A 238,352-nucleotide genomic window follows, 5' to 3' on the forward strand; every position below is an offset into this window, starting at 1 on the left:
CCTTCTTGGCAACAAGGGCACACTGCTGACTCATATCCAGCTTCTCGTCCACTGTCACCCCTAGGTCCTTTTCCGCAGAACTGCTGCCGAGCCATTCGGTCCCTAGTCTGTAGCGGTGCATTGGATTCTTCCATCCTAAGTGCAGGACCCTGCACTTATCCTTATTGAACCTCATTAGATTTCTTTTGGCCCAATCTTCCAATTTGTCTAGGTCCTTCTGTATCCTATCCCTCCCCTCCAGCGTATCTACCACTCCTCCCAGTTTAGTATCATCCGCAAATTTGCTGAGAGTGCAATCCACACCATCCTCCAGATCATTTATGAAGATATTGAACAAAACGGGCCCCAGGACCGACCCCTGGGGCACTCCACTTGACACCGGCTGCCAACTAGACATGGAGCCATTGATCACTACCCGTTGAGCCCGACAATCTAGCCAGCTTTCTACCCACCTTATAGTGCATTCATCCAGCCCATACTTCCTTAACTTGCTGACAAGAATGCTGTGGGAGACCGTGTCAAAAGCTTTGCTAAAGTCAAGAAACAATACATCCACTGCTTTCCCTTCATCCACAGAACCAGTAATCTCATCATAAAAGGCGATTAGATTAGTCAGGCATGACCTTCCCTTGGTGAATCCATGCTGACTGTTCCTGATCACTTTCCTCTCCTCTAAGTGCTTCAGGATTGATTCTTTGAGGACCTGCTCCATGATTTTTCCAGGGACTGAGGTGAGGCTGACCGGCCTGTAGTTCCCAGGATCCTCCTTCTTCCCTTTTTTAAAGATGGGCACTACATTAGCCTTTTTCCAGTCATCCGGGACTTCCCCCGTTCGCCACGAGTTTTCAAAGATAATGGCCAAGGGCTCTGCAATCACAGCCGCCAATTCCTTCAGCACTCTCGGATGCAATTCGTCCGGCCCCATGGACTTGTGCACGTCCAGCTTTTCTAAATAGTCCCTAACCACCTCTATCTCTACAGAGGGCTGGCCATCTCTTCCCCATTTTGTGTTGCCCAGCACAGCAGTCTGGGAGCTGACCTTGTTAGTGAAAACAGAAGCAAAAAAAGCATTGAGTACATTAGCTTTTTCCACATCCTCTGTCACTAGCTTGCCTCCCTCATTCAGTAAGGGGCCCACACTTTCCTTGGCTTTCTTCTTGTTGCCAACATACCTGAAGAAACCCTTCTTGTTACTCTTGACATCTCTTGCTAGCTGCAGCTCCAGGTGCGATTTGGCCCTCCTGATATCTTTCCTACATGCCCGAGCAATATTTTTATACTCTTCCCTGGTCATATGTCCAACCTTCCACTTCTTGTAAGCTTCTTTTTTATGTTTAAGATCCGCTAGGATTTCACCATTAAGCCAAGCTGGTCGCCTGCCATATTTACTATTCTTTCGACTCAACCTCAGAGGAGGTTCATTGCTGCCTGATATGCCACCAGAACAAAAGCAGCTGGTGCTAGTATTGCCCATATCAGTACTAGACTCAATGGATGCCCCAGGTCCAGAACCGGAGTCAATGGTATGGAGTCTCTGACTTCCCTGCATGGTAGTGTTTGAGAGGACCTACTCCCATGCACTGGCATTCACACCATGCTAGTCTGTGATCTTTCTGGAGGAACCAGACAAGTCCCCATGTGACCTGAAGTGGCCACGATCGGTCCTATGTGACCTTTTCCTTGCCACACTCAACGGGCAGCAACTTCACTCTCTTCAGAGAGGTACCAGTTGGAGGATGCGAAGTGGCAGCACTCTGAGGCTGACCTCCACTCCAGTAGAGCCTGGGTGCTGAAGCAGGTGCTGCTTTAGACAAAGATCTCTTGCAACTTGAGACCATTTCATGAGTGATTTGCAAATTGAACACTGCTCCTTGAAGTGGGCTTTGCCTAAGCACAGCAAGCATTGGGTGTGGGGAATGCTCCCCCACACAACAGTGAGGGCATCACCAGGGAAATACTTAAACAAAAGCTAATTAACACTATATTAAGGGTACTAATTAACTATACATATAGAAAAAGTCACTAAGAAATAGAGAGGTTGCAAGGTTACAAATCATACAGAGCTGACTCCAGCCACTGAAGGGGGTCGGGGCAGCACCACCTCATATAGCCAGGGGCTATGGCCATAAGATGTGAGAGCTGCCCCTCTATGGGTATTATGAGGCAAAATTCTCTGGCTCCAGTGCACTGGGTGTGCACACACCTAAGTGGAATATATAGTTGCATTTACTTGAGCTCTGAATTCAGTCCAAAATTGCATTGGCTTTTTTTGTATATGGATGTGGCTGACATGCAGTATAAATTAGACAGCATGAGACACAATTTTGCAATATCATCTAGTTCTCTTTTAGTGTTGTTTCACAGGTTTCTCCCTCATGGAACATATTCATTCTGATTATTGCCCCCCCCCATACGTACCATGGGTTACATTTTCAAAAGTACCTAAGTTACTTAGAAGCTTAAGTATAATTATAAAAGACTAAGTGATTTAGGCACTTTTGAAAATCTTACCCTTCAGATCCTAAGTAATGCCAGAAAAAGGGTGATGTTATTAAAAAAGCAACAGCTAAGAACATTTACCATTTATTAAACCAAACTGTTATTTTTAACAGTTACATAAGTTACACAGCATGTTTAAGTCAGAAGATTTCACACAGAAAAAATTTAAACTTTTGTATGCAGGCAAAATAGTACCACACGATATGTACCTGGGAGGGAGGGGGAAACCTCTAAACATTCAAATAAGGCCATAATTATTTAAAAAACAACAATAAAACAATAAAAGCCCCCAAAGATCCTTTTTTCCTTTCATTGTGTTCAGTGCTGCTAACTTTATGTACCTTCTTAGTGTACAGATGTATATCTTGATAGCTAGGTTTTTAAAAACATTTATCAAAAATGGAATAAGGCTCATTAGTACATACAGCTGCCCTCGGAATTTCAATCAGTACCTTCATTAACATAAAATTCACAAAGTGCACAGTTAAGATATGCCAAAAAATTGAAACTGCTACTCTACCAACAGCTGCCCATGCTCAATACTTAGTGGTCTATTGGAACAAAATATGTTCTTTCAAAAAAAGAAAAGCCACTGTAAAACATTTAGTTTCAAACATGTGCTAGTAGTTTTCTTGTAAACTGAAAAGTAGAAAAACATGGATTAATGATGTGTAGTGTAAAGAAAAAAAATACAAAAAACACTAGAAATGACCATCAAATGTTTTCAAAGAACAATCACCACAATGGACATTAGCATTCAGTGTATATCAATGTATCTATTTTACTCCAACCAATCCACTTCATCAAACTCTGAATCATCTTCTGAATCACTGTATTCCACAGCAATGCGGCGAGACAATATAGTGGCAACATCATTCTCAATGCGCTCATGTTTAGCTTCTTGTTCACGCTGCTCTTCGACTTTGCGTAGCTGAATACCTAAATCACAAACATAATAATAATAAATTCTTTATTCTTATGCATAATACTTTTACCCACAGCTCTCAACTTGCTTAGCAAACAAAAACAAACTGACTGAGAACACTGCCTGTCAGAGAGGTAACTAATATTATATTCATTTTAAGAATAGGAATTGCTGTACTAGATCAGAAGTCCGTCTAGTACACTATCCTACCTCTGAAAGTAGCTCGTAGCAGCTGTTTCTGAGAAATAAACCCTAAAAACAGTAACTCTGTAGTGACACCATACAATAACTATATAATTATGATCAAAACATTTCAGTATCTATGTTCCCAGATTAAATTAAACTGATTTTTAAATACAGTTTTTTCATATTTTTTTCTCTTCATGGTTTCACTTAAGGTTGCTTGAGTACCTTAACATACTTGGATTGCCTTTATGTGTAATCTTAAATCTGAATTTCCTGGTTTGGAATGCTAGGTTTGGGAATAATTAAAACATCTCTGTTGTATTTTTTACCTTAAGTTTCACACTCTGAATCGCAACTCCCACTTAATATAGTGTTTTGTTTGGGAATGTCCTTGTTTAAAAAATAAAATACTAAAAATGTCCATTTCCAAAGAAAATAGTGCGAGATATTTTTCATAATTTGAAGGTGTATAGTATGAATCTTAAAAAAAAAATTATACTTTTAAGGCCAGATTCAGCAGTGCAAAAGCACAGGGCAAAACAGCTGAAGTCTATTGGTGAATCTGGCAATTGCAATTGAATTTTTGTATAGAAGGGTGTGTTACAGAGACCCCTCTCTCTGTGAAAGGAGAGATGAGGAAATCCGAGTTCCAACGTTTCTGCACTTTAAAGAACCTCAGTTCCCTCAGCAGGGCTGCCTTGGTGAATTATACATGACTGGTACCTCCCCATACCAGAGGGGGGACCAGCTAAAGGGGAGGATATGTGACCTGCCAACTTGCCTCATCTCCAGCCTGGAGCCGCTGTACCCCCCCCCCGCCCCATGTTACCTGTGTGTGTGTGGGGGGGAGCTTTGTCCTCCCACTGCACTGGCTCCCGCCTCTGGCACCTTTGGCTGCCCTCCCTGGCAGCCAGGCCTGGGTGGGGAGCAGGCCAAAGCCACTGCAGGTCACTGCTCCTTCCCTGGGAGAGAACTGGCTGGGGAGGGGCGGCAGCCGACTCCTTGCCCAGGCTCAGCTTCCGTGAACAGGGGCTGACTCCAAGCATGCCAGGGAGCAGCGGGGGCTTTGGGTTGCTCAGCCGCAATCCTGGGAAGCCCACCTGGGCAGGGGGCAGCCCGCCATCTCTACAGCCAGGTGCTCTCCCAGGCAGTTGCTATGTTTCACTGGGCAACGTCCCAGCACAGCCAGAAGTAGCTCTGTCCCCGCCCCTTCTGCTTCCCACCCAGATGGCTGCTGGGAGGTGTGGGTGGGGAGCACTTGACCCTGCGTGCCCCCCTTGACTCATTGCCACTGTCTGGTGTGCAGTGCAGTGGAGCAGCAGTGCATGGGAAGCCTTTCAAACTCTGATGTCCAAGGTAGCATGTGGCCATGGACCCTTTAAAAGTAACTTCCTATCAATAAGAATTCTTGGCACACATGTCCAGTTTTCCTCATGCCACTGAGTCTTTACAAGCAACAAATTTTTGAATGCAAAATAGCTACAGAGAAAGGGTGGTGATTGATAGAGTTACTTCTAATGTCACAAAGGCCTCATTTAAGTTACCTGAGCTGGTGAGCTGACCGTAACTTTTATAATCATAACAATCATTAATAACTTTACTTAATTACAACCTAATTGTTTCCAAGTATATAGTATAGGCACAATATATTTCAATGAATTTTAGCTAAAGAAATTTGAAGAGTTTGCAAGTCTATTGTTAAAAGCATTTGGGACACGAAAAGACTGACAAATGTTATACGTCTTACACAACTCGTTTTAAATTTGATTTTAATGCAAACTCATTAACTGATTCATTTCAGAAAGTTCATTCTATACCCAAAGAGTAAATGTTGGGGAGGCTGAATCCCTGCTTCAATCACAAAATAGAACTCATCCTTAACTATGGGGTGCTGACTGGTGCCTCCACAATGTTAAACAATAAAGATTCTAGTAAGGAGCCTTTGAGCACTTGGCCAGTCTTCAACAGGGCAAAAATTTAAAAATCTATTTTTACTCCATTTCCTGGCTCTTAGGCAGGTTTTAATCTGTGACACTACTCTACTTTTCACCCCAGGGTTACTCAGTTTTCTTAATTGTGTCTTCTGTAGGATTCTGTCAAAAGGTTTTAGAAACTCAAATGAATTATGCCAGTGGGTTCTCCTTATATGCTTTTTTGCTGACATCTTCAAATAATTCTAACAGATTAGAGAGGAATGATTTCCTTTTAGAGAATTCATGCTAGTTATTAGATGTAGGTGTTCTATACCTATGTTTTTAGTTGTCATTTCAATCCATTTACTGGTACTAGAGCAAAGCTAACTAGTCTGATTCCCAGGATCATCCTGACCAGTTTTTGTAAAGATCTATTTATCATTTGTTACCATCCAGTTCTCTGGTATAGTGACTTACTTCACAGAAAGATTGCATTTTTTTTTAAAGCACCTCAATTACTTCATTCTGAAGTTCCTTCAGAACCCTTTGATTTATACTGTTCCGTGTCCTGTTGATTGAGTAAAGTGAGGTATAACGAGGTTAAAACAAGTGACTTTCCTTAGGTAACATGATTTGCAGCAGGGGATATAACCCAGGAGTCTATCCTCTCTCACTTCTCTGCTCTAATCTAGAAAACACTTGCTTATTGTAAACCATGTTACATCTCCAAGTACAAATTCTGCTCTGTATGTTGAAGAGTATGCAGGGAAGCCTCTCCCAGTGTACCGAAAAACACTGGAGAAGGATTCCAACTAGTATTCAGGGCAGTACTAGAAGAGACCCTATAACCATGCACCAGCAGCCCCGGTCCTAACGGTTCATGGTTGGACCACCAGTGCACATGTTGTGATGTGAAGAATGTGCAAGATAGGAGATCATCAGTAAGGTGCTGAACCCCAGAAGGTTCCCCCATCCCTTTTGTTCTTCTGCCTTTTGTTGGCAAGATGGTTCTGGGACCTACTGGTCCACTAGGCAGCTCAGAGTTACAAAACAAAATGAAACAAAACCCTTACTGATTTAATCTTTTAAAAAAACTGCTGAATATTGTCCTTACATTGTTATTGCACTACAGTAATGTGCGTGAGGGATGCTTATATAAAAACAGGATTAAAACCCATATGCCAATCTGTCTGCTCTGCTGTTAGCTAATAGCTGTTGTGAAAAATATTCTTCCAACATTTTTGCTTTCCACACAATTTGGAACAAATGTATCAAGAGATAGTCTTCAGATAATTAGAAATGAAAAGATAATCTCCATAGATCATCTAGAAACGTATACATTTCCTTAGCTAACTTTTATGGAGAACTGGTTTTTGCATTCTAAACTACACTCCTGATAGGTGCAATTATGAGTTGAACAAAATCTGTCTACTTGGCAAGCTGCAGAATACAAATATTGTACAGAATACAAAGCACACCAGATTTAAGATACTCTTGTCAAATCTTTTTTCCAGAGGTATAAATTATTCCATCTGTTAAAAGTACATTCGTTTTATTAAACTGCTGAGACCAACTTCTGCTGTTCTTTTAGTGGCCAAACGTTACCTTTTCGTATTGCTTCCAGTAGAACGCTTCTGGCATCGCTGATTACAGGTAGAGTTGATGGATGGCGTTTGGGTTCAGGAGCAGGAATCACTTGGGATGGTGGAGATGGAGGCATTACTGGAGCATGAGGGCCAGGAACAATGGTTGTGGGAGGGTGAGAGAGGGTGGCAACTGAGACAGGAGATGAGGGTCGAATGCCAGGGGGAGGCAATGGAGGAGGTGGTGGGGGTGGAGGAAGTCCTTGCACTTCAGCTTGTGGAACTGGCTGAACTGGTACATTTTCACATACTTGGGCAGCTCTAGTGACTGGAGGAGAGGGCTGTGCTAGAGGTGGTGCAATTGGAGGAGGAGCTGGATGAAGAACTCCAGGAGCAATCTGGAGAGGAGCTGGTGGAGGTGGCACTGCTGGCGCTTGCAAAACAGCTGCTGGAGGTGGTGGTGGTGGAGGCATGGGTGGGGGAGGAGTGGAAGTCATTGCAGCTCTCAATGAAGAAGTTGACAAAGCAGATGGAAGAGGAGGAGGAGGAGGAGGGGGAGGTGTGGGGCTCACAAACACTGGTGTCCTGCCTGTTGCTGGTGACTGAGGACGATTTTCTATCAAACCTGTGGTAGAGCTGAAATACACAATAGTAGGACAAGTTATTAAAACCACAAAGTGGAAAAACTGGCTAATATAATTATATTTACATTTTTTTTGCTTGTTAATATTTAAGATCAGTAATTAGGGTTATAAAAAAGCTAAATGTATGTGACAACTGCATGGCTACTGCAGATCCCCATGAAGTCAAATTTACCCACTCTAAAGGCTAATTTTTAATTATTTGGGTAGAACATACATCAGCCTTTTCCTTGCTAGCCTATATATATACACTCAGGCAAATACCTGAATTTATTTCTCTTATCAAAGGTTTCCTACAGTAAGCAAGATTTTCCCTACACATAGTAGTAAATCCAGAGATTTATTCAAAGTATGAGGACAAGCTCGTAGAATATGGCAGTCTTGATTAATTCCCTTTATTCTAAAGTGGGGCTGTCAATTGCTGTTAACTCAAAACAAATTAACCCGATTAAAAAATTAATTAATGATTAACTGCAATTTTAATTGCACTATTAAATAATAAAATATCAATTTAAATTTATTACAAATATTTTTGGAAGTTTTTCTACATTTTCAAATATATTGATTTGAATTACAACACAGAATACAAAGCGTACAGTGCTCACTTTATATTATTATTTTTTATTACAAATATTTGCACTGTAAAAAAGAAAAACAAAAGAAATAGAAAAAGAAATTCACCTCATACAAGTACTGTAGTGCAACCACTTTATCATGAAAGTGCAACTTACAAATGTAGATTTTTTTTGGTTACCTAACTGCACTCAAAACCAAAACAATGTAAAACTTTAGTGCCTACAAGTCCACTCAGTCCTACTTCCTGTTTAGTCAATCGCTAAGACAAAAGTTTGTTTACATTTCCAGGAGGTAATGCTGCCTGCTTCTTACTTACAGTGTCACCTGAAAGTGAGAACAAGTGTTCGAATGGCACTTTTGTAGCTGGACTTGCAAGGTATTTATGTGCCAGATATGCTAAACATTCATATGCCCTTTCATGCTTTGACCACCATTCCAGAGGACATGCTTCCATTCTGATGACGCTCGTTAAAAAAAAATGTGTTAATTAAATTTGTAACTGAACTCCTTGGGAGAGAACTGTATGTCTTCTGCTCTCTGGTTTTACCTACGTTCTGCCTTATATTTTGTGTTATGGCAGTCTCAGATGAAGACCTAGCACATGTTGTTCAATTTTAAAACACTTTCACTGCAGATTTGACAAAACACAAAGAAGGTATCAATGTGAGATTTCTAAAGATAGCTACAGCACTCAACCCAAGGTTTAAGAACCTGAAGTGCCTTCCAAAATTTGAGTGGACAAGATGTGGAACATGCAGAAACTACAGAACTGGAACCACCTTGTGTTGGTGGCATCTGACTCAGATGATGAAAATGAACATGTGTCATCAGCAAGTTTATCGTTTTTACAGTGCAATTATTTGTAATAAAAATAATATAAAATCAGCACTGTACACTTTGTATTCTATGTTATAATTGAAATCAATATATTGGAAAATGTGGAAAACACCAAAAATATTTAAATAAATGTATTTTATTATTAAGAGTTTAATTAAAACTGTGATTTATTGCAGTTATTTTTTAAATCTCACAATTAATTACCATTATTTTTTTTCATCGTTTGAAAGCCCTATACTAAAGGGACTATTTTTACAGAATGATTACCTAGATAAAATTACTTTGAAACTGAGATATGGGTTTAAGTTCATTGATGGTCCAGTGGTACCGTACAAGATTAGTCATGCATAGCTATATACACATAAGACACTCCTGTCTAGTTCAGTGTGGGACCCTTTTCAGTCCTCAAAGAGACAAGAGATGACTGTAAATGTTATTTTTTAAAGTACAAACTGTTAGAGGAATTTCTCAATCAGAATACCCAGGTAGGAAAATTTAACACTCATAACAAGAAAATGTTAACCCAATAAAAGAGGTATATTTCTGTGTATAGCCCTTGGATAGTGGAAATACTTTCATTTGGACAGAGATTAAACTATTTTGCTGAAATAACAACATACTCTAGATCGACTTTTGTATATTCCAGATAAAGATAAGGGGAACCCTATAAAAATATAATTCATAAAGTATGACTTTGCTTGGAAAAATACTGTCAGGATGATTGGTTTAGATGGTATCCCAATATTCCACCCAGTGTTAGAAAGGCATAAAGAGAAATGATGTCTAATTTAATCTATTTTGTAGACTATTGTCTATGTCAGTGGTTTTCAAACTTATTTGATCACACTCCCCCTTCTTTGTGTCTCTAATTTACACCCCCCACCACACATGAACATATACCTATTTAAAAAAAAAGTCAACGTGCAATTCTGACTAAAAACTAAAACCAGTAAACCATTGATTCAAACAGAGCCAATGATCCATTATAATAAGAGCAAAACTGTGACTGTGGTTGAAGCTTACAATTCAATGTGCAGACTGCGTTGTACCAAATGGAATAACATACAGATAGTAATGAATGACTTTGTACAATGCTATGCAAGCTTAACAGAAATCTGTCAAAATGTACAGTGCCATCCGAGAACCTGATATGTCTGGAGGAATCAGATTTGCTAGTTACTCGTTGCTGTGGGTAAAATATGTGCAGTACATTTTTTCCCCCCTAAAGCGTCTCATGCCCCCCAGAATACATTGCACGCCCCCTGCCCAGGGCAGCCCTCCACCCAGTCTGAGAACCTCTGGTCTATGTTGCTCTCTGGGCTGAAATCAAGTACAGTAATGATGCTGCTTGCTTCTTCAAAGCAAAGTCTTGCGTATTTAGACCTTTTTCAGAGTTGTACGTCAGTTTATTGTTGGAAAGTTGTTCCAAACTTGACTCCTTACCTAATACAAGGAGGTATGGGTTTCACATCTCCTGCTCCATGCATTGGTGGAGGGGGTGGTGGCTCATGTGGTCTGACCAACACTCGCTCCTCAGCTCTGCTCAGAAGTTCAGTCATCTGACTATAGGGTAATGCAGAAAGGGAGTAGGATCCATCCATATGATCCACATATGGCTGAGGTCTAAGAAAAAACAAAGGCAATTTTCCACTTCAAAATTGTCTTGCTGATGATCACAGACAAAATCATTCATTACTCAGCTCAGCTACTATTTTATACTTCAGTTTGATCTCTGAATTAAATTCCCTTTCTGCACAAGAGATGCCAATCGAACCGTGGTTTTTAATTTTTTTTCTTTTCCCTTTCTGCCCTACTGCTTCTAGCAATTCAAATGTTAAAACAATTTTTCATTGGTAAACCCATACAATTCCTATAGTATGTGTGTGTGTGATGTTAGTGTTTATTATTCAGACTTTACTGAATTAAACAAATATAACAGTGTTATTAGAAACAGGTTTACAATATGAAACAATCATGTACCTGTAGTGGTTTGTGATTCACAATCTTTTCATATGCAAACATTCTTTTACTACTTTCCTAAATTCATTTGTCAAGGCATTACTGTATTTGACTGTCTTGTGGACACACAACTTACAGGTAGAGTTCAACTGATCTCCTCCCAAACACAATGTTGCAAGCTAATATACTTCAACAAGATAAAGTGTACTATAATGTAGTAGCAGTAAAATGAAGATAACTCATCAACAGCTTAAAATACTTCAGTCTCCTGTTAAAATCAATCTCTGTTTATGACTTAAATATCTGACCCAACACCAATTAAGAAATGTTTACAGATGTAACTGTTTAATTAAAATGTTGATAAAGATCACAATTTCTCTGAAGTCAGAGGAAAAATGTTTGCAGAACACTTTCTAACTACTGATGGTTCTGCTGTAGGTTTCTGGATAGTGCTCATGACTGTAATGTCTAAGCACAGTATTCATAGAATCAGAGATTATCAGGGTTGGAAGGGAACTCGGGAGGTCATCTAGTTCAACCCCCTGTTCAAAGCAGGACCAATCTCCAACTAAATCATCCCAGCCAGGGTTTTGTCAAGCCTGATCTTAAAAACCTAGATAGTCACTGTTGATCCTTGGGGCTCTGAGTTTTCAAGTGGTTCTGCAATCACTTTGCTGTGGAATCTGGCATATACCTGCATGAGGGGTGTGGCAGGGAGGGTGATGTACTCATTATGGGGAGCTAACACAGTGGAATACACCTATAGGGGTTTTTTTCACAGAAGAGCTGCACTTTAATGAGGGTTTCATCATAACCTGACAGGTTTCAGAGTAGCAACCGTGTTAGTCTGTATTCGCAAAAAGAAAAGGAGTACTTGTGGCACCTTAGAGACTAACAAATTTATTTGAGCATAAGCTTTCGTCCGATGAAGTGAGCTGTAGCTCACGAAAGCTTATGCTCAAATAAATTTGTTAGTCTCTAAGGTGCCACAAGTACTCCTTTTCTTATCATAACCTGAGTTGTAAATTACAAATTGAAATGCACTTGAAACCATTTTTGACTTTTCACTGTACATCACTGTAAGTCGAGTTTTTACTCGGTCAGAGTTTTCAAGAGGCAGGTTTTTTATTTCAGACACAACATCCTGGATCCTACAGTCTGCAGCAGGTAACAACTAGATTCATAGATACTAAGGTCAGAAGGGACCATTCTGATCATCTAGTCCGACCTCCTGCACAGCGCAGGCCACAGAATCTCACCCACCCACTCCTACGAAAAACCTCACCTATGTCTGAGCTATTGAAGTCCTCAAATCCTGGTTTAAAGACTTCAAGGAGCAGAGAAGCCTCCCTCAAGTCACCCATGCCCCGTGCTACAGAGGAAGGTGAAAAACCTCCAGGGCCTCTCCAATCTGCCCTGGAGGAAAATTCCTTCCCGACCCCAAATATGGCAATCAGCTAAACCCTGAGCATATGGGCAAGATTCACCAGCCAGATACTACAGAAAATTCTTTCCTGGGTAACTCAGATCCCATCCATCTAATATCCCATCTCAGGGGATTAGGCCTATTTACCCTGAATATTTAAAGATCAATTACTTACCAGAATCACATTATCCCATCATACCATCTCCTCCATAAACTTATCGAGTAGAATCTTAAAACCAGATAGATCTTTTGCCCCCACTGCATCCCTTGGAAGGCTATTCCAAAACCTCACTCCTCTGATGGTTAGAAACCTTCGTCTAATTTCAAGTCTAAACTTCCTGGTGGCCAGTTTATATCCATTTGTTCTTGGGTCCACATTGGTGCTGAGCTTAAATAATTCCTCTCCCTCTCCTGTATTTATCCCTCTGATATATTTATAGAGAGCAATCATATCTCCCCTCAACCTTCTTTTAGTTAGGCTAAACAAGCCAAGCTCCTTAAGTCTCCTTTCATAAGACAAGTTTTCCATTCCTCGGATCATCCTAGTAGCTCTTCTCTGTACCTGTTCCAGTTTGAATTCATTCTTTTTAAACATGGGAGACCAGAACTGCACACAGTATTCTAGGTGAGGTCTCACCAGTGCCTTGTATAATGGTACTAAAACCTCCTTATCCCTACTGGAAATGCCTCTCCTGATGCATCCCAAAACCGTATTAGCTTTTTTCACAGCCATATCACATTGGCAGCTCATAGTCATCCTATGATCAACCGATACTCCAAGGTCCTTCTCCTCTTCTGTTACTTCTAATTGATGCGTCCCAAACTTATAACTAAATTTCTTGTTATTAATCCCTAAATGCATAACCTTACACTTCTCACTATTAAATTTCATCCTATTACTATTACTCCAGTTTACAAGGTCATCCAGATCCTCCTGTATAATATCCCGATCCTTCTCTGAATTGGCAATACCTCTCAGCTTTGTATCATCTGCAAACATTATTAGCACACTCCCACTTTTTGTGTCAAGGTCAGTAATAAAAAGATTAAATAAGATTGGTCCCAAAACCGATCCCTGAGGAACTCCACTGGTAACCTCTCTCCAACCTGACAGTTCGCCTTTCAGTAGGACCCGTTGCCGTCTCCCCTTTAACCAATTCCTTATCCACCTTTTGATGTTCATATTGATCCCCATCTTCTCCAATTTAACTAATAATTCCCCATGTGGCACGGTATCAAATGCCTTACTGAAATCTAGGTAAATTAGATCCACTGCATTTCCTTTATCTAAAAAATGTGTTACTTTTTCAAAAAAGGAGATTAGGTTGGTTTGGCACGATCTACCTTTTGTAAAACCATGTTGTATTTTGTCCCATTTACCATTGACTTCAATGTCCTTAACTAATTTCTCCTTCAAAATTTTTTTCCAGGACCTTGCATACTACAGATGTCAAACTAACTGGCCTGTAGTTACCCGGATCACTTTTTTTTCCTTTCTTAAAAATAGGAACTATATTAGCAATTCTCCAATCATTCGGTACTACTCCTGAGTTTACAGATTCATTAAAAATTCCTGCTAATGGGCTTGCAATTTCAGGTGCCAATTCCTTTAATATTCTTGGATGAAGATTATCTGGGCCCCCCGATTTAGTCCCATTAAGCTGTTTCAGTTTCGCTTCTACCTCAGATATGGTAATATCTACCTCTATCCTCCTTCCCATTTGTCATGCTACCATTATCCCCAAGATCCTCTTTAGCCTTATTAAAGACTGAGGCAAAGTATTTGTTTAGATATTGGGCCATGCCTAGATTATCTTTAACCTCCACTCCATCCTCAGTGTTTAGCGACCCCACTTCTTCTTTCTTAGTTTTCTTCTTATTTATATGGCTTTAGAACCTTTTACTATTGGTTTTAATTCCCTTTGCAAGGTCCAACTCTACTCAACTTTTAGCCTGTCTCACTTTATCCCTACATGTTCTGACCTCAATAAGGTAGCTTTCCTTGCTGATCCCTCCCATCTTCCACTCCCTGTATGCTTTCTGCTTCTTCTTAAATCACCTCTCTAAGATGCTTGCTCATCCAGCTTGGTCTACAACTCCTTCCTATGAATTTTTTCCCCTTTCTTGGGATACAGGCTTCCGATAGCTTCTGCAGCTTTGATTTAAAGTAATCCCAGGCCTCCTCTACCTTTAGATCCATAAGTTCTTCAGTCCAATCCACTTCCCTAACTAATTTCCTTAATTTTTGAAAGTCAGCCCTTTTGAAATCAAAAACTCTAGTTGCAGATTTATTTTTGTTAATCCTTCCATTTAGTTTGAACTGAATTAGCTCATGATCACTTGAGCCAAGATTGTCCCCTACAGCCATTTCTTCTATGAGGTCCTCGCTACTCACCAAAATTAAATGTAAAATGGCATCCCCTCTAGTCGGTTCAGCAACTACTTGATGAAGGAATCCATCAGCTATCGCATCTAGGAAAATCTGAGCCCTATTATTATTACTAGCACTGGTCCTCCAGTCTATATCTGGGAAGTTAAAGTCTCCCATGATCACGCAGTCTCCATTAGTATTTACTTTATTAAAAACATTAAAAAGGGCTCTATCCATATCCAAATTAGATCCCAGAGGTCTATAGCACACCCCAAGCACTATTGTAGGAGAGGCTTTACTAGTTATCTTCCCCAATGTAATTTTTGCCTAGACGGACTTTGTCTTATCCATTGCATCGCTTCTTATTTCTTTACATTCTACCTCATCACTGATATACAATACTACTCCACCACCTTTACCTTTGTTTCTGTCTTTCCTAAACAGCACATACCCTTCAATACCTGTAGTCCAGTCATGACTACTATTCCACCATGTTTCTGTTATCCCTATAATATCTGGTTTCATTTCCTGCACCAGTAGCTCTGGTTCCTCCATTTTGTTACCTAGGCTCCTCGCATTGGTGTACAAACATCTTAATTTTTGCTGTTTGGCCTCGCTCACATTTTGTACCCTATTAGGCACAGTCATTCTACAGCCAGTATAACCTATTAGACTAGTATCCACACCGCCCTCGCTCCTTATATACATTCTCCTACCCACGGCTGTATCCTTTCTTACTTCGTCTTCTTCCCTCTCAATGCTAAAATCTGGCGTGGAGATTACCTGAACATCTCCCAACCATCTCCCCCTAATTCCTAGTTTAAAGCTCTCTTTATCAGTTGTGCCAGCCTTGATCCTAGAAGTCTATTTCCTTCCCTACTCAGATGAAGTCCATCCCGAGAGAACTGTCCTCTGTCTGTGAATGCCTCCCAGTGGCCATACATCCCAAAGCCCTCCTTATAGCACCACTGCCTAAGCCATCTGTTGACAGTCATAATCTTGTCACACCTTTGTTGCCCTTCTCTAGGAACAGGAAGGATCCCACTAAAGATCACCTGAGCCTCAATTTCCTTAAGCGTCTTCCCCAGCCTAGCATAGTCTCCCGTAATACTTTGCAGCGAGAATCTAGCCGTATCATTTGTTCCCACATGAAGGATAATTAGGGGATTCTTTCCTGCTCTCTTTAGGATCCTTTTCAACCTCAGGTCTACATCCCGTATCTTAGCACCCGGAAGACAGCACACCCTTCTATTCTCTGGATCAGCTCTGTTACAGGCCTGTCTGTTCTTCTCAATAAGGAGTCCCCTATCACATAGACCTGCCTTTTCCTGGTGACAGTGTTATTCTCCAGTCTCTCCCCTGTTCCCTCTGGCTGCAAGTTCTTTCCATTCCTATTTTCCCTTATAATCCTCTTCAACCCATCCTGTATCCTCCTGGGGCTCATATTTGGTGTAGTCTCCCTTGACTCTTCCGTTTTTCCTATAGGACTAGCCTCTCTTCTCTTCTTCCTTACCCTTCCACCTTCAACAAGTACCTGCTGAGCCCCTTCTTCATTTTCCAACTCTGCAAACCTGTTCCTAAGCTCTATTTCTCCTTCACTAGCCCGTCTTTTCCTCTGCCTGGTTCTTTTAGTCACATGCTTCCACTGACCACTTTCCTCACCCAGTCTCCCCTCAAAATTCTCCAGCCCTACTTCCATCTGTAAGCTTTTCCCTTCTGATACCTCATATCTTTGCTCCATCATCTGCTCAAACCCCTTCCTAAACTCAACGAGACTTTCCACCTGCATCTCCAAACCTCGGATCTTTTCCTCCATCAGCTCTATCAGACGCCATTTCATGCAGAAATACTATTAATAGGGCTACCAGAAAGTATATTATGAAAAGAGAATTTAGCATGTTAAGGTTTGCAGAAACTTCAATCCAATTCTAGATTCAATCAAGAGTAAATAAGTTCAGTGGTCTCATCCAAGTGGATAATTTGTTCACATCACAAAACCACCGCATAATACTGGCAGTTTCTGCTCAAGTAAATCAGAAGACTAGAACAACAGGGGTGGTCGTAGTTCAGGACTGAAATACAGTGACAGATCTGTGTGCAAGCCTGTACCAGTATATTAGACTGATAAATGAGTAACAATGACACACACCTCCACATACCCCATAGCAATGAATTCCAGAGATATAAATTATTCTTTAAAATGACAAGGTAATAATAAACCATTTAAAGCACCTGGGTGAAAGAACTTCAAAATTCGCTTTTGATAGTGGTAATTCTGTTATCACCACTGCGTTCTGAGTACTGCACCCCATATACAGTCATTTACATCATAAATATAGGTTTCAGAGTAGCAGCCGTGTTAGTCTGTATTCGCAAAAAGAAAAGGAGTACCCGTGGCACCTTAGAGACTAACAAATTTATTAGAGCATAAGCTTTCGTGAGCTACAGCTCACTTCATCGGATGCATCTGATGAAGTGAGCTGTAGCTCACGAAAGCTTATGCTCTAATAAATTTGTTAGTCTCTAAGGTATCATAAATATATTTAGCCACAGATAAGATGAATGTCTCGAAATAAAGGAAGGAAAGAAACAAAAGAAACCTTGAGTCAAAATGTGAGGCTGGGCCATTAGCAACTTCAATGTGCTTATGTAAGAGATTAGCATCATCCTCAGCAAGCTCTGGACCTTGAGCTAACTTCTGCCACTCTCGCCGTCTGTCATGAGGCGCCCTGGGCACTTTTTCCGGTTCATGAGGGCGATCTAGATTCTTCTGCTGTAAGAGTTATGCAAACAAAACTGACAGTCTTTTAAGAGAGGAATGCTTTTAAAATCGGTTACAAAACAGAGAGAGAGATCTTGATTCTAGCGCAAGAAAAAAAATTATTCAAACCAGAACAGGAAATGAAGGCCTAACAGAGGGAGACACTTCAGTTTATATGATACTTAGCTAAAGAATAACCGACTGATGGTATTAAGTTCATTCAAAATCTAAAAAACTGGCTTGAAATATGTCTTAAATGAGATTCTGAATGTGTCTCTCACATTTGCATTCTACAAGATACCATACTTATGCTATGAAATATGTAAGATATAAATGGCAAAAAACAAGCATGTAGCAGTGCTTCCCTTCAGTTTTTTCTTCTTTTTTTACAATTAAAATGTTCCCTTTCTACCATATTAACGCTAATTTATAGTAAACATTTCTCAAAAAGGTTCCAAACAACTTTCTCTATAAAACTGTTGGGAATTCAAATTTTAAAAGAAGACTCCAGAGACATCCTTTGATTCTTGTTATATGTCTTGTAAGAGCTTTTTTACTGTTGTGAAGAAATCATAACATTTGGTAAACCTGCTGTTAACTATGGTGAAACAGCATTAAAACCCTGGGCTCTTTTAATGGTGTCTTATTGCATGGAAAAATTGATTGAATTGAATGACATTGAGCCAGTTTCAATATGCTTGAAAAGATTCTATTTGTCTATATAAAGAACTGAACTTTTTAAATTGCAGAACCACTGAAGTATCATATGTGCAAGCAAACATAACCCACAGCTATTTAGCTTGGAACATAATACCTTCTGCTTTCTCTTTTCCTTTCTCTTGTCCTCGGTGTCCTGCAACATCTTTTCTTTCCATAGATCAAAGAAATATGAAGGATTGGTGTAAAACTTCAAACCTTCTTTTCCGTCATCTCTGAGGTAAAATTATCAAGATAGAACATCCTGTTTATTTGGTAGTGCATGGGACTAAATGCTGAGGCAATGTAAAGACAGCTTATTCAGTAGCTGCAGCCATCATTTTAAAACACAATATTCAGGATTTTTGCCTTGAGTACATTATCAAAAAAGTTATTACAACACATAAATTTACCTGAAGCATAATAATTAGATTTAAAATTATACCAAAGATCAATACACATGTTAAAGATAAATAAATAAGCCTCTCTACCATGGATAGCCAGGTTCATTTGGAGACTCACAAAAAACAGAGCTGAAAGAAGGAAAGATTATGTGTATTTTACAGGGTAAAGTCTACCTCAATGAAGTCACTTTTTCCTCCTGTTGTAGTTTGCTAGAGCATTTTAGGGGTCCCTTTTGGCTTATAAGATCTGCAAACAGCTCTATTGCGGCTAGGAATCTATGATAGACTAATTCTCCTACTTTTTGTATTAAACGTTTATGCTGGAAAATCCAGACACCTTGCCTCTGAGGATAACACTGTGGGAGCAATATTTTCTGATCTCTCTCTTCCTCTGTATGCTCAGCTTTTATTATTTCAGTTAGTTATTTCCAGTACTAATACTCTCATGTTAGTGCCTCTAAAACCTTCCTCCCCCATTATTCCTTGTAGTCAAATCCTTATTTGAGAAATAAGTTTTAATGCTAGTTGTGGGATAACAAGTGTCCCGAATAAATAAATCCACTCACCCTAAATTGTTTTAAAATGTTACTCTAATCTATCTCCCAACACAGTAAGTACAAGTTGTGGGACCAGTTTTTCATGTAAATAGGCATTCAACATAATTTTAGGAAAGCAACAAACCCTCAGCTCATTTTTTGTACTAACCACAACAGTGTAATCACCTGTTTTTTAAAGTTAGATTCTTACCAATTGTCATGTTATATTATTATTATTATCCAATAAATAGAAACTTGTAATGGACTAAAAATCAATGCCTTTTCCATTTTATTATGTGCTCTTCGGCATCAAATTTGCCTTGAATGTCAATGTCACAGGAAGAGAATAATTTCTTTTCAATTAATTTTGCTGTATCAAGTCTTAGAATGAAATGGGGTTTTGACTGTGCTCTGCCAGAAACCACTGAACATGGCAACAATGCGCAATTCTTTTGGAATTATTTTTTCCCCTTTTCTCATAGATGCTATTGTGAAATTGGTCACACCATACAAGATTCAAGTCACAGGATTGTATACACTATATAGTACTCCTTAGCAGAAACAGAATGCATCTTAAAAGGAATTTAGCTTTAACTTTCCTTCTCTTTTTCAGTAGAAACACAGTGCTTAACAAATATGGAGCTTTAGAATTGCTTTTCTTACCAATGTTAGCTGGGCATAAAATTCACAGTAGTTTTAATGTTGATGGCCAGATTATGCCATCCTTACTCCTCACGTAGTTTCATTGTTGTGATTGGACTATTCCAAGACTATGGTACTACTCAACATGAGTAAGGATGTCAGAATACGGCTATAAGTTACTGGGGGGGGAAAAAAGATTTTTTTCTGATTTTTCACACTTACCTATAAGGGGTGAGTATGTTGAGTGGGGGAGGTTGTTCACAAGTGTCATAAGTCTCCTGCAAAGGAATAGGCAAAGTCTTGCGGTCAAACAGCTGCTGATCTTGAATTGTGGAACTCCGGAAAGCTTTTCTCATTGTAATATCCTGCAATGACACTGAAAGGGACATCAAAATAAAAAAAGAGTGGCCAACAACACTTGATTTGGTTGCATTAATCTGATTCATTATATTAATGCTGGAAAATCACTGTGAACTTGTAAAGCATTTTATAAGTGGTAAGCATTACTATTAATAATGGTTTATTTGTCATAGTAGCACCCCAGTTTTACCAGTGGTATATAAGGTCATATAGCTTTTAGTGATATAGTCAGACAACATGAAAACATGTATTGTATGTTCTGTTGCATTATCAGTGACTTATCACAGGAAACTTTTGCTCATTGGACTCCGGTTGGTAATAGAATTCTGTTTTCCCAGACAAGTTGACTTTATCCCAGCTGGACCTCCACAGCCACAAAAACGTGGTTCTAGATTTCAGAGCTACCTGCTAAAGTTAACCCATTCCATTTCATGATCCTACAGTACTAAAAGCTGGCTCATCTTGATGTGGGGGCTCTTGCCTTTAGCTCTCCTTAACATGAATAGGGACAAATTTGCACTCCTAGCATATGCGGCGCTGCTACTGAAGTACCACTGAGGCCCCAATTTAGCAAAGCACTTAAGCATGTTCCACTGAAGTCAATGGGACTTACTGGTAAGTAGTTCGCTCTTTTCTATTCCATTCCATGAAACCAGTAAAATGTCTTTCTAAACAGATTTCTGAATCAGGGTGTGGCTTTTCAATTTAACTTAATTGCATGTAACTACTAACAAACTTTTAAAAATCCTGTAATGATCAGTATGCAAGATTCAAATAAAGAGAATGGGCAAGAGCCCAGTGTAACAGTGATAAGCTTAAACACTGATTCATAACTAGCAAATATATTTAATAAATCCTTAGACAATAATCAAAATTAAGGTCAATGTGACACTTTAGATTATTATACAACCTTTATGGTTTAAAGAACATCAGGCAGGTTGTGCTACAAGAATTCTTATTAGGCGCCTCAGAAGGTTAATTGAAAAAAATGATGGCAACAGATGACATTTGCACTGCAGATTCATGAAATAGTTCAACATCACATCTTTCTCCTTCCCTTATTCCCAAACACTCCTCCCATGGAGTCCAGTTGCCTACTTGACTTTTTTTCCCTCCTAACTAATGTCAGTTTTTCAGATTTGACAAATAAAAGGAGTACAACCTATACCAGCAAGCTGTGGTGTTTTTTCTCTTCAAAATCATTCTATATTGCAGAAAGCCAAATTTAATCTAAGTAATAAAGAGTTGATTTTGAACAGAACTTTCAATCCTGTCAATATTTAAACAAACAGATTTGTGTTTCTCCCCTCATCACCCCTAGAAATTAGCTTTTTTCTGGAGGTTCCTCAGTCTCACGCACCCAGGTGCTGGAACAGTTTGGTTCAATGGCTCTCAGTATCCTTTCTACAAAAATTGTTCCAGCAGCCTACTCAAACATTCAGAAATGTCACTACAGTCTTTTAAAATAATGATTTAAAAGAGTGCATATGATTACATTTTAACGGTTTTCTTCAGTCTGATTTTTGTAGTGTATTAGCTAGGGCTGTCAAGCGATTAAAAAAATGAATCGTGATTAATCGTGAAATTAATCACACTGTTAAACAATAATAGAATATCATTTATTTAAATATTTTTGGATGTTTTCTACATTTTCAAATATATTGATTTCAATTACAACACAGAATACAACATGTACAGTGCTCACTTTATATTTATTTTTGATTACAAATATTTGCACTGTAAAAAACAATAGAAATAGTATTTTTCAATTCACTTAATACAAGTACTGTAATGCAATCTCTTTATCATGAAAGTTGAATTTACCAATGTAGAATTACCTACAAAAAACCTGCATTCAAAAATAGAACAATGTAAAATTTTAGAGCCTGCAAATCCACACAGTCCTACTTCTTTTTCAGTCAATCACTCAGACAAACAAGTTTGTTTACACTTACAGGAGCTAATGCTGCCCGCTTCTTGTTTACAATGTCACCCGAAAGTGAGAACAGGCATACTCGTGGCACTGTTGTAGCTGGCATTGCAAGATATTTATGTGCCAGATGTACTAAAGCTCCATATGTCCCTTCATGCTTCAAACACCATTCCAGAAGACATGCGTCCATGCTGATGATGGGTTTTGCTCCACAACAATCCAAAGCAGTGTGGACCAACACATGTTCATTTTCATTGTCTGAATCAGATGCCGCCAGCAGAAAATTGATTTTTTTTTTTTGGTGGTGGTTCGGGTTCTGTAGTTTCCAGATCGAAGTGTTGCTCTTTTAAGACTTCTAAAAGCAAGCTCTACACCTCGTCCCTCTCAGATTTTGGAAAGCACTTCAGATTCTTAAACTTTTGGGTCGAGTGCTGTAGCTATCTTTAGAAATCTCAAATTGGTACCTTCTTTGCGTTTTGTCAAATCTGCAGTGAAAGTGTTCTTAAAATGAACAACGTGCTGGGTCATCACCCGAGACTGCTATAAGAGGAAATATATGGCAGAATGTGGGTGAAACAGAGCAGGCGACATACAATTCTGCCCCAAGGAGTTCAGTCAGAAATTTAATTAACGCTCATTTTTTTTTAACGAGTATCATCAGCATGGAAGCATGTCCTCTGGAATGGTGGCTGAAGCATGAAGGGGCATATGAATGTTTACCATATCTGGCATGTAAATACCTTGCAATGCCAGCTACAAAAGTGCCATGCAAATGCCTATTCTCACTTTCAGGTGACAGTGTAAATAAGAAGCGGGCAACAGTATCTCCCTTAAATGTAAACAAACTTGTTTGTCTTAGCGATTGGCTGAACAAGAAGAAGGACTGAGTGGACTTGTAGGCTCTGAAGTTTTACATGTTTTTTTTTTTTTGGCGTGGAGTCATGTAACAAAAAAAATTACATTTGTAAGTTGCACTTTCATGACAAAGATCGCATTACAGTACTTGTATGAGGTGAATTGAGAAATACTATTTCTTTTATTTATCATTTTTACAGTGCAAATATTTGTAAGCAAAAATAATATACACTTTGATTTCACTTATAGCACAGAATAAAATATATATGAAAATGTAGAAAAACATCTAAAATATTTAATAAATTTCAATTGGAATTCTATTGTTTAATACTGCAATTAAAACTGTGATTAATCGTGATTTTTTAAAAATTTAATTGCTTGAGTTAACTGCAATTAATCAACAGCCCTAGTATTAGCATATAAAAGCCAATCGACTTGAGGCACTGTCTGCTGCCTTACTTTCTTCCCATCACAGCAGTTGAAAACAGTGTTACTGGAACAGCTGGTAGTTCCACTGTATAATCACAAGAGGGCAGAAGGCAGGACTTTCTCCACAAAGGGCCTGCAACTTTGGAATGCTCTCCTCACTTACCAGATCACATCAATTACATTCTTTGTGAGGCTAAAGATGGTTTTTGTTCACTTTTCGGTTTGCCTTTTGAGGTTTTATTTATGGTGTTATTGGCAGGCTTCTCCCCCTCTCCTCCCACTCCTGTCTTAGGATCTATTTAGTTAGGGGATATTTTATCCCTGTGAAAACCTTGTCTAGTTAGGTGCTCAGAAGCCTCTTCAAGACTTCATGAATAATACTATTACTAACAGAAAATCCCAGCTAGATAGGAGTAAAACAATTGACAATGGCATTAACAGTAATCTTGAATTCCATGAACAATGGAGACTTGAGTTTTAGAGAGGACTCCCATTTTTGCAAGCACAATTTTGCATTCAACCATGTGCATATATATATTTATTTTTACCTGCCATGAATTGCAAGTAATCTGCATGCTAAAAACTGCACTTAAACAGAGGCTGGGGCTAACTTGATCTAAAACCAGGCCTTGAATTATTTCATAAAATTAAGTGTTCTGCTTTCAAAGTTCTGTGCAAGATATGTACAACTGTCCATGTTCAGTACTGCACAGCACTTCCTTAAAGTCTTAAATGCCATACAGGATTTTAGTTTGAAACACATTGGAAAAAAAATCAGTACAAATCTGTTTGAAAAGATGTATCCTCAGATAGTAGTGAAGGGGTTAATTTGGAACATTTTTGGTCAAATAAAACACATACAAAACATTTCTTTGCTTTTGATATCTGACCTTCATAAAAATATGTAACATCTCCTAAAACATTGCCAAATTATTGAGACATGCACTGTTCTATATCCTCTCTTTTTTATCATCAAGTGTCTGGTTAAGTCTTTAGAATGAATGACCTTGTCTTCCACCTTTCCAGGACTAAAATGTCCAAATCATCAGTCTCCCTCTTCTAGATATTGACCTCCCCTCCCCACTTAGTACAGCACTATACAAGCCTCACAAAAGGGGAAGATCACTCCCCAGGGCATTTAGTTCACAAATCTCAACAGATTATCTTTCCTCTAAACTTAAGAAGTTATTTGATCTCTGAGGGCTATTTACAGATTGTGGAATTCAAAACTGCTACTAGCATTTCCTTCTTTAATATTCTTTGATCCTGTCACGAAAAAGCAGCCATTTGGTTCAAAACATTTGACCACATTATGATGACATCATTAAAGGAAATGGAAGGTCACAAAGCAAAGAATATTTAGAAATATCATACTGTGAAATAATTAGCCTCTGAAAGTCATAACAAGCTTTGCTATGCTGCAGGTACAAATAATCCAATATCCAAAATGTTTCGTGGATAAATTTCTCAGGAATCACAAACTCACTGTATATGTGGAAATCCCAGTGCAGATCTTAGTTGTAGTACACAAACAATGAGACCCTATATATGCTGTTTATTCAACATTTAAATCTCTCTCATTTTACATTAAATGTACATGCTCATTTGAGGATCTGTATTAACACAGTAAATGCAAGCTTGTCCTTTCCAACTCTATTCCTAGGATTCTGTGAAAAGACCCACTACATCAGCTAATCTTACTCCCTGCCAATACAGAGTTTCCAAGTAATTTAAAATAACTCATCTTTTTGACAGGCATTACCAACATATTGTATGTGAGGTTCTGAAAGAGAGATCCTTGTCCATTTATCTTTTCAACTCAAGGAAAAAAATAGAAAAAGCAAGCATTTAAATAGCGGTACTGCAACATATAGTAATTGGGTTTTGTTTGAAGCCTTACAAATGAAATAAAAACCCATCAGTACTATAAATTGGTAATAATGGTTTACCACCTGGTAAGCTGCTTCTTAGATTTCACTCCCCTTAGTATCATTAAAGTATGACCTGCAATTTACAGCAAAGGATGAGCTATGTAGCATATCAGCGTGCTGACAGACACTAGCTATGCTGATAGAAATAATTTACATTTCAAAGAAATATTAAATCTTGTATTTTATAGCTCACTTTAAAAGAAATCTGTTAGGCAGTAGAGTTTTTAGAGTCTTTCCAATGTACAGCTAATGAAAAGATTCTACACCAAAAACATTCCAGAAAAGAGGCTATTCACTTGGAACTGGCAAATATGTCTGTGCAGATCTACAGTTCTGTGAACGCTTATCTCAGCATTACACTCCCAGCACCATTTAAAACCATGAGTTCTTGAGCATCAAAAGCATGATCTCTTGTGGAGCTGAATGTTTTGTGAGAATTTTATATAAACAGTCCATGGACTCAAATGCCCTCAATTCCCTTCCTCTATTTAAAATCCTGTCCACAGACTTGGGAGAAGCAGGGAATGAAGATGGATATTTAGAAAAAACTACTTATGAGTAAGTAACCACCTTTTCTTTATTAAAAATTCTCTCTCTAGAAATGAGCATCTGACTCAGCTCACATGAGAGAGTAATTGTTGCAATCTGAGCTCAATTTAGGTGTTTTACAGATTTCAGAAAAGGTGATATTCTTTAAGCATGCTTAGAAGCCACCTTACATTTAGTAGAGTGATCTCTTTGCCACCAGATTTCCTGTCTGATCATAGTAGTCCTGATAGTTGTTAAACAGAAATTACTTTTCTCTTGGACCAGAAATTACTTTCCCCTAGACTTGTCCCCAAAGACAATGAGCAACCTCAAATTTTCTAAAAGGCTTTGTTTTAATGAAAATAATAGCTCAAATGCTCTTTGGACATTAACTTACATGTGGAAATTAAGCTAAATAAATTGAAGAGGCTTTGAGAAGACCTGGGAGGTTAATGTACTGATTGAGACAGAGTTAAGAAATCACCTTAAATTCGGGATGTAGGTGTAGAACTATGTCCTGTGAAACATTGAATAGAACTTTAGGGAATACCTTTATCACCCAGGCATTTCAGGCAGCAAATGTGTTGGTTGGGTCATCACAAATATTTTGACAAGAAAATGCACTACTCAAAACCTGACATTTTGTCCAGATCCCACTTTTTACAGATAGAAAACCAACTGTAAAGAAGCACAGATCTCTCGCTAAATTAACTATCTTTATCAAACGGTGGTGGGGATTTCCTAATTTAAAACTGATTAGCTACTAAACCATTAATAAATTGCATGAAATGGGCAGGACAACTGGATGAAATGCACTCAGGACGGTTGGGGACCTGGCCCTCACCCCCAGTGTCTGGCTCTGTGTGAGGGACATGTTTTACTGCTTTAAGTAGTTCTAGGATTTGCAGCACATAGGAATGTGTACTCAGAATAAGTGGGGATCCACAGATGCAATCTTTGATGGAGAAATGATTGCATTCTGCATTTCTAGCTCTAATGTATTGTTCTTTACTTAGGTTTGGTGCCCAAAATTCTGTCTGCATTAATTATGCTCTGATCATATTGTAATCAGTGCTTAATTTGTGCCAGGACTTGCCAGGGCTGAGCCCAGGCACCTCTAGGCTTGACAGTTCATGGCCCTGGCACCTCTGGGCTTGCTGTGTCAATTATGAAAGTAAAAAAATTGCTTGAGCTCCAGCATCTAACTGCTTGACCCTGGCACATATTTCATTACAAATTAAGCACTGATTGTAATTATGCAGTTTAGCATACTGTATATGGAGGTCAGGCCCCAACTACCTTGTATTCTTTGCTTTGAAACTCACTAAATCATCATTCACAATTCATCTACTCCCATTTTGTGACCCCGAGACAATAAATGGGACCAGTTCTATAGCTCCCAGAAAGAGACAGTGGACCTCTTGTTTTAAGTGTTTCTCATGAGATGGATCCCAGAAGAGGGACAGAGAGCAGGGGTCAGATGGAGGAATAGAATGGAAATGGATAGAATGGTCCTCTTTCATGACTTCCTGTATCCATTTTTCTGAAGTAAGGTACTCCCAGGCAAGTAGGTAGTAAGAGAGTGGGTCTCCAAAGGAGGGAAAAGGAGTACTTGTGGCACCTTAGAGACTAACAAATTTATTAGAGCATAAGCTTTCGTGAGCTACAGCTCACTTCATCGGATACATTTGGTGGAAAAAACAGAGGGGAGATTGATATACACACACAGAGAACATGAAACAATGGGTTTATCATACACACTGTAAGGAGAGTGATCACTTAAGATAAGCCATCACCAGCAGCGGGGGGGGGGAAAGGAGGAAAACCTTTCATGGTGACAAGCAAGGTAGGCTATTTCCAGCAGTTAACAAGAATATCTGAGGAACAGTGGGGGGTGGGGTGGGGGGAGAAATAACATGGGGAAATAGTTTTACTTTGTGTAATGACTCATCCATTCCCAGTCTCTATTCAAGCCTAAGTTAATTGTATCCAGTTTGAAAATTAATTCCAATTCAGCAGTCTCTCGTTGGAGTCTGTTTTTGAAGCTTTTTTGTTGAAGGATAGCCACTCTTAGGTCTGTAATCGAGTGACCAGAGAGATTGAAGTGTTCTCCAACTGGTTTTTGAATGTTATAATTCTTGACGTCTGATTTGTGTCCATTCATTCTTTTATGTAGAGACTGTCCAGTTTGACCAATGTACATGGTAGAGGGGCATTGCTGGCACATGATATAACCGCATTTGCTCCAACCCCTCAGACAGAGACAAACACCTACAAGATCTCTATCATGCATTCCTACAACTACAATACCCACCTGCTGAAGTGAAGAAACAGATTGACAGAGCCAGAAGAGTACCCAGAAGTCACCTACTACAGGACAGGCCCAACAAAGAAAATAACAGAACACCACTAGCCATCACCTTCAGCCCCCAACTAAAACCTCTCCAACGCATCATCAAGGATCTACAACCTATCCTGAAGGACGACCCATCACTCTCACAGATCTTCGGAGACAGGCCAGTCCTTGCTTACAGACAGCACCCCAATCTGAAGCAAATACTCACCAGCAACCACACACCACACAACAGAACCACCAACCCAGCAACCTATCCTTGCAACAAAGCCCGTTGCCAACTCTGTCCACATACCTATTCAGGGGACACCATCATAGGGCCTAATCACATCAGCCACACTATCAGAGGCTCGTTCACCTGCGCATCTACCAATGTGATATATGCCATCATGTGCCAGCAATGCCCCTCTACCATGTACATTGGTCAAACTGGACAGTCTCTACATAAAAGAATAAATGGATACAAATCAGACGTCAAGAATTATAACATTAATTTTGTTGGAGAAAACCAGTTGGAGAACACTTCAATCTCTCTGGTCACTCGATTACAACCTAAGAGTGGCTATCCTTCAACAAAAAAGCTTCAAAAACAGACTCCAACGAGAGACTGCTGAATTGGAATTAATTTGCAAACTGGATACAATTAACTTAGGCTTGAATAGAGACTGGGAATGGATGAGTCATTATACAAAGTAAAACTATTTCCCCATGTTATTTCTCCCCCCCACTGTTCCTCAGATATTCTTGTTAACTGCTGGAAATAGCCTACCTTGCTTGTCACCATGAAAGGTTTTTCTCCTTTCCCCCCGCTGCTGCTGGTGATGGCTTATCTTAAGTGATCACTCTCCTTACAGTGTGTATGATAAACCAATTGTTTCATGTTCTCAGTGTGTGTATATCAATCTCCCCTCTCTTTTTTCCACCAAATGCATCCGATGAAGTGAGCTGTAGCTCACGAAAGCTTATGCTCTAATAAATTTGTTAGTCTCTAAGGTGCCACAAGTACTCCTTTTCTTTTTGCGAATACAGACCAACACGGCTGCTACTCTGAAAGGAGGGGTAGTCACACAACTGGTGATCCAGTGGAGTGGAATACTTGATGATGCCAATGAAGGGATCAGAAGTGTCTCTTAAGAGAGAGGGGTTGATTGTGTAGAAGTAAGGGTGGGAGTACCTCGTTTCTGAGGTCTAGCCTTTCTCCTGAAGGCTCCTGAGGCTTAGGGAAAGTGTGCTCATGGTAGTGCTCCATTTCTGAGCAGTTTGAGATCAACTAAACTGGCTTCTCATTGCAGTCACATAAATCCCAAGTGATCGCAATACTGTCTTGGAGTCCTTGAGTATGTGGAGTATGTCTGTATGCTTGGGAAAGAGCTTAGGTCCTTCAAACAGATGGTCTACCGCCATGTTTTAAACTTCTCTTAGAAGTCCTAAGGATTGGATCAAGGATGCTCTTCTCATGACCATCACCCTGGCCACAGACCTCGAAGGTGTATGAGTGGTATCTAAGGCAGAGGTAGAGAGGTTTTCCTATCAACTGTCCTTCAGTGATGATAGACTGGAATTGATCTTTCTGGTCTTGTGGCAAATGCTCAATAAAATGTGTAAACTTGAAGTATGTATTGAAATCATATTTTGCCATCAAGACCTAGCATTTGGCAATGTGAAATTGGAGAGTGGCTGATGAAAATTTCTTCCTTCCCATCAAGTCCAGCCATTTAGATTCCTTATCCGATGGAGAGGCCCTAGGTCATGTTTGACTGTTTCTCTCATTGGTAGCCTCCATCATAAAGGAATTGGGTTTAAGGTGGAAGATGTACTCCATTCCTTTGTGTGGGATGCAATTTTTTTTTATCTGCCCACTTACAGATCAGTGGAATTGTGGCAGATTTTTGCCATAGGGCATATACGGGAGATATAGATAGGACAGTGTTTACCTAGGGATGTCAGGATGTCCACCAGGGAATGTTTGGGCTCTTGCACCTCCTCTAGTGGGATTTGAAGGGAGTCCACTAGCATTTTCAGGAGTTCCTGGAATGTTTTGAAATCCTCTTTGTAAGAGGCTGATGGTGGCATTACCACCTCATCTAGAGATGAAGACTTTCCAGATGGAGGTGAGATCTTCTCTGCCTGAGTCTCCTCTTCCTTTTGAACATCTTCCAGTCCTGGAGAAGTGCAGAGACGTGAGGACATTCTGTACACACACATGGGTGGTATGGTACTGGTGCTTTTTCCTAGGCATCCAATGAAGATGGTCACTGTAGTGGCCCAGTGGTCTCAGTGACCCCACTAGGGAGGGACCCAATGATAATCCTAGTCTCCAAGCCTATGTTATGTGGATGGTTCCCCAGGCTTATCTTCATGCAAGGGGCTCATAGGGATGGGGTAGGATAGTACAGTACTGGGATGGATCCATGTACTGAGATCTCTGAGTCGGAGGTGTCTTCCTCCAAACTAAGGCAGGAGGAGCTCTCTGATGTTCTAATCTGTACTAAAAGCTGGAGGTATAAACCAGTCCCAACATGCTTTTGTAGTGGTACCATGGAGGCGATGGTGGTAGATCCTCTTTTCATTTGCGATTCAGGTTCAGAGATGATAAGATCCTCTGAAGAAAGGACGTGGAAGGAGATGGAGGGCTTGGATATCCATCACCTGACGCTCAAGTCGATACTGGGTGAGGAGATGGAGGTTGTTGCAGTACCAAGATGGTTGAGGTGTTCTGTCCTCTTTCAGAGATATTGCAAGATACCAGGGCGTGAATGATAGCTTTGTGGGTCTCGCTATGTCTAAAGGAAGTAGATGGTGGTGCTATGGTATTTGCTCTTGAGGTAGGCACATCTGAGTGGGTCTTCTTCCTCAAAACCGATACCTCAATACCAGATCCAGTCCAAGACTCCGCTGTACCCTTGGAAAAATGAGAGGTCTCCCAAGAGTGGGTCATATGCGGTGATTTTTCCCTCTTCTTCATTTCCCTCCTGGGAGAAGAATGCTTCCTCTTTTTTGAGATCTTATTGTCCAGAGCTGCAGATGAAGCAGCAACAGTAACCAAGGCTATCTGTAACATAGATGCCGATATATGGGTGTGTGTGTGTGTGTGTGTGTGGGGAGGAGCTAGGGCATGCTTCATTAGTATGAGCTTCAGTCTAGTGGGAGTAAAATCCCTTCCCCTTATCTTGAGCAGGAACAGTCTCCACTGCCCCTAATTGGAGGAGATGATCTACCTCTTGGGCAGTAAATATTTGTGAGAGGAGTCCATGAAGAGAGACGGGGTGGGTGGGTGGTATAGACAGGAAAGGAATGGTATAGCCCATTCGGGTGACTTGTAGGGATGATTTGTCCTTGGTGATAGCTGCCCACTTGAGGTAGAATGGGAGCAAACGGTCTCCAAATAGCTGGGTGGATGGTATATGTGCTGGAATGTGGGAGAGGTCTTCCAGACCCTCCACCAAGCCTTCAAATTTGCTTATTAGAGGAAGTAGTGGTGGTAGAGGACGTCGTCATTGTGGCCTCTGTCGCTGTCATTGCTGATGTTGTTCATAAGGCCTCTGGTGTTGCTGTGTATATGTCGGGTATCTAGGCCACTGATATGTTTGATATCTGTATTGTCTCCTTCTTATGGCAGGTGTATGAATGCCAAGAGACTGGAGGCTAGCCTGTGAATCCTTCAGGGTGCGCAGTACTTCATTGGTTTTGAGTGCAAACAATTTTTCTCTGTCAAAAGGGAGATCTTGGACTGTATTTTGTATCTCCCGTGGGAATGCCAAAGAATTAAACCATGAGGCTCGTCACATAACAACGACCATAGTGGTGGACCTCGCAGCCATGTCAGTCGCGTTCAGCGAGGCAGAGCCATGAGTGAAATCGTCTGTCCTTCAGAGACCAGCGATTTGAATTGTTGCCTCTTTCTCAGGAATGTCATTAATAAAGTCCATACATTTGCCATAGTTCCCGTGGTCATATTTGGCAAGTAATGCCGCGGGTAATTCACCACTCTAAATTGAAGTGTGGATGATGAGTATACTTTGTGGCCGAATAGGTCCAACTCTTACTCTCCTTATTGAAAAGGGTGGATCGAAATTGCTGTTGTTTGTCCTTTAGTTGGCTGCTTCCACTACCAGCAAGTTGGGTGCTGGTAGTGGATCCCTTGCAGGAAACATAATATTTTCGGTCCGCCCTTTTGCATGTTGGGGGTATTGTGGCTGGAGTTTGCCACACTGTCTTGGTGGGTTCCATGATAGCCACATTGATTGGCAATTCTATTTTGTAGGAGGAAGATGTCTGTAGGATATCAGTTAACTCATGTTGAATGTCTGGCACTTCCTCCAGAGCAATCTTAAGCTTATTAGCCACTCTTTTGAACAAGTCTTGGAAGTGAGTACAGTCATCTGCCATGGTTGGTGATGGAGACATAATAGCCTCGTCTGGTGAGGAGGAAGAATTATTGTTGGCTGGCAAGGTGTTGGGAGCAGTGTCTTCTTCCTGCTCTGCCATGGGTTCCTCCTGTGTGTTCACAGCTACAGTCTCCAAAGGTGGAGGCGGGAATCTGGTGTCTTTCCTATGTGTGCTGGGGTGCCGTTAGGGTGTCTTCTGTAAGACCCCCAGGGATTCCAATATGGCCAGTGACCAGAGAAGGTCCCATCCATGGGTAGTCATACCAAGGTGGCATGTCATGAGCCTATGTGGACCATGATCATAGTGATCCAGCAGCAATAGGTGTCCTGATTGGGGAAGAATGGTGAGGGGAGACTACCCCTTCAACCTCTTCATCTTCATCACTTGAAAACTGTGATGGTATGGGAGATAGCTGTTGGTGTGGTACCACTGGCCCCGGTGAGACATTGGTGCCTAAGAGAGGAGACTCCAGGCTCAGGGAGACCAACAAATCCTTATGGTGCCGAAAATGGCATGGTGCCAAAAGCATTGGTGCTGCAGGGCTGGGTGCCGATTGCACTGGTGGTGCGGTGTGCTGAGTCGGTGCTGATGTTGCTTGTGTTGGCACTGTGGCGATAGCAGCATTAGTCTGTGGCATGGAAATAGGAGCAGTTGCCAGTGCCATCTCCTTTGGAAGTACCAACGGTGCCATGATGGAGACAGGCAGCTTAAAGCCATCAACCTCGGCACCGGAGTGGTGGATGCCAGCGGCCGCCACCACATGAACAGTGCCAGAGGTGCCTGGAATGTCATAGATGCTGAGCTGTGGTGAGGCCAGCATCAATGAGAGCGATTTGGTCAGCGAGCGTTTTGTGCTGGTGTGCTCTTTATGAGGTGAGGAAGATGGCCGTTTTTTTAATATTTTTTTGGCCTTCAAGGACCTTGGCAGTGAAGAGACCGGTGACCTCTGCTGAGAACAGAGTTCCTGCCCAGGGTTGGAGACTGGCCTTAGGGACTTCTCCATTAAACTGAGTTTAAGCCTCTTGACTTGTCTACATTACCCGAAGGATCGAAGGGCAGCGCCGAGCCCTCTCCCGTCGACTCCGGTACTCCACCGGAGCGAGAGGAGTAGACAGAGTCGACGGGGGAGTGTCAGCAGTCGACTCATCACAGTGAAGACACCGCAGTGAGTAGATCTAAGTACGTCAACTTCAGCTACGTTATTCACATAACTGAAGTTGTGTAACTTAGATCTTTTCCCCCCTCCCCCCACCCTCTCAGCATAGATCAGCCCTCAGGTATCTATCCCTTCATGCCCTAGCCTTCAGCTTGTTACGTGGGCACTTTCTGGAGAATGTGAGATTCCCCCAGGCAACATTGAGTGTGTCCATCTGATACAGGAATTGCCTCTCTGCATGTCATGATTCACCTAGTGAATCAGGCTTTTCCTAAACTACTACTAACTGTACTATGGGATGGAAAATAATATTTTTTTTAAACAGGGGACATAATTCTAACAACTGAAACTTAACTTGTCTATCTTAATTTACTAATTTATCTAACTTATCGATTTGAAAATGAAGGTTTTCAACAGGACTGCTGAGCTCCGTCTCAGGCCGGGGATGGTTGAGAAGGAACCAAGGAGTCCGGGTCGCATGCACACTAGTTGAAGAGCCAGCAGTGTGCGAGGCAGACACCGTGCACTGCTGCAAAAGTCTCCAAGCAAAGGTGCAGGGATGCATCTTCACCTGGAGTGGAGTGGAGTACCCACAGGGACATCTATCTCGAAGAACCTGTTCTTTCAAATGTCCCAACCCCCTTTCCAGGTGCTGCTCCTTGTCTTACAATAAACAAAACTCTAGCTTCCAGTTTCTGTTTCCTTTCCCAAGACCAGTTTTTCATCCCAGCAGCTGCTCCCTCAAGTTAACATCACAATTGCCTCGCCTCAAAGCTGCCAACCATTCTAGGTTTCCCCTGCCAATGCCACCTTTGTCATCTATAGCAAAAGCCTCTACCCCTACCTCTATAAAATACCTCTTATGGTATTAAGGCTATATAAAACAGTGGTGGGCAACCTGCTGCACACGGCCCATCTGGGTAATCTGTAGGCAGGCTGCAAGATAGTTTGTATATATTGACCGTTTGCAGGCCTGGCCGCCGCTGCTCCCAGTGGCTGTGGCTCACCGTTTCCGGCCAACGAGAGCGGCGGGAAGCAGCGGCCAGCATGTCCCTGCCCACCACCACATATAACATTTCTCAGCTACTAATCTTTCCCATGTGTTAACTAAATTTTGTGACAAAGCGATGTTTCTAGAACACTAAAAACCTACAGGTACACTTAAACATTCAAAAGAGACATTTGTATTGAATTAAAAATTAAACTAATGACTTTTATTCATTTAAATATTTAATTCAATAACATTAGTTTTTGAATTTTTACACTTATTTCTCTGCTATGGAATTTTCCATTTATCGCAGCATTTAGCACACGTGTGCTGCAAAAGTCAAAGGCTTTATGTACTATGTTTGGCTTCCAATTTGTTAAAATTAAAAACACCATTATAAGGCATTCTTTTCTATTAAAATAGCTAAATAGACAGATCAGCTCTTAGTTTATAAATTTTCCTTCTTCCAGGACACCACTTTTTTTCTTTTTTGTTTTAGGGAGTAATACACAACTGTTATTTGTTAATGACTTGTTACACTTGGTATCAGTACTGCACTGTATATCAGTATCTCAAGAGAGGCATGAAAGCTAGGATGATGATTCTTAACAAAAGCACTGTAAAATTTACACCTACACAGATTTTAAATTATTTATCTGTACTAGCACTTCAAGATTAATGGCACTAAGAAATTCATAGAACTACGGGTAAAACTGACAAGTTTTCTTTACAAGAGCAACAATATGAATGGATCACATATTCTTTATTTCACAGTTTGGACACAACTACTTTCACAAATAACCACTAACAGCTAACTCACTAGTCTCTCAATTATTATAGGATGTGTGTGTGTAACACACATCTTCAACTCCCTCAGAAATCACTGTATGTTAAATAAGGACATTAAATAAAACATGGCTGCAGAGAAACCACATCTCCAGTGCAATGAATTTAAATTATTTTTACTACAAGAAGGAATTTTATACCTTACCACGCTACATTTATGTTCTAAAAATAAATTATTAAAAGAAAAGATTTCAGAGAATTCATTAGGTATTTCTTCAGTTAACTTATGATAACACTTACAGCACTGATTTCTCATGCTAGCCACAGCCAAAACAGGCTGAATGCTTCTATTATTTTTCACTGAAGAATTAATTTTATTAACACATGCCTATTATCATGTATAAAGAAACATATTCATTCCACTTAATTGAAAACAAACAATTATTCTTCCTCTATGTACAAGTATAGCATCACTGGTATGGGGAGAACAAAGTAATACAGAAGACTTTGTGATGAGAAGAAAATGAGGGGAAGACACCTTATATTCAAAACATATGGACACTCCCTCTCTAAGCTACAATTTTTCAGATGTTATGGATTCATTAATTTAAACTGAGTATTTCAGTGTTGGAAACCATTCTGATTTCCTTTTTACAGAATATTAAGCAAATACATAAGGCAGAAATAATTCAAATGCTACCTCTGATAACATTAAATCCCATTTCTGGTTGTTGGATTTCAATATGTGATCACTGATTTTGTGAAATTAATAACTTCTAACAAATTTAGTAAATTTTATTCAACCAAAATCACATTTTTAAAGTAATTGATGCAATATTCTGATTCGTTTTATAAAATCTAAGTATGAATCCATGTAATTTCTGTTCTTTCCGCTCCTCTTGTAGAAAGTCAGTAATTCTATACAATCCTTGTTTCACCCCTTAGGTACAATGCTTCCTAGAGCTCCTGGTGGAACCATATATTTCTATACTTCAGGGTAGTGCATAGCGAATACAATCCAGTCACTCTCCTGATTTGATTTTTCTTCTTTTGCATTAAAAGATTTTATTCATATAAAATTATGAGGGAAATTCCAAGTCCTTTCAAAACTTCAGTTTCTTCTGTCAAATCTAAATCAAAGTTCATGTCAAGTATCTGTATCTTGCCCAAATGTACTTCATTCTCACTGTTCATTTATGCTGTGAGCCCCTAAAAGTGCATTTTTCTTCTTTTCTTTGTTGCTGTGTGGACAAGAGTGCATCTTAAAAGATATCTCTGCTATTGTCTACTGAAAGAGAATACCCCAGTGACATATCAAAAGAGAATCTGATGTGTATCCTGGTATAGATGACCCATTGCCATACAAGTTAAGTTTAACAGAAGGAAGTGAAGCTTTTACAGGGCTTCTGTAAATCACTCCGTTTTGTATGGTAAAAATTTCTAACGGAAGAAAAAATATTTTTAATATAAAGCCTCTCCTAGCTCCATGGTGCATAGGGGCTGTCACTCCAACACACTTTCAGAGGGTGCAGCATGTGCTCTACTACATGGCTGATCAGAGGGTAGGACCACAGCAATGCTTCCTTCCTGTTCTTTGGAGTGGCTAGCACCTCTAAATAAATGCATGCTTTGCAATCAGTTGAGCATAAGGACTGAGATTTGCTTGAATCTCGTATGGCGGTTTAAGACAGGAGGCTCTGTGAGCCCTCCTCTACCCTTAAACTTCTGTAACTTACCAAACTAATTTGCAAAACTTTTTTACATTTTATTACTTAAATCATAAACCATTTGCCTCCATTAAAAACCTTGATACTATTTTAGCCCAGATGAGAGCAAGAATTGTTTGTAAGTGAACCCTTAAAATTCAAAGCAAGAGAAGCCTGGTAAAGAACAAATGGTTCCCCCATCTCTTCACTCCCCTATCAAAGGATTCACATTGGGCAAGCCTGTTCTTCTAAGCAAGGAGTGCTGGATATAGCTTCTTCAAGGAACTTGTTAAATGACAATCCTGGTTCAGCAAGACAGGCAGTACCCCAACCTTTCCTGTAAAGTACTGCCAGGCACTGCTAGCCCAGAGAATGAGGAACCAATACCGAGTTGCCACTTGGGTCATGCTGCATGACCATGAAATTGGTGGACTGGCACCCCCTCTTACTCCTGTTTTGTTTAACTGCAACATTCTTCTTCTTCCTTATCAGTGTGATTTAGTAAACATATGCAAGAATAAATGCAGTATTGTCAAAAGCATTTGTAGTGCATTTTGGGCTAAATATTATTTTAACAATCTCTCTCCTGATTCTCTGACAGTAAACACCCATTAGTGCCTAGTATGTAAGCCTCTAACTGAACTTATCAAAGGCCATTTGTGCAAGGAAGTATGAATACCCATCTCACTACTCTGTAATATCCTCAGAATTGTAACTCCATCAAGCAAAATGGACCTTGTGTATTTTTCTGAAATTTGAACGTTTACCACATTTGCATAATTTCCCCAAATACTTAAATTTTAAACCAATAACTAGATTGCCAAGGGTAAACATGAAAATGACATACCCCCACCATCACATCTGTTATAAGATTACAGTTGCTTACTAAGACATCTTTCAATATCCAATCATTGTAAGCATAGTCCTTTACTTGAAAAAGGGAAAGTGTGTGTGGTTTTACTCTCAGTTTTCAAGAGACTTGGAGAATGAGAGAGCTCCTTGGGCAAATCATGAGTTTGTGGAAAATCAGCAGTAAGTCTGTGAGCAGTTGCTTTTAAAAATCTGTTCTAAAACGAATACCAAACATGTCAGAGTCAACAACTCACCCTTCCTGGGTTTAGTTTTTATTTACACTGAAATTAATAACATAAAATTCAGTTCAGACCTTCACACTGGGTTTGGCTGCTCCTACCTTAGGACTGCTCAGCCTTCCCTCTAGATCAGTGGTTTGCAAATTTTTGTACTGGTGACCCCTTTCATATAGCAAGCCTCTGTGTGCGACCCCCCCCTTATAAATTAAAAAAAACTTGTTTACATATTTAACACCATTATAAATGCTGGAGGCAAAGCGAGGTTTGGGGTGGAGGCTGACAGCTCACAACCCCCCATGTAATAACCTCGTGACCCCCTGAGGGGTCCTGACCTCCAGTTTGAGAACCCCTACCCTAGATCCTCCCTCTAAGGTTACTCCCACCTTCCCTATATCTAGGTCAGTTACAAGTCACCTGTTTAGAATCAGGAGAGCACACTTAACATTCCACAGAAGAATAAACACCTGCTACTAGGGTGTGCTATTTCAGGCAAACAATCTTATAAAATTGAAGAACTTGATAGTTTCCACAAGACTAGGGTCCACAGTATGAGCCTGGTATGCCAATTAGGTTTTGGAAATCTGGTGCAGTTTTACCTAATTTTATAAAACAGACCAACCAAACGTTCAAACTCTTTTGTTTTATAATGAGCCAAAAGACTGAGCAGACTGTCCAGTCTATCAATTTTAGCAATGGTTTGTCCCACAAAGAGAATCTTGATCACAAACTGTCTCAGTTTAATAGTATGATCCATCAGTGGTGCAGCTATCTCAAAAGAAGTGTGTTTTTCATTTCTAAACAGAATAGCTATAATATTATCCACCAGAACTGAAAAAAGCACCACAATAAGAATGCAAAACTTCCTTCTACTCATTCTAGTCTTGGAAAGTGAAGTTATATAAACTCCACAGTTCATATAGGATGCAACATGAATCCTCACTTTAGTGTAGTTAACATTTTCTATCCCCATGAATGGAGCTTTAACTGTAACTAATCATCCAGGACTGGAACATCTTTTTATTGAAAACTGGAATCTTAATCTCTGTCTGAGATTACATTCCAAAAAGTGGAGTGGTCTGATTTGGGCTTCTTAGATATTTTATATCTGTTTCTGTCTACAAACAATAGCTTCCCTACTTAGGTTTTCAGGAAATGTGGAAATTATGCTAACTCTGTATGGTGAAAGGTTTCTGTGATCTTGCTCAGCTGGGGTGCAATTGACCCCATGCTGAGGGCCGGCACAATGCATATATACCACTTAAGTTGTACATAAATGCTACCTGCTAGTCCTCTGCCTAAGTCACCCCAGTGATGTTTTTTGAGCGACTTGTTTTCTCAGGGCTCAACATTATTTGAAGGATTAACAAAATGGAAGGATTAACAAAAATAAATCTGCAACTAGGGTTTTTGATTTCAAAAGGGCTGACTTTCAAAAATTAAGGAAATTAGTTAGGGAAGTGGATTGGACTGAAGAACTTGTGGATCTAAAGGTAGAGGAGGCCTGGGATTACTTTAAATCAAAACTGCAGAAGCTATCAGAAGCCTGTATCCCAAGAAAGGGGAAAAAATTCATAGGAAGGAGTTGTAGACCAAGCTGGATGAGCAAGCATCTTAGAGAGGTGATTAAGAAGAAGCAGAAAGCACACAGGGAGTGGAAGATGGGAGGGATCAGCAAGGAAAGCTACCTAATTGAGATCAGAACATGTAGGGATAAAGTGAGACAGGCTAAAAGTCGAGTAGAGTTGGACCTTGCAAAGGGAATTAAAACCAATAGTAAAAGGTTCTATAGCCATATAAATAAGAAGAAAACTAAGAAAGAAGAAGTGGAGCCGCTTAACACTGAGGATGGAGTGGAGGTTAAAGATAATCCAGGCATGGCCCAATATCTAAACAAATACTTTGCCTCAGTCTTTAATAAGGCTAAAGAGGATCTTGGGGATAATGGTAGCATGACAAATGGGAATGAGGATACAGAGGTAGATATTACCATATCTGAGGTAGAAGCAAAACTGAAACAGCTTAATGGGACTAAATCGGGGGGCCCAGATAATCTTCATCCAAGAATATTAAAGGAATTGGCACCTGAAATTGCAAGCCCATTAGCAAAAATTTTTAATGAATCTGTAAACTCAGGAGTAGTACCGAATGATTGGAGAATTGCTAATATAGTTCCTATTTTTAAGAAAGGAAAAAAAAGTGATCCAGGTAACTACAGGCCAGTTAGTTTGACATCTGTAATATGCAAGGTCCTGGAAAAAATTTTGAAGGAGAAATTAGTTAAGGACATTGAAGTCAATGGTAAATGGGACAAAATACAACATGGTTTTACAAAAGGTAGATCGTGCCAAACCAACCTAATCTCCTTTTCTGAAAAAGTAACAGATTTTTTAGATGAAGGAAATGCAGTGGATCTAATTTACCTAGATTTCAGTAAGGCATTTGATACCGTGCCACATGGGGAATTATTAGTTAAATTGGAGAAGATGGGGATCAATATGATCAAAAGGTGGATAAGGAATTGGTTAAAGGGGAGACTGCAACGGGTCCTACTGAAAGGCGAACTGTCAGTTGGAGGGAGGTTACCAGTGGAGTTCCTCAGGGATCGGTTTTGGGACCAATCTTATTTAATCTTTTTATTACTGACCTTGGCACAAAAAGTGGGACTGTGCTAATAAAGTTTGCAGATGATACAAAGCTGGGAGGTATTGCCAATTCGGAGAAGGATCGGGATATTATACAGGAGGTTCTGGATGACCTTGTAAACTGGAGTAATAGTAATAGGATGAAATTTAATAGTGAGAAGTGTAAGGTTATGCATTTAGGGATTAATAACAAGAATTTTAGTTATAAGTTGGGGACGCATCAATTAGAAGTAACGGAAGAGGAGAAGGACCTTGGAGTATTGGTTGATCATAGGATGACTATGAGCTGCCAATGTAATATGGCTGTGAAAAAAGCTAATGCGGTTTTGGGATGCATCAGGAGAGGCATTTCCATGAGGGATAAGGAGGTTTTAGTACCGTTATACAAGGCACTGGTGAGACCTCACCTAGAATACTGTGTGCAGTTCTGGTCTCTCATGTTTAAAAAGGATGAATTCAAGCTGGAGCAGGTACAGAGAAGGGCTACTAGGATGATCCGAGGAATGGAAAACTTGTCTTATGAAAGGAGACTTAAGGAGCTTGGCTTGTTTAGCCTAACTAAAAGAAGGTTGAGGGGAGATATGATTGCTCTCTATAAATATATCAGAGGGATAAATACAGGAGAGGGAGAGGAATTATTTCAGCTCAGCACCAATGTGGACACAAGAACAAATGGGTATAAACTGGCCACCAGGAAGTTTAGACTTGAAATCAGACGAAGGTTTTTAACCATCAGAGGAGTGAAGTTTTGGAATAGCCTTCCAAGGGAAGCAGTGGGGGCAAAAGATCTATCTGGTTTTAAGATTCTACTCGATAAGTTTATGGAGGAGATGGTATGATGGGATAATGGGATTTAGGTAAGTAATTGATCTTTAAATATTCAGGGTAAATAGGCCAAATCCCCTGAGATGGGATATTAGATGGATGGGATCTGAGTTACCCAGGAAAGAATTTTCTGTAGTATCTGGCTGGTGAATCTTGCCCATATGCTCAGGGTTTAGCTGATTGCCATATTTGGGGTCGGGAAGGAATTTTCCTCCAGGGCAGATTGGAGAGGCCCTGGAGGTTTTTTGCCTTCCTCTGTAGCATGGGGCATGGTTGACTTGAGGGAGGCTTCTCTGCTCCTTGAAGTCTTTGAACCATGATTTAAGGACTTCAATAGCTCAGACATGGGTGAGGTTTTTTATAGGAGTGGGTGGGTGAGATTCTGTGGCCTGCGCTGTGCAGGAGGTCGGACTAGATGATCAGAATGGTCCCTTCTGACCTTAGTATCTATGAATCTATTTCTAAAGGAAAGAATCTCAGCTGGTGTAAATCAGTATACTTCACTAAAGTTAACTGAGATGCAATGATTTACACTGTCTGAGGATCTGGTCTATGAGCCCCTATAGTAAGTCATTGTCATTCTAACTGATCCAATATTCACTAGTTTTCATATTAATGAAAAGAAAAGGAGTTGCTGTTTCGACCTTCAGGAGGAGTCCACCCAGAATCCTTCTTTTTGTAGTGTTGGCAGGAAGGTCTCTAAACTACTATATGCCACAAGGGGCCACAACAATGGTTCCCGTAACCCACCCAGCAATATTGTTAATCTATCCAACTATACTCTTAGCCCAGCAGAAGAATCTGTCCTATCTCGGGGCCTCTCCTTTTGCCCCTCCACCCCCACGAACATGATACAGTTCTGTGGTGACCTAGAATCCTATTTTCGACGTCTCAGACTCAAGGAATATTTCCAACACACCTCTGACCAACATATTAACCCACAGAGACCTTCCTGCCAACACTACAAAAAGAAGGAATCTGGATGGACTCCTCCTGAAGGTCGAAACAGCAGCCTGGATTTCTACATAGACTGCTTCCGCCGACGTGCACGAGCTGAAATTGTGGAAAAGCAGCATCGCTTACCCCCTAACCTCAGCCATGCAGAACACAGTGCCATCCACAGCCTCAGAAACAACTCTGACATCATAATCAAAAAGGTTGACAAAGGAGGTGCTGTCGTCATCATGAATAGGTCGGAGTATGAACAAGAGGCTACTAGGCAGCTCTCCAACACCACTTTCTACAAGCCATTACCCTCTGATCCCACTGAGAGTTACCAAAAGAAACTACAGCATTTGCTCAAGAAACTCCCTGAAAAAGCACAAGAACAAATCCGCACAGACACCCCTGGAGCCCCGACCTGGGGTATTCTATCTGCTACCCAAGATCCATAAACCTGGAAATCCTGGACGCCCCATCATCTCAGGCATTGGCATCCTGACAGCAGGATTGTCTGGCTATGTAGACTCCCTCCTCAGGCCCTTCATTACCAGCACTCCCAGGTATCTTCGAGACACCACTGACTTCCTGAGGAAACTACAGTCCATTGGTGATCTTCCTAAAAACACCATCCTAGCCACTATGGATGTAGAAGCCCTCTACACCAACATTCCACACAAAGATGGACTACAAGCCGTCAGGAACAGTATCCCCGATACTGTCACGGCTAACCTGGTGGCTGAACTTTGTGACTTTGTCCTGACCCATAACTATTTCACATTTGGTGACAATGTATACCTTCAAATCAGCGGCACTGCGATGGGTACCCGCATGGCCCCACAGTATGCCAACATTTTTATGGCTGACTTAGAACAACGCTTCCTCAGCTCTCGTCCCCTAATGCCCCTACTCTACTTGCGCTACATTGATGACATCTTCATCATCTGGACCCATGGAAAAGAAGCTCTTGAGGAATTCCACCATGATTTCAACAATTTCCATCTCACCATCAACCTCAGCCTGGACCAGTCCACACAAGAGATCCACTTCCTGGACACTACGGTGCTAATAAGCGATGGTCACATAAACACCACCCTATATCGGAAACCAACTGACCGCTATTCCTACCTACATGCCTCTAGCTTTCATCCAGATCATACCACTCGATCCATTGTCTACAGCCAAGCGCTACGATATAACCGCATTTGCTCCAACCCCTCAGACAGAGACAAACACCTACAAGATCTCTATCATGCATTCCTACAACTACAATACCCACCTGCTGAAGTGAAGAAACAGATTGACAGAGCCAGAAGAGTACCCAGAAGTCACCTACTACAGGACAGGCCCAACAAAGAAAATAACAGAACGCCACTAGCCATCACCTTCAGCCCCCAACTAAAACCTCTCCAACGCGTCATCAAGGATCTACAACCTATCCTTAAGGACGACCCATCACTCTCACAGATCTTGGGAGACAGACCAGTCCTTGCTTACAGACAGCCCCCCAATCTGAAGCAAATACTCACCAGCAACCACACACCATACAACAGAACCACTAACCCAGGAACCTATCCTTGCAACAAAGTCCGTTGCCAACTCTGTCCACATATCTATTCAGGGGATACCATCATAGGGCCTAATCACATCAGCCACACTATCAGAGGCTCGTTCACCTGCGCATCTACCAATGTGATATATGCCATCATGTGCCAGCAATGCCCCTCTGCCATGTACATTGGCCAAACTGGACAATCTCTACGTAAAAGAATGAATGGACACAAATCAGACGTCAAGAATTATAACATTCAAAAACCAGTTGGAGAACACTTCAATCTCTCTGGTCACTCGATCAGAGACCTAAGAGTGGCTATACTTCAACAAAAAAGCTTCAAAAACAGACTCCAACGAGAGACTGCTGAATTGGAATTAATTTGCAAACTGGATACAATTAACTTAGGCTTGAATAGAGACTGGGAATGGATGAGTCATTACACAAAGTAAAACTATTTCCCCATGGTATTCCTCCCTCCCACCCCACCCCCCACTGTTCCTCTGATATTCTTGTAACTGCTGGAATTAGCCTACCTTGCTTGTCACCATGAAAGGTTTTCCTCCTTTCCCCCCCCTGCTGCTGGTGATGGCTTATCTTAAGTGATCACTCTCCTTACAGTGTGTATGATAAACCCATTGTTTCATGTTCTCTGTGTGTGTGTGTATATAAATCTCTCCTCTGTTTTTTCCACCAAATGCATCCGATGAAGTGAGCTGTAGCTCATGAAAGCTTATGCTCTAATAAATTTGTTAGTCTCTAAGGTGCCACAAGTACTCCTTTTCTTTTTGCGAATACAGACTAACACGGCTGCTACTCTGAAACCATATTAATGAAGTAATGCTGTGGGTTCTTCCTAAACTCCTTCCATAGTTAGCTCTGAAACTGTACGTTGAATCAATCACCCAAATAATATTTTACATGTTCTTATACTCATTCTCATAACAATTCTTTAAGCAAGTCATATATGCCTTATTTTTGACAGTTGTGCCTTAGGTTAAACTGTGTTCCAGAGAAACATGTCTAAAACATTGCTTCTCCATTTTTTTCATGTCTTCAGCTCTCTTATAACTCATTTACTTCTGCATTGCATCTATACTACTAAACTTCATATCTTCACTAATGGTAAAACAATGGATTCTGTCTAAGTGAAGGCAGGGAACAGGTGTTTTAACTGTGTTGTGTAACTGTACAGGAGATCCAGGACAGAAACAGTCACAGAACCCACATCCTTTTATTCCACATAGGATTAATGACTTAGTGATGAAACAGCCTTGTCTTCACTGCAGCTTCCACTGCTGCTATCACATACAGAGAATAATAACTGTGAAGCCTGCTATAGTAGTCAAAGCTGTGGAGAAAAGGAAATTACTTACCTATCATCTTGTTCTTTGAAAGAAGCGATGACAGATTTATATTCACCCATCTTTCTCTACCACAGAGTTATGGTCTTAGCTGTTAGATTTTTTTGTGTGGTCAAAAAGAAACTGGAATTGGAAACTACAGCATTCTATGTACCTTCACAGGTTACATGATCTACCCTCTTCAAAAGGTTCAGTTATTTTGGCTTGTTAGACAGCTTCCAAATCTCATGACTAAGTCTTGAAACCCAACAGTATGGAAAAGCAGAGGATTTCAATCTCAGGATAGTCAAACAGAACCTTTCCTGAATACTAAATTCATTTAGGCAAAAATAAATAAATCTTAAATAAATATGGATCAAAGATTTATTTTTTTAGCAAAATACACAGATTTAACGATTATAAGGTACTTTAATAAATTTACAGTATGCATTATGCATGAAAAAGGAAGGGGGGACACGAAAAGACTGGGAGAGTACTGACTGGTCAATTTTTCAATATCTTAAAGACACAAAGGACCAAAAAGGTGGGGGAAGAGGTGGCAAAGGCTCATCCTTGATTTTCTGATGTCCAAGTTCCACAGCTAAACGATGAGTTGTTCACTGAAGATCAGTAGATGATGGACATGATGGATGAGAGGGGAGAGCTGAACAGCATTATCCCTGTCTTGGGACAGATGTGTGAAACAATCTTTGACAGACAGGGCTACAGTTCAAACTTAACCATGAGCCCAAAGTTGTACACATTTTAATAAAGAATGACAATGTGTCAATTACTGAAGACTTTACTCACACAAATGCTTATAAATCTCACTCATGAAGGTAAAAACTGAGTACAGGTTTACTCCTAGAATTAGACTTAATTAATAAAAACAAAAATATAATAAATAGTAATGCCATATCACACTTCTCTAGCACCTTCCATCTAAGTCAATGGAAGCTGTAGGTTTTCAGCATCCTGGTATGAAAATGTTGGGCTTAATGACTTGCTCAGGATCACATAGGAAGTTTGTTGCAGAACTAAGAGGCGAACCTATGCCTCCCCTTCTCAGTCCTATGTCTTAACCCCCAAATCATCATCCTTTTCATTTTGCATATCAGTTTATTTACAGCACAAAGGAAATGCTCTTCAATGTAAGAACCACAGTCATGTGTGGAAGTAAACTTACATTCTTCTTCCTTTGGGTCAAGTTGTGTAACACTGACAGATAAACGGTCCACACGTTCTTGTAAGGAGTTAACCCTGAAGGAGAAACTGTGTGCTTCATTGAATAGCTCACCAAATATATCTTCAGCATATTTACCTGCAACAGAAAAAGTTGGAAAATAAGAATTCAAGAATGGCACAAGTGATCCAAAATGAATGCTTTTTTAAGAGACTGTCTTTTGAATTACTGTTATGTTAAAAAGATTATTTTTAATAGCTGACAGGTGTTAAAGGTGCCAATCTTAACAAAAACTTGTAATTACCGAGTTCATTAAGAATGTTAGATGAAAGGAAATAGAGAAGTAAAAGGGATTTTATTCAACTGACAATGTATTTACCAAAAATGAAATTAGTATATCTAATACACTAATGAACAGATCCTCAGCTGGTGTAAACAAAGGTAGCTACAGTGACATCTGTGCTCAGCTAGGATGATGTATACTATCTGAGGATGTATCCCTACAAATGGATTAAGTAATCTTTTCAAGTGTAATTAAAAATACTAAAGTAAACTTGTCAGTTATATAATCTGACAGGTTTTCATAAACAGAAACCCAGTTTTTAGTTTTAGTATAATTTGAATCAGATTATTCATAGATACAATTAAAAAATAATTACTTTCTTCCTTTGAGTGCTCAATATTGTAGAAACTGACCAACTGAAGTCTATGCACTGAGTCCTTACATAGACTTCAGTAGCCAATGCACCTTTCCCTAACACAACCTATAGCCAGGTATCACGTAGAAAGATACAGTACAAAATTCTCCATGTAGTTCTGCTACTCCTCCTCCATCCTAACCTGCAACGCCTTTTATATCTTAAGCCTGTCCTGAGCAGAGTCTGCCAATACTATTACAAATATACCAGACTTGGGGCCACGTTTTCTGAAGACCTCAACCTGGTCTAGTGTGCACGTATTTCATGTGAAAAGTTTATTCTTTCAAGATGCCTTCACAAGCGTGTCATATAGGCTTCTAATTACATGATCTTTGTAGAATCACTGAAAGGAACCTCGATAGGTCAGGGGTGGCCAACCTGTGGTTCTGGAGCTGCATGCAGCTCTTCAGAATAGGTGCTGACTCCGGGGCTGGAGTTACAGGTACCAACTTTCCACTGCTCAACCCCAGGCCCCGCCCCACTCCACCCCTTACCCAAAGGCCTCCGCCTTTTCCTGCCCCCTCCTTTGAGCCTGCTGCACCCTTGCTCCTCCCTCCTCCATCCCAGAGCCTCCTGTACACTACAAAACAGCTGATTGCAACGGGAGGAGGCACGGGGAGGTGCTGATCGGCCGGACTGCCGTCGGGCAGAAGGTGCTGGAGTTGGTGGGGGAAGGGGCTGATGATGTATTACTGTGACTCTTTGGCAATGTACATAGGTAAATTCTGTCTCCTTCTCAGGCTCAGGTTGGCCACCCCTGCGATAGGTCATCCAATCCAGTCCCCTGCACTGAGGCACAAGTAAGTATTATCTAGACCATTTGTGAGAGGTGTTTATCTACTCTGTCCTTATAAATCTTTAATGACAGAGATTCCATAACCTTCCCAGGTAATTTGTTCCAGTGCTTAACTACCCTGACAATTAGGAAATTTTTCATAATATCTAACCTAGCTCTCCCTTGCAGCAATTTAAACCCCTTACTTCTTGTCCTATCTACAGTGGTTAAGGAGAACAATTTATCACCCTCCTTTTTATAACAACCTTTTATGTATTTGAAGACTGTTATGTCCCCCTCAATCTGCTCTTCTCCAGACTAAACAAACCAAGTTTTTTCAATCCTTCCTTGTAGATCATGTTTTCTAGACCCATAATCATTTTTGTTGCTCTCCTTTGGACTTTCTTTAATTTGTCCATGTTTCTCAAAAAGTGTTGCACCCAGAACTGGACATAATACTCCAGTTGAGGTCTTATCAGTCCTGAGTAGAGTGGATGAATTACTTCTCTTATCTTGCTTACAACATTCCTGCTAATACATTCCAGAATGATGTTTGCTTTTTTACAACAGTATTACATTGTTGACTCATATTTAATTTGTGATCCACTTTAACTCCCAGATCTTTGTCTTCAGTACTGCTCCTAGGCAATCATTTCCCATTTTGTTATTTGTGCAATCCATTATTCCTTCCTAAGTGTAGTACTTCACATTTGTCCCTAGTGAATTTCATCCTATTTACTTTAGACCATTAGACCAAAGGACTTCTGCTAAGGAGGGTAGTGACTCTGGGTAACGTGCAGGACATAGTGGATGATTTTGCTGTGATGGGGTTCCCTAACCGCAGTAGGGAGATAGACAGAACGCATATCCCTATCTTGGCACCAGACCACCTTGCCAAAGAGTACATAAACCAAAAGGGGTACTTCTCAATGGTGTTGCAAGTGCTTGTGGATCACAGGGGCCGTTTTATACCAACATCAATGTGGGATGGTCAGGAAAGGTGCATGACGCAGGCATCTTTAGGAACACAGGCCTTTTCAGAAAGCTGCAAGCAGGGACTGTCTTTCCAGACTGCAAAATAACCATTGGTGATGTTGAAATCCCAATCGTGATCGTGGGAGACCCAGCTTATCTAAGGTATCAGATATTACTCTACAAAAGAACCTATTCAGCAAAAAGAGAATTTGCTAATTTGATTCCTACAGAACTGTAATCATTGCTAAATCTTTATTCTTAAATTGTAGGTGATGAGTAACTCCATTGTAGTGACTAGGAGTTATTCATATCCTGCAGGCAAAGAACTGGGTTCCTAGTGGTGAACAAATGGTTACTAACCTTCTGTAACTGTTGTCCTCCGAAATGTGTAATCTATGACCAAATATTGAGGAAGTGGGAAAGGTAGTTTACAAACATGGGGAGATGGAACTGGGTATCTCCCAGTAGTTTACAAAGGTAGTTTACAAACATGGGCAGATGGAAACCACAGAAGCAATAGTCCTAGCAGCAGAGTCTGGCGCATCCAGTGCAGCCTGTAGTGAAGTTCTAGCTTCAGATTTCCCCTCATCAACTAAAGAGAACTCCTGTCTCGCACCCTCCAGCAACGTGCCCCTAAACTTCAACATGGAGTCCCAAACATTACAATCATAACATCCCAAAGAGTTAGTTGGTTGGCAATTCTGATTTGCAGGATAAATAGAATAAACTTTTCTACCAAATAAATCTAAATTCTTTTGCATCATTTGATTTGGGAACTGCTGCCTGTTGTCCCTGTCATTCCCATTCATTGGCTGCTGGCACCACCAGAGAGCCTGGGGGTGGGGATGAAAGAAGAGATATTAAACCCCTTGGGAGGGTATATAATATTTACATTCAGCCCTTTTTGAAGTGGAAGGACGGGGTGAAGGGATCTTCCATAAAGATTAATGGGCTTCATAATTGCCTCTTTAATAGATAAGGACACCTGCAAAGGCCCTGTGGTGGCCAAAATATCAATAAAGTGGTCTGAGGACTTCTTAACCTCCTCTACCTGGATCCCCAAACTTACCCTCTTCCATAGCTGTTGGTGAGTTTTATAATCATCAGGATGAGGTGAGATGCCTCCCAAGGAAATTGCCTCATCCAAAGAGGAGAATGAAGAAGCCAGCACAAGCTGAGGCTGCACCTCCTCCACTAGCTGTCCAGCAGGATCCTCCTGAACTGCCTCTAGCTGCTTGGATCTGGGCCTGGTGCCAAGCTCAGGAACAGGCGGCACCTGGTGAGTAGATTCCCCACATCTTTTTGAGGACACAGAGCAGGAACACCTGATGTATGACCTAGAAACCAAAGGGAGTCCCCCCCCAGGTTCCAAAAAGACCACTACCAGACCAGTAGTGAGCCCCCGTGACTCCCCGGCCACATGCCTGATCCTATTCCAGCTGAAGGATCCCAAGGCACCCCAGGGTAGTAACGAGACCAGCTCCAATAGATGGAAAATATAGGAGCCAGTCTTTGATTCAGAGGTGAATGAATCACTCTACTGACCAAGTGGTGGGGGAACTGTCCCCACTCTAAAGCAATGGAGTTTGTTGCAGAACTGAGTGCTGCACCAATGATACTGGTGTCCCTTTATCTGCTGGTACCAAGAGCACAGTCTCCTGCACTCCCAGGGATACTGGTACTGATAGGCTCAAAACATCTCTCGCTGCCGCAATCATCTCCGGTGTGATCCGTACCGAGAAGGTCCCAGAATGCTGAGGTACTACAGATGTAGAAAGATGCCCCCTCAGGCCTCAGACTTGACAGTACTTTCCTGGGTGCAAGAGTCAATGGTATCAGTTTCTGTGCTACCAATGAAGAGGAGTGCTTGGGTTTCAGTTGCACTCTACTTATCCCCATGCTTAGACGATGACCATTCTCTCTCGATGGTGCTAGTGACCTTCCTCTCTTGGTGGTTTGTTTAGAGGTCTTATGCCACTTCTTAGGCACTGGGGAAGGAAAATGGTGCCAGGCACATTCCTAACTTTAATTTTCCTGATATCTGCTGGGAGAGCAATACAGCGGTGCATAGACAATCCAGGAAGTTTTTGGAAAGCGTAGGGGACAATTTTCTGGTGCAAGTGCTAGGGGAGCCAACTAGGGGGAGCGCTTTTCTTGACCTGCTGCTCACAAACCGGGTAGAATTAGTGGGGGAAGCAAAAGTGGATGGGAATCTGGGAGGCAGTGACCATGAGTTGGTTGAGTTCAGGATCCTGACGCAGGGAAGAAAGGTAAGCAGCAGGATACGGACCCTGGACTTCAGGAAAGCAGACTTTGACTCCCTCAGGGAACAGATGGCCAGGATCCCCTGGGGGACTAACATGAAAGGGAAGGGAGTCCAGGAGAGCTGGCTGTATTTCAAGGAATCCCTGTTGAGGTTACAGGGACAAACCATCCCGATGAGTCGAAAGAATAGTAAATATGGCAGGCGACCAGCTTGGCTTAATGGTGAAATCTTAGCGGATCTTAAACATAAAAAAGAAGCTTACAAGAAGTGGAAGGTTGGACATATGACCAGGGAAGAGTATAAAAATATTGCTCGGGCATGTAGGAAAGATATCAGGAGGGCCAAATCGCACCTGGAGCTGCAGCTAGCAAGAGATGTCAAGAGTAACAAGAAGGGTTTCTTCAGGTATGTTGGCAACAAGAAGAAAGCCAAGGAAAGTGTGGGCCCCTTACTGAATGAGGGAGGCAAGCTAGTGACAGAGGATGTGGAAAAAGCTAATGTACTCAATGCTTTTTTTGCCTCTGTTTTCACTAACAAGGTCAGCTCCCAGACTGCTATGCTGGGCATCACAAAATGGGGAAGAGATGGCCAGCCCTCTGTAGAGATAGAGGTGGTTAGGGACTATTTAGAAAAGCTGGACGTGCACAAGTCCATGGGGCCGGACGAATTGCATCCGAGAGTGCTGAGGGAATTGGCGGCTGTGATTGCAGAGCCCTTGGCCATTATCTTTGAAAACTCGTGGCGAACGGGGGAAGTCCCGGATGACTGGAAAAAGGCTAATGTAGTGCCCATCTTTAAAAAAGGGAAGAAGGAGGATCCTGGGAACTACAGGCCGGTCAGCCTCACCTCAGTCCCTGGAAAAATCATGGAGCAGGTCCTCAAAGAATCAATCCTGAAGCACTTAGAGGAGAGGAAAGTGATCAGGAACAGTCAGCATGGATTCACCAAGGGAAGGTCATGCCTGACTAATCTAATCGCCTTTTATGAAGAGATTACTGGTTCTGTGGATGAAGGGAAAGCAGTGGATGTATTGTTTCTTGACTTTAGCAAAGCTTTTGACACGGTCTCCCACAGCATTCTTGTCAGCAAGTTAAGGAAGTATGGGCTGGATGAATGCACTATAAGGTGGGTAGAAAGCTGGCTAGATTGTCGGGCTCAACGGGTAGTGATCAATGGCTCCATGTCTAGTTGGCAGCCGGTGTCAAGTGGAGTGCCCCAGGGGTCGGTCCTGGGGCCCGTTTTGTTCAATATCTTCATAAATGATCTGGAGGATGGTGTGGATTGCACTCTCAGCAAATTTGCGGATGATACTAAACTGGGAGGAGTGGTAGATACGCTGGAGGGGAGGGATAGGATACAGAAGGACCTAGACAAATTGGAAGATTGGGCCAAAAGAAATCTAATGAGGTTCAATAAGGATAAGTGCAGGGTCCTGCACTTAGGATGGAAGAATCCAATGCACCGCTACAGACTAGGGACCGAATGGCTCGGCAGCAGTTCTGCGGAAAAGGACCTAGGGGTGACAGTGGACGAGAAGCTGGATATGAGTCAGCAGTGTGCCCTTGTTGCCAAGAAGGCCAATGGCATTTTGGGATGTATAAGTAGGGGCATAGCGAGCAGATCGAGGGACGTGATCGTTCCTCTCTATTCGACACTGGTGAGGCCTCATCTGGAGTACTGTGTCCAGTTTTGGGCCCCACACTACAAGAAGGATGTGGATAAATTGGAAAGAGTACAGCGAAGGGCAACAAAAATGATTAGGGGTCTAGAGCACATGACTTATGAGGAGAGGCTGAGGGAGCTGGGATTGTTTAGTCTGCAGAAGAGAAGAATGAGGGGGGATTTGATAGCTGCTTTCAACTACCTGAAAGGGGGTTTCAAAGAGGATGGCTCTAGACTGTTCTCAATGGTAGCAGATGACAGAACGAGGAGTAATGGTCTCAAGTTGCAATGGGGGAGGTTTAGATTGGATATTAGGAAAAACTTTTTCACTAAGAGGGTGGTGAAACACTGGAATGCGTTACCTAGGGAGGTGGTAGAATCTCCTTCCTTAGAGGTTTTTAAGGTCAGGCTTGACAAAGCCCTGGCTAGGATGATTTAACTGGGACTTGGTCCTGCTTTGAGCAGGGGGTTGGACTAGATGACCTTCTGGGGTCCCTTCCAACCCTGATATTCTATGATTCTATGATTCTAACTGATGAAGTAGTACTCAGTGCTGAGTCTGAATGGCTGGGCTCTGATGGAGGTCTCAGGGTCTCCTCCATAAGCAAAATCTTTAGGCTGGCTTCTCTGTTTTAGGCATAGAGTGAGGCATAGAATTTGTAAATTTGGCAACAATCTTAAATATGAGCTTCCACAAAACACTTTAAGCAGCTTGAGTGAGAGTTACTCACAGGCATCAGCCTAGCATAAGAGATGCAGGGTTTGAAGCCAGGTGACCCAGGCATTCGTGGGTACCCAGAAATGGAAACCCCAAAAATGGCGACCAAAAAGAAACTAATTCAATCTACACTATTAACTAAATACTAAACAATAAAACCAGAAAACTACAATACATTTACAATGAGCACACTGAGAGCACTTGCTAATGCAAGCTAAGCAATTCCAATGACCATCATGGGTGCTAAGAAGGGACTGAGTGGGCTTGGGGTTAGCTGGGCCTTTACACTGCAGCATGCAGTGGCCCACAGCAGCAGGGCGATTTGTGTGCAGCCCTGCACAGCTCTGAGGTTCCTTGGTATTATAAAGTTAGTCAAAAAATTGAATGTTAACTTTTTAATTGTAAGAAACACAGAAAAAAATCATAAGACGTCAAGACGTGTGACAGTATTATTGTGTGTTTAGCTTTTAAAGTTTTAAACCAATATCCTAACCACTCAGGTAAATGTGAGACCATGACAGACACTAATAATGTTTTCAATACCATCATGATTTATCAATGTGGTTTTATATGTAACAGACACTTTCACATGAGTTAAGCATGTGAAAGACCCCCAGACCATTGCTGTTTATAATGTCTCATATCAGAGGATTAAGGAAGATATGAAAAGCTGACTGACATTTGTTTGCAGAGACAAAGTAGATATCTCAAACTCTATCTGTGGCTCAGAAAGAAAACCTATGAGATACATGGAATCCTAGGCACTAAAGCAGAGTGACAGAGAATTAGCACTAAATCTTCTTTATCGTGAATCCAAACTAGGGTAATCTTTTTGTTTTGAAAAGGCAGATCAGGGGGACAAGAAGCCACTCACACACTACAAAAGGTACAGATCATTCAGCAAACTCTGCAGCTCTTTACATTTAAAAACACCAGTTACAAATCCAGGAATCAGAGTAGCAGCCGTGTTAGTCTGTATTCGTAAAAAGAAAAGGAGTATTTGTGGCACCTTAGAGACTAACAAATTTATTTGAGCATAAGCTTTCGTGAGCTACAGCTCACTTCATCGGATGCTCACGAAAACTTATGCTCAAATAAATTTGTTAGTCTCTAAGGTGCCACAAGTACTCTTTTTTTTTTGCAAATCCAGGAATGCTTTAAATAGACTGCAACAGCAACCTTTTAAAGCTCATTTTATAGTAGTTACATATATCTGCAAGACAGCATAGAAATTCGTAAAAGAAACACTGTTTACCTTTCCTATAGCTACTACTGACCACAAATATAAAAAATCATTTAGGCTGAACTGATTTGGACAGGTTTGTATATCTCAATGTACATGGTTATTTAGAGGGCCTAGGGGTTTATTTTAACTACCTGGCTTACTTCTAAACGACTGGGCTATTCGGTTATGTCATCCTTTAAGTAAGTACCAAAACTAGTACTTCCAGGGGTTATAAATTCAGATAAGGCTGGAAGGAACCACTGTGATCATCTAGCCTGAACTTCTGTATAACACAGGCCATCACAGCTCCCCAAAGTGACTGTCAATATAGTGAAGTAGTGGATTTTACTGCAAACCATGCATTGTGATTAGTATTGGGTTTATTTATTAAGAAAGGGCAGGGTCATGTTGGGGTATGTTAATCCTACTTCACTTGGAACAGAGCATTATTGCACGAAAATGTCTCCCACTTTGAAATTTTTTTTGCCTAATGTCTATTTTCAATCAGTTGCATTGTTTCTTCATATAATTTATATAGCAGTGTGAGACAAAATATCCCATGCAGTGTTTTGTTCCAGTGATATCACCTCATAACATAACTTTATTTGTGTATAAGTCACAAACCATTGTCTTTTGTTAGCATCTGGATAGTTTTTTACAGGAGATTGTTTGGGAGATTAACAGAATTTGGAGGTAATGTCTCCATGGCTATGCTAAAATAATATTTATTTCCTGGATTTTAACAAATATGCAAACAAAAAGGATGAACTCTGCTCTTGTGATTGGTTGCCATTTAGTCACTAAAAATGTAAAGGAGATTTGAGGCAGAGATTAGGAAAAACACATTTGTGATTTTCAAGTGCATCTTGATTATAGATAATGAGTGGTTTAGCAGTAATTTGAGTACCTCTGAAAATGGCAATATACTCTGATCTTCAAGTTACTTGGTAATTGCTTTCATCACATATTACACATGAAAAAATCCAGGGTTTTGCAGTTGATGAAGCCTTTTAAAAATGTCTAGTGTGCTTTCTTCTGTAAAAAGAAGCAGGGTACTTTTCATGAGTTTCTTAAATCAAGTTCTTAAGAAACTTTCCATAATTCTTTCATAGGCTTGTAAACCTCCAAAGGTGGGGTCAATATAGCTTTCACTTCAGTAAACCAAGAAAGAAGAAAACCCATTTTGAATTTAGGCATGGGAATCTCACCATTAATTTTATTATGCCCACCAATCACATTCTGAACCAGGTCTGAACTAAAAGTTAATCTTGGTCACACAGATCTGAGAGAAATAAGCTACATAGTATAAATTCAAACCTTAATTTGTGTTGCAGCTCTGTCTTCTGTGCGACTCCTCTACACAATGCTGTACTACACTAAGTCTAATCACAGGTGTCACTTTGGGTCAAGTTTATAATATTTTAAAATAGAATAAGTAAATAATGGAAAAAGAGAATCAACTTTGTTGTTATTCTGAATGATCAATTCTGAATTCTCCGATTTATTTCATTCATATAAAAAGATGGTTATCTGCCTTTCGTAACTGTTGTTCTTCAAGATGTGTTTGGTGCTCATGTCCATTCCAATAGTTGTGCATGAGTGTGCCACATGCACGATTGTTGGAAGTTTTTACCCTAGCGGTACCCGTCGAGTCGGCTGTGGAGCCCCCTGGAGTGGCGCCTTTGTGGTGGTGTATAAGGTCCCTGCCGACCCGCCGTCTGCTCAGTTCCTTCTTGCTGGAAAACTCCGACTCAGGGGAGGTGGGAGGGATTTGGAATGGACATGAGCAACATATTTTGAAGAACAAGAATTACAAAAGGTAGGTAACTGTCTTGTCTTCTTCAAGTGATTGCTCATGTCCATTCCAATAGGTGACTCCCAAGCAGTTTCAATGGAGGAGGGGTCGGAGTTCACCGAGTTGCTGATTACAGTACTGCCCTGCCAAAGGCCGCACTGCCCCTCGCCTGTTGAGTGATGGCATAGTACAACGTGAAGGTGTGGATGGAAGACCATGTTGCTTGCATATGTCCCGAATGGGGACTTGTGAGAGGAACGCAGCAGAAGAGGCCTGCGCTCTTGTGGAGTGTGCCATCAACACCGGTGCTGGGATCTTAGCCAGGTCATAGAGCGTTCTGATGCACGGGAAGAGGAGGCTGGGGACTGTGCTGTCATGGCAATTAAGTCCCGCACAGCCTCAAAAGTGTCTGGTGTGGAGGGGAGGTCCAGGTCCTCCTCCAACATTTACCAGACCGGAGAGTCCACTGATACTGGATTCGATGGGCCTCCACTTCGAGACTGGAGTCGACAGTGCTGGGACTGACAGACCAGCGTTCTGGTGTCCCAAAGTGGAATGCACCACTTTAAAGTCCTGTCTGCTCTTCTTGGGGAGGGGGAGCCACCCCCTTCTGCCTTCTTTTTCTTATGAGGCACTGGGGATTGTGATTGGTGCCACACCGATGAGCCAGCCTTCACTTCAGGGGAACGGTGCTGATGCTTCTTATGCGAGTCCTTCCTCGGTGCCAAGATGTCCCGCACTGAGGCTGGTGCGCTGTGCACTGAGGCTGCTGGTGCCAGCTCTTGAGCTGGTTGGGGCTGGAGAGCAGACTCCATCAAGAGGAGCTTGAGGCGGTAGTCTCTCTCTCTCTCTCTCTTAGTTCTGGGCTTGAAGCCTCTGCAGATGGTACACTTGTCTTGCAAATAACCCTCTCCCAGGCACTTCAGACAAGCAGCGTGCGGATCCCCTCTGGGCATAGGCTTACCACACCCATTACACAGCTTGAACCCCTGGGGCTGCGGCATGCGCCAGCGACGGGGAAAGATATCGGGAGAGGGAAGCCCCCAACTTAAATGTACTAACGAACTGACTAACTGACGAAGATAGTGAAGGATAACAACTAAATACAGGGGAAACCACAAGGAAGCACTTGCTAAAGCAAGAGACCAGTTGCTCCAATGACTGTCAATGGTGGTAAGAAGGAACTGAGCAGGTGGCAGGTCAGCAGGGACCAATATATACCACCACAAAGGCGCCACTCCAGGGGGCTCCACAGCCAACCCGATGGGTACTGCTAGGGTAAAAACTTCCGATGATCATGCAGGCAGCACGTTCAAACACACCTATTGGAATGGACATGAACAATCACTTGAAGAAGAATAGGGCCCTACCAAGTTCACAGCCATAAAAAAATGTGTCACGGACTGTGAAATCTGGTCTTTCGTGTGCTATTACACCATACTATACAGATTTCACGGGGGAGACCTGTGTTTCTCAAATTGGGGATCCTAACCCCAAATGGAGTTGCAGGGGGGATCACAAGGTTATTTGGGGGGAAGGCGGGTCGTCACGATAAGGCCACCCTTACTTTGCACTGCCTTCAGAGCCGGATAGCTGGAGCGTGGCGGCTGCTGACTGAGGGCCCAGCTCTGTAGGCAGCAGCACAGAAATAAGGGTGGCAATACTGTACCATAGCATGCCATTGTTACTTCTACTTCCCCCCGCCCCAAAAATACTCCTTTTTGGGTCAGGACCCCTACAATTACAACACCATGATATTTCAGATTTAAATAGCTGAAATCATGAAATTTATGATTTTTAAAATCCCCTGACTGTGAAATTGACCAAAATGGACCGTGAATTTGCTAGGGCCCTACATATAAAAGTTGACAAAGTATAGCTGAATTTTCTGTGAATAATAATCAGGATGCAACACCTATTGGCACCAAGTGCTTTCTTACATCTTGAGTACACAAGTTTTTGTTTTTGTTTTTTTTCCAAATCCAGCATATCCCTATTCTTAATCATTAATTTATGTACATCCTTCATGCTAGACAAGGTGTTGAACTCTTCAAGTGAGGTTACAGATGCAGCCAAAATCCCAGTGCTTGAGTACAAGATGTTGGGAAGCCATGGCACTACCAATATTGACAATGCCTCAATGGGGCTATGGCTGAGTGTAGACAAAGTCCTACCCCATTCCACACCAGTTGGGAGCACACACTGAACTCTTTTACAGTCCACTAGGTGGAGATCACTGGTCTTATTTCGTACACCCTTTGAAGAACCTTGCTGGATTATAGGTAACAGGGTACAAATCCTTGAAACAGAAGGTCATTTTAAAGGAGTGAGGACTAGTGACTTTGACACGAGTTTGGAGTATCAATGAGAAGAGAACCAATGTAATGCAACCACAATTATTCATGCTCACTCCTTGAACATCTTCTTCAATGCTCTAGCTATGAAAGAAATGGTGGAGGAAGGACACAAAACAAGAAACGATAAGGAAGACAACAGTGCTGCTGGATATTGCCACCTTTACCAGAATAGACTGTCAATCAGGGTGGAATATGAGAAACCTGGAGCTTCACTTACTAGCTATAAAATGCTCCTCTACACAAGAGGAACAAAGTGACCTTGCCACTGTGGCCTACAAGAGACCAATATAGTGTCACAGCAGATCTCACTCCCATGGACTCATAAATCGTTTTGGCCATGAGAAAACAGAAGATTCTGAACACACTACTGAAAAGCATCTGATCTCCTTATATGGTTTGCTTCAGGTGACAGAATTCACTGGACCAGTACAGTATCCTAACTCACTTACTTCATTCTCCATCAACTAGGGGTTCCTGTGGGATAGCAGAATACATGGGGCTGAAAGCTGCAGATCAAGTGTGCTGCTGAGCACAATAATGGAGATTTGTAGCCAGTCCTCCAGCCACATTAGCAGATCAGGACCTCCTACTAGCAGACCAAACATGCGAGGCACAATAACAGGGACAAGTGATTTGCAGCCATTAGAAAGCTGGATTCTTTATTGCTTTGAGCCCTCTAGATTGGTTAATGGGAACTGCCTAAAAGTTGCTGAGGCACCGTCCCCTTTTCAAGAGTTGTCCTGACTGAAAAAGTGTAAAAAAATGTAAAATTCTAAAATGAATAAAATATTCCCAGAACTCAGGCCTCAAAGTTGACCAGGAGATATTCCAGACCAGCAAGAAGGTTGCTTCTATCCGCTACAGATGGGAAAAAACTAAAAAGAGGGACATCCAGGAAGTTCCTAAGATATGAAGGCTTCAAAATAAAAATAACAAACAGCCAAAATATTCAGCTCAGTGCTCAGTAAATATATTAACTTCTCAAGACAAAAATACTCTTCAGAATGGTACCATACCAGGTGCAATTCAGCAAAATCCACAGGTCCAGTAAAGTTAGAAGTTTTGGCATATCATCTTGATAAAATTCTACTGTAGACATTATCTGTAGATAGGACATTTTTCAGTTGCAGCATGGTTTTAAACTCAGGAGACCTAGGGCTGAGTGTAGTTAAAGCACTGTTGTCCCTGCTCTAAAGCACAAACCATTGGCAAGCTGTCTCAATCTTTAGTGTGGACAGGTCAAATACTGGCTATATGTATTCATTTTCAACTTACTATCTTACAGTGCCCAAAACTATTTTACATACTTTACAGTATGCATAAATTGTCCCTCCCTCAAATTGCTTACAAATCTAATTTCACAAAGGAGAGCGACAACAAAGCAGTGAAGTGTAGATGTAAGGACAAAGGAAAGGCCATAGCAATTACAAAGTTACTCAGCAAAGGCACATGCATTGTACCGTTGAAATTCTTTTTGTCAGTACCTTTCCTAAATATGTAAAAATAAAAAAATGTCTCTTTGTGGCCAAATCACTAGAAATTGGTCTGAAGAAGTGGAGGGTGGCAGCTTAGCAAACCAGTTTGGGAAGGAACCCCTCACTATGCAGGCCAAAAACAACTGCTAAATATAACTTGCCACCTCATATGCACTTATGAACTTATCAACAAATAAAGTTTCAACTCTCAGAAAAAGGTACAGAAGAAAAATTGTTCAAACACTTATTCTTGCAGAGAATCAGCCACATGGGAGAGAGAGGCTCTAAAGCTATTATATGTTTTCCTTAACAAAGTCTTATGTCTCTCAGTTCTCCACCCAGCCTTTTACTTGCTCCACAGCCTCAATTGTATACTGGTTCTGGTCCAAAAATGTATTAACTTCTGTTGTAGTTCCAGAAAGGTAATTATTTTTATCAGACATAATTCCCTAAATTGAGAACAGATCTTGTTTTTAATATAGGTGTTACCTTATAGTGTTACAAATTACATGTGATTCCTAAAACAAAGATTAGACAAAATATTCTCATGTTCTTTTCTTTGTGTAATTTGACAGGACTTTGGGTTTAGTCAATATCACTATTTCCCCTGCATAATCAGTCAGTGAGTTTCTCCTTTTCATGGGGGTGTTTTACACGGCTAAGGGAGTTGTTTTTTTGTTTTTTTTTAAGATAGGAATGTGTAACTGTAAAACAAAATTTTGCTGGACTACTCAATAGCAGGTGTAGTACCTGAGGCTGCTTTTAATTCATTTTTTGAAACGGACTAGATTTCCAGCTGGCAACGTTACTTTCAGGATTTCAAAATCATCTTTCTCAAAATGAGTCAAAAGTTGTTAAGCCAATAAGGGGTACATTATTAACACAATTTCCATTACTGGCTCTCCTCTTATTTTCTTAAGGAGTAATAACCACATAATTGTCCATCTTATTGGTTCTGGAGATTCACTAAACCAAATGATTCAAGCTTGCATTTGGTCAAAATTCAACATTTTTGGTGCTGAACACCTATAGGCTGTCAGTTCTCCTTATTTGTGATTTTTATTTTTATTAAAAATATCCTCACTTTAGGATCCCCATCCCTTCAAGGGACAATTTTAGAAACAAGAAGATGCTTTCCACCAAACTCATTCTAGCACTGAGAGTCTCACGGCTTGCCTGTACAGAGACTTAGTGCGTGACAAGCTGGAGAATGAATCTACCCTGCACTAGCCTGCTGTGCACTAAGTAATTATGTGGACCCTGCTGCCATGCACTAAAAGTTCTGTAATGAACAGATTCATTAATAGGGCCATTATTAGAAGTGATGATTTTGGACAACATCTGTATGCCAGGATCACTTGAAATCCTTGAGGGGAAATATGCATTCAGCTTCTGTAGAAAGAGCAGCTCCAGACTGCTAGTTATTCGGTTCTGCTTATTTTGGGGCTTTTTCCTTCTTCTTCTTCTTCTCTATCTCAGTTCCCAAAAGGGTCTAAGGGCTTTATCCAAAGTCCTTTGAAGTCACTGAAAAGATTCCCATGGGGGTTTGGATCAGTTCTTTAGTTCTTATCATCTTAAAATCCTTAGATTCAGCATGGAGGCTACTTAAACAGCAGTCTCAGAAGGAATACAGACCCATAAATACAAAGGGAACCAGGAAGGGAAGGAAAAAATAACAGAGTTACGCAGCAAGGTACAAAAGGTTAATTAAGCAAAATATATATCCATCGTAATAGAAATCCAACACAAGTAAACCCTACAGAAAGAAACAAATTATGGCACATAAAATCTAATATAGAAATTAGAAGTGCCAAAAATATTTTAAAAGAGCAATTAACCAAAGACTATGAAGAAATAAAATATTATTTAATGATATCGGAAGCAAGAAGCCACCCTGTGGCAGAATTAGTGGGTCTGCTGGACTACCAGGGAATAATTAAGGAAGTAAGGAAATTGCTTAGAAGCTAAACAATTTCTTTGCATCAGACATCACCACAAAGGATGGTGAGGAGATATCTATTCTTTTCAAGTAATAAAGATGTGGCAGTGTCAGAGTGCAGTTTGTCAAAAGAGGTGGTGCTAGAACAGACTGAGGAATAAAAGAAAAAGAACTCACCAGGACTGAATGGTATTCATCCAAAAATTCTGAAGAAACTTAAGAAAGAAATGAGCTGCTAACAAGGACTAGACATTATAGCAAGAATATCATAATCACATTGGACAGGATTAAATTATGGATCTGCTGGTTGGAACTCCAAAATTAAGGTTGAGTTGAGTTTTGCATATAAAGGATATAATCTGTCATGCTTCAGAGCATAAAGTAACCAAAGATTAGAAAGAAACGTTGACAGGATTTTCTATAATTGTCCAATATGGGGTTTCTTGCATCGTCCTTTGAAACATCTGTTATTGAATAGCATCAGAAATATGATACTGTATTAAAGGGACTGCTGGTGTGATTCAATGTGGCACTTCCTGTATCCTTATATTATAAAATTCCAAGAAAACTGGCTACAGAAATGTTACAGTTTTTTTAAAAAACGCATCAAGTGAGGTTTCTGCTAAATAGATTCTCTCAAGCTGCAGTAAAGCCTCATCATGTGGAGCTTTTAAAATAATACATTTTCAGTTTCTCTGACATTTTAAAAAATCTGAAATCTATGAAAAGCATCTCCGGACAAACCTATTAGGAACTAAGACTGGCAACGGGTTTATGTAGCTCTGTGTCCTGATTTCATTCAACCTATTTTTTTATTTAATGTCTAAGATAAAGGGGAAGCATATAGGTGTTTCACTTTAATCCCTGAAGCTTTGTGTGTTAATGTCTAATTTATTGAATTAGAAGCAGTCTATCACAGGATTACTAATTACATTTGTTACTTTCAAAAATGGTAATACAGTGGATGGAAAGAAAGGAAACAATGATTATATTAAAACCTGGTAGAAATTATAATAAATCTTAAAATATACAGCGTAATCTAAAGTGATGATCAAACAAGAGTAAATTAGTGCAGATGTTTTATAGGTTGTACAGTATAATCTCTATGGCAACAAAGAATCATAGAAATGTAGGGCAGGAAAGGACCGCAAGAGGTCATCAAGTCCAGCCCCCACATTGAGGCAGGACCTAAACCTAGACCATCCCTGACAGGTGTTTGGTCCAACTTGTTCTTAAAAATCTCTAATGACAGGATTCCACAACCTCCCTTAGAAGCCTATTCCAGGATTTAACTACCCATATAGTTAGAAACTTCTTCCTAATGTCTAATCTAAATCTCCCTTGCTGCAGATTAAGCCAATTAATTCTTGTCCTACTTTCTATGTGGGCATAGAGAACAATTGATCACCATCTTCTTTTTAAAAGCCTTAACTTATTTGAAAACTTATCAGCTTCCCTCTCAATCTCCTTTTTTCAAGACTAAACATGCCTAATTATTTTTTAACCTTTTTTCATAGGTCAGGTTTTCTAAACCATTTATCATTTTTGTTACTCTCCTCTAGACTCTCTCCAAATTGTCCATATCTTTTCTAAAGTGTGATGCCCCAAACTGGACATCCAAACAGTAGTTGAGCATCCTCATCAGTGCTGAGTAGAACGGGCCAGTTATCTCCAGTGTCTTGCATATGACATCCGTCTTAATCTGCCCCAGAATGATAGTAGCCTTTTTCACAACTACATCACATTGCTGGATTAATTTGTGATCCACTATAAACCCCAGAATCTTTTTCATTAGTACTATTGCCTAGCTAGTTAATCCCCATTTTGTAGTTGTGCATTTGATTTTTCCTTCCTAAGTGCAGAACTTTGCTCGTCTTCCTTGGATTTCATCTTGTTGATTTCAGACCAATTCTCCAATTTGTCATGGTCATTTTGAATTCTAAGTCTGCCCTTCAAAGTGTTTACAGCTGTCCCTCTCAGCTTGGCATCCTCTTCAAATTTCATAAGCATACTCAACACTCCATTATCCAAGTCGTTAATAAAAATATTGAATGGTACCAGACCCAGACAGAATCCTGCAGGACTTTGGGGGGCAGATAGCATTTGTGCAAAATCGGGATGGGGATGGGGGATAATAGGCACCTATATAAGAGAAAGCCCCGAATATCAAGACCGTCCCTATAAAATTGGGACACCTGGTCAACCTAGTGGTACCCCCACTAAATACATCTTTCGAGTTTGACAGCAAACCATTGATAACTATCATCTTTCAACCAGTTATGGCTCTTCCTTATAGTAATTTCATCTAGACCCATTTCCCTAGTTTAGCTTATGATAATGTCACGTGGGACTGTGACAGAAGCCTTAGATGTCTATAGTTTCTCCCTATCCACTAGGCCAATAATCCTGTCAAAGAAGGAAACTAGGCTAGTTTGGCATGATTTGTTCTTGACAAATCCATGCTGCTATTATTTATTACCCTATTATCCTCTAGACGCTTACAAATGCTTAATAATTTGTTCCAGTATTTTTCCAGGTATCCAAGTTAGGCTGATTGTTCTATAATTCCCCAGGTCCTCGTTGCTCCCCTTTTTAAAGACTATGTTTGCCCTTCTCCAGTCCTCTAGGTCCTCACCAGTACTCCATGAGTTCCTGAAATAATTGCTAATGGTTCCAGGATTGCTTCAGCTAGCACCCTTAAGTAATTTAGGATGAACTTCATCAGGTCTTGCCAACTTGAATACATCTAACATACCTGAACATTCTTTAACCTGTTCTTTCCCTATTTTAGCTTGCATTCCTTCGCCCTTGTTGTTAATCTTAGCTGAGTATCTGGTCACCATTAACCTTGAAGACTAAACAAAGTGTGTTAGACATTATGGACCAGACTCCAATTTTGAATCCACAATTTTGCAGTTACAATTAACTGTATGCAAAAGTAACAAAATTTAGATGTCACGCTCTGTAATCAAAACAGATGCTGAAATGTTCCCATTTATTGTGGGCATATAACCAGGGGCTAAGTAGAGACTACTTAAAAACCTTAATAATATAACTCAGAATCAATATGGTACAATAAACCTTTACTGATCATAGTGAAAACAAACTTCTTAAATGCAAAAAAGAATTTTTTCACCTTAAAGGATTTTGCTCAAATTTCCAACAAAAACTCACCAGTGGGCAGAAACACTGAAGGCTTCTACCTCAAAAGTTAATATTTCAAAGCTATGAATGTATGAAAACAGGAAGTTACAATGGAAACTTTTTGCCTTTTTCATTACAGCATTCAGTACAAAAAAAATACTGTAATACACCTAAACACTTGTATTCACTTCTCTGAAAACACAGCACATCTAGGCACCTAGTGTAGAGCAGTGTGTACAATGATGTAATTTTGCTACAGCACATGTTCAACAAGTGCCAGGATGTTTAAACAGTTCTTTCCATAAATATTAGCATTAGTCAGCATATGAAAAGTTTAAAAATTAATAGATAAACTTGATTTTAAAACAGAGTTCATTGTCAGGTATCTGAGGTGTTAACAGTAAAAATGTCAAGTTAAAAACATACTTTACAAATTTGAGTTTTGACCCAATGGTGTTACTTTAGCTACCATAGCAGATCACCTGTCTAACCAATCTTGGGGCAGAACTTACCTAAAGTGCTACCTTTTGGACTTTTTAAATTCCTAGTGAAGTGGCAAAGGGATCTCTCCATCAGATAGGGAGATGAGAGAAGAATGGAAGTAGAGAGCTGGATTTCTCATGTGGCATATGGTCACTGTATACAAAGGACAGCTCAGTTAAAAGAAAGGTAAGCCTGACTGGCAGCTGTGAAAGAAACACAGAGGTTGCATCTACATAGGAAAATTGGATTCACACTTTCTAACAATGGTGCAGCTACACAAGTAACAACAGCTGTGTTTCATGCATACTGAAAATGCCTGAGCCTGGTCTAATGTAACCTTGCACCACTGGTAATGTCAGTGCAGATGCACCATTGCTGGAAAGTGGATATGCAATTTTCTTGTATAGATGCAATCAGACAGCAAGAAATACAGAGAAGAGTGCTTAGGAAGCTAAAACAACACCTGCTGGTGTCCGGAGAGCTACTGTTGCTAAGATAGTAAAAAGAGCTGCCAAATGATAGATTCTTTTACCAAGTTACAGAAGACAAGAAAAAGAGCGAGCGAGAGAGAGCGCAAGAAATAGGCAGAAAAAGAAACATTACTTACCGACGATTCTGTATGTTGCAGTTACATCTTCCCCCACTATACATACACACACAGGGTGATACATCTCCATAAACCAGGGAGAAAGGATTGTCACTCAGAGTAGACATATAGATATTTTTGCCCTCCCACTTCCATTTCTTCCTGGTGCCAAGAAATTTTCCAAGCTAATCAATTAAAACCAGCCACCCAAATGAGCCACACAGGGGACTGGGAATTTTTATGGGGGAAGAGACAACTATGGCAAATAGAACACTGGTAAATAACTTCACCTTATAATGCCTTTCCTCTCATCCTATACATTATTGTATATACCCAGGAGGAAACCATTTCTGTAATCCATGAACTGGTTGAATCACAAGAAACCAACTGTGTGGTTCCAAATGATAAAATAAAACAAGCACCCCAAAATCTAAAGGCAAGTTCTTAAAGTGTGAGAGCCAATTCAAGTAAGCCTCTTGTATCTAGGAACTAATTCTAGATTAACAAAATCAACTTCCCTAAAAAAAAATGTAAATAAGGATAATTTTTACCCAACACAAAAGACAAACACACTAAAACTTATTAGTTCGCCAACTCAATCTGACAGAAGAAAAGGCCAGCTAAAAAAGTTCATTTAAAAGTTAAAACACTTGCTAACCACTAAAGGTGTTAAATGAGGGCCCAAGGGGCTAGTATCATCAAAACCAAGTTTTCAGAGCATAAAGGCCCCAAATAGCCCAGTGGGCTCATAAATAAGATCTGTTTTACAGACTTCCATAGTAGAGGGAAAAAACACAAAAGGTTGATGCTTAGATTCAAAGATGTCAAAACCAAGGCATCTCTTTAATTGATCAGCTAATTCATTCAAATTATATGCAAAGAACCATGGTCCATCTCAATGCAAACTAAACCTATTTCCCCAGTACCTCACTGACTTGAGGCCCACAATCAAGTGGAAACTCACCCTACAGTTCCCAAGCAGATTTCTACAAAATATCATTCTTCCAGGGATCACCTGTGCAACTGTAGGATACAGTACTTGTACTAAGACACAAGGACCAGAGTAAATCGCATAGATCATAATATGCTAACTATAAAGTTGTCTGCTCAACATCATAATTAAGTGAAAATGTAAAGATCTTTGACTTGAACAGCACTGTACACAAGGGCTCAGGGGAGTACCTCCTAAGCTGGTCTGTCTTCTGGGTCAGTTCATATCCTCATAATTCCCCAAAATGAACAGCCAAAATACTTTCAAAAATTCAGTAAGCAATATCACTGGGACTAATATTAATATTTAAACCCAGCCTTCCTACAATGTTTTATGAGAATATTTAAACAAGGTCCTGCCTCCAGGAGCTTACCCCAGCTTACAGTTGTATTCAAACACACATGATATAAAAGTAAAAAGAAATAGGTGCACAGACTATGAAGATCAACAGAGAAAGACTTCATGAAAAAGCCATGACGAAGCGGAAGGAGCAGCACCAGCAGCAGGATCTTTCAGTACATAACACCACATCAGCAGGAGGTACTCTTTGAATGGGAACTACACTAGCACATTCCATTGGTGGAGCCACCTCTAGTCTTATGGAACCCAAACTGGCTAACATAGTCAAAGCCTCCCCTATGGTCATGCAATGAAAACGTGCCCATGCACAAGTATATTCAGACTACTAACATATAGTAATTTTATGAAAAACATTAACAAATGGAGCCCCACAATACACCGTGAGATAGAAAAGTATGTATTTACAGATGAGGAAATAGATGCCACAAGACTAGCTTTCCCACAGCTCCAGAGTGAGTTAATGGAAGAGCTGGGATTTGAACTCAAGAGTTCCTGGTTCCCAGTCATTTACTTAAGGCTCACTAGCCAATGAAGCCTGTCAGGCTAAGATGGTTACATTAGCTGCACATTGCATAAGCAGCTAAGGATCCAAAGTAAAATAATAATTATTTTTTCTAATTTTATTTTACACAGATGCAGGATGGCATTTACCTTTCTTTAAGGAAAATATTTTGAGAACTAAATGGGTTAACACAGTCTTCCTTTAAATAGGAGATATGAAAAAGACACAAAATAGGTGTTATCGCACATTTGTCCACAGAGATTCAGTGAGCAATTGTGTTCTCTATGTACATACACAAAAAGCAGAAGTGGATCACCAGAAAGCCTCCACTAGCTGTTCAGTGGCTTACTGTTATACCACAACATCTATCATAGACATTACCTTTCCGATGACAATATGTGAGAAAGATAAAGAAAGATCTATAGTTTGCTACTCATTGCTCCTACAACTGCTGGGACATCAGACAAATTATTTTTGGAAATATCATTATAATAATTTCTGGATTTTTATGTGACAGGAGAACCGCCTGCTAGAGAAATAAACTGACATCGTGGTCTGGTTCATGGCAGGGTTTTGTGTATTGAAAACTTGTGATAATGTGCTAAACAAATTTATCCTGGGCTTTTTGTTTTGTTTGCTGTTTGCCATTAGTATTACTAACATCACTGCAGTGACTGATGTGCTAGAGCAAACAGGGCTCTAGCCCTGTTTCAGTTTCTTTTGAGAATAGTCCCAAGCAGACAATTACATACATATCATCCTAATTTCTCAATTGTTGCTGTTTTCTCTCTTCCTACTTCCAATTTTTTCAATAAAAATGCTTTATTAAAACCAACAGGAAAAAAGATTTGCTCTCGTGTTATAATGTCATCATACACATCTTGTATTTTATCTTTATTTAGCTTTACGTCTCTTTGCTTCATTTGTAATATCTATATGAACTCAGAACAAAACTATACACAAATTATCTAACCAAAACCAGAATACACATCAGTTTCATTTAAAGTACTGACATCTTGAATTTCATAATAGAATTTCTTGTCTCTGCAATGTCTCTCTCAGCATCCAGAACATGTAGTCTGCTCTCAAGAGCGGAGGAAAGATATGGATAGACAGTCAACAGGACCATAGGCTCCTTTACATGGAAATATAAAGCCATTACTCCTGGGGGAATTCTGTGCCACTATGAACATGCAGAATTCATACTCGGTGCAGAATTTTTTTCCCCATAGAAAATACATTCTGCCAGAGGAGTGCTGCAGTTCTGTCCTTCACCCACCAGGAGCTGCTGTGGCACCAGAACAGCCAGCAGCCAGCTGCGTTCATCACAGCATCATGTCTGCCAGAGCCAGGTTAGGACAGATAGAATGATGCACACAGGGCTGCTGGGGGGGAGGGGTCACAGACAAGGTGTTCAGAAGAGCTAGTTGGGGGAACAGACTGGGGCACAGGCTCAGGAGCTAGTAGGGTGACAGCATTGAGCCAGGGGTTGAATGGGAGGGGTGCTGCAGGGCCACATGGGGACGGGGGGTGCAAGGACACATGGGGATGGGGCAGATGTGTCTGACTGAATGGGAGAGGTTTGGGGTCAGCCAGGGTCTGCATGGGGGAGGCTTCCCAACTCCCCAACAATCCCTCCTTTCTCCCCACCCCAAAATCTGTTCCGTACATCTCCCACCCACATCCAAAAACCCTTCAAGTTCATGCCCAGGCTCCTTCCCTCTCCCTCAGCTCTTCTGTTACCCCAACTCCCCCAGGCCTTTGCACTGCTTCTGAGGGGTGCAGAAAATATTTTCTGTATTGTAGCTTAAATGAATTACTCAAAGTTCTGTATTAATATGCCTAGTAAGGAATCTATTTAAAAAAAAATTACGTGAATTTTTTTTGTCTGTACTATTACAGACATACTTGCTGATAAGTATTTTAAAATAAATTACCAAAATAATTGAAACTGGTGTGATTATATTATTTTGACAAATAAAATAAGCAGAATTTTAAAATATTGTGTGCTGAAATTTTAATTTTTTGGTGCAGAATTAATTTTTTTTGGTGCAGAAATCCCCCAGGAATAAGCCATATAGGAAGGAACTCCACAGGCAACTGCAAAACCAATTTGCTAGGGAAACATAGTAAAAACAGGGTTTCAATAACTAGAGAGTTTAAGTCTTCAACATGCTGAACTGGGGTTATAATGACTAAAAGAGCAACTTTCACCATCAACAGATGCAGGGAAAGTTTTCATGCATGTACTCACAGATAGAAGGCAAGTACTACTGAAGAATGATGTTCTGAAAACTGGTCACTTTAAGGACTTGAAAACTTGGAGCCATCAAACCTCAGAATGCAGTGATGGATAAAACCTGAATTCAAAGGCAGGAACTGAATATGGCTAAATCTATCTCAAAGACTTGTTGTAGTGAACACTGGTGAGTGAGATACCTATTAATGCACCCCCAACAGAAAAGGTCATACATAATCTTCATTAAGCTTCTTAGTTGAGGGACTGTAACTACTTAGACAATGCATTTATAGCCTCAGGGGAGAAGCCTTCTTCTGTAACTGCTTTGTTCATCTTCCAGACCAGGGGGCTTAATGGGATTGGACTGAGGAAGAGAACTGGCCTCTGGAGAAGAATATCAGGACAGACTGAGAGCCCCATATATGTTCCATAGGAGAGTCAAGGAGCTTGAAGGTCAGGGCATCTGAGCCCATCTGAGAGTAAAAAGGATGGAAACTGCCCTGTCCACTTGGAATTTGCATAGTATCCATAGAATCAAAGGCAGCAGGGGCAATATATAACCAAATTCCTTCCCCCCGTGTCAGCTGAAGGCACCCAAACCAAGGGATCTATGGTCCAAAATCATAATCAAGGAACCTTGGCATAGGATCTGCAGGCAAACTAATACACCAAGGGAGTTCCCTCCACTGAAGATAGCTGGAAAGACTTTGAAAAGGTATCAGAGTGGGTGTTAAAGAATCTTGAGAAATCTTCATGATGGCACAATTAAGGAGACTTACAGTCTTGGTAGCTAAATGGGGAGTGCTGTGGAAGATCAACTATAAGAGCACTCCAGAGAGCCTTCTGCATAAAGAGTAGGGAGTGTAGAAAAGAAAGGCACAAAAGAAAATTTGTGGGAAACCTGCCAGTGAGGATGGGGACAGGGCGTGATTAACCTCACCCAGTGGCCTGAAAGGAATACAAAAGCTCTTAATTAACCAACAGAGACCTGAACTCCTGTCCAAGGCAGAAAATTTGAGCTGCTGGCTGCCACTAAAGGTCAAAGGAAAGAAGATGAACCCCCTATCAGTGACCAAGAGACAAAGAGAAGCTCTAATTGAACCAACAGACAGAGTGAACCTGGGTCAGAACAGAAAGTCAGATGGACAGCCCACCACTGATTAGGGGAATTGGCATCCAGTGACCAAGAAACAAACAGAAATTTCTATTCACAAAAAGTCCTGGAATCCTGGCTCTTACATCCACAACTGGTGAGAGAAGACACAAAGTCAATTCGAGGGAAGGGAGAATCAGAGTATGAGCATCTGAGGAGGTAGAGGCAGCTAACATGTCCGGCTTTGCGAAATGATTGCTGAACTGCATCATACACTCATGTTTTAATCACCAAGGAAAGACCAGACCAGAGCATTGTATTCATGGTTGCTGAGACACAACTGAAGGCAGACAGGATCTCACAGCATGTATGTTGTGCCGCAGGCTAGCATCAGCACTTATTGCTACAGAGAACCATCTTCAGTACAGACCTGCCAGTTAGGGTCAAGACAGAGGAATTTTAGAAGACAGGAAATGTGGGAGACAACCATTGCCCCCAGTTCACTGGGTCCTTGGCACATGAAGGGTCCATGATATGCTTTTCTTTGGATTTCTTAAGGGGAGAGGGTGTCCTATTTTTCATCCTGAGGAGAAGACAGTTGCCCTGGGAGGTTTTCACTAGGAAAAAAAAAAAAGATACATAGGCTGGCAGTCCACACATCAACTATCCAACAGACAGCAAAAAGGGAAACACTAGATAGGGGTTGAGCCATTGTGTTGTGGGACAACAAAGCCCTGCATCCAACTACCAAGGAAGGGATGAAGAGTGGGAAGAAAAAGGGCTCCAAGCAGGAGTATTACAATTGACACTGGGAAACAAGAGAGAGCAGAAGAAGCTGAAGAGGCCACCAGAGTTATCATGTAATGACTGAATGGAATCTGAAGTAGAAGCAGCACTGAACTCAAAAACAACACTTGAATTCAACCCACCAGAGACCAGTAGGCTGGGATCAAATCCATGCAGGTAGAGAAAATAAGGATTCTGAAAAGCAAAGCCATGTTCCTTCTGAAGAATAGGAGCTTGCAGGATCACCTGAAGGGTTCTCTCCAATAGTCTACCTGCCACATGGGCCTGCATAATTAGGATAGGAATGTCTGGTGGATGCTTTTCAAGCTTCTTTTGGCACTGGGAACATGCTCAGTCTAAAATCACCAGACAGTACTCTGTTTGGCCTTCTTAGTTGGGTCCTTCCTGTTCTTATCTCTCTTCTTCCTCTCCCTTTTCTTGAAGTTGTCCTTGCTCTTCTCTTCTAATCTCCTTGAGGAAAAGCTAGAGCAGTGGTCTCCAACCTTTTTATGTCCAAGATCTACCTTGTCCCTTCCCTGAGGCCCCGCCCCATCCCCAAAGCCCCACCCACTCCATCCCCCCTCTCTCTGTCACTTGCTCTCCCCCACACTCATTCACTTTCACTGGGCTGGGGCAGGGGGTCGGCAGGGGGTGTGGGCTCTGGGCTGAGGGGTTCGGAGTGTGGGAGGGGGATCTGGGCGGAGCCTGGGGCAGGGGGTTGGGGAGCAGGAGGGAGTGTAAAGTGCTGGCTCTGGAATGGGGATCAGGGCTGAGGCTGGGATGCAGGAGAGGGTATGGGGTGCTGGCTCTAAGAGGGTGGTCAGAGCTTGGGCAGGGGATTGGGGTGCAGGAGAGGTTATGGGGTGCTGCTGGCTCTGGAAGGGGGGGTCAAGGCTGGGGTAGGGGGTTGGGGTGCAGGAGGGGTTTTGGGGTGCTGGCTCTGGGCAGGGCAGCCTCCCACCGGGAGGCATTTACCTCAGTCAGTGGCGCAGCGAGGCTAAGACAGGCTTCCTGCCTGCCGCGGCCCCATGCCATTCCCAGAGGGGCCCAACACACCCCTGTGGACCCTGTGGGGAGCGGGGACATGTGGCTCTTAGCGCTGCCCCTCTCTGTAGGCACTACCCCCAAAGCTCCCATTGGCCACAGTTCCCCGTTCCTGGCCAATGGGAGCTGCGGGGACGGTGCTTGCAGGCAGGAGCAGTGTGTGGAGACCCCTGCCCCTGTACCCACCCACAGAGGTGTGCTGGCTGCTTCCAGGAGCGGCATGGGGCTGCGGCAGGCAGGGAGCCTGCCGTAGTGGTAGGCAGCCCCACTGTGCCACCGCGGCCAGAGATCATGATCAACTGGGAGAGTCCCCAGGATCGATCAGTCGATCGCGATCGACGGGTTGGTGACCACTATGCTAGAGGTAAAAGAGCTGCATTTAAGAGCTGAGGCTCTATACTGCCAGGAGAGAAAGCAAAGCACACTGAAAGGTCTAAGGTAAGGGAAGCGGAGTTTGCTTTATATATCCTTGGCCTTTCCCTAGTCTTTGCCTCCTTGCTTCCTGGTAGAATCAGACTGGTTGTCTGGAATCCTCCTCAAAAAGGGAGAAAAAGGAGTACACATAGCAAACATTTTACTTTTTAAAAGCCATAACAAGACTGTATAGAAATCATCAGCCCCATTACTGTCTGTCATATTGCTGTGCAACCAAAGGCCAAATTAGAAAAGTGGAAAAAACAGATACACTTTCAAAAGCATTTAATATTTCAATTAAATTAAAATGTACCTCAAGTTCAATGATCGTGATGGAGCTGAAAGCCCTTTATCCTTTTGAGAATATGAATATATATATATACATATATTATATATGCCTTCTTTAGCATTCATTGGGAGGCAGTCTGGAAAATGTTAGTGTCCTAGTGATTAAAAAGCACTTACAATACTGGCAGTTCAAACTAGCATCACATTGGTTCACTTGACAGCCCTTTAACTTTGCTATGGCTCCAGGGAAAAAACAGCCTTTTCAGAAAGACTTCTGTAGGATTCTAAACCTTGTGAAGTATTCATTCATTTAAAATAAATATAGAAAAAATATTGGAGAGTGCAAAAAAACTTCATTGCTTAATTATCTTTAACGCTATTTATTCCTCTGCCTTTAATTATACTACAAAGTAGTAATTCAAAGTAGTTATATTATAATTACATTTCAGAAATTATACATACTTTACAAAACAACAATATTTTTCCTTAATCATAGAAATGTAGGGATGGAAGTGACCTCAACAGATAATGTATTCCATCCCCTGGCACTGAGCCATGAACCCCTGACAAGTGATTGTCTAATCTGATGGTAATTCCATAAACTCCTTTGGTAGTTTATTACAAAACTTAACGGTCACTATATCTGGAAAGATTTCCTTAATACTTTACCTAAACTCCTGTGCTACAGATTAAGCCAATTAATTCTTGTCCGATCTTCTGTGGACATAGAGAACAATCGATCACCACTCTCCTTATAACAGCCCTTAATATATATGAAGATGGTTATCAGGTCTCCCCCTCAGTCATCTTTTTTCAAGACTAAATGTGCCCATTTTTCTAACCTCTCCTCATGGTTGGGTTTTCTAAACCATTTATCATTTTTCTTGCTCTCCTCTAGATTCTCTCCAATTTATCCATATTTGTCTTAAAGTGTGGTGCCCGGAATTGGACACAGTTGAGGCCTCACCAGCACCAAGCAGAGTGGGACAATCACCTCCCAATGTCTTACATATGACACTCCTGTTAATACACCCCAGAAAGACATTAGCCTTTTTCATAACTGCATCACACTGTTGGCTCATATTCAATTTGTGATCCACTATAACCCCAAGATCCTTTTCATCAGTGTTACTGCCTAGCCAGTTATTCCCCATTTTGTAGTTGTGTTTTTGATTTTTTCTTCCTAGTGCAGTACTTCGCACTTCTCATTCTTGAATTTTATTTAGCAGGTTTCAGACCAATTCTCCAATTTGTCAAGTCATTTTTGGGAATTCTAATACTGTCCTCCTAAGTGCTTGCAAACCCTTCCAGCATGGTGTCACCTGTAATTTTTATAAGTGTACTCTCTATTCCATTATACAAGTCACTAATGAAAATATTGAACTGCTCTTGACCCAAGATGGACCCCTGTGGAGTCCCACTAGATGAATTCTCTCAGTTTGACAGCAAATCATTGATAACTACTCTGAGTATAGTTTTTCAACCAGTTATGCACCCACTTTATAATAATTTCATCTAGATCACATTTCCCTAGTTTGCTTATGAGAATATCATGCGGGACTGTGTCAAAAGCCTTATTAAAAAGGAGATAAAGCTACTTCTTTCCCCCAGTCACTAGGCCAGTAACCTCGTAAAAGAAGAAAATTAGGCAGGTTTGGCAGGATTTGTTCTTGACAAATCCATGTTAGCTATTACTTATTACCTTATTATCCTCTAAGTGCTCACAAATGGATTGTTTAATGATTTGTTCCAGTATCTTTCCAGGTATTGAAGGTAGGCTGACTGGTCTATCATTCCCTGGGTCCTCTTTGTTGCCCTTTTTAAAGATAGGTACTATGTTTGCCCTTCTCCACTTTTCTGGGACCCCGCCTATCCTCTGAGAGTTCTCGAAGATAAACACTAACTGTTTTAGCTAGTTCCTTAAGTACTCTTAAGTGAATTCTGAAGCAAACTAGGAATTGAACACCTCAGCCTTCTTGATATCATCCATTATTAGCTCTCCTTTCCCTCTGAGTAGTGGACCAACATTTCTCTTTGTCTTTCTCTTAATGTATTGATAGACCACCTTCTTATTGCCTGTTATTGTAAAGCTGACAGACCCTGGTCATTGGCAGGCGGAATCAAACTGGGGACCTCTGGAACATGAGCCTCTAGAGCATAAGCCAAAAGCCAACTGGCTGTTAGCCAAGGCTGTTGAGCAGACTCATTTAACTCTCTCTAAGTGGTCTCAGTGCCACTAGATGGGAGAGACCACCACACTCAGGTGTGTGGGCTTCATTATGTCCTTTGCTAGGTGTAACTCATCTTGTGTCTTAGCTTTCTCATTTTGTCCCTACATGCTTGTATTATTCTATTGTACTCAACTGTAGCAATTTGTTCATGTTTCCACTTTTGGTAGGATTCCTTTTTGACTTTCAGGTTATTAAAGAGCTTCTAATGGAGTCATATTAGCTTCTTAGTTTTCTTTCCATCTTTCCTTCACATAAGATTAGTTTGCTGTTTTGCCTTTAAATATTATCTCTTTGAGAAACTGCCAGCTCTCCTGAACTCCTTTCTTAACAATCACAACATAATCCAGAGTGTATATTATTGTGTAATACTGTTATAATTAGGTGACTGATGGCACTTACTGTCAGCTTCAAGCCTAACAAACCATACATTAAGGCCGTATCATAGTTACACTTTAACATAAATCCAATTATGTCCTATTCTTTACTCAAAAATTGCATTTGGTTAGCCAATACTGACTTATATGGCTAGAAGGCCATGTCTTACTGTTATCTTTGACTAACTGTAGCTGAACACCTTGTTGTTACTGGGAAAGATCCTTTTTTTAGCCTAATCTTGCTCTCACTGAAGTCAATGATAAAATAATCACTGACTACAATAGGATCAGTTATGAGGGTTCCTATGCCTTCCTTATTCTTGATATCAAGTTTCCAGAATTTTTTTGCCCTTTGAAGGGACAGAATTCCCGTAGGAGGGGGAAAACAAGTATAAAGTGCAAATCAATAAGTGGGAGGGAATGATGAAAGGTGGTTGGGATGATAGAAGCAGAAGAAACTGCTCCTCCACACATGGCAGTTATATTTTCAAGCATGCTAACTGTGCTGCTCACGTCTGATGCTAACTTTACTGTTCATTCAGTCAGTAATGTTAAGGCAGAGACATTGACGACGTAAATTTGGAAAAGCCAAAAGTGTTCTTGCCTGTTATCTACCTGTTTTGTGGAGGCTTATGTCTCCAGAACTGTCAGTCAGCACCTTTCAGGAGCACTAAATTAAATTACAAGATAACAAAAGAAAACAAAAAGGTTCAGAGCAGTTTGTGTAATACAAGGTTGATGAGAAATAAGGCTTTTTTGTTTCATTTTAAATTTGAAAATGTGGTTCTGTTTCATCTATAAAAACTGTAAGCAAATGACATTTTAGTTTAAAATGAATTGTAAAGTTAATAGCACAATGTACTTACTTAGACTACTCAGTTGTCTAATTATATTTGCCAAGGAAATATTGGTGACACATTCCAGTTCATTCTTGATGCCTCTGGGCAGTGCTGTGTGACACAGGTGCCTGGGGTCTATGTTTCTTTTCACTAATGGCATTTTGAGATATCAGAGGGCTAGCACACCTGTGAAGAAATTAAACAGAAGCATTATTATGGTTTTCCTTAATTATTTTGGTTCAGATCATTACATCCAATCAAGTCATTAATACTGGCAAGATTAAAATACCTTCACATTTAGGTGAAGAAGGGATTTCTTTGGCCTGAAAGGTTAGTTACATGAACCTGTATGTTTGAGCCTGATTTTCAAACTTGTGAACTTTTATCTGACTACTGTGTCAATGATACTATGAACATTTTGTTACTATTCATGTTTTTCTGAAAAAGATGGAAAACACCTCTTTTGTACTGTAATTGTATCTTTCTCGACACACTAGTTCCTTACGAGGTCCCAGGCAAAATCCAATGGGAAAATCCTCTTGATTTATGGGAGGAAGTCATACTCCCCTTTTCATATCAGAGTGGTGGCTGTGTTAGCCTGTATCAGCCAAAACCACAGTTGAGTAAATTGGCCTCAATAGCACTGACCCCCCCACTTGGTAAGGCAACTCCGATCTTTTCATGTGCTGTACTATTTATACTGCTTACTGTATTTTTCACTCCATGCATCTGATTAAGTGGATTTTAGCCCTTGAAAGCTTATGCCCAAATAAATTTGTTAGTCTCTAAGGTGCCACAAGGACTCCTCACTGTTTTTTCAAATCAAACTCCCTTCCTATTGAGACAGACACAGCGCTCATATCATTCAGTCTGGAAGGCAGATATGAGAAGCATATTCCAAAAATCAGTTGGCAGGAAAACTTGGTATTCCTAGCATGCATTTCCCTCATCTTGAAGTCTAATAGCTATTTCTATATCATACCTAACTCAGGGGAAACAACAGGAGACTGATGGATCTCCTAGCCATCAAGCAAGGTTATGAGTAAAACACTTAGCTCGGCTTAAAATGTGTCTGGTAAAAGCAGAGATTTCCCACTCCGTTTGTGGCAGAGCATCCTCACGCTGTTCCATCCGATGGAGGCATAAAATAGTAAATTAACTGCCTTGCGCAGCAGAGGAGACTTTTTCCATAGTCAGTTTAGAGGCGGGTCTGTAGAGCTTTCTCTGCTAGAGTGGAAGTTTTGGCTTATAGCTGAAAGCTAGATGGTATATTGGTGGTAGAGGGTAGGAGGACAGCATTAAAGCTAATACTGGAACCTTAAATGAGTATTTCTACATTTTCTGATATTTAGGTGTTTTGAACTCGCATTACAAATTTCTGAATTGCTGACTCCGTTGGGAAATTTGAAGTTAAGTTAAAAAAAATTAAGCATTGTATTTTAAACCCTAAATCAGAACTTTGTAATTTTTACATGTGTTTTGCATTATGTCTACAACAGTCTCATAATGCTAGTTTAAATTAAAACTATTTACAACTGTAATTCTATTTCTGTTTGGGAATTTCTTGAAAATTTGGGGAAATTCCCCCTCCCTTCTTTAATGAATGAAAACTTGATATAGAAGGAGTCACTACAATTTGGAGAAAAAAAGTTCCAGTTTATGAGGGAATCAGACCCCCTACTGAATGATTAGCTGCACTGGGCACCTGTCAAATTGCAACAAAAAGAAATTTTACAGCCGAACCTGCCTACTTGCTGAGGCAACTGAGAGAAAGGCAAGAAAACCTGTCCTGCCAAGGACAATCTGTCAGAAAAGGAAAAATTCCTTTGCAGCTGCAAAAAGATGATTAGGCATAACTACAACAAGGCTTAAAACCCCAGTCCTTCTCCGATCCCCAAGGGCGTTTTACTTCCTGGCAGGTGGAAGACTTTATAAGCCCCTCACATTGGGTATGCAGAAGTCAACAGGCTCTCCTCCCTTCATCAAGCCCATGAGGAGGTAGAAGGCCCATGAGGAAGGGAAGGGTGCGTGTACAATCCTTAAAGGGGCAAAGGGTTTTCTTTTCTATGTCAGCCCACACAAATCCTCACACCTCTGAGGCTGTGGATGAGGCAGGGGGTGGTACAGGTCTACACGGAGGATTATGTGGAACTGACCTATCCCATGTTCTTTATAGAGACCTGGTGGACAGGTCTCTCACCAATGCCAGTGTGCAAAGTGAGTGGGACCAGGTTCTGCCTCCTCCCCACCCCATGTGGAGTAGTGTTTACTCTGAGCTTCCTCAAATACAGAGACTGGGATTGTGACTGACCCTTATATGGGATGCCTGGAGAAAGAAGGCTGCTTGAAAACTCCTCTGCCACCTTCATAATGCATAAAGGCTAGTCACAATGTGATCCTTTATGTATTGAGTTGATAATCTTTAAGTGTTATGCTTTCATTACAATAGCTATTCAATTCTGACAGATGTCACCAATTTTTTAAGCAGTGAAAAATGCTTTGGATCTGATTTTTCCTTGTTTAAATCCTACCCCAATGTATAATGGCACTGGTGAAAAAAGTGAACACATTTTAAAAAGTACCAATTTAATGAAATTTGAATGAACTACCTTTGAAAAGTGAGATAGTTACTTAATCCACTATGTTACATGCAGGCACAGCTGCATCCTCTGTCCTCTAAAAGCCTTCAGCAGCTAACTTTTCTTCCTCCTTCTTACCTTTTTCCAAATGCCTCTGGCAGCTGTAGAGGAACCTGCCTGTGGCACTTCTGCCCTGTACATGCACTACATCTCCAGTAGGAGCAACACTGTCAAAATGACAAGGATTATGTCAGTTTCATTCTGCTCCTAATGCTGAGGGAACACTTTGGGGAGCACCCCAACTCATTGCTTTATAAAACACTTTGGGATGGTCTGAAAGTTGCCAACATATGAAACTCAAAGTCTCTTCTATGAAAATAGGGTGTGTGTGGAATTTTTAGGAATCTCCCCTCCCTCACCCACAACACCAGTAGTTTAGCAAAAGAAATACAACTTTTTACCAAAAATTGCAACTTTTAGCGATTAACTTAACTTTCAATCACAGATGGGGGGACACCATTTTGAAGAGCGCCCTGCCCTGCCCTGCCCTACACGTGACCTTGCGCACATCACGCATGCGATGTCACACAGGCAGGGGCAGGGTGGTGCACTCTTCAAAATGGCGTTCACCATCTGAAACTGGACAAAACCACATCTTGGTTTGTCTTGTACCAGACCCAAGACAAACTTTAAAAAAAAGCAGGACTGTCCGGCTTAAATCTGGATGAATGGCTTGCCTGTCACGAGCACAGGCACAGGGCATTATTTTCCCTTGCAGAACTGGCCTACAGAATTATTTCAGAAGTGCAAGGAGTGTGGGAAAATGTTAAATTCTGCAATCTTGTGACAAATATAAACCCCAGTTGTCAGGATAATAGGTCACATTTCCTCTCAGGGACAGTCAGACAGGAAGATCGGAAGGATGGCAAATGTACATATAACTGAGAAAAAACCCAAATGCTCCACCTTTGCTGCTAACTTGCTGCCCACAAAACTAACTGGTATTTAATCTACCTTTCAGTCTTATTCTTGGAAAGCTTGTAGAATCTTCCAGATCAAGAGGACTTTTAAAAAGTTACTTCTGATTAAGTTCCATTTGGGGACTATGAATCTTGACAATATTTCCTTAATGTTAATGAAAGTTATGTATCTATATCCCTACACAGTGTGCTGAAAATGTAGCACTGAATGTTCTTGCTTTCAAGGATTTAAATCAGACTTATATTTTCTTTAATATATTTTTGTGCCTTAATATTGCCATGATTCTTCCTACCTATGTTTTAAAATACACAGTCCAGTAATGCTTTGTACATCCCCAATTTTCAATCAATCATTTTTTGACTGCTAGCAGAATGTTACACTTCAAAGTTTGTGACAGTCAAATTTAATATAGATTTTTTAAAAAATAGCAAGAGAGTACATAACAGTCATTGTGTCTGCCTACAGTCACACACTACCAGTACCCAACTCATTGCTTTATAAAGCATTTTGAGATACTCTAAAAGTTGCTAGCATATGAAACTTAAAGTCTCTTTTATTAAAACAGTGGAAGTTTTAGGAATCTATTCCCCTCCCCACAAAAAAACCCAAAAGACTATTATCCATGGTTTAGTAAAAGAAATATAAAATTTCACCAAAAATTGCAAGTTTTAGTGATTAACTTAACTTTCAAAATATTCTACTATACATTACAGGAAACTTAGCAGCCATGGATTTATTGTGTAATGTTGATATCACAGCTTCAGATTTAAGGACAAATTCTGATATCTTGCCAGAGCAGCTCCACAGTGGTAGCAACAAAATTTCTGAGGAGGAGGCTAGTGTGTAAACACCTAATTATGATGCTTAGTACCAAGCTATCATTTAAGTTATATAATATTTACACTTTGGAGACACCTGCATTATACTAGGCCACTCAAATTGTGTGTGTGTAATTTAGTAGTGTATTAACTACATTTAAAAGTTAAAATGGTGTGTCTAATAAACCAGTACTAGGCTCATGTCCTGTAACTGCATATTACTTCAACTAGTGTTACTAGGAGATTTATACTTTAAATTCCTCTGCATGCAAGTGTATAAGCTTGAACAGAAGCTACTTCCCCGCCATGCCACCTATGGGGACTTGGGGATTTCCAGACCACTGGATTTGTGCTTATACAGGTGGGAAGAGAGGGCTACTCTAAGTATAAGTTAAACTTCTCCCTTCTGTGCAGACCTATTAGGAACACGTGTTGAGCACAAACTCCCAATGGGCAGGACATGTGGAAGATCAACTTTGCATTGACTTCACCTACACACCCTATCTCAGGACTACGATGGGCTTCTACAGTGTGAAGAATTCTGCAAGATGAAAGACTTTGCACTGGCCCTCTGTAAACAGTAAATGCTGAGATATGTGCTGAATGTCCTTCTATTAGGATGGAGCGTTCAGCACAAAGCTCTCCAATTTTTTGTTACCACCACCTGCAAATGCTTCAGATAAGATAAATAGCATCCACACTTTGCCAACATCCATGCTTTTGTTAAGTGGGAATGCTATTTGTTGCTGTTCTCTTAGACTATTTTCTGACTTGCAAGTCTAAATATGGTTAAGTTTTTTAAAAAATCCATAATTAAAGGAGGTTTCTCTCTCTCTTTTCATTTCTGGATTTTTGTATCTTAAACCGGCAGTAAATGAGTTTCAATTTGTTATGCAATAATTGTTTTTAATCATATCATCTTATTCAAGTTCTGGTCTGCACCTACTTTTATGTTATCTACAATGTAAAACTGTTATTTGTGACTTTAAAGATAAATACATTTTTTTAAATGCAGAAACAAAAATAACCAACTATCAGCTTCCAACAAACTTACCCATATTTAATTAACAAAGATTTATAGATTTACTTGGTGTCTAGCTTGTTAATAGCTGCAATTTATTTTTGTCTAAGAAAATTAACTATTTTACAGGCCTGTTCCTAGAAAGACCTTTCACAGGGTGAAGCACTTATTACCTTCAGTAGCAGAACTACTGAAGACAGTAAAGCACTAAGCCTGTAGCATATCTGGCCCTTTGACATCTCGCTCACCCCCTGCATCACACATGACCACCCCTCACTGTTTTTTCAATAAGCTAAGTTACATGTTGTGTTAAATACCAGAGGTCAATTGAGAGTAACACTTCAATTTTTAAAATTCATTTGCTTTCAATTAAATATTTTAAGCAAATTTTGAAATAAAAAATATGTATTTAGCTATTTTTCAGTAAAATAGTATGTACAAATATTTTCCTAAAGGTAAAAAACACCGAAGTTACAACAAATAGAATTCTTGATTTAAACCAAAGTAACTAAAATGTATTCAAATAACAGGATACTCAAAATAGAATGAAAGAATAGCAAACGTTACACTGCATTATTTAATTGATATTTCATATTTTGTTACAATAATGCTTCTAGATATTTTTAATATGAACTTCTCTCCATTTCATATTTGCTGAAGGAATTTCTTTGATGACCTATGATACATTAAGTGTACAAGATGATGAAAAGGTTAGAGACTAGATAAGCCAATATCATTATAAAGCTTCATGGCCAAATGAAAATATTAAAGGCAGAAAATGGTAAAACACATTTTTTTCAGATATTGAAGATATCACACTAAACTATAGTAAAAAGAAAAGGAGTACTTTTTGCGAATACAGACTAACATGGCTGCTACTCTGTAAACTATAGTAGAAACACATAAAGGACCTTCCCCTTAATAGTTTACTACAAACAAAAGGGATGGCTTCCAAAAATGGGCACAAGGTCTAATTATATATTACTGTGGCAAGAATGAAAAAATAATTAAATTCATAATATGCCAAGCATGCGTTAACACAAATATATAAGTCACATACCTAGAGATATATTGTACATATATGCCCAGTTTTACTGTTATGGTCTTAATCAAGAAGAATCTGATGGCTCCTTGTATTCATTCTTCTACTGAAGCTTCTGAATATGTAGCATAATTTTTAAAAGATAACACACACACAATTTTATCTGTATTATATATCTATATAACTATATCTTTGTATTAGATATACGATTTAAAATTACTACACATAACATACATACACAGACTTCAAAAGAGGACAGTTGCAGAGTTTTCTGATAACACTACTAAAAATTCTTCAGATTACACAGGACTCATTTTCTTCTAGAGAGCCCATTCAAATAATTTGATTTCAAAACATTTTGGAAGTACCCTGGGTTCTAATTTAAGCACAGCCAAGAATTAATAAATTAATTTTTGATTACAAGTTCTTCTCCACCCCCAAAAGGCTAAAAATGTATTAACGATATACAACTTACTATGACATTTGAAATTGCTTTTTAAGACCTAGTGTTTATCTGATGACATTTTTTCCTCACAGCATTAATCTATTCTTTCTGTTAACAGCTTCTGCATACAGTATATCACACAAAAGCCCTATGATGGATCACAACAAAAGCTCTTTGTAATCTTGACAGAGATAGATAACTAATCCAGTGTTAATTTAAATCCAAAATCTCTAAAGCCAGAAATAAAGCATAACTTCTGAGGTTTTATCAAATCTATCAGAATATATAATCATTGATTAAATTACATGATAACCTTATCAAAGAATTAAATTCTATGAATTAAAATACGCAACTGTTAAATTCCATAGAAATTCATCTACCACTTGAAGATAGCTACCTTTCAAATGCACATGCCAATTTTACAACTTGATTCTAAAACAATTATCAGAGACACAAACCTGCTCTAAAATGGGTAGCACGGTGCTGCAGTAACAATAAATATTTAAAGAAAAAGTACCTGAACTTCACAGCAGCTAAGAAATGTAATGTAATCCCAGACAAAACCTGGTTGGCATAGAGAAGATATTCAGTTCCCACCTCCGCTACAACATTAAACTTCATTGTTACTCATCAACGGTGTATCAACTTTTAGAATTCTACACACACAGAAAGCACAGTCAACCTAGTCAATCACAGAACTGTAGCACTATTAATCATACCGAACACCTCCAGTCACTGGATTGCTTTGAAACGGGTTGGCTCTTGCACAAAGGTATTAGAATTCAACACACAGTGTCTTGCCTTAACAACAGAGCTATCTTTACACAGAAAACACAGAAGCACTCACCCCCACTGACCAAAGACTTCCTTTTTTCCCTCAGAAATGTGAAACAAACCCCGTAAACGCAGAATGATTAAGAAATAATTATTCCTTTGGTTCCAAACCATAATTGCTAAATATTAAATTATGACATGCCAGAAATGAGGGAAATGAGTGGCTATGCTGGGGGTGGAGAGACGAGGAGGGAGGGGAAATAAGACACACAGTCTATGCAGCTCATTGCACTGACCTTACTGTTGAATCCAAGAAGGAAACTGGATGCTAATGAAATAATAAATAATGTCAGACACCCACAATAGAACTGAGGTCCAGCGTACAAAGGTCTGTGACTAGGAAACCTGACACAACATAGGGGCTAATTATGCAGTTGCTATATATTAATTTACAAGTGACGTACAATTGATTTAATTATTACAACCATAGCTTCAGACACATTTGACTAAATAGTAATCAGTGTCATAAAATTACTTTATTAAAGCTTTTTGTGGCTGGATAGTTTTAAGTTTCTTATGCAAGACACAAAAGACATAGCTTAACCAGACATTTGAAAAAGGTGATCAATCATTCTTTGCAATATTAAAATAAATCATAATTCTAAATAATAGTCTTTTAGTTTTCCAAAGTAAGTTTTATACTAAGATCCCAAAACAGACACTTTGAATTTGCTAAATATTTACAGGATTTTAATTTGATGATTACTGCTAACTTTTTTTCCCAGTTTTAAAGAAGCGTTAAGATATGTCACAAATTGAGTCAGACAGGCAGTAATGATCAGCTCATTATTACCAGCTGAGCTCCTTTCTATATAGATTTCTTCCCTTGCGAACAACAAAATTCCTCAGAAGGCGGGCTTGTTGCACAAGCCTGCCAATATCCATAAATAACATGCTGCCTTGTCTACTGAAGCCTTTTTTCTGAATAAGGGTGACTCACATTTTAGTGTTATTTAAAGCGTCTGTTTGAACAGTGTTCTGTTGAAAAAAAAAAGTTATCTAAATTGATAGAAAAGGTTGTTTACTTTCAAGCAGAGACTTATTAAAAGCTCTGAAAAGACTTACCTTTTGTAACTGTTGTTCTTCGAGATGCGTTGCTCATGTCCATTCCATTGTAGATGTGTGTGCTCACCACATGCACTGGTGTCGTAAGTTTTTCCCTCAGTGGTATCCTTAGGGGACCGGCTCTGGCACCCTCTGGAGTGGCACACGTATGCGCCGGTATAAGGGGTGCCCCCAGCTTCCCCCTCCCGCAGTTCCTTCTTGCTGGAACTCCAACAGAGGGGAAGGAGGGTGGGTCATAGAATGGACGTGAGCAACACATCTCGAAGAACAGCAGTTACGAAAGATTACCATCTTTTCTTCTTCAAGTGCTTGCTCATGTCCATTTCATTGTAGGTGACTCCCCACCAGTACCATTGGAGGCGAATAGGAGTTCACGGACGTGTTGATTGCAACACAGCTCTGCCAAATCCAACATCATCTCTGGCTTGCTGGGTGATGGTGTAATGCATTGTGAATGTGTGTATCGAAGACCACGTCGTGGCCTTGCAGATGTCCTGGATAGGGATGCGCCCGGGAGGAGGATATCCTGGTTGAAATGGAAGTGCAAAACCAAGTTTGGCAGGAATGCTAGATGGGGCCGCAGCTGGACCTTGTCCTTGTAAAATACCGTGTTCCGGGGGCACCAAAGTGAGGACTTGAATTTTGGAGACATATCTGCCCAGGTAATAGCTACAAGGAACGCAACCTTCCACGACAAGTGGGAAAGGGAACAAGAAGCCATAGGATCAAAGGGTTGATCCATGAGCTTGGAGAGGACCAGGTTGAGGTCCCATTGGAGAACAGGGTCCCAGACCGGTGGAAAGAGTCTTTCAAGTCCTTTCACGAACCTGATCGACATCTCATGCGAGAACACCGATCTACCCTGGATGCGAGGATGGAAGGCTGATATGGCAGCCAGATGCACCTTGATCGAAGAGAAGGCAAGACTTTGGTTCTTTAAGTGAAGCAGGTAATCCAGGATGGAATGCAGAGACAACTGAGTAAGGGAGATATTCCTCTCTGACACCCAGCAGGAGAAATGCTTCCATTTTGTCAGGAAAGTTGCTCTGGAGGAGGGCTTTCTGCTCTCTAAGAGAACCTGTCGGACCTGACTAGAGCAAGCTTGTTCCTCTGGATTCAGCCACGCAGCATCCAAGCTGTGAGGTGGAGAGAGGCACGGTTTGGATGCAGGAGTAGGTCCTGGCAGCTGGGAAGTGGCCACAGGGCTGCAACAGCCAGGTCCTTGAGCATGCTGAACCAATGCTAGTGAAGCCATGCTAGGGCGATCATAATGACCCGTGCCTTGTCCCTCTTGATTTCTGAGAGGACTTTGCTGATGAGTGGAATTGGCGGGAAGGCATACATCAGGTCCCTGGACCAAGACAGGACAAAGGCATTGGATAGTGAGCCTCTGCCGAGGCCTTGGGGAGAACAAAACTGATGACACTTTCTGTTCTGTATGGTGGCAAACAGGTCCACTCGGGGAGCTCCCCACTTCTGGAAAAGGATTCTGAAACCTCCAAGTGAAGGGACCACTCGTGGTGAGTGAAGAAATACCTGCTGAGGTGATCGGCTAGCACGTTCCGGATGCCGGAGAGGTGCAAGGCTTCCAGGTGGATTGCATACTGGATGCAGAAGTCCCACAGATGGAGGGCCTCCTGGCACAGAGCCGATGATTGAGCTCCCCCTGCCTGTTGACATAGAAATGGAGGCCGTGTTGTCTGCCAACACCTGCACCACCTGGCCAGACTGTTGCAGAAGGAAGACACCACAAGCCAGAAAGATGGCCTGGAGCTCCCTGATGTTTATATGCAATATGAGCTTCTTTTAAGACCATAACCCTTGAGTCTGCAGTGTACCAAGATGCGCTCCCCAACCGAGGTCGGACACATCTGAAATCAGGGAGACCGTGGGTTGCAGGCTCGGGAATGGCAAACCTTCCAACAGCAGGATGGGGTCAGATTACCATCGCAGAGAGATAAATACCTGCGGCAGGATCGTGATAAGCTTGTCTATGTGATGTCTTGCCGGAGAGTAGACCGACTACAGCCACATCTGGAGGGGACACAGCCCGAGTCTCGTATGTCGGACAACATACATGCATGCTGTCATGTGACCCAACAGTCTGAGACAGACCTGGGCCGTGGTTAGTGGATAGGTAGCGATGCTGGCAATCAAATCAGACATTGCCCTGAACCAGGTCTCTGGCAGGAATGCTCTGGTTCGGATAGAGTCAAACACCAGTCCGATAAACTCTATCATTGGACCAGGATTAACATTGATTTTTTGTTCATTTATCAACAGGCCCAGAGCTTGACAAGTGGCTTGCAACATCTCGACACGGCACTGGACCTGGACTCTGGAGCAGCCTTCGATGAGCTAGTTCTCAAGGTACAGGTAAATCTGGATACTCCGACGTCCGAGGTAGGCCACCACCACCAACATGCATTTTGTAAACACCCTTGGCATCGTTGCTAGGCCAAAAGGGAGCACTGCAAATTGGTAGTGGGCAGTCCCAACTACGAAACATAGGAATCATCTGTATCTATGAAATACTGATATATGAAAATAAGCATCTTTCAGATCAAGGGTGGCTTACCAGTCTCACGGATCCAAGGAAGGAATGATGGAGGAACAAGGAGACCATGTGGAACTTCTACTTCTTGAGATACTTGTTGAGGCTGTGCAGGTCAAGGATGGGGCGGAGACCCCACCTTGGCTTTTGCAAATCCGTATCTTGGCCATTCACTGCCAAATATTAAAATCATAATGGCCAAGTGAGGCCTGATGGTTGGCCACTCTGAGCTGGAGGCTGGACATAGGATAAATTTTTCTACCAAAAGAGATAGAGCCTTTTTGCCTCCTTGTTCTTAGGCGTTGATCCCAGTTGACCCTGTCTATCGTGCTCGTTGGCTGCCAACACAACCAGTGAGCTTGGGGCAGTGTGGGTATAAAGATACTCAGACCTCTTAGCAGGGACATAGTATTTTCTTTCTGCCCACTTGGAGATGGGGGGCAAGGAGAAGAGCGTCTGCTACAGGACCTTAGTAATTTTCACCACTCCCTCGTGCACTGGCAATGCCACCTGGGAGGGGGCTGCTGCACTTAGCACATCGAACAAGGAGCCTGAGGGTTCCGTCACTTCCTTGGCTTTCAGCCTCAGGTTTGAGGCAATTGTCTTTAAAAGCTCCTGGTGGGCCCTTGCATCATCCTAGGGAACCAATGAGAGGGTCCCGCTATCGCTTCATCGGGCGAAGATGAGGAGGAGGCAGCTACAGGTGGGTCTGCCAACTCTGCCGCTTCTGCTAGGGAAGCCTCAGCCGAGGTTAGCTGACTCTAGGGAGCCTTCTCTGACTCCACGTCCAAGTCAGGGGGTGTGCAGTAGATTGTCACTGACCATCTTTCAGAGGCCACTGAGACTGACCTATGCCCCTGCGATGGGTGGGGAAACCCCCAGGGGTTCCATAGTTACCAGGAGGCCAGGCACTGGCCCTAGGTCCATGCTGCCACTGGTGGCCCGGGGGGAAATGCTGATGCCCCTGGTGGGTGGCCTTGGCCTGTGGGCAGGGTCTCCTCCCTCGCGGTTCAAGCCCAAGGAGGGAGAGACTTGTCTGGGAGACCAGGACGGTAACAAGGCTGCCTGTTGATCAGAATCCTGTCGGCTCTGGCCACGGTCCTCCATTGAGGACCGGTTCGGGGGTGATGGCCCATGGTGCCGCAACTCCAGTGACCGGCGTCGTCGTTTGGCAGATCAGTGAAGGTACCCAGGCGATCAGTGCCTCATGCTTACAGAGCGGTGCCACTCCATAGATCGGGAGTGAGAAGACCAATGTGACAGAGATTGTCATCTTGACCCTCCGGAATGGTGCCGTGAGAGCGGATTGGGCGACCCAGCAGCAGGGCTCTGGGGACTGGTGCTGCGCATATGCGGGTCTGTGCCAGACCACTGCCAATCGACACCTAGAGCCCAAGGAACGCTGTCTAGAGTCCAGGGACCGAAGCCAGGAACTCTGGCAGGTAAGCCAACCCGCGCCTAGGGGCTGGTGGCACTGTTCAGGTGACCGCTGACGGGGTACCCTATGCGGCGAGGAGCAGTGCCGCACTGATGGAGACCACTGGAAGGGTCCCAAGACAGTTTTACCCCTCAAACGGGGCACCTCAGCGAACAGTGTGGGCAGCACCAGAAGGGACAGTATGCCCTTAGTGGCCTGAAAGGCCTCTGGTGTGGATGGCACTACCGGGTGCCGAGTGCCTCTGCTGCTTCCCACGGTGGTGGACGGGTCTTAAAGTGGGCTCGACAGCTCAGTGGGAGTCAGAGCGTGGCCACTGTCCAGAGGGGAAGAGCTGCCCCATGTAGGTCTTCGCTCTCCTCCAGCTCTCTCCTTCTCTTTACAAGACATAGGAGAACGCCACCTCCTAGCCTTTCTTTGCTGTTTAGCCGGAACCGGGGATGGGGATAGGCACCAGTTGGAGGTCGGTGCTTGGAGCAGAGTCCGATCTCGTTGGCTCCAAGGCCGGTTCTAGAGCTGATCGCATAAAGTGCACTTGGAGATGAATGTCCTGCTCCTTTTTTGTCCATGGCCTGAAGCTCTTGCAAATGCGACACTTGTCGCTCCTGTGGTTTTCCCCTAAACACTTCAGGCATGGGGATCACTGACTGGCATGGGTTTTTTGCAACAGTCACAAGGTTTGAAGCCTGGGGACTCGGGCATGCCCCATCCCTAGGCTGAGTCCCGTAAGGGTCTAACTATTTCTAACTTAACACTAAAGGAACTACTAACTATATTCAACAAATTCACTACTAGATACAGTAGAGACAGGAAAGCTTGCCAAAGCAAGGAGACATTCCAGCACCGTCACTGGCGGTAAGAAGGAACTGAGGGAGGGGGGGAGCCGGCAGCGCCCCTTATACTGGTGCATACGCGCGCCACTCCAGAGGGCACCAGAGCCGGTTCCCTACAAATACCACTGAGGGAAAAACTTCAGGCACCAGTGCATGTGATGAGCACACACCCCTACAATGGAATGGACATGAGCAAGCACTCGAGAAAGAAACACAGGTGATTCATATTAATAATAGGGATTGATCATTGATCCTTCCATCCTTGCTAAGGCAAAACTCCACAGTGAAGTCAATGAGGAATTTGACTGAGTAAAGAGTGAATATCTCATAGAAGTTAGAGAGAGAAGAGACCGGAATATTATCCAATCCATTTCCCTGGAAATATAGGATTGTTCTTGACGGTATATTTTCTAGTGTTTTGTCCAGTCTAGGTTTCAATGTCCTAAGCAATGGAGCTTCCAGCACTTCCCTAGGAAGATTATTACAAGCTTAGTACATCTCAGTAATAGGAAAGTGTTCCTGTTATTCAGCCTCAATTCTCTCTCTCTCTCTCTCTCTCTCTCTCTCTCTCGCTCAGTTTCAGCTCTTTCTTGGCTTCATTCCTCTGTACTCCCATGTTTCACACACAGTTCTTCTTCTTTCTTATTGTTTACTACCTTCACATATTTGTAGGCTTGTTATAATCCCCCCCCATCAGTCACATAAGTTATAGATATTTAGTTTCTTGTAATGTTTTCCTCATAAATCACTTCTACCATCTCTGATACTTTTTGTTGCTTGTCTCTGAACTCTCCCTAACTGATCAATATTTTTTTAGTCAGGTGGTAGCCAGAAATTAAGTCCAAACTCCAGGTGCAATTGTACCTGGGGCATATAGGGACCAGTTCTGCAGAGCATCTACAGGTGTACTGAAGTGCTTTGCTGAATAGGGATGAACTACTATATCAGGGCAATTCAGAGAGACTATTACTTCCTTGCTTTGTGACATGACGCCTGTGCATTTGAAGCCCTAAATCTATTACAAATTCCAAACTTATTTCTAATTTGCTGTTCACTCTGTATTGTAGGTGCACTGCAGCACTGAGGTGCTGATTCAGCAAGGTTTTTAAACACATACCTAACTTTAAGCATGACAGTGGTCCCATTGGCTTGAAGGGGACTACTTATGCTTAACATTAGACGTGCTTAAATACCTTGCTGAATCATGGCCCAACACAGGTTTCTCCTGTCCCTTCCAGATTTTTTCCCCCTCCCAGTCATATTATTTTGCAGTTTTGCAAGTCAAATCTGATTTTGCTATTTTCTGCCTATGTTATTAATTTGTCTATGTCTCTCCAGAATCAGGCTCTTAGAGCCTCACAAACACAAATCTTTGTCCCTATGAAGTTAATAGGACTCCTTACAGCAGTTAGTTTGTGGGACTGTGCCCATAGTTTTTAGTAGGTAATTTACCCTGTGGTTTCATGTTACATAGGTTCATTAGAATGGAGGTTTCTTTACAAGAAGCCGAAGAAACTATTTATACCATTACTTTTCAGGCATAAACCAACTGAAATGAGCAATGTGGCACCAACATTTGCATCTCTATTAGCATACTCTAAAAATATAAATAAAACGTTCCTTTTGATCTCTAACAAAGAGATGCCATTCTCTGTTAACTGATGTAGGTTGCAGTGCTTTTTATGTAAAAGCTTTTTTTATCTCTTAAAATTAATGGTACATAATTTCTAGCTTTTTACAATCCTCTGGAGCCTTGAATTTACCAGGTTTAAGTAAAAACACATTGTAAAAATAGTTCATCTTCCAAGATATGAAATTATTAAGAGATGTGCATTATACGAACTTAAGTATCTACAACAGTGTGGGCAAACTACGGACCATCAAGGCTTTGGATCCGGCCCACGGGATTGCCACCCCCATGGTGCCATGGGTCCCACGCTGCTTCTGGAAGTGGCCAGCACCACGTCCCTGCGGCCGCTGGGGGCGGGGGGGAACACAACAGAGGGTTCCGCATACTGCCTTGCCTGCAGACACGCCCTCCGCAGCTCCCATTGGCCAAGAATGGGGAACTGCGGCCAATGGGAGCTTCGGGGGAGGTACTTGCAGGTGAGAGCAGCACATGGAGCCCTCTGCCTCCTGCTCCCCCTCCCCCAGGGGCCACAGGGACGTGGTGCCAGCCGCTTCCAGGAGTGGTGTGGGGCCAGGACAAGCAGGGAGCCTGCCTTAGCCCCGTTGCACACCGCAGCCACTCCGGAGACACTCAAGGTAAACGGCACCAGGCTGGAACCTGCGTCTAGAATCCCTCCTGCATCCCGCACTCCAACCCCCTGCCCTGAGCCCCTTCGTACACTCCGCCCCCTCCTCCACCCCAACCCCTTGCCTTGAACCCCTTCCTGCACACCGCACCCCCTCTTACACCCTGACCCCCTGCCCCAGCCCTACATTCATGACGGCCCTTCATGCAATTTCCCCACCTAGATGTGGCCCTTGGGCCAAAAAGTTTTCCCACCCCTGATCTACAAGATATAATTCTCCTAATTTTTCTTAGGCTTAAATACTAAAATTATTTCTAACCATCATTTACTCTCAGTGTCTAAAAATACAGTTGAGAAATATCCATATTAGGGATGGGAAAAATGTTGCAGATAAAATAACCAAACTCACATATTTCTTGAAGTAAACCTGTACTTTTCTTTAGGTTCAAAATCTTAACTAATGAATTTGTGTAAGAGCCTGATTCTGTCACACCCAGTGAGTAGTCCCTAATAAACAAAGCCTAAAATGACTGTTCAACAGGAATGTCAGAATCATGCCCAACATTTTTACAATCTTGTACTTACTGCTTTCAACCAGGAGCTACCAAAATAACACAAAAATCACCATTCTGATAGTATTTCAAATGGAGACAAAATTGTAGCGTGCTTAAAACTTTATGAGAAAGCTTGTCTCCATGGAATCTTAGACAAATTTTCAACTGTACACATCTCTGAAATTCCTCTGGATAAGAAAGAGAGAGGGAAGGGTGCTACAAGAGGTGTGCTGAAAACAAAAGCACTTTAAAATACAATGGGTTTGTGCTCCTGAGTAAACATTTGCCTAAATAGGGCAGAGTTACAGGCCCTGACAACAGAAGGTCCAATCCTGCAAAAAATTAAGAAGCAAAAATGCCCTGGTTCAATTTCCATGGAAGCCAATGGAAGCTTTTTCAAGTACTTCAGTGGTATTGGATCAAGCTCAATGCGCTTACCACTAAGAGTACTATCACTCAGGCAGCCAGCAGCGCAGCTGAGGATTCTGGAGTTAAATCAGTACATCCACTAGACCTAAAAGGACCCTCCAAGCCCAAGTGACATTCCCTGTTTCCTCAACGTTGAGAGCAGCAGCAGCTGAGAGAAGCCTTTAATTTAAAAAGAAAAGGAGGACTTGTGGCACCTTAGAGACTAACAAATTTATTTGAGCATAAGCTTTCGTGAGCTACAGCTCACTTCATCGGATGCATTCAGTGGAAAATACAGTGGGGAGATTTATATACACAAGAAACATGAAACAATGTGTGTTACCATACACACTGTAACAAGAGCGATCCATAACTATTTCACATTTGGGGACAATGTATACCTTCAAATCAGTGGCACTGCAATGGGTACCTGCATGGCCCCACAGTATGCCAACATTTTTATGGCTGACTTAGAACAACGCTTCCTCAGCTCTCGTCTGCTAATGCCCCTACTCTACTTGCACTACATTGATGACATCTTCATAATCTGGACCCATGGAAAAAAGCCCTTGAGGAATTCCACCATGATTTCAACAATTGCCATCCCACCATCAACCTCAGCCTGGACCAGTCCACACAAGAGATCCACTTCCTGGACACTACGGTGCTAAAAAGCGATGGTCACATGAACACCACCCTATACCGGAAACCTACTGACTGCTATTCCTACCTACATGCCTCCAGCTTTCATCCAGACCACACCACACAATCCATTGTCTACAGCCAAGCTCTACAATACAACCGCATTTGCTCCAGCTCCGCAGACAGAGACAAACACCTACAAGATCTCTATCAAGCGTTCTTAAAACTACAATACCCACCTGCTGAAGTGAAGAAACAGATTGACAGAGCCAGAAGAGTACTCAGAAGTCACCTACTACAGGACAGGCCCAACAAAGAAAATAACAGAACGCCACTAGCCATCACCTTCAGCCCCCAACTAAAACCTCTCCAACGCATCATCAAGGATCTACAACCTATCCTGAAGGTTATCGCTCTCACAGATCTTGGAAAACAGGCCAGTCCTTGCTTACAGACAGCCCCCCAACCTGAAGCAAATACTCACCAGCAACCACACACCACACAACAGAACCACTAACCCAGGAACCTATCCTTGCAACAAAGCCTGTTGCCAACTCTGTCCACATATCTTTTCAGGAGACACCATCATAGGGCCTAATCACATCAGCCACACTATCAGATGCTCGTTCACCTGCACATCTACCAATGTAATATATGCCATCATGTGCCAGCAATGCCCCTCTGCCATGTACATTGGCCAAACTGGACAGTCTCTACGTAAAAGAATAAATGGACACAAATCAGATGTCAAGAATTGTAACATTCAAAAACCAGTCAGAGAACACTTCAATCTCTTTGGTCACTCGATTACAGACCTAAAAGTGGCAATTCTTCAACAAAAAAAACTTCAGAAACAGACTCCAACAAGAGACTGATGAATTGGAATTAATTTGCAAACTGGATACAATTAACTTAGGCTTGAATAAAGACTGGAGTGGATGGGTCATAACACAAAGTAAAACTATTTCCCCATGTTTATTCCACACACACCCCTCCCCCCGCTGTTCCTCAGACGTTCTTGTCAACTGCTGGAAATGGCCCACCTTGATCATGACTACAAAAGGTTCCTCCCCTCCCGCTCTCCTGCTGGTAATAGCTCACCTTACCTGATCACTCTCGTTACAGTGTGTATGGTAACACCCATTGTTTCATGTTCTCTGTGTATATAAATCTCCCCACTGTATTTTCCACTGAATGCATCCGATGAAGTGAGCTGTCGCTCACGAAAGCTTATGCTCAAATAAATTTGTTAGTCTCCAAGGTGCCACAAGTCCTCCTTTTCTTTTTGTGGATACAGACTAACATGGCTGCTACTCTGAAACATTTAATTTAAAGCTTTCCAATATCATAATTCACTCAACTCTGACACTTGGAATCTGGATTCCCCTCCCCCACCCTTATTGTTTTGCTATGGAATTGTTGGTTCTCCTTCATCTTGCCCTTCTCATACCACTGCAACCCTTTGGAAGCCTAGCCTCACTCAGTCTGTCTCTTAGCAGTATACCTCACCCAAACTATGGTCTTGATGCAGGAATTACTGAGTGAACATTTATAATGGCATTATGCACGTCCAACTAGATAACTGACCAAGATAATTGGCCAAGTTTGTAAGGGTATTACACTCAACATGACAGCATTTCTCTGTTTGTCTGTCTGTATGTAATGCAATAACTTTTTGAATGACACAGCCAATCAATTCCAAAAATTCTAGGCATCAATGGCCAAAACTGTATTGATTTTGTGGAAAATCAGAAAACTGAAAGGGGAAAACTGACGGACACATGGAACCCCTGCCATTCTGTTAGCATAGCCACAGCTAAAAGCACCTCTGTAGTTGTCTATAGACTGATTGATGGCTCCCATTAGCATGGGGCGTGTACACACAACCCCAGGTACAGGGGGGAAGATTGAGTGATCCTGATATAGGGGAGGGGGGAACACACAGAGCCTCTGGCATGTGAAAGAATAGGGGACCCTGATATAGTGGAATGGGAAATAGAGCATGGGGACACATCCAGAGGCCCTGCCATGAGGGGAAAATGGGGGATATCAGAATGGGAGTGCACATAGCATGGAGACAAAATAGAGCCCCAATCCTGATTTTGACCTCTGGGTGCTACAACAATGTAAATAACAGAAATAATAATTTAAAACTTAAGAGAGAGAAAGATTTCAGACTGTTTGAGCAATTGCTTAAAGGACCAGCACCAGACCGGGAGGCGGGGGAGCGTATCATTATATCTCTTCAAAATGGCTGGTTTATTCTGCCTCTAGTATTTTGGTGGGGGTGGGGAAAGAAATATCTAATTTTTAATGGTTATTTTTACACTGTTTAAGGTAATTAAAAGCAACAAACACGACAACCTTTGGCTTACTGATGCGCTCAGTTAAAAAAATAAGTTTCAATGCCAACATAAATATTAATATACCACCCACTGTCTCATAGAGGTGGGGCAATTCAATTACGTCATGGCAGGGAGACAAGCAAAGCCAATCTGAGAAGTTTTTATTTTCTCAGTGCACACAGAAGCTGTATTCTATGTCTCATGGAGGTGTGAGGGGATGCAATAGTGGCAAGCATATCCATCAAGATCTCTCACAGCTCAGTAGGAGCACTTATTCAGTAAAGACAAGGTGATCTTCTAAATTGTATTTCTGTGACTAAAACTTGCAAAACTTAAATGAACCAAAAGAACATTCCACCATAGTAGCTGGTCGAGGTTAAGAGGATATCAGCGAACAGCTTTGTACTGCTAAAATTGTCACCATCTGAGTCACCAGCACCCAAAAAGAATGGCTTCTTCCAATGTAAAAAGAAACCACTGACAGTTACTAATTCCCACCTCCTTAATAGGACAAAAAAATCCAAGTTGAAAGTGAAATCCCCACCTGCCACACTGAACGTGCTGAAGTGGAAGATGTAAAGGATTAACTGCCTTGTCCTGTAAAATTTTAAACTAAAACTTAAACAATGACTAGAAAGAAACTATCAGACAAAAAAAGAAAAAGCTCTAGCTGGTACAAGCTGCAAAGAAAATACAGCTGACAACTGCAACAAATGAAAGCTCTAGCAGCCACTTAGAACTGTAAGAGTAGTAAAGCCTTTTGCAAGTTTCCAGAAATCTATCAGTATTGGAATATAAAACAGAGAGAGAGATGCATAACGACAATTATGTGGTGAATAGAGACTCTCGACGGTGGTTGAGAGACACGCAGTAATAGTAGTAGTGGTGAAGAATGCCACACTGTTGCTGCTATGATACTCCTCAAAGCAGCAAGTATTTTTCTGTTTGTCCTTACCACTACCATCCAGGAAAAGGACCCCAAAAGAGCCCAGAGTATTAATTGCCAGAACAAGTTTAGTACTGCTTCTCTCCATTTCACACACACACAAAATTACCACTCTTCTATGTTCTCACAATCCATGACCTTAGAAGTCAGGAGGATTCAAAAAAGGATTAGACATTTATACTGAAAGCAAGTACATCCAGAATTAATAATTTCATAGATTTTAAGGCCAGAAGGAACCATTAGATCATCTAGTCTGATCTCCTGTACAACACTGTCCATAGAAATTCCCCTTGTAATTCTTGTATCAAGCCCACAACTTCTGTTTAGTTATAACAGCAAAAAATAAACAAAAACAAAGCAAATCCAAAGAGTCCCTGAAGGAATATAAACTCTCATGCTCCAGGGAATAAACCAACCATTAACAATAGGGTAAGAAGAAACTCTCCTTGTGGTCATGTTTTCTGTAACAAGCTAGTGCCAGGTTTCTTGGACCTCTCTCTTAAGCAGGTGGTACTGGCTACTGTCAGAGACAGGACACCATACTAGATGGACCAAAGATCTGCATGGCCATTCCTATGACTCTCCCTGATGTTTGGCTCACTTTTTCTGTGCTGAAATGTCATGTAAGTAAGTCAGGGAAGCAAAAAGATATGTAATCAGATATGACAGCTATGATGAAATGAGGTATCTTCAGCACCCTCATCCTAATCAAATATTGACCTCTATGTTTCTTCAGAGTACAGCATAGCAGAACTGGAATTTAAAAGGAAGAAGAAGCAACCAGGGAAGAAGAATTCCTCCTGCTTTGCTGTGAAACTGTACAAGTTCAAAGCATAAACCTGTATCATGCTAGTGGTACCAAGCACCAGCACTGTTACTATTTTATCAACACCTACTGAAAGTGTTGGCAGGCAATAACGCAATATGTGATAAGGAAAAGACAATGTTCCTTATACAAGGTTTTCCAATAAGGCAGGTAAGTGTTATTACCCATATAATTATTCAACAACCCAATCTATTAACTGAAAAGCAGCAGAAACTATTGTCCTGGATTTGCAGCCATAGGTTAGCGTACAGGATATTGGCTTCCAAAAGGCTATTACAGCTTATTGAGCCATGCTATTCCCTATTAGGGAGAAAATTCTTCTCCATTATTGCTGTGCCTCAAAATGATTATTTCTTATTGATCAAAGGAAGGCATACTGTCAGGCAGCCAGAGAGAAAAGTTGTATATTTTAGCACTGCAATGTGGATAAACAACAAAATGATTGTATAACACTGTCTAATAGCAGACTGTTTGTTAGCTTTGAGCCTGAAGGCAGAGTAAGGAGGTTCTTACTTCTAGCATAGTTTCTGAAACTGCTATCCACATACCAGCCACAGCCACTAAGCTGGAACTGCAGCAGCATCAATAGCAAGTAATGGCTGTTTTTGAAGTAGACCATTTCACACAAAAGGAACACTCTGAGAAGATTTGAAAGAAGATGGAATACCTGGCTAATGTCTGGATTACATTATGACTTCTTCACTGAAGATAATGGTAGCAATATTACAAAACCACTCAAGGACCCTGTGTTCATTCATATTCATTTTTTCACCCACTGTCTCAATTAGATAATGTGAGGTTTCTACTAGCCAACATTTTACAATTAGTTTCCAGAGGCTACTCTCTCAATAAAACTATAGGTCTGAGGGCCAGGAGGGTGCAAGTGTAATATGTCATCTCCCTCCCCCCTTCCCTACCCACTATCTCCAATATGCTTCCAAGCCCCCCCGTCTCTCCAAACAGAACAGTAGATGGGAACTGTAATTTTTAAAATAAGCCACTTGCTATTTCAGCTGAGAGCTGAAAGAAGAGATGCAGGTAGGGGACCATGTGCACTGCAGGAATCCACCATAAGTGGCTCGCAAGATCTCGCTCTCATAAGAGCTATATTGAAAGGGATCCCAAAAGAGCAGGAGGGAGGCTGTAGACATTGCAGAGGCATAGGGTATCTGCCGGTTTATGAACTGGAAATCCTGACTAGATCTGCAGAAGTCAGGTCAAACCCTGCTCACCTGATTAAAGAATTCCAGGGAAACGTGGAGCTTTGTTGCCCTCTTGCAGAAGTAGCCTGCCTTGGGGAATACTCCAGCTCTAAGAAATGTGTCTTAATTTTCTGTTAAAAACTTTGGTCAGACTATCTCAGGCTCACTCATCTATCTTCACTGCATAAACATCAGTAATTCTGGGGATTTGCACTAATTTCAAGAAACTGCCGAGCTGATAATTGAGTCTGCCATTCCTCACTTACATAGGGCAGATGGTTTATGTCAAAGTATTAGTTTTCAGGTTTTTGGTTTTGTAATTTTTTAAGGCTGGGTTTTTTAAAAATTCTCAAATGCATCTGAGTTCAAGTAACTTAGTTAATTCTGATAGCATCTGGATGTCTGGGCCTTTACCCAAACTGAACTAACTTCTAAAGCCAGGTTGCTAGATGGCTAAAAAGACTGATAAATAAATATAGGATCTTTCACCTCAAAATTATCAGTTAAAATCCAGACAAATCTTCTTACTATATGTTCCATTCTATGCATCCGATGAAGTGGGCTGAGCCCACGAAAGCTTATGCTCAAATAAATTTGTTAGTCTCTAAGGTGCCACAAGTACTCCTGTTCTTTTTGCAGATATAGACTTATACAGCTGCTACTCTGAAACCTGCTCTCAATCTAGTTTCTAGTGGACAGGTCACTACCTGATAAAAATCTACCACAGCAGAAAAGCCAAGTACTAAGTGGGCATGGAGGGCCAGATCCCCAGATAGTGCAAATTAACGTAACTTCATGGAGCTACGCTGATTTACAGCAGGTGAGGATCTGGTTCTGAGACTGAATATCGTTTCATTCCTCCAAGGTCAGTGTGAGACATTTGGACAAGACAAGGTGGGAAGCTTGCAGTTCCCACTTCTGTTTGTGTTCCTTAAATGATAATAGATCATTTTTCTTGGAATACCTATCTTGCACCTTTTACAAGCATTACATAAACTTAAAAAAATTAATATACCTTTTTGAAAAAACTGTAGACCATTTGAGATGCATGCTTCATTACATCATCTATTATCTGTACTTAACCATTAAATCATCTACTACATGCCCATAGGAGAGAGAGTGGCTAACTTTCCCACAGTCTGAAATCCCAAACTGTTTGGTAAGAAGGACAACATCATGAGTAAACCTGGAATCTGCTCCTATGATCAGTGTTTCTTGACTCATAATAAAGAGAAGTCTACTATTGAGAAGACTCTCCACTTTCAAGATTCTGCTATTTATACACAGTATTTTAATGACAGGTTTCAGAGTAGCAGCTGTGTTAATGTTACACTACATTCAATTATTAAATTTTCAGAGTGTGGTTGGATACCCTTTACTACTTTTAAGTAAATGGTTTTTACAGTAACTATATAAAGAAATTTGTCTCGTCTTAGTCCTCACTTCCATGATGCTGTGTATCCATTTTGGTAATCTAAAAGGTGGAGATACAATTGTCAAACATGATTATACATTGGACAGTATCCCATTAAGTTGAAACTCACTTGTTTTGGATTCAGAACACTAACATAGTCTGGCACTATTGTCATGGCAATAAGTCCCATAGTTCTCATTCTGACATTCTAATGAACAACTCTATCATTCAATTGCTATTCTGTAAATACTATAACAGCGTCTTAAGCATTATAATAAAAGTGGTGATTCTGTTCTGTAGCATGAAGCCCTTTACAATCCTCAGACACAGGTAGAGAAAAGAGATTCTCTAATACAGTCCAAATGCTTAAAGGGGTTGGGGATAAGAGGGCTTATTTGACTGACAGTGCCTCTCTAAATTAATCTTTCTAGAGAAGGCCCTATTTGTCCACATTGTTTCAGGTGGTGCCAGTTCAAAACACTAAGCACTAGTGGCAGTAATATTAGTGTGTGTGTGTATATATATATATATATAGAGAGAGAGAGAGAGAGAGAGAGAGGAGGGTGTAAGACAAATTAGTTACTTCAAATCAGAGTGTGATATTGGAAAAAGAAAATCAATAAAGTTAGCACACATAAAACTAGTGATTAATATTCATGACATAAGTGTATACATAACCTGTATGAGGAAAAACTTCAGGATTACAAATCTCACGCATAAAAATCAGTATCTCTTAACATGAATAGGTCATGCAACCAGACTCTTTCTCAGCTACATGGTGGCAGGATGAAAAGGGTGGAGAATGGGCAAGGGTAGGTAGAACAACAAGAACAAAACAAACAAACATGAGCATAAAAACTCCAGCAACTTTCTGAGAAAACCAAGTTGAAATTGCTGCTGGAACAAATGGAAGATAAACAATGAAAACAATTCAGCTAATCTATTTGGAAAGACAATCACATTTAAAATGATCTTCTTTGGATAGGTCGTGGTAAACTATCACATGGAGCCATTTCCCTGTTCTTGTTACTGAAAATATTTGATGTCCTTTTTGTATTAAAACAGATTGTTTCAAGAGGCTGCAAAGAATGAGCATGAGGGAAGTGTCTATTTCCCAGGAACCATATGAGACTCCCCAATGCATTAATGGAATATGGAATGTGATACAAGAAGATAATTAGGAAGCCAGGGAAAGCTTCTGTATAAAAGAATGTTCTGTATTTTAGGAGTTTATTTACTACATTAATAATTTCATTCTGACACTCCCGAACAATGCAGACATGTTCAGAAATCTGAAAGTTCTCCCTTGTACAGATATGTAGGCTGTGCTCAACTAAGATGTTTACATAATTCAGACTGCAAACTTCTTAGAGTTTGCCCACTGAAATCAGAATGGCTATTCTATAACTGGTAGCACTTCATTATAAACTAAGGTTTCCATATACCCTATCTGCGGAGGGGGGGGGAGATGGTGGGGGGGAGCCTATTGCGTAGGTCAAAAGTTTCCTATCTTTTGTTCTAGAGAAATTTCCAGCCACAGTAGAAAAAAATCTGCTGCAACTCATTGTGTACTAATCTATAATTAGCATAGGCGGATTCAGCCATGTTATTTCATTTTAAATTCTGTCAGTCCACTTCCTTTCTCATATTCCTGATCTTAAAGTTTAGACAGAATTGCACAGAAAAAAGCTGGGAGAAATTTCCACCCTAACCTTCTCAGGTGGCTCACGAATAGGAACAGTATGAAATCAAGAAATAGAGAGAAGGAATGAAAATTGTGAGGTACTACTTCATTACTTATTTAGTTGTAAGGCAGCACCACATTTAGGACCAGACTCCTATTGTGCAAGACGGATGTACAAATGCACAATAAGACATTTCCTGCCCTGAAGATTACTAGGGAAAAAATTAAAAATTGCCTTAATCACTTAGGCTGTTAGATCCCATAGACATTCACTGATTAATTGAAGACAATGTTCAACAAGCGTGACAAAAAATAGGAGAAAATAAGGAGGAAGGAAAATGGTAACTCTAGTAAATGCACATGATTACCTTGTCCTCTGCTGTTATTGCTAGCCAAATTCCATCTATATGCCTGATCCTGCACCAGTAAAGTTAATGGAAGTTTAAACATTTACTTCAGTAAGAGGAGGATCAAGCCCAAAGTCCACAAAGAGAGACAGTTTACCTGCTCTTACTTTCAGTGCCTGGACCAGGACTCAGCATGGCCCAGCGAAGTCCAAAGTTACAACTGTAGGGAAAGTTCTGCTCAACCGCAGGCTAGAGCATGCTCATTGTGGCCAGACTCTTTAGGGAATTTATCTATTATGCTTTAGCAATTGTTCATTGAGCATGTACAAATTGTGATTTTTCAAAGATTTATAACTGGACCAAATTTAGGAAGATTTTCATGAGGACAGCAAAAGGCACATCCAGTGATGAGCACCAAAATCTTAACGGGTTTTCTCCTCACCCCACGAGGGGGTCGTTGCCCACCCCCGCCCCCCAGGACTCCTGCCCATCCAACCCCCCCCGCTTTCCTTGACCCCCACCCCCCAGGACCCCTGCCCCATCCACCTCCCTCCCCTGTCCCCTGACTGCCCCCAGAACCGGGCAGGAGGGTCTCGTGGGCCACTGTAGTGGATGTCCACCCCACCCCTAAGAGCCAGAGGCACCTGCCAGGGGGCGAGGTGGGGAGTCCCAGCAGTGCTTACCTGGGGCAGCTCCCAGAAAGCATCCGGCAGGTCCCTCTGGCTCCTAGGGGTGGGGGAGCGTAGCTGGGGGGAGCAGCCGCTCCCACACTGATCACATCAAAAGTGGCGCCTTAGGCGCCAACTCCCTGGGTGCTCCAGGGCTGAAGCACCCACGGGGAAAATTTGGTGGGTCCAGAGCACTCACAGACAGCTCCCCGCCCTGCGCCCGGCCCCAGATCACCTCACCTCCACTCCGCCTCCTCCCCTGAACGCGTCGCCCCACTCTGCTTCTCCACCCCCCCACCCCCGCTTCCCGTGAATCAGTTGTTCGGTGGGAATCCGGGGAGGGCAGAGAAGCAGGCGGTGGCTTCACACTCAGGCCAAGGGTGGCGGAGGTGAGCTGGGGCGGGGAGCGGTTCCCCTGCGTGCCCCCCATTCTCCGTTTACTTGCTGCAGTGCGGGCAGCCCTCCTCGCGCCCCCCCACCCACCTCCGCCTCCCTGGGCCTGAGCAGGAAGCTGCGGCTGCTTCTCAGCCCGCCCTAGCTTCCTGCGCAAACAGCTGGTTCGCAGGAAGCCTGGGGGGGGCGGAGAAGCAGGCGGCGGCTTCACACTCAGGCCAAGGGTGGTGGAGGTGAGCTGGGGCGAGGAGCAATTCCCCTGCACCCCCCCCCAGGGTTACCTGCTGCGGCACAGATGGCCCTCCTCACGCCCCCAGCCCCAGCTCATCTCCACCTCCCTGGGCCTGAGCGGGAAGTTGCAGCCTGCTTCTCAGCCCACCCCAGCTGATTCGCGGGAAGCCTGGGGGGGCGGAGAATCAGAGCAGGGCAGGAGGAGGAGGCAAGCTGGGGCCGGGGGTGGGGCTGGAGCACCCATGGAGTTGGTGCCTAAGGCGCCACTTTTAGCCAGTTAAATTTAGAAGCCCTTTTAGAACCGGTTGTCCCTCACGGAACAACCAGTTCTAAAAAGGCTTCTAAATTTAACAACCGGTTCTAGCGAAGCGGTGCGAACCGGCTCCAGCTCACCACTGGGCACATCCCTGATAAAAGCCAACCCCCCGCCAAATTTCAAGTCCAAAATCCAAAGCATAGCGGCACAAGAGATAATCAAAGAAAAAAATCGCCACAATTTCTTTTAACGTGGGCAAAACAAGGTATTATTCCCCTGTCTCGTTCTCAGAAATGGCTAATCTGTTTTGGCTGAAAATTTCTAAAAATGTTCAGCCTGATGCAGACCACAGCATGGGAAATTTAAGCCCAAACAGTTCAAGTATGGCAAATTCATAAGCAACTGAAAACAAGGCCTTATAATGGGAAGTGTCAGCAACCTTAGTACTAGGTGGTGCTACCAGAGCCACCTATAATACTGCATCTGTCTTCAGAGCAGTTGGCACATACAGTAGAACCTCAGAGTTACAAACACTCAGAAATGGAAGTTGTTTGTTATGGTTGTTCTTTCAAAAGTTTACAACTGAACAATGACTTAATATAGCTTTGAACCTTTACTATTCAGAAGAAAAATGCTGTTTTTAGCCATCTTAATTTAAATGAAACAAGCACAGAAACAGTTTCCTTTTTTTTAAACTTTCCCTTTATTTTAGTAGTTTACGTTTAACACAGTACTGTACTGTACTTGCATTTTTTTTCCGGCCTCTGTTGCTGCCTGATTGCATAATTCTGGTTCTGAATGAGGTGTGTGTTTGACCTATCAGCTCATAACTCTGGTGTTCATAACTCTGAGAGTCTACTGTATTCTGTACACAGGGCAGACATTTCAGTTTGAGGCAGAATAAGTAAGTGTTGGAAAAAGGGAGACACAAACAGGTAAAGGAAGCAAATTTTCTTAACCTAAGTGCTCCTTTTCTTGTAAGTATGGTTCTGTCTCAATAGGATGCTGTTCTTCTCTGCAGAATATTGGAAACAGTTTCAAATCTGTCCATCTGGGGCTACCTAACAGTAACAACCCACTTATAGAATTTTTCTCCATAATGCCTACACCCAAAGCTGTAAGACTAACATATATTACATATATCGGATGCATGAAATGCATCCGATGAAGTGAGCTGTAGCTCACGAAAGCTTATGCTCTAATAAATTTGTTAGTCTCTAAGGTGCCACAAGTACTCCTTTTCTTTTTGCAAATACAGACTAACACGGCTGCTACTCTGAAACCTGTCATATACTGCATGCTAATTAAACAAATTTACTAATAGAAAATAACGTGTGTGTTTGGAACCATATCTCTCTCATTTTATTATATTTCCAAAGAGAATTCAGACTCTCTCTTCAGAAAAAAAATATCAACAGGAATCAAAATTTTACTCTTTTAGCAAGCATGTCCACCAATGTCTGGCCAATGCTTTTCTTTTAGGAAGCATTTCTATCAAGACAGTGAAATAACCACATTAACTGCAACGGATTTATTAATAGATCACTTTGACAGCCATATTAGATGTCACCGTCATTACTTGACAATGAATTATTCCATATTTGTTCATGTATGCAACCCTGGCAACGTTTTCTGGGATATATCTGTAAAAAGAGAGAGATAAGCACTAAATACACTGCTTTTACCTCTGGAACTTTGGACCCTTCCATTTTCCTGGTACATCCCCTGAACAGAATATTGTTCACTGGCAGAATCTCTCTAAAGTAAAGAGTGTCCTAAAAGAGTGTACAGTAGGAGCCGAAGTTCTGGCATGCAGTTGCTGAATAAGAGTCCCTTGCTTATTATGAACAGTAAGAAACTGACCAAATAGGTTCCAGAGAGAAGAGGCAGTTAGAATGGAACACAGGTGAGGGACTCATGCCTACCTGTAAGTGCTATGGGGCCAAAAATCTAAGAGCAGAGGGAGTTTTGGCCTATCTCACACTAGGGAGATGAGACCCAGTGGTGGGAACTGTGTAGGCATGGAAAAGCTATTTCCTTTAAATAAATTAGTTATTTCATCATAAAAGGAGAAAAGATGCTTTTATGAAAATAAATAAAATGCTCTACAGACCAATTTCTTTATGTTAACATTGATACCGATCTGTTCAGTATTTTGTGTTGTTTTATTGTTTTGTGCATTGCAATAGAACAGCTGGAAAAAGTACACATTTGCATATTGTTACATTACCATTAACAGCATGTCCTATTACAACTTGTACTTGCAGTGCAAAAGCACATTTAATACTCCTTAATTTTGTTCCTTTCACAGTGCTATTTGCTCTTTTCTAATTTTTATTTTATGTACCATTATTGCAATATTCATTTAGTTTAAAATGTACTTATTCTTTTTAAATTTTACCAAATACAATTATTTCCTATCAGCTGTCCATGTTGCACATAGCTTCTGAAATGCATTAATAATTCATAATACATGAAAGTCTAAATTTAGCAATGAAAAGAGGAATTGATAATACCAGAATATGTGAAATGTAGCCAAGCTAATATTCCAAGAAAAACCTTATCATTTGACATTTCCTGACTTTGGAGCATTTAATTTTGTAACTGTGAAGAGGCATTACTGTTAATGTTTTTAGTTTAATCTTCCTGTGCTTTTAAGGCAAGAGAAGAAGAAATAACTAGAGCTAATCAGCTTACAAGTTTCCCAGTCTTTACCCTATGGAGTATACAAGTCTCTTGAACTACACTATTTGGCCTATGCAGCTAACAAGTTCCACTGGCAATGCCTCTGGAATTTGTCATCTCCTTAGTTGGAAACTCAGCTGCTTATTGCATATATAGGCACCACTACCCTTTGCTCCAGAACTATTAAGCATCACAACTTAGTCACCTCTTGTTTCAATAGCTCAATTTGTAAATTATTGCAGTCAAATAACTGGTCAATTAATTACCCATGTACCACATCCATCTTTAATTTTGTAGCTAACAATAGCTGAAAGAAATTTCTATTGTCCTTGCTCAGTCCTGCATTTTCAAACATTCTTAACTTATTTTAAAAGCAGTATTTGTCCCAACTCATCAAAGAAGATAGTGTGCATTAATATTATCTATTTTTAACCCATAATTTTGTTTTCTCCAAACAGGAATCTGCTACTCCAGCAGGCTTAGAATGGCAGGGTTTGGCACTTTTTCCAAATCCTCTTCTCTTCTACCCCCAGTGCCGTCTGAATTGCTCCACAGGCCATACCACCAAAACTACAAACAACAACAAAAATTTGAAAAGACATCAGGATGAACATTTCCCACCTCCAGGAAAAAAGAATGAAAATAAAATGCAGATTTCTCATCTCCTCTCTCTGACAAGAAAATCTGCAAAAAAAGGATCAACTGCCATCTGTGTGCAGCCAATCATTTACAACACCAAACACAGAATACTGAAGACAATAGATAAGGGAGGGTGATGGAGAGGACAAAGAAGATGAAATTACAGTTAGGATATTGTCAGTTTTCTCATTCTCTAGCACAGCAGCAAGCAGTAAAGAACATCCTACATCAATTAGGAAGGAGACATGAAAACATCCCAGATGTGAATGTAGTTTCAAGACAAATAGACTGAAATTTGCACAAGGGAAGACTGAAGGAGCTTACTTTTGAAGGCAGCATCAGACAAAGCATCCATGTTGCAGTGTTTCATGAATGAGCATATGGATGCCCAAAGGCTCTTAAGCAAAGTAAGTTGTCATGGGATAAGAGAAAAGGTCCTCCCATGGACTGGTAACTAGTTAAAAGATAGCAAACAAAGGGTAGGAATAAATGGTCAGTTTTCAGAATGGAGAGAAGTAAATAGTGGTGTCCCCCAGGAGGTCTGTACTGGGACCAGTCTGATTCAACATATTCATAAATGATCTGGAAAAAGGGGTAAACAAAATTTGCAGATGATACAAAACTACTCAAGATAGGTAAGTCCCAAGCAGACTGTGAAGAGCTACAAAAGGATCTCACAAAACTGGGTGACTGGCTAACAAAATGGCAGATGATATTCAATGTTGATAGATGCAAAGTAGTGCACCTTGGAAAGCATAATCCCAACTATACATATAAAATGATGGGGTCTAAATTAGCTATTATGACTCAAGAAAGAGATCTTGGCGTCATTGTGGATAGTTCTCTGAAAATATCCACTCAATGTGCAGTGGCAGTCAAAAAAGCCAACAGAATGTTGGGAATCATTAAGAAATGGATAGATAAGAAGACAGAAAATATCATATTGACTCTATATAAATCCATGGTACGCCCACATCTTGAATACTGTGTGAAGATGTGGTTGCCCCATCTCATAAAAGATGTATTGGAATTGGAAAAGGTTCAGAAAAGGGCAACAAAAATGATTAGGGGTATGGAACGGCTTCCATATAAGGAGAGATTAAGAAGACTGGGACTTTTCAGTTTGGAAAAGAGACAACTAAGGGAGGATAGGATAAAGATCAATTAAATCATGACTGCTGTGGAGAAAGTATATAAAGAAGTTATTTACTTCTCATAACACAAGAACTAGGGGTCACCAAATGAGGTTAATAGGAAGAAGTTTTAAAACAAAAGGAAGTATTTTTTCACACAACGCACAATCAACCTGCGGAACTCCTTGCTAGAGGATGTTGTGAAGGCCAAGACTATAGCAATGTTCAAAAAAGAACTAGATAAGTTCATGGAGAATACGTTCATCAATGGCTATTAGCCAGGATCGGCAGGGATGGTGTCCCTAGCCTTTGTTTGCCAGAACCTGGGAATGAGTGACAGGGGATGGATCACTTGATGATTACCTGTTCTGTTCATTCCCTTTGGGGCACCTGACATTGGTTGCTGTCAGAAGACAGGATACTGGGCTAGAATGACCTTTGGTCTGACTCAGTATAGCTGTTCTTATGTTCTAAAGAACTGTCTGGTAAATCCGGAAAAGAGGCTCTGTATTTCTCTGCCCACTAAGCAGTTATTCCCTTGATGGAATGAGCAATTATACCTTTCACCATTGGCTCTAAAGGTGATTTAGTAAGTGCTTGTAATACAAGATTGAAATTCCACTGTTCCATTGGGCATTGGATTGGGGACATTTGAGGCAATGCTGCTTTCAGAAATGGGAATTACGTGGATGAAGCAGATGACTAGAAGGATAAGACCCATGATTATCAGAACTGAGACTTGCAATTTCAAGAAACTAAAGTGCAGACCCTTATGAAGGTCCAGAATTTCTTCTATGATGAGTCCAGATCGTTTATCTTCCTTTTCACGCACCATCAATACTACATCTGCCATATACCCATATAAGCTTGGCTGGTGGAAGGTTTTCTGAATTTGAGAAGAAAATCATCCAACTGTTGGGGGGAACTAGGTTTTGGGAACTATGATTATTTAGATACCAGGCAGTGAACCTCAGATGTGGTAGGTGCAGGTAGCTTAAGGGGACCAGTGAATAAGATCTGAGGAGGTAGTATGTCCGCCAAGGATACTACCCGCCACGTACTTCAGTCTGGAAAACCAAGGGCTACTTGTCCAGTGATGGTCATCAGATTACAAAACCTCAATCTTGGCTATTCCAGGGTCATAAGATATTCTTGGCAACCCAGCTATCATGAAGATCAGCTGAAGACTTTGACATGCTGATGTGCAGGGGTACTGAGGAATTATTTGATTAGAGCTTGAATTTTGATGTAAGAGTTCACAAGTTGGGATAAAGGAGCTCTTCACTATTTACTATTGTAGTGCACAGGAGTCTTCGTCATGGACTGGGAACCCAATGTACTAGATCCTATACAAAACACAGAAAAAAAAGACAGTCCTCTGCCCTAAAAAACTTACGGTCTAAATAAAAAGCAAGAGACAAGAGACAGATACTGACAGAAGAGTACAAGGAAACAATAAAATAATATTGGTCAGTATGATAGGTAGTGGTCTCACCACACCATTGGCTTAACCTGTGTCAAATTTTTTGTAAGTAACACAGAAAAAGAATTTTAAAGGAGAATAATTAAGTAGCTTTACGATATTTACAAGGAGCACCTCCCAAGCTTGAGGAACAGCAAAGGTGCATGTTGGAAAGTTTAACAAGTGGGCGATAGAAGCCGGCATTTTGGGCCAATCAGAGGCTGGATTTATCATCACAATAACAAATGAGACAATAGGTAGGGTTGGAATAGGCAGGAAAGGGCCTTTAGAATGAAGACAAGTAGCTTATGTTCGATGAGACAGAGAAGGGGAACCCAAGCACAAAGAACGCTGAAAGGGTCAAAGCAATGGGTTAGGAAAATCTTTGTAGCAATATTCTGAATGGATATAATCAAGACAAGACTGCATTTGTCAAGGCTAGAGAAATGGACTTTTCAAGATGATGAAAGCCTGGACAAGAGCTTTAGCTGTGTGGATAGATAGGAAAGGCCATATCCTAGACATATTATGCAGAAAGAATCTGTAACATTTGGACATAGCCTAAATGCAATGACCTAGAGAGATCTGTGTCAAGATGATCCCCAGGTTATGAACCTGAGGGGCAGGCAAGATGATGATCTTTTCCACAGTGACTGTGAAAAGAGGTAGCAGGGAGCTGGTGTTTTTTGTTTAGTTGGTTTGGGATTTTCTTCCAGGAGGAGAGTGTTAAGAGCTCTGTTTTAGCATGTTGACCTTGAGCTGATGGCTAGACATTGACAAGATGTCAGAGACACACTCCAAGATTTTGGTTTGGTCAAAAGCAGACAGGTCTGGAGTAGAGAGGTAGATCTGTCAGTCATCAACATACAGATGGTAGCTGAATTTGTGTTTGAGATAAGATAGAGAGGGTTAAGAGGAGAGGACCAAGGATACACTGCAACATTGACGACAAAACTTTTTTTTTTTTTGGACGACAAAATGCATCTGATGAAGTGAGCTGTAGCTCACGAAAGCTTATGCTCTAATAAATTTGTTAGTCTCTAAGGTGCCACAAGTACTCCTTTTCTTTTTGACAAAACTTTTGTCTTTCACGGGTACTTTAAAAAGCTCCCCCCGCGAAAGACAAGTTTTGCAGATGCAAGTGGCAGTGTGATCGTGGCTTTGTCGGCAGGAGTGCTCTCCTGCCATTAAAGCTACTGCTGCTCGCGGGGCTGGAAGTATTTTGTCGGCAAAAGTGCCAGAAAAATACCAATAGAGAGCGTTCACACGTGCTGATTTTTAGCGACAAGGCTGTGTCAACACAGACTTGTCGCTAAAAGCTGCTTCGTGTAGACAAGCCCAGACATAAGATATAGAGGGTTAAGAGGAGAGGACCAAGGACAAGGCCTGGAGGTTAGATGACACACTGAAGGACACACCAAAGGACACAATGAAGGAGCAATTAGAGAGGTCAGAGGAAAACCAGGAGACGACAGTCACAAAAACCAGCAGAGGATAAGATTTCAAGAAGAGCCTGCCAGTTAAAGGCAGCTGACAGGTCCAGGAGGATAAGGATGGAGTACTTGTTCTGAGATCTGGCTGGGCAAAGTCATTACAGACTTTGGTGAGAGCAGTTTCATTTGACTGCAAGGGATGGAAGATGGATTGGAAAAAGGTCAAGGATGGAACTTGAGAAAAGGAACTTTAGACAGCAATTGTAAATAGTGTGTTCAATGAGCTTAGAGATGAAAGAGAGAAGTGGCAGTAGTTGGAGAGGCAAGTGGGGTCAAGTGTAGGGTTTTTTAAAATGGGAGAGACTAAAGCATGTTTGTATTTTAAGGGGAAAGAGCCAAAGGAGAACGAGTGGTAAAAGAACAGTGCAAGAGAGAGGATAAGAGTGAGCAGGAGGATGATCAGGAGATGAGATGCAGTCACTGGGGCAGTAGGGGGTTTAGCAGAGGAGAGCAGACAAAAAACTTCATCCAAGACAAAGGTGAAGTGGAGAGAGTTGTAGGAGGAGAAGAGGGAAGTGAAGGCAAGGTGAGGGAAGGGGAAGGTCACAGAATATTTTGTCTATTTTCTCTTGAAAGACATTGGTGAGGTCCTGTGTGGAGAGAGAAATGGAGGCAGGAGGAGGAATGGGTTGAGAAGGGAGTCAAAGGTGGCAAAAAGGTGTCTGGAATTGAGATCATGGGATTCAATTAAGGTGGTGAAGCAGGGATGCTTAGCAAAAAAGATGGCAGAACAGAAGGAGGAGTGAATCCATGATGCTACAGGTATTAAATTGTTCAGTGAATGTGGTGGGCTGCTCCTTGTATGATTGTGCCTTCACCAGTAGATAGATCATCCTACTAAGACCATCATTATATCTGTAAACACCCAAGAAAGAGATGACAAACTGATCATTCCAAGTTATAAAGAACACAGACCAATGGTGGCAGAAATATATTGGAGCATAATGACTCATATTTATGGAGCATAAGAAATATGGGGGGTAGGGTATATTTCCTAGATCTTTCCTGCAGTCTCCATCTTAAAATGAGTTTCACACACTCAAAAGAGATTGAGGATAGACAGGTCCAGACTCAGAAAAAAATCTCCTATCATTTTACCACCACAAAGAACCTGGAAAAGAAAATAAAATCTCTCTTTTTGATGGGACTATGTTTAATTGTTCTAAGGGAAAGGAGATTCCCTGCATAGTCCAGAATGCTTAATTTCTTCACCCTGTCTTGAGGAAGAGGAGAGAAAAGTTAAAAAAGGATGGCAACTGAATGTCTAGGAAAAGGCCTTTACCCTAAGTTTGCTGAACATCTTATGATAGACTGTGCAGAATATCAGATGCAGTTGGGGAATACAAGCATGTTATGGCCTAATATGGCACTGAAAACTCCCACTGAAGTTAATGGGAGCTGCATGTGCTCAGCATCTTTGAAAATAAGTACACTCCTTTGCTTAAGCAATTTTGAATGTAACTACCTCTGTGGTTGCAGGTTTTATGTCTTTGAAACAGACCATGTCTGTAAAAAGTTTCATTTGTGATTTATACATTCTACAATGCCCCATGCAGATGTACTGTTGTTTCTGGTGAGGGCAATACAAAAGATGTGAATGCTATCAAGACATAGTTTCCACTTTATTTTACAGTCACAATGATGGCTAGTTTCATACAACTTTTCTGCACTGTTTTACTGTTCATCACTAATTAATTTGAGTAATAGTTAATGTTTCCTATACTATACAGCTATAAGTTCATTTTTAATAGGGTATTTTAGAGGTTTCCTTTGGCAATCCTGTGTCCGTTTTTCATCAGCCAGTTCACCATAAATCAGCTCCTTTGGTTTATACTACTTATCTATCTATGAAACTTCATCTGCAGTGGTTCCCAGTCTGTTGACCAAGCCTTTCTAGTACATGTAAAACTGCTCCAGAGCAGACATGGCTCATCTAGCTGCAAAAGAACACTAGTGGTAAAAAGCCTCTGAGCTCCAAAGGGTTGCTCCTTTCACCATCCCATGACTCTGCTCAGTCCCTTTGAGATTCAAGGCAGAAAGAAAAGCACTGGGGATGGGGAAACTGCCATGCTCCATAGCTAGGCTGAAGCTGAAGAGAAGAGAGTGGACAGTGACTCCTTTCAGTCACCTGTTTGACTTTTCTTTTTGCTCCCTCCACTGCCTGCCCATCGCTGCTTCTCTGCTCTCCCATTAGCACAAAGAACTATGGATTCTCTATCAGCCACTGCCTGCCCCATGCCCCCAGAATGTATCCTTCTGGTAAGAGAGTGGCAGTGAATAAGTAGAAAAGAAAAGAGAAGAGCAAAATCGGGGAAGCTGGGTGTGAGGGAGGAGGAGAAGACAGAAAGGAGTATTTGGAGAGAAAATTGGAGAGGGAGGAAGTAACTGGGAAACATGAAGGGGGAAGCTACTGGTGACAGGGAAAATATAAACCACCACATTTCAGTACAGAGTTGGTGGTTCTTTTAGTTTAACATTTTACACCACTAGAAGACCATAGATGTCCCAGCTGTAAATTTTCTAGCACTTTTAAAAGTCCATCACTCAGCAATAGATCTAATTGAAATTTTTCAGTTGAAATACAGGGTTTCATCAAGAACCAAGTTTTTTGTAAAAAAAACATTTAATGATATTTTAAAATTTTTCATCAGGAAATTTTGAAATCAAACTTTTTCATTTTCAAGAAACAAGAAAAAACCATAGACATCATTCATTCTATTATGTTCAGTGGCAAAAAAGGGGGCGGGGAGAGAGGGGGGGGAAATGTGTGATTTCAAATAAAACAAAAATTTCATTTTATTTTGAAAATTTTCCATATATATTTTTCAATGAAAGCTTTTCATCTTAGAGCTTTTCCACTGGGAAAAAGTGTTTCTTTTCTACCAATTTTACTCAGACCTATATAATAGGGTGGAGACTACTACTGCCCAGTTCAGTTTGTGCGCTCTCTCTCTCTCTCACACACACACACAGCCCACCCCAGCCCTACATGAACATTTTGGACAAGTAATTGTTCTCCTCAGATGTTAGTGCATTGTGAATGAGGACACGGAGGTATTTACACAGTTATTGTTTTCAAGACTACCATCAATATTAATCTTTGGTTCAATATACTGTTTTGTTTAGTGCTCAATGGTACATAATTTCGGTTTTGAAATGCTCACAAACAAGCCAAAGTTTATAAAGGCAGCTGCAAAACTGAGATGGCATTATCTGAAGGTTTTTCTTCTGAGCAGGGTGCAAGAAAGGAGTCACTCACACAAACCATTTCTTTCAAAAGGAATGTTAGCACTTTTTTTAATGCTTAGAAATGAAGTAGATTAAAAAAAGTTTTCCTGAGTGGGATCTTATCAGTGGGTCGTAGTGATAGTACTCCATTGTGATCAAAGACCTCCAATTGGATGTCTAATATGCATTCATTGAATATCTTTCCCTGTTAATAATTTATTTGACAAAGTAGTTGCTATATTCATATATATATTACACAAAAACTTATGTTCTACTATCATAGCCAAATAACATCTTTCAATTTCAGCTGGAGTTTAGAGCAGACATACATATCTTCATGTTAACTTGGAAAAAAATGTATTTTTTGTTGTTTTTGTTTTTAAACAACCCAAGAAAACATCATATTCATTGATGAAAAGTCAGAATGTAAGACTATGAAGACAGCGTCAAGTCAGATTTACAAACATTTGGAAACATGAGATATTTAGTTAGCACAAAATCTGAACCTACCTGGCTTCATGGGAAGTCAGAGTTCTAACCAAACCGTTCCCGCAGTCCTATTTGAGGTGGACACCTGCAGCAGGCAGCAAAGATGCATTGACCCAAAGGGTGTAGTTTAACATCAGTTCATATTTATCATCAAATGAAAAAAAACAAAAAAATAAATAAGCAATGAACTACTGACACTAATAGGTCTCTTCAGTTTCTGCAATTTGCTCTTCTACCCAGCCTCTGCCTGATGGAGCTTCTTCTAGAATATGGGTTTCTCAGCCTAAGGGATTGCAAACTGTCCCTGGAGGATCACAATCACCCTAACGTTCTCTATGGATACATGAGAGGGTAGTTCTGCAACTATTGTGATGCATTCCAGTAAACTGTTGCAAAATGGGTCACAGTATGGAAAAGAATGCCTCATTATTAAAGGGCAATTTATCTTTTTCCTGAGTGACATTACACAGCTAAATTATTATTAAAAATAATACAGCCAAACCAACCCTGAAGAACAGATATGTTGACTAACAAGTTTAAAAGCAAGCAATGATGTCTGCAAATCAATGGTAAAACGAATGTGCCTTTGCTGTCCTGCTAGCCATCTTAAACTGGAAAGGCCTGGAAAGAATAGTACGAGTTATTCACACTTACTTGCCGTAGTAATTTCTTCCCCTAAACAGGGGAAAGAACGCACCAGTTTCTCAGTCAGTGTCACATCCTACTTAATTTTCCTTTGTCATCAACATGCATGTTTTAACTCAAATCTTTCTAAAACACTAGTACATGTTGTAGCATGTTTTGGAGGTTAGGTTTGGGTATTGTATTGCAGGCACATAGCAGAATGGGTATATAGACGGAATTGCAAAACATAATGACAACTCTGTAAACCACAGATTTGTACACAGAGCTCTTAGTGTAATCAGATGTATTTTTCATAACAGTTCATTTTAATCACATTAGGCAGACAGATTGAAATGAAGCAAAGTAGCTCAATTAAAATCGTTAAAAGCCCAAAGAAATGTAGAAAAAAATAAGAAGGAATACGAAAATAATTGTATATGAACTAAAATATGAAGATATAAAACTGCCCTAACAATCACTACTGTAAAAAATTAAGTTACTATAACAGACTTGCAGTAAGATAAGAATGAAGACACTCACTTTCACACCAGACATGCACATTTGAACAATAACAATTCAGACATTCACTACTATAGTAAAAAATCAACCAAAGCATCAGTCTTTAACACGTTAGTAGTTTATATATTTTAATAGATTTGACCAGACAAAACACTATAGTATCTGAAATAAAATTTACATGGCACATTTTAAAAATCTACTGTATGAAATATGAGATATTTACAACATGCATAGTGTTAGGAGATTAAGTTTGTTGTTATCCTTAGTTTTCCCCCTGACTTTCTCATAGCAAAGGATTATCAAAAGTCTGTAGTTGCCCAACATAGGCATCATTTATAAAAAGAAAACAAATACATTAATGGGGAAGTCAGATTGGGTTATAGTCCCCAACCAGGAGTCCCCAACAACACAACAGAAATCAAACTTTGTCCCTTACTATTATGTCTAAGTGGGAACCTAGGGCAGCAGTAGGGGAAGGCATATTCGCTGCCCCAAGAATTTACAGGCCCTGATCTTGCAAGCTACTCTGCACAGACTGACTCTTTCAATGGGTTTCACATGGGTTCAGGGATCCACTAGTACAAAACAGCTTGCAGGATTAGGGTCAAAAAGTCAAACAGACAGAAACTGATGAAAGGAGCAGAGAATAGTAATAAAATACATCAGTAAAGTGGTCAAGATGGTCACTGACCACCTCTTAGGAACGCAATGTTTTAATAAGAATGTTTTTTGTTTTGGTAAAATAGATTATGCCGAGATACCCATAACCTTTCTATATTAGCTAGTTGTAGGAAGCATTTCATTTGTACCTAGTTTTCATCTACTGTTTGTAAGACAAGCAATTGTTATTTTTACTCTGTTTCCCATAAAAATGCTTGAGAAACCCTCAATGATCAGTTTTTGCCGCAAGGAACATTACACTTCCCTTTCCCACCCCGCTCCAATACAAGCACCTTGATATTGCTTCTGCTTGTTTGTGAAGATTTTACAACCTTTTCACTTTACCTCTCTTCATTTTTTATTTTAAAAAGTCTTATGTATCTTTCCTGAAATTGTACACATCTTCTTAGCCATTCTGTCCTCAATGGAATCCAATACATTTGCTTCCCCCAATTTCTTTATGTGAACTTCAAAGCTAGTATATTTGTATATTATGAAACATTTCCCAAGTGTAAATCTTATTTATTTATGCATTTCAATACCATTGATTAAAATTCCAGAGAGAATCTCAGTATGGTTACTGCTAAAAAGTTGTTACGTATTGACTGGGAGAACTGACATGGGAAAAATTAAAAGGACTCAGACATTCTTGTAATTAAAATCTCAGTAGATCAATACTGTGACCATTTTAGAGATCTCTTTTATGTGCAAGTATCTAGCCTGATCCAAATCTCAACTTGTTCAGAAGATACACAGCGCCTCATTATGTTTTGTGAACTTCAGTCCAGCATCTGCTGTTTCCAATAAAGTTCTGTTACTTCTTTTTGCTTTTTTGCAGTTGACTTGACTCCTCTTTTTATCCATTCAGAAAAGTCTGGACCCTGATACTTAAACGTATACCTTTCTCTTGATTTAACTTGACCCCCTCAATGGCAAAGATAGAATGCCCCTATTTGAATACATGCACTACTGTACTTCCCTATATTTCCACCTTCTTTCTCACATATATAAAACAGAGTTTTTAGCTTTTTCCTCTCTTACATCCTCTCTGTCTTTTACAACACCAATGTGCACACACTTTAAAAATTTATCTTCTGTAAATAGAATAAAAAGCATAATTTTTTATTTTAAAAATATTTAAACATTCCATTGGTTCTCTTCTTGCTGAGATATGGTCCATCTTCACTGTGCCTTTCCTTTAAGATATCCAGTTGTCAAAAAATCCACCCATTCCCATGGAGACAGATTCTGACACCCTTTTACTCATGTTGAGCAGCACTTCATGAGTGGTCTCATTACTCCATGAAGGTACCATTCAACATGAGTAAGGGTATCAGAAACTGATCCTTTAAGCCTACTGAAGAATTTATAGTTTTCAACAATAAATTACATCCCAGAAAACAAGTTTATAACTCCTCACTATACTACCAGGTAAGAAATCTTTAAAAAGTTCTTTGATTGTCTTCCTCTTATATAATTTAATGTTACAAACAAAACTCAGGATTCACTCAGAACTGCACATAAATTTTGGTCAAGCAACAACTATTCATATGCAGTTGTAGCAAAGGAGGCATGCAGATTATATCCTTCCACTGCTTCCCTCTCCCAAACTACTGCATAAAGTAAAGTAAACTGAAGTGCTTTGTGCAACCAAAAATAATCTGTGTACACAATTTTGCCCTAAGGCTCCCAACTAAGCAACTAATCCTGCCCTAGCCTCCTACTCCTCAAATATCTCCTGTCATGGAAGATAGGGGAAGGATATGAAACCCTGATCTCCCTGAGGGACGGTACTAGTGGTCTGCTAAACTGCTGCCGATAGGCAGCCCATGGATTCCAATATGGCCATTGGCGGGGTCCATAAGGAAGTGGGGATTGTATACAAGGTTGGCTCCACCACCCTTGGTGACCCGTAAGACCCGCCCTGCAGAAAGGCGGATTCCCAAAAAAGCATGTAGGAGAACCTCTTATGGAAACCAAGGAGACCAGTTGGGAAACCTCATCCTCCACATCCAGCGGGGCAGTCAATGAGGACTGAGAGTCCTGTTCCATGGAATGGCCACTCAGAGCCTGAGGTCTCAGTACTAAGAGATGCTCAGTACCTGACAAGAAACAGAGACTCCAGGACATCCAAGACAGAGAGGTCCCCTTGAACATCAGAAATCCTGAAGTACCACAAAGGACCTTGTACTAACGCCACAGCCAAGGTTGCCATAGCTGGAGCCAACGGTACTGGTGATGATGCGCATACGGCATGCACTGCAGATGCCAGATGCTGATGCTTGCTCAGTACTGAGGATACCAATTATAAAGGCATCCCCCACTGAGCTGCTTGTATTGGTACCGATGGCTGGATTCAGGCATGTGCTGGCAACAACAGATGAGTTGACTGCTTTGGTGGTGATGGCACACCCAAGCTTGATGGTACCCTATGCTTGCCCTCCTTAATGGTATAGGTGCCCTATCAGAGCTGTGCTTACTGTTCTTGGAGCTCCAGCGCTTCACGGGCATACTGCTTTCAGAGGAAGAGTCCTTAGCCTTAACAGTATCCTCAGAAACTAACGAACGATCTGGTCACCCAAGCTTGCATTCCCCCCCTCCCCATCTTCTTCCCCCCCATAAGGATTGATTAATTGTGAGGAATACAGGAGGCTTTTTGAATATTGATCCAGATTACTCAGACATATGAGGGTCGCAGTAGCAGTTAAAAAGATATTTTCTTACATTTATCACTTGCACAACTCATGCTATGTCAGCTTAGGTAATGTGTTCTACATACCAAAATATCAATTGCTTTTATCTGCTATGAAAAAACATTCCATTGTTTAAAAAAAATTATACATTTATACACCAGCAGCTTGCAGTAAGGTTTTATTCACACCATTTTCCTCACAGCTGCATTGCAACTGTAGTTCAACCACAGTATTATAATATATCTTAGAATCAGTGACTGAGCAAAAGACTTTATCTCCTTTCATATTTTAATGCAAAACACCTTTACTTTGTACATGGGATCCAAAGTAGATTTTTGGTTTTCCTTCAATAAAGAAACAGGGCATTCCCCTTCTAACTTTCTCCTACAGCACAAATAAGTACTACCACAATTTTTCTCCTTGTTTTTCATTTTGCACCTGTCGTGTATAGATGCGTTACAGACAAAGATGCCTAATGCTTGTCCCACACAGTTTATAATATAAAGTATAAACATAATGCGACAAGCAAAGACAACAGAGATGGAAAGGAAGAGGAGTGAAATAAATATTACAACAAAAGATCAGGTGGTAGCTTCAGTTAGTTGTAGGGTGACCATATTTCTCAAAGTGAAAACAGGACACTATGTGGGGCTGGCCCAAGCTGCTTGCCCGAGCCTCCTACTGCCCCAAGTACTCTCCTCCCCCCCATGTGCGGGGTTGGCCTGAACTGCTCACCCAAGCTACCTCGCCATGCAGGGCTGGCCCATGCCACTAACCCAAGCCCCACCACACAGAGCTGGCATTGCCACTCGCCACCCTGAATGTTCTTCTGTGCCCCGTTGGATCATCAGCTGGCAAGAGCAAGCAGGACAAATGCCCAGTTTTGCCAAGAGTGTCAGGACGTTCAGGACAGGGCTTAAAAAAGGGAATTGTCCCATCCAAAACAGGACATACGGCAACCCTAGTTAGTTCTGAACGTATTCACAATAGTTCTATTTAAGGGCGTGCTTGTATATGTATTAATAAAGTTGTAAGTGATATTTCTTGAGGCTGGAGGAGTGAGAGGTATTACAGGAAAAGAAACGATACGGTAAAAGAAGAAAGAAGGATGACAGGGCTGTCAGGGTGAGAAGGAAGGTGTGAAACATGATGGGTTGGATACAGGGTACAGAAAAGTTAGATGGCAGGATATGGGAAACATAAGAATATAAATGCCTCTGAAATAGTAATCTTAGTAAAACTCTAAGATAAAAATAGCTCAGAGCTACTTGCTTCAAATTATGTTGGGAGACAACTGAGGCTCTCACTTCTGCTGTTGCTCCTAGGTGGCTGGCCATAAGGCCTTGTATAGATCTTTCCCAGAACCAAGGCAAGAAGTGGGTTGCAGATCCTTCTCTTTCCCTCTGGTTCAAGCTGCACTTCCTGAAACCATATTTATAGATTATAAGGCCAAAAGGGACCATTGTGATCATCTGGTCTGCCCTCTTGTATTACACAGGCCATAGGTCTTCCCTGTTTGAACTAGAACATATTAGTTTAGAAAAATATCCAATCTTGATTTTAAAATTTCTATTGATGGAGAGTCTGCCAAATGGTTAAATACCCTGACTGTTAAAAATCTATGCTTTATTTCTAGTCTGAATTAGTCTAGCTTTAACTTTCTGACACTGGATTTTGTACACCTTTGTTTGCTAGGTTGAAGAGCCCTCTATTATAAAATTTCTGTTCCCCATCGAATCCCCATAAAAGAGAGATTCTTGTATTCTGTGATCAAGACACCCTTTAATCTTCTGTTTGTTAAGATAAATAGATTGAACTCTTTAAGTCTATCACTACATGTTTTCCCATCCTTTAAAACTATTATCATGGCTCTTCTGTGCATCCTCTCCAACTGATCAATCAGACAAAGTGGGCATGGTAATATCTTTTATTTGACCAACTATTGTTGGTGAAAGAGACAAGCTTTTGAGCTACACAGAGCTCTTATTCACATCTGGAAAAGAGCATAGTGATAGTCTGGTTTTACCCACATAGTTATAGAAACACTTAGTGCCCTGGATGAAGTAAACCACACGTTGTGACAGGCATGTATAGGAGCTTGAAAGGTGTGCTGTCAGGGTTCCTTCCCCACTAGGGGAATTCTAGGGTACAGATGTGGGGACCCATATGAAAGACCCCCTAAGCTTATTCTTACCAGCTTAAGTTAAAAACTTCCCCAAGGTACAAGCTTTGCCTTGTCCTTGAACAGTATGCTGCCACCACCAAGCGTTTTAAAATGAACAGGGAAAGAGACCACTTAGAGACGTCTTTCCCCAAACTATCCCCCCAAGCCCTACACCCCCTTTCCTAGGGGAAGGCTTGATAATAATCCTCACCAATTTGTACAGGTGAACACAGATCCAAACCTTGGATCTTAAGAACAATGAAAAATCAATCAGGTTCTTAAAAGAAGAATTTTAATTAAAGAAAAGGTAAAAGAATCACCTCTGTAACATCAGGATGGAAAATACTTTATAGGGTATTCAGATTCAAAACACAGAGGATCCCCCTCTGGGTAAAACCTTAAAGTTACAGAAAACAGAAATAAACCTCCCTCTTAACACAGGAAAAATTCACATAAAACAAAAGATAAACTAATCCGCCTTGCCTGGCTTACCTATACTGGTTGCAATATTGGAGACTTGGATTAGGATCGGTTGGAGAAGATGGACTTCTGTCTAGCCTCTCTCAGTCCCAAGAGAGAACACACACATAAACAAAGAGCACAAACAAAAGCCTCCCCCGCCCAAGATTTGAAAGTATCTTGTTCCCTTATCGGTCCTTTGGGTCAGGTGCCAGCCAGGTTAGCAGAGCCATTTAACCCTTTATAGATAAGAAGATGTTGCCTCTTGCCAGGAGGGATTTTATAGCACTGTATACAGAAAGGTGGTTACCCTTCCCTTTATATTTATGACATGTGCTGTGGGGAGTACTGATCATCATAACAGTGGGGATATGTCACTGGCCACTCCACCTTGAATGATCTCTTAAAATATGTTCCTTAAAGACTAACAGATTTATTTGAGTACAAGCTTTCGTGAGTAAAAACCCCACTTCTTCAGATGCATGGAGTGAAAATTACAGATGCAGACATAAATATACTGACACATGAAGAGAGGGGAGTTACCTCACAAGCGGAGAGCCACTGTTGACAGGGCCAATTCGATCAGTGGAGAACACTGGTTCTCCACTTACGAGGTAACTCCCTTCTCTTCATGTCTCAGTATATTTATATCTACATCTGTAATTTTCACTCCATGCATCTGAAGAAGTGGGGTTTTTTTACCCACAAAAGGTTATGCTCAAATAAGTCTGTTAGTCTTTAAGATGCCACTGGACTCCTTGTTGTTTTTATGGATACAGACTAACACAGCTACCCTCTGATACTTAAAATGTGTTAGCTACTTATGCTAAACAATCTGTTCCGCCTTGTATTTAGCCTGATACTCTGTGTACCTTTCCCAGACCTAAGAAGAGCTCTATGTATCTTGAAAGCTTGTCTCTTTCACCAACAGAAGTTGTTCCAATAAAAGATATAACCTCACTCAGCTTGTCTCTCTAATAGCCTGGGACCAACACAGCTACAATAACACTGCAAACAATTGATCAATATCCTTCTTGAATTGTGGATGCAAGAACTGGATATTGTATTCCAGTAGCTGTCACATTAGTGCCAAATATAGAAGTAACACTATCTTTCTATTCCTACTTGATATTCCCATTTATACATCCAAGAATCACATTGGCCCTTTTACCCAAAGCATCCTGCTGGGAGCTCATGTTCAGCCAATTCTTCACCATGATGCCCAAGTTCTTTTCAAAGTCCAGGGACAGAGTCCCCCACATCCTGTAAGTATGGCCTACATTCTTTGTTCTTAGATGTATGACTTTACATTTGGTCATATTAAAATGCATAAGGTTCACATAAGAAGCCTACTGAGTGATCCAGATTGCTCTGCACTAGTGACCCCGTCCCCTTCATTATTAACCATTCCCCATATCTTTGTGGTCATCTGCAAACTTTATCTGCAATGATTTTATATTTCCATCCAGGTCATTGATAAAAATGTTAAAAAGCATAGGGCCAAGAACCAGTCTCATAAAAAAGATATTAAGTTAGTTTCACAAGATCTATTTTTCATTAACCTACGTACCCCTTTTTAATTATTGGCACATTAACTTTCTTCCAGTGCGCTGAAACTTCCCTAGTGTTACAAGATGTATTGGAAGAAATCAACATTAACAGTCCAGAGAGCTGTTTTAAACATACATACACACACACACACGCACGCACGCACGCACACGCACGCACACGCACGCACACGCACGCGCGCGCGCATGCATACACATGCACAACCCTTGTTTGGATTTTATTCTGTTTGTACGTAACCAATGTAATCAAGTCATGATCACTTGTACCTAAGCTACCACTAGTTTTTAGTTCTGTGATCAACTCCTCTTTATCTGTCAATATGAGGTCTAATATAGAATTTCCCTATGTTGGATGCAACACTGAATTAAGAAATTGTCATCCATAATTTTTAGAAATTTAGAGTATGTTTTAGAACTACCAGCAGGAAACCACCAGCATATGTCACTCACACTGAAGTCCCCATGAAAATGCAGCTTTCCCCCCACCCCCGACATATTATAGATAGGTGCTTAATGAAATCTGAAGTTATATTTTTCTTAGTGTGATTTGGTAGCCTGTAACAAATACAGCTAGTACTCCATCTTGTTGTTTGTACGTTAGAACCTTATTTTTAAAAAAAATCTAAAAAGAGGTGGTAGGGAGGAGGGATTGCCATTTACTTTGGGGGGGAAAATTCTTAGTTCTTCACCTTTGAATTACACATTAATTAGACTTTTCTTAAACCATCACCTTTTTAACAAAATAATATCAGGCCAGAATTTGCAATACATTCCTGGAATTTTAAAAAAAAAGATTTAAACAACAAAAATCACTAAGTGGTTGGTCTGCATCATAGAAAGGGAAAGTCTTATTGCCAACTTCAAAATTTTATTTACATGTTGTAAATTGACAAATTTTAACAGACTAAATGTGATAAAGTTACACAATTACTGATCTTGCAGTGACTGGGGCTTCTCCGGTTTCCCCCCCCCTTTTTTTTTTAAACCATATTTGTTTTTAAGACAGGATTCCTTTAGCCTCTAGGTAAATATGTAGAGGAGATTCAAGTTAAAAATCTTTGTAAAAACAGTTCTAACTTCTCATACCAATAAAGTTCAAATTGCTACTTGAATCCTGATGAACACGCTTACATCTGTTATTTCAGAAGGCTCCATTTCAAAAGACCCATTTTGCAGAACATAAACCCATTAGGTTCACTCCAGTTTACATACAATTTGGAATAAAAATTAGTAGCAACTGATCAGTAATTGTAGAATTTGCTGACAGTACAGTATAGTCAGACAGACTGGATTAAAGAATAATTTATGTATTTCCTATACAAATTGTGATCTCAAAGAAATATTTAGTAACACAGCAGCTGAGAGAGAATACCACCAAAAAAACCTGTTCATGGCTGAAGACATCTATACTTGATTACTTATTTGTAGTAGGATCTTCAGAGCACAGTCATCTAAATGACTCAAAGAAGGTGAAACAAATCTAACAAAATATACAGCACATATCTCAATATGACATGCTTGCATAAACTCCATTTCCACAGACTTCGACTGACACTGGAATATAATTAACTGCTTCATTTACTACAATACCTAATAGCCTTCTAATGGCATCATAATGGCTAACACAATGCTCATTGACTACTATTAATCTAGCATGTGCCAAACAAACATAGAACATAACTTCATCAAAACAGCATCCATATCGTTGTCCAGTGTATGCCTTAAAATTACATTCAGCAGCATCATTACATTAATTTTGCATTTGAGAAGCACAGTGGTGAACACACACAGAAGAATGGCATGAAAGGGATTTATTTTAAACAGTTTCAAGACAACTCAATTGTACACACTAGAAAAATTAGTTATTTGGATCCACAAAACATATGGGCACAATTTCGTAATACCACATCAAAACATGCTGTTAAAACCAAAATTGTATGCATGCAATAACTTGCCATGCACATACTTTATGTATTGAATAGGGTGTTAGGTGGCAAAGCATTCTAAGCAAAAGCCCATAGCTCTAGATATTTGCTACAAGCCACAGCTTTGCAATTCTACATGATAGCCACCACCTAGCTGTCCCACTGCTGGCTTGGGACCTCATATTTTGCACTTCTACCTTTCATCTAAGGACATCAATGCTTACAGGCAGTAAGCTTCACTACAGCTCTAAGAGGGCAGTAAACATTCAAATTTATAGACTGGGAAACTGAAATACAGAGATTAACAGCCCAATTCTGCAAGATGCTGAAGCTTTCAACTCAATTTCAACACAAGCCGAGAGAGCTCAATACCACACAGTATTAAGCCCAGTACGCTTAAGCATTAAGATCAGCAGGGGCCAGGAAAAAAACCCACAACTCATGAATCCCAATCCTGTAGGCCATGCTCACTTTTTTAGAAAACTTCAGACACCATTATCCTTGCTGAATGATTTCCCACTCATCAACTTTGTTGTTTGGTTGCAAACACATGAAGAACAGACATAAATAGCAGATTGATTTTTTGCCCATTTAGAACAAAATGGCCAATTCCTGAATGAGGGACTCCTTCCCTTGATAATTCAAATATGATTGTCTGTCCATAGCGTCCTATCTTAAAAGTAGGTTTTGGGAAAAGCTAATGTCCTTTATAGCTGGAGGGGTTAGTCTTACAAGCTTTTGTTATCTTTATGAACCCATGCAATAAATTAGGGGGGGAAGTAACTCGCCTTCTCATAATTGTTGTTCCTTGAGACATGTTGTGTATGTCCATTATATTGTAGGTGTGTGTGCATCTAATGTGCCAGTGCCAAAGAGTTTTCCCTAGTGGTAACACGAATGGGGCCCACACCCGGCTCCTCATGCTCTGAACAGAGGGTATAAAGAGTGGAAGCCACCCTACTCCACCTTTGGTTCCCTCACACCAGAATGCTGACAGTAGACTCTGATGCACTGTTGAGGAAAAGGGTGGGTTGTGTAATGGACATATGGCAACACATCTTGAAGACCAACAGTTAAGAAAAGGTGAGTAACTTTTTTCCTCTTTGTGTGCTTGCATATGTCCATTACATTGTAGATGACTTCCATGCTGTTATGGAGGAGGTGGAGCTTGGAACATAAGAACAGCCATATTGAATGAGACCAAAGTTCCATCTATTCCAGTATCCTGTCTTTCAACAGTGGCCAATGCCAAGTGCTTCAGAGGGAATGAACAGAACAGGTAATCATCAAATGATCCATCCCATTGCCCATTCCCAGCTTCTGGCGAACAGACTCTAGGGACACTATCCTTGCCCATCCTGGCTAATAGCCTTGATGGACTTATCCTCCATGAATTTATCTAGTTCTTGTCTGAACTGTGTTATAGTCCAAGAAACCCAAAAGGCTTTTGCCCTGTCCAGGTAAATAGCCAAAGTTCTTCACACATCCAGAGCTTGCTGCCTTCATTCATCCTTGTCAGCATGCAGCTTTGGGAAGAAAACAGGTAAATATATAGACTGGTTCAGATGAAAATCAGATATCTTTGACAAAAACATATCTATGTCTATAATTGACTTTATCTTTGTAGAAAATGGTATATATGGTGGATCTGTGACAAGTGCATTTGGCTCTCCCATTCTCCTAGCCAAGGTGATGGCCTCTAACAAGGCCACCTTATCTGAGAAGTGTAGAAGCAAGCAGGAAGCTGAAGGCTTGAATGGGGGGTCCATGATGGCAGAAAACTCTAAGTTCAAATCCCAAGGTGGTGCTAGATCCTGAATGGGCAGGAACAATCTATCTAGACCTTTATGGATCCTGGTGTGATAAAATTAGTAAATAAAGTTCCATCACCAATTCAAGGATGAAATGTTGAGGCAGTCAGATGCACCCTAATGAAGCTGAGGGCTAGACCTGACTCCTTAAGATGCAAGAGACAGTCCAGAATTGTTTGAATTCTAGTTTGAGCAAGTGACACATTAAGGGAAGTCACCCTAATAGAGAAGTGCTTCCATGTACTAAGGTAAGCCTCTCTTGGGGAAGGTTTTATACTATTGAGGACATTTTGGACTGCCACCTAACTGTGCATTTCCTCTGCAATTAACCACGGATGACCATGCTGTCAGGTGCAGCACCTGAGGGGTCAGGTGCAGCACCTGAGGGGTCAGGTGCAGCACCTGAGGGGTCAGGTGCAGCACCTGAGGGGTCAGGTGCAGCACCTGAGGGGTCAGGTGCAGCACCTGAGGGGTCAGGTGCAGCACCGGCTCATAATTCCAAGTTATGAGGTTTCTAGTGAGTGGCAAGAGAAAGGCTTCCTAAGTATAGAGCTTTTGCAGGTCAGACCACCACATCTGCCTTTGCCAGGGTGGAGCTATAAGGATCATTCCATAGACAAGGAAGCATCTGAAACTGACCCAGAACTGATCCATCCCAGGGCTATGACCCTGTTTTGCCAAATCTCAAACAGATCCACCATCTGAAAACCCTCTACATAAAACACCAAAGCTTGAATGGCCGCATTGAGAGACCATTCATGGTCAAAGATGAAGGATCTATTCAAGTGATCTGCAGGTCATTTTGAATACTTGGCAAATGAGACCCTGAGAGTGACTGAGCTCTGTATGCAGAAATTCCACAGCTTGACTGCCTCCATGCATAGGCTGTATGACTAGGCACCTCCTTGTTTGTTCACATAAAACACCACTATGGTGTTGTCTATGAGCATCTACATAGTTTCGCCCTGCACATGAGGCAGGAACTGCTGACATGCACAGAATACTGCATACAACCCAAAAATGTGTGTGTGTAACCTGGCCTCATGGGCAGTCCACAAACCATGAGCCTGAAGATCACCCAAATACACTCCCCACCTCATGACTGAAGCATCCATTACCAAAGTCACATAAAGGAGAGGTGGAGAGAAGGGGACTCCCTAACACACATCATCTTGGCTCATCCACCAGCTCAGAGATGATAACATCCTGTCTGAGATGCATACCAGCTTATCTACATGGTGAATCTGAAACCAATAGATTGACTTGAGCCTTGCCTACCTTACACTGAGGTGGGGCCTTGCATGAGGGGTCAAAAATATATATGCAGCCATGTGACCTAAGAGCCTGAGAAAATTCCGCACTATGGTTTGTCACTGATCCTTGAGCAATGCACAGAGGTTCCATATAGTCTGGAATCTTGGAGAAGGCAGAAAGACCTTGTGGAGTATAGGGTTGTTCCAATAAACTCTATTTTCAATCTTAGGATGCTGAACAGACCATGAAGGATAATGGCCTCAACCTGACATAAGGAGTGACCTTGAATCAACCAATTGTACAGGTAAGGATATGTGTGGACATCTCTCTCACGGAGGCATGCTGCTATCATTGCTATGCACTTGGTAAAAACCATCAGTGCCGATCGCAGACTGAAGGGCAAACCTCAGCCTCATGACCAGGATTGATCATCACACAGAAGCAGGCGTCTTGGAAGTTAAGGGCAGCATACCAGTCTCCCAGATATAGGGAAGGGATAATAGTAGCAAGGATCATCATATGGAACTTCAACTTCTTGATGCATTTTTTAGGTTCTGAAAGTCTAGAATGGGTTTGAGAATATAAATATTCTAAGTGGGAGGCAGTCTCTCAATTTGCAGATAAATTGCCAGAAAACTCTAGGGAACAGTTCTAGGCCCTCGTTACAGGTCATTTCATCTCTCGTTCAGCTCTGGAGGCTTTCTTGGATGCAGCAGATTCTGCCGTACAAGCAAGAAATAGGATAACCTGTCCCAGAAAGGAGGGGAAGGGCCAGTAACTTCCAGTTGGTGATTATGCTGTCCTCAATGTAGGACAGGCTGCCAGAAGGAGAAATATTGCTGCCTTGGCTGATACTGAGGACAATATTTAGTCCTCTTCATAGTGCGTACAGACCTGAGGATTTTAGGACTGCTCTAGAGTCCTTTAGTGTGTGTAAAGTTTCATCCATTTTGGATGAGAATAAGGCACAGCTCTTGAAAGGGAGATCCTCAGTCACTCTGCAGGAATACCTGATGACTGCAACCAAGAGGAAAGGTGCGCATTCACTGCCTTCACCATAGCACTGGCCACAGAATCTGCCGCATCCAAGGAAGTCTCCAGAGCTGAAGAAGAGACCAAATGACCTGTAACGATGGCCTAGAACTGTTCCCTAGAGTTTTCTCGCAATTTATCTGCCAATTGAGAGACTGCCTCCTAGTTAGAATAGTTATATCTGGACATGAAGTCATGGTGACTAGCAACGTGGAGCTGCATACTTCCAAGGAATAAATTTTTCTCCCAAAGAAATCAAGGGTTGGGGGTTTTTTGCATCATTTTCTTTGGGGGTAGCTTTTGCACACCCTTGACGACACTTCTCATTCACCACTGCCACTACCAGTGAGTCTGGTGTAGGATGTGACTAAAACTGCTCAGGTCCCTGGGATGGAACCTGGTATTTATGTTCTGTTCATTTGACCACTGGTGAAATCAAGTAAGCAGTTTACCACCTGGTCTTGATAGGCTGTATGATGGCCTCATGTATGGGTAGGGGATACCTTTCCTGGCATAGTTGGGTGCAAAATGTCAGATCAGTTTGCACCTATTTTCCTACACTAGCTACTTGTATAACAAGAGAAGCAGCCATTCTTCTGAGGAGCTGTTATATTAAAGGGAGTCAAGGGAGAAACCTCCCACAGTTGGTTCTGTGGTGCTGGAATCAACTGAGGTAAGTCCAGTAATGCTGAAGGCGTAGGTTTGGTCAGTACTCTCCATCACGGGCCTTTCATCACTGGCAAGAGAAGCCTCTCTTCTAAGTGATCTGCTCCTGTGAGGGAGCAGAGATGTTGATCTGGATGCTGGGGGCATCCAATACGACCAATGAGGAGGCTTGTACGGCACCAGGACCCAGCTGTACCTGGACTATGTCTCCCAATCTCTGACTCTACTCTTCTCATTTCCTTCTGAGTACAAGAATGGACCTGGAGAAAGCCCTGGAATCTTGATAATGTGAGAGCTGAGAGCCCATCTCAGACTCTGTTGAAGAGGAAGAATATTCTGAGAGCCATGGCGGGTCAGTACTGAGAGTTCCTGAAGAGTGTGGCTGGGATGTATTCCAAGAATGCGATACCAGAGGAAATGTGAACGGCTTTCTAACTGTTGGTGCCATGTGAAAAGATGGAGCAGGTACAGGACTGGAGGAGCCCAAAGAAAGCAGTACTGGGCCTATGGTTGATGGGACCACAGCAGAGTGTACTGGAGCCAATGAGCACAATATTTGCAATACATTACCCAGAATCAACAGCAACGGTGACACCAAAAGGCGTAATAGGTCTCTTGCCACCACACAGGCCTCTTGCATTGTCTATATTGATATAGGCAGTTATCCCATCATGATTAGAAATGTCTGAACTAGAGTTGCAGACGTGGAAGTAGCCGGTCTCAATGGTCCCTGGGAAGGCACCAGTCAGGGGCTCAGGTCTATGACAGTCAATATGAGCTGGTACCGGGGAGTGGCAAGCTGAAGGGAGTGCTCTACCATCAGTACAAGAGTGACATTCTGTGGAGGAATCCAGCACCGTGGACTTTGAAGAGCCCGATACAGACTTCTTATCCTTCTGCAGCTAAGACTGCTCTAAAGTCCTTGTCCTTGAAGATGATAGTCCCAGATTTCCTGTAGCTCCTATCTGCTGGTAAAGCTGGGGGAACAATCTGGGGAGGAATCACAAATGAGCTAAAGGGGTTTAGACAGGGGTCTAAGGGCAGCTTCCATAAAAATATATCAAAGACACTCTTCCCATAGTTTTTTTGTCCTGATCTTGAAGCCCCAGCAGATCAATCATCAGTCCCTTATGTGGGCCTCACCCAAATACTTTTAAACAGTGTGAATTAGGGTCACTTACAGGCATTGGCTTTTAGCAACCAGAGCAAGGCTTGAAACCTGGGGATTTAGCATATGCCCAGAGGCCTGCCCGACCAAAACTAGCCAAACAAAACCAAAACCCAGAAACTCTAATAAAAAGGAAACTAAAAAAAAAGGGTGGGTAGGAGGGATGGAAAGGGATTGGATGGGAAAGCCGGTCTTGACGATTACCAGTACCCATCTGTTGTAAGTGATGGTTCGCCAGTTAGGATAGAACGGTATTAGATGGTGAGAGGTAGTGCTGGCAGCAAAAGTTGGAGGAGATCTGGTAAGCCCTCGAGTAAACCTTCAAATCTTCTGTTTAGAGGTTGATTGTTGAGATGTGGTGGGTTGGAAAGAGCTTGGTCTGCGTCTGGGCAGTCTCTGTTTATACCTCTGGTTATCGTATTGTCTCAGCTGCTGTGTGTATGGGACATGTCTGGGATGCTGCGAAGTATAACGCCTTTCTTGTTTGCATTTTGTTGCAGGTGTATAGATGCCAAGAGACTTGCGTGTGGTCCTCAAAACTTTTAACAAATGGAGAGACTTGTCAGTCTTGGCGGCAAACAGCTTTGGACCCTTGAACAAAAGGTTCTCTACCTTGGTTTGGACCTCCCTAGGGAAGTCCGACAGGTCAAGCCAGGAGGCGTGGCACATTACTATGGCATTAGTGATGGTCCTTGCCGCCATGTTAGCAGTCCAAAGCAGTTTGAAGGGCAGTTCTAGTCAAGAGTTGGCCAGTGGAAGTGAGCAATGTAAACTACTCTCTTTTGTCCTCTGGTATGTAGTCAAAGTCAGAACATTTGGAATCATTTACATGGTCACACTCACTATAAGGGCTTCATAACTGGCGATCTGGAAGTGCAGTGTTGCTGATGAATAGGCCTTGCAGTCAAGTAAGTCAAGTCTTTCCCACTCTTTATCATAAGGGGTGGTTCTAGAGTAAAGCTGTTTGCCCCGTTCGTTAACTGCATCGATTACCAATGAATTTGTCTGAGGGTGTGTGAATAGAAATTCCATCCCTTTTGAAGGGATATAATTTTTTTGTCCACACTCTGACATGTGGGCAGGATGGTAGCGGGGGTCTGCCAGATGTTCATGGTGGATTCCATGATTGCTGAGTTAATCGGAAAGGCGATCTTGGAGGAGGTGGACATGTGAAGTATGTCCAAGAGCTCATGATGTGACTCAGACTTCCTCTAGGGTTATCTGGAGCATCTCTAATACTCTTTTGAAGAGCTTCTGGAAATTCCTGAAATCATCTCCAGCAATAGGCATAGGGGGCATAACAGTCTCATCCAGCGAGAATGAAGTGCAGGTAGCAGGAGCTGCCACCTGGTCTAAAACTTCTGTCTCCTCAATGCTCTGTTTGGGAGAGGCAGCTGGTGGCCCTGTGGATCATGGTGAAGAGTGCCTATATACCTCCGCGGTGCCACTTAGGGTCTGTGGAGAACCTGTCTATAAGCTGCCCATGGATCCCAGAATGCCCATTGAGGTGGGAAGGGCATAGGTGGGGGCCCCCAACGGTGACCATACCACCCTTGAAATTCAGACCCAAGCTGAGACTTAGGGTGCTCCTGATGTGCAGACTGAATACTGCCTTGCATAAGTGAAGAGTGTTGGGAGGAGAAAGCCTCCCCTTCCTCATCTTCATCCTCCTCACTAGAGAAAGGAGAAGCAGATGTAGTTGGTGGAATAAGCAGTAGCAAAAGTGCCAAAGCAGAATCGGTATCAAGGAGAGGTGATTTTCAGGTCCCTTCAGAGCAAGGGACTGTTGAGGCTGTGGTACTGATGGTGGTACCTATGTGAAAGGCAGTATTGTGAAGGTACCGGGGACCTTATGGTACTGGTAGAAAAGGAGCCAATAGAGAGCATGCCAAGGACAGCATGGCAATCTTCGGTGCAGTGTCTGTGATATTCAATATAGGGCCAAAAGGTGGCGCTGTTGTCTTTTGTACTGCAGAGTTGCTCTATATTGAGCGCTTTGTCTGTGCTGCTGGTGCTGAGGTGGAGGAGGCAGTCTTCTGCCTGCCCTCTTCCTTAGAGCCTGCCCACTTAGGGTCTGTGACTGTGAAGGTAGTGCTGGTACCGGAGGTCCCTACTGACTCATAGGTACTAAGCTGTGGCACGGTCGGTACTGATGTGGGGGATGGAGTCAGGGAACATTTCCTCTTTGATGCAGTCTTGATACTGGGAGTGATAGCTCTCCTCTTTCCAAGTCCTTTAAGAGACAGGTCCCTTCCTTTCGGGGGAGAGCTGTCAGAAGCCACCTGAGGTGATAGGGCAGCAGGAGAAGTTTGAAAGCCCGGGTCTGAAGCGGTATGGAGGAACTTGTCCATTAGGATAAGTTTCAGTTTAAGGTCCCTCACTTTCCTTGTCCGGGTCTTAAGACTGTGACAATGGGTTTCCCCCAGGCACTGGACACATTGCAAGTGTCTGTCAAAGTGGAATTGCCTCGCAACAGGAGAGGTAGCATTTAAAGCCAGGCGACCCTGGTGTTCTGAGAAAAATAACGTCCCTTAAGGGGACGAAAGAAAAAAAGGGTGGGGTTTTTTGTTTTGTTTTTTTCAAATGGGGAGAAAAAAAAATAATGGGTTCTTAACCAATTAACCTAACTACACTAAACTATTGGACTAATCTAACTAAACCAAATCTCAGGTAAAGTGAGTGAGCGCACTAATGGAGCTCTGACTCGGACCAAAGAAGGAACTGGGGGAAGGGATGGGGAAAAGGAACTGCATGGCACTAATTAATTGCCACTGCAGGTGCGATTAGGGGAGAGTGCATGTGCGGCCCAGCCAGGTATGGCTGTCGAAATTCTCTGACTACAGGCACAGGGCACACAATCACCTAAAGTGGAGAACCCACAGGGACTCCACTTGAAGAACCACCACGGGTCACCCAATGAAATTAATAAGCAGCAGGTTTAAAACAAACTGAAGGAAGTACTTCTTCACACAACAGAAAGTCAACCTATGGAACTCATTGCCAGAGGATGTTCTGAAGACCAAAAGTATAACAAAGTTCAAACAAGAACTAGATAAGATCATGGAAAATAGGTCCATCAATGGCTATTAGCCAGGATGGTCAGGGATGCAACTCTATGCTCTGAGTGTTCCTATCCTCTGTTCACCAGAAGCTGGGAGTGGACGACAGGGGATGGAGCACTCACTGATTGCCTGTTCTGTTCATTCCCTCTGAAGCATCTGGCACTGGCCAGTCAGAAGACAGGATACTGGGCTAGATGGACCTCTTGTCTGACCCAGTATGGCTGTTCTTATGTTCTTAATTATTTCTGTTGGGTCATCCAATTGCTTATATGTAGACTCCACACCTTTAGGCTGGTATCAGCCGTAAAACAAACCTTTCAGTTCTCATAAGATGCTCCTCCGATGTTCCCTGTTCAGCTGTACCTTCAAGGATGATTTTATATCTAATGAGACAGCAGGAGCTGTTGCCTGTTCCCTTTTCAACAATTCCTCCTGCGACAGAAATTGAGATTGTATTTGAGACTATGTGCATGAAATCTGATCCTGCCAGAAATCCCAGCAGATAAATGCTCCCTTCCTGAATCCAGCTAACTGGGTGGATCTCACCACTATGTGAACATCCTCTCCACAGAACTAATGTTCAGGTTAGCACTATTCCATAACCTTGCAGCTAGCTGAAAGAAGGATCTGCGATCAAATTCTCTTAGACAGAAAAGAAAAAGAAGGAAGAATAGTTTTATGATTAAAGTCAAAAGACCTGGGTTCTTATCCTGGCCCTCTTAACATCTCTGTGCTTTAGCTCCCTAATCTGTAAAATGGGGATAAGTACTTTCCCTAGCTCACAGGTGTTTTATTAGGTTTAATTAGTAATGTTTGTGAGGTGCTCAGAGATTTTTAGATAAAAGATTCAATAGAAACACAGAATTCTGTGGAAGCCTGAAGAGTCTGTAGTAACATTGTGAGTTGGCATTGTAAGTCAGTTACAGTAAAACATGAATGTTTGGTTTCAATTGTTTTGTACGATTGCTTATTAAGTTTGGTGGCAGGGACATGCACATTTTCAGCATCTCTCATTTCTCTATACTGGGTTTTCACTGTAAGAGTTAGGATAATAAATGTTCTGTTCTTTTAACAATCCTTTCATAAATATTCAATATCAGTTTGTAGCATTTACATATGCATTAAAATCCACATTCAAAGTGATGCTTCCCACACATTATAGGATTAATCATTTGATCCAGAAAAGGTATTTTAAAGAGGTATGAGACGTGTCTTAAACAAGGAGGGGTTTGTAGATAACAAGCCTCAGGAGCCAGGTAAGAAAGAGTAAAAACAATAATATCACTCCTGAATAGTCTGAGAGCTACATCCCTGGCATCTCTCCTGATGGAGAAAGAAAATGGACAGTACAGAAATTCTCTGTAACTATTGATATCTGTGTGATATCAAAAAGAGTTCATTAGACTTTGCTAAAAATCATAAGAGATGCCGACTGAGCATGTTCAGAAGTGATTTTTCTCTCTCTCAAACTTATTTCGACCCCCCTCCAAGTTTATCAATGACACTTCTTGTTCAAAGAAAAGGAGTACCGGTGGCACCTTAGAGACTAACAAATTTATGAAGTGAGCTGTAGCTCACGAAAGCTTATGCTCTAATAAATTTGTTAGTCTCTAAGGTGCCACCGGTACTCCTTTTCTTTTTGCGAATACAGACTAACACGGCTGCTACTCTGAAACTTCTTGTTCAGAGCTATTTACATGAAAAATTTGAAGTTATAGTCATCAGCTGGTTTTGTTGCAACTATGAATAAAGGTATTTAAATTATCTGAAAAAAGGATAGATAATCCATGTCAAAAACCAAAATTTGGCTGAAAGAAAGTTTCCACACTTTTTTTTTTTTAAAGGAGGAAATCACACTTGGGCTGAGGCCAAGCATGGAAATCTTGAGACTAAAGGGAATTTTTTCCCAATAATATTCTATGCATCTGAAAACAGAAGGTTATAGGTTATAGACAACAATTTTGCAAGCCTAACTACTGACATTTTGCTGTATTACAGCTGTTGACTAAAGCTATAATATATGGCAGCCTTTTTTAATGTAATAAAATATTTTTTGCTTTTATTTAATTACCAAACCCCCCATAATTATGAGCCTATTTATAAAATAGATCCACTGTAGCTCTCCCTTGTGACTGTAAGTAAGTAATGGAGGTAAGTGAGGGAAAGGTAGAGAGAAGCATTGTGTAATGCTTAATGGTTTTGTTTACATCTGCTGTTCTAATCTGAATATTTTGCATCCAGCTAACTATACAGAGTAACTAGAGATTAAGTCTAAATGATAATAAATTAAAATAAAGAACTGATTTTTCAATTGTGCGATATGAAATTCAGTTGCCTATAACTTTAAAAAAAAGGCTGGTTTAATGTAATTTTTATACACTTGAAATTATATGGTGAAATAACTTCTAAATTAAATCAGAATCAAGGGAATTCCCTAAACAACCATGCTGGGGATTTGTTGGGCTCTCTCACTGATGTACCTAATTAAAGTGCTTATCTGTTGAGATTTCAAAGGCACAGCTTTATAATACCACACTTCCATTTTAAGCAGGTTATTTCTGATACTATTCCTATGATTTTGCCTAAATGTAACAGGGTGGGGGGGTGAAATTACCTTAGAACAGAAATTATATTATTTAATAAAACAAAAAGGAATGCAAACAGAAATGAACCCCCTTCACTACAGCAATGTTCAATCTATCTCAGAGATTTCAATTTCCATAATTTGCCTTGGCTGCTAAGCAACAAATCAAATGATTTGATACATTTGAATGCATTATTCTTCCCCGTTACTCTTGTGACTGAAAAAGAGAGTTGTGGAAAGGGTGTTTACAGAGCTATAATGCTTAGGAGGGGGTTCATGCAAATGTCCATGATAGGTACATTGCTGAGGAAGGCTACCGATGTAGACAGTGCTCTAGTTGAGTGTGTGGGTTTGCAATTGTTGCTGGCAACAACAAAAGTAAGTCAGTGCAACTAGAGATCCATTTCGACAGCCTCTGTTTGGATATGACATCTCCCTTAGATTGTTCCGTGATGGAGAGAAATAATGTTGATGACTTAATGAAAGACTTTGTCCTTTCAATGTAAAAAGCGCCCTTCGGATGCCCAGGATATGACAGCTTCTCGTTTGTTCCCATGAGGTTTTGGGAAGAACTATAGGAGATGGATGGGTTGATTCTAATGGAATGATGAAACAATTTAGGTAGGAATTTGGGATGTCGTCTCAGGGTAACTTTTTTTTAATATTGTGTATGGGGGGGTGCCCTGAGGGTCCCCAGTTCCCTACTCGTCAGGCGGATGCAATAGTAACGAGGAAGGCAACCTTCATCGAAAAGGTGGAGGAGTGAACACATCACTAATTGTTCAAAAGGGGCCTCTGTAAGGCATCATAGCACCAGATTGAGGTCCCATGATGGAATAGGGACCCGTATTTCAGGGTAAAGATTACGAAGACCCTCGAGGAAGCATTTAATGGGAGGGTGGGCAAAGATCGAGAACTTGTCCGCTTCATGGTGGAACGTCGTGATTGCCACGAGGTGTACTCTGATCGAGCTCACTGAGAGGCCAGATTTTCTGAGTTCCAGTATGCAGTCCAATACCATTGGTAAAGGAGAGGTCGTTGTCATTGTTTGCCTATTTTGGCACCATCCATGGAATCTCTTCCATTTGTGCAGATAGGTATTCTTGAGTTGAGGCTTTGAGTAAACAATCAACCAGATAGGGGAATATCTGGATGATTGTTTACTTTACAGAACCCTTGTCTGTGGAGGTGAGCTGTCACTACAAAGGACTTTTGAGAATATCCATGGAGCCGTAGATAGTCCAAAAGGGACTACTTTGTATTGGAAACGATCTGTTCCCAGAACAAATCTGTATTGCATATTGTTATGCTGAGAACCAGTTCCCTCGTTCTAGTGCTGGAATTATCATGGCTAGCATGATCATCCTGAATCACTGGGTCTTCACGAATTTGTTGAGTCTTCTTAAGTCGAGAATGGGCCTCCATCCTCTGTGTTTGTGTGTGTGTTAGTGTTAGAAAATAATAGGAGTAGAAACCCTTCCCTCTGTGTTTTGCTGGTACTGGTTCTACTGTGCCTAGGCATATGAGGTGGTTTACCTTCTGTCATAGTAGGTGTTTGTGAGAAGGGTCCCTGAAGAGGGATGGGAAGGGAGGAAGGGTAGGGGGAAATGGAGGTAAATTGGATGGAATAGCCAGTCTCGATAATTTATAGCACTCGTTTGTCTGATGTGATGTTTCGCCTCACTGGGTGGAATGGAGTCCGATAGTCTCTGAATGGATGGATGTTGTCGGATGGTTCGAGCAATAGAAGATGTGAGAGGTGTTTCTAGTCCTCAACCAAACCCTCAAAACTGTTGTTTAGAGGGAGGTTGTTAGGATGTCGAAGGCTAAGAAGGGAGTGGTCTCTGTCTTGCAGGTCTCTGCCTCCACTTTTGTGGGTCATATTGCCTCTGTGGTTGAGTGTAGAGCGTGGATCTAGATCTTTGTGTCGAGTAATACTTCCTGTTTTTCCTTTTGTGTAGGCGTGTATATGCTGAGGACTGCAGTGTCACCCTGGAATCCTTCGGTGTGTGAAGGGACTGTTACAAAAGCTTTCATATTTGATATTTGCAATTCAAACATTTTTCTAATCCTCTTTGTTTCTATAAAAGAGATTAGTTTAAATTACGTAGGGTTTTAAAAAATATTGATTTTAAAAGGTCATAAAATAATTACAAGTAAAATTTAAAATCATACTTAGAACTGATCCCTGCCTAATTCTCTTTATTCACCGAATTTTTTACATCACTGCTTTTCTGTAAATCGCAGAGAGAACTGCAATATTCAGACTAGGTTTTGAGAAAGATTTTGAGACAATGGAATTGGGTTTTACATGGAGAATGCTATAGAAAAAGGGACTTGATAGTAATTTAATTTGAGGCAGTTAGTAATTAGTGAGCAATAACCTGCTCTAATCAACAAAGTCAAGTCTCATATTTTCCCCCACAGTTTAGACAAATCACATTTGCCACCCTCCAGTTATTACCTCTCAAGAAAACAATACAATTAGAATACTTGATGTACAGTCACTGATCCATTATAGATGAACTGAAATGCTTCATTAACAAATCCTGAAATCTCAAATCATAGAAGACATGCATGTATAGCTGCATTGCAAATAATTACAATGTATCGGTAAAGTAAAAAACTATTTTTTAAAGCCTACACGGACCAGAGTTCAGACTGTAGAGGTTCCAGGCCAAATTTTCTGCTAGGATAAATCCATTAATTAGAGTTATGCCAGCAGAAAATTTGACTCTGTGTTTCTCCTAATCACTTGATGACAGCACAAACTTTCAAACAATGAAAAGCACTGCATTTTGTACAGTACCTTAAGTGTTAGCTGATATCACCAACCCTTGTAAGAGGAACAGAGAACTCTGAACTCAGGTTATGGCAGATAAATAAAGGAGGAAATCTATTTTGTTTAGAAATGCATTCTTGTATATAATTTTAGCTTATACACATTATAAATAGTTATTTTTCTCATTTCTTGAAAAGTAAACCTACTCCCCGAGTTCAAATCTTTCACTTAGACAGTACAATAAATCAGTCATAGATACTACACTATAGCGGTAACAGGTCAAGTTCTAATGACTTTCTTGCAGCCTAGCTGGTCAAACAAATTGAAAATCTAATTGAACCACTTATGGCTATATAGCAGTGATATGCCTATCAAACATGTGGATTTGAAAACATCTGAAGCACTGCATTATGGTGTACTTTACTGAAGTTAAGGAAATACAGCACATGCTCAGTACGCTTTTTGAAATGCCAATAAGTAACCTTAAAAATCAAAAATTATTTCCAATTTATCAAAGACAGACAAGTCAATGTACTGGAAGACATTCAAGGCCTCTGTGATGGGTATGACTATGCCCTATATTCATACCAGGAGAAATTTGCAGAAGAAAAAAAGAAAAGAAAAATTGCCACATCTGTTAACTTTCTTTAGCTTCCCTCTTAAAATTCTACCATGAGACTGCTCTACCTCCTCTCTGAAGCAAGGTGGTCATTCTAAGCAAGGAGGTCACTCTCCCACTCCTTGTTTCTCAGCCAGAGAATAAGATGAAATCATCTTCACATTGACAGTTCTGAAGATTTAACCTTTTTTTGTTCCTTAAGCGTCCAATCTGTCAGAAGTAGCTTTTCTCTTCTGCAAGGCTCCAGAGGCAAACCTCTATCCCCTTAGGCTGCACTGGGCAAGATGAATGACAGGATTAAAACACTCAAGAGTATTTTTAACAAAGCAGTTTGAGGTCCAATTCTGCCCTACAGGCACCAGATCCTACAAACAACATTGAACAAAGACCACAACAAAACCACTCTTTTATAGAAATTTTTAATAATTCCTACACTCTGTATAGGAAAAATTGCTTCCCTTATTTCCTTCTGAAGATTTGACAAGTGTTTTGAGAAAGATTTGGTTCTACTGTATATTCTTCCTGAATAATTTATTCCAGCTACCTATCCAAGATCATTATGGACAACTATTTTGAAGAGCTGAGGTCTGAGGGGAAAGGCAAATATCAATTTTTTCAGTGAAGCTTATTGAAAAATTCTAAGGACTGTGACAAAGCTCTGTCCTTGCCTCTGTGGGTCCCGCATTTCCTGGTGGATTTCGCTAGCCTCAAAGGCTCACTGTGTCCCTCCACGGCTCACTGTGACCCTCCACGTAACCCTTCTTTCTCTAGAGACAAGAGTCACAGTCTACTGAGCCATTTTCATTATAAGCCAGCGAGGGAGGTGAGGAGAAGTTATCCTTCCTTGCACAGTCTCTGTTGTCTCCCAGTCTCAGTGATTAAACAGGGGGCAAAGGTGCAGGGGGGGGGAAGCCCGGGCCCACCCTCTACTCCAGGCTCCAGCCCAGGGACCCTAACAGTATCAGCTATGGTAGCTGACCTTTTAGAAACATGACCTCCTTCCTCGTGCCTGATATGGTATCTACTACTCAGCCTCTCCAACAGCGCAACTTCTTCCCACAGCTCCTGACATGCACACCCATCTGACTGACTGGGAGGCTTAACTAGTTTCAGCCAGCCCTCGATTGGCTTCAGGTGTCCCAATCAACCTAGCATTCTCCCTGCCTTCTGGAAAGTTCTTAATTGGCCCCAGGTGTCTTAATTGACCTGGAGCAGCTGCCATTTCACTTAACCTGCTACCAGGGATTTGTTTAGCCTGGAGCTAATATATCTATCTCCCACTACTTTTCTATAGCCATCTGGCCTTGCCCCGTCACAGGACCTTCTTCCTCTGATGTATTTCCTCTTAGATTTAGACATTTTTCTGATTTTTCTAAGTTAGGAATCTATGCATCCTGTTCTGGACCTTCAGTAAGACACTCAGTGCTAAATTTTCACACAGATTCTTCATTATACTTCCTGGGGCTTGTTTGGACTACCAAAGAGTGGAAGAGAGATGGTGGTTATTCCTTAGAACTGCAACCAATGTAACTAGTCAGAGCCTGTAGGAAAGAAAAAGTGTCTCTTTGTGGAGATCAGGTCAATGTTCTGGGCCTATCAGGGTAAAAAGGAGTAAATTTAATGACAACACAGCTGCTTGAGCAGCTCCAAAGGAATGCAGCCTGTCCACTTTCCTAATGGCATGATAATCAGTTAAGAACTTTCAAAGGAACTCTTCCCCCAGGGAGGAGAAAGAAGAAAGTTCTGACTTAGTCTTGAGGTAGAAACATTCATTTCATCCGAAGAGATGGGTTTCATCAAGGAATGGTCTGTTCACTGAATACAGTCAAAGCTGGATGCTATAGTAGCAGAGACAGGGTTACCTTGTGAGCAGAGTGTCAAGAATAGGTCCCTTTTTCACTTAAACTCAATTTAAAAAAAAAAAGTTATGTATATCATTCTTCTGGAAAACTGAAATAAAAAAAGACATCAGGCTCACTTTCTTGTTATGGGGTGGTTTATTGCTGCTTGACATTTAGCTGTATTATTGGGCTTCTAGGATGCAAACTGAAAAGGAGTATTTGTGGCACCTTAGAGACTAACAATTTGAGCGTAAGCTTTTGTGAGTATGCTCAAATAAATTTGTTAGTCTCTAAGGTGCCACAAGTACTCTTTTTGCAAATACAGACTAACACAGCTGCTACTCTGAAACCTGTCAGGATGCAAACTGTGTTTTATTTCAAAACAATCTCTCCCACTCACCACAAGCAGTTACAAGCAGGTACAGCATGAAGTCTCATTTAATTAAGAACCGTCATACCTGTAACGTACTTTACTCTAGATTCACTCAATCCCTGGCCTTTATAAATAAAAGTAAAGGTTCTCAATCTAGAAGGTAGCACTTGGAGTTTTGGAGGCTATTTAAGGAAGTTCCTGAAAGAGCTTCTCCCCAGTTTGGAGCAACCCTCGTCAGAATTCTTTTTCAGGAGAAGAGCATTACTACTATACCTCTAGGGAAAAAAATCAAAATATTTGATCTCTTACAGCAGTTTGGACAATCCACTATTAGCAATTTTAGCAATACCTCCAACTAAGGCAGAGAAATAATCCTGATAGTCTCCCTAATCTCCATCCTCCTAGAAATGTTTCCTGTAGGCAAGTTTCTAAATTAATGCCTTCCTCCTTCTAAATGCATAACTTAAGCATATAGATTGGTCCAGGGTAGCCTATCAAACAGCTTAGAGACATAGAGTGCTGAGAAACTCCCAACTCCCTCCTCATCTCCTAGAACTAACATCCCAAAACAAAACATTCATTTCTGTTCTTATAATTCTAAACAGAAACTGATACATTATTTTCTTACTCATCTTTGAGTCCTGCTATTGTGTAGCACTAGGCTATTCCATCAAGAAAGAAAGGATACTTACTGGAGATCTCTCTCTCCAGCACATTTTCTAAGAATGCGCAAGAGTATGAAAATCATGACAGACATTTAAAAAATGCTCTCCGATTAGAAATAATAAAAGAATATTACTTAAAGGACCAATTATTATTATACAAGTCACAGAAGAAGCCATGGTCCCTGTCACAAGTTCAGTGTGTCAATAACATACCAATTTTGTAGAAGATGATATCAGCCTTGAACTGCAGTTAGAATTGCTGAGACTTAATTACTAATATTACCACAATTAGATATTACTGGGACCTTGTGCAGATTGTTAGCTTGTTCAGTCAAGTGTACCATAAGGCAGTGAAGCTATGAAATCTCACACCCCCACTTGGATGACTGCCTGCACAAAACTTTGCATTGCTACTTCCTAAAGAAAAAGGTTTATACCAGAAGGTATTTGACACCCTCTATTGCTATTGAACAATCACAATGGTCAGCCACTTTTTTAGACTGAATTTCCAGCAGTTACAAATATGGCTCTTAAAGAACATTAACTGAAGTTTGAACCTAGTATATTCTCATCTCCAAGATCTGTACTGTGCTCTTCTGAGAGTTGGACCATAGCTTGTGTTTACTCTTTTCCACCTTATTTTTGTTAGAGAAGCATGGAAAGAAACAGCTGAATATTGCCAACAGGTCTCAGCATATATTTTTCCTTATATCAGTGTATGCAGAGCAGTGCTTTGCAGCCTTTCTGGCATGAAGCTCCAAATAGTGATGGATCTGCCCTCCACATCCTTGGCATTGTTGTTGCATCTCACCTGTTTTTAATCCATTGTCTCTCATTTGCTGTTTGCTCTTTTTTATCTTTTATCTTTATGGTCACATCTGTTTTCTTCTTATAGAATCATAGAATATCAGGGTTGGAAGGGACCCCAGAAGGTCATCTAGTCCAACCCCCTGCTCAAAGCAGGACCAAGTCCCAGTTAAATCATCCTAGCCAGGGCTTTGTCAAGCCTGACCTTAAAAACCTCTAAGGAAGGAGATTCTACCACCTCCCTAGGTAACGCATTCCAGTGTTTCACCACCCTCTTAGTGAAAAAGTTTTTCCTAATATCCAATCTAAACCTCCCCCATTGCAACTTGAGACCATTACTCCTCGTTCTGTCATCTGCTACCATTGAGAACAGTCTAGAGCCATCCTCTTTGAAACCCCCTTTCAGGTAGTTGAAAGCAGCTATCAAATCCCCCCTCATTCTTCTCTTCTGCAGACTAAACAATCCCAGCTCCCTCAGCCTCTCCTCATAAGTCATGTGCTCTAGACCCCTAATCATTTTTGTTGCCCTTCGCTGTACTCTTTCCAATTTATCCACATCCTTCTTGTAGTGTGGGGCCCAAAACTGGACACAGTACTCCAGATGAGGCCTCACCAGTGTCGAATAGAGGGGAACGATCACGTCCCTCGATCTGCTCGCTATGCCCCTACTTATACATCCCAAAATGCCATTGGCCTTCTTGGCAACAAGGGCACACTGCTGACTCATATCCAGCTTCTCGTCCACTGTCACCCCTAGGTCCTTTTCCGCAGAACTGCTGCCGAGCCATTCGGTCCCTAGTCTGTAGCGGTGCATTGGATTCTTCCATCCTAAGTGCAGGACCCTGCACTTATCCTTATTGAACCTCATTAGATTTCTTTTGGCCCAATCTTCCAATTTGTCTAGGTCCTTCTGTATCCTATCCCTCCCCTCCAGCGTATCTACCACTCCTCCCAGTTTAGTATCATCCGCAAATTTGCTGAGAGTGCAATCCACACCATCCTCCAGATCATTTATGAAGATATTGAACAAAACGGGCCCCAGGACCGACCCCTGGGGCACTCCACTTGACACCGGCTGCCAACTAGACATGGAGCCATTGATCACTACCCGTTGAGCCCGACAATCTAGCCAGCTTTCTACCCACCTTATAGTGCATTCATCCAGCCCATACTTCCTTAACTTGCTGACAAGAATGCTGTGGGAGACCGTGTCAAAAGCTTTGCTAAAGTCAAGAAACAATACATCCACTGCTTTCCCTTCATCCACAGAACCAGTAATCTCTTCATAAAAGGCGATTAGATTAGTCAGGCATGACCTTCCCTTGGTGAATCCATGCTGACTGTTCCTGATCACTTTCCTCTCCTCTAAGTGCTTCAGGATTGATTCTTTGAGGACCTGCTCCATGATTTTTCCAGGGACTGAGGTGAGGCTGACCGGCCTGTAGTTCCCAGGATCCTCCTTCTTCCCTTTTTTAAAGATGGGCACTACATTAGCCTTTTTCCAGTCATCCGGGACTTCCCCCGTTCGCCACGAGTTTTCAAAGATAATGGCCAAGGGCTCTGCAATCACAGCCGCCAATTCCCTCAGCACTCTCGGATGCAATTCGTCCGGCCCCATGGACTTGTGCACGTCCAGCTTTTCTAAATAGTCCCTAACCACCTCTATCTCTACAGAGGGCTGGCCATCTCTTCCCCATTTTGTGATGCCCAGCACAGCAGTCTGGGAGCTGACCTTGTTAGTGAAAACAGAGGCAAAAAAAGCATTGAGTACATTAGCTTTTTCCACATCCTCTGTCACTAGCTTGCCTCCCTCATTCAGTAAGGGGCCCACACTTTCCTTGGCTTTCTTCTTGTTGCCAACATACCTGAAGAAACCCTTCTTGTTACTCTTGACATCTCTTGCTAGCTGCAGCTCCAGGTGCGATTTGGCCCTCCTGATATCTTTCCTACATGCCCGAGCAATATTTTTATACTCTTCCCTGGTCATATGTCCAACCTTCCACTTCTTGTAAGCTTCTTTTTTATGTTTAAGATCCGCTAGGATTTCACCATTAAGCCAAGCTGGTCGCCTGCCATATTTACTATTCTTTCGACTCATCGGGATGGTTTGTCCCTGTAACCTCAACAGGGATTCCTTGAAATACAGCCAGCTCTCCTGGACTCCCTTCCCTTTCATGTTAGTCCCCCAGGGGATCCTGGCCATCTGTTCCCTGAGGGAGTCAAAGTCTGCTTTCCTGAAGTCCAGGGTCCGTATCCTGCTGCTTACCTTTCTTCCCTGCGTCAGGATCCTGAACTCAACCAACTCATGGTCACTGCCTCCCAGATTCCCATCCACTTTTGCTTCCCCCACTAATTCTACCCGGTTTGTGAGCAGCAGGTCAAGAAAAGCGCTCCCCCTAGGTGGCTCCCCTAGCACTTGCACCAGGAAATTGTCCCCTACGCTTTCCAAAAACTTCCTGGATTGTCTATGCACCGCTGTATTGCTCTCCCAGCAGATATCAGGAAAATTAAAGTCACCCATGAGAATCAGGGCATGCGATCTAGTAGCTTCCGTGAGTTGCCGGAAGAAAGCCTCATCCACCTCATCCCCCTGGTCCGGTGGTCTATAGCAGACTCCCACCATGACATCACTCTTGTTGCACACACTTCTAAACTTAATCCAGAGACACTCAGGTTTTTCCACAGTTTCGTACCGGAGCTCTGAGCAGTCATACTGCTCCCTTACATACAGTGCTACTCCCCCACCTTTTCTGCCCTGCCTGTCCTTCCTGAACAGTTTATAACCATCCATGACTGTACTCCAGTCATGTGAGTTATCCCACCAAGTCTCTGTTATTCCAATCACGTCATAATTCCTTGACATCACCAGGACCTCCAGTTCTCCCTGCTTGTTTCCAAGGCTTTGTGCATTTGTATATAAGCACTTGAGATAACCTGTTGATCGCCCCTCATTCCCAGTATGAGGCAGGAGCCCTCCCCTCACAGACATTCCTGCCTGTGCTTCCTCCCGGTATCCCGCTTTCCCACTTACCTCAGGGCTTTGGTCTCCTTCCCCCGGTGAACCTAGTTTAAAGCCCTCCTCACTAGGTTAGCCAGCCTGCTGGCAAAGATGTTCTTCCCTCTCTTCGTAAGATGGAGCCCGTCTCTGCCCAGCACTCCTCCTTCATGGAACACCATCCCATGGTCAAAGAATCCAAAGCCTTCTCTCCGACACCACCTGCGTAGCCATTCGTTGACCTCCACGATTCGACGGTCCCTACCCAGGCCTTTTCCCTTCCACGGGGAGGATGGACGAGAACACCACTTGCGCCTCCAACTCCTTATCACTGCCTTTCTCCCACTTCTCCCCAGAAACACAGCCCAGCCATCTTCCTTTGCTCTCTGTGAAAATTCTCTTCCCCAGCTTTCCTCATCTAAAGCCCTTCCCCTCTCCCCACTCCTTTACTCTACGTTCTCTCTCTCCTAACTTCCTTCCCTCTCTTCCAGTTCCCTGCCTTACTTTCTCTTTAGTTCACTTCCATGGTTTTCCTCTCTTTTCCGCCTCTCTTCCCAGTAGATAGTTGACAACTTTTACATATATTGCCAAATACAAATCTTTTAAGGTCTGATACTGAACCACTGAAATCAAGAAGAAATTTTGCTATTGACTTAAGTGGGATCACAACTTTAGTAATGGGATAATGGACAGTGCTGTAGGCATTCTTTAAAAGCAAGAGGAAAAAACAACCAGAGGAAAAACATGCTAATCTCACCAGAATTCAAATAAAAACCACCCAGTGGCCCCTAAATCACTGGCTAATTTGAAGACAGTCTTCAAATAAAATCACACAGCTCTCCTTCCAATATTACTTGGCCTTTCTCCTCCAAATGACTGACCTCTTTTTTGCCAACACTGAGAATGGTAGCTCTCTCTCAACTGCATCCATCCTCACTCACCCATCAAGATGACCTTCACGCAGTTCTAGAGGCAGCCACCAGGGTTCAGAACTAGGAACCAGCTGCCTCCAGCCAAAAAAGCAGCAGTCAGAGAGCGGGTCATTAAACAGCTTCCATCCATGCATTCCTGGGACATTGACCAGGACAGCAGTTTCCTGGGATAAGTTTACAAAGCCTGCTCTTTTCTTAGCCAGTCCTGGGCTATTGGAAGGTATGCTAGTAATCTTCCTTCTTCCCACCACCTATCACACAAATGGATGCAGGGAGATAAAGGGGCAGAAAAAAGGTAGACCAGGTAGTATACCTGTACAAAGAGAAAATAAAAAGAAGTAGGTGAAAAGAGGGTGACCTGGCCCATTGTTTTCACAAAGCTGAAATTGGCCTTTTTAAAGCACCAAGTATATATGCTACTGGTCTGGGCTTTATTCTGCTTTATTCTGCTTATACGTTATAAATGTCATCAAGTCCTGATCACTTGTATCTAAGTTACCATCAATTTTTAGTTCTGTGATCAGTTCCTCTTTAAATAAAAAATCCAAGTCTTAACAGGCAGACAAACATTGTCTAATAACTCTAGTTAAGGAAGATGGCATCACTGCAGAGTAAATAAACATATATTAAGACACACTTTGTTGGATTTATACATTATTTCTAAAAATAACAGCAAATAGAGATTAGTATTGCAAATGGGGTTGAAGAGGGAGGATGCCTAGGGATATCCTTCAGAGTCAATTTCAAGAATACCTGTTATTTTGTGAAATCCAGTTCATTCCAAATGCAAAAATATTTCTGAAAACCAGTTTTTATGAGGCCTAAGGATAAATCACATGTAGTGGGGTGATTTAGTAGTATCCAGAGAGTGACTATCTGAGGCAGGTAAATCATTCCAAACTTCCCTTCAGTTTAGTAGCACAATTTTAATTAGTATCCCTAAAGAACCTCTGGAAAAAACAGTTACTCACCTTCTCCTAACTGTTGTTCTTCGAGATGTGTTGTTCATGTCCATTCCAATTAGGTGTGTGCGCGCGCACATGCACGATGGCCCGATGATTTTTCCCTTAGCAGCATCCATCGGTTCAGCCTGGGCGCCCCCTGGAGTCGTGCCCCTATGGCGCCTAATATATAGCCCTACCAACCCACCACCCCTTCAGGTCCTTCTTGCCAGCTACTCCAACAGAGGGGTAGGAGGGTGGGTATTGGAATGGACATGAACAACACATCTCAAAGAATAAGAGTTACGAGAAGATGAGTAACCGTTTTTTCTTCTTTGAGTGCTTGTTCATGTCGATTCCAATCGGGTGACTCCCAAGCAAAATTAGGGTCGGAGCTGTCCACTGACTGGAGTACTGCTCTACCAAAGGCCACATCATCTCTGGCCTGTCTAGTAATTGGATAGTGTGAGGCGAAAGTGTGCATCAATGACCACATTGCCACCCTGCAGATTTCCTGAGTAGGAACTTGGGCTAGGAAGGCTGTTGATGAAGCTTGTGCTCTTGTAGAAGGCTCTGTTATCAGGGGCCCTGGGATCCCTGCTAGATTGTAGCACTCAGTAATGCAGGCCACCATCCATGATGAAACGCATTGTGTTGAAAGAGGCTGGCCCTTCATTCTGTCCGCTATTGCGACACACGTCAGCTAGTTTACAGCTATTGCGCACACACGTGCATTCATCTAGTTCTAGGGCTGGAGGAGCCCAGTCCTGGGGAACCTAGGTACTGCAGGATAGCTCCATTGGGAGGGGACTTGCAGAAGGAAGGAGTAGAGCTCCATATGAACACACAAGTGACATAAGCAGTACATTAATAGAATTACAGGAGCATTCTCCCTCTTCCCCACCCCCCCAGAGTAACCCTAATAAATGAGTATATTGCAAAGTAACGGGCACATCTGGTAACATGAGATAATGCCAACCTGTAGACCATTACCATTTAAAAACAAAAACACCCACCACTATGAGTAATAGAATACACTATACTAGAATACACCACTACACTAGAATAAAAGACCCAGGGCAATACAGATGCAGCTGCTCTGGGTCAGCTGGTTTGTGGGTCAGCCCGCACTCCAGCTTGAGCCTTAACATCTACACAGCAATTTTACAGTCCCACAAGCCGAAGTCAGCTGGCTTGGGCTAACTGTGTGTGTTTAATTGCTGTGTAGATATACTCTATGTCTCTGCACTAACTCATGATATACAGTCAAGGGGCAACATCAAGGTGAAAAAAAGTCCATTAATAGTGTTAATTTAATTAAAAATAATTTTTAAACCATGATACACTCTTCATCATGCTTGGTGTCAGCTCTTTGCCATTCACTAGCTTAGACAATACAGCTAGACTACTCAGTTTCACTTTGGTTTCTACTCACTTTCACAGCCTGTTTCTTGTGCACTAGCACCAGGCTGGTTTTCTTCGGTTTCAGAGAGGGGAAGGTTTAGATTAAAAAATAAAATGTTAAGGATGTTTTAAAAAGACATTTTACTAGAACATTGCTATTCATATCAGATTTTGGTTTTTAAAAAAAAAAAAAAAAAACTTTCTTTTTGAAATAAAATCTAAAGTGTAAAGAGTAAATACCATGCTGACCCACTGCAAAAGATACACATCTGAAATTCATAGCAAACTTATAAAGAAGGATCACCTTTGCAAATTACATAGGTGAGCAGAAGAACATGGGGAAATTCTTGTTCAGTTTCTGCTGCTGGCCAAGAAGTTCTGAAAAAATAATTAAGATTTTTGATATACTTAAATAAATATGCTCAAGTGAACAAATTATTGTAAGAAAGCAATTCAGAATAGCTACAATCAGTATATTGTTACTATGCAGAGCACTTGCAGTGCCACGTTTCTTCTTTTAAGTTATGACCCCATTTTCCTAAGCCATATTAAGCAGTAGAAAGGATAGAGTTTAAATGGGGAGGGGGGAAGAAGTGTCTATCACACTAGGCTCCACATTACCCTGAAACTAGTATTCATCATTGAAGCTCAGCATCTGCAGAGGAATTTCATTGGATGCCCAGGTTAAAACAAAACAAAAAACCTAACAAAAAATCACACAATTAATCTGTCTCTTGGGTTTCCAGCTAATTTTTGTGTTTTTTATTCAGTCTAACCAAAACAAACCAGTGACGTCTCTGACTACATTCCCTAGCTGTAGATTACTGTGTAAAGTCCAAACAATATGCACACAAAACAGATTAAAAACAGGGAAGGACTTACATTTCCACAGCTCCTTGCCCTGACTTCTGAATATCAGTACCAGTTTCTCCCTCCCAGGAGAGTAACCCAGCCCCTTTTTGAGACTGAGTCTAACTAGGCTCTATTGCACCAGACTGAGTGCCTTCTTAAAGTGAGGAACTCAATCATCATCAGGAGTTCAAACCCCCAAAATCACTTGTCACCATCTGGTAGGTGGACCTCCTTCAATGGTCAACTCTGGAGCAGGGAACAGAAAGACTATAGTAACCCATGGAAGCATCACAAACTGACATGTACACCTTGCATATATAGAATGCTGAAAGTCCTCTTTGGAAGAAGTTGTGCAGCAGTTCATGTAACTTGCAATGTGGTCTAATGGATCAGGCATAAGACTGGGAGTCAGAAGGCCAACTACAAGTTTTGCTGCTTTCTGAATGAAATGGAAAAAGCTCACTTGTTTTACCTAGCTTGCCTAATATTAGAGAGAACAAAAAACAGCTAATGGAGGAAGAAGAGGAGGAGAGAGAGGGAGAAACACCCTTATGATTAGATATTTCAGTCCTGGTCTACACTACAAAGGAAGGTCGCTGCAAGCTACCTTGCATCAACCTACTGGTGCATATGTTGACACTTAAATTTGTCTCCCACCCATGTCAGTACTCCAGTAACATCAACTCCCTTAGTGGCACTGAGCCGCAGCTGATGTACGGATGTTGATATAATGCAAGTATAGACGCTGGGTTACCTATGCAAACCCTAACAACTCCTTCAGCAGCTGTCTCACAATACCCAACACAAACTGCTCCAGTCACAATTGTCAACTCCACTACCCAGGAGTCACATAGATGGGAAGCTGCCCCCACCCTTTAAAACCCTGCAAATTATTGAAATACCTTTTCCTGGTTGTCCAGCTTGGCGAGCACACCTCTATCTGCTTTCCATTCTTGCGTGCAACTGACCAGCTGATCATGCCATCTATGCACTACAGACAAACTCCAGCCTGAAGTAGATAGGAGATATAGGAACTCTTTACAGAAGAGACTATAGCAGCACAGCTCCAAACCAGCCGTAGAAGTGTCAACATCTACAAGCAGATTGCTCAGGGAATGCAGGAAAATGGGTTTGACAGATCTGTAGCATGCTATGTGAAAGCCAAGGAATTGTGGCAGGCATACCAAAAGGCCAGGGAGGCCAACATAGATCCAGTGCTGAGCCACAGACTTGCTGCTTTTACAAAGAGTTGCATGCCATGGTTGGTTGAAACCCCATCATCACCCTGCACACCACCATGGATATCTCCAGAGAGTAGAGTTGCCAACTTTCTAATTGCAGAAAACTGAACACCCTTGCCTTGCCCCTTCACTGAGGCCCCACCCCTGCCCTGCCCCCCGCTCCCTCCCTCCATCACTTGCTCTACTGCTCACTCACTCATTTTCACCAGGCTGGGGCAGGGGCTTGGGGTGCAGGAAGGGGTGAGGGCTCTAGCTGGGAGTGCGGGCTCTGGGGTGGGGCTGGGGATGATGGGTTTGAGGTGTAGGAGGGGGCTCTGGCCTGAGGCAGGGGGGTGGGGAGTGGGAGGAGGTACTGGCTCTGGGGTGAGGGTGCGGGCTTGGGGGTGGGGTCAGAAATGAGAGGTTCAGGGTGCGGGAGGGGGCTCTGAGATAGGGCAGGGAGTTGGGGTATGGGAGGAGGTGAGGGCTCCAGCGGGGGATTAGGGGTTTGGGTTGCAGGAGGGGGCTCCAGGATGGGACCAAGGGATTCGGAGTGTGGGAGGGGGCTCTGGGCTGGGGCAGGGGGTTGACACGTCCCTCCGGCTCCTAGGCGCAGGCACAGCCAGGGGGCTCTGTGCACTGCTCCTGCCCACAGGCACCGCCCCCGCAGCTCCCATTGGCCACAGTTCCTGGGCCAATGGGAGCAGCAGAGCCAGTGCTCAGGGTGGCACCTGCAGGCAGGGGCAGCGCACAGAGCCTCCCTGGCCACTCTTCCGCCTAGGAGTCGGACATGCCAGCCGCTTCCCAGGAGCCACGCAGAGCCAGGCAGGGAGCCTGCCAGTCCCACTGCACCATCAACCGGACTTTTAACAGCCCAGGCAGCGGCGCTGACCGGAGCCGCCAGGGTCCCTTTTCGACCAGGTGTTCAACCCTACCAGGGAGCAGGAGTCACAAGTACCTACCATGAACAGTGAGGAGGTGGTGAATGAGGAGGAGGAAGAGGATGTGGGAAATGTGATGGGGGTCACAAGTACCTACCATTCCTCCTATACTGCCAATGGTTCCTCTGTGTATTTTATCTATAGCTGCGTCCATTGCAACCTTTAGGGGTATCCTCTCCAAACCAGCAGAATGACTAATTCAGATAAGGTGGGGGGGGGGGGGAAGAAGGCACAGGAGGACACCTTCTGCGACATCCTGCAAGTCAGTGCTGCATCAGACCTTCGACAGAGGGCCTTGAGGGTGAATACTGCAGACTGTATGGAGGAAGATAGGATGAACAGGAGAAAGGCAAAGGAGAAGAAGATATACCAGGACATATAGAAGCTTCTCCATCAGCAAACACAGATGCTGCAGATTCTTGTGGATCTCCAGGCTCAACAATTGCGGGCTCAATTGCCATTGAATTTGGTAGAGAATTGCAGTGTAGTGTCTCCCTACACCCTCCCTCAGCATTCCACAACATCTCAGCGGCCACATGCCTACCATTACCACTCCACACTGGGGGAAGCATTGACAACTGCAGCTTCATACACACTGACTTGTGAGAGCCACAGTTGATATAAGTATAGCTACAACAGACATCAGTGTTCCATCCTTTATTTATTAAGGTTCCTAAATTTTTTTGACTTAAAATGTTAAGATTTTTGGAGCTGTTTTCATATTTGAAGTTTACAACACATGGTCTATAATGCCTGCTGGCAGTGTAAGTAGTTGTCTTGTGCACTCATAACTGACAGGATCAGTGCCAAGTAGTGTAGTCATCATAAATGTACACAAACATCCCAACATTATTTGCTGCACTGTCAGTGATATATGCAGCAAGCACCACACAATTCTGAACAGGCCCCCAGAGTGCAGCACCATATTGAGCACAGTACACCATAGAACATTACTGTGCCTCACTGTTAAGGTGCTCTTTCAAATCACCCCTAAGCCATATAGCCTCTCATGGAGTTTATCCGGTAGCCCTTGTGTCTGGTTGTTCAAACTCAGCAAACAGCCACTCCACTCCGCCTTCTATCCCTAGAGCAATTTTCTCTCCTTTGCTTCACAAATATTATGCCGGACACAACAGGCAGCTATAGCCATTGGGATATTTTTCACACTGAGATCCAAATCCTGTAAGTAAACACTGCCAGTACCCTGTCAATCTATCAAAAGCACATTCAACTGTCATTCTGTACCTGCTGAGCTTGTAGCTGAATATTTCTTTACTGCTGTCGAGGTGACCAGTGTACAGCTCCATGAGCCAGGGGAGTAAGGAGTAGGCTGGATGCCCCAGGATCACTTTTGGTATTTTAACATCACCAATGGTAATCCACTGGTTGGGAAAGAAGGTCCCTGCTTACAGGCCTCTGAACAGACTTGCATTCTTAAATATGCAAGTATCATGCACCTTCCCTGACCAGCCAATGTTGATGTCAGTGATCCACCAGCACCTGCATAATCATGGAAAAGTAGCCCTTTCTTTTGATGTACTCTGTGGCAAGGTGCTCTGGGGCCAAAATAAGTATGTGTGTGCTGTTTATTGCTCCCCCACAGTTCGGGAACCTCACAGCTGCAAAGCCATCCACCAGGTCCTGCCAAGAGTCACAGTTCTGCATAGTAGGAGACTCTTAATGGTCCTGCACACTTGCATGACTATGGTCCCCACAGTGGATTTTCCCCACACCAGAATGACTTCCCACTGACCAGTAGCAATCTGGTGTTGCAAATTTCCAAAGTATGATCACCAGCTCTCAGTTTGATGTCCCCGCTTTGGATGGCTGGGGTGAGTGTAGCACACAGTTACAGGAATGCGGCTTTGCGCATCCAAAAGATCTGCAGCCACGGCTCGTCATCCCAAATCTGCATTACGATACGATCCCACCAGTCAGTGTTCATTTCTCGGACCCAGAAGTGACACTTCAAAATCTGCAGCTACTCTGTGAATGCAACCAACCACCTTGAAATGGTTTGCACTATGTCTCACAGCAAACTGACCACTTGGAAGTCATCATGTTCCCTACAGTTCTTCTTGCAGCTCTGTAAATACTAGAGGATTGTGAGTGTTTGCAACACTCATGAAATAGTGCACAGCTGTGCAGGCTCCATGCTTCTGTGAGAGATAGCGGACAGCAAGTAGTCCCATGCAGGTTGGAAACTGAAAACAGGCCCAAAAATTCACCCCTTGCTACCAGTCACTCCTGCAAGACTCGGTTCTGCTGCACCATGTATTGCCAAAACTGATCAAAATACAGTGTACTGAACAGCAGTGGGTTGCACACTGGGATACTTACCTACCCATAGTGCACTACACTGTGCATCAACACAAGCACTCCTGGTGCGCAGAGCTGATGCAAGGAGCCAAGTGTGCACATGCACAAATGATACACTAATTGCAATGGCTGTATGCTGATGTAACTTGCATTGGCAAAACTCCATAGTGTAGACATAGTCCCAGATTTACAGTGATAAGTGTAATATGAACAGACACTCTGCCTTTGACTTATACATGTCCTTGAGCAAGTCAACTCTATGCCTCAATTTCCCCTATCTGTAAAGTAGAGGTGTAATTTAGCCATCTTTTTAAAGCACTTTGATAACTTCATATGAAAAATGTACTAATTTTTATTTTTTTTGTCTTGAGGGAATGTATTAATTGTTCTTTTCTCCTACCTCCTCCTCCTCAATATTCCCTTCCAATCCCTGGCTCTCAATCCTAGCACACAGGCACATTTCTAAAAACAAAAAGACTAAATTATTAAATTACTGGCAACATACGGAACATATCTAGAGCTTTGATGATCTAGGCAGAAATGTGGGAAGAGTCTCTCCAGAACTTACTTTCCACTCTCACTTTGCAGCAGTTGCCATCTCTCTAATTCCCTTCTACCACTGAACAGATTTCAAGGTAGCTGATAAATAGTGAGTTATCCTATTCAATCAGCATAGCCATATCAAGAGTCAGCCAAGCTCAATGAAGTTATTAAAAATTCTAAGATATGAGTAGCTATTGCTATGCATGAAGTGACTTAAATATCTGATGAGACCCCATTAGACATTTCCTTCTTCTAGCAGATTAAAAAAAAACACTGTCAAAAGTGTCTGAAGTGTTGAGATAGGATCCTAGTGAGAATCCTTAATTGAAGCCAATTCAGGATATAAGCATCTGATCCCTGGAACATAATTGAAAACAAACATCATCTAAACAACAAGTACATATTAAGGCAGGCTCCTTGGGATCAGGGCCCTATTCAAAGAGGGCCCACATGGAGCAGTGAATATGAGCTGAAAATTGGTTGGCTGAGGGCTGGACTCCCTCATTTAGAAGTAATATTATGGATTCAGGATTGGGGACAGGATGGATGACAATGGCAGAGAAACAAAATCCAGCCTAACTCAGGAACTGATAGGGAAAGAAAAGTCTGTATAGGGGCCTGAAATATTGATGAATCCGAGCTGCAATGATCTTCATTCCCCTGTCAAGCCAGCCAATGATAGTTATTATTCAGGTTCACTTACACAGTGTGATCGCTGGAATTGCCTGACCCCTACTTCATATTCAAGGTATTTAATATCATGCTGTGAAACTGACAAGTTATCCAGTAAGCTGTTTTAAGAATAATTTATATTTGAAACTACATTCTATAAATCTATAGGTTTTCTAATACTTATGTAATTAAATTGATATTCAGCAGGCTTCATATCAAAGACCTAGCAATGCGCAGAAGCAAACAAACAAAAAAATTTAACCCCTTACTAAAACAGTCACTGATTTAAGATATTCCATTAAACGGAGTCTTTAGTTTCTGCAGCAACAAGTTCACACAAACAGAATAAGAAAGAGTTTCTATTTATTCTCATTACATGAGAAAAATATTTGGCAGATAAACATCAGAAGGCTATTCAATTCCTCAAGTTGTCAACATCTTAGAACCTGTAAAGCTGTGTTTAAGAGATACAAGGTGAGTAAGGTAATATTTTTATTGGACCAACTTCTCCTGGTGAAAGAGACAAGCTTTCAAGCTACACAGAACGATTCTTCAGGTGTTTAATATGTTTAAGGCAGGGGTGGGCAAACTACGGCCCGCAGGCCAGATCCAGGCCCGCGGGCCATTTAGAGATGGCCTGCGAGCTCCCGCTAGAGAGTGGGCACTGGAGCTTACCCGGCTCGGGCGCTCCAGTTGGGGCGCTGGGTCAGGGGCCTTACCACGTGGCTCAACCCCGCTCTGGCACTCCACCTAGGGTGCAGGTTCAGGGGCCATACCATGTGGCTCCCAGAAGCAGCCATATGGCCCCACTCTGGCCCTCCAGCTGGAGCGCAGGGTTGGGGTCACTCCACGCAGCTCCTGGAAGCCGAGGCATGGCCCTGCTCCGGCTCCCACGTGCTCCAACGGCCTCCTCTGGCGCTCTAATAGAAGCTGCAGGAGCGATGCCTGCAGATGGGACAGGCCACGCCTCCGCATAGAAGCCAGAGAAGGGACATGCCACTGCTTCCGGGAGCTGCTTGAGGTAAGTGCCGCTCAGAGCCTGTACCCTTGAGCCTCTCCCCACGCCTCAGCCCCCTGCCCCAGCCCTGGTCCCCCTCCAGCTCTCCAAACCCCTTGGTCCCAGCCCAGAGCACTCTCCTGCACCCCAAACTCCTCATCCCCAGCCCCACCCCAGAGCGCACACTCCCAGCCGGAACCTGCACCCCTACTACACCCCTGCTCCGATTCCCCTCCCTTCCTCTGAACCTCTCAGTCCCAGCTCAGAGCACTCTCCCCCAAACTCCTCATCCCCAGCCCCACCCAAGAGCCCACTCCCCCATTCACAGCCCTCACCCCAACCCCAATTTTGTGAGCATTCATGGCTCGCCATACAACTTCTATTCCCCAATGCGGCCCTCAGGCCAAAAAGTTTGCCCATCCCTGATTTAAGGTATATAAAAGACTATTCTAAGCATAATTCAGTGCAACAGAGGCTCACAATCTTTAGAGTACCAAACAATAGCAAGACAAAATAACTTGAAAGGGCAATCTTGTACTGCAGGTGATGTAAGACATCAATGAACTGGAAAGTTAGAGGGTTTTTAAGCCATGTCACTAAAAGCCTCATTGTGTAGCCATACCCTAAGAGGCTTATTCAACCTCTGTATTTATTCACTCTTTGGCCTCTCTGCTAGACAAATGGTGACAATTAGTGTCAATTGTGATGGAGGTTTTTGTAACATGGAGACTTATCCACTGGGAACTGTACTGAGACAATGAAAAAGCTCTATTTTCAACTTTCAGTCACTATCAACCTGGAGTGGATTCAAACTAGACAATTACCATCCCCATAACTATCCAATCCACATAAAAACAAATTTAAACAAAGCACATTAGTAATGTGTCTAACAGTAAAGTATCTCCATCTTCAGGATAGTCATCACTTATGGAAAACTTTCTGAAACATAATACTTCTGAAGTACTCAAAAAATCAGCAGTATATTTGCATTCAATTATGCAAAATTTACATATTTAAGCTTACTAAATCAAACAAACTTTTAATAACGTTGGATAATGATAAGATACTCACACACAACACCACAATATGTGCACACAGTCACTCCCCATCCCATTGGGTTCCTTACATTCTAAACATAGTAGCAGGTTGTTCTTGCTTTCCCAACTAAAGTTAGCCTCATTTGATTTACAAATTTATACTTTTAAAATTGGTTTGCACAAAATTACACTTACGAAGTCCCATGTTCACTTCTCTGATCATTAACTCATTAACTACAACATGCTCAGATTTAAAATTTTCTCTTCAAAAAGTTAAACACCTGAAATAGCCAGAAGTGTTAAAGTGTCTTTTCTGAATGATTTTCATTACACTCTGAAACCTGTCATTACACTCTGTTGCTCTGTTCCCCTTTACTATTCTCAGCACCCTCAGATTTGTCTAACATTTTTCAGTGAACCAGCACAACTCTCAGTAAATTTATTTTTAAAGAGGTGCTTTCATATCATATTATGGATCACAGTCTGTAAGATGAAGTGTGGGAAGAAAGCAGGGGTTTGTAACATCATAATAGAATTGCTGAAGACAGGTGAGAGTGGTGTTGTACTCTGGTAGCACAGGCTCTTCCAGATCACCTGGTCCACTAACATCACCGATAACTGAAAGAAGGGTGTTATTCTGTCTCTGTTCAAAAAAGGGGATAAGCCAAATGTAGTAACTATTGAGGTATTATGCTGTTGTCGGTCCTAAGGAAAGTCTGCTTCCACGTTAATGTCACAAATCAATGACAGTATCCTGGTCTTTGCCACAGAGTCAGTGCAGCTTTAGACCTGGTCATTCCACTACAGACCAGATCTTTATCTTGAAACAACTTTTTGAGAAGATTGGCTGAATTTAATAGGTCATGCACAGCACTTTTTAGATGCTTCCCGTCAGCCCTTTGATTCAGAGCATCAAGCAAGTTTGTGGGATCTGACGCATCTCGACATCCCTGGAAAGATAATGTCATTGACAGAAGAGCTCTATAATGGAACACAAACCTGCGTTTGAATCAATAGCCAATACATAACATGCTTTCCTATGACCACAGGAGTTTGGAAATGCTGCATTCTGACACCACTGTTGTTCAATATTGGCACTGATTGGTTGATGGATAAGTTGGAGGAGGCAATTGTCAGCGGCTTTAAGCTGAACACCATTCTGCTTTGAGATCTCATACATGAAAATGACATTGTTGACTCAGTCTGGTGAATCACTGCAGCCGATCGCTAATCTGACAATAAGCAGCACACATTCTAATCCAGATAAAACAAAGTCACTAGCCATTATCATCAAGTTGCCTTCAGCTCTAGATTGCAATCAGATCATCATTAACATGTCTATATGAGGAGGTAGGGGAAATCGAGTAGGTGGCAACTGTCAAATATTTGGGAAGTGTAAGACAGCGTTGGAGAATGCTCGCAAGATGCAAACACGTATGTAACAGCTGCTGCCTCCATTTCAGGCACTTCAACAGCTCTAGTGGGACATTTTGACTTCAAGCTGGCTAAAAAGCTATGAATCTACAGAACCACGGTTATACCAAATCTACTGTACGGAAGTGAAATGTGGGCACCCAGGAACAACAGAGTGACATTTTTGATTCTCATTGTCTTCATCAGCTGCTCAATATCTAGTGACAGGAAAGATCAGAAATGACAATCTTCAAAGACAAAGGCAAATCCAGCAATCGCCTCCATTATCACTGATTTGATCTCACCAGCTTAGGGTTGGTATAGTCTTACATAGACTCTTGGTATAGTCATTATTAGAAGGAAAGACCAATGAATTCCAAAGCACAGTTATCAAGAAATACTGCTATGTGCCCATAGATCACATAGGCGTCAAAAGCTTTGGTGGACACAAACTGAATATACCACCATCTTGCCAGAGATCCATCTGGAAGGCACTTGATGTTCAAGGAGGCCATGTCCCTTTGGGATTTGCCATGATGATAATGAATCCATCACAAGATAGGTGCGGCTTGAAGTCCACAGGTTTTGAATCCCCCATGTTAAGGTACAAGGTAGTAAGGAAGGATATATGCCGGGGGAAGGGAGAGCTGACCATCAGCTTTCAGTCCAGATGAATAAGTTCTGAGAGATTTAGTTTGCGCTATGAACTAACAAACCGGACACTTGTTCTGTCTCACTACCATGCACAGTAAGGGAGGGAAGGTCACAGCCACTCTGACCTTTATGACCTTATACTCAAACACAAGCAGGGACAGGTGCATGCACATCCCCATGGACACCACTATTCAAAAAGACCCCAGTTTTATGAATGAGGTTCATGTGCACCTACAGTAGAATGCACCTTGACATATGTTTACATTTAAAAATTAGCAAAGATGAAGAACAAGTGTGGGTCCTTACAAATGTGACATTCACAATGAGCACTAAATAAATTTAAGACTGAACAACCTGAGTGAGATTCTGTGCTGTACCTCTAAAAGCTGCAGCATAGAACTTAAATTTGTGAGGGACCCTGTCAAAATACTTTTGAAAGTCTACATAAATTATGTCAATTGGTTCTCCTTTATCCACTACTTCATTGATCCATTTAAGAATTCTAATAGATAAGCAATTTTCCTTTGCTGAAAAAACACTGATTAGACCCTCTCAGATCATGATCTTACAGGAATTTTAGTCTGTAATTTTTTCCCCTCAATTTACCTGTTAAAGATGTAAGGCTTACTGGTCTATAATTCTTTGGATCACCCCTACACAGCCATTTTATTCACCCATGAAAGCTCATGCTCCAATATGTCTGTTAATCTATAAGGTGCCACAGGACTCTTTGCCGCTTTTACAGGTCCAGACTAACACAGCTACCCCTCTGATTTTTAAAAATAGCTACATTTGCTACCTTTCAATATTCTTGTATAGAAGCTATTTTTAATGCCAGGTAGCATATTTGTGCTAGCAGCTCAGCTACTTCATTCAATGGTGAAAAAAAATTATTTTTTGACAATTTCAGTAATATTCATCTGTTATAGATAACAGATAGAGATGTTAATTTTTAGAAATACAATTTTTAATCTGACATTGTTCCTGGTAGATTTTAAAAACAACAGCTCAGAAGGTTAAGAAAACACACACTAGATTTTCTCTTTTCGGTCTCATGCTTTTGAAAAATAGAGTTAAGAATTAGCTTCTCCAATGATTCCAAGAAAATGAATGAACTGAGAGTTTAAGATTACATGGCTCTCTGTATAATGTCACCTCCTTCATCCAGGCTTGTGTATGCCATCTTTAGGAAATGTTCCAAAATCTAAAAATTTGGATCATGATTCTGTGAGTTGCTTAGTTAGTTCTGGATTGAAGCAGGGGATGGGGTGTACAAAAATGTTTCTTCCTTCTAGCAGTAACAACAAGTAGAAAAGGCTTCAAATTTATTAGACAAATAGTACCAGGAGGTTTCAAAACATGAAGCTTCAAGCAGGATCCAAGGAGCGCCGCCGGTAAGGCGTCCATCACTCTGCACTTTCCCAGCAGCCAAGGGATGAGAGAATGGGGGGAAAAACAAGGCTCTGGTTCTCATCAGGACATTGTCCATGGACATTGCAGCCCCACATTGGTCATGAGTCAAAGTTCTAAATTCTGGATCTTCACCTAAAGATGGCAAACAGAAGCCTGGATGGAAGAGATAACATTATATTGAAAGCAGTACAGTCTCAAACTGTCAGTTTATTTACTTTCCTGGAGTCACTGGTTAAGCACTGTCCATGGACAATGGTGCCTCATATTTTAGTCTAGTTCTCAGACTGTTAAGCATTTGGTACATTCTTCAAGCTGTGGATATAAGGGTCTAAGTGGATGGAGCAAGGGAGCAGATGGGGGTGAGAACCTGTGTGAGTGGATGGGTGACAGATTCATAGGGAAGTTAGAAAAAAAGAGAAGTAGAATATGATGACTTATAGGGGGAAGTAGAAGCAGCAGAAAAGAGAGGAGAAGGAGGTAAAGCACACCAAGTAGTGGGAGAGGAAGAAATGAGAGAGAGCGAAAGAGCGGTAAAGGATTGATGAGGAGACCAAAAAAAAACAAAAACAAAAACAAAAAACAGGAAGCAAACGTACACTGAAAACAAAGGAAAAGACCTATTACAGAAAGAAACTGGAGTGAAGCAAGGAAGAGGGACAAGAGAGCTATAGCAAGTTACTATTTAAGGTATTTGAAATGTAGGTGTTTGACAATATGTTATCATTACATACAGTATAACTCTGCCCCCCCACCAATATGCAGGCATTTTTTATTTCTTTAAGCAGGGAGAATAGCACACATACTTGTCACCCCAGACAGCAATGATGATGATAATACTTCTCTCTTACAAATGTTTTTCATCTGTAGATCTCAAAGTGTTTTACCAAGAAGACAAGCATCATTCCCATTTTATAGATGGGGAAACTGAGATGGTGCAGGTGAAGTAACTTGCCTAAGGTCACACAGCAGATCAGTGGAAGAGCGAGGAATAGAAGCCAGCTATCCTGAATCCCAGCCCAGTGTTCTATCCACTAGACAACATTGCCTTCCTCATAATAGGCTTAGTTATCAAATGAAGAAAAGTTGGGTATATTTTTTGAGCCTTAGTTGCAAAACTTTTCCTTTCATTTAAATTTAACAGAGTCAACAAAAGAAATTTTAAAAATACTATATTCAAACAAGCATTTTTTTGAATTTACAAATATTCAGTTGGTACCTCAAGACACCGCAACTGTTCTCTACACATGAATGACAACAGCAAACTATACTGATGCACAGGATAGATAAGAATAGTAGTAAGAGGCCAATATGGCTTCATCAGGAGCTCTGAAGATCAAAAGGGAATCCTACGAAGAGTGGAAATATGGACAAATTGCTAAGGAGGAATACAAAAAAATAGCACAAGTTTGTAGGGCTAAGGCACAAAATGAGTTACAACTTGCAAGGGTCATAAAAGCAATAAGAAGCTTTTTAAAAAACATTAGGAGCAAGAGAAAGATGAAGGAAAGATAGTATCAGACAACATCGATAAGGCTGAGGTATTTAATGCCTATTTTGCTTCAGTCTTCACAAAAAAGGTAAATTTTGACCAGATAATTAAAAAAAAATTATTAACAATAAGGGGGAAGGAACACAACCAAATGAGGGAAAGAACACATTAAAGAATATTTAATTAAATTAGATGTATTCAAGTAATCAGAGCCTGATTAAATTCACTCTAGGCTAGGTACTTAAGGAACTAACTGAAGCAACCTCTGATTTGTTAGTAATTACCTTTGAGAACTCATGGAGGATAAGTAAGGCCTCAAAGGACTGAAGAAGGGCAAACATAGGACCTATCTTTAAAGAGGGGAACAAAGAGGACCCTGGGAATTATAAAGCAGTTAGCCTAACTTCGATACCTGGAAAGATATTGGAACAAATTATTAGACAATCAATTTGTATGCAACTAGAGAATAATAGGGTGATAAATAATAGCCAACATGGATTTATCAAGAACAAATCAGACCAAACCAACCTAAATTCCTTTTTTGTCACAGGGTTACCGGCTTAGTGAATGGGGGGAAAATGTAGATGCAACACATCTTAATTTTAATAAGACTTATGACTTAGTCGCATATGACATTCCTATAAGCAAAACAGAGAAATGTAGTCTAGAGGAAATTACTATCAGGTGGGTGCACAAATGATTGAAAGACCATACTCACAGAGTAGTTATCAATGGTTTGCTGTCAAACTTGGGAATGTATATAGTGGGGTCCCTGCAGGTTCTGTTCTGGGCCCAGTACTATTAGATATTTTTAATTAATGACTTGGATAAGAGTATGTTTATAAAATTTGTGGGTGACATCCAGCTAGGAAGAGTTGCTAACACTTGGAAAGCAAGATTAGAATTCAAAACAATCTTGACAAACTGGAGAATTAGTCTGAAATCAACAAGTTGAAACTATTGCACTTAGGAAAGAAAAAAAATCAAATGCACAATTACAAAATGGAGAATAACTGGTTAGGCAACAGAACTGCTGAAAAGGATCTGTGGGTTATAGTGGATCACAAACTGAATATGAGGCAACAATAACAGTTGTGGAAAAGGCTAATATTCTGGGATGTATAAACTAGGGCTGTCGATTAATCATAGTTAACTCACACGATTAACTCAAAAAATCAATCACCATTTTAAAAAGTAATCGTGATTAATCACAGTTTTAATTGCATTGTTAAACAATAGAATACCAATTGAAATTTATTAAATATTTTGGATGTTTCTACATTTTCAAATATATGGATTTCAATTACAACACATGTTTCAGAGTAGCAGCCGTGTTAGTCTGTATTCGCAAAAAGAAAAGGAGTACTTGTGGCACCTTAGAGACTAACAAATTTATTAGAGCGAGCTGTAGCTCACGAAAGCTTATGCTCTAATAAATTTGTTAGTCTCTAAGGTGCCACAAGTACTCCTTTTCTAATTACAACACAGAATACGAAGTGCTCACTTTATATTATTTTTTATTACAAATATTTGCACTGTAAAAATTATAAACAAAAAAATTGTATTTTTCAATTCACCTCATACAAGTACTGTAATGCCATCTCTTTACCATGAAAGTGCAACTTACAGATGTAGTTTTTTTGTGTTACATAACTGCATTCAAAAATAAAAAAATGTAAAACTTTAGAACCTACAAGTCCACTCAGTCCTACTTCTTGTTCAGCCAGCCAGTCACTCAGACAAACACATTTGTTTACATTAGCAGGAGATAATGCTGCCAGCTTCTTATTTACAATGTCACCTGAAATTGAGAATAGGCGTTCGCATGGCACTTTTTTAGCGGGCATTGCAAGGTATTTACGTGCCATATACGCTAAACATTCGTATACCCCTTCATACTTCGGCCACCATTCCAGAGGACATGCTTCCATGCTGATGACGCTCATTTAAAAAAAAAAAAATTAAATTTTGACTGAACTCCTTGGGGGAGAATTGTATATCTCCTGCTCTGTTCTTCCTGCATTCTGCCATGTATTTCATGTTATAGCAGTCTTGGATGATGATCCAGCATATGTTGTTCATTTTAAGAACACTTTCACTGCAGATTTGACAAAACGCAAAGAAGGTACAGCCGTGAGCTTTCTAAAGAAAGCTACAGCACTCGACCCAAGGTTTAAGAATCTGAAGTGCCTTCCAAAATCTGAGAGGGATGAGGTGTGAAGCATGCTTTCAGAAGTCTTAAAAGAGCAACACTCTAATGTGGAAATTACAGAACCTGAACCACCAAAAAAGAAAATCAGCCTTTTCTGCTGGTGGCATCTGACTCAGATGATGAAAGCGAACATGCATTGGTCTGCACTGCTTTGGATCATTATCGAGCAGAACCCTTCATCAGCATGGACGCATATCCTCTGGAACGGAGGTTGAACCATGAAGGGACAGTTGAATCTTTAGTGCATCTGGCACGTAAATAACTTGTGACGCCGGTTACAACAGTGCCATGTGAACACCTGTTCTCACTTTCAGGTGACACTGTAAACAAGAAGCGGGCAGCATTATCTCCTGCTAATGTAAACAAACGTATTGAGTGACTGGCTGAACAAGAATTAGGACTGAATGGACTTGTAGGTTCTAAAGTTTTAGATTTTTTTTATTTTTGAATGCAGTTATTTTTTGTACATAATTCTACATTTGTAAGTTACACTTTTATGATAAAGAGATTGCATTATATTACTTGTATGAGGTGAACTGAAAAATACTATTTCCTTCATTTTTTCAGCACAAATATTTATAATAAAAATAAATATAAAGAGACCACTGTACACTTTGTAGTCTGTGTTGTAACTGAAATCAATACATTTGAAAATGTAGGAAACACCCAAAAATATTTAAATAAATGGTGTTCTAGTATTGTTTAACAGTGTGATTAATTGCAATTAATTTTTTTAATCGCTTGACAGCCCTAGTATTAACATGAATGTCATATGCAAGAAATGGGAGGTAACTGTTCCACTCTATTTGGCATTGGTGAGGCCTCAGCTGCAGTACTGTGTCAAGTTCTGGGTACCACAATTCAAGAAAATTTGAGAGAGTCCAGTGGAATACAACAAAAATGATAAAAGGTTTAGAAAACATAACCTATGAGGAAAGTTTAGAAAAAATGAAAGTTAGTTACTTGTTACCAGAGGTCATCAAGATGGACACTGCACAGTCACACTCTTGGTATGTGTTGACCAATGCAAGCGAGATGGTGGAACTTTCTGGCAGCAGGGCCTCTTAAGTTTGAGAACATTCTGAGGGCCTGGCTATGAAAGGGGGCATGGCTTGGGGTGTGCATCTCCAGCATGGCTTCATGGCTTGTTGTGAACTGCAAGTGCATTGCACTCAGCACCCTTTGGAGCTTTTCAGACAACTACCTAGACCACATTAGTTAAACCAGTCCCTGCAAAGGGAGGTTAATTTATTTATTCTGCAGAAGGTAACTCATTTATTTAGCTGCTCTCTTTGGGCCCACATAAGAGTCCTGGTCAGTTTCCTCACCCAGCTCTGGGAGGAGAGCTGATCTTTGGAGAGACTGTCCCGCTCTTGAAGACATGAGCCTCCCAGCTCTCCTCCTTGGAGCGGGAATTGTACTTTAAGCCAGCTGTAGAGCCTCAGGCAGCTTTTGCTACAGCAGGCCCTTTTCCCTATCAGTCCCTCCACCCTCAGGCTGGGAGGCTCAGCAGGTAGATCTTCTCCTGCTGCTGTCTTCTCCCTGCTAAATCAAGGCCCAGCAGATGCCTTCTGTTTCCCCGCAGGGTTTACAGGCATCTCCCCTCCTATGAAGGAGGTGGCAGCACTGACAGTGGCCCCTTCTTCCAGCTCATTCCTTATTGGCTGACCCACCATCTCTGCAAGGCTCCAAGTCCCAGGCCCTTAAAGACAAAGTAATAGGATTCCTTCTAAATACTATTTCTGTCCTGGACCTCTTTCCTTTCTCCCCATATCTCTTCAGGCTTTGAGTATCAGGCCTCCCCAAACTCTTTAAAGGACCATGACATCTGATGGGGAGGATGACCACTATGCAATTCAGCCCACAAGGGGCAGGCTACCCCGTCACAGTCTGTTGCCACCTCAGTTCCTTCCACTGCTAACAAGAATACCAAGTAATATTGAAATTAGGACTGCAGGAGTGGGGAAGGTGGGCAGAGACTATGATTATGCAGAGTCCACCTCAAAGAACTATGGTTACATTTAAGTCTTCATTTCTTCTTCAAGTGTCCTTTGCATATTCCCACTCTTGGGAGAGTTTGGCAAGCAGTACAGAAAGGAGGAGGGAGGAAGGCGGAGTCCTATTTAAACAATGACTGGGCCATGGCTCTGCCAAACTGTGCATCAGACCTGGCTGCCAAATCCAGTGCATAATGCTTCATAAGTGTGAACTGAACTCCATGTAGCAGCTTTATATAATACAATAAGGAGAATATGTTTAGCACAAGCTACAGATGAAGCACCACTCTTGTAGAATAGGTTGAAGAGGAACAGGAGAATAGAATGAAGCTCCTTTATAACACTATTCAATAGACTGTCTAAATTACCTAGAAAGGGACTGTGCTGAAATGGCCTGACCTTTAGAGTTACCCACATATGAGACAAATAACTTAGGAGAGTACCGGAACTTTTTAGTCCTATCCAGATAATATGAGAGTGCACTCTTTGCAACTAAGGAATGTAACAGATTCCCCTTTATATGTCGGTCTTTTGAAAAGAATATTAGTAAATTAATACGTTGATTTATATGAAACTCAAAAATTATTTTAGGAAGGAATTTGGGATGCAGTCTAAGAACCACCCTGTGCTTATAAAAAGTAATAAAGAGGCTTCCGCCATTAAGGCATGTAGCTCACTAACTCTTTTAGCAGAAGTGATTACTATTACAAAAGCTGTCTTTTAGAAAGATGAAAAAAGAGCAGCTCACTAGAGGTTAAAATCAGGGGAGACATAAGTTGCATTAAAACGAAGGTCAAATTCCACAAAGGGACAAGGTCCCATACTGGCAGATACAGATTCAATAAGTCTTTTTAAAAACAGTTTTTCACCAGTATATGTGAAAACAATTATTTTCCATAATGTGAGTATGGAATGCTGCTGTAGCTACTAAGTGGACCTTAATGAAGGAGAGACACAAATCCATTGCTTTTTAGTATAGCAAGTATTGTAAAATAAGTTGCATAGGAACTGAAACTAGACCAACATTCTTACCAGATATCCATACACCAAATCTTTTCCACTTAAAACTATAACTTTTTCTAGTAGATAGTTTCCTAGCATTAATTAGAAGTTGTTGCATCTCAAAAGAGCATGATTTTTCTAAATCTGTCAAAGGCCTATTGCCCAACCTGTCAGATCTAGTGATTGCAGATCTGGGTGGAAGACCTTCCCCTATTGCGTGGACAATATGTCTGTTGTTATTGGGAGCATCTTGTATTTGCCATTGGATAAATGAATTAACTCAGTGTAACACTTTGCCTTGGCCATACAGGAACAACTAAAACCAACCCTGATTGAATTCGGTCTTATCTTTAGCACCTTTAGGATCAGAGGGAATGGGGGAAATGCATACATCAAGCCCCTTCCCCAATCAAGCAGAAATGCATCCATCAATTATTGACTGTCTGAGCCTGCTCTTAAGCAAAAACAGGGGCATTTCGTATTGGGTCTTGGTGATGAATCTCTGTCCAGAAACGAACAAAGATTGAAAATGTTCTGAATCACTGAGTCTTTAGAGGCCATTCATACATCTGTGAGGAATCCCTGCTCAGTTGTTCCACAATCTCATTGTATTCTGCTACTGCCTGCAAGGCAATTGGGTACATGTTGTATAGGATACACCAGTCCAAAAGTTTTATTGCCTTGTTTCACAGTTAAAACGATTGAGCTCCTTCCTGTTTGTTCAAATAATACATTGCTGACATGTCCATAACCATTTGAACTACTGCATTCTGCACCTGGGGAAGAAATGCTTTGAGAGCCAGATGGATCGCTGTCAGCTCTAACGTGTTTACGTGCAATGGAGATTCTCTGCGGTTCCAAAAATCTCAAATGAATAGGTTGCAGAGATATGCTCCTCAACCTATCATAGACCCATCTGTAGTAACTCTTAACATAGGAGGAGCTGGTTTGAACAAACCTCCTTTGAGGACATTCTGTAGTTTCAGCCAACACATCAGAGACAGATTATTTTTTCTTGGAACAGAAAGTATTCTTAGCATGTGGAGTTTGAAGTTCCTTCATAGCCAATGTTGAGCCTGGCATATGGAATCACTTGTGCTATGGGTCCAATGCGTGCAATAGTAGTTTTGGAGCTGATCAGAACATGCTCAAATTCTGAGGGGAAAGGAGCCCATGAGCACTCTAACAGGTACTGCTACCAGAAGTTTCCACTGTCCCAGCTGCACCAGTCAGTCTTGAGTAAAGAAGCGTGAGGGGTGATCTAATAAGTCTTCAAATATGCTAAGGGCTCCTCTAAAGAGGACAATGATCAATATTCTTCATGTCCACTGAAAGTAGGACAAGAAGTAATCAATTTAGTCTGCAGAAAGGGAGATTTAGGTTAGATATTAGGGGGAAAAAGTCTAATTATAAGGATAGTTAAGCATTGGAATAGGCTTCCAAGAAAGGTTGTGGAATCTCTGTCACTGGAGATTTTTAAGAACGGGTTGGACAAACACCTGTCAGAGATGGCACTTGGTCCTCTCTCAAAGCAGGGGGCTAAAGTAGATGACCTCTTAATGTTCCTTCCAGCCCTACATTTCTATGATTCTATAATAAACCTGGGTAGCATATATTTGTAACCTTTTATTCAATCAAAACTAGATGCTCAGATGATTTGTGTGTTTATCCATCCATTTAATTTTTTCCTACTATTTTTGTAATAGAACTGCAGTTACTGCAACCTGCTAAGTCAAAAAAGAATATTTGAAGCATCACTAGAGGTTCAATTCTTCCATGGGGCTGCCAGAGCCTTTCTCCACCAACTCTCCACCGCCAGAGTCTTTCCCTGCTGCCTCCCGCCTGCTGCCTTTCAGTTAGGTGGGGAAAGTCTCCAGCACTGGGGAGGTAGTGGGACAGCAGTGTAGATATGGGTGGCATGGCTTGGGCATGTAGAGAGTCATGTAGGTAAGGTACATACCCTAGGGTTCTGATACGCCTACTCACCTAAGCTGTGCCTCACCTTCTACACCAGGGGTTCTCAACCTTTTTCTTACTGAGGCCCCCAACATGCTATAAAAATTCCAGAGCCCACCTGTGCCACAATAACTGTTTTTCTGCATATCCAGTAGATTAAAAGCCAGATCTGGAGTTAGGGTGTAGCAAGCAGGGCAATTGCCCGAGGCCCCACAAAACTAAGTTGCTTGGGCTTTGGCTTCAGACCAGAGTGGCAGAGTTCAGGCTTTGGTTTTCTGCCCTGAGCCCCAGCAAGTCTAACACTGGTCTCTCTCTGGTTTATTTTGGTAAACCCCCTGAAACCTGCTCTCGGTTCCCCAGGAGGCCCTGGACCTCTGGTTGAAAACTTCTGTTCTATACCACTAGTTATACCCATGCTAGCTGGACATGCAACATCTGAACTCTACAAGTCACCACAAGTGTAGACCCACCCATTGTTTGAATTCTGAAGAATGTGTTGAAGAACACACCTCACTGGTAGTAGCAGCTGGACAACAGCTAATTTACACTAGCCAAGTATTCCAAAAGCTGTACTGTGAATCCACCCCAAACCCTTAAATTATTACACTTTATTAAAATATCTGAGCACAACAGAGTTTAACCAAAAGCTGTAATTTCCCCTGTTACGATATGAGAGAAATCAAACTCTGTGTATTAAATCTAGAGATTCGGCAATAATAAAATATTGCTTTTACATACATTAAAACATTTGTAGCATAATAGTTGAGATACAAGATTTAAATAGCAATGTTACACTAAATATTGGGGATTTAGTTGGGTATTGGTCCTGCTTCAGGCAGGAGGTTGGACTAGATGACCTCCTGAGGTCCCTTCCAACCCTGATACTCTATGACTCTATGATTCTAAAGATTGGTTTCGCAAACAGACATTGAAATAGTTCACCTTTCAACAACCACACCATGCAACTACAGACAACACCTTGTAAGTGCATGCCAGGAAGATAAGGAATGCACTTTTAAAGAATCACCTAACAATTGCTGGCAGGCAGTGTGTGAATCAATGACAGCTGCATTCTCAAAATGAATAAATCATATACAGGGTGACTCACATCAGGTGTGTAAGTCAGGTAAATCACATAACTTGTATTGCTATTGCACCACTGATAAAGAGTCCATTTATAAATCTGAAATAAAAGTTGTACACTTCAAACATCAAAAACAAAAAAATAAAGAATGCTGGAAATACAGAACTTTCCCCTAAAACAACTCTTGCAAAGTTATTTTCATGCCATGTTATTTTTCCCACCTTGTACTGTTTCTTTATGGCAATGACCACTAAAAAAATCTAAAGACAACTTTTAATAAATATAAAAGCTTCACTATCTGCATTTTCTACTTGCTATTCTTTATTCTGTTGATATTTTCATAGAAATTCAGTCTGTTGCCTTTAAAATTGAAACATTTGCTAAAAAATGTGAATGACTGACAATCCAATGTTGCAAATCAAACTAAAACATCTAATTACTGTATTTACTTCTGATTCCAAACTCAAAACTAAATGTATTCAGAGTAGCAGCCGTGTTAGTCTGTATTCGCAAAAAATAAAAGGAGTACTTCTGGAACCTTAGAGACTAACAAATTTCAATAACAAAGGTTTTCCTCCTTCCTGCTGGTAATAGCTTATCTTAAGTGATCACTATCCTTACAGTAAAAAGAAAAGGAGTACTTGTGGATAGTTTATGGAAAAGTTTTCCACCAAATGCATCCGATGAAGTGAGCTGTAGCTCACGAAAGCTTATGCTCTAATAAATTTGTTAGTCTCTAAGGTGCCACAAGTACTCCTTTTCTTTTTGCAAATACAGACTAACACGGCTGCTACTCTGAAACCTATCCTTACAGTGTGTATGATAAAATCCGTTGTTTCATGTTCTCAGTGTGTGTATATAAATCTCCCCACTGTATTTTCTACTGAATGCATCCGATGAAGTGAGCTGTAGCTCACAAAAGCTTATGCTCAAATAAATTTGTTAGTCTCTAAGGTGCCACAAGTACTCCTTTTCTTTTTTACAAAACTAAATGAAACGAAATCACAGATACACGAAGTGTGATGACCCAGAAGGACTTCGTACATGCTTAAGATACGAGTGGAGATTACTTTGGGCTATTACATTTTATAATTATTGCATCCACAAGCTAAATCAGCATAGGGGGATGGATATTTGTGTGTTTGGAGGAGGGGGATGCTATATGTTTGTAGGGTTGCAGCTTGGAGGTCTTTTGCTCGCAGGCAGCCGAGAGCTCCACGACAGCTGAACAACAGTAAGAATCTTTCAATGGGCAGCTATTTCCAGTGAATATGATCGAATCTGCTTCTCTTCAAAAGGCAAATCGCATCTAGCTCCATCATCCATCCCCACCTCTGGCCTCCACAGTCCCCATTACATAAATTAAGCGGAGGTGGCTGGGTCAGGGTAACTCCACCCCCTTCAGATCAACATAGTAACTAGCACCTTGTGACAGCCAACGAACCCCCCACCCCCACCCCCGATTATTGACCCCAACAATAAAAGGTCCCGCCGCCCCTTGAGCGAGGCTCCGCACTGGGCACTGTACAGGAGACGGGAGTGGGGGGCGTGAAGAGGCAGGCTCCGCTACTAAAAGTGCAACCCCCCCCCCCCACACACACCCTGCAGCGGCCAAGGGAGAGGAATTTACACACACCTGTCCCCTGCAATAGCCGGAGGGGGCTCGGCGCTCACCCCCCACCAGCTGCAGACAGGGAGAGGGGACCACACTGGCACAGCCCTATTGCTCCCTCCACCCCACAGGAGATGGGGGGGGGACGGCGAAGGGGTCACTCTGGGGTGGGGATGGAAGAATGGAGGGGCGGCATGGGGGGGTCCCCCCGATGAAGGAGCAGTCCCTCTCCCCGTGGGAGGGTGGACGGGGGGGGCCGCCCCCCCGTGGTGGGCGCGGGTCACGGCAGGGGAGGGGCAGGCTGCGGGGCACTTACTCTCGCCGCTCCGCGCGCTGCTCCGCTCACACCTTCATGCCGCCGACCAGCCCCGCCCTCTCAGCGCCCCAGAGGCTCGCGCTGCCTCCTGCTCTGTGCCAATATACGAGGTTCAAACGGCTCCTTCCAGCCGCCTCTCCCCGCTGGAGAGAATCGTTGTGGAGGGGGAGGACCCGGACCCGGCGCGAGCTGGGGGCGGCGGCGCAGAGCTCCCCAAAGGCTTCACAATAGACACCGAGCGGCGCGTGTGTGCGCGTGGGAGGAGGGGCTTCTCCCCGGCCCGGACTCCCTCTCCAGGCACGCGGGGGCTGTTTACCCAACACCTGACCGGCCGTCGCCGTTTGCCCCAGGGATTAGGTGGGGGTCTCCCCACAGCATCCGTGGCGCTGAGGATCAGGGAGCCCCGCTTTCCACGCACACCCCCTCAAGATGGCAGGTGGTATAGTCCCATTCGCTCTCTCACTTACTCGAGCTAAGGGGTGGGGCCGCTGGTATTGTGACGTATTCTAAAGCCGGCTCCTGGCAGCCAATGGGAATGGGAGAGGAGGAACTAGACTGGGAGTGGGCGGGGCTGCTGGCTGTTCCAAAGAGAGTGGGCGGGGCTGTTTTAGAGAAAAGGGTGCTTCGAGTTCGTTTTACCGTATTTCGCACAGCGTGTTGCAGTGCTCTGTGCGCCGGTGTAAGGTTTCTGTTCGAGGCCCTGGCACTGCGGAGCAAGTGCCCGAATATATGTACGCCTACGTTTCCCCATGTATGAAATAGGACTGTTAAAGTTAATTATCTCACAGGAGAGAAGGGGTTGTGAAGGTTAATTCAAACTACTGTGAAATCCAGGTATTTAAGAAGACCTGATAGTGCACACATTATTTGTCCGTTGCATAGAGTTCATATTGAAACCAAGGAAGTGATGACTAGATTGCATCAAAGAAGACAAACAGGTGGACTTTAGTGCTGCCTTGGACAGAAGAAGATGGCAGATGGTTGCAGAAGGACCCAATCAACCCCAGATGATTAATAGATTCCAAGACCAGAAGGGACAATTGATCATCTAGTCTGACTGGTATAACACAGGCCATAAACTTCCTCAAAATAATTCCTAGTGCAGGTCTTTTAGAAAAAACATCTAAGCTTGACTTTAAAATTGTCAGTGTTGGAGACCTCACCACAACCCTTAGTAAATTGTTTGAATGTTTAATGACTCTCACCGTTAAAACTATGCCTTATTTCCAGCCTGAATTTGTCTCGCTTCAGTGTCCAGCCATTGGATCATTTTATACCTTTCTCTGCTAGACTGAATACAATCCAGTGGCTGGAGGCTGAAATTAGACAAATGGTGTTGTCCATTTCCCTGGCTGCAATGGAATAAGGAAGAAGTGTAGCGTTCATATTATGGGAATATTGTATGTTTATAATTTACAGGTAAATGTAAAATATTGCCCCCAACATCCAAAACTATCATTCAAGTTTAACTTTTTTAATGATTTCATCACAAATTTGAGCTACGGATTATATGGAAATAGTAGGTTAGTCTGTATCCGCAAAAAGAAAAGGAGTATTTGTGGCACCTTAGAGACTAACAAATTTATTTGAGCATAAGCTTTCGTGAGCTACCGCTCACTCCAATGGACGCATGCTGTAGCTCACGAAAGCTTATGCTCAAATAAATTTGTCTCTAAGGTGCCACAAGTCCTCCTTTTCTTTTTATGGAAATAGTAGGTTTGGAAAATTGATATCTGTTTGAGGATTTTATGCTTATGTCTACCCCACAGTACCTTCCATGGATGATTGGGAGTATTGTATGTCACCCTGGGGTCAATAGTTTTAGTCTCATTCTCTTTTTGTTTTTGTTTTTTTTTGTTATGGAGTGCTTTCTTTGAAGCATTTATAGTTATATTTATTATTTGTCACTTGTCAGAGAGGCAATGATCGTGTCATTCAGAACCACAGGATCCTGCTTTGACCCTGCAGGACGCTTCAAATCCGACCTCCCCGGCTCTGGCGCGTTGCATGCTGGGGTTTGTAGTCCTTACTATAAGTCCTGAAAGATTAAACCCTCCTTCAGCTCCATGGGAGGGGATTTCTGCTTCCCAAAAAGTTTCGTCAGAGACCCAGAAAATTATAAATAATAATTTTTATTTTTTAAAACCCGTATTTGAGTAATTTTCATTCAGTCGCAAAACCAAATAAATCTAGGAGAGGATTGTTATGTAACTGACAGGATCCGTTTGTTCCGGGTCACTGCCCCCGCGGTTCCTCCTTGCTAAGATGTCGGCCGCTATCGCCGCGCTCGCGTCCTACGGTGTCTCCGACTCGGGCTCCGACTCGGGCTCGGACACCGAGGGAAGCTCTCGCCGCTCGGCGCTGGTAGCCAGCCGGGACTCGGTGCTGCATCTCGCTTCACCGCCCCCTGCCCCGCAGGCCTTGGCGGTGGACTCGGCCCCGGAGGTGGCTGTGAAGGTAGGTGCCGCCCCGGGCGTCTGGCTGCAAGGGGACAGGAAAGGGGTGGCAGGGGAATCCCCTTCCCGCCCCCTGGGTAGCGCTGCTGGGCCTGTGCCGGCCAGGGGCAGCTGCCCCGTGGCGGTTGCCCTTTTCCGTGTGTCTCGCTTGGTCGCTTCAGAGGCCTCCTGCTGTCTGGGCGCCCTCAGCTGGGGGGTTGCGGTGGAGACTCGGGCTGCCTGCCCCGGGCCCTGGCTGCTAGAAAGGTATTCGGGGCTGGCAGGGGATGCAGAGCCCCTTCATAGCTCGGTGGCTGGCCAGCTGCCCCTTGCATTGCAGGTGCGTAGGGTTGCTTCTTTCTCTCAGCTGTCAGCTCTCTTCGGTAGCTGCACCGATTTAACCAGGTTAAAGTCTTGGACTTTGTAGTTGATCTTCTAAAGTAGGTCTTGAAACAATCAGATCTCCAGTCGGCAAGGGGAGAAGGCACCTAGGGTATGAAATGTGCATACGGAATACTGGGGAGAGGAGAATCCACTAGGTCAAAGTATGATCTTCTGATGTTAACCTAGCTCTCTGCAGCCAGGCGGGGGAAGGGTGTTTGGGATTAATGTGGTAATGCTGTTCCTGACCCCCTTCCCCTCTCTCTGTGGTGGACTTGGGCTTCCTTGGTTTGGCTAACAGGTGTCTTCAACCCACTACTCAGCTCACCACTCTTTGCCCCCATGCTTTTGGGGGCGGAGGGGTGATTAACATCAGAGTGTGACACACAGACCTTTGGGATGCTGTCCTCCTCTCTGCTCCCTTCCTTCCCCCCGCCCCCCATGGTTTGTATACACACTTCAAATTGTAGGTGTCTTATACTCTTCCCTAGCTAATTGTTTCAAGCCCCAATTTAGAGGATTGATTATGTGGTTCAAAATCTTAATTTGATACTGGTCCCTGCTGTTTAATCTTTACACTTTTTTTGTTTGTTTTTTGTTTTGCTGTATCCCTGTTATCCCCAGATAGCAGTAGAATGAAATTGACGTAATTTTTGACACACTAACTGCTGCTTACAGTGCTGTGAATAGCAATAGTGAAGGCTGACCAGTGTTTCATACATTTCACTCTAGTACTTCTTGGTGAAGCTATGAGCAGCATGATTTCATTTTGTAAGCTTAGAAAGACTAGACTGCATTGGTTCACTTTTAGAAAGTTATCTTCAGAACCAAAAAGTACAGAAGGTTAGAAACAATTCACTTTTAAATGAAACCATAAATTCTGCAGAAATTGATGCCATAGTAGCACCATCACAAGCACATGCCCCAGTGTATGCATCGTACTCCACAATGCCAAATAGATTAATGGATTTTTTTTTCCATTCACTGCCTCAAATTAAAGATGGATGTTTTATCACAGCTGCCCATCTGATACTTATCTGTACATCCCATGATGCTTGGGCACCACCACACTCCTTAGAGTTTCTAATCTCTCTGGGATGTTAGTGTACAGTTTGACCATCATATTATTTAACATCTGTAAAGTGCTTTGAACATGAATGTTAAATAACAAGTAGCAGTGACAATGCATTGAGGCCCATCAGAGCTTTACATAAATTTAAAGGTGATGCCTAGAGTACCAATCTTGATGTACTGATGGAACACTTTCTGCTGGTTGGAGGCTTCTATATTATCACTGTTACAGAGAGTGTGGCTTTTTTAACGCTTCCAGGAAAAGATATTTTCTGCAAGAGTCAATATTTAGAGACCTATGAGAAATGCACTCCTTTCATATTATCTTTAAAAAGTGTTTTCATGGAGGCGACTTGTGCTCCAGTCCTCTTGTTGTTGATAATGATGGGGGGGGGAAATGAAATTTTACTCAGGTATCCCAAAACATCTCATTTAGTAGTGAGTAGAATTTTGTGTTAAATGCGAAAAAGAAGCTGAGGCTGTGTTATTTGCCAGGCAAGCTATTTTATTTATTTAGATTTTACTACTCTACTATAAAAGTGTCTCCGTCATGCTCTAGTAACCTTTGACAATCTCTTTAAAATATATTAGCAACTAAACAGATCCATTAGGTACCCCAAAATCAAACTCAAGTGACAACACAAATACAAGAAATTAACACACACACATCCCATACAGTCCTCACCAGATCCCAAGATTATGAACCCAGGTAACAAAAGGCAGATGCACACCCTCAATTTAATGCATAAAAATTACCCCTGTCACTTCTTCCAGCTTGCTTCCTACAACCAACCAACATCCCTTTTGTCTTGTCTGGACTAAGTTGTAGCCATCTTGCCCTGGTGCGTGCCTCAACCTTTTCCAGACACCGAGTAATGCCTTCAGCAGTTCCAGCCATGCTGATGGAGATATAAAGCTGAGTGTCAGAATATTGAAGACCTTCCGGTAAAACTCCTGATACCTCATGTAAAACTCCCGATACCTCATGCATGCATTAAAAAAAAGGAGTGACAACATGGAACGTTGCAGAACTCCCCCCCCCCCCCAACCCCCAGAAGAATACTCGCATGGAGGAGATGCAGGTTTCTTACACCACCTTCTGAGAGTGCCCATCAAAGTGCCACTCGAATAGGCCTTTTCACTCATGCTATGGTTTGCAAAAAAGTCAACATCCAATTATGATGAACTTGATCAAAGACTGATCACAGATGTAATAATATCAGGATAGATACTTGATCTTCATCTGTTGTCAGGAGGAGATTATCCCCCGATACCACCAGAGCTGTCTCTGCTATACCCAGGTTGGCAACTTGTGTAGAAAAGAACTGAGGCTACTAAATAGTGTTTGAGTTATCTCACCACAACCTTTTCAATAATCTTAACTGAAAATGGAAGACTTAAAATGGCATGATAGCTGGAAAGATTCAGTAACGAGCAGTGATTTTTTTGAGTGCAGGAGGTACTTGTGCTTCTTTCAGTGAAAAAGATACCTCCCTCTTTCAAGGATGTATTGATCATTTGTATTAACAATGTACCCAGTTCTTTCCTGCATGCTTTCACCATCCAGGAAGGATGTAGGTTTTAAGCACAAATTGATGGCCAAAGTGCTTCCAAAATCAGAAAGAATTGACCCTGGCCTAACCTCAAGCAGAGAAGACTTACCATTGTGTTCTTTAGCACATATTCTTATCCTATGGAGGCAGACAGTTCTAACCGAATCTGAGCAATTTTATCTGCAAAATAGAACAAAATAGGTCTTGAGCTTATGGTACAATGATTCTTGCATTACTGTGTTGGAGGAGTAGCAAGTCGACTGGGGAAGAAAGTCAAGAAGGTACTGGCCGGCTGATACACAACAGCTGCTCTAGCTGGTGTAGGAAGTGGCTGCAGCAGTATGCTGGCCATGTATTGCGGAGGCAAGCTTGGATGGGAGAAAGAGATGGGAGATCTGGCTCCCTGAAAGGGAAGGGCACTTGGTTAGAGCACTGCAGTCCTTTGATCTGACCTGTAGCCATGCACCTCTCTAGTGTTTAGTGGTTTGTTGGGACTGAAGATAAGAAATGCATGGCTTGAGTAGCTGGGTGTCTGGCTTCTAGTTTAATAACTGTTATTGCTGCTTGATTAGTTTTAGCTTTGGAATCTTTGTGAAATGGCAAAGACTTCAAACATGCATAGGTATTAAAAGGGGAATATAATCTTAAGTATCTACTAAGTAGATAGTAGCTTAGTTGCTAGTTCTAGCTTTTTGAAGTTTGTAATTTATCAGACATCTAGTGCACTAGACACATTCCTTTTTGTATACTTTTATGAATTGCAACAAGTACTGCCCAAAGATGTTGCTCCAAGATGCTAGATCTTAGCTGATGTTGAAAGAGGGCAAGGTCTTTGCTTTTGAATTTCATCATACATCTGCACAGTCCCTTTTGATTTCAAAATAACATTTGCACCTATGCAAATTACACTAATGAATTGTAACTATTATTTGAAATAATTCTTGGAGTGTCATCCTTTAGTGTATTTTTAGTAGCTCTTCCGCACACTGCTGACCTCTGTGCTTTGTTACTCTTAGCAAATAGAACTGAAATTGTAATTTAAGTAGCAGTGTATAAAACACATCCATCTGAGTCTTATGTCTTATTGAAGATTTTTATTTAAAAGGAAAATTGGTGGGAGTGTGCACTGACCTCTTTACACCTGACTTTTTCAAGTAATTTTTTGATCTACAGAAATATACAGTAAAGAAAAGTGGGCTATTAAAGTACTTTATGAAATTTTATACAGGAGTATGAAAAGGTCATTAAAATGTGTAACATAGCAAATATATCTTTTTCCATATAAGGGCCCTATTTTTCAGTTATTGTTGAAGTGGGGATACATTTTATTTATTTGGGGAGGGGAAAAGCCAAGAACTTATTTATTGGGCGTTGAACCGACAAGAACCTAGAATTCATTCATTGGTGGGTGCCCAGAAGTAAACTGGGGAAGATGCATATTTCAGAATTGAACAGTGTCACCACTGTTTTTTGTTTTTGTTTTTTTAAAAGGTGTTGGAGCAAATTGATGATTGGAGGGAAAAGATGTGGTAATAAAAATCAAATAATTATGACTTTGAGAGTACGGAGGCATAGTAGCTCATGTACTTTTCATCTGGGTATAAGACTTATTCCTCAGGCTAGTAGATGTTGTGGAAACTGGTCATAATGAATCCTATTAGTATGAAGGTTGAGGCCAACATGCATTCACGATCTTTATTGTAGACACTTTGTGAAAGAAGTTACTTATGTCAGTTGATACATTTTTATTCTAAATTTCCTCAGCTATACTAAGTAATTTCTTTTTGGTGATCAAAACTGTAGCCACAGGATCCAAGACAGAGGGTGAATATCCCAAGTCTCTTACAAACATTCATGTGTTGGTTTCAAATATCCTTAACGCATGGCTTCGTCAGAGTATTCAAACTGATAAAAGGAAATATTTTACATACAGCATGTAATTAGACTGTGGACCTCAATACCCCAGGAAACTGGTGAAACCAATAATTCAGTTTTGGAAGGGATAGTAAACCTCATGCTTCAGGTTTTAAGACAAACTCTAACTAGCAGAGATTACAGTAAAATTTAATGTAGGGAGCATATTGTCCTACATCTTTCTCTGTAGTGCTAATTACAGGCGGAGGCAAGGTACTGGACTAAATAGATGTTGGGTCTGATTCAGTATGGTAGTTTCTATGTTCTTAAGTCCACGCTGTTTGTTAGTGCAACATTAGTATCTGGAAGAACTGAATCCCAACAGGGTTCCATGTAATTTATTTCAGGAATTTAAGGTCTGTTTTTCTGGTGCAATCAGTTAGTCTTTGGGGATTATTCAGGTGCGCAGAGAGCATTGCTTCAAAATAAGAACATGAAACTTAGATGCACATAGGCATTAAAATAATACTGTAGAAACTGATCCCATTTAGAATGTATCTATACAGTTGACGAATGTTCACTTTTCCAATCATTTTAATCTCTTCTGTGTTTAAAATGTAATCCTTGCCCATCTGGGAAAAAAATTAGTTTCTTATGTTTGAGGTTTTGACCTTTAATATTTGTTCTGCTTTTACTTCCAGTATCCTTCCATCACATCCCTCCTTAATGAGCTAGAAAACTGCTATGCATATCTTGTGGGGCTATGCTAAGCTTCGATAGTCATTTTAAGGGATTGTTTATGTGAGGAGGACTTTACTTTTAAAACAATTCTGGGTTTATGAAACATAGAATCTCCTGTGGACGGTGGAGATCTAGGTCTTGATCCTGCAGGATGCAGAGCCTAATTCACCAAAGCATTTAGGCGTGTTCTTAAACTTCAGCACGTGAGTAGTCCCAGTGAAGTCAGTAGGACTGTTCATGTGGGTTAAGTGTTTTGCTAGATTGGGCTAAAGTGCTTCAGAACTTGCAGGGTCAAATCCGTGTTGCGTTGGACTTCACTGCAAATACCATATAAATCTCAGCAGGAAATGTTTAAATCCACTGAACAAGAATGTCATTTAATATTTCTTGCCGGGCTGTTAAGTTTGTGACCCATGGGATAGGGTCTCCATTTACGGCACTTTTAATTTTAATGGATAACTAATGCCAATTATAAATCCTGTACAAAGCAGGCTGCCCTTGTTAGCTGCTTGGCTAGTTAGTGCTAAACTATCCTAGGGTCTGAAAACTGTGTTTTATTGACCAAACCATACAACAAAAATGTAAAAAGTTATTTAATGTCAGGGTGGATAAAAATCAATGATTTTAAAAAAAATCAGATTTTTTATTCAGTTTTTTTTTGTTAAAAGGTTTTTTCCTCAAAAAGCTATCTAAAGATAGCTCAAAGATATCTCATCATGGAATAGGCATTATAAATTCTAATTCTATAGTATGGGACAATATATTCATGTAACGTTTAAGAAAAGTTTTGTAAATGAGTTCTAATAGTTCATGGATTAAGGACCCAATCTTATGGGGTTCCAGGGGCTTCTGTTTAGATTATTTAGGTTAATCTTTCTATCTACCGACTAGGACCGCCGCTTGTTCAGGGAGAGCCCCTGGTGGGCTGGGATGGTTTGTTTACCTGCCACATCCGCAGTTTTGGCTGATCATGGCTCCCACTGGCCACGGTTTGCCGCTCCCTGCATGCCTGCCCTGGCCCTGGCTCCGGCCCCGTGCCATGCCACTCCGGGAAGCAGCTGGCACCACATCCCTGCACGGCCCCTGTGGGAGGAGGGAGCACAGGTCTCTGTGGGTACATCCCCTGAAGCGCCCATTGGCCGTGGTAACCCATTCCCGGCCAATGGGAGTTTTGGGGGTGGTACCCACAGGCAAGAGCAGCGTGCGGCGCTCTTTTCCCCACCACCCCCACTCCTAGGGGTTTTAGGGATGTGGTGTGGCCGCTTCCTGGAGCGGCACAGAGCCTGCAGCGGTGGCAATCCGTAGGCCGGATCCAAAGCCCCGAGGGGCCAGATCCTGCCCACGGGCCATAGTTTGCCCACCCCTGCTCTAGCCTCACCAGACACCTCTCTTCCCCATTATGGAAGATGGCAATTATACAGGAGTTACACTGTACATAGAACACAGTCTGTAGAAGGGCTGAGAGAGGAAGCATTGTTGGCGGTCTTAGTCTGACTAATCCTTAATGCCCCTGTTGCTTGCTAGTCTCATAGTGGTGCTGTGAAGATTAAAGCATATACAGCACAATATGTTGACAAAATGCCAAATTATATAAGTTTGCATTGTGTAGTATAAAACTAACATAAGATTTGCATGTTATAAATTTGAGTATACTGTATCAAGAGCATACATTCTGCTGCACCAAGAGTATATGTGCTAATGTGATCTAGATCTCACTTGCAATAGACTACTAGAAGGAAATAGAGAAGTTATAGACACATGTTCAAATTTCTTTATGGGTAGCTAAAAGTGAAATGGACTAATGTAGAGAAAATCAGGCACACTTAAACAGTGTACTGGCTGGTTATCACTTGGTGCACAAAAGTATAGTTTGTTTGATGGAATGATGGGTAAAGCCGGAAATGTTGGAATATGGAACTGTAATGAATGCAACATGTGCTTCAATTTCGAGGACCAGCAGTTTTCACATCCAAAGAATGTACATGTCGTGGCATGGGAATGAATTTATTGTATGACTTCCAAATGACTCTGCACTCTTCAGCAAACAGTAAAGTGGAACCAAAATTGCTATAGTCATCCTCCTGAGGATTGTCTTTCATACCACAGTCTGTCATCTATTGTGTTCCATTCTATAGCTGAGAGAAGAACTTAACAGGTAGAAGAAAGGGGATAAAAATAATAGAACTGAAGAATTCTTGGCATTTTATAAGACTAGGCTTCTTTGAATCTTACAATTTAAAGAATAGCAAGCAACTGGCAGCTTAATATCAAGTAATTATAAGTCTACAAATGTCACAGACAAACTGTGAAAGTCTTGTCTGATTAGTTTGAATTTTCCTTAGAAATAACATAAATGATCCTAATCTTCATCTAAGAAATAATGAGATGGAATGCTTGTAGTATGCTTGTTGGTCTGTCAGCATAAACTGTTTGGTATGATTTGAGAAGATTGTAAGAAACTTCTTTAGGTCATGGAACTGTAAGAGAAAAACCTAATCTCATCTGCAAGTAAGTAATACCATTCATGGAATTATTTTGGTACAGTTCTATTGTAGTTGCTTTGTTTGAATCTTTGTGTGTGGCTCAATGAATGGATTAGTGTCCATTATACTATTCCTAGTCAAGAGCATGGGATATGAAACTCAGGCTTGCAAATGTACCAGTAGCTGTTGTCATCCAGGGCCAGTGAATTGGGAAGGTCATGTGATTAAAGGAATGAGATCAGTCAGTCTGAGTGCAACACTGCCCGCTCAAGCGGGAGCTATGGAATGATTGTGTGTGAATTATTTTTATCAGGCAGGTCTAATGAAAGGCAGTCTTTCTGTTTGGTCTTACAATTCCAATATTAGGCAGTACAGTAGAAATACTTGCCTGACTAGGAAAATATTTGGATTTTTTTGTTATTGTACTAGTTATTCTATAAGAAGGTTATTTAAATTGCTTTCATAAACAGATGCTGATTTTTCCCCTCTCCTCACTCTGATTTAGAGAACTAGATTTTAAACCCTTTAAGTCTTAAATATGTAAGCAAATACATTATTGTTGACCTGCCATTAAATTAGCAAGAATAGCTCCTGTGGGCATTACATGCTGGTGAATAGCTAACAGAGTTAAATATGTATATACTGTAATATGCTATATTGTTCTTCTGTAGTTTGAAAGAGAACTTTGCATACTTCATATAAGATTTTTTTTTTAATACAGGAGAATTAAAATTCTAATGTATGCTTTTTCTTTCTGTTCTTTTTAACTACACCCATTTGATCCTGTGGTTGCATATACACTTAGGGGCTTGTGTACACAGATTTCCCAGCAAAGCTATATCAGAATAATTATTCCACTATAGTTTGCTGGTGTAAATCCATCTGTGTACATTATCCCAGAGTAAAATCACAAAGTAATGGGAAGAAGTGATTTTGGAGGCAGTCATGGCCATTTAAGGCTTTAGAGCTTTGAAACAGTATCTTAAATTGCACCCATAAACTAATTGGAAGCCATTGCAGATTCTGGAGCACAGGTGCAATGTTTCATGCTTTAAAAAAAGCATATATCAAGTTGAGTATATCCCCTCTCAAACGTACCCTTCTCTCCAGTTGAGGAAACTGATGTCAAATCTCTTTCTTTAGGCTGGTTCTCCAGACCTTCCTGTTTAATCTCATCTTGGATTGAGTCGATGCCAGTGTGCTCTCATCCAAGCCTATGAGTAAGCTGATCAAGTGCATCAGCTTGGTCAGATGTCATCTGTGAGTACAATATGCCACTCATAGTAACATAATTCTAGTTCACATTAAATAATTTGTAATTTATAAAGGCTAAAGTACATAATTTCTGTTTCTAAATTCAAATCAGGCAAAAATGAAAAAGTATTCAGAAAGAATAAGATGTTTTGCAAAACCTAAGTACAGTCTGTCTTTTGTTGATAATATCCATTTGAAGAACTGTATATGCTCTGATGGAAAATGTGTAAAACTTAAGAGATCTCGATTATTGTAGTTCCACAGGAATCTAGAGGACTAGTGAACAAACAGTTCATTTCTGATTTCCTTACAAAGTAAGCATAATGAAAAGCATTAAGTGTAGAAGGCTATCTTGTCACTTTGACTTTCTTATCCTTTAGCCCAAGAATCAGAAAGGTAGGATATGTTTACTGGATGATATTCAGTTTATACAAGCATATGCAACTCTCATTGAAGACAATAGTGGCACCTGCTTCTCTCTGTCTTTGACCAATTATAATACATAAGAATGAATTATTCTTGGTTTTCGTAGATCCCTGGCCCAGGCAGCTTATCTAATTTTGAGAGATAAAGGCAAACTGTTAAAAGGATAAAGTAGACGTGAGGAGAGGTTATGTTCTGAAGTTCCATATCAGAACAACCCACAGAGATAGGTTGTTTTGGGGGGGGTTTTTTAGCAGAAAGTGCTTCCCATGGCTGCTGATAACCATTTGTGCCAGCCTGCTGACTAGGAAGTCTCACTTGAACTGCAGCTCCATCTAGAGTGTTCACCTCCCACGCAGATGTCCTAAAGACGAGCGTGCTAGATCTGGTTCCAAGATATTATGGTGGAAATATTACATGCTTTCAGGGTTAGTGGTGATATATTTAAATAGAGGGAGGATGAGGCAAAATGAGCAGGTTTCTAGTCAGAGGTGTGTATGTGGACTGTGATCTTGATACTAACTGACCTCAACTAATCTGGAAAAATGAGCTATAGTCTGGGGCAAAAATACAGACTGTTGCATTCATTTTCGGCCCAACCAATGGGAGTGAGGGAAGAGGTATGTATATACAAATATATTTATATATTTCTGCCTTGAACATGTGAACTATCCCTATGTAGATTTCCAAGGAGAGAAGCAATATTACAGCATGCCTTCAGAGTGGGAGAGAAGGTACATCAGTAGCAGCACAAGCATGTTCAGCGATGTGTGTGTTCCATATGGTGTCTGCCTTGCATCTTCCCATTTTCCAGACTCCTGAATGAATTTCAGAGTAATCGAAAGCACTGGATGGATAAGCTTCCTAGTCCTATTAGTTACTGGCCTGCCATTTAAGAGGCTGAGGGTTATGGCCTTGGCAAGAATGTCAATATGGAAGGCTGGTCCAGCAGTCCATTGATAACATAATCGTAGTGGAGTTCAGTACTTGATTTTTGTACCTAGTTTAACAAAAGCTTACAGCTATGGTACATCCTCTTTTGGTTGAAGCATAGCAGCATCCACAGGTAATGCTTTCTACCACCTCTGGTTGGAAAGAGATTCTCTCTCATCCTCATGGATGATCATCTGGCCTTGCTTATACATGCCTTTGTCACTTCCTAGCTGGAATTCACCAATGCAGTACACATGGATATGAAGCCATCAGGCCTTGGAAAACTTTAGCTAGTACAGAACATAGCAGTGTATCTCCTCAGCAGTATGGGCTACCACAAGCTGTGCAGATCTTGGTCCTTATCTACAGGGTTCTCAATGGTCTGAGTCCAAAATACATAAAAGATCATCTAAAGCTCCAGGATGTGGACCATGGTTAATAACTTTATTTCTCAGGTACAGTGGAGCATAAGGGAAAGCTTTTCTGTGCAGGAAGATGGAGTTTTTGTGGAGGGCAGGTCCCAGATTGTGGAATAAACTCACAGGGATCAAGGACTATCATAAACCTCTCCACCTTCTGATCCCAGTGCAACACATACTTCTTTTATCTTCCCTTCTTATATATGTACATTAAAAACATAGCAATATGCAAGCATACAAATTAAATCTAACAAAACACTACACTGCATACACATATTTCCCCTGGGGAGAGGATGAAGAATGAGTCACTTGTGAAATATGCTAGGTGTGTTGCTTAATGCATTACTGGAAGGTGCTCAGGTGAGGAGAGTGGTATAAGTACCTGTATAAAATAGATTAACTTCATCTATGTGGGGGAGTGAAAAAATCTCTTTAGCCAGCCAGTTGGCTCAAAAGCAATGTTGACTGACTTTGGAGGGAAGATTTTCAAAAGTGATACATGATTTTAATGCCTCAATATATGGATGCCCGTCTGAGATGTCACATTTTTGGAAGATGGCTGTTTAGCGCTGGATGAAAATTTGGCCACTTTAAAGTATATGTTGAATTGTGTACCAGAATCACTGGTCACTTCATAAAATGTTGGCAGTTGCGAGGGAAAAATAGGGGAACACCGTGACTAACGGAGATCCTTGACACCTGACAACTTTACAAAGACATCTGCATTATGGAGGGAAGAAAGCTTGCATAGGGTTCTATTTATAAGCTGTGTATGTGAAAGGGAATTAAGAGATGGAGGGAACTCCTAATAACCCTGCATCTACAGAAATATGTTCTAAAAAAAATTTCCCAAGCTCCTGCTGTTTTGTTTTTCTTACGGTACTTTTTCTCCAATAAGTTAATGGGTATATGGGGGCAAATATTAGAAAACTGGGTGTTTTTTTTTTCTAATTGTGCTTACAACTTTACCGGTAAAACTGAGCCTTAATTAAAAACTTGTCAAACGTTTATTCATCTAACTGATAAATAAGAATTCTCGCCAAGCTTTTCCTGATTTTTTTTCCTTCAGAACAAAAGTAAAATTATATAGGTATAATTTAAAAAGCATATTGTGCCCCATTAGCATCTGATATCTTAGCTTAGCTACGTATAAGAAGTTTTGGTTACATTTCAGTAGCACTTTTGTTGTTTCAGGAAGATGTAGAGACGGGAGTCCACCTCGATCCTGCTATCAAGGAAGTTCAGTACAATCCCACTTATGACACCATGTTTGCACCAGAGGTAAGAACATTTTTATTAAAACCAGAAATGTTAGTCTTCCTAATTAATTGGCATTGTACTGAGGAACGTAAGTAGTTTAAAAGGAATGTGTCATGTTAAAGTTATTCTAATGTGAAATTCAGACATTGCAATGCCTATCCTCTTCAAATATGAATGTACAGAGTTCCTCAAGTTCTCCCTAGATTCAGAGATGCCTCAAGCTTCTGGACTTTAAAGTAAAGATAAGAACTTTGACGAACTCTGAAAGACACCACATAACACAAACAGGTACCCTGAGGATATCATGTACACTTGTAATCAAACTTTTTAAACTATTTTAAAGCTATTCTAAGAGAAGAATCGTAAGAGGTAGGAAAGTTGGAAATCAAATAATGTGCTGTTAAGAAGCCAGTACAGGAGATTACCTGGCTCAACATCCTGACGTGTCCTGTCTCTTCTGTTCTTTTGATTTCTACTCGTAATGTTAATCAGCGAGCAGTAGAGATCTATAGCTTTTAGAAAATGTGTATAGTTGGGTATAAAACTAAAATCCAGTATTACCAATAGAAACAGTATTCATGTCATGATATTTAACTCAAGTGTTTTCAATCATTTTTTTCAAAATTAATGCAGTATGAGTGTACAAAACTCTTTTGGGCTTAAAATTAGCCTTCTTCAAAACAACTTGAACTGTTTTTCTATCTTAACTGTTTTTCAGAAGCGTACAAACTATTTGTCTGAAGGATTAAGAGATGGTTTAAGCCTTCAAGTTATGTATAAATAATTTTATAAATTATTTGAAAACGTCTTAGTGTTATGATCCAGTATAAGAGTTAATGTCACATTTAGACAAATAAAGGCTGTCTGCAGATTGGAAGACAACTCTGCATAAATTTTGCATCAGTTATGCTTTGTGTAGAAAACTTATTGTGCAACCATGTGAGCTAGATGCTATTTTAAACAAAAGCTCGCAATCTGCACTTTAAGTGGGCCAAATAGACAACAGTACTGTCTCAACTTATGGCTGTTGGATTGCATAGATCTTTGATTTAAGAAAGCCAAATGGTCTCAAGTGGGACAGGTTCAAGGCTTTGTGATTGGAGCCAGCAAGTACAGCAATCATAGTTAATGTGTGGCACTTGATTTGCACCTGTTAATTAAATACTTTCTCTACCTGGTCCATGGTGACTTCAGGAAAAGTTACTTCTTTATCATCTTGGAAAAGAAAATTAAGGCGGGGGGTGTGAACTACTAGTGGAGTCCCTGAGACTGGAGAGAGAGAGTTCTCTCACCTTCCTGTAATTATAGACAGAACGGAACTATAGGCCTCTAACAAGAATTTTAGAAAGACATGAAATTTAAAATGGAATATCACAGTGAAAATAATCATTCATTGTTAACTCCTGTCTCTTGTTGAAACTAAGAGCGTTATAGGGAAGTAAACTGAGAACCAGTACAGTTCTTTACACAGCATATTGTCGACTTGAGGAATCCACTGCTACAGGAGGTCAAGCCTAAGGGGCTGATCCTGGGCTGCATTCAGCATGTGTAAATCCTGTTGAGTACATTTGGTGCTGCGTATGTGAAACACATCTCTGAATCTGATCAAAATATTATGGCTACATCCTTTCTTCTTCAAAGGACAGGATAATTTTATGACTAGTAATATTCAAGATAAGATAAGGATAATCAAATCTTATGCTTCAGTGCTTAAAATCTCATTGCCAAGGGCTAGGAAAGAATTTTTTTTCCATGTAATTATTGTGGAATTGGCTGGTGAGTTATGATTGTTTTTTCTTTTCATTGAAGCATCAGCTGTTGGGTATTGCTGGAGACAATATAACATACAAATTGGATTCATGGCCAGATCTAGTATGGGCAAGCAAGTACAGAATCAGAAGTGGTTCTGTTGATCCATATTTGAATTCTGCACTAAAAGCTTTTATTGGTGTATGACTGGGAATTGAGTATACAAAAAAAAAATCTAATGGATTAAATGATTCTCTCTCCTTTTGAAATTTACAAGAAAAAAATGAGAAAAAATAGGTTTTAAGTATGGGGAGAGAATAGGAAACTTTCCTCAAAGAGGAGGAGGCTCGGTTAATTCTATTATCTGCAGTCTAAAACGTGTCAAATTATTACATTTAAAAACAATTTAATCTTGAGATTGGTATTCAGCACAGGAAAGCACCTTGGGGAATAAGCAACATGTATAAAGGGTAATATACTTAGCTTTAATACATGCAGCTGTCATAGTCTTGAAATCACAGCTGCTCAGAGCTGGAAGTTGTTTGTTTCTTTGGGTTTTTTTCAAAGCTTGAGCCAATTTTGGTATGTATGGCTAATAAGTAGCACAGTCTGTGTTCTCAGAGATAAAATGAAGCAGAATTAAAAAGGGTTTATCAACTGTTCTGAGGCAAGAATATGCAGCCTCTGTAAGATATGATAGTTTATGGTTGTAACGTTTAAGATACTAGAGTTTCTCATTTAATCGACGAATAACATAGTAAACCTGTAGCATCATTTTTGGTGGTCAATTTTACATTTAAAAATTGCGTGAGAGATTGCTTTGGTAAATACAGATAAAATATTCAGTTTCTTATTTTTCCTTGGGAATTGGGGAGGAGTGAATAACATGTGAACAGAACATTCATGTGCTATGAACATGACATGTTACAGTTCTGGGAGACAGCTCTGCACTATTTCAGTACTGGTGGTCTTGCCATGTATGGGGAATACTTAACCTGTACTCATATGTAAGTATCTAGATGAGCCTTGCCTGTGTTTCATTCTGTTTTCCCAGTCCAGAATGGGCTTGTTTATTGGACACAACACAGATGTGTGTGCATACGCACACTTGTGTCCTTTATGTGTACCATTGCCTTCTCCTGGATGGAATGTCAGGCCTGCTCAAGTGTGTGATCATAGCCCTCAAATGGCTGCAATCTTCAGAGATTACAAAAACATGTACTATTATGCAAACATTCATGTGTCACTGCTTATCAATGTTGGTAGTTATTTTTATTCTAACAGTGGCTAAATTCTCTTCCTTTGTGCTCAATACAGTGGCGCTCAACTCAAATATTCTGTTCTCCATATTTTGAGAGAGCCCATTGACTTAAATGGAAATCCATTCAGATAGGGCAGAATATACAAATCAAGATTTGCCATGCAGATCTAAAGAAACTTCTGCTCTTGCATTTCAGCTCTTCCAGTCCAATTCATCACTGCTGTAACTAGACACTATATCTAATTCTATAAACTCTCCTATGCAACTCTCTGTGAAGCATGTGGATACTTCATTTAACCAATATACGAATATAAAATTGTATAGTACTGCACTTTCTTTAGAAAACAGATGTTCGTTTGTGTATGAATTGTCTATATTCTGTAGTTGTGCAGCTGATCCTGCTGAAATATTATTACATTTTTTTCTTCGAGTGATGAAGATTTTACAAGGCAATTTCCATATTGCTACAACAGTTCTCTAGGGCTTGACTTTCAAAAAGGATAATACCATATGGGTTTTAGCTTCCGCTTCCCCCCTTTCCTGTTGTCTTCTGTATGTTTGCCTTATTTACCTATTTAATGGGAGTTTTGCGTGTGGAATAATTTTTTTTTTTTTTTTTATTGAATTGTCCTTGCCAACAGTGCTGTGGGCAAGAAGCTTCACCGTAAAAATTACTTAATGCATAAAGAAACTCCTATTCTAATTTGTATATAATATCATGTACAAATATTATTCTGACATATATTCAGTTACAGTAGCCATAAAGGGAAAGTAAGCTAAAGCCACTACATACTGCCCTTCTTGAAAGTCACACAGTTCGTTCCCTATAGAACATTATAGATGATTACAAAATACTTAGCAAGAAACAGAATAGTGTACAACCTTTAAATACTTTCTTTTAATTTTGTTGATGCAGTTTGGGCCAGAAAACCCATTTAGGACTCAGCAGATGGCTGCACCTAGGAATATGCTTTCTGGATATGCAGAACCAACACACATCAATGATTTCATGTTTGAACAACAGAGAAGAACATTTGCAACTTATGGTAAGACCTACAACTCCTTATATTTAACCTTTGAGGCTGATCTCTGTCTTAAACTGTCATATGTGTGGCTGGGCCTGTAACAGAATTACCAAATAATATTAAATGAGAATTTGCACAGTTATAGATCATGGCATTTATTTTGGAAATGTTATTCAGGAATTCCTCTGAAACGTTAATCAAATGCAAGACCTCCTACTGAACCATTTTAATTAAAACCTCCATTAGTTGTGGTTATGCAGAAGATAGAAATTACAATTTCACATTTTAACAAATAGACAAAAAAATTATAAGCCTATTGTGGATACGTTCTGTCATATGATTCTAACAAAATGTAGCTATCTGAAAGTTAAAAAGGCTACTTACCATAGTAACTGGTTCATCATGATGGTTGCATATATGGATCCACACTTCCCACCCACCTTCCCCACTTCTTCAGTATTTTGTTCATGATTTCTGAATGAATGGAAGGACATGGATGGGTGGTTGGTGCCAACACCCCTTTTTTTTTTTTTTTTTTTTTTTTTTTTAAGTTTTCTGTCTCAGCAGTGTGAGGGTGTATGGCCTCCTAGAGGATGCTTGCTAGAAACTTTGAGCTCTTGTTAAAGACACTCGTCTCCTTTTGCGTGTGGGATCCATATGGGCAATTGCCATAGTAACCAAATACTTCATCTCAAAGACCTTTTTTTAGCTTTCAAATAGCTACATTGTGAAAAAGCATAAAACTTGTTTTAATCCTGTTCAGATTGAAACAGTGCAATAGAAAATTTACAGTATGTAAAAGCAAGTGGATTTCTGAGCTTTTTCAGTACAAAGAATATGCTGTGTGTTTGCATGAAATTTTAACAAGTTTTCTTGTACATTTCAACATACAAGGCTTTTATTTTTTCACTTAAGCTTTTAATAATTATAAACAAATGTTATCAGTTTTTAAAATATAAAGTTTAATTTGGCATGCTTCTGGCAATGTCAACACTAGAGAGCTTACAGTGGCGCTGCTCTACCGATGCAGCTGTGCTACTGTGAGATCTCTCATGTAGCTGCTTTATGCTGATGGAAGAGAGCTCTCCCGTCGACCTAAGTAATCAACCCGCAACAAGCGGCTCTGTCGGCGGGAGAAGCTCTCTCACCGAGGTAGCGCTGAGCACACTAGTGCTTATGCTGGCGTAATTTATGTTGTGCAGCGGCGTGGAGTATTCAGACTCTTGAGTGACATAAATTTTGTCAACATAAGTGTTAATGTAGACATAGTCTCTTTCTAACAAAGTATGAGAGTTTGAAGAGCATAAATTATCCACAAGGCAGGTTCTGAAATTTCCACACAAATTATTAAATAATACTCAGTCCACTGCTGTTTTAAAAGAACTGTGTATGCAGATTTCTCTCTAAATTAAACTGTTAAGGCCGTGGTCCAGCAATTGATTGCATGGCACAACAGTCTGCCCACATGCTGAGCCCCATTGACTTCACTGGGGCACTGTGGCCATACAGCAATCTGCTTGTGTGCTATCAGTTGCAGGATTGGAACATCAAGGTTTAAATTATGAAAACTAGAGTCAGTGTGAGCCATGTTTACCCAGAAAATCGTGAGGATAAAGTATCAAATTTTAAGTAATTCTTTCAACTGTCACACATTAAATGGTAATTTCTATATCTTACGATTTTCTTTTTCAGTTTCCTCTTTGGTTTGTTGTTGCTTGTTTCCATATGCATAGCTACCATTAGTACTATTTTACAAGTGTGACACTAATTGGGTATGTCTACACTGTGATTCGGTATGTCTACACCTGCAGCACCGAGTCTGAGCCCATGTCAGCTGACTCAGGCTCATGGGGCTCGGGCTGCGGAGCTATAAAACTGCAGTGTAGACGTTTGTGCTTGGGCTGGACCCCAGGCTCTAAGGCCCTTTTCCCTTGCAGAGACTCGGAGCCCAGGCTCCAGTCCACGCCCAAATGTCTAGACATACTGCAGTTTTATAGCCTCACAGCCCGAGCCCCGTGAGCCTGAGTCAGCTTGCCATAGGTCTTGTATTGCAGTGTAGACATACCTACTTTTAGGACTAACAGAAAATAGTGGCAACGTTGTCCATAGGAGCTTTGTACTGCTCTGGGGTTGGTTCCGTAGGTGTAGGTCTTCTGGAAATGACGGAAGTGGAGCAGCAAAAAAAACTGTGCTAGACTCGGTAAATCAGAAGAACCAGCACGGAAGCATTAGAAGGTTCAATTAGGAGCAGTAAATGAGAATTGTGATTTCTTAGCATATTAGCAAGTTTGTTATAAACTACCTGAAAACATACCAGAATTCTTGAAATATGTTGCTAGAGTCTCATTGTACTATTGTCCATAGAAAACTTTATCTTTTAAAAATTGCCTTTCAGTTTTGGGAAGGGAAGTTACAAATTTCTCATGGTAAATTGGATTAGTAGCAGAGCAGAAGTGTGAAGTTGTCCCTATATAAATCTAGGTGGGAAGCAATGTTGCTGACTGATTCTGCTTTAGCATACTGGAAGAATCTGTAAAGTAACCCTTCTTCAAAGTTGCAGGTTTCAAAGGCCTCCAACCTCAGCTGTTGGGGCCCATTTTATTCAATTGGCATTTGTTTAACCAGTGACTTGTCTCTAGAAATGCAAATTAAGTATATTGTAAGATAGAGGGCCTCGTAGGTGAAATACTTTTGTAAAAGGAAGCAGAGAGAATTGGTGAGGGATTTCTGTGCCTTCCATTTAATCTATTTACTATACTTAGAATTACAATCTTGTTTTATGTGTAATTCTTTAAAATTGAATACTCAGTCAGCTAAAACCCTGTTTACTATATTGCTTGGCAAACAAAACAAGTAGTTTTGTGGCTCAGAATATTTTCAGTCTACTTTTCTTAAGATAAGTACTTAACTTGCCTGTCAGCAATATTCTTTCTGTTCCCATTCTTGGAAGGGACGGGGCATACTTCTTATACCAGGGGTGGGCAAACTATAGGCTGCAGGCCACATCCAGCCCACCAGCCGATTGAATCTGGCCCTCAAGCTCCTGCAGGGGAGCAGGGTCTGGGGTTTGCCCTGCTCCCACACTCCAGCCAAGGAGTGGGACCAGCGGCTGCTCCAGGCATGCGTGCTGCGGCTCCCAGAAGCAGTGAAATGTCCCCCCTCCAGCTTCTACGTTTAGGGGAAACCAGGGGGCTCTCCACACTGCCCCTTCTGCAGGTGCTGTCCCCGAAGCTCCCATTGGCCACAGTTCCCAGCCAATGGGAGCTGTGGGGGCAGCACCTGCAGACAGGGCAGATATTAAAGTGAATAGAACTTATTTGACGTAGCTTCTTGTTCTCTTTGGCACTAAATAGGTTCTGTTGCTTCAGAGAACCAGGTCTAAGTGGCTAGTTGTTAGACATCTGAATCACTTATTTTCATAAATGTAGTTTGATGCCTATATTTTCAGAAGTGACTAGTGATCTTGGGTGCCTAAGGTTTTTGGGTGGCCAACTTGAGATGCCTGAAAGGGGCCTGTTTTTCAGAAAGTGTTGTGTATGTAAAGTCTAAAGGACAAGCAAGACTTCTACATACGTTCACTAAGCACTGTTGCTCAGATCCAGCACCAAACAGGAGTAAGATTTGGTTAGTAATTTTTACAGGCCCAAGAGTATGAGAAAGTAAGTGTTTCTGTCAGTGTGTGCATGTAACACTTATTGGAAGTATATTATCCTTGCATTCAAGTGTTACTGTCAAGGTACAGGTCACTTTGTCTGGTCTGTCAATTGCCAATTCCGCTGGGGTTGTTTAAAATTTCAGTATACAGATCCTTGGAGTTTAATTTTGCAAGAGTGATGTAATCTACTATGAGTGCATCTTTAAAGAGATTTATTTACCTGTAATTGTTCTGTTATGTGCATTAGGCTTGTTTGTGCTTATTTACCCCCAACTTTTTTCAGATATAAGGTGGAGTGGAATTGTGCCTTTCCAATCAACATCAGCATAAAATCTTGATGTCTCTAGTTTTAATGGCAACTGAAGGAAAGATGAGTGTCAGGGTAGGTCATGTAAATGCCTAGCACGCTAACTCAGTAGGAGAAAAGGATGCTTTCCGTTGAAGCTGCATTTGGAAGTCTGTCAGACTTCCCATTATAAAGTAGAAAAGCTTTTCTATAAGAAAAGATACTGAACCAAAGTCAACCTTGCTTGTAAGTAGGCATGGCTCCCACTGAAGCCTGAATTTGTCTCAGTTGTTCCATTCAGTGGCTTGCTGTCCCTCCTTCCCACTACTGAGCAAATGAGTCCCAGAGATGATGTAAATACAGCTCGAGGACAAATAAACCACTGCATTGATTTTGACATCTATCCAAAGTAGAATCTCTGCTTTAATAACAGAAACCTTATAGCTTAGAGGAGCCCATTAGATGACTGGCTCAGTAGCAGCAGGCAGTTGCCCTGTAAATCTAATTGGCAATGTCTGTTCAGCTTGATTGTGTCGAACACATGATACTATAACATTTAGATAATCTGTATAACAACTTGGAATAATTTTTACTGAATTATTACACAGGCATGATGGAGCTTCATATTTTATCACAAAGGGATTTATTTATATTTCACTTTTCTATATTATGCATGTAGACCACCTGGAGGTATAGAGTGCTCTGTAGGGTCAGATCAGAGTTAAAGCACCAAAGCACAAATCTTGATTCCAAAGGCAGACCCACTGCTTTGCTCTGCTGTTCTGCTGACTCCTCTAAACATTTCAAGAACAATTGATTCTTTCGGTATTTTAAAAAAAAAAAAAAAGAGGCAGATTGGGAGTGTTGCTGATCCAGTGCACTTTCCCTAAGAGAAGGGGGGAATAATTGTGCTGGTGCAGGGATAACCATGGAGAGTCTCTAGTGTCATGGTTCTCTCTATGTGGATCTGCAAAATGTCAAGTCATGTGGTAGTGCTGTGTAGTGATGTTTGCACCAGCATTTATCTGCAGATTTTGTTTGTCATCTTCAGTTTCTTGATTTAATTATCTGAATTCTGAGGTCTTATGTGAGTCTTCAAAGGACACCGTCCCATTCAAATATTTAATTAAAATTAATTATGTCCACAAGGGTGCACTCTCTTTCTTTCTCAAAAAAAAAAAATGGCATTAGTGATAGTAAATATTTGGATGAAATGCATCCGATGAAGTGAGCTGTAGCTCACGAAAGCTTATGCTCTAATAAATTTGTTAGTCTCTAAGGTGCCACCAGTACTCCTTTTCTTTTTGCGAATATAGACTAACACGGCTGCTACTCTGAAACCAGTAAATATTCTGTGCAGCTATTCCATAGAAACTAGATTTAATTATTTATCTTTACTATAACATTAAAGGTTGTGCCGTCTACTTGTGTTCTTCCCACCACAGTCCCAGTTATTTAATGCAATATGTGCTGGCATGTTGCATTTCTTAGAATGTGCGTTCTGTATCAGTGCAGAATGGTATAAATTTAAAAATTAATATGCTGCTGTAACAGTTCAGTTTAAGGGCTGTTTCTGAGGGTAGCACTCAGTACTTTAGCATGTGGCAATAACTTGACCAGTGACTGCTTCAACTTGTAAGAGGTTTGAGGGCTCTGGAAGAAGCACACTCAGACTCTAGTGGGAAGCAAGCACCAGGTCAATGCTCTGCAGTAAATCCAATAGGTAGTCTGGGAGAAAAGTTGATGGACTTCAAAGAATATCTCATCCAGTCCTTCTTGGCTGAGGAAGATATCTTAAATATAGGGCTTTGAGGAAGATATATTGGGGCAAAGAGAACTGAGAACCAAGAGGAGAATCAGTCACTGAGAACATATGCAGAGCAAAAATTTCAGCTAACAACTGGTATTTTTGCTTTTATTATAGGTTATGCATTAGATCCCTCTCTAGATACTCAGGACGTTGCTACTAAATACATTGGTTCTGTAGAAGAAGCTGAAAAGAATCAAGGTAAGTAATGTCAAATTTGATGTAAAACAAAATGGTTTTAATGGCAATCTGTTCTGTTATGTTTCAGTTTTATAGAAAACAGGCTATCATGAGATGCTAGGAAATATTAACAAAGATGAAATTTTTTCTTTTTTTTTTTAAACTCAATAATGAACTGTAGTTTCCCTTCCACGGTCAGGTTAAGAATAGTTTGGGGGGGGGGGCAAGGGGTGTTTCTCATTGGGTTTTGTTTGTTTGTTTGTTTGTTTTTGTTTTTCCCTGGAATGTGAATCTTTTTAATAGTCATCTGATTTTTTTCTAACATCAGATTTCAGATTATGATTTGACATTAGAATAGAACATTTTTTTCATATATAAATGGACTTAACAGGTATGTATTTTGGAGTTCAATTGAGCTGTGGTGTCGTCATCCTTATTCCATCATGCTCTGAGCTAAAATTGTGTTTTTTCCTGCATTGTAATAGCTTTTTTAAGTAGGTTAATCAGCTGTATCATACTATTCAGTGTTACGGGGTAAGCGGATGAATGATGTATACACCAATTTACCTTAACACTTCTGTTTGCAACTGTATGTTATCAATAATTAGCAAAATGGAGCTGTTCTCCCCCGACCCCCAAAAAAGAAAAACTACTGAAAGGTAGCCCAGTGGCAGGATTTTCGTCTGGAGGCAGAAGGGCCTGTAATTACTACTTTGATGTAACATATTAAATGTTTTTAGTTCTAGTAAAGTGGTTTCTTTACATTTGAAATTATGCTCATGTAAACACCTTCTCACAATTAGTAACATCTTCCCGCATATAGCCTGAAATTTGTTTCTATGTTTAATTAATACAGACTGCTGTAGCTTGTTCAGTATGTTATTTTCAAATGTTTTTAAAAGACTTTAACTTCACTTTCTCCTTTTAAAATTGAAGTTGAGGATATTAGAGTTCCTTTCACATAACAATTCCATTGGGGAGAGAGGCAGTCAAGATAAAAGTTGTTTTAAAATTAAAACTTAACCTGTTACTCATAACATCTGTAGTTAATGTAAAGTTTTTAAAAACTCTGATTTTATTTATAAGGTGTACTGTTTGTTTGCTTTGACATTATACTGGCTCTTTGCCTTTTGTTTATAGGCAGTGTCACTTTCTGATTCATATGCAGTAAATGTTTATGATTTCTGAGTGTATACATTGTTTTAAAAATCACTAATATATATCCTCATATGAAGCATTCTGTACAACTTAATGCATAATCTAAACTTTAATGTCTAAAACTCACTGTCACTTCGATTTCCCTCAATATTTTTCTTAATGCTTGTATATTGCAATGTTGAAATTCTGAAAACACAAACTTTACTTTTGTAAATGTAAAGAGCATAGCACTCATGGTAGGTTAGTGCACGTGTGCAGCTCTTGTGTGAGACTTGAAAGATGCTTGGGATGAAGGGAGGGTCGGCAGATGATTGGGGATTCTAATTATTTCTCTAGCGACTGATCTTGGAAAAAAAAATCTGGTGGTGGAATAGGGAAGCTTAGTTTTCTGGAAAGTCAAGATGTCTGGACTCAATTGTTTTCCAAACTTTACAGAGTACAAAATGTGAAACAATTAAAAATGCCTAGTCACTGTGTTCATATGGCTACAAAAGAGTAATGATAAATATATTTTTGTGGACTTCACATGTATTTTGACTCATGCATGATTAAGTAACTTATAATAGCCATCCATCATACCTAGAATCTTACAGCCTACCCATCTTCTCGTTACTTTGGATTAAATTAGCTACATTCATAAGTAGATAAGTAAAGCAGCATTGTGATCCAGAAGACCTCTTCCCTTCTGATATAACTTGGTATTTCTATACTGAAAATACAGTGACTTGTGTTCTTGAAGTTAAATGTTGCATAAACGTCAGTGTGTATAGTGTCATGTTTCTTCCTGTAGGTTTAACAGTATTTGAAACAGGACAAAAGAAAATAGAAAAAAGGAAGAAATTCAAAGAGAATGATGCATCTAATATTGATGGCTTCCTGGGACCATGGGCAAAATATGTGGATGAGAAAGAAGTAGCCAAACCCTCAGAAGTAAGCGTTTTTTAAAGTGTATTAGGTAAGAATTGTTAGCAACACAGTGGAATACCATGACAGAGACCAAGGTATGGAAGTAATCTTGTGACTTCACCAGTATAGGCCAGTGGAGACCAAATGTACTGTGGCAATGATACATTTGAACGTAGTGCTTTAAGTGCTGTATGTTTGAAAATTTGGACAGTTGCTTTAGAAGAGATTTTGTATTTTACTTTGTTGGCCTGAGGGTAGCTGCTGTATGATAACAGAAGCAGCTTGGTGAAAAGAATAGTCAAGAAATACTCTTTAGTAGGAAAAAAGACAAGGCTTGCCTCCCTTCAATCATTGACACTTAGGGCTTGTCTACACATACAGTGCTACAGTGACACGTCTGGTGAAGATGCTTTATGCTGATGGGAGAGAGCACTCCTGTCAGTATAATAAAACCATCTCTGTGAGAGGAGGTAGCTATGTTTGGGAAGCGTTCCCACTGACACAGCACTGTCCATACCAGCGCTTATCTCAGTGTAACTTGTATCACTCAGGGGAGTGGTTTATTCACACCCCTGAGTGACATAAATTATTCTGATATAAGCTGTAGTGTAGACATAGTCTTTGCTATAGCCTGTATGCCTGAGTAGAATGAATTTGTTTTAAAATTCTTTCTAGAGTGTGTAGACCTTTCTAAGCTGTTCTGGCTTTGGTTAAAATTTTACTTTTTTAATTGGCTTTTTTCCTATACGGAAAATATTTCTAATATTCATATTTAATTAATTAATAAATATTAATTCTAGTAAATTAACAATGTTTCAGTTTTGTCTTTTTTTGTCTTCATCTTCAGGGTAACTTTTTTAAAAAGTCAAGACCATATTTTGTTTTTCTAGGAAGAGCAGAAAGAGTTGGATGAAATAACAGCAAAGAGGCAGAAGAAAGGCAAACATGAAGATGATAAACCTGGAGAGGAGAAGACTATCTTGCATGGTAATACCATCTTAGTCTGCTTTAATTTCTGCTACGTTCATTATCAAGGATAATATCTTGTAACTTCGTGTCAGCTATACTGGTAGCTATACCACGTGAATCCCATTAGGTCCCATATAGAACTGTAAAAGGAGTTAGATTCTCCTGTAGGCTGTGTCTACACTACAGACTTTTGAAGAGGTGTGATATCTGACCAGCGTATCTGTGCTGACAGAAGCTCATAGTATGGATGCAGATATACCAGCAAATTTGCATTGTTACAGGTATAGCGTTTTTCTTTCATGGGGGTAGGGAGGAAGACAGTTTTACTGGTACCAAGGGCAGTTGTGCTGGTATAGCTGCAATCCATGATAGGACCTATTCTGTACTGGTAAAGCATCCCTAGTATAGACAAAGCCTAAGATAGAGGAACTAGGAGCAGGGGGAGAGAGAGGTCCTGCAGGGAACAGCCATATTCATGGCCAAGCTCAACTGAAATGTTTTTAAATTAACAGAAAAAGAAAACCTCAGTAAGGGGGCAAATTTGAACCAGTGCCAGTTTTGTATTGCTAAGAGTAGTGGCCCACATTCGTAAGGTAAATTTGTAGGCCCAAGACAATGTCACCTGTTTGTATATTGATTTCAAAAACGCTGGCAGTCACCTTGAAATTGCCATTCATTATTTTACAAAATGAAATCTTTAGGGTTTTGGGTTCTGCCCCGTTGCAGATCTAGTACTTCACTAAGAAATTGATGCAAGTTCAGTCGTATGCCTTGATCTTGTATTAGCAAGTAATACTTTGGATTACAGTTCATGCTGTAACAGATTATATATTAAACATTAGACAGTCATTTAAATTTTGTTGTTAGTCTGTTTTATGCCAAGTTTCTTGCTGTCATGTTGTGAATAATTGTGTAGCCAAGTAGACTTGCTGCACATTGAAAGTTTGCATCTTTACATAAGAAAAATTAATTAGGGCCTCATCCCAAAGCCCTAAGCAAGCGAAAAACCCAAGCCTTTCAATGACAGTTTTGCATTCATAGGGCCTTCATGAATAAAATTAAAGAGAGTAACTTATAAACTGGGAATCTTCTTTCATTGGTGCTAATTCCTACCAACAGGAAAATACAGAACTGGAAATTCTTTTCTCAGTCATATAATAGGAAAAGGAAAGAGTTGTATTACTTACATTTAAGACTTACTGTATTTGTCATGACCCTGGTATGTCAATAGCATAACACTCAACAAAGTGAAGAATACAGAACAAATAGACCTGATATTTTGTATCTAGTGATTTTTTTTTCCCTTCTCTTTTTTCCCAGAGAAAGGTTCAGCAGGGAATAAACGTTAGAACTGCTTGTTCTGTACTCTTCAGCTGTAAATGATGGATTTCTGAAAAAATAAGCTTATGACCAGAAAGTCATCAGTGCTTCTGTTCTCTGTGTATCTTAAATTATTGGTAACTTATTCCCATGCAAAAAGACTTCACCTGAAGTTTAAGGCAGAATGGATCTAAAATAGTCAGACATAATACCCTTAAGGAACACTTCATTGTTCTCAAAAAACGAACTTCATGGAAATTCCAAATTAACGTTCCATTGTATTAAATTACCTAAAATATTCAGTAATATGCAAGTAAACGGTTAAGGTCACTCAAGAAACTTAATGTTGCTTCAAAAATGCTCCGATGAGACAATCTAGAAATTAAGAGACTCTTTCTTTCCATCGCACAGGTTCATCTCCTTTGTAGCTAATGTCGAAGTGCTGGATATTCTCTGAAACATCATTGCCTAAATATCACAGTTTTTTATTTCTTAGATGATTTGCCCCCTCTGTATTTTCAGTCGTATCTGGTTGGTGGTGGTGGTTTTAGGGGTGAGGTGGACTAGCTTTACTGCTGTTAGCCAAGCTGACCAACGGTTCTGTGAGGGGGAATTAGATCTTTATCTGACTTGTTAGCAAATCCATTGATGCACTATATTCCATTCACAGGGCTAGCTGGAAATATAAATTGCCCCCAAGTTGCCATCAGTTACTTCTGTGAGCCCCACTGAAGGCAATAGGATTGCACAGGTGTAAGGGACTGACATCAACTCCTGTTGAAACAATGGGAAACCACCTCATTGATTTCAAAAGAATTGGACTGAGCCATAAGTGAGGGCCCTATCTGGTCTGTGGAACCTTTATCGCTGCTGGCGATAAACAAGCCATGGCAAAAAAGCTTAATGTTCAGAACCAAAGCAGAGTTTCCAGAAAAACTCGACTTCTTATTTGTAAACTGGGTAGATTTAATATCAAATGGCTGGAACACAATAAATGTAGAAATCCAAAGAGCAATTTTTGCTTTTTGTGTGAGTGTGTGTGTGTGTGTGATGGTTGGATCTTCCCAAGTCTGTAACCTTTGAAACTACAGGTTCCCTGCAATTCATAGTACTCTTTTTTTTGTTTGTTTTTCTGTTTTTGTTTTTGTTCGTTTTTTTTAGTCAAAGAAATGTATGACTACCAGGGAAGATCCTATCTTCATGTTCCTCAAGATGTTGGCGTTAATCTCCGTTCTACAGTGCCCCCTGAGAAATGCTATCTCCCAAAGAAACAGCTCCATGTATGGTCTGGACATACAAAGGTAGGAAATATTGTTTGTTTTGAAAATGTGATTTTTCTTTTTTTATAATGTAAATTTTTGTCTTTGTGGCTAAGTAGCTTTTCAGATCCTTATTTATAAAACAATGGACCCAGACTCATTCAAGACAAATTTTCTGGAGTTTCCAAAATTGTGCATAAACAAACTGGGTGTTCGCATACTCAAATGTGTATTCATTCATTTACCAGTTACCATGCACAATTGCAGGTTTTGCACATATGTAGTGAAATCCTGGTCCCCAGGAAGTCAATAGCAAAACTCCCTCTGGCTTCAGTGGGACTAGGATTTCACCCATTCACTAATACATGAACAAATTAGGTTTAATTCTGGAGGATCATGAAAATTTTGCCCTTATTGTGAAAATTTGTAACATAATTCCCTATCAAAAACAGTTTCATGGTATTAGCAGTAACATCACAAAATTTCCCATAATGCAGTTGTTGACTACAGTTTCTCCTGCAGAAGTCCTCCTTCACCAACACTGTTTACTCTACCACTTATGTCAGTATAATTTGTATCGCTCAGGGATGTGAATAAGCCACCCCTGAGTGACAAAAATTACACTGACCTAAGCACTGATGTGGAAAGTGTGGGGAGTCCCTGAAAGAGAGGGAGGGTATCACCCAGGGAGCTTGTGGTAGGGATGCCGGGAGCCCCTTGTGTGTGTAGCGAGCTACAGAAGCTATGAGTTTGCAGCCCCCTAGTTATTTAGACTTTATGTATGATTGCACAAAGTCAGTGACATTAAATATCAATAACAGAAGGATTTCCCTACTTTGCCAGTAGCTCTTAGAGATAGAGTCCTGGGTGAAAGCCAGCTCACTTAGGGTCAATCCAGATAAACCTGAGATGAAGCTGGGAGGAGGAGGGGAAACATTTTAAAGAACTATTTAACTGCTCCTTGAATTCTGGTTTATTTTTTACAATCATCGGAGTGGCTTGAAAACTCATATTCTTACTCGACTTTTCTCCATGCACCCAAATGAGAGTGGTCAACAACTCTTTCACTTCTAGCTGGCCAGGATATTGTGCCTGTCCATCCCTTCTAGATACAGCTTTTATTCTGGTTCAAATGTGTTTTATTACCAAATGGTTGGACTGCTGTAGTGCCTAATCTAGAGCTAGCCTTGAAGACCATTCAGTGGGTCCAGATAATGCAGACTGGATGTGCTTGCTTTTTAGGTAGAACAGACTGCAGATGTGGCACGCTATTTTCTGACCTGTAAATTGGTAAAACTTAACGTCTGGACTTTAGCCCTGGTCTACACTACAGAGTTAGGTCGATGCAAGGCAGCTTACTTTGACCTAACTCTATAAGCATCAATGCTGAAATATAACTCGCCCGCTACACTGATTTCACCTTCGCGATAGGCACAGTGCTTAGGTTGATGTGGTTAGGTTGACACAGTGTCAGTGTAGAAACTGCATTGCTGAGGTCGACTTTCAGGCGCTAACCTTCAATGCCCCACACTGACAGTTATATTAGTCCATAAACTCCTGGTGAGGATGCGCACCACCAACAAGGAGCGTAGTGTGGACGTGCAAAAGCAGTTTAATTATTGTGTGGCTGTACATCAATGTAACTTAGGTTGTCATGGTTTTGTATTGTAGACATACCCTTAGTTTTCAAAGGCTGCCTCTGCCATGTGTAGTAGGACAACTGCACTCTGAAGGAGCCCCTTTAGTTAGCTGTTACTAGACAGAAGCTGTTGAATCGGGGGCGGGTATTTTTCAGAGTTGGGCATCTGAGCCCAAGCTGGATTAAGTTTGTGATACAATTCAAGGCACATCTCCTTACCCAGAGCTTTCAACTCAAGGCAGATTCTGGAGACTCCTATTGTTTAATCCCTAGACATTTAATCTACTGGCTGCTGTCCGCTGTCTTGAATCTCATCCAGTAAGATGAGCCAGCTGTAGCAGAAGGTGTATGTTCCTCATTCACGCATGGTCATTAGGTACTATCCTAATCATGTTAAATGTGCTTAAACATGACATTGTGTTAAATGTGTTGCAAAGCTGCAATGAGAAGAAAATATTAGGGCCTGGTATATTCTGTGGCCAGCTGGGCCTGATTTCTGGGGCAGTGTTCTTAGAATCTCTAGCATTTTGTTGCAGCAGGCTGGAAATTATGCTGTAGAATCATTTACATTTGAAAAATGAACAGTGCAAATGAGTTATCTATGAAAATGAAGGTACAAGTAGAGCAGTAGCCCTTCTACGTTTTGATACTTTTCTACGTAGGTCCCACAATTTCACTATTTAATATGCCAAACTTTTTATACTGACAGTGCATAACTAAGATTTTGGGGGAGGGCAAGGAAAGAGAAAGCTAGATATTGTGGCAACTGGGGATATTTGGGGCTTTGGCCCTAAGAGAGAGAAGCATATGACCTGTGCCTTTCTGCTAAAAGGGGAAGCACTGAAATGTTGACATCTCAATGGGGTGGTAAAGATTAACGCTGTAATGATTTGGGCAGTTTCTGCCTCTTTTGGAGCTGTTGTGTCTGTCTTTTTGCATAATTCTGAACTTTAGAAATCATGGGTGAAAATCATGGCCCCATGGAAGTCTGTACCAGAATTCCCTTTGACATCAGTGGGGCTAAGACTTTCATTCCTTGTGGTTTTTTTCCTGCACCAGCAATTTATGGTAGCAGTAGTGGGAGAGCTTATATAGACCAACTGCAGAAGTTCTTACCGACCAAGTCTGCTAATCCTGTTTAGTGAAGATAGTTGGAAGGTAAAAATGCCTGCATTATGTCTACACTAGCACTTCCACCATTACTGCTCCCTGTAAAGCTGCATTGTTAGAGTCCTATTCAGTAGTTAATCTTTTTTTTTAACCCCACTGTGTTCCATGCACTGATTTCCATGGTACCTCTTAAAATCCCCTGCAAATCTTTAACATTGAATAATCCTAATACTCAAGAAAAGATGTTCATACATTGTGTTTACTCTGAGTGCAGCTGTTGTTTACTCATCAGAAAACTGCACATGCAAATTTCCTATATGAACAATTACCTGTTTACATGTGCAAATTTTAGTGGGAAAAGTTTGCCAATAAAACTTAACTGTTATGAAAATTTGGTTCTGTATCTGTCAACTTAGTGCCTCTTTTGTGTGTTGAGCAATAAGTAGGCTTGGGAGGCTGTATAAATAATCAGGAATAGTATTTTAAACACACTTGAAAACTTTCTGAATCAGTGTTTCCTTCACTTCTCCCGTTCTGAGTTCAAGGTTTAGTTTCCTTGTATTAGTGATGTTTCAAACTTCATATGCAATGTAGCATTTTTATGAACCCCCTTGCTCTGTTTAGGTATCTGTAATAAAATAAGCTTGTTGTGTGAAACCAGCATCCGGAAATCAGGGTGCTGTAAAATAAAGTGATGTAAAGTATTGTCTGTATGAAAGTCTTTGGGGGTTTTTTTTCCCCAACATACGTATCTGTTGATTTTATAGTAACCTCTTTAAAAATCCAATTGCAGCCCACTGGGATTATTCACCTGAGTAAAGTTACAAATGGCCTTTAGTGTTTGCAGGGTCAGAGCCTGTGTGGTTGAAGTTGTTGTCATGCAAGAGGCCTGAGTTAGAAGTTACCCCAGGAGGCTGCTTAGAGAGGCCCCAGTTACTGGTCACAGGATTGTAATATAAAGAGGATTGTAGTCACGATTGTGCAGAACTGGGTGTATTATGAAGAGGTCAGATTGGCAGGGGGGAGAGCTCTGTGTTATTCTTTTGTCAAAGCTAACGTTCCAAACCCACAATTTGAATTTCTTTTCCAAGGGCTGCCATGGTAATGGTATGGGTGGGTGTCAGTGTGGGAGGGGAAGGGGGCATGCACACAACTGTTGCAGTGACTCAGGATTGCCCCCTGGTGATTCAGCAGGAGCAATTGTTTAAAATACATTGCTGTGTTAAAAGGAGCAGGAGATTGTACAGGCTCCTCTTCAATATTCAACGTTTCTGATAAGGTTGTGTTTTAGGATTTGATCTAAATATTTTAGAAAAGAGGGAAATTGAGCTAGGAAAAAAATCCACATCCTCAATTTGCTGTTCCTTAATCATTTATGTTCTTATTTACAGGGTGTCAGTGCAGTCAGGTTGTTTCCACTCTCTGGCCACATATTGCTATCTTGCTCCATGGACTGTAAAATTAAAGTGAGTTGTTTCTGATATATCTTCACTTCATACAAATGTAGCATTCACAGCATTTAAATAGTGAGTCTAATTCTGTTAGAACACATACTTTTCCAGGGTTTGAGTCCCCTGTTTAAATCTGTATCAGGCTAAAAATTGTCAAATAGTCATCCTACATTCTAATTTTTCTCCCAGAAATGGTTTGAATTAGTTTTTGTTCTGCATAGAAATAGTTAAGTTATCAATCACCCCCTTTGAATGTAAAAATAAGTAATGCAGAAACTATTTTAATGCAATATAAAGATCACAGTTAAAATAAAGTCAAGAAGTGCAAAAATTAAGGTTTTTGCAGCAACCTGTGTGTGTGTTAAATAGATGCCTATCACCGCCCTGCCCACATTGTGTGTACTGTGTTTTGTATTCTTCTCCCTCATTTCTCATCTGTTTTTATGTTTAGACTGTAAGTAGGGCTGTCGATTAATTGTAGTTAACTCATGCGATTAATTTTTTTTCATTGCACTGTTAAACAGAATACCAGTTGAAACTTATTAAATTTTTTTGGATGTTTTTCTACATTTTCAAATATATTGATTTCTATTACAACACAGAATACAGTGTACAGTGCTCACTTATATTATTTTTTATTACAAATACACCTCTACCCCGCTATAACATGACTCTGTATAACCCGGGTTTGCATACAATGCGGTAAAGCTCAGACACATTGCTCTGAGCAGCATGTTAAGGGTGCCGGGCCGGGGCCAAGGGGTTGGATAAGGGGCAGAGGGTCTTGGGGGCGGTCAGGATCCCCCCCCGGGTCTGGGAGACAAGAGCTGTGAGGGGCACTTTTGGGGGCCCCGCAGTCCGAGTGGCCATGGGTATTAGCGGGGGGCCGGGAGCAGTCCACTCAGCTTCCCTCGCCCCGGCCTCAGCCATGTCACTCAGGGGAGGGGGTTTGGGGGAAGGGATCCCCCCAGCACTCGCTGGCAGAAGCGGAGCAGCCCAGCCCCAGCCCGTTCCACTCCTCCATCTCCCAGCCGCGGTGCTCTGCTTCCCACCGCAGGTGAGTACGGCGGGCCGTCCTTTCCCCAACCTCCCCGCACTCACTCACGGCGGGAAGCTGAGCGCTGCAGCTGGGAGCTGGCGGAGTGGAGCGGGCTGGGACAGTGTTGCTCTGCTTCCCACCGCTGCCGGTGAGTGCCTGTCGGGGCGGGGGGTGTTGATAGGGGTCGGAGCACTCCAGGGACGGAGTAGGGGGTGGGGTCCTGGGGGTGATTAGGGACGGGGATCTCTGGAGGGGGCGGTCAGGGAACAAGGAACAGGGGGGGCCAAAGCAAGTTCAATATAACGTGGTCTCACCTATAACGCAGTGAGATTTTTTTTTTTTGTCTCCCAAGGACCGCGTTATATCAGGATAGAGGTGTATTTGCACTGTAAAATGATAAAAGAAATAGTATTTTTCAGTTCACCTCATACAAGTACCGTAATGCAATCTCTTTATTGTAAAAGTGCAGCTTACAAATGAGGAATTTTTTTGTTACATAACTGCACTCAAAAACAAAACAGTGTAAAACTTTAGAGCCTACAAGTCCACTCAGTTCTACTTCAGCCAATTGCTAAGGCGAGCAAGTTTGTTTCCATTTATGGGAGATAGTGTTGCCTGCTTCTTATTTACAGTGTCACCTGAAAGTGAGAACAGGTGTTCACATGGCACTTTTATAGCCGGTGTTGCAAGGTATATACATGCCAGAGATGCTAAACATTTGTATACCCCTTCATGCTTTGGACACCATTCCAGAGGACATGCTTCCATGCCGATGGCACTCGGGTTTTTTTTTGTTTGTTTTTTTTTAAATGCATTAATTAAATTTTGACTGAACTCCTTGTGAGAGAATTGTATGTCTCATATTCTGTTTTACCCTCATTCTGCCATATATTTCATGTTATAACCGTCTCAGATGATGATCCAGCACGTGTTCGTTTTAAGAACGTTTTCACAGCAGATTTGACAAAATGCAAAGAAGGTACCAATGTGAGATTTCTAAAAATAGCTACAGTACTCGACCCAAGGTTTAAGAATTTGAAGTGCCTTCCAAAATTCAAGAGGGACAAGGTGTGGATCATGCTTTCAGAAGTCTTAAAAGAGCAACACTCCAATGTGGAAACTACAGAACCCAAACCACCAAAAAAGAAAATCAACCTTCTGCTGGTTGCATCTGACTCAGACGATGAAAATGAGCCTGCATTGGTCCACTCTGCTTTGGATAGTTGTCAAGCAGAACACATCATCAGCATGGGTGGCAGGTCACATAGGCTGGGGGAGACTTTGCCTCCCCAAACAGCCAGGTGTGACCCTTCTCCCGGCTCTGACCGCTCCCTGTGTGCAGCTCCAGTCCTCTGGCTCCAGCCTTCCCAGTGCTCCGTGGCTGGGGAGGCTGCAGCCATACGCCATCTGCACTCTGGAGCTGGGGAGGCTACGGCCGGCCGCCCAACCCCCAGGGCTGGGGAAGCTGGGACCATGCACCGCTTGCCCTCCCAACACTCCTTTGGGGCTGGGGGGGGGCTAGCCATGGGACTGGGCTAGTGGCCGCTGTGGGGTGGGTGTGTCTGCACTCCAGCGGAAGTGGGGGCTTGGTTCTGGTGGGGGGGGGGGGAAGAGGCATGGCCGTGGGCGGAAGGGGTGCGGCTAGGGGCTAGCGTTCCCCAGCCGGTGGTTCACGCACCACCCATGATCATCAGCATGGATGCATGTCTTCTGGAATGGTGTTGAAGCATGAAGGGACATGTAAATCTTTAGTGCATCTGGCATGTAAATACCTTGCAACACAAGCTACAACAGTGCCATACGAACGCCTGTTCTCGCTTTCAGGTGACATTGTAAACAAAACGCGGGCAGCATTATCTCCTGAAAATTTTAACCAAACTTATTTGTCTGAGCAACTGGCTGAAGTAGGACTGAGTGAACTTGTAGGCTCTAAAGTTTTACATTGTTTTACTTTTGAATGCAGTTATTTTTTGTACATAAGCCTACATTTGTAAGTTGCACTTTCATGATAGAGATTGCATTTTCGTACTTGTATGACGTGAATTGAAAAATACTGTTTCTTTTGGTTTTTACAGTGCACATATTTGTTATAAAAATAAATATAAAGTGAGCACTGTGCACTTTTTATTCTGTGTTGTAGTTGAAATCAATATATTTGAAAATGTAGAAAACATCCAAAAATATTTAAATAAATGGTATTCTATTATTGTTTAACAGCACGATTAATTGCTTGACAGTCCTAATTGTAAGTCTTTTGGGACAGGCATTCTGGTTTCATGTGTGTATGTAAAATGCCTAAAACAATTTGGGTGTTAGCACAGTATAAGTACTTAATAATAGCATTTAAATGCTAATACAATTAGGTTGTGAAGGTCACAAGTCCTTAAGCTTACCTTTGCTGCTGCTATCATTTGGTAGAACATGATCTTCTGTAAAGCTACATTTTATAGCTGGGACAAATGTTGATAGCAAAACATTTTTTGCTGAAAAGTTCCTCTTTTGAGTTTATGAAACTGGACCATTTAATTTCTTGTTGCTGAATGAAATTTCATTTTAGTTCAGCCATGCATACTATGGAGATAGTTGCAGAAATTCTGTGGCAAATGTTCACATTATTTCTGAATTTCAAGATAGGCTAGCTGTGGTCAAAATTCTCAGATAGTGTCCTGTACATCTGTCGTTAAACATTTCATAAGAATGTGGTACAGAAATTAACATTTCTGGTTTTGTTTTGTTTTTTCTTTAAGCTATGGGAGGTATATGGTGAACGAAGATGCTTACGAACGTTTATTGGTAACCTCTTTTTTTACTGAACTCTTTTTAATATACATTAAAACAACTTCCTTCTTTCCTTGTCTCCTCCTCCCCCCTGCCCAAGTAGATTTAATTACTTGGTGATTTTGGGGGGAGAGGGTGTCAGTGCTACAGAAGACATGTAGGCATCTGAGAAAAATATCAGCTTTTCAGTATGGTGTTGGCATGAATGCTGAAGAGGCTGCATTTGTGAATGATCTTACTTTGTTTTTAATCAACATGATTTAGTGTTGGCACTGAAGACTTCTAGACCATAAAAACAAGATATTAGTGTACTGGGTCAATCAGTTATGGGTCATTACCAGAAATGGATCATATAGATCCCCATTATTGTTACCTACTCCTCCCCTCAATATGTCATGTCTGAAATTAGATAGCATGTTAACAGTAAAGATAGTGTCTCCCTACTTGTATTGTGAGATACCTAGTACGCTTTTGGGTGTACTAAAATTAACGATTGTGATGCCATCATTTAACTAGGTCTTCTCTTCTGGGCTACACAAGAAATGAATTTCTAATGCAAAAGGAACAGAGAAAAACTTCCCACAAAAACTGTTCAGACCTTTAAAATATAAAAATGGAAAAAGTCCAATTTTTTCCTTGTAATTGAGAACTTTTTTAGAGGATCGAGGGAGATAAATGTGAGCTTTCTAGCAGCCTTTGCTGCAGCTTCTAAGCAGCAGTTTTTCTTTTGAAGTGGAAACACTTCTAGAATGATGTACCGTCATTTGAAGTGCCCTTTTATCAGTGTTTCTAGTACCCAAGGCACCAAGCAGATTGGCTAAACTTATGCCTCAGAAAAGGATCTCTCTGAAGAGACTCTTCTCTTTGAACTGTGGTTTCAGAACTTTCCTGTCATGAGTCAGATTCACCTGCTGTATTTATTTTAAAAATGTGTGTAAGCTAAAATGTAGGGCCCCTATAAGTGTGCTATAATGGCCAACCAGAATTATTCTGCAAGGCGGTGGAGATGATTCTACCTAAGCCACGCACCTTCCTGACCCAAGTATTTCCCGTATTCCACAGGGGATTTAATTTAAGCCTGCCAAAATTATTTACCCACTTGATATTGCTGCCATCCCAAAATTTTGCTGTGCCTAGCAGTTGGCATCCTCTTCATAGAATTCCTCTATAGTGTTCAGTCCTTGATTCTCCCTTACTTTTTTGTCTTGGATGTTAATGTTTGTTGTGATATTTTTCACATGCAATGCATTGTTGCTATAACTATGTCCAGGACAATCTTTGAAGCAATAGTGGATTTTGTGCATCGTATTTGTAGTGCAGTATACGTCATTTCAGTGCAGTGGAGAGATCAGCTGCATCACATCTTAAGATGTGTGGATTATGTAGACAAAATGAATATTTTAATTTAAATAAATTGCTTTGGGGTGGGGCAGACTTTTTTAATATGAATGTCAACAAAACTAGTCATCTAAACTTTCTGTTACCATCCTAGCATTTATCCCATCCTTATGCAGTTTAGCTCATTAGGCTAGTTAAGTGTTAAGATGAGTGCACTTGTTCCAAAAAAATCTTCTGTCAATGCAGTTCCAAAGTAACTTCTCTCTGGCTGTCTGCACTAGACTGCTTTAGGAAATTCCCTGTTGTTGCATTATCACCACTAGAGGGAGTTGATCTTTTGCCGCTGTGTCACATAACCTTGTAAAGGACAGGTTTAGACAATACAGTAATAAAAATGGCAGTCACTGTATGAGCCCTGTGACTGATAACGGGTGGGGCTGCAACTATGGTGGTGTAGCAATGGAAGATTTTCCTAGTGCAGGGAGGCCTCCTGTGGTCAGTCTTATTCCTAATTGACCATTAGTATTGTGGTTTATCTGCATTCTGTCTGTGGTAATGTTCTCCAGAAAATCCTAATTCCTAGCACTGGGGGTAAAGGGTTAATTCTTCTCTCTACAACATTTCTTTTTATCTTGTAGGGCACAGTAAAGCAGTTCGAGACATCTGCTTTAACAATGCTGGAACTCAATTTCTTAGTGCAGCATATGACCGGTATCTTAAACTCTGGGACACTGAAACAGGTAGGCTTAAATACATACATGTTCAAATCTGATAATCATTGTAATTAGTAGTAAATAGCTACTGTTTTAATAGCCATGCTTCCTCTTTTAGATGCTTTTACAGTGCAACATTGCTGTGTCAAATACAGGGAGAGCAATTTTCTCATCTCCTGAATATTTTTGTTGTCTCTGTAAAGCTACAGTTAAGGTTGTCTTGTTGTTTTAGTAAAAAATCCATGGTAACAAGGGTTCTCACATTATTTAAAAAAATTACTTTGAACTGAAAATTTACATAGAAAGTCGAAGAATGGGGCCAAACATTTACCAAATTAGAGAGAATTATTTGGCATCCCTTCACTTATAAGAATGAAATTAAGTAGTAAAAGTACATTTTTTTAATTGAATATTATAATTTGGTAAAGGATTTATTCTATAATAGTTTTTCCAGATTAAAAAAATATAGAATTTTCCCAGATGGGTTGGGGAAAGAAATAACAGTAATTATAGCAATGACATATATTTCACAACATTTGTATTTTCATTGCGAAGAACTTTAACAAATAATTTATATTCACCTAATGCAGAGTGTCTCTGCCAAATACACAATCAAAAAAAGGTATTTTAAATCCTGTTAGATACTAAATATGGTTTTCTTAATGCTGCACTACTATTCTCATTGTGCCTTTGTGGTACTTAGCAAATATTCAATACTTAATTGAAGACTTCCTTAATTTTGTGCATTTGCCAAATATATGAAGTTTGTTTTACTTTAACTTGTGTGGTGACTGATCTTAGCTTTCTTGCGGCCAGTCACCTTCCACTTTGCACTTAATGTGCAGGCCACTTTTTTAATAGTCATGTTCAAGGTCTTTTTCCCCTAGACTTCCTCAATGTAGGAAAATAGCTATTAAAAGAGTAAAAAGAATCTGAATAGGGCAACTCCAGAGAAGAGGCTTTGTAACACAGAATTATCAGTACCATAATTTTTTTTTAAATATGTCGCATATCAGAGCTCGGGGCCATTCCAGCTATAGGCAAACTAGGCAGCTTCCTGGGGAAGCTGGACCAAAACTGAGTGACACTGTGACCCCGTGCACCAGGTCACAAGGCCACTCACTCAAATTTGGCCCAGCTGTCCCTCCATTACGATGGAGAGGCAGTTGGGTCAACCCACAATGCGTGGCACTGTGGCTTAGTACTTGCCCCCACTTCGACCAAAACCCTGGATCCATTATTTCAGTAGAGAACCTCTGTTCTAGAGCAGTGGTTTTCAAACTGCGGGTTGTGACCCAGTACTGGATCGCAGAATGTAAGGCACTGGATCGTGGCAGCTCTGGTCGGCATCTCCGACCAGGCCGTTAAAAGTCCCGTTGGCAGTGCTGCCCGGCTAAGGTAGGCTTGTCCCTACCTGTTCTGACACCACGCTGTGCCCAGCAGCAGGTCTGGCTCCTGGGGGGAGGGGGGTGCCACAGGGCTTCGCGCGCTGCCCCCACCTCAAGCACCGGCTCCACACCGGCCAGTGGGAGCTGGGGGGGAGGGGGAGACACGGTGCCTGTAGGCAAGGGCTGTGCAGAGCCACAGGCTCCGCCTAGGAGCTGGACCTGCTGCTGGCCACTTCTGGGGCACAGCGTGGTCCACAGTGCCAGGATAGGCAAAAAGCCTGACTTAGCATCCCCGCTGATGGGGAGCCACTGCAGGTAAGCCTGCAACCCACCCCCATGCCCCAATCACTACCCCATTCCTAAGCCCCCCCAAACCCAAAGCCCCCTCCTGCACCCCAAAGCCCTTATCCCCGGCCCCACCCCAGAATCTGCACACCCAGCCCAGAACCCTGATTCCCTCCTGCACCCCAGCCCTGAGCCCCCCCAAACCCAGAGCCTGCATACCCAGCCTAGAACCCTGACTCCCTCCTGCACCCCAACCCTCTGCCCCAGCCCTGAGCCCCCCCAAACCCAGAGCCTGCACCCTAGCCCAGAACCCCCTCCCACACCCTGAACCCCTCATTCCCGGCCCCACGCTGCAGCCCTCACCCCTGCAGCCCACACCCCAACCCTGTGCCCCAGCCCTGAGCCCCTTCCATACCCCAAACCACTCATCCTCAGCTCCTTTGGGTGGCAGGCATCAACAATTTTCTTCAACTGACTCACCAGAAAAAAAGTTTGAAAACCACTGTTCTAGAAGATAGGAAGGGGGTGGCACACTGAAGTTTTGCCCAGGGCGGCAAGCCTCTCCCAGATCTTTATAAGTAGATGAGGATCACTCTTTCTGTACTTGGATGCCATTAACTCAAGTGTTCTGCATAGTTTACAAGGGGAAAAAAATATTTTTTTCTAACTGCTAGCCTGCAAATTCAGCTTGGTCTTTGAAAGTCAAAATGGATTCTTTTCTCCTCAGGCATGTTAATTGACAATACATACTGGAGGCCAAACTCTGCCCTCCTAAAATACATACAATATCAAGGTTAGACACCATTAAAGAGCTGTGTAGAGTGCATCTTTGTTCAGAAGGCTTCATAATCTTCCGGCACTTAGTTTGCAAGGCCGTGTCTGTGATTGTTTTCCTTAAAATTACCTTGTGGAGGCAACAATGGAAATAGCAGTATATAAAAAAGATGCACATGGCTGACAGCATTTTAACCACTCTTGTCATCTAACTGCTCAGAGCAGGTCTAAATGACACTGTGGGTTAAAAAACCAGCAGCCAGTGACATCTTGTTTATACTACTGGTGCTTTCACTGTTGCCACCACCAATGGATCTGGTCCTGGTCAATTCTATTCTGTGTAGGTTTTTATCCCACACTTCTTAGGGTAGTATCTGAATACCTTCCAGTAATGCATTAAGCAACATGACTAACATCTATCATGTGGGTGTTCTCTCCCCAGGGGAGAGGTTTGTGCAGTGGAGGGTTTTGTCCTGGGATTTTTTTATTCGCGCGCGCGCGCGCGCGCACACACACACACACACACACGGTGAGGTTTTTGATGTTCCTTGGGGATGTCATTCCATAGTCCTGAGCTGGCCTCTGGAGAAAGTTTTGTCTCCCACACAAATGAGTTTTACCCTTCTTATAGAATGTACTGTCTTGCCAGAGGAGTGTAGTTGTCAGCCACAGTCTTCAGTTGATCTTTTGGATACCTTGGGTCTAGGCCATTGAGTGCTCTGAAAATAAGGACTGAGAACTTGAATTGGATTCAGTATTCTACGGGAAGCCAGCATCGGGAGCGGAGGACAGGCTTGGGGTGTTTGCAGTAGCCTGTGTTTCTGAGAAGACGTGCTTCAACATTCTATACTGATTGGAGTGTCCTTACACTGGGCATGAAGCCGTCGGTGCTTTTGTATTTCTGTAGTCCGTCCAAAAGGTGATGAAGGCAAGAGGCCAGTCATCAATTGCCATGATGGGGTGGAGTCTCCTAACCAACCAGAGATGATAGAAAACATTTATTGAAAGATGTGGCTGTGTGAGTACTTAGCATCAGTGAGGAATCCAGGAGTGCTCCTTAACTATGAACTCAATTGACCAATTGTGGATGTGTACCTTCAACCAAAGGAAAATATACTTTGGCTGCAAACTCCTCAAAATGTTTTCTTCTGACTATCACCATAGCTTCTGCCTTTCTTGAGTTCTGTTTCAACCAGCTGATCTTGTCCAAGCATTGGGCCTTGCTGGTGGTAGTGATGGTGGAGGCGGCAGTGAAGGAATAGGGTAGGTAAAGCTGTGTGTCCTCTGCGTATTGCTGGCACTTTGAGTTTATATTGTCTGACCAGTTCACCTAGTGGTTCTATGTAGACGTTGAAAAGGACCGGTGAGAGAATTGTTCCTTGTGAAACTCTACAAGTGATGGGTCTAGTATTGAAGGTGATAATGAGTCACTAGGTCCGTGATGACTCATGCTGGGGTGCTGATGTCTTTTAGGAGGCTTTGGAATTTGGTGGCATCCATGAGGGTTGAATCAGGATCTTTGGTCTGTCTTGTTTCCTGGCAGTTGGAGGTTTCTGACTACTGTCTTAATAAGGCGATGGGTCTGTCCAAGACATTGGCTGGGTTGTGATGTCCTCAGTACTGATATCTAGGCTAAAGATTAGGTCCAGGGCGTGACCAGCTGCCTCGGTTGAACCAGGTAGCAATGGTGGGAAACTTTATGGGGGCAGGGAGGAGGGAAGATCCAAGTCATCTCCAGAATAATTCCCAATCTCTGATCCTTTCAGGAGTTGAAAGCGTACGTTTTTGTTTTCTCCAGCTCTAAACTAAGTAAAACATCTCTAGGTACAAAGATGGATAAATTATGATAGCTTATTACTGTGAGCGTTTATAAAACTATGCTTGAGAAACTTTTGAACTGATCTAATTTGAATGGCTTGTCTGTTTACAGGGCAATGTGTTTCAAGGTTCACAAACAGGAAGGTTCCATACTGTGTCAAATTCAATCCTGATGAAGATAAACAAAATCTTTTTGTAGCAGGAATGTCAGATAAAAAAATTGTACAGGTAAGACTCAGAACTTACTTAAATGTTTCCTGATCTCATCGTTCTGTAAAGTAGTTTTTGTACCTGAAGTTTAAATTTAGCTGCTGTATAACTGCAGTGCCTTTATTATATTTCAAAATCATAGATTTTTCTTTTTTTTAACAGCATTTTTGAACACTCTCTCTCAAAGGCTGTTGGTGGAGTGTTTGCTCTCTGACCTGAAAGTCTGACTAAATATCAGAAGTTTTATAGTTTCAAGTTCAGGAATGTATTAGAACCTAAGTGGCTCTGACGCTTGCTGTTTAATTTGCAGTGGGATGTTCGAAGTGGGGAGATTGTGCAGGAGTACGATAGGCATTTGGGAGCTGTCAACACCATTGTGTTTGTGGATGAGAATAGACGGTTTGTGAGTACATCTGATGACAAGAGTTTAAGAGTCTGGGAATGGTAAGTTTCAAACATCACAAAGTTTGATTTCACATTAGTACAGAGCAAACTGGGAAACCGTTAACAATTTAAGTCAAATCAGTGCAATTACTTTGAAGTTTTGGTGCAGTAACTTCTGGCTAGCCAAACAAAAAGTTAAATTAATTTAACTTCCACAAATCCATTTCTGTTATTCTCTACAGTAGTTGAAATATTTAAAAAGAAGCAGTGCCAGAAAAAAATCGGTGATGTTCCTGCTGCTAGTTTCTAGTCTATTTTACAGTGCTGTTGACCAATTGTAAATATTCCACACCAAACCCATATGTTCTGCATTCCACAGGCTAGTCTGAGAGCCAGTTCTTAACCTATTTGTTCAGTCAAATGAAACATCCCTTCCTGAAACTAGATGCGAGACCATTAATTGTATTTTTAAAATCCCTTTGAAGTAAAGATTTTTAAAATGTCTAACACTTAACTCTTTTTACTGGCTTACAATTCTCCTGTGTTGCAGACTTATTAGCTGAGGGCTGCTTTTTAAAACCTGTGAAGATTTCATTAATGCTATCCAAAAGCAAAGCAGAGAATTTCATAGTTTACAGCGGACTTCATTGGTATGAATGCGCAAGAGCATTCAGGTCACATTTATTCAACATACTGTACTAGCCCAAAATGAAATCAAATATCTTGTTAGATTGATTTTTATCTAAACCAAACATAGCGCCTCAGTAATATAAAAATTGTTGCTGGAAATATTTTCTAGGCTAGTCAGTCATATGGTATGTGTTGTTTTTTTTTAATCGGTGAAATGATTTGCTTCTTACTCCTGTATAACACACTCTAGGTGAATACCAATCAAATTATTTTAACTTTACTTATAAAGTAAAAGTGGTGCCATGGGCTGTGTTATGTGGAAACAATGGGCATAGCCATATCAGCTTGTGGCAGACAACATTCGGTTAATGGTTTCTCTCATCTCCTATCCCATAGGAGGTGTAGCAGCACTTAAATTACATGTATAAAGAATTGCCTGTGTGATGCTACTTTAGAGTACTGTAAAGATAACTAATAAATCAAATCATTTAATAGTTTCATTCTAGCTTTTCAGTCATGGTTGTTTTTTTTTGGAGTTGCATGGAGAAGCACAGTAAAAACATTGACAAAAATTATAGTGGCAGCATTGTGTATGAAATTCCATCCAAGAAAACACTCATTTAGAAATATTATTTGATCTGCTCTTCAGTTCTAATGTGAGTTGGGAGAGAGGTGTTCTGTTCAGTTCCTGAAACTTAGAAAAAGACTTCGGTGATTAAAGAGAGTGATTCATTCTGGCCTTTTCATCGAATCCAGCCGGCTATCTTTAGGATCTACAGTAGTTGTACGTTGCCCTTATGGAGGAATCTAGGTCACAGCAGTGCTCAACTGAGGTCCATATTGTACCACACAGTTACTGCCTGTTTTTATTTTAAAAAAAAAAAAAAAAAAAGTGAAGGGTATATTGAAATTCATTTTAAGCTTGTGCTAGCTCTACTGCCACATGCTCTTATGTGATAATCTCTGTTCAGTACTATGGATTTCGCTCGCTGGCTAGCAGTTTGGGAGCTATGTGAAGGCAGTGCACTTGGCCACACAGGTGAGACGAAGTGCCCAGATCATTCTCTGGCTGACTCAGTGGGTGTTTTGACTGGTTCTGGAAGGAGCTTTGTCTGAAATTCCTCATCTGGAAGGACTGTCGATCTGACAGTGCTGGTGGGTTAGCTCCAAGCAGCTTCAGGGAACACCTTAAGGAGTAGGAAAAGTCCTTGGGTACAATTAATTTTAACAGGGATTTCTTCTATTTGGTTTGTGGAGCCACGTCTCTCTTGCATAGAACTGCTGCCTCTTGGGACTGGATGCTCTTGTTTCTTGTGATTCCTGACAATGGATAAGATGAATAGCTACAGGGTGGAATGTGACCTTTCCTTTCCTCCTTCCCACCACAAAGAATCTAGTCGCAGAGCATCACAGCCTGATTGTCCCAAATGTAGATAGCCTCAAATTATTTTAGAAGTCACAGGGATAGTGTTGTCTCATTCAGATATTATGAACTATAGATTAGATCATATTCCATCATTCAAATTTTGCTTAAGAAACTGCTAATATAAAAAGCTAATATAGAGTGCTTTTCCCACTCTGCTCATTCATCGCTGTGGACTGTTGTACAGAACATTTAATAAAATATGCTTATCTGTCTGTAGGCAAATTTCACAGATTTCAGGCTCCAAATTAATGACATTTGCATTAAAACTAAATGAACGTGTTCAGCACTGCAGCTTTTGGAGCTTGAAGAATTTCATATGTCAAGTTGTCACCCATAGTGCTGTGAATAAATCCCTCTTTTCTGTTACTTTTATAACAGGCATTTTATATGGCTTGGTTAATTGATTATTTCACTTCTTGATAGGTTTAAATGTACAAATATCTCTTTCTTTTCTTTACATTAATAATAAGCCTGAAGATTTTGATTTTAACAAAAACAAGTAAAAGCTTTACAAGTAAATACGACCTGTATATGTAATTAAATGTAGCCTTTAAGAGCAAGTTTTTAATTGCTATTGTAGTGCTCTTAATTGTGTAGAGGAATGTTTAGGGTGTTTTGTAATCAAACCTCAGTTGGTAAGCATTTTCACTTGGCCAGCATTTGTAATTGGTCTGACATGTCAGACTTTGCTGGGAACAACTTTCCCAGGATGATTGAATCTCCATTTCACGGATGTTATGCTGTGTACAGATTCTGCTTTCATGTTTACTGGATTGCAGTGTCATTCCTTTGTGTAACTGTAACAATAAGAATATAGAACAATAAATGTTTTTCAGATAACAAACTATATTTGCTCAGTGAAATCTGAACTGGGATATTCTGAAGTTTGCTTTCCTGCTTTCTACTTATTGCATCCATATGGCAGTGATATTAAAGTTGAGGTGTTCGTTGTATTCTAAACCCCTTGATTTGTGAAAATGCAGAATTTTATTCTCACTCCTTAGTATTTTCATGGTGCTACTCAGGGAAATGATGAAATGGTTTGTGCTGCTGTGCCATCATTATATTGATGACACTCAGCTCAAAATTTTCCTACCTCCAAGTCACTAGTGAACCAGTGCCCCATAGTGATATCTAATGCTGGTTTAATTCTCTGTTAGGAGGACGAGGCTAATGCAATCCCTAGGCTTTAGATGATTTCCCTGGAGTGATCTGTCTTTTTCCATAGTTCCCAAGCTCTCCCATAAGCAAACTGAAGTCTTTTAAGAGCTTTTATGTCTCAGGCAGTTCCAAACACTTTCCCTTTACCTTTCAAGAGACCCTAACTTTTATTTCCTGCTAGGTTTGGTCAGGAGGAAAGAGATCACAGTGGAGCGCTCTAATGTTTGCCAGTGAAGGTTAGAAACTTTCACCACTTCTAATTGTCAGCTCATAAAACAACGTTTTGAGGAAAATGTACCAGGTCTCTCAGTTTAGAATTTCCAGTGAGAAGAGCCATTGAGGGTAAATTGATTTTTAGGTCAGCCAACCACGGCAGCATTTTTTGGTGACCTTTAAGAAGCTGATTTTGTCTTACTACTTATTTCACAATTTGGCTTGAAACAAGTATGAAACTTAAATGTCTTTTATTCTGCCTAATAGTTTAGGGCAGCATATCCTGCAGCAGTCCTGACTACATCTGGTACATTTTAACAGAAAGCAGAGCTGCCTGGAATAAACTCCAGCAGATGAGCCTGCATTAATTTGTGAAGAGAGAAGACAGCAAAACCCACATTACATTTCGATTCCTTCTAACTAGAATTAAATGCAGGAAGTGTATTTTCCATAATGTGGCTTTATTTTTTAACCTTTACAGGTTACATAAAAGTTCTTCCTAGCTGGAGTAAAGACTCCTTTTTGGGTGAGGGAGTAGGTTGAGACATGCAAGCTATCATACTCTGCCTGTCTGTTGTAGGAATGGAATAGTGTCTGCACTGACTTTCAAACCCCGCTGCCTTTACCCCACAGCCTCCCTCAAGTGTGACTGAAAATTGGTTTTGTTATTAGTGTAGACACAGCTATTGTGGGGGGGAATCTATACTTTCTGCATTGCCTACATCAGTGGCTCTCAACCAGAGGTCCGGGGGCCCCTGGGGGCCGTGAGCAGGTTTCAGGGGGGCCGCTGAGCAGGACCAGCATTAGACTCACTGGGGCCCAGGATAGAAAGCTGAAGCCCTGCCACGTGGGCTGAAGCCCAGGGCTCTGAGCCACACCATTCGGGGCTGAAGCCGAAGCCTGAGCAATGTAGCTTTGCAGGGGCCCCTGTGGCATGAGGCTCCAGGCAACTGCCCTGATTGCTACCCCCTAACGCCAGCCCTGGCTTTTGTATGCAGAAAACCAGTTATTGTGGCACAGGTGGGCCATGGAGTTTTTATAGCATGTTGCAGGGGCCTCAGAGAGAGAAGGGTTGAGACTCTCTGGCCTACATCCATTGCCAAAACCTATTCACAACTGGAGGTATTAAACAAGGCTAATTTTATTTTGTTGATAGCACCATGGTAAGAGTTCACTGGGAGGTATTTTTAATATCTTTGAACTCTGTTTTAGACACTTTTCACCTGGACACCACCTCTCATTCTGTGTTTCACAATGGTTGATTAAATCAGCTGACTTCAGGTAGCCCTTTGAAACATTTCCAGTACTTCATCCATTCACATTTCTTCCTTTGCAGGGATATTCCTGTCGATTTCAAGTACATCGCAGAGCCAAGTATGCACTCGATGCCTGCCGTCACCTTGTCTCCAAATGGTAAATTAACACTTTACTTAGGCCTTGTCTACACAGGAAAGTTTCACCAGTTATACCAGTATCAACCCTCCCATATGGATATCTGTTGTTTCATTTTGGGAGTTAGCTTAAATTCCTTTCCAGATGACATAAGCTAAAAAAAGATGCTCTTATACCAGAGTAAGAGTAACCAAACAGGGTGAGTTGTATCAATATAACTATATTCATTTAAATTAACACCTTGGGTTATACCAAAAAATATTCCTAAGTGGGCAAGGTCTTAGTTTACTTTCTCTGTAGTGAGAGGCCCAAGTTAGTTTCTTTTTTATGAACTGTCGGTTTAAAATTTCTCTTTCTGCAAGTGGTAGAAGGAGCAAACAAAGCTAGAAGGGAATAAAAAAGCCTAAAAGGCAGCAGAAGAGAAGAATAGTGTCTCCATGACATGTCTACTCTTTTTTTCCTGGGACCCTTGAGAAAGTCTTTCAAAGCCGCTATGTGGTCACCGCTCTTAGAGGGAATATGTCCAGCGGAAAAGGAGCAGCTGCTCTCTTCAGCATGTCCCCTCACCCACCTGGAAGCATCTGCATTTGCATTGGATTTCCAGACAGAAGTTAGTGCACTGCCCTCTCCTCCCTACCCAACACCAAAACAGGAAGAAGTGTGGATACATGATTAGTTAGGAGAGAGTCCCTTATTTTTTCCTTCCAGACACTTCTCCTGTTGAACTGTGAAACTATATAAAAAAAAAAAAATGGTTTGAAAATTAGATATATAGGAATTATTTACATGGTTAAAATCGTTCAACACATTTTAGACCTGCTTTACACTCAAGTAAAATTTCTTTTTTAAGAAAAACCCAGGAAACCTCTGGTAACTTTGTTGTTCCACAACTTAAAATGAGTAATTAATGAGATGATGAGTATCTTGTGAACTTGTCTCCTGGTTTCAATTATTTGGTCGACCAGTTAAGATATGTGAAAGGGGTCACCAGTACAGAAGTTTGAGAATCACTGGTGTAGTGTGATTATAACAGAGAAAGTTACTAGAGGCAATTGAGTATACATGCAGGGACATACTTCCAAACTATCTCCAGTATTGTAATAGGCAGAAGTTGTCATCTCAATGAAAATTTTCCGTGGGTATGACTGATAACTGTATTGGTGTCACAAATGACTTAGAAAGAATTGCTTACAGAATTAGAAGTTTTCTGTTTTTGTATGATTAAATTTGGGTCTGCAACACTAGAAATCTTTCAACACAAGTGATGTGAGCCAAGTCTATACCTCTTTTCTTTGAGCAAACACTGCTAATACGCCATTCCAGGGTCTAGCTCTCAGCTCCACAGTACATGGTAGAAGCCATGCATATTATTTAACTAAATGCTTTATTAACACAGAATATTGTTGAAACCAAAACTGACAGTGAAAATTCTAGGAATCTTTGTCAGGTTTGTTTCTTCAGCTGTGGTAGTCTGATTCAAAATAAGACTGACATCTGCCTGAACTTTGTTGCACGTACAGGAAAATGGCTGGCTTGTCAATCAATGGATAATCAGATTTTGATTTTTGGAGCTCAGAACAGATTCAGATTAAACAAAAAGAAAATCTTCAAGGGTCACATGGTGGCAGGTTATGCTTGTCAAGTTGATTTTTCACCTGACATGAGGTAAGTTCTATGAAAACTAACTTCTGTCTTAAAGTTGGCACGAGAACCTGCTGAATTTGTTTTTTGAAACCCTTTGTAACATGCTGATGTGCTGCTGTCCTTTTAACCCAACATTGCAGAAAACTATCTGTAGCCACACAGCAGAAGTTAAAAGGGGAATTTGCCCTTTGCCATTTGTTAACTTGAATGGATTCAGTACTAAGGTTTAGCCCAGTAGTATATGAAATGATCATTTAGTTGAAGTACTCACAATGAACACTTTGGCCTAAATTCTCCGTTCTACAAAGGCTGTTTTGTGTTGCTATGACCTTAAAACAACCAGAAGCCTTCCCTAGGTAGGAGGAATCTCAACTATAAGAGGCAGCTAAACTGCCTCCCACACCAGCCACAACTCCCACTCCACGCTGCCTCAGAATGAAAGTGAGAGGAGGAAGCATATGGAAGAGGGCAGACTGGGGCTATAAGGGGGCTTATCAGACCTGAGCTCTACTACACCTGATCCTCTGCTGGTGTAAGGGACTTTATAGCACCAGCAGCGTTGAGCAGGATGCTTCCTGTTCTAACTTGCACTGGAGCTAGGTAGCCATGAACCAGGGAGCAGCAACTGGCTTCGTACACACACATCTACGGTAGAGTCACAAGAAGCCTTCCTGCACACATGTACCTTGGGTTCAAACTTAAAGCAAAACGGAATCTAGATTGAAGCCTGGTTCTTCTACTTTGCCTAATGAAGTTGTACAGCAAATTCCCATCTGCAACTTTACAAGATTTGTCACATCGGTGTCATTTTAAGACAGTTATGCCCATTTAACTTCCTGTAGTTAACAAAGCAAGTATCTGCATGATTAGCATAATGCACTGCAAAAGTGTTTTTAAAAAATCCCTTAAAATTTGAAGAAAGATCTCTCTGCAAATTAGGGTTTTTTCATGAAATTTTCTCTTATCCTCTCAGTAGGTTCTGTTACTCAAGCAACATAACGCATGGTATAATTACATTGCTTAGCGCATTTACCTCACAGATGATGTGATGAATCACTGCATAGCAAGAGCTCAGGCTCTTTAGAACACATCATGCATGCTAATTCTTTGGAATTCCTGATGTCTGTTGAAACAGACTCTCTTGAATGGAAAGCTTATTGGATTACTAAACTTTTTCCATTCCCCAGTACAAAATTATCCTGAATCTGTTTTTTGCATTAATTTAAAACACTATTTTAATGTATGCTTTATAATAATCTTCCAAAAATGGAAAATAATAAAAGTAGTTCTGAGAGTTTTTAATACAGCCTTTACTTTTTTAATACAGCTATGTGATATCAGGTGATGCAGATGGAAAACTTAACATCTGGGACTGGAAGACAACAAAACTCTACAGTAGGTTAAAAGCACATGACAAAGTTTGTATAGGCGCAGTCTGGCATCCACATGAAACATCCAAGGTCATCACCTGTGGCTGGGATGGTCTTATTAAATTGTGGGACTGAAGGGGGTACTGCAAGGAGCTAATTTTTTATAAGACTTTTTTGTGAACATCTGAGATTGTTAAACATGAACTCTGCTGAGGATGGTTTTGATTTGAACTTCCAGCTATTTTTGGGTTCTTCGCTATTAAAGTACACTGTGCACTCTTGGAATTGGGAAATCTCCCAGGCAGAAGACTCAGCTGAAAGGCTACTGTTCTAAGGTTTGTGAGATGCTGAGAACGGTCATGTGAAGTGGCAAATATTAATTTGATAAGTTATTTTCTGTTTGATACACTTTTTCAAAATAAAACAATATTTTCTAGTTTGTGATTCTGGATGTCACACAGTATATGGCGTAGAAGTAAAAAACCAGCAGTTTTGTTGTGTTCTGTAACTGCACCACTCAGAAGAAAAGTCTCTTTAATGTCTACTGCAGTACATATTGAAGATACATCCATTAATAGACTTTTTTTGGCTGTATTCTGTGGCACCCAAGTTTCTTCAATTTATTAGAGTATACAACCAATGACTAAGATTTATTGATCCATAACAGAAACGGAGCTGATCAAAGATTTTAGCATACATACCAATGAACAAATGGAGTGTATCTGCAGACTGTGTTCCCTAAACTCTCCATCTGCGTTTTTATTTGTATCTTGACTTAAACATTTACATGATACTGATCATGGAGGTTCCTCTACGTAACCATGTTTATTTGAAAGTTCTTTATAATAAAAAAAAAATCCTCACCCCACCCAAAACCCCCAGGTAAGTTCAATATGTTAATTATCATACTTTACTGGGGCATACATATTTCAAAGAAAACCACATTCCCTGTCCCTTAATCATATTCTTTGTACCACGTGCACTTTAGTACAGTAACTCCTAACTTAACGTCCTCCCGCTTAACCTTGTTTCAAAGTTACATCACTGCTCAATTAGGGAACATGCTCATTTAAAGTTGTGCAATGCTTCCTTATAACATCGTTTGGCTGCCTGCTCTGTACACTGCATGTAAGATTTTGTGGAAGAGCAGCAACTTTACAAGGGAGCATTGCACAAGTTCCTCTTCGCCGCCGCCTCCTCCCTCCCAGCGCTTCCCCCACCGCCAAACGGATGCTTGGCGCTGCTTAGGACTTCCAGGGAGGGAGGGAGGGAGGGAGAGCAGCGGGGCAGCACTGCGTCTCCTCTCCTCCTCCCCCCGCCCACCCGCCTTAGGACTTTCTGGGGGCAGGGAAGAAGCGGGGATGCAGCATGTTCCCACCCCCACTCCTCCTCCTCTCCAGAAGAGGTGGGTCTGGAGTGGAGCAGGGACAGGAAGAGGTGGGCCTGGAGCATCCCCCAGCAAAGTTGGTGCCTGTTCTTCTCCGGGTAAGCTGCCACTGCTGCAAAGGTTCTTCCTAGTGTCCTTGCCTGCAGCGGCCTGTGCCTGTGTGGGGTAAGCCAGGGGCACTTCCCAACCACAATACAGTACAGTATATGCTGCCTTTTGTCTGCCCCCCAAAAATTTCCTTGGAACCTAACCCCCTGCATTTACATTAAAGCTTATGGGAAAATTGGATTTATTGAACATCGTTGATTTGTTGCATTTTTCAGGAACATAACTACAATGTTAAGTGAGGAGTTACCATACTCACTGTTCTGGTATTATATGCATCAGATTGTTTCCATGCTAAGCTACTGTATATACATCACAATTTGTTGGGTTTTTTTAAGAACTTATTTTTAATAAATCTTTTGTATAAAAGTCTGGTTTAGTTTAGTCCTTGCTTCTAACATATCCAAGTTGAATATTCATTATCCTTTCAGTTTGGGGTTTGGCCTTTCCTAACTCCCAGTGGTGTCAAGGTACAAATGAACTATTTTCCTTGCTTGGATAATACTAAACCAATATGTTGATTATTTTGCTAAGCAAATGGGGCAGAAAAGTCTTTCTAAATTCTTATACCACACTCACTACCATATTATCTGACTATGAATGAATAATGGAAATAAGGTGAAAGGACAACAAACTGGTCAGCCTTCAAGCCACATTGAATAACTATTGAATTAACATTATAAAATTGTTTGGAGATCAAACCATTGTTGTTTGATCATTCAGTTACAGGGGATGTCTTAGGAAGAATAGGACAAGATAAGGCACTAAAGGCCCTTTCCAACTCATACATGTAACTCGAAAGCCAGACATTTGGGTGAAGGTGAAATTTGTTCAAAAATAAATTTGAAAGTCTGGAAACTCAGTTTAGATTCCACACACACACTCTTCTCAGCCTTTGTACTCAACTATAGTGTGCACCGTCCATTTGACATTGGCACCTCTGATAGATATTTACAATACATGTACTTTGGTGACTTGTCATGGGTGGCACAGATGAGGATGGGTCTGTTTTGGGAGAAAGTGGGGGTACCAGTAGCTATTGTGTTTGGACAGGCCTCAGACTTTGCAAGTATAAACTTAGAACTCTGTACAAGAGCAATAGAAATGTGGTGGTGAATGTTTGGAGGATATATGTGCTGCAAATGGAAACATGAAAATGTTGGCATCCGTTGACTATAGGGGGAGTGGGTAACGACAGATAGCTACATCTTATCTTACCTCAAAACTGTTATCTCCTACTGAAGATGAGCTCTCAGGCTAGGCAGGTGGCTCTGATGTAGACAGTAAAATTGAAACATTCTTAAGTAGAAAATGGACAGCAGTAAGAGTTCAGGAATATAGAGAATGTGCGTCCCACAGCCGATCTTAACTTTAAAAGCCAATGCAGGCCAGATATAACATTCCATAAGAATTTTTGAAAAAGTAACAGATCTTTAATGTATTCTAATTAGATTCTTGTCTAGGATTTTCCTTGTTTAGAACGCACTTAAAATCATTGATACACAAAATCTAACTGTAAAGTATATTTACTTGAACTAGAACCTCTTGTTCAGTCAGTTAGAAGATTCACCCACCACTTATGCACACCACTAGTGCAGAAATGCTCCAGTGGAGCTACTAAATTCTGATAGGCCATTTTCCATTTATGGACAAGATAAATAAACTTTTGTGAGTAACGTGCAGATCTTACACACTCCACTGGAGTTGATGAATTAAATGTCTGCAACAAAAAGACTTCTGTAAAAACCTGCATCAGAACTCAACTAGAACCTGCCTTCTATATCAGATCCTTTGTCTCCATCTGTTGTTGCTCACTGAGTTAATCCTTTGTGAAATTTTTAAAGCCTGCATGGGAACCTCCCCATCAATTTTCTAAACATTTATGGACTCCAAAAGCAAAGGCTAGCCTTGTGATAGACTTTGCCAGTTGAAATAGTAGAATTATGCCTTAATAGTTATACCAGTATAACACTGTGTGCTTCCAAAGGAACATGAGTGCATTTTTAAGTGTCTTCATGATGAGCTAGCCTTGTGATAGCAATGGAGATAGAGTTAGGACAATTCAGGGGCCTGTAGGCTGAAGTTGTGGGGGGCATGGGACTGGTGTGAGTTTTTTGGGGGGAGGTGGGAATTGAGATTCATAACTAGAAAACAGCATGCTTCAAATTTTCCCAATAAATTCTCCATTGGTATAAGCCTAAGCATGCAAAATTTTCAAGCTGAAAGCAGTTCTTTTGTGAAGGGTGGAGTCAAGTAAGTCTCAATATTGGTTTGAATTAATATTTACAACTTGGCCTGTGGAGTTGCTATGACAGCTTCATAATCATTGCACTTGATCTACTGTAATTTTAAGGAAATCTGAGTAACTTATTGCCACTACAACAAAGATACTTTTAGGATATCACAGTGAGGTTTTTGCACATAAGCAAGCTACCCAAATCATTTTTTCTGAGCTCTGCCATGGAGACTTGAAAGTTCCTTTAGCCTTGTGCCAACTTTCTGTTAGATTTCTCCTTTTGTGTGGGGTGTTTCCCACCACCACACATCTCCACACAACTTGCTGGTGAAGGGGCTACCTCCTTTGAAGCAGCTGGCCTCTGCCTCTGTCCTGTACAGACTTGGTAATAGTTTTCAATAAGATGCAGCTGCTTCCTCCTTACATTCTCATGGCATTGCACAAAAATATTGTACCTCCAGACAATAACATGAGCCAATAACATGAGCCAATTTTCAACTCCAAACAGCTACTTTAGAATATTAGTTTATAATACTGTGCCTTCAAGCCTTGCAAACTCGTTTTGAAAATCTATCTGCCCAGGCACAAAATCTTTTCACCCTGTCTCTCCCAATTAATCATAACAAAGTCTCATTTTTGTCAGCCAAAAACCTCATACCTGACAAGGGACGGGAGGGTAAAAGGTGAGGTGGGGAAGGGGAGAACAGAACTGTGGAAAGCTGCTTTAACTAGACTAGTATCAGGATACCAGCAAACTTCTTTGATATGTAAGTTGTTTCTCTGAATAACATTTAGGGCTTACTACTTTAAGTTGACTTAACAAAATTATTAGAGGGCTGTTGCCCTGTAGCAAAATGAATATGAATCTCTCCAGTCAAGCTCTTTGAATGTTGGATGTTCTGTGACTCTCTTGCAGCAGTCCAAGAAGACATCACTTGTTTACTGAAGTGTGACATTTTCAAAAGTGCCTACATGACAGGAGCCTTGGGCACTTAGGCCTGGTCTACAGTACGTGGTTATTTCGGAATAAGCTGAGTTAATTCGAAATAAAACTGATTCCGTCCAGACGACCAAACCGTTTTTTTTATTTAAAGGACTCTTTAATCTGATTTCTGTACTCCCACTCGGCAAGTGGAGTAGCGCTAAAATTGAGATCGCACTTCCGGGTTACAGGTACTGTGGATGCAATTTGACGTTATTGGCTTCCGGGAGCTATCCCAGAATGCTCCCTTGTGACCGCTCTGGACAACACTCTCAACTCTGATGCACTAGTCAGGTAGGCAGTAAAAGCCCTGGGAACTTTTGAATTTCATTTCCTGTTTGGTCACCATCAGCACAGTCCACCATCACAGGAGACCATGCAGTCCCAGATTTTCAGATGAGCTCCAGCATGGCCCGAATGGGAGGTACGGGATCTCATCACATGTTAGGGAGACTAATCTGTTATGGCAGAACTACGTTCCAAAAAAAACCCCACAAATACGTACACTAAAGTCTCCAGGGCCATGATGGAAAGAGGCTACTCCAGGGACAAAGAGCAGTGTCATACAAAAATCAAGGAGCTCAGGCAAACGTACCAAAAAGCCAGGGAGGCAAACGGGAGCTCTGGGTCACAGCCCCATACATGCCGCTTCTACTGTGAGGTGCATGCAATTATGGGGTGTGATGCCACCACTACCCCACCACTGTCCATGGACACCTGCAAGGGGGGAGTTGCACAGAGCGAGGAGGATGAGTTATTGGAGGATGAAGAGAAGGAGGAGGATAGTGCACAGATGGCAAGTGGGGAATCCGTTTTCCCCCCTAGCCAGGAACTATTCTTAACATTGGACCCAATAGCCTTCCCCCCACTCCCAAGGCAAGCTCCCGGACCATGACCCTGGAGAAGGCACTTCTGGTGAGTGAGAGCTTGATCAGAGCCAGGGAGTGGGGGGGAAACCCAGCCACTCTGGACTGTCTGTGTTTAGTTTAAAGGGCTCATCCCTGCTCGGAGCCACAAGGTAGGGGTGTGTGTGTGTGTGTGTGTGTGTGTGTGTGTGTGTGTGGAGTGGGGGGTGTTGTGTGAAGTGATCATCCCAGAGAGCCTGCAGGCCCTCCTTTTATATGGCAAACCCACCAGGCATTGCTTGCTGTGGGAAAGGGGGCAGTTTGAAAGCGTTGAAATGAATGTGGAAGAAGCAGAACCCTGTATGGCCCTAGGGCTTACCATGGCTGCCTACAAGCTGAATTCTGTTGCCCAGCCATGTGTGATGGCTTACTCACAGCAAAATGGCAGGCACTTCAGTATAAGAGACAAAATACGACCTTATACAGAAAGAACATGTGCGGTGTACTACGAATTGCCTGTTTCACTGAGAAAGTGTCCCCTTTGTTCTTTAAAATGTATCTTTTAAAATACTACCCTCCCTTTTTCTCCTCCTGCAGGTGCAAATGTTTCAACGCGGCCCCTATCTACTCCGTTCCAGAGGCTGGTCCAGATTAGAAGGCGGGAAAAAAGGAACTGGGGATGACATGTTTGCCAAGCTCGTGCAGTCCTCCCGCACTGATAGGGCCCAGCTGAATGCATGGAGGCAAACAATTGCAGAGTCCCGTAAAGTGTTAAATGAACACGAAGAGAGGAGGGATACATGTGATGAGAGCGGGCAGGATGCTACGGTCAAGCTCTTGAGGAAGCAAACTGACATGCTCTGCTGTATGGTGGATCTAATGTGGGAAAGGCAGCAAGACTACAGCCTGCCTCTGCAGCCCCTGTATAACCACCCTCCCTCCTCCCCAAGTTCCATAGCTTCTTCATCCAGCTGCCCAAGAACACGGGTGGGCGGGGGAGGCTACGGGGACCCACACGCTCAACCCCAGAGGATTGCACAAGCAGCAGAAAGCTAGCATGTCCGAAATTTTGTTTTGGTTTCTGGACTTGTCTTTCCCTCCTCCTCCTCCTCCCTCTCCCAGTACCCCCCAGTCTACCTTCTGATTTCTGTCAATGTGTTGTGCAACAAATAATAAAGAATGTTTTTAAACAATTGTGACTTTATTTCCTTTCATATATAGGGGGCGGGTAATTTCAAGAGAAACAAACACAACTGTCACACCATACCCTGTCCAGTCATTAAACTCGCTTTCAAAGCTTCTCTGATGCGCAGCGTGCCCTGCTGCACTCTTCTAATCGCCCTGTTGTCTGAAAGTGGCCACTAGGCGAGTTGCCTCAACCTCCCACCCCGCCGTAAACGTCTTCCCCCTTATTCTCTGATATTGTGGAGCACACAACAAGCAGCAATTACAATTGGAATATTGGTTGTGCTGAGATCTGAGTCAGTAAACTGCGCCAGTGCACTTTCAAACGTCTAAAAGCACATTCTACCACCATTCTGCACTTGCTCAGCCTATAGTTGAACTGCTCCTTACTACTGTCCAGAGTGCCTGTGTACAGCTTTATGAGCCATGGCATTAAGGGGTAGGCTGGGTCCCCGAGGTTAACTATAGGCATTTCAACATCCCCAACAGTAATTTTCTGGTCTGGGAAGTAAGTCCCTTCCTGCAGCTGTTCAAACAGACCAGAGTTTCTGAAGATGTGAGCGTCATGCACCTTTCCCAGCCATCCCACGTTGATGTCAGTGAAACATCCCTTGTGATCCTCCGGTGCTTGCAGCACCATGGAAGAGTACCCCTTGCGGTTTACGTACTAGCCGCCCCAGTGTTCCGGTCCCAAGATAGGGATATGCATTCTATCTTTTGCCCCGCCACAGTTAGGGAATCCCAGTGCATTAAAGCCATCCACAATGGTCTGCACATTTCCCAAAGTCATTACCCTTGATAGCAGCTGGTCAATGATTGCATTGGCTACTTGCAGCACAGCAGCCCCGGGCCACAGTAGATTTGCCCACTCCAAACCGATTCCCAACTGATCGGTAGCTGTCGGGCATTGCAAGCTTCCACAGGGCTATGGCCACTCACTTCTCAACTGTGAGGGCTGCTCTCATTTTGGTGTCTTTGCGCTTCAGGGCGGGGGACAGCAAGTCGCAAAGTTCCATGAAAGTGGCCCTATGCAAACGAGAGTTTCGCAGCCACTGGAAATCATCCCATACCTGCAACACTATGCAGTCCCACCAGTCTGCTTGTTTCCCGGCCAGGAATCTGTGTTCCATGGCATGAACATGGCCCAACGCCACCATGATCTCCCAATCGCCACATGCCGTGCTTCTAGGAACATCTATGTCCATGTCTTCATCCCTATCGTAATCGTGCTGTCATCACTTCCTCGCCCGGTTTTGCAGGTATTGCACATACTGCTGGATAATGCGCAAGATATTTACAATGGTCAAAACTGCAGCGGAGATCTGAGTGGGCTCCATACTTGCTGCGCTATGGCACCTGCATGGGTAATCCTGGAAAAAGGACGTGAAACGTAGGAGAGCAGAGTGGCAGCAGAAGAGGTGCTGTTCGGTTCATGATAGCTGAAAAAAGGTGGGAAATGGTTGTCTTCTGTAGCTTTCATGGAGGCGGGAGCCCAAGACAGACAACATGGAGAAGCTTGGTAGCGCAGCAAGAGCGGGAGAGCAGAGTTGGCGGTGGAAGCTGTGCTTCTCAGTTCACGATGGCCGAGCAGAGTTGGCAATGGAAGCGGTTGATGAGAAAGAGAGAGTAGATACTTATAGAGATTACATAGAAAGACGAGAGGAAATGCGAGGTGATTCATAGTACTGGGAAAGAAGCGGTGCACTGTATTGCACCGTCTGCTGAAAGCAGTATGGCGTCTGCACGCCAGAAAGGTGCGAAACGATTGTCTGCTGTAGCTTTCACGGCGGGAGGAGCAATTGATGATGCACACCCAGAAACACTTGCGAGAATGTTTTTGCCACATCATGCACTGGGAGCTTAACCCAGAATTCCAGTGGGCGCCGGGAACTGTGGGATAGCTACCCTCAGTACACCACTCCGACATTCAATGCTAGCCTCAGTACTGTGGACGCACTCCACTGAATTCACATGCTTTTATTGGGGACACACAAGACCAAATGTATAAAATCGCTTCTGAAAATTCAAATTGAATAATTTCGAAATAATTTTGTACTGTAGATGTACCCTTAGAAGTTTC

The 238,352-nt window shown here is 41.3% G+C and overlaps 2 protein-coding genes across 11 annotated transcripts; one reads left to right on the plus strand and one right to left on the minus strand.

Annotated features, from left to right (window-relative positions):
• Positions 1-2,567: 2,567 nt before the first annotated feature.
• WASF1 (WASP family member 1) lies at positions 2,568-176,888 on the minus strand. Of its 9 annotated transcripts, none has more exons than XM_038397602.2 (11): positions 176,388-176,858; positions 117,132-117,195; positions 80,921-81,009; positions 78,231-78,389; positions 46,948-47,082; positions 20,178-20,331; positions 18,492-18,609; positions 17,517-17,689; positions 10,604-10,783; positions 7,129-7,742; positions 2,568-3,438 (listed from the first exon to the last, which is right to left on the minus strand). In XM_038397602.2, exons 4-11 carry the CDS (start codon positions 78,361-78,363, stop codon positions 3,281-3,283), a joined length of 1,665 nt encoding a protein of 554 aa, XP_038253530.1. In that variant the 5' UTR covers positions 78,364-78,389; positions 80,921-81,009; positions 117,132-117,195; positions 176,388-176,858; the 3' UTR covers positions 2,568-3,280. The 9 variants fall into 9 exon arrangements, with proteins under 9 accessions (XP_038253530.1, XP_038253532.1, XP_038253528.1 ...); XM_038397604.1 differs by lacking the exons at positions 117,132-117,195; positions 176,388-176,858 and adding exons at positions 84,663-84,759; positions 85,607-85,887; XM_038397600.1 differs by lacking the exon at positions 117,132-117,195 and having other exon boundaries at positions 176,388-176,868.
• A 1,509-nt stretch (positions 176,889-178,397) lies between these two features.
• Positions 178,398-231,393, plus strand: CDC40 (cell division cycle 40). 2 transcript variants are annotated; one of them, XM_038395656.2, is made up of 15 exons: positions 178,398-178,844; positions 191,129-191,215; positions 195,121-195,250; positions 201,095-201,178; positions 203,106-203,245; positions 204,112-204,208; positions 206,672-206,811; positions 210,910-210,984; positions 214,756-214,801; positions 216,763-216,864; positions 221,215-221,330; positions 221,623-221,756; positions 226,463-226,539; positions 228,039-228,183; positions 229,490-231,393. In XM_038395656.2, the coding sequence occupies exons 1-15, from the start codon at positions 178,653-178,655 to the stop codon at positions 229,665-229,667; spliced, it is 1,743 nt and encodes a 580-aa protein (XP_038251584.1). In that variant the 5' UTR covers positions 178,398-178,652; the 3' UTR covers positions 229,668-231,393. The 2 variants fall into 2 exon arrangements, with proteins under 2 accessions (XP_038251584.1, XP_043366752.1); XM_043510817.1 differs by lacking the exon at positions 178,398-178,844 and adding an exon at positions 188,054-188,165.
• The last annotated feature ends 6,959 nt before the right edge of the window (positions 231,394-238,352 follow it).

Source organism: Dermochelys coriacea, chromosome 3, assembly GCF_009764565.3.
Source record: "Dermochelys coriacea isolate rDerCor1 chromosome 3, rDerCor1.pri.v4, whole genome shotgun sequence".
NCBI lineage: Eukaryota > Metazoa > Chordata > Testudines > Dermochelyidae > Dermochelys > Dermochelys coriacea.

Bases quoted from the DNA above. Each gene is read 5' to 3' on its own strand.
- CDC40 (XM_038395656.2), top strand. From the start codon at position 178,653: ATGTCGGCCGCTATCGCCGCGCTCGCGTCCTACGGTGTCTCCGACTCG. The intron at 191,216-195,120 runs GTAAGAACATTT...TTGTTGATGCAG, and splicing joins ACACCATGTTTGCACCAGAG to TTTGGGCCAGAAAACCCATT. The intron at 226,540-228,038 runs GTAAATTAACAC...TTGCACGTACAG, and splicing joins CGTCACCTTGTCTCCAAATG to GAAAATGGCTGGCTTGTCAA.
- WASF1 (XM_038397605.2), bottom strand. From the start codon at position 78,363: ATGCCATTAGTGAAAAGAAACATAGACCCCAGGCACCTGTGTCACACA. The intron at 17,690-18,491 runs GTATTATGTTCC...TAACTCTTACAG, and splicing joins AGGAAAAGAGAAAGCAGAAG to CAGAAGAATCTAGATCGCCC. The intron at 3,439-7,128 runs GTAACGTTTGGC...TTTGTGATTTAG, and splicing joins ACTGGAAGCAATACGAAAAG to GTATTCAGCTACGCAAAGTC.